We start from the raw sequence: 209,956 nt of genomic DNA, 5'->3' as shown, positions 1-209,956 counted from the left end.
GGAATTTGGTGCCCATGGGAAGAGGTGCTTTTTGCTTGCTTTTTTTAATGGCTCATAGTGTGTAAGATTTTTTTAACAAGATAAATTGAAGCCTAGCATTCGCACAAAAGAGTGACATCACAGGAAAACCATAAATTCATTGATTGATGATAGCAGCTAATTTGACTGTCTCTTACAGGTCACTTTCATATTGAAGCTAAATCATGGAAGTATTTACTGGCTACAAACTAAAAGATCAGCACAAAATGTTTAAAATCAAATTAAGAACTATATAATTAAAATAGACATGCAGAGCCAGGCGATTTGTTGTAACTGCATAATGTGGGTGTCGATGGACCCCATTGTGATTCATATTGATCATGTTTGTAACAAGTCTTAGTTGCTTGAGAAATTCTGGCTTAGATTTGATGAGCTAAAATCTGAGATTTGAACATTGCGACACATAAGGGAAGGAGAGAGTTACTGGATGCTGTGTTTCAGGAGGCAGTCACACCTCTTAAATTAACTATCTTGAATTCAGTCAGTTGTCAGGGACAAAAGGGTGTGACTATGAGTGAGGCAGGTGAAGGGACCCAGGAGTAATGTTGAAGGAGCTTCAGCCCTTGAGCTTGTCTAACAGTTTTGAGATATTTATTCCCTATGGATGGGAGTGTGAGATGCAGGGAGAAATGGTGGAGAAACTGAATAGGTACTTTGCATCAGTTTTCACAATGGAAGACACCAGCAGAATACCAGAACTTCAAGAGAGTCAGGGGGCAGAGGTTAATATACAGGCAATTTCTAAGGAGAGGGTGCAAGGAAACTGAAAGGTCTCAAGGTGGACTAATCACTCAGACCAAATGGACTACTTCCCAGAGTTCTGAAGGAGATAGCTAAGTAGATTGTAGAGGAATTGAATGTAATGTTTCAGAGAATCACTGAACTCAGAATTGGTTCCAGACGACTAGAAAATGGCTAATGTAACATCTCTGTTTAAGAAGGGAGGGAGGTAGAAAACAGGAAATTAAAGGCCTGTAGCCTGATCTTGATCATTGGTAAGATTTGGTAAGATTGATAAATGCAATGTTAGCATACATTTCAAGAAGGCTGGAATACAAGGGTAGCAATGTACTACAGAGACTGTATAAGTTTCTGGTCAGACAGCATTTGGAATATTGTAAGCAATATTGGGCCCCATATCTAAGGAAGAATATGCTGGCCTTGGGGGGTGTCCAGAGAAGCTTCACAAGAATGATCGCAAAGGTGAAGGGTTTTTCATACAAGGAGCAGTTGAGGATTCTGGGTCTCAATGGACTTTAAAAATATAAGGCAGGGGGGATTTCATTGAAGTGTACAGAATACTGAGGGGCCTGGATAGAGTGCATAGAGAAGATGTTTCCATTGGTAGTAAAGACTACCACGCAGCTTCAGGGTGAAGGGACAACCATTTAGAACTGAGCTGAGGAGGAATTTCTTCAGCCCGAACGTGGTGAATTTGTGGAGCTCATCACCACTGAGGGCTGAAAGCCAAGACAATGAGTGTATTTAAGACATAAATAGGTTATTGATTTTTAAGGGTTCAAGAGTTATGGGGAGAAAGCAGAAGAATGGAGTTGAGAAACATATCAACCATGATCAAATGGCAGAGCAGACTCAATGGACTGAATGGCACAATTCTGCTCCTATGTGTTCACCTTGACTGTTTTATGCTCATTCCCACAGTGGGATTTCAATTTAGAATTTGTGGTTCAATGTCAGAGTGGTGCCAACTGAGCCATGCACCAACACAAATTTAAAAATGATAAAATGCTTACCTTACATGAGATAAGACTTATGTTCATATAATAAATGACATACAAATTCAATGGTCAAGCTATGATTAATTAGCTTAGGTGTCTATATCTAATTTGGAATCTGGAAAGGCAATTGCTCACTTCTGTAACAGAATGTAATTAGTGCAAATCGGACAATTGATTAGAAAGCAATTGTAAATGCAACTCCAGGAATAAACTGCCCTGACTGGCTGGAAACTCAGGGTGCCCTGGCAAGGGGTAGGATTGCCCATTCCTTCCTGTCAAAACCAGGCCTTAATTATTTTTCAATTCTGACAATCTCCCAACGGAATTTGCCAAGAATTGTCTGAAGAATTTTAAATTCAAATTATTTGAAGTAACATTAATTCTAGTAAGATCCACCATTTATTGGGAATGCTAACTAATATTTTTAGACATGAAGTTATGAGTTTAACTGAAGAAATATATTTATGCTAAACCCAATTAGTTGTTCATCGGAATTAATGGAAGTTCTGAAATTTTAATTCAGTACTCACACAATTAAATAACTTGATATTCACAGCATAAATAGGTAATTTTAGACTTTGATTAAAATCTCATTACCAATCAATATTTCTCTAATCCTTAAATAGGTTATCCTGATAAATCCTGCTATTTCAGCTCTTTAGAATATATTTTCTTTAGAAAGTACAGTGTGCACAAATATTTAAGAATTCATAAAGCTGCAGTTGCCATACATTTTATTTGTGTTTTGTTTTTCAAAGTCTCTGCTCTTTCTCGTGACTCTAAAGTGACATTATGGTGATGGCTGTTTGTGAGATGCCATTGCAAATTCACTTAGGAGAAAAGCAAACACAAAAACAAAACAAAAAAACCTGCTGCAGTAAATTCCCTGTAGTTCTTTGTGTCACAAACAGATGCAGCCTCAGAGGATTAGGTCTTTGGAAGGCGACACCAATGTCTCAAACTAATTTTGTTTTGGGATGATGAGAAGGTTTTCCACTATTGCAGATGTGATTTTTCTGAGAAAACATTTATTCAGAAAGTGTTTTAGAATGGAGGGCTGGAGAAACTTCTTTACATAGATAGCTACAAATGTTGCGTTTGTCACTAAAACTACGTCAACATTCATGGTTAGCTTAGGTGGGTGGATGAAGGAATGTGGGAAATGGGACTAAAATTATTTGCTCATATGGAATAGAAACAATGACAGAGGACGAGTTACGCTGAATAACCTAATAACATGTAACATTATTTCTATGCATTTCATTCAATGACCTTCTATGTGGCAGTTACCTTTTTCACAAAATTCTGGTAAGCTACTATTCTTCTTCAATGTTGAATACTGCCTTTGGTAACAAAATAATGTTTAAAGTTAATATTTAAAATTACTAATTTTCTCCCTACCTCTCGGCAGAATTATTTGTTTGCCTTTTTAGTGTGTGCACAGCAACAGACACAAGCAATAGCCTTGTCAATGGCAGGATGGAGTTAAGGCAATCTCAAATTTAGTTCATGGAAATTCTTTGAGAATGTGAGCTATTATTTGGATTGCATCACAGCTGCAGCCTGGATGGTCTTAGTGGACCATGACTTTGACAATGCCTGAGAATTGTAATAGACAAAGTAGTGATCTTGCAATGAAAAATTCACTGGGTGAAAATGTTGACTCGTTAATGCCCATTTTGGGCACTATGAGTATCCTTAAAGCTCCATAATGGCATCTGTGTACATGTGCACACTATGGAATGAATTGTTGTGAATACTGGATTGTTTGGTGCATTAGCATAGACGCAGTGAACATTTGAAGTGAGCAAAGCTATAGATCTTGACAACTGGTTGGCAAACCGATTTAATGTCAGCAGTACCAATTTGGAGCTCAACTCCTCTCTGTTATCTGCACACAGCTGTTCAGTAAGAGGAAGGACTCTCCTACAAAGACTACTTAAAGTAATCATCAAACTGCTTACAGATGAATAAATAATATTGTAACTGTTTTATGCTTTCTGGAGTTGTTTGAAGTACCAAAAGTCTACACAAGAGGTTTGGTAGATCTTGAAGAAGTTTTACTGACTTCAAATCTTCTCCACAAAATGGTTTGTTAAACAACGTGAAATGTTTACACTTCAGTACACACATTTTCATTGATGTCTGCCACCTAATGGAGCCATTGCTACAACTTCAGAGTGCAGCAATGATCACATGACCAGTCGCTGTGAATGTGTCTATTGCTGTAGACATCCTCTTGATTTGATTTGATTTATTATTGTCACATGTACAGAAATAAAGTGAAAAATATTGTTTTGCTTGCTAACCAGATAAGTCATAACTTACACAAGTAGCAATAGAATGGAATGCCATAATATAATGTTACAGCTACAGAGAAGGTGCAGAGAAAGATCAACTCTAAAAATGAGAAGTCCATTCAAAAGTCTAACAGCGGTGGAGAAACTGTTTTAAAACCTGTCGGTACGTGTTTACAAACTTGTCTCTTTTCTGTCCGATGGAGGAGGGTGGAAGAGAGTATAACTAAGGTGAGAGGGGTCTATGTTAGCTACTTTCCTGAGGTAACGGGAAGTGTGGACAGAATCAGTGGATGGAAGGCTGGTTTTCGTGATGAGTTGGGCTTTGTTCACAACTCTCTGTTATTTCTTGTGGCATTGGGATAGGATGCTTTCTCTGGTGCATCTATAAAAATTGGTAAGAGTCATTGCGGACTTGAGTTTGCTAGAGGAAAGCAGAGTAAACATACAACTTGACATTGATTGCAGGCTTCTCCAAAATGTAGGGCATTACTGGAAAGAGCAGCCTACCTGATTAGAAAAACATCCTCAAATATCCACTTCCTTCACCATCAATGCTCAATAGAAGCAGTGCACACCTTATATAAGATGCGTGGCAAAAACTCATCAAAGTTCCTCAGATAGCATCTTTCAAACCTACACGCATGGCTACTGAGAAGGACAAGGACAGTGGATACATGGGAACACCACTACCTGCAAGGTCCCATCCAAGCCACACACCTTCCCAGTTTGGAAATATATTACTGTCCCTTAGGTGTGGTTGGATGAAAATCCTGTCATTCCCTCCCTAATGGCATTTTGGATCTACCTACAGCACATGGACTGCAGTGGCTCAAGAATGCAGCTCACCAACAACTTCTCAAGAGCAACTAGGCATGGGAAATAAATACTAGTCTAACTAGTAACACCCACATCCCATTCGTGAACACAAATAAACCATCTGTCAACACGAACCCATATCAGAATTGTAAGGGACTTCACTCCTTCACTGCACGGCAGAAAATCATACAGGGCAATGGTTGGAATCCTGGCAACAATCACAATGTCTTTATTTTGCAGTAGTCTTCTGAGCCATCTGCATTTGAGACATCATGAGAAAACAAAGGATGTCAACTGGGAAACACTTGCTTAAGTCAATGATGGCTATGATGAACAATTTCTGAAGTGTTGCCAAAAGTCTTCATATCTGCATTTCTAAGACCAATGCTATGTTTCAGCTTAAAGCAGGTACATGTTTAGAAAAACCAGATATAATTGTTGATGGCACCATCTCAAGGCTGTAGAAATATTCTCATATTGGTCATGTGCTTTCTAGGGATGTCACCATTGATGAACACAGCTGTGAAAGCATCTGTAAAGCAATTTTTGGCAATGGCTGACTCAATGCTTGTGCCTGGAAGCAACATGGTGTTAAACTGAAGACTAAAGTAAATATCCACAGGGATATTATTCTTACCACTCTCCTATACAGCACCACATCAAACTCAAGAACATTTACTACCTTTTGAGAATTCAATGGTAGGATAAAATTACAAACAGAATTATCCTTCATTGTATTGGGCTCAATAACTTGGAGACCACCTTTTTCCAGGTGAGGTTGTTTAGTTGGCGTGCACAGAAGTCCCTATGCATGAGTTCAGTCACATGGCTGCGGAATGTGTAGTAGTTGTAAGGAGGGAGTTGACTTTTTTTGCAAGTGAAATACAGGAATCCTTTGAAAAATCAGGCTTTTAAGAGATATTAAGAGCACAGGCAGGCATTTAGCTAAGTATGGAGATGCTTACTCTTCTGGTGTTACAAATTGATGAACAAAAGTCAAAAGCTATATAATTAAAGATGATCCAAACGAACCAGCGGTTTCAGTCGTTTGACCAGGCTTTATGTTGAGACACTCAGTTATTGGAGTACAAAGTTAAAAATCACACAGCACCAGGTTATAGTCCAACAGGTTTATTTGGAAGCGTTAGCTTTCGGAGCAATGCTCCTTTATCAGGTGGCTGTCACAACCACCTGATGAAGGAGCAGTGCTCTGAAAGGTAGTGCTTCCAAATAAACCTGTTGGACTATAAGCTGTTGTTGTGTTATTTTTAACTTTGTACACCCCAGTCCAACTCCAGCATCTCCAAATCAGTTAATGGAGTGGATTTCATGTCAACAGATCATCCTATGAATACTATATCTAGGTTGAGCAAGAGGCAAAACCAAATGGACATTATTTTCAAGTGGTAGGGAGCACTTGCTTGTCCGAAGATGGAGCTGAAAGATGTAAAATAATGTACTCTGCCTGACAAAAAGAGTTTTATTTTAGTTTGAAGTTGAACTCCCTACTTTGCAGCATTATCTCCTCTATCTTACCAGCCTTTTTCTTTCCCAGTCCCCCAGTAGCCTGTCTATCAACCTACAGTGGTTCTGTCACACCCAGACAAATTGGAGGTTGGCTTCTGGTTCAAGCCTCTTTCCTGTTCGTGGAGCCCTCAACTTCAGCTACATTCAAATCTTTCCCCATCCCACTTCTATTCCTGGTACTGGCACTTGTCTGTACTTCCAGATTCTTAGCCTAACTAGTTAACTTAAAATAAAAGCAGTGCAGTCTATGCATGCACTGGCAATGATGTGACTGTGTAATGAATATGATGATGTCTGCAGTGCTTGTGCTGACGCATTTTAAAGCCTGTCATGAACAGCTGAGGTCACTGGCCCGGTTTGTACATGTGCAGTGGGCTGGCATGCATTTTATCAATGATTTTAATGTTTGAACTAATTATTAGTTGTTGTCAAATCTGTTGTACTTTGGAGTAGATAACTGTGAGCAATTTGCAATATGTCAAGCCACAATATAATACCTTTTCTCCATAGATATGGTAATATATGTCATATAACGTTGTCTTTGGTTGTTTGGAATGTTCATACCTTATTAAGAGTGTCACATTCCAAGAAGTGATGAGTCTTAATAATTGCTAGAAAATTCTGGAAGCAGTCAATTTGCTCAATACGTGTTTGACAGCAACTACTTTAAATTTAGTAAGAACCGATTTTAGAACAAGAATTTAAGCATGTATCATTGCTTTAAGTATGGGCTCACTCTCTTTCTGCCTTCTGTCTATGACAGATATGTTGATGATGTAGGTTACATAATAATTAGTCTAAATAGATAGCCTACTGGCAGGAATAGAAACAGGGAAGTCAAGAAAGGGAAGAGTCAGAGATGGCCCATGTGAAACTGAGAGAAGGGTGCAAATTGGAAGCTGTCAAAATTTTCCAGTAGGATATAGAACCAAAACAGTCACCAATCTGGTAATATAGATAATAAAGAGATATAAATAATGTGTAATTGTTAATAGTAGATGTTAATGACAGAAAATAGGTCTGCTGTGCTGAAAGCAAACCTATGCAAATAAGATGCTGAGAAGGAGGGGTAATCAAAATTGAGGACAAAGTTTATAATATGAAGTTGTTGAAGCCAACGTTGAACCCTGAAGGCTAGGAGTGTCAAGTGGAAAACAAAGTGCTGTTCCTCCAGCATTTCCAGGTCTTTATGGCTTCATTAAAGCACCGCGGCAAGATTAGCACAGAAATGTTAGCAAGTGAACAAGATGTTGTTTGGAAATAACTAGTGACCATAAAGTCCAGCCATTTTTGCAAACCAAGCAAACGTGACGCGCAAAGCAGCTACCTCCATCCCCCAACTGTACTAGCTGCCTTTAGTAATACCTATCTCATTAACATTATCTATCTTCAGGTACACACCATTCCATTCTCCCCTTCTCACGTCAAACCCTCCCAGTTACTCCCGTCTTCCCGATGTCTTAAATTCCCCCTTAGATCAGTCTTAGCATGGCTATATCTCAAATGTTTTATGGCGCACCCCTTGTCAATATCATGATCTTTCCATCCCACGGGTTGCCAAGTTTGCGGGTAACATTTTCATATCGCGCATGCTCGTTCCGAGCAATGGTCAAGAACTCCAACTCCCAGAAGGCCGTGGTCACAGTACGCAGGCGCTGTGGTATGCGATGCCGGAAGTCTTTGGCCTGCGTTGGAGCGCGAGTTCCTGGATATGTTGAACAGACAGTTGATGAGACTCTTTAAATGTATTCAAGCTGGTCGTTTAAAAATCTACAGAAATGTCTCCACTTCGTGGTCTCCGGTGGGAGCGGCTTTCAATGACAAACCGAGGAGAAAGGTGGATCTGTTCGGGAAGAACGTGGTGAGTGACACTTTCAATGGAATGTGCACGAGGTTGCTGCACGTTAAACTGTTAAAGCTCAGCCCGGCCACTGCACCGAGTTTTAATAGATTCGTTTCTAATAAAGTTGAAGAGTTTTGACAGCACTCAATGAGGGTCAGTACAGACTCGAGTGACCGAATGGCCTCTATCTGCGTTGTAGGGATTCTATGATTATATGAAAATGCATCACCTTTTCAGGATTAAATTCTACTTGCATCTGACCAGCTGGTCTATACTGTTCTTGTAGTCTAAGGCTTTCCTCATTATTTACACATACAAATTTTGTGTCACTTGTGAACTTGCTGATCATGCATTCTACATTTACCTCTAGATCAGTGAAGGACCCAGCACTGACTTATGTGGTACATCACTGGATACATGTTTCCAGTCACACAAATATCCTTCAACCATCATCCTCTGCTTAAGCCAATTTTGAATCCGATTTTTACGACTTGCCCTGGATTGACACAGAAAATACAAGTGGGAATAGGCCTTTTGGACCTACTCCATCATTCAATATGATCATAGCCACTCTGTGTCCTGTTGCCACTTTTTCCCCATATCCTATGATCACTTTTAAACCTAAAAGCTATATCTAAATCTTTAGAAAACACTTAATGTTCTGGCCTCAGCTGTTTTCTGTGGCAGAGAATTCCAAAGACTCACCACATCTCAGTCCTAATTGGCCTACCCATATTGTTAGTCTGTGACTTTGGGTTCTAGCTGTCCCAGTTATTAAGAGCAACTTTCCTGCATTTACTCTGTTTGTCCTTTTAGAATTTTATACGTTTCTGAAATATCTCTCTGTTCTTCTAAACTCCAGTGAACGGAGTTCTAACGTAGTGGCATAGTGGCTTCATGGTTAGCGCTGCTGCCTCACTGCACCAGGGACCTGAGTTCAACTCCAGCCTCGGGCGACTGTCTGTATGGAGTTTGCACATTCTCTCTGTGTCTGCATGGGTTTCCTCTGGGTGCTCTGGTTTCCTCCCACAATCCAGGGATGTGTAGGTTAGATGAATTGGTGATACTAAATTGCCCATAGTGCTCTGGAATGTGCAGGTTAGGTGCATTAGTCAGGGGTGTGTAGAGTAATAGGGTAGGGGAAAGGTTCTGGAAGGGTTACTCTTTGGAAAGTTGGTGTGGACTTGTTGTCAAAAGGCCTGTTTTCACACAGTATGGATTCTATGAATCAGTCTATCTTAATACATAATGCTTACCATCCCAGAAATCAGTCTGGTAAACCTTATATACACTCCCTCCATCAATAGAACATCAAGTTGTTGGAGGGAATCCTGAGGGATTGGATGTATATGTATTTGGAAAAGCAAGGACTGATTCGGGATAGTCAACTTGGCTTTGCGCGTGGGGAAATCATGTCTCACAAACTTGATTGAGTTTTTTGAAAAAGTAACGAAGACGATTGTTGAGGGCAGAGCGGTAGATGTGATCTATATGGACTTCAGGAAGGCGTTCAACAGGGTTTCCCATGGGAGACTGATTAGCAAGGTTAGATCTCATGGAATAAAGGGAGAACTAGCCATTTGGATACAGAACTGGCTCAAAGGTAGAAGACAGAGGGTGGGTGGTAGAGGGTTGTTTTTCAGACTGGAGACCTGTGTCCAGTGGAGTGCCACAAGGTTCGGTGCTGGGCCCTCTACTTTTCGTCATTTACATAAATGATTTGGATGCGAGCTTAAGAGGAACAGTTAGTAAGTTTGCAGATGACACCAAAATTGGAGATGTAGTGGACAGTGAAGAGGGTTCCCTCAGATTACAACAGCATCTGGACCAGATAGGCCAGTGGGCTGAGAAGTGGCAGATGAAGTTTAATTCCGATAAATGCGAGGTGCTGCATTTTGGGAAAACAAATCTTAGCAGGACTTATACACTTAATAGTAAGGTCCTAGGGAGTGTTTCTGAACAAAGAGACCTTGGAGTGCAGGTTCATAGCTCCTTGAAAGTGGAGTCGCAGGTAGATAGGATCATGAAGAAGCCGTTTGGTATGCTTTCCTTTATTGGTCAGAGTATTGAGTACAGGAGTTGGGAGGTCATGTTGCGGCTGTACAAGACATTGGTTAGGCCACTTTTGGAATATTGCGTGCAATTCTGGTCTCCTTCCTATCGGAAAAATGTTGTGAAACTTGAAAGGGTTCAGAAAAGATTTACAAGGATGTTGCCAAGGTTGGAGGATCTGAGCTACTGGGAGCTGCTGAACAGGCTAGGGCTGTTTTCCCTGGAGCATCTGAGGCTGAGGGGTGACCTTATAGAGGTTTACAAAATTATGAGGGGCATGGATTGGATAAATAGACAAAGTCTTTTCCCTGGGGCTGGGGAGTTCAAAACTAGGGGGCATAGGTTTAGGGTGAGAGGGGAAAGATATAAAAGAGACCTCAGGGGCAACGATTTCAGATAGAGGGTGGTACGTGTATGGAATGAGCTGCTAGAGGATGTGGTGGAAGCTGGTACAATTGCAACATTTAAGAGGCATTTGGATGGGTATATGAATAGGAAGGGTTTGGAGGGATATGGGCCGGGTGCTGGCAGGTGGGACTAGATTGGGTTGGGATATCTGGTCAGCATGGACGGGTTGGACTGAAGGGTCTGTTTCCATGCTGTACATCTCTATGACTCTATGAGGCGATCAAAACTGCACACAATACCACAGGCATGGTCTCACCATGGCCCTGTGCAATTGCAGCTAGAAAACCCTGCTCCGACATTTGAATTCTTTCACTATGGAAGCTAAGATACCATTTGTCTTCCTCACTGCTTGCTGCACCTGCATATTTATTTTGTGATTGATTTAGAAGGGCCCCCAGATCTTGTTGCGCCTCCCCCTTCTCGAACTATTGCCATTCTGATAATCTGCCTTTGTGTTTTTGATCCTAAAACCTTCTTAACCAGTCTGACATGAGACCTTGTCAAAAGCCTTACTGAAGTCCATGTATACTACATCATTCCCCCTGCCCCTTACATATCCAGTCACCTTAAAAATATAAGTAATGTTATTTAACATGATCTCCCTTTACAAAGGTATGCTGACTATCTTTGATTAATCCTTACTTTTCCAAGTGGAGATTAATTCTGTCCCTCAGAATTTTTTCCAATAGGTTCCCTACCACAGACATTGGATTCCCTGGGCTGTAGTTTCCTGTTTATTCCTTCCATCGTTCTTGAACAATGGTACTACATTTGCTCTTCTTCAATCTTCTGGCACCTCTCATTGCCAGAGAGGATTTGAAAAGTAATGATATAGCCCCTGTAGTCTCATCCATTGTCTGTGCTTCCAATTAAACTTGTTGGACTATTACCTGGTGTCGTGTGATTTTTAACTTTGTCTCCCACAGCAGCCTTGGATACACCTCTTCTGGGTCTGGGGTTTTATCCATTTTTGGGCTGCTGAAACTTTTAATAACTCCTCCCTCTCAATGCTAATTTGTTCAAATGTACCATAATTGCTTTCCTTGATTTCTAGACATACATTTCTAGACATCTTCCGACTAGGCACGTTACAGCCTGCCGGTCTCAATTGAATTCTGAAGAAGGGCTTATGCCCGAAACGTCGATTCTCCTGTTCCTTTGATGCTGTCTGACCTGCTGCGCTTTTCCAGCAACACATTTTTAAGCTCAACATTGAATTCAACAACTTCAGATGATTATCCCACCTCGACCCCTCTGTTTTCATTCTGCTCCATAATTTTATTTCATTTATTTTATTTATCTTTTTTGATATTTTTTTCACTTCTGTACCTCTTATTTCTTGATTGTCTCTCTTTCTCTCGCTCCCTACTCTCTCATCACCCTTTTCCTCTCCTCTTCCTCCTTTGCTACCCTTCTCCCCTGTTTTCCATTTTGCCTTTGCTTCACCTGCCACCCCCTCCCTCCCAAATCCCCCACATATTTTGTCACAAAGCACTCACTTCAGCCTTGGTCATTCACAGCTCCTAATCTCCCTATAATCTCTTTCTGCACTGTCATTATCACCTCTTTATTGCTACCTTTGCTTCTGGAACCATGACTCACCTTCTCTCAGCCTAGTATAAATACCTCCCTATTTCTCCCTTTTTTATTCTTTGACAAAGGGTCAGTTAGACTCAACATCAGCTCTTTTCTCTCCTCACAGATGCTGCCAGACCTGCTGAGATTTTCCAGCATTTTCTCTTTTGGTTTCAGATTTCAGCATCCGCAATAATTTGCTTTTTTCCTCCACCACCACCCTCTGTCTTCTACCTTTGAGCCAGTTCTGTATCCAAATGGCTCGTTCTTCCTGTATTCCATGAGATCTAACCTTGCTAACCAGGCTCCTATGAGGAACCTTGTCAAATGGCCTTACTAAAGTCCATATAGATCACCTCCACCACTGTGCCCTCTTCATTACGTCTTCAAAAAACTCAATCAATCTTCAATGAATACAGATGCAAAATACTGTACTCATTTAGAATCTCAGTTATGCTTCTCAGCTCCACATAATATATTTTTTTAAATTCAGTCGTGAAATGTGGGTATCACTGGCTTGCCAGCATTTATCAACCATCCCCCTTGAGAAGGTGGTCGTGAGCTGTTTCCTTAAACTGCTGCACATGGACTGCAATGGTCAAGGGCAACTAGGGACAGGCAATAAATGCTGGCCAGCCAATCTCTACCATGTTCCATGAGTGAATTTAAAAAAAAACACATTACTACTTTGATTCTCAATGGTCCCTGCTCTTTTCCTGGTTATTCTCTTGCCCTAATGTACTTCATAAAATGTCTTTGGTGGGTAACAGTAAGGTAATTCCAATGTGTTTTTCATGCCCCCTCTTCACTTGCCTAATTCATTTTTTTCAAGCAACTCCCTGCATTATTATATTTCTGTAGTGCTGTTTTGATTAGATTATTTACAGCGTGGAAACAGGCCCTTCGGCCCAACAAGTCCACACCGACCCGCCAAAGTGCAACCCACTCAGACCCATTCCCTCCAGCTAACACTACGGGCAGTTTAGCATGGCCAATTCACCTAACCTGCACATCTTTGGACTGTGGGAGGAAACCGGAGCACCCGCAGGAAACCCACGCAGACAATGGGGGAATGTGCAAACTCCACACAGTCAGTCGCCTGAGGCGGGAATTGAACCTGGGTCTCTGGCGCTGTGAGGCAGCAGTGCTAACCACTGTGCCACCGTGCTGCCCATAAAGGGTTTTGACCATTTGGTATCTACCATTTTTTTTCTTATCTAATTCTGCACATCTGTTGACATTCAGGGGTCTCTGTACCCTTTAATGTTTACTGGACCATGTTGGCCCTGCACTGTCACTGTTACTCTTTTGAATGACTCCCACTGCTGTGATGTGGAGTTTCCTGCAAGCAGCTACTTCCAGTGCACTTGGACAGATCCTATCATATTTTATTAAAATCATTCTTCTCCCATTTCAGAACTTCTATTTCCAGTCCTTTTCCATAATTAACTTAATGACCACAATTCAGAAAGGTTTATTGACAAATGCTCTCCCACTGCCACATCTATGTCTTGCCTGTTTTTTTTTCCCCCAAACATTAGGTCCAGTACCACCTCCCCTCTTGTTGGACTTTCTACACTTTCTAGAAGGTTCTCCCAACCTCTCTAAACCATTCAGACCTAGTCCATTCCTGTTGATAACGGGGAAATTAAAATTTTCTACTATTTACACCCTATCATTTTGACACTTCTCTGAATTTTGCCTGCATATAAGATCATAAGATGTAGGAGCAGAATTAGGCCATTGGGCTTATCGATTCAGCTCTGTCATTTGATCATGGCTGATATGTTTCTCAACCCCATTCATCTGCCTTCTCCCTGTAACCCTTGATCCCTTTGCCTATCAAGAACCTATCTATTTCTGTCTTAAGTACACTCAGTGACTTTGTCTCCACAGCCCTCTGTGGCAATGATTTCCACAGATTAACCCCTCTCTGCCTGGAAATTCCTCCTCATCTCAATTCTGTAGGGCCATCTCTTCACTCTGGGTCCTAGTCTCTCCTACTAATGGAAACATCTTCATGTCCAACGTATCCAGGCCTTTCAGTATTCTGTTAGTTTCAATGACATCCGCCCTCAAGTTTCTGAACATTAAGTTTTAAAATCCTTAACTGCACCTCGAATCACAAGCCCTTCACCCCCGGATCATTCTTGTAAATCTCCTCTGGACCTCCTCCAATGCCAGCACATCCTTTCTTGGATATGGAGCCTAACACTATTCTGACTATTCCAAATGCGGTCTGACCAGTGTTTTATACAGCCTCAACAGTACATGTCTGTTTTTGTATTCTAACTCTCTTAAAATGAATGTTAGCATTGCATTTGACTTTCTAACTGCTAACTGAATGTTTATGTTAACCTTAAGCGAATCCTGAAGTAGGACTCCTAAATCCCTGTATGCTTCAGACTTCTGAAGCCTTTCCCCATACAGAAAATAGTCTGTCTCTTTTTCCCTACCAAAGTGCATAACCTCACGCTTTCCCAGATTGACCAAACACTGAATAGATAGATTAAAATGGTAATTGCTAGGATGTTGATAGTGGTGGGTTCAGTGATGGTAACAGAGGGGCTGTAGTTAGATTCTCTTGTTGGAGATGGTCATTGCCTGGCATTTGAGTAGTGTGAATATAGTTTGCTACTTTTCAGCCCCAAATCTGGACATTTTACACGGCCTGCTGCACTTGGACATGACCGCATAATCATATGAGCAGTCATGAATGGTGTGGAACATTGTGTGTAATCGTCAGCAACCACCCCAACTTCTGGTTTTATAACGGAGGGAATGTTGATTCCCTGACTTGATGGTAATGAGGTTGCAGATTGTATTGGAACAGAATTCTGCTTCTGGTGGCCCAAAGTAATCTATCGATGCCCAGTTTTCAGTTGCTAGTTGTATCTGAAATCTCTCTCATTTAGCACTGTGATCGTGGCTACAATACAATCTAAGGTTTCTCAATGTGAAGAGGACTTTGTCTCTATAACGTTTGCGCAGTCATGGACAAATGTACATGCGGTACCTATAAAATTGGTGAGGATGAGGTCCAGTGTGTTTTCCACTGTTGTTGCTTTCCTCACCACCAGCTACAGTTCCAATCTCATAGCATTGTTTTTCAGAACTCCACTGGTCCATTCAGTAATGCTGCTGCTGAACAATGGTTGGTAGTAGACATTAAAATCCCCCATTCAAAGTACATTTTGTGTCCTTGCCACCCTCAGTGCTTCCTCCAAGTGTTGTTCAACATGGAGGAGGAAGTTGAAGAGGATGGTATCGAAAACCAGCAGGTGGATTCCTTGCATGTATTTGACCTGGTACCCTGAGACTTCACGGTGTCTGAAGTCAATGTTGAGAGCTCCCATGGTAACTTCCTCATAATTGTGCTGTCACTTCTCCTGGGCCTGTCTGCCAGTGGGACTAGACCTGTCTAGGGCTGTTGATGGTGGTGTCTGGGACATAGTCATACAGAATCGTACCTTTATAGATAATGTTGGCCCGTTTCTCTATCCCCGTATCAGTCGAAGCAAACACTCATTCACACAGTATGGCTCTATCTCCTTCATGTTTATTCCGGGCCCTGGAGGGAGAGAGAACAATCGCCCATGCGCACAGAGACATGAGTTCTCAGTCTTCTCTCAAACAGCAGATTCTTAAGGAGCTATATAGTCACTTATAGCATCCAAATAAGGCAATGTCTATATTGATCAGGTGACTGTTACAATCAACGAGCATCAACAATGAGGATTAAACCATCTGGTAATATACAATGGATGTTCTTAACCTTGTTAACTGGCTTTATATAATGAATGCTTTTTACCTCGTTAACCCACTACCTTTGTTAACTGCAAGTTTTTATCTGGTCAAAGTCATGCTAGCTGAACGTTTGTTACATAAACTTAACTCTTTCCCTACCTGCTCATACTTTATACACTTTCACATTCCATCCTTTTATCATTTCAAGATAACCACCTAGGTGGCACTACCAGCTTTCATAAGACACTGACATCCAGTATTTAAGCAAGTTATTGGCATACAGCATACAATGATTATAATAAAAATAGAATTCGAAGAATCCTCCCATGTGGAAAATATTCACCAGTAAAGTTCTTAAATCCACAGTCCTTAGTGACCACTCCATCACCTGTAAGTTGAGTGGAAATGAGCCAGTTCTCCAAAATCTCCAGTAAAGTCTAACCTGAAAACAAACTTCAGTCTGTCCTTGCACACCACTCCACAGAGAAATCTGAATTCTTGGATCAGGGCAGTTATGCTTCACAAAACTGACGAATCTTCTATCCTTCCAGAGATGCTTCAGAGGGGGACACCAGCACATCTGAGTATTCAGTGTAGCTGCTGCAGCTGCAGGCTAGGTGAACGCAGCATTCTTTACTGCACCTGCTCCGGCTCTGCTGTTAAATGTAACAAAGCCAACTGCTATTATGATGTTTGCTTGATCAGTGAACCTTCATATCCCTTAAATGATTGAAAGAGAAGGTAAAGCTCATGAGGTTTAATATCCACAGGAAAGCTGCTGACAACAAGAGTACCGACCTCCTCTTCACTGTTGTTCGCTTCTTCCATTTTCATGCTCATGACTGGGGAGATAATTGGATCCATTGGATCAGGTTGTGGAGGGGTGCATGGTGGTCTGAAGATGTGCTTTACCTGTGAATGGAGAAACTCTAGAGACTATGTTAGCTGCTAAAGTATCTCTGCATTTTCTCTCTCATTCCTTCCTTGCCAAGGTGGATATCAGTATGAAGACAGTCACACAGTAAATGACACTAAATTGTGTCTGCCTATTTCAACATTCTCAGTCATGTTGAAGTCTGTTACTCTGTTCACTATTTATGACATTATCAAATTTTATACAATCCATAAACTTCCAAATTGTACTGCCTAAACAATTCAGTCAATTATATGCAAACATCAAAGGTCCTAAAATCAAACTGTCCGGGGACCCCATTCAGGTTACTCAAAAATTATTTTCCTTTAACAAATTAATACTTTGGCTAATGTGAAAGCTGTCAGGAAAAGTATTGCAAAATCTAGAACAGCAAGAAAACAGCAAAATATTTCCTGTGCTTTAGCAATCGAAGAGGCAGTTTCAGTTCAGATTTAAATCTCAAATATTCGTGGTAAACAAATGCAGAATACATTAAAATATATTCTCCAAATGAAACTTCCCAAATAAGACAGTCAGAATTACAGTGGCAACTTTGGTAAAGAACAACATTCTTTGAATCTGCAATATGAAGGGGGCCAATGAAGTCTTAACAATAATTAACAGAACTGTGAAACAGCTCAGCCTCAAGTTCTAATATTCTCTCAAATCTTAATAAAACTTCAAACTCAAAATACTCTGCTTTTTATGAACCTCTGCATTAAAAGCATAGCAGCAAAGATATTTTAATACAATACTCTCATTTGGCTAAAGCATGACCACTGACCCAACTATTCTTTTTTAAACATGCATTGTAGAATTTCAAACAAATCAGGGGCTCAAGGCACTCGATTTGTTTTAAGGTTACAAGTTTGATAATTTTAAAAAAGACATAGAGTTTACAATTTCATTGTAAAAACAAAATCTGACCTTTTAAATTGCCCACAAAACACAAAAGTTGTGATCCTAATTCAAACAAGGCAAAACAGTTACTTTCTGAACCAGTATTTTAGCAAACCAACATTTTTAATCATCAAACACTCACAGCATGGCACAATTTATATCGAAACTTCTTTTTCTGACTTCTTATTAGTACAAGCTTAGTTTCAGCGTTTTTCGTTTTTTTTTTGTTTGAAGATCCTCTGGTTAGAAATCTTCTAATTTTAATATGGAGGAAAAACGTGCACATTTGAGATCCCTCTCAGTTCACCCGGTGATGATCCATGAAATGGAAAATTAGGAGCCAAAAACACGGAGGAGGTGGCCCCAAAAGATCTGCACCAGAGTCAGACAAAAATAAATCCCATCCACAGACTCCAAAGCAACCACCATGGCACAGGAAAAAAAAAACAAGATTTCCAAGATTCCCAAAGCTCCACGAAACCCATAGTGCCTGGCGCGCGCACACAAAAAAAATTCCTGAAGCGTCCTCGCCTCGGTGGAAACCGGACCGAGGAATGCCACCATGCCACCATACCACCGGATTAGGCTGCGAAGAAAAGAAAGACCAGCCGTTTCCTCACGACGAAAGCACATCCACGAAAACAACCTCTCAGCAGAGCACATGGCGCTGCAGTCCAAGCCACACTCTTCCCCCAGAAGAAAGACTCGCAGAGCCTCAAATTTTGACACCAGAGGACCTTAAAATGAGAAAGGGGTTACTTCTGACAGAGACTCTAATCCCAGTTAAAACCCAGGGGACCCAAAGCCCTGTTTGTCAGTGCACTTTTGAAACTGTGTCTCTCAACTGTACTAATTACCATTTGAGACTTCCGTAGAGTATAAAGCGATTGAACGAGTGGATCATTTCCGATACACAGGAATATCGAGAGGATCCAAGTTTCAAAATCTTTCCTTGTGATCCCATATGTCTCGAGATACTGGTGTTCTGGACGTTTGCTACTATTCATTTGGAGTCCTACCTGGTTCGCCATATTGTCGTCCCGTTTCCCTATCCCCGTATCAGTTGAAGGAAACACTCAGAGATACAGTATGGCTTCACCTCCTTCACCTTTATTCTGGATCCTGGAGGGAGAGAGAACGATTGCCCATGTGCACAGAGGCATGAGTTCTTGGTCTTCTCTGGAACAGCAGATTCTTAGGGAATTATATAGTTACTTACAGCGAGTAGCATCCAATCAATATAGATTGGGTGACCGTAACATTCAGCGCGCATCAACATTAAAGATTAAGCCATCTGATATTATACAAAGAATGTTCTTAACCTTGTTAACTGGCTTTATATAATGAATGCTGTTCACCTCATTAACCCACTACTCTTGCCTCCAGCACCTTATTGTTTACTGCAAGTTCTTACTTGGTAAAAGTCATGCTAGCTGAGCCTTTGTTCCACAATCCAAAACTTAATCCTTTCCCTACCTGCTCATACCTTATACACTTACTCAACTATGTCAGGCTTTTGCTTGATTAGTCTGTGAGCTAGCTCTCCCAGTTTTGGCAGTAGCCCCCAGATGTTGGTATGGAGAGAGTTCTAGGATCAACAGAGCTTTTTTCTTGCAGTTGTCCTTTCCAGTTCTTAAATTGATACAAGATGCTGCGTTGGGTTTCACTTTTTTAATTTTCTAGTGATTGTCAGACTTGCTAGGCCATTTCAAAGGGCATTTGAAAGTCCATTATATTACTGTATATCTGGAGTCACATGTCGGCCAGACCAGGTAAGAATGGCAGTTTCTTTCCTTTAAAGGACAGTAGTGAATCAGGTGGATTTTTCTGACATGGGACAATGATTTTACAGTCATCCTTTGATGTTTAATTACAGATTTGTTTTATTGAATTCAAATTTGTCATGGTGACATTTGAAGCAGTTCTCGAGAACATTACCTGGGTCTTTAGATTAATAGTGTAGTGTTAAAATCACTAGGTCATCAACTATCCCTCAGCTCGTCTATTCTTTCTGCCAAAATGCATAACTTCACATTATATTCTATTTGCCACATTTTTGCCCACCCATTTAACCTGCCTGTATTCCTCTGTAGACTCCTTATGTTGTTCTTACTACTTATCTTCTCACCTTTTTTTTGACATCTGCAAAGTTGGCAACAGTACATTTGTTTCTGTCATCCAAGTCAATAACACATTGTAAATATTTGTAGTTCCAGCACTGATCCTTGTGGTACTCTATGCGTTGCCATCCTGAAAATGCCCCCTTTATCCAACTCGTTGCCTTCTATTAGTTAGCCAATCCTCTTTCCATCCTAATATATTACTCCCAATAACTTGGGTGCTTATTATGTAGCCTTATATGCAATAGCATATTGAAATTTTTGGAAACCCAACTGTATTAAATCTACTGGTTCCCATTTACCAACCCAACTTGTTAGATCCTCAAAGAACTGTAATAAATTTGTCGGGCATAATTTTCCCTTCATGATGGTGTGCAGACTTTGATTGATTATATTTTGTGTTTCTAAATGCCTTGCTATTACAACCTTTATAATATACTCTAACATTTTCCCAATCACACATGTTCTAAAGAAGCAATGGCTCTAGCACTGACATTTTGGTCAGTATTCACCATTCTCCAGTCTGAAAAATGACCATTTGCCAATATTTGTTATTCTCTACCCTTGAGTCATCTGTTTAACCTTCAAATACCGACTCTTCTCTTCTATGGATCTCAATTTTGTTAACCATTTTTTAAATGATATTTTGCTAAAACTTTCCTGAAAATTCACAGAAACAACATCTGTTATATTCCCTTCATTGGTCTTCTCTGTTACTTCATCAGAATTTCCAAAGGATTAGTCAAGCATTATCCATCTTTTTAGAGATTAATGCTGGTTCTTCGAACACAGATCTCTCCAAGTATCTTTTAACTTGTCTCTGATTATTGTTGCTAAAACCTTATACTGTATTGATGTTAAACTGGTTCACTTGAAGTTTCTGGAACTACTCTTGCATAATTTTTGAGTAAGATTGCCACATTTGTCACTTTTTAAAATCTCTGGCATCTCCCCTAAATCTTGAAAGACTGGAAGATTTTGGCATACTAAAGCATTAATGTTAGTGCTACCACAGGTCATTGTACTGCTCAATATTTGCCTTTTAGTTATCATTACAAAAATAAATTATCTGATCATTAACACATTGCGGTTTTTGGGACATGCTGTGTGCAAATTGACTGCTGCATTTCCTGTACTATAACTATGGCAACACTTCAAAAACACTTTTATTTGTTGTAAAGTCCCTTCAGATGTCTTGTGGTCATTAAAAAGAAATTCTATAAATGCTTTCTATGAACTGAAGTTTCTTACTTTATCCTTAAGGGTCTTTTTGGTGTACATGAGCTAAACTCCCCAGTAGGATTTCAGGTGGCTCAAGAAAATGCATTGAACGAAATGGAGCAATTAGTGGAACAAGCATGCAGAACACCACCTGGTCCTCAGGTTGTTCAAATCTTTGACAGACTTTCAGACTGTCTTTGTAGAGTTGCTGATTTGGTAAGTAGTGATAACATTTTATTATTGATATGTACATATATTTTAATATGTTTTTCAACATTGACAGCCACTAATTGTAGAGCTAAATTAGCTTTGCTTTCCTTTTCGAATGATATACAAGGCACAAAGGTCTTGTTGCACCACCTCCTTTCACAATCTAATGCCATTGCTAAAAAGTGGAAAGTGTTACGCTTATCCACATTATACTACTTCTGGCATACATTTTTCCACTTAGTCAACTTAGAAATCACACTGAAGAATCTCTGCGTCCTCCTCATATTTCATCCTCCCATATAGCTTTGTAATGTCTGCAAACTTAGATACTGCATTTAGTTCCTTCATCTAAATCATCTAATATAGATTGTGGCTATCTGAGGTCCAAGCACTGATCCCTGTGGTACCCAAGCACTGGTCACTGGCTGACATTCAGAAAATGACCAATTTGTTCTTACTCTTTGTTTCCTGTCTGCCATCCAGTTCTCTATCCATGTCAGTACACTACCCACAATGCACTGATCTCTTACGTAGAAACTTACAAGTTGTCCTGTTATAACGTGCATTTCATAACGTGAATTCACTGTAAAGTGATTGATGAATTGAGGACGCTGTTTCTACAGCACAAACTTTTAAAACATGTGTTGGCTGTAATGCAATGACAGTGCCAACACTTTAAGTGCTATTTCTAATGCCTGATTTTTCTATAACGTGGGGTTGCACAAGCACGCAGCCATCATGTTATAGAAGAACAGACTGTATTAAACGCCTTCTGAGTGTCCAAATAAACCACATCCAATGGTACCCTGATCAACTCTGCTAGTTAAATCTTCAAAAGTCCAATAGATTTCTCAAGCATGACTTAGCTTTTGTAAATCCATGCTGACTCTGTCCAATCCTGTCACTATCTTCAAAGTGCACTGCTATTAGCAGTGAATGTTAGGATTCTATCATTTTCCCCATTACTAATGTCAGGCTAACCAGCCTATAATTCCCTATTTTAATAGTGGGGTTATGTTAGCTACCCTCCAATTCATAGGAATTCCAGAGTCTTTAGAATCTTGAAAAATGAATCTTGCAGATGATGATGATGATTTCCTGGTTTGTACAGTATGGGGATTACTTGATGTATTTTCCTTTATATTCCATATTTCTTTAAATGCTTTGTATCAGTGACCACTTACTCCAATCAAATAAACTTGACATTACTGGCAGTTGTGAATTGTATTGCATTTAATTTTGAACCTCTGGAATCAAGTTCTTGCCAGGAATTTTGCTGTCTAAGCAATAAATAAAATCTTGTTTAATCTTCTTTCACTTTTACTGTTTGGAATTTTATATATTTTTACAAAATTTCATTGCCCAGTTAAAACTTTTGGTGTGTTTTCAGATGCTTTAACTTCTTGTGATAACTTAATTTTCTTCTGTATGTTATTTTCACACAAATTCAAAACTATGATTAGAATTTCATTGTGCCGCATATTGGTAGATTCCATTCCTTTGAAAGTGCTGACATTTCATTGAGTTTTGTGGCTTGTTATTTTTAGAAATTGTACTCTCTTACCATGGTCTGTATAAACGTGGTTTCTGTGGACGTTCACGAATTGGCAGCCCATTGTGATAATGTTGTATGGTAATATCATTCTTACTGCTGCACCTGTATGTAATAGCAATTTAAATTTGAAAATTGATCGAAGCTTCAAAATGTTAGGTCTGATTTTTTTTCAACATTGGACTGTGAAAAAAATGACATATTTCTAGGTAAATAACTGTTTATGATTAATAGAAAAATAACCTAATCTTGCCACTCATCGCTGTATCTTTCATACTAGGCAGATTTTGTTAAGGTAGCACATCCAGACCCTTCATTTCGGGAAGCAGCGGAGAACACCTGTATGACCATTGGCACAGCGGTGGAAAAGTATGTTTTCAGAATTTGCAGTGTATAATTGCTGAAAATCAAAGGAGAAGCAAAGCCATTAGTCCACTCTTCCTGAATTCAACCACAAAAGCTGACATATACTTGAGGTGTAGATTTGAATCTAATTTTGGCCCTTCAGTCAAATAGCAGTTCTTATGAGAGGGTGATATTGGGTTATTCAACAATTATGGAGTGCTCAGAAAAAAATGCAACTTGTCCTAACTTGTAGACTCAATGTGCATTTCCAGCGATGGACATTGGAATCTTCTGGGCTTTAACTGACTTGATCTGTGCTATGGAAAAGTCTGATTTGAATGTTTACTCTATACTAGACATACAGAAATCTTTACATTGACCTTGAGAGATTAATAATCAATTTCTAAACATCCTTTCACATTTTATTCTCAGATGTTTGGGCTCTGAGATAATGGTAGAGTTCAATCTTATTGGTCTTAAATACCAGGTAAAATTGACAAGTTAGGAATGTTTAACCCACCTGCATTGAAATGGGGTTTGCATGCCTTACAGAGCAAGATGCTTAAATGTTCTCAATTTTCACATGGAATTAATTGCCACAGAAATAAGCTTTTGCATTAATGGATGAGATTAAGCTCAAGCGGATCCGTTGGTCTTGAATCCTGTGTAGAAATTCGTAGAAATTTAAACATCCAAAAATCATTAGATCATAATTATTTGTGCAATCGTGCAACATACAGCTTAGCAACTACATTTTTCTAGGAGATAAGTGGTTAATTTCATTTGGATGTGAAATCCTTTGGGGCATTTGAAAAAACATAAATGGCACTGTATAAATGAAAGATTTTACTTCCATTCCAAGAACCAGAAGCATGGAGCACTAATAAAGATGCTGAAAATCATAGGCCCCCTGTGGTTTGATGAGGTTATTGGGGTTGAAGCAGGAGGGTGAGTGAGGCAAAGTATTGGTGGGATAGTTGCATCAATGGCTTTTGTAAATATGTTTATGTTTCCTTTGGAGTACTTTTGTGGCTCTTGAGCTTGCTTGTCTGTTCTCCTCTCACTGCTCCCCACCACCACTTGCACCTTGTCATGCCCTAATTGGGAAATCTTTGCTGTCTTGGCCATCTTTACTAATTGCTTTAGTTCCAATACTTGCATATGTCTGTTGCGCTTCATATTATTTTTGTGTTATTTAAATGTAGGGATCAATGCAATAGCAAAGGAACTAGACAGCAAAATGTTTATTGCTGTCATCTTTTGCAATGAATTGTACAATTCAGTTATAGTTGTAATCAACAATGCCAAGTTCAAATGATTTGGGAAAGTCTGACACATACAAGTGTTACAAGCATCAATGAAGGTATAAAGGCACAAGAGCCAGTCCATTGACAAATTTAATTATGGTATTGTGGAATTTTTCAAAGTTAAAAATCACACAACACCAGGTTATAGTCCAACAGGTTTATTTGGCAACACTAGCTTTTGGAGCCTTGCTCCTTTATCAGGTGGTTGTGGAGTATACGATCGTAAGACACAGAATTTATAGCAAAGGTTTACAGTGTGATGCAACTGAAACAATATATGGAAAAAGATCTGGATTGTTTGTTAAGTATCTCACCTTTTTGGAATGACCGTGTTGGTTTCGGTTATTTCAAATGTAAATCACAAAACCTTTTAAAAAGTTCATTCTCAAGTAAACCCCCCCCCCCCCCCCACCGCACGCATACTTGCAGAATTACATTTTTATTTTGCTCATAAACTGCATGAATCCATGTAAGATTCTGTAAATTTCTTTTTTTAGAAATAGAATCAGTCTGAACATTGGGGCACAGACAGACAGACTTTAACCTCACACCTTCAATGCATTATCTATGCGGACATAACACCTATTGTTAAAGTTCACTTGAGAATGTAACTTTAAAAACAGATCTGGATTTTCTTATGAAAGAACTGAAGCCAACATGGTCATTCTAAAAGATAACAGACTTAACAAACAAACCAGGTGTTTTTCAATATATTGTTTCAGTTGCATCACACTATAAACTTTTACTGTAAATTTTGTGTCTTATGATCTTACACTCCACAACCATGAAGGAGCAGCGCTCTGAAAGCTAGAGCTGCCAAATAAACCTGTTGGACTATAACCTGGTGTTGTGATTTTTAACTTTGTACACCCCAGTCCAACATTGGCACCTCCAAATCATGAAATTTTTCGTATTGCTTATTTTAACCATTAGAAATTAATAATAGTGTGACTGATGCATATGGTCAATAAGAAAGCAGCATATTTTGAGAGATGCTGGGGAGCAAAGTAACTATTATTTAATCATAACATGAAATATTCTCATGATTATGTAATTACTTCATCGTTTGCCATAGACTGCAGTCGGAAATCTACACCAGTGTATTTGAAACACTTTGAGGAGAAAGTGAGGGCTGCAGATGCTGGAGATCAGAGCTGAAAATGTGTTGCTGGAAAAGCGCAGCAGGTCAGGCAGCATCCAAGGAACAGGAGAATCGACGTTTCGGGCATAAGCCTTTCTTCAGGAATGCATTCCTGAAGAAGGGCTTATGCCCGAAACGTCGATTCTTCTGTTCCTAGAATGCTGCCTGACCTGCTGCGCTTTTCCAGCAACACATTTTCAGCTCGTATTTGAAACACTTATATGTCTCCTTTTCTTATGTTTGCAATGTACGCATTTTAAAAATGCTTAAAATGTACAAATGTAGTAAATATTAATTTTAGATTTGGGCACAAGATACTTATGTGTATTGGGACAGATTCTCTTGTACCAGCCCTACTCAGCTAGATAACTTGATAGTTGCTTGCTTTTTGCAAGTACTCTTGCAGCGGATAAAATGTCATCCTTGCCTTATTTATAAGTGTTCAGGCAGGAGGCTGGAAGAACACAGCAAGCCAGGGAGCATCAGGAGGTGCAGAAGTCAACATTTAGGGTATAATGCTTCAGCACTGGGGGTGGGTGTGGGGGAGCTGCAGTTAAAGGGGGAGACTGGGGCAGGGTGGTAAAGTGGGGATAGGTGAAGACAGGTAGAGGGTACAACCTGGTTGGTCAGTGGGAGGAATGAGTCTGGTTGGTGGCTGGGCAGGGAAGGGGCTGGGAAGGGAGTCAGGGGATGAGGAGGGAGGTTATTTGAAATTGGAGAACTCAATGTTGAGTCCTCCGGGCTATAGGTGACCAGGCGCAAGATAAGGTGTTCCTCTATTAGGCGCTGTGATATGTTTGCAATGGAGGAGGCCAAGGATGGTCATGTCAGAAAGGGAGTGGGAACGGGAATTGAAATGGCCAGTGACTGAGACGTCTGGTTGGCCCCTGCGGACCCGGCTGAGATGCTCGGTGAGCCATTCCCTAAGTTTACATTTGGTCTCCCTGATGTAGAGAAGACTACATCGGGAGCACCTGATGCTGTAAACCTCCTTCTAACCTGGAAGGACTGTTCCAGGATAGACGTGAAGACGGGTGGTGTACCACCAGGTTTTATATCTCTTCTGGTTGCAGGGGAAGGTACCTGGGGGTTTGGTGGCGGAGGTGGAGTGAACCAAGGACTGTTGGAGGGAACAGTCCTTGCGGAAGGCTGAGAGGGGTGGGAAGAGGAAGATGTTCTTGGTGGTGGGATCTATTTGGACTTGGCGGAATTGTTTGAGGATGATGCGTTGGATGCGTAGACTGGTGGGGTGGTAGGTGAAGACAAGGGGGACTCTGTCCTTATTGCCTTGGGTGAGAGGGGTTTTAGAGCCGTGGAACAGGGAATGGAGATGATATGGTGGAGGGCTGTATGGATGACAGAGGGAGGAAAAGCGCATTGTTCAAAATAGGTGGACACCTGGGATGCTTGCGAATGGAATGTTTCCTCATCTGAGCAGGTGTGGAGGAATTGGGAGAATGGGATGTAGTTATTTATAAGTGTTGACAGCCCTGTACTCTTAAATTGTTCCACGTGTTGATGGCACTAATGTGCATTTTCTGCTTTGTGTCATTTTGCAGTATAAATTTAGGAATTATTTAAATCCTATTCCAGCACCAACAATGAGTGTAAAAAATTAGGCAGACAGATTTGAATTCACTATATATGACTCCTCTGGAAGGAGTCAAAATGAAAAGGAAGCAATTTGTTAATGGAGGACAGCGCTTGGAGACTTCTGAGCTGCAGCAGCAGGCTGTATCTAAACCAACTGGCAAGCTTCATATTCTTGGAGCAACGGAAGTAGAGAAGATGTTACTTGTGAAATACGTGTTGATCCACTAATGTGACTATCACATTTTGATTGGAGGCTCTTCAGATTCCGACAGTATGATCAATTTCTCACTGAAGGTGTACAGTACCTACTGAATGGCCTGGACAGAGTAGATGCTGGGAAGATGTCTCCATTGGTAGGAGAGACCTAGGACCTGAGGGCATAGCCTTAGAGTGAGGGGAAGACCGTTTAGAATGGAGATAAGGAGAATTGTCTTCAGCCAGAAAGTGGTGAATGTATGGAATTCACTGCCACAGAAGGCTGTGGAGACAGGTCATTGAGTATATTTAAGATTGAGATAGATAGTTTCTTGAATATCAGGGGAATGCCAATGAAGGATTACGGGGGGATAGTGGGAGAATGGGGTTGAGAAACTTATCATGGAGGAGAAAGTGAGGACTGCAGATGCTGGAGATCAGAGTTGAGAGTGTAGCGCTGGAAAAGCACAGCAGGTCAGGCAGCATCCAAGGAGCAGGCGAATCGATGTTTCAGACATGGACCCTTCATCAGGAATGAACGGAAACATGCCCGAAACATTGATTCTCCTGCTCCTCAGATGCTGCTTGATGTGCTGTGCTTTTCCAGCACCACACTCTCGACTGAGAAACTTATCAGCCATGATTGAATGGCAGAGCAGAATGGCCTAATTTCTGCTCCTATGTTTTGTGGTCTAGTATCACATTGAGTCTGCCACTAAAGCTATTTGTTCATAGTGTATTGGCACTTTCAACAGAGAACAGAGACATTGACCCTAGAGGAAGAGAATCAAGTCACACACCGATTTAAACAATAGTGTCTGAATATCTGCACCAAAAGTACATTCAACTCATGCAGCAAACAGCCTAAAATATAACCAGTCACTGCTTACTAAAGCAGGCACTGTTCAAAGTTTGCCTATTGAGTGGTGCTAATATTGAATGTATTTTGTGACTTGTTTTCTGCATTTTTGATATAGTACATCATATAATTCAACATTCATAATGTGCTACTTTTCCTTTTTTAGATTGAACACTAATATTGAACTTTGTAATAGTTTGAAAACCTTACTGAATGATAAAGAAGCCATGGATTTGCTGGATCCAGATACAAGGTATTTTTAAATTCTGTTCCCCATTCCCTTTTACCCATAATCTGAGAAAATCACACATTTTATAACTAAATGAAGTTATCGAGCTGAAATTCAAAGTGTATTGAAAGGTTTGTGCTGGACTCTAGGTACTTCCTTGAGTTATTTTAGTAGGTACACATCCATTCAGAGTCATTCATACTTTACAAGACAGATAGGAAAATATAATATGAAAAAGACAGGGAAGTTTCAGACAGATACAGATAGACTTGGTAAGTGAGCAAACATCTGGCAGTTGGACTACTGGTTAAATATGAAGTTGTTCACTTTGACAGCAAGAATGATAAAGCATAGTATCATTAAAATGGAGAACGATTGCAGAATTATCATGTGCAGAGGGATTTAGGCGTTCTGGTACATGAATTACAAATGGTTAGTATGTAAGTGTGGCATGTGATCAGGAGGCTTGAGGGATACTATCCTTTGTCATGAGAGGAAAATGAAAAGATGTTATGCTTCAGTCATACAAGGAATTGGTGAGACTATACCTTGAATATTCCTCATTTAATGAAAGATGTAAATACATCTCTTTTTCCCTTCTCCCCTCTCCCTTGTCCCTCTTTTTCTCTCTCTCCCCTCTCACGCTTGCCCTCTTTCTTTCTTGCATTCCCCCCCCCCCCCCCCCCCACATCCTTGTCACTCTTTCTCACCTCCCCCAGTCCCTTACCCTTCTCTGTCTTTCTCCTGTCATCGCATGAAATTAATTACTAGTCTGGAGCCACGTTACTAATGCAGCATCTGGCCAAATTGTCCATTTGAAGTTAATTTTATAAAATTTATTCCATTAAGTTTCTACATAGTCTATTAGAAAAGAGCCCAGTTTTCTAGTAATTGTAGTAACTGGATATTCTGATCTGAGACACTAAAACTGATACTTTGTCATGACAGTTCTGATACATTAGTGAAAGTAATTTCTTGAACTCAAGTTGACATGATTAATTTTATCCAATTGAAAAATGATGCTGTAAAATTAACCTTTTTTTAAAAAGCATTGTTACTTAATTGAGCTACAACAAGACTATTTGATTTTTCATTTTACAGGAGAGTGGCAGAGTTGTTTATGTTTGACTTTGAGATCAGCGGAATTCATCTGAATGAGGAGAAGGTAACAATTAAAACAAAACAATATATGAGTAAGGAAAATAGTGAATTTGCACTCATAGCACTTTTCACAAATTCAGGATGTCTGAAAATCTTTTCTACTTGGTTAAGTACCCTTTGTTGTGTAGCCGCTGTAATGTAGGGAAATCTGGTAGCCAACTTTGGGACAGTAATGTTCCACACAGCGCTCTGATAGTAACAAGATAATCTACCCCTTTTATAGTGTTGGTTGAAGACATGGATGTTAGGAGACATTTTTTGTTGTAAAATGTCAAACATAATGCACTTTTCTTTGTCATAAAAGTGCGCAGCAAATACCTTGCACTAGAGCTAGAAGAGAGTTTAACAAGTGCATAAAGCATCTTAATTACATCCTGAATTCTATTAAATAACTTAAAAAGGTAACAGGGATTATAGCTCTGGGATTTTCTTTATTAATCCACCTTTATGCAGGAGACTCGATTAAACAATAATCTTGGAGAATTATTATATAATACTGCGGCACTGAAACTTATTCATTCCACTTTTGCTGCCCTAGTTCTTTCAGCGAGCAAACAGTTAATCCATTTCCCTGGCTCTTTCCCCATAACCCTGCATTTTTTTTTCTCCAAGTCCTGATCCAATTTCATTTTGCATGCTAGTATTGAACCTGCTACCATCACACCATCAGACAGTGCGCTCCAAATCCTAACCACTTGTGTGTGTACATTAAAAAAAAACCTTCTGGTTCTTTTGCCAATATCCAAAGTTTCTGCCTTCTGATTACTGACCTTTTGTCCGTTGAAATAATTTTCTCTTTATTTTATTCTAAATATAAAATCATGATTTTAAATGCTTCTATCAAATCTTCTCTTGACCACAAATGCTGGCAGACCTTTTCTATCAGCTTCTGTTTTTGTTTCATATTTCCAGCATCTGTAGTTCTTTGGTTTTCTTCTCTTGACATTTATTTACTCCAAGAAGAACAACACCATTTATGACTGTCCATTGTATAACCGTTAGCCCTCATCCCTGAAACCATTCTCATCGATCCTCCTGCACCCTCTCCGAAGTTTTTACATACTTCTTAAACTTTTTTTCAAATTTGGCCATCAATGTTACATTTAAAATCAGCTAGAGTTTTAGGATTTGTAGGTTTTGCAGTCCTCTGCCTTTATTCATAAAACTCCCCATTTGCTTTGTGTCTGCTTGGTTAATATGGTCTGTCAGAGACCCATAGAGTCATACAGCAAGTAAATAGACCCTTCAATCCATCCAGTCCATGCCGAACATAATCCTAAATTAAACTAGTCCCACCTGCCTGCTCCTGGCCCATATCCCTCCAAACTTTACCTATTCATGTACTTATCCAAATGTCTTTTAAATGTTTTATTCATACCCACATCCACTACTTCCTCAGGAAGTTCATTCCACACAGGAACCAACTCTGTATAAAAAAATTTGCCCCTCTTGTATTTTTTTAAATCTCTCTCTCACTTTAAAATGTGCACCCTGTTCTTGAAGCCCCCATCCTTGGGAAAATACAACTACTATTAACTCTAATCTATACCCCTCATTATTTTAATAAATTTTTATAAGGTCACCTCTCCATTCTTACATTCCAGTTTAAAAAAAAAGTCAAACCTTCCATACTCAGCAACATCCTGGTAAATATATTCTGAGCTCGCTCCAGCTTAATGATGTCCATCCTATAACATCTTCAAAGATTTGTGGACAAACACTCCCAGATGGGCGGCACGGTGGCACAGTGGTTAGCACTGCTGCCTCACAGCGCCAGAGACCCGGGTTCATTTCCCGCCTCAGGCGACTGACTGTGTGGAGTTTGCACGTTCTCCCTGTGTCTGCGTGGGTTTCCTCCGGGTGCTCCGGTTTCCTCCCACAGTCCAAAGATGTGCAGGTTAGGTGAACTGGCCATGCTAAATTGCCCGTAGTGTTAGGTAAGGGGTAAATGTAGGGGTATGGGTGGGTTGCGCTTCGGCGGGGCGGTGTGGACCTGTTGGGCCGAAGGGCCTGTTTCCACACTGTAAGTAATCTAATCTAATCTAATCTCTCTTCTTGCACCCTTTAGTATTGTGCCATTTTAGTTTGGTATTGCCTGTTTCAATTCTGTATCAAAATGTATCTCTTCATATTCTTCATTATATTCCATCTGCCATGTCTCTGACCATTCCTCCAGGCTGTTTGTTGTCTTAAAGTCTATTACTACTTTCTCACTATTTACTAAATTTGAACTTTTTTTGTCATCTGTGGATTTTAAAGTTGTGCTATGTACCTATACATTCAAATAACTAATATATCTCAAAAATGGTAGTTGTCCTACTACTCAATCTTGCAGAACACCATTGATTATCCTAGTCTGGGCTTAAATGTTATTTACTGCAACGTTTTGTGCCAATTAATTAATCCTAATGAATTTTGTGGCCATTCAGATTCTATGACATTTATGCCGTGACTTTCAGTTTTGTTAAAAAAAAAAGTTTAATAGTAGATAACTTGTTTTGCAGATCTGTATCTGCATCAATAATCATTCAGCCCTCACTTATCCCCTGATATCCAATTAAAAATACCTTGTTTTCTTCAGTCATGCAATGTTGGTGTTGTAGCCAAAATCAAAATGTATTGCCCATCCTTAGTTACCCTTGAGAATGTGGTGGTGAGTTGCCACTTCATGCAACACTGCAGTCTATGTGATGACCGTACACCCATGGTGCTGTTAGCTAGTTGTTAGGACTCACTGGGGAAGCATGTTCAAAATCAAACTCTTTATTCCTGTACTCTTCAAAAAGTAAAAGATTTTTAAAAATATGCAAAATTCTCCAACTTACCTAATTTTTACACCCAAGTCGTTAGAAAGTATTGACTGAGTTTCTGTAATGAAAAATAATTACTATTTATTACAAATAATTAGATTCTTGTTACAGGTATACTGTGATAAACCATTGGCATGTAACATGATTAATAAAACACTAATTCCCTTAAATTCCCCCTTACATGCACACAGCCAAACAAACAAGGTAAAATACATTATGATCAGAGGGGGGAAAAGGGGAAAGAGAGTTCAGCAGTCTTTGTTATCAAGTTTTGGTGTTGAGATCCTCTTTATGATTCTGCTGGTCATCTTGGTACTTTAGTTTCTCCAGAAGCTTCCATTGATTGGTAAGTGACTCAAGGTGGTCAGTTCACTGACTTGTTATAGAATAATGCAGTCCAGGAACAGGCCCTTAGCCCACCACGTTTGTGCCAATCATGAAGCCATTCTAAGCTAATTCCATCTGCCTGCACATGATCCATATCTCTCTAAGCCATATCCCTTCATGTGTCTGTCTAAATGCCTGTTAAGCTTTGCTAACATGGCAGTGTGTTCCAGACACCTACCACCCTTTTTTAATTTAAAAAAAGCTTGCTTTGCATATCTCCCTTAATTTTTCCCCCTCTCACCTTTTTAAACCTACGCACCATAATATGTGACATTTCCATCCTGGGAAACAAGACTCCGAATATCCACCCTATCAATGTCGTTCATAATTTTATATACTTTTATCAGGTTGCCCCTCAGCATCTGATGCTCTAGCAAAAACAATCTGTTTGTCCAACCTCTCCTTAAAGTTTGCCAGTTAAAAATCACACCTTAGAACAGCTCGGTGCAGTAAAGATAAACTAGATTTCACCAGTTTTACGGTCAGTTTTGACTGCAGAGAATAGAGAGACCACTCTTGAGCTGCGGAAGAACCTAATATCTCTTTCTCTTGGTGTTGGGAAAATCACCAGCCTTGGAATCAGAGTCTGGTTCAACAACAAGTTTATTGTACAAGGAAATACTGGAGCTCCTGAGGAGAGAAGGACACCAACAGCACAGTGGTCAGCTGCGATTCTTCTCTCAACCCGGAGCACATGTACATTTTGTGATATTATAGGTCAGTGATGAGGTTATTGTCTCTGTAACACAGTTTATTTGTTGTTAACATTGCAAAATCATTGATAGTTTCGATGCAGTCATTGTCAGTTCCAGTGCAGTCTTTGTTAATTTCAGCACAGTCATTGTCAGTTTCAATGTCTGCGCGGAAGTCCATTGCTGTAGTAATGGGCACTAATCGCTCTTCCTGAGAAGGACGATTACTGCAGCCCTGGTTATTACCACTTTGAATCGAGTCTGTATCAAACAGTTAGCATTTCTATCAAAGGACCCAGATACTTCGGCAGACAGTATACGTTACTAATATGTATTCTCTCCTCCACCCGCCTTAAGCTAATCAACTAGGTTGTGATTGCATTTTACTAGCATTCTGGTGGCAGTATCTGTGTTCTGCTGTCTCTCTCCTTATTCTGGTCCAGCTGCCATCTAGTGTCAAGTAGCCAACTTATGGTTCAACGGCCATCTTGTGTGTCTGTGTGCCAAGTGTCACTCTGCCCTGTGCCATCTCCCACTTCATTCTCTTACTTGTTCCCAATTCCAAGCAGCTCAATTACTGAAGAACAAATCATATGGTTGTTGACAGGAAAAAAAGGTCTCAGTAATCGGTAACTGGTCATGAAATAATAGACTATTAGATTTTTGTTGCCAACCAAAGCTTTATCAGTAACTCATTTGGCTCCAAAACATTGGCAACTCAAAATTCCATTAGTACTTGGCGTAACAGTTGTCTACATGGTGCTCGTTGTGGATATCTGGCTGCTTACTTTACAAATCTGTAACCCACTAGTTTTTAAAACAGGTCTTGCTCATTTTAGTCCACCGTTTTTAAAATTAAAAATAAAAAGGAACCTTCTTACATTAGGCGTTCTAGGATTTTTTTCTGCATGATGATGAAGGAACTACAATAGATTTCCAAGTCATGATGATATGTGACTTAGCTGAGCTTACAGGTGGTAGGTGTTTCTGTTTATCTCTGACCCTCTGGGAAGTAGAGATTGCAAATTTGACTTATGCTGCCAAAAACACTTTTGGGAAATTGCGAGAATGCACCGTGTAGATAATGCACACTACAGTGTTGGGTGCTGGTAGTGGAGAGTGTGAATGTTTGAAGATGTTGGAGGAAGGTTGCTTTGTCTTGTATGTTGTTGAGCTTTTTGAGTACTAGTAAAACTGGACTCGCCAAGCAAAGTGCAGATTATTGCATTACACTCCTGTAGTGTCCAGTTGATAGTCAACAAGCTTTAGAGAGTGAGGAACGAATCATTGTCAAAAATATGGCTGGTCCAGTTAAATTTCTGATAGTTGTTGGTCTTCAGGATATTGTTCCTGAATTATTCTGTGATGGTAAGGCCATTAAATGTCAAAAGGAAGTGTTAATCACTCTATTGAAAGACACTAATTTTATTTGTACAAAATTCTTATAGGGCTTGACAGGGTAAATGTGGGCAAGATTTTTCCCCTGGCTTAGAATCCAGAACCAGATGACACAATCTCTGAATAAGGGTAGGTCATTTCGGACTAGGATAAGAATATTTTCACTCTGAGGGTGAATCCTCAGAGCTGGTGAATTTTTTGAATTCTGTGCCTGGGAAGACTGTAGAGGCCCAGTCATTGTGTGTTTAATTTGAAGATTGATACATTTTTCATTATTTAAGTTATGAAGGGATATGTGAATTGTGTCACAAAGCACTATTGAGATAGAGGATCAACCATGATCTATTTGAATGCGGAGTGAACTTGAGAGCTAATTGTCTACTCCTGCTCCTATTTCCTATGTTCCTGTGCTGCTAATGCATGTTATTGAGATCTTGCAGCATGCTAGCCCAGATTAATTTGGTACATAATGAGTTGGCAAGGAAATGAATGAACAATATGTAGTTATCTGTGAAGAGTTCATTTCAGAAAGAATGTAATTAATGCAACAGCTGAAGATTCTTGTACCAACTCACTGTCCTGATTTCACTCTTGTAGCAGAGTTCTAGGTCTTAAAATGATGCAGTTGCAGCAACCAGAATCTTTGTCCTTTTATGCTAGTTATGAGTTGAGCTGGTGGAAAGTTGGTCCCTCTAATTCACTGACTCCCTGTGACTTTGACTTTACAGAGCTCTTCTGATGCCAAGGGAAGACACACTCTTCCCTCACCTGTGGAATCCAGTCTTTACTTTTTCCCTTATTTGCTCCAAAACTTCAATGAGATCTGGAAACCAGACTGCACAATAGGAAGCAGGTTGTTGGTGACCAAGTGCCAGCCGACAGCATTGTCAGTGACATTTCCATCACTTTTCTAATGATTTAAGAATAGTCTGATGCACTGTCAATTTCTGAATCAGACTTGTCCTGCTTGTTTGTGGACAAGATGTACTTGCATAATTTTAATCTTTGTTTGGTAGATGTTGGTGTTGAAGCTATACTTTAGTGGTTCAGTATGACAAGTGCTGTGTTTACTCTGAGAGTGCAAGTCTTCAGCTGAGTTGGGATGCTATTGTAGGTCAGAGACTGCTATATTTGATGTGCTGATCTGTTAATTGAACCAGTTAGTTGAGCACAATTTGCTGTTCAATCCATGCTGGCTCTTGTTGTATTTAGTCCAGATCAGTGTCTGTAATTATTGTTTCTAAAAAACCTTCCTATCACTGATGTTGAATTGTCTAGTGTGTAACTGCCAAATTTTTATCCTTTCTTCTCCTATTTTGAATTATGGATGTAACATTTACAATGCGTACAGTCCTGTGCCAATAGTCCTGAATCTGAAGAGATTTTGAAAATAGTGACAAGACCTTTCCCAATTTATGCTGGTGCCTCTCTCAGCAACTTAATAGTACATCATATTTGGTCCAAACAACATAACCATTTCAAGTACCATCAACCTTCCTACTATTTCTTTTTGATACAGTTTATCTTGTCCAATATTCTGATAATCGTCTTGCTGACTCTAGCTATTCATGTAGGACTTAAGTCATCCCTTCTGTCTACACCAGTAGATCTTCATGTTGACACTATTTTCTCCACTTCTTCTCTGATAGAAATTACTATTTAAATACCTGTGGAAGTTTAGCATACTTTACATTTAATGGTTAGCTGCAAAGTTATTCTCCTACTGTCTCTTTGCCCTATTATTTCCCTTTTTTTCTCTGTAATTTTTACATTCAACCTTTTGTTTGTTCTTATCAAGCTGACCTCTGTCATATACCTTTCTTTTCTGCTTTATCCTACACATAAACCTCCTCAGGTAGCTTAGCTATTGAAGTCTTCTCTTTCCCCTTTGTGTAAATTTATGAATACTGTTTAGGGTGTAGCTTTGCTCGCTGAGCTGTAGGTTTGATATCCAGCCCTTTCATTACCTGGCTAGGTAACATCATCAGTGGCGACCTCCAAGTGAAGCGAAGCTGTTGTCTCCTGCTTTCTATTTATATGTTTGTCCTGGATGGGGTTCCTGGGGTTTGTGGTGATGTCATTCCCTGTTTGTTTTCTGAGGGGTTGATAGATGGTATCTAGATCTGTGTGTTTATTTATGGCGTTGTGGTTGGGGTGCCAGGCCTCTAGGAATTCTCTGGCATGCCTGTGCTTAGCCTGTCCTAGGATAGATGTGTTGTCCCAGTCGAATTGGTGGATTTTTCATCCGTGTGTAGGGCTACGAGGGAGAGATGGTCGTGTCTTTTTGTGGCTAGCTGGTGTTCGTGTATCCTGGTGGCTAACTTTCTTCCTGTTTGTCCTACATAGTGTTTGTGGCAGTCCTTGCATGGAATTTTGTAGATGACCAATGTCATTTACAAAATTCCATGCAAGGACTGCCACAAACACTATGTAGGACAAACAGGAAGAAAGTTAGCCACCAGGATACACGAACACCAGCTAGCCACAAAAAAGACTCGACCATCTCTCTCTCGTAGCCCTACACACGGAGGAAAGAAACACACCATTTCGACTGGGATAACACATCTATATTGGGACAGGCTAAGCAAAGACATGCCAGAGAATTCCTAGAGGCCTGGCACCCCAACCACAACGCCATAAATAAACACACAGATCTAGATACCATCTATCAACCCCTCAGAAAACGAACAGGGAATGACATCACCACAAACCCCAGGAACCCCATCCAGGACAAACATATAAATAGAAAGCAGGAGACAACAGCTTCTCTTCACTTGGAGGTCGCCACTGATGATGTTACCTAGCCAGGTAATGAAAGGGCTGGATATCAAACCTACAGCTCAGCGAGCAAAGCTACACCCTAAACTCAACCTGAGCTACAAACCTTCACAAACCTTATGAATACTGTACCTGATGGGCTGAATGATCACTCTCACTGCTGTTATGAATGTCAAATAAAGAAAGAAAAGGGAGAAGGATCATACATTGCCTTTTGTAACTTTGGGAGAACATATGATCACTTGAAGTTATTGTGAAGAATGTCTGACATGCTCAAAAGACTCTTCTTTTTTTCTTCCTCTTTACACAATGCCTCCAATCTTTGCATCTCCATGAATTAGTCATGTGTGTTAGAACAAGGTTGTCATTCCATTTTCAACAGTTCCCCTCCACTGCTGAACTGCACCTGAGTTCTTTCCAATTCTCATATTTTATACCTTTTTCTCCAGGTTTAACTTAATAGAACTTATTGTCCTTTGAAGGTTCGCCTTAACACCAAGTACCCAATATAGTGTGAAGTTCTTTCTATGAATCAGGGAGGAAATGTATTTATTTGCTGGGAGCTTTCACAATTACCTGCTATTGTTTGTACATCACCTTTCCTTATAATCCTCTGCTATTCCCAATTCATACTTTCATAACTCTCTTGAAATATTCCATCTTCAGCATCAAAACCCTTTTATAGAAGCTTTGTTGTTCTTGTTTATTAGGTGTTTATTCCCAGAGTTGTTGATAAAGGTTTTCCATCTAATTCCTTATTGGGCTATTGAGCCAGAGTTATTTATTAGATTAATTTCTAGTCTATTTCCATATATCATTTGATTTTCACTATTCAGCAACATTTTTTCATTTAAAAGGTTATGCAAAAATCCTAAGTCTTTTTATTTGTTTCAAGTATCTATCCAGTTGCTATCCCCTAATTGCATATGCTGCATCTGATCTTGGTCATTTTTCGGGTGAGCAGCACACCTGCCACCACCTTAGAATAATCGTTTTGTTGAAGAAATCATTCTGCTAGGTTTGTTTCCAGAGTAACTAATCTTTAAGCAGTTTACAGTAAAACAAAACTTGTAGCAAAAACATGTTCCTCTATTTCAAGCTATTTCTGAAAGATTGATTGTTTTTGAAATGAAGTTAGAAATACACTAAGACATATGCTGGATTTTTAAAATTCATTAGTGGGATATGGACATCACTGGCCAGGCCAGTATTTGTTGCCTGCCCCGTGTTATTCTGGAAAAGGTAGTGATGAGCTGTTGCTTTGAACTGCTGTGAAGGGACATCCATGTAGCTGTTGGTGAGGGTATTCCAGTATTTTGGCCAAGTGACACTGAAAGAATGGCTATATATCTTTAAGTCAGGATGGAGCTTGCAGGTGATGATCTTGCACATCTTTTGCCCTTGGCATTTTAAATGCTAGAGATTATAGATATGGAAGTTATGTCTAATGGCCTTTCTGAGGTTCTAGATGAGTCTCACTGCTGCAACGGCGTTGATGGTGAAGGGAGAAAATGTTCAAGGTGTGAGTTGGGCCATGCAGGATAGTAAAAACAATGACTGCAGATGCTGGAAACCAGATTCTGGATTAGTGGTGCTGGAAGAGCACAGCAGTTCAGACAGCATCCAAGGAGCAGCGAAATCGACGTTTCGAGCAAAAGCCCTTCATCAGGAATAAAGGCAGAGAGCCTGAAGCGTGGAAAGATAAGCTAGAGGAGGGTGGGGGTGGGGAGAAAGTAGCATTGAGTACAATGGGTGAGTGGGGGAGGGGATGAAGGTGATAGGTCAGGGAGGAGAGGGTGGAGTGGATAGGTGGAAAAGGAGATAGACAGGTAGGACAAGTCCGGACAAGTCATGGGGACAATGCTGAGCTGGAAGATTGGAACTAGGGTGAGGTGGGGGAAGGGGAAATGAGGAAACTGTTGAAGTCCACATTGATGCCCTGGGGTTGAAGTGTTCCGAGGAAGAAGATGAGGCGTTCTTCCTCCAGGCGTCTGGTGGTGAGGGAACGGCGGTGAAGGAGGCCCAGGACCTCCATGTCCTCGGCAGAGTGGGAAGGGGAGTTGAAATGTTGGGCCACGGGGCAGTGTGGTTGATTGGTGCGGGTGTCCGGGAGATGTTTGTTAAAGCGCTCTGCTAGGAGGCGCCCAGTCTCCCCAGTGTAGAGGAGACGGCATCGGGAGCAATGGATACAATAAATGATATTAGTGGATGTGCAAGTAAAACTTTGGATGTGACAGGCTCCTTTGGGGCCTTGGATAGAGGTGAGGGAGGATATGTGGGCGCAGGTTTTACAGTTCCTGCGGTGGCAGGGGAAAGTGCCAGGATGGGAGGGTGGGTTGTAGGGGGGGCGTGGACCTGACCAGGTAGTCACGGAGGGAACAGTCTTTGTGGAAGGCGGAAAGGGGTGGGGAGGGAAATATATCCCTGGTGGTGGGGTCTGTTTGGAGGTGGCGGAAATGTTGGCAGATGATTTGGTTTATGCGAAGGTTGGTAGGGTGGAAGGTGAGCACCAGGGGCGTTCTGTCCTTGTTACGGTTGGAAGGGTGGGGACTGAGGGCGGAGGTGCGGGATGTGGATGAGATGCGTTGGAGGGCATCTTTAACCACGTGGGAAGGGAAATTGCGGTCTCTAAAGAAGGAGGCCATCTGGTGTGTTCTGTGGTGGAACTGCCCTCCTGGGAGCAGATACGCCCGAGGAATTGGGAATACGGGATGGCATTTTTACAGGAGGTAGAGTGGGAAGAGGTGTAATCCATGTAGTTGTGGGAGTCGGTGGGTTTGTAAAAAAATGTCAGTGTCAAGTCGGTCGTCATTAATGGAGATGGAAAGGTCCAGGAAGGAGAGGGAGGTGTCAGAGATGGTCCAGGTAAATTTAAGGTCAGGGTGGAATGTGTTGTTGAAGTTGACGAATTGCTCAACCTCCTTGTGGGAGCACAAGGTGGCGCCAATGCAGTCATCAATGTAGCGAAGGAAGAGATGGGGAGTGGTACCGGTGTAATTACAGAAGATCAACTGCTCTACGTAGTTAACAAAGAGACAAGCATAGCTGGGGCCCATCCGTGTGCAGATGGCTACCCCTTTGGTCTGGAGGAAGTGGGAGGATTCAAAGGAGAAATTGTTAAGGGTGAGGACCTGTTCGGCCAAACAAATGAGAGTGTCGGTGGAAGGGTACTGTTGGGCTCGTCTGGAGAGGAAAAAATGGAGGGCTTGGAGGCCCTGGTCATGGCGGATGGAGGTGTAGAGGGATTGGATATCCATGGTGAAGATGAGGCGTTGGGGGCCGGGGAAATGGAAGTCTTGGAGGAGGTGGAGGGCGTGGGTGGTGTCTCGAACGTATGTGGGGAGTTCCTGGACTAAGGGGGATAGGACAGTGTCGAGGTAGGTAGAGATGAGTTCAGTGGGGCAGGAGCATGCTGAGACAATGGGTCGGCCAGGGTGGTCAGGCTTGCAGGATAGTGGCGAGTTCTTGTGTTGGAACTATATTCATCCAAATGAGTACAGAGTATTCCATCACACTCATGCCTTGGACTGGCTTTGGAGATGAGTCTTTTGCATCAAATTTGCTAATTTCTGACACAATCTTGTAGCCACAGTATTTATATGGATGGTCCAATTTAATTTCTGATCCAAGGTAATAACACCCGGGATGTTGGAAGTGAAGCATTCGGTGATGGGAATGTCGAGAGGCAATTGTTTTATTCTTTTTTTTTGAGTAGTGTAGTGCAAATGTTAATTATCATTCTAAGCTGGTGAGGTCCTAGTCATTTCTTTTAAAACTGAAATATTGTAGACTGTGCATCTGTGATTTCATGCAAAGTGCACCTGTGAAATCAGTTATAGTATGTAACCTATGGCTTGAAGTTCCACTACTCTCTCCTTCCTCTATTCTTTGTTTCCCCTACATGCAGCTATGCACAATTCTGTCTTTTGTCTTTACAGCGTAAAAAGGTGGTGAACCTTAACGTTCAGATGCTGGACTTGAATAATAGTTTTTTGCTGGGCACTCATTTACCCAACAAGATTGACCGAAGTGCTATCCCAGAACACATTCAGCACTACTTCTCCATACAAAACGATTATGTTCATGTGAACAGTCTTCATGCGGATGTTCCCGATGACTTAGTAAGTTTAATTTATTTGGCATTGTTTGGAGTATATTCTCTTTTGTGTATGTGTGCACTGATTAGATCATCTTCATATTTAATACTTAATTCCACACATGCAGTGTGATCCAATTTTGAAGCGATCAGACAAACATGGTTTTGTTCAGGTTTTGTATTAATGGTGGAAGATACTTTAATTTTTATATATATATAATAATAATAATAATAATAATGAGTGCAAAGAAAGCCACACATTTGATTACAGTCATGGTTTAAATGTTTGTTTACTTTGGGACAAATTTGATATTTTTAAACCAGACAGGTAAGTTACCTATGGACTTTCCCCAGGTTATGAATTCTTAGATGCTGGAAGAGCTCCATGATGATCAGCAGAATTCCACGAGGGCCAGACTGTTGTGATGCCCACCTACTGCTCAAGAGAGCATAGTGCTAAGTTGTCAATTGAACTGAATTGCAGAAAGACTGAAGTTTCAAGTTAGAAGAGTGAACCGACATAGCCAGATGCAGCCAGATGGGCATCACATAATTAATGAGTAAATATAATTGGTTTTGGATCTGACTCATTTTCTTCTCTGTTAAATTAGATTTGATTCCACCAGCATAAAACGCTGTATGATTAAATTCAGCATGTTCAAGCTGTAAAATAAATGGTGTGATATAAACAACTTTTTTTAAGTTATGCCATGGAAATCTAACCCTCTAACACTGATTTCATTTGCAATTGGTTTTGCAAATTGACACTTGATCTAACTTCAGACATCTGCCTAAACAGTAAAAAAGCCATTTTTCTTTTGTTGCATATTCATCGCTCAGAGTGACTAAAGACCCCGTCATCAAAACTGTCTGCAAATATGGTGCATCCAATCATTTGTGTTAGACAATTTCTTTGTATTTTATGCCAATAGTCGTTATTTTGATTCTGCATTTAATTTCAGAAAAAGTTCATCCACTCTTTGCTCAGGGTTAGGTGTGTGTTCCCACTCTTAAAATCAAAAGTAATGGTTTAAACAGCCCCTGGTGGGTTACTGTAACTAAACGTCAGGAAATGAATGAAAACTTATAAAGATTAAATTAAAATATTTTACGAAAAATGATGATGAGCTCAAGCCCCCATGGGAAAATGTGTCTTTCTATGGTGATCTAAACTCAATGTCACATTAGAGAGTGAGGAAACTAAGATATTGTGAGACAGTAAACTTGGCCAGACAGGGTTTAGCAGGAGATTCCCAGCAGGAGATTGAAATTTTGGGTGAGTGAAAATGTCTGCAGCCAAGTTTGAGAGCATGTGTAAAAGTGTGCGGTCCAACCTTGGGAGAGGGGACAGCAGTGTTGGCGAGAAGGAGTCTGAACTGACACATCTGAGTGCAGAGAGAATAAAAGCCGAGAGGTCTTACCTTGGAAGCATGCTGTTGGAAAATTTCATTTTAAAGTAGAATAAGGAAACGTGAGCTAATAGGGAAGGCAGTTAAAATTAGTCACTTAATTTTTGTTTTTACAAACCTAAGATTCAGTAAGAGTAGACAATACTATCTGTCAGGCTTACTTTGTTATTCAATATAACCATGGCTGATCATCGGTTTAAACAAATCTTCCCACTCCCCATATCATTGATTACCTGAGATATCGAAAATCAATCCATCGTAAGTGTATTTGATGATGGAGCATCCAGCACCTGTAGGACAAAGAAGTCTGAAGATTTAGAATTCTGAGTGAAGAAATTTCTCTTAACCACAGGTTTGAATGATTATGTCCTTATCTGGAGACGCCCCATTATTCCAAGTTCTTCAGCGAAGGAAAACAAACTCTCCTTCTGTTCTGTCAAACTTCTTCTGAATTGTATACTTCAGCGAGTACTTCTCAATCTTCTAAAGTCCAGTGAATATATACCCAGTTTACTCAGTCTCTCATCATTGGACAACCCAAGAACCAATCAAGTGAACCTTTGTTACATTACTTCCACTGCAATTGTATCCATAAATATGGAATCCAAACTGCACACAATGCTCCAAGTACAGTCGCAACAAAACCCTGCGCAATAACAGCTTAACTTGTTTATTCTTATACCGCAATCCCAATTTCCTTTGCAATAAACGTAAGATGCCATTTGCCTTTCTAGCTGCCTGCAGTAACTGCATGCAAACTTTGTATTTCTTCCACCCAAACCTCTGAACATCCACATCTCAAAGCCTCACAGATTTAAAAAATATTCTGCTTATTTCTTCTCAATAGCAAAGTGAATAACCTTTCACTTCCTCAATTACCCCATGATGTGGAGGTGTTGGTGTTGGACTGGGGTGGACAAAGTTTAAAATTCACATAACACCAGATAAGAGGTTTATTTAGAATCACTAGCTTTCGAAGCACTGCTTCTTCATCAGGATTAGGTCAACCACTTGAAGAAGTAGCATTTCAAAAGCTAGTGATAAAGTCATGGAGTCATAGAGATGTACAGCATGAAAACGGACCCTTCGGTCCAACCTGTCCATGCCGACCAGATATCCCAACCCAATCTAGTCCCACCTGCCAGCACCCCGCCCATATCCCGCCAAACCCTTCCTATTCATGTACCCATCCAAATGCCTCTTAAATATTGCAATTGTACCAGCCTCCACCACATCCTTTGGCAGCTCATTCCATACACGTACCACCCTCTGCATGAAAAAGTTGCCCCTTAGGTCTCTTTTTATATCTTTCCCCTCTCACCCTAAACCTATACCCTCGAGTTCTGGACTTCCCGACCCCAGGGAAAAGACTGCCTATTTACCCTATCCATGTCCCTCATCATTTTGTAAACCTCTGTAAGGTCACCCCTCAACCTCCGACGCTCCAGGGAAAACAGCACCAGCCTGTTCAGCCTCTCTCTGTAGCTCAAATCCTCCAACCCTGGCAACATCCTTGTAAATCTTTTCTGAACACTTTCAAGTTTCACAACATCTTTCCGACAGGAAGGAGGCCAGAATTGCACGCAATATTCCAACATGGTCTAACCAATGTCCTGTACAGCCGCAACATGATCTCCCAACTCCTGTACTCAATACTCTGACCAGTAAAGGAAAGCATACCAAATGCCGCCTTCACTATCCTATCTACCTGCAACTCCACTTTCAAGGAGGTATGAACCTGCACTCCAAGGTCTCTTTGTTCAGCAACGCTCCCTAGGACCTTACCATTAAGTATATAAGTCCTGCTAAGGTTTGCTTTCCCAAAATGCAGCACCTCGCATTTATCTAAATTAAACTCCATCTGCCACTTCTCAGCCCACTGGCCCATCTGGTTCAGATGCTGTTGTAATCTGAGGGAACCCTCTTCACTGTCCATTACACCTCCAATTTTTGTGTCATCTGCAAACTTCCTAACTGTACCTCTTATGCTCGCATCCAAATCGTTTATGTAAATGACAAAATGTAGAGGGCCCAGCACCAATCCTTGTGGCACTCCACTGGTCACAGGCCTCCAGTCTGAAAAACCACACCCTCTGTCTTCTACCTTTGAACCAGTTCTGTATCCAAATGGCTAGTTCTCGCTGAATTCCATGAGATCTAGGTTAAAACAATGACTGCAGATACTGGAAACAGAGTCTAGATTAGAGTGGTGCAGGAAAAGCACAGCAGTTCAGGCAGCATCCGAGTGGTAGTAAAATCGACGTTCGGGCAAAGGCCCTTCAGGAATACAGGCAGAGAGCCTGAAGGGTGGAGAGATAAGTGAGAGGAGGGTGGGGGTGGGGAGAAAGTAGCATAGAGTACAAAAGGTGAGTGGGGGAGGGGATGAAGATGATAGGCCGGCGGGGGGGGGGGGGGGGGCAGGGCTGAGTGGATAGGTGGGAAAGAAGATAGGCAGGTAGGACAAGTCATGGGGACAGTGCTGAACTGGAAGTTTGGAACTGGGATGAGGTGGGGGAAGGGGAAATGAGGAAACTGATGAAGTCCACATTGATGCCCTGGGGTTGAAGTGTTCCAAGGCAGAAGATGAGGCGTTCTTCCTCCAGGCATCTGGTGGTGAGGGAGCGGCGGTGAAGGAGGCCCAGGATCTCCATGTCCTCGGCAGAGTGGGAGGGGGAGTTGAAATGTTGGGCCACAGGGTGGTGTGGTTGATTGGTGCGGGTGTCCCAGAGATGTTCCTAAAGCGCTCTGCTAGGATGTGTCCAGTCTCCCCAATATAGAGGAGACTGCATCGGGAGCAACGGATACAATAAATGATGTGCAAGTAAAACTTTGGATGTGGAAAGCTCCTTTAGGGCCTTGGATGGAGGTGAGGGAGGAGGTGTGAGTGCAGGTTTTGCAATTCATGCGGTGGCAGGGGAAGGTGCCAGGATGGGAGGATGGGTTGTCGGGGAGCCTGGACCTGACCAGGTAGTCACAGAGGGAACGGTCTTTGCGGAAGACGGAAAGGGGTGGGGAGGGAAATATATCCCTGTTGGTGGGGTCTGTTTGGAGGTGGCGGAAATGTTGGCGGATGATTTTTTAGATTTGATTTGATTAGATTTGATTAGATTTGATTACATTAGTGTGGAAACAGGTCCTTCGGCCCAACAAGTCCACACCGACCCGCCGAAGCGCAACCCACCCATACCCCTACATTTGCCCCTTACCTAACACTACGGGCAATTTAGCATGGCCAATTCACCTGACCTGCACATCTTTGGACAGTGGGAGGAAACCGGAGCACCCGGAGGAAACCCACGCAGACACGGGGAGAATGTGCAAACTCCACACAGTCAGCCGCCTGAGGCGGCAACTGAACCCGGGTCTCAGGCGCTGTGAGGCAGTAGTGCTAACCACTGTGCCACCGTGGTTTGTGAAGGTTGGTAGGGTGGAAGGTGAGCACCACGGGGTTCTGTCCTTGTTATGGTTGGAGGGGTGGGGTCTGAGGGCGGAGGTGCGGGATGTGGACGAGATGCGTTGGAGGGCATCTTTAATCACGTGGGAAGGGAAATTGCGGTCTCTAAAGAAGGAGGCTATCTGGTGTGTTCTGTGGTGGAACTGGTCCTCCTGGGAGCAGATACGCCGGAGGAATTGGGAATACGGGATGGCATTTTTGCAGGAGGTACGGTGGGAAGAGGTGTAATCCATGTAGTTATGGGAGTCGGTGGGTTTGTAAAATAAATGTCAATGTCAAGTCGGTCGTCATTAATGGAGATGGAGAGGTCCAGGGAGGAGAGGGAGGTGTCAGAGATGGTCCAGGTAAATTTAAGGTCAAGGTGGAATGTGTTAGTGAAGTTGATGAATTGCTCAGCCTCCTCGCGGGAGCATGAGGTGATGCCAATACAATCATCAATGTAGCGGAGGAAGAGGTGGGGAGTGGTGCCGGTTTAATTACGGACGATTGACTGTTCTACGTAGCCAACAAAGAGACTGGCATAGCTGGGGCCCATACGGGTGCCATTGAGATCTAACCTTGTTAATCAGTCTCCAATGGGGAACCTTGTCGAATGCCTTACTGAAGTCCATACAGATCATATCTACCGCTCTGCCCTCATCAATCTTCTTTGTTACTTCTTCAAAAAACTCAATCAAGTTTGTGAGACATGTTCTGCTTATTTCTTCTAATAGCAAAGTGAATAACCTTTCACTTCCTCAATTACCCCATGATGTGGAGGTGCCGGTGTTGGACTGGGGTGGACAAAATTTAAAATTCACACAACACCAGATTATAGTCCAACAGGTTTATTTAGAATCACGAGCTTTCGAAGCACTGCTTCTTCATCAATGACTCCAAATAAACCTGTTGGACTATAACCTGGTGTTGTGTGATTTTTAACTTGATTACTCCATATTTTATTTTAAAGTAGAATTAAGGTTGCTCATTTGCTTGGATTTGTTACCTTTTAGCTGTTTTGTGACCTCATAGTTTATAATCTCTTGTCTTAACATAAGCGAATTTGGGTACATTGCTTTCACTCTCTTTGTCTTGGTCATTACAATAAGCTGTAAGTAACTGACTCAGCACTGATCCTTTTGGCACTCTACTCATCACAGCCTATCAATTTGAATATTCTCTCATTATTCTTATTTTTATTTCATATCTGTTGAAAGATTCATTCATGCTAATATATTACCCCCGCCCCAGCTCCATGAGCCCTAATTTAAAGTCTTGTCTGGGAGTGAGGTAAACTAAAGACATTTGATTGAGTCTCTGAAACTTTATAAATTACTTTGTAGAACTGACTAGTAGTCAAACCTGTACCTGCAAGCTGTTCAACATTTTATCATTCTAGCTGACTAGGAGAAAGTGAGGATTGCAGATGCTGGAGATCAGAGCTGAAAAATGTGTTGCTGGAAAGGGCTTATGCCCGAAACGTCGATTCTCCTGCTTCTTGGATGCTGTCTGACCTGCTGCGCTTTTCCAGCAACACATTTTTCAGCTCATTCGAGCTGACGGCAATACTGGACACATCAGATTGTAGAGTGAGGTCTGATTTGTTAGACCATAATCTTCTTCATGAATAATTCACAGAGGCTGCTAATGTGGTTTTAAAAGCAAACATAAAAAACAAAACTTAAACGTTTATTTCACATGAAAGAAAGACATGAACTTTATCACACTATACAAGAACAATTTGAAATGGTTTTATGACAAATGTCAGAAACAAAGATTTGATCCATTTACTGGTACCCAAATCTCATTGAGGTTTCGCCCCTGTCTCCATGCTAGAGCTCCTTGTTTAGGTGGAATTACTGTAATTGGTCTCTTTTAGAAAATTTTTGCATTAACCCAATGCAATTTTCTTCAATTAATGTTTCATCCTGAGACCCTTAAACAAACTGTGAACTTGGATCCCTTAGTATTGGACATGATTCTTTTAAATCCATGACTTCAATATCCTTATTGGTTGTCTTGGAGTTTTCTCCTACCCAACTCAGATGTTTTCAGCTGACGTTAATTGGAGCATGCTAATGGCAACATCTCCCCAGCTAGGGACTCCCTCTAATTAGACTTGCATGCTGCCTGACCTTTTCTGGTTTGTTTTGACTTTTGGATTTCTCAAATCTATCACTAGGCAAGAGCAACTTCTTTCCTCATCTTTTTTTTCTGAAGCATTGAACTGTTAACCCAGTGTTTAAGGGCCTGTTTTTTAAATACATGTAAACAAAACACATTTTCACACCCTTTCACTCTAAGAACAAATTTAAAATTAAATTATGAGCTACTTTCAATGTATTTAAGTCTCATATCTTTTGTGACTGGACAAGTGATTGTTTTCGTTTCTGATTGTTCGCAGCCATTTTTTTTTTGTTATTTTAAAATTAATTATCAAAGTCTCCCTTCTCTCACTTCTGGGATTTACCCTATGTCAGATGAATAATTTTAAATTGCTGTGTGCTAATTTGATGGAAGATAAAACAAGATGAAGGTGAAGTGACTATGAGGGAAATTGAGAAACAAACTTGTAAGGAGATCTGAGCTATCTGTAAGCAAAATAGGGTGGTTATGGTAGGGGATTTTAACTTTCCAAACATAAACTGGGACTGCCATAGTGTTAAGGGTTTAGATGGAGAGGAATTTGTTAAGTGTGCACAAGACGATTTTCTGATTCAGTATGTGGATGTATCTACTAGAGATGATGCAAAACTTGACTTACTCTTGGGAAATAAGGCAGGGCAGGTGACTGAGGTGTCAGTGGGGGAGCACTTTGGGGCCATGGAAAAGGATAGACCAGATCTAAAAGTTGAAGTTCTAAGTTGGAGAAAGGCCAATTTTTACAGTATAAGGCAAGAACTTTCAAAAGCTGATTGGAGGCAGATGTTCGCAGGTAAAGGGACAGCTGGAAAATGGGAAGCCTTCAGAAATGAGATAACGAGAATCCAGAAAAAGTATATTCCTGTTAGGGTGAAAGGAAAGGCTGGTAGGTATAGGGAATGCTGGATGACTAAAGAAATTGAGGGTTTTGTTAAGAAAAAGAAGGAAGCATATGTAAGGTATCAACAGGATAGATTGAGTGAATCCTCAGAGTATAAAGGAAGTAGGAGTATACTTAAGAGGGAAATCAGGAGGGCAAAAAGGGGACATGAGATAGCTTTGGCAAATAGGGTTAAGGAGAATCCAAAGAGTTTTTACAAATACATTAAGGACAAAAGGGTAACTCGGGAGAGAATAGGGCCCCTCAAAGATCAGCAAGGCGACCTTTGTGTGGAGCCGCAGAAAATGGGGGAGATACTAAATGAGTATTTTGCATCAGTATTTACTGTGGAAAAGGATATGGAAGATATAGACTGTAGGGAAATAGATGGTGACATCTTGCAAAATGTTCATATTACAGAGGAGGAAGTGCTGGATGTCTTGAAATGCATAAAAGTGGATAAATCCCCAGGACCTGATCAGGTGTACCCTAGAACTCTGTGGGAAGCTAGAGAAGTGATTGCTGGGCCTCTTGCTGAAATATTTGTATCATCGATAGTCACAGGTGAGGTGCCAGAAGCCTGGAGATTGGCTAACATGATGCCACTGTTTAAGAAGGGTGGTAAGTACAAGCCAGAGAACTATAGTTCAGTGAGCCTGACGTCGGTGGTGGGCAAGTTGTTGGAGGGAATCCTGAGGGACAGGATGTACGTGAATTTGGAAAGGCAAGGACTGATTCGGGATAGTCAACATGGCTTTGTGCGTGGGAAATCATGTCTCTCAAACTTGATTGAGTTTTTTGTGGAAGTAACAAAGAGGATTTATGAGGGCAGAGCAGTGGATGTGATCTATATGGACTTCAGTAAGGCGTTCGACAAGGTACCCCATGGGAGACTGATTAGCAAGGTTAGATCTCATGGAATACAGGGAGAACTAGCCATTTGGATACAGAACTGTCTCAAGGGTAGAAGACAGACAGGGTGGTGGTGGAGGGTTGTTTTTCAGACTGGAGGCCTGTGACCAGTGGAGTGCCACAAGGATCGGTGCTGAGCCCTCTACTTTTTGTCATTTACATAAATGATTTGGATGCGAGCATAAGAGGTAGAGTTAGTAAGTTTGCAGATGACACCAAAATTGGAGGTGTAGTGGACAGTGAAGAGGGTTACCTCCGATTACAACAGGATCTGGACCAGATGGGCCAATGGGCTGAGAAGTGGCAGATGGAGTTTAATTCAGATAAATGCGAGGTGCTGCATTTTGGGAAAGCAAATCTTAGCAGGACTTAAATACTTAATGGTAAGGTCCTAGGGAGTGTTGCTGAACAAAGAGACCTTGGAGTGCAGGTTCATAACTCCTTGAAAGTGGAGTTGCAGGTAGATAGGATAGTGAAGGCGGCGTTTGGTATGCTTTCCTTTACTGGTCAGAGTATTGAGTACAGGAGTTGGGAGGTCATGTTGCGGCTGTACAGGACATTGGTTGGGCCACTGTTGGAATATTGCGTGCAATTCTGGTCTCCTTCCTATCGGAGAGATGTTGTGAAACTTGAAAGGGTTCAGAAAAGATTTACAAGGATGTTTCCAGGGTTGGAGGATTTGAGCTATAGGGAGAGGCTGAGGTGTGACCTTACAGAGGTTTACAAAATAATGAGGGGCATGGATAGAGTAAATAGGCAAAGTCTTTTCCCTGGGGTCGGGAAGTCCAGAACTAGAGGGCATAGGTTTAGGGTGAGAGGGGAAAGATATAAAAGAGACCTAAAGGGCAGCTATTTCACACAGAGGGTGGTACGTGTATGGAATGAGCTGCCAGAGGAAGTGGTGGAGGCTGGCACAATTGCAATATTTAAGAGGCATTTGGATGGGTATATGAATAGGAAGGGTTTGGAGGGATATGGGCCGGGTGCTGGCAGGTGGGACTAGATTGGGTTGGGATATCTGGCCGGCATGGACGGGTTGGACCGAAGGGTCTGTTTTCATGCTGTACATCTCTATGATTCTATGAAATTATATTTCACGACTGCACTTAAATATCAGCTGGAGGTTATGTGCCCTTTGGGCAGGTTTGTGATCCTGAATCTAGGACGATATTTTCCCCTGTTTTGAAATTTTCGAATTATGGATCATGTTATCGGAATAAGGGGTGAGCATTTTGAATTCATTTGAACAGAAATTTCAACACTTAGTTGTACAGGTCATTGGAATTCTCTACCCACACAGCTGTGGTACTTATTTATTGGTTATATTTTATAATCACGTTTCCATGTATGATACCTTACTAAAATATTAAAGAGTTAATTTGCTCTGCTGACCTGCAAGAAATTGAATGCCCTGGGAGTAAGGTGGTGTGTCTTTGTCTGAAAGGTGGAATGTGGGATGTTTACACAGCCCATTTCCTTACTATTCAGAGATGATTTACATTTTCATCCAGAAATCAGTCAGAACATTACAGTTAGAATTTGACTACTCCTCTATAGTTACAAAAAACAATTTGCTACAGATTTGCCCATTAAGGGATAATTTGCATTTCATTGTTTCTGGAGGTGGGTGGTCACTGCATTGTATCTTGAGTGGCATGTGACTATTAGGATATGGCTGAGAATTGCCTTGTGGGCAGTAATAACTGTGATATTGGGAGTTTTGTAGAAGGGAAAGCCTGTTTCCTTTATTCAGAGAGAGCTTTTGCCACGACCATGTAAGCTCTGCAAGGTGTGTGTTAAAGGTTCCTCCAGAAAGCTTGAACTGTACTGTGCTTAATAAATTTGGTTGCTGCGGCACGATGGTACAGTCGTTAGCACTGCTGCCTCACCACGCCAGAGACCCAGGTTCAATTCCTGCCTCGGGCAACTGTCTGTGTGGAGTTTGCACATTCTTCTCGTGTCTGCGTGGGTTTCCTCCGGGTGCTCCGGTTTCCTCCCACAGTCCAAAAATGTGCAGGTTAGGTGAATTGGCCATGCTAAATTGCCCATAGTGTTAAGTGAAGGGGTAAATGTAGGGGAATGGGTGTGGGTGGGTTGCTCTTAGGAGGGTCGGTGTGGACTTGTTGGGCCGAAGGGCCTGTTTCCACACTAAGTAATCTAATGTAATCTTGTTCACAGAAGTTGGTTTGTTGCAGTTGCACCAAATGTGTAAGAATCTCAAGAGTAAAAGAACTTAACATTATGGTCTTGATTGAAATTGTTAATCTATTCAAGTGCCACCTCCAGGGTTGTGACCAAAAAAAAGAGTGCACATTATGCAACCAGTATGCATAGATACTTAGAAACTGGTAAATTCATGGATGCATTTAAATTGGTGAATTAAAGTTGACCTGGAACTTTTCAAATCGAAGAGGTGATGAACTAATTATAGGTTTGAAAACTGTTATTAAATGTCTTTTTTAAGCATGATGTTTCATGAATCCAATGACCGTAGTTTCTTATTCCTGCTGTATGCCCGACAGCAATAATGGTATTTCTGTGAAACTGCTTGCAGTATGGTGTGTTTTAATCAATGTGATAATTTCCAAATAGATTTATCATTGCTTCCTCCCTTTACACTCTGTCCTCATTTATAAAGCAATTTTGACTTCTACACTTTTGCTCTCAGTTTTACAAGTCTTTTGCAGCAATGTAAATAGAAATTAGCTGAATATTATTAACAGGAAAAGGTATTATGACTAAATTGTAACCAAAATCAATGTTTCTTTTCAAATAATTACCACCATTTTAATGTTTATAACTATTATGAATAAAAGAAAATTTATATTCACATGCTGCACAGCATAGGTGTACGAAGTCGGGCTAAAGTGTTTCCATCCATCTTAAATGACTCTGAAGTTTACAACCATACTCTTTATGGTAATATCACTTTATAAAAATTGTACATTTAATTCAGTAGGACTAAGCCTGCCTTTAATAATTCTTGGTCTGGTGGAAAGTGGAAATGATGTTTTGCAAAGATTCATAATGGGATTATTGATAAGTTGTCAAAGCAGAATTAGGCCATTTGGCCCATTGAGTCTGCTCTAGTATTCAATCAGGTTTGTATGTTTATCAAGCCCATTGTCCTGCTTTCTCCCTGTAACTCTTGATCCCCTTACTAATAAAGACCCTATCTATTTACTATCTCCGTTTTAAATACATGCAATGATTTGGCCTCTGCAGCCTTCTGTGGCAATGAGTTCAATGGATTCACCATCCTCTGGCTGAAGAAATTCCTTCTCACCTCAGTTCGAAAAGGTCATCCCTTCATGCTGAGGCTATGTCCTCAGGCCCTAATCTCTCCTACTTGTGGAAACATCTTCTCCACATCCACTGTATCCAGGCCTCTCAATATTCTGTTAGTTTTAAACAGATCCCTTTCACCCTTCCAAACTACGTTGAGCCCAGAGTCCTCAACTGTACTTTACATGACAAATCCTTCATCCTAGGATCATGCTTGTAAATCTCCTCTGGAGGGCCAGCACATCTATCCTTAGATGCAGAGTCTACAACTGCTCTCAATATTCCAAATGCAGCCTTAGTAGGCCATCTCTGGTCTTGTAATCTAGCCCTCTTGAAACGAATGTTAATATTGTCCTTCTAGATAGCAGTGATTTTGGGTTTGGAAAGTGCTGTCTAAGGATCGTTGGGTTTCTGTGGTGCATCTTGTCAATAGTATACACTGCAGCTGCTGAGCACCAGTGGTGGAGGGAATGGATGTGGTGCCAATCAAGAGGGCTGTTTTGTTCTGGATGGTGTCATCCAGGCATTGGCGAGCATTCCATCACACTCCTGACTTGTGCCTTGTAGTTGGTGGACAGACTTGTGGCAGTCAAGGGGGCAAGTTACTTGCTACAGAATGTCTATCTAGCCTTTGACCTGCTCCTGTAGCCTCCAGTATTTATGTGACTAGTCCAGTTCATTTTATGGTCGCTGATGACCCTCAGGATGTTGAAAGTAGAGTGTTTAGTGATGGCAATGCCATTGAATGTCAAGGGATGATTCTCTTGGATTTTCTTTTGTTGATGATGGTCATTGTCCCACATTTTTTTTGTATGAATGTTACTTGCCACTTGTCAGCCCAAACCAAGATACTGTCCAGGTCTTTCTGCATTTTGCTGCAGGAGAACTGCTTGTATTTAAAATTATACAATGCACTACAGTGGTTCTTGTGGTAGGGTCATTCCATAAATGTAGCCCAGGGAAGTCCAAAATACATGATATTGATGTGCATTGCCACTGCCAAGGACAAGTGATAGAATAAGCCAGAGCCCACATCTCTATGGTCATCACTTCCTTCAATCCAGATCAGATGACGTGTGTGCAATAAAGTTGAAGACACACACAGCAGCAATGTGGCTCCACAAGCAACTTTTTTCTACTGTTACAGCATAACTGCATGAATAAATGGGGCTGAAAACAGAGGAAGAATCAGCTAAATGTGGAGCTGGATATGAGTTTGGCTATCTAATATGAAATCAATATTACCTCATTGGTGTTTCATCAAAAGTCGTGTCATTCTTTATTAATTTACTACTTGTTAATTCTAATGAGTTTTTTTGATGATGAGCGGGTAAGGTAGGACAGATAGGCAGGATGAAGACTTTGCAGATCATCTAAGGAACCTGCTGTTGAGAAGGTTTGAGAGCCATTTACATATATAAATATTTGAAGAGGTAATGCTGTATGCTTTGAGATGACCTGCAGAAATACAAAAGTGGTGGTAGCCTCAGTCTTATGGTGTTATTATGTGGCTTCCTGGTATTGATTTTTGGAAGGACTCTTAAAATTGACAACTGTCAGACTGTCACCAAAGGCTTAAGACTCAAGTATGCAAAGGAGTTACTGATTTTTAAAAAATCTTTCATTAATCTTTCATTCACAAACTCTACAACTCTGCTGCCATCTAGTTGACATTCACCAGTTGTGTTGACCTTCTTACCTGTAAAATTTAATCCTTTGGTGCTTTCATTCAGGAGGCCAGTGGATGTCGGAGAAAAAACAGGTAGTTAGTAGTAATCTTGAATTGTAAAAAGTTATTTTTGTTTCTCTTAATGAATACCTTTTTCCCCCTCAAATATCTGATGTGTTCCTATGTATGATCTCTAGGTGCGAGAAGCTGCTTACAAGATCTTCTTGTATCCCAACCCTGAAATGTTACTGTGTTTGGACCAACTATTGGCTTGTAGGAACCAATTGGCACTCTTAGTTGGTTATGAAAGCTTTGCACACAGGGCATTAAAAGGCACAATGGCCAAGGACCCAGGTAATGTACATCGTGGTTGTGGTGTTCTTGTTTCTAACTTCAAGCTCATTATTAGATAGAATTTTATTCCTCTTTCAGAAACCGTGATGTATTTCCTCTCAAGATTATCAGAAAAGCTATCTAAAAGGTAGGCTTTAGCCTCTTCAACATATAGATTTCACGTTTTCATTGTTTTTATGTATGAGGCATCATGTAAGTTTCTCAATTTGTCCTTCATTTCTCAAAACCATATTTCTTGTAGAAATTTGCTGTTAGAACCCTTGTTGATCTTTCATTATTTTATTAATTTTGGTTTGGTGCTGTGAACTGAGAACTGAGCTGAAGATGACCTTTGGACTGAGCAGCAGCTTGTATTTTCTTTTTAAAAAGACCAATCAAACTGTTGTCTGTTTGTGAGGTCAGGCCTAGAAGTTATTTGTACGTTACTTGTGATCAAAAGCTTCTGTAGACTCTTCGAAACCAGGTGGCAGGGGGAGAGCAGTATGTGTAACCAGAAAGCAGATGTTTAGCCTTTACAAGTTACCTGGACATTAGTTCCAGCAGGTCTAGGAGCGACATTATGCTCAGACAGATTGCAGATGTTGAATGGTAACTGGTTCCTCATGGGGAAACGGTCCGTCTGACAGGAAGAGGCCAGAATTTTGAACTGGGTTTTTGTGAAGGGGAGTTTGACTGCTGATGCTACAACCTGAAGATTTTAGTGCTGTCTGCCCAACCTGCCACTAGCAGTACTGGAAGTTCAGATAACAAGAGACTAACTTATAACTATCACTGACTTCCACTGAATGAACTGAAAAGATGGCTCTGACCAACATCTTCAGAAAATCAACCAAGAATCCATCATCTATGCTTGTGGAACAGCACATTATGAAAGTCACTTAAGCAATCTGGCAAGTTTTGTTATTTTGTATTATTTGCCTCATAACTCTGCTTTCTTGTTTGTTTGTCTGTCTGTCTGTCTTCTGTATGAATGGGGCTGAAAGCTAAGGTCATTGGGTTTAAATCATAGATATGAATTAGATTACTTCATTGTTTAATTTTGCCTGGCTAACTTTATTGCTAATAAATTTAAAAGTCATTTTGCTCATTTTGCTATTGACAGCAGTGGTTACTAAATGTTTAAACTTGACTTCCCGTAACTCTTGGAGCCTGCTAAGGATTATTCTAGGTACTCCTGTATTTTTTAAAGTACCTACTCTCTTTGACTTTCAATTGTACATTGATATTATCCAACTGTAAAATATAATAATTTCATGAGCTGCTTCCACTGCATCTGGTTTGTCATGCTCCTTTTTCGATGTCCAGTATTGGATGAGAAGAAATTTCTTCCAATTGAACATTAGGTAGATCAATGCTCAATCTCAAACTCCTCAATCTAGCCATTCTCTTCATTGCTCTCACTGTATTTTCTGACACTATCCCACAGCTATTCTCGTACTCTGTCGGCTGGCCTCCACTGTCTAAACCGGAATTTAGCTAACTGCTGTCAAAAAGAACATAATGTAAGAACCAGGAGCAGGAGTAGGCAATTTAGCCACACTAAACTACTTGGTACAATTGTGGCTTATCACATCTTGGCTTCAACTCCACTTTCCTGCCTCTTCTCCATAACCCTTCCAGCCATTACTAATTAAAAATCTGTCAAACTCCTTCAATTTACTCAATGTGTTAGCATCAACCACACAGTGGTGTAGTGAATTCCACAGTCTCAATCCTTTTGAGAGAAGTAATTTCTCCTCCTCCTCTTCGTTTTAAATCTGCTACCCCTTATCCTGAAACTATGACCTCCTTGTTTTAGGTTGCCCAAAGTGAGGAAGCATACCTTTTTACATCTACTTTGTCAATCCCATTAGCATGTTACATATCTCAATTTGATCTCTTCTCATTCATCTAATCTATAGAGAGTATAGGCCTAAATTGCTCACTCTATCTTCACAAGTCAAGCTCCTCATCTCTGGAATCAATTTAATGAACATCCTCTGAACTGCCTGCATTACAATTAGATCCCTCCTCAAATTAGGGCACCAAAATTGTACACCATACTCCAGGTGCAGTCTCACTAATGTCTTGTACAGTTGTTAAAATTCTATTTACCTTCCTTATTGCCTGTTGCACCAGCAAACTCGTTTTCTATATCATGCCACATACCAAGTTCAATTTGCTCTTTGTATTTATAACCTGCAGTGATTCCTGGTCTGGTAACCTCTTGAGTTGAAAATTCTCATCCTTGTTTTTAAATCCTTTCAAGTGGCCCCTCCTGATCTCTCTTGCATCTCTCAATTCCAAAACCCTGCAGGATGGTGAAGATATAAAAAGGCAACTAACAAAAACTTTTTTAAAAAATAAACTTAAAAAAAAAATTAGTTGGAATTTATTTATCTTGTACCTAAAATAATCTTTAGCAGAATTGTAGGAGATTAAGTGCTTCTGATGCAATCAGAAATGACTGAACAACCACACAATTGAATGACTGAACAACCACACCATTTACCTTATTGCTAGGTTTGACCCTAACCAACGAAGTTTTGTGCCTTGTGCCAATTTATTCTAATTTTTTTAGGGCTGCTGATGCTGCACTCAGTCAAACATGGCTTGAATTTCAAAGTCAGTCACTCTTGACTCTCCTCTGGATTAAGGTCAGGAGTGAAATGTCCCTGGTGGAACCTAAACTAAGCATCATTTGAGTAGATTATTGCTTGACAGTGCTGCTGATGACAACTTTCATCACTCTACTGATGATCGAGAGTAGACTGATGTGGCAGTAATTTGGTTGGCTTGGATTTGTCCTGCTTTTCATGTAAAGGACATAACTGGACAATTTTCCATATTATTGAGTAGATGCCAGTGTTGTAGTTTGTACTGAAACAGCTTTGCTAGGGGCATGGCAAATTCTGAAGCACAAGTCTTTAATATTATTGTTGGCATGTTGTCAGATTCTGTAATCTTTGCAATATCTAGTGCTTTCAGTTTTTTTTTGTCACGAGTGAATCAAGTTGGCTGAGGAAGCAGAAATGGATCATCCACTCTTAGTCACTGGAGCACTGAAGATTGTTACAAATACCTCTGCTCTTACACCTTAGTTTTAATAATATCTTTCCCTGGTTCCTGTGCCTTTACATGCTGAGGTCTCTGCCTTTCTCTCTCCAATAGGCAACAAAAATCCTACTTCATTGGTCAACTTTTTGGTTGCTTCGTGCCAATATTTGTTTGAAAATGCCCCTGTAAAGTGCAGAAGGATGTTTTAAGATGTTGAGTATACTATATGAGTGCAAATTGTTGTTCTATTAACCTTGATTTTTATGTCTCTCCATTGTTTTGTGAGTATCTTTACCAACATTTGAATCCACTGGGGATTCATAACTGCTGCATTTTGTCTTGCAGAACTGTACAAGATTTTAGTATGATGCAAGAAATAAAGAAAAGAATAAATCCAAGAAGTTCTGTAAGTCTTTTCTCCAACTTAAATAACTTTATTTACACTGTGGTCTTCCTTATTTACACCTTTGATTGGAAAAGTATACCATATAATATGTCTGTTAAGATTTTGTAGCCCCAGGTCATTCCTGATGAAGGGTTTCTGCCCGAAATGTCAATTCTCCTGCTCTTCGGATGCTGCCTGACCTGCTGTGCTTCTCAATCTGGATTAGATGCCTGGAATTTGATATTCAGATTGAGGAGAAAGTGAGGTCTGCAGATGCTGGAGATCAAAGTTGAAACTTTATTGCTGGAACAGCACAGCAGGTCAGGCAGCATCCAGGGAACAGGAGATTCGACGTTTCGGGCACAGGCCCTTCTTCAGGATGAAACTGATGGTAGAGATCTACGGAGTTTGAAAATTCTCCCTGTACCTGCATGGGTTTCCTCCGGGTGCTCTGGTTTCCTCCCACAGTACAAACATGTGTAAGTTAGGTGGATTGGCCATGCTAAATTGCCCTGTAGCGTCCAGGGTTGTGCAGGGTAGTGGATTAACTGTGATAAGTATAGGGTTACTGGGATGGGGTGGGTCTGGGTGGGAATGCTTCGGATGTTCGGTGCAGACTCAATGGTCGGAATGTCCTCTATCAGCATCTTAAAGATTCTATGATTCAAAAAAAAAGATTGTAGCCTTGATGCTTTGTGGTGCCTGCTTGAGAGGTCACTGTTGCTAACATGACTATTCTTTTGCATGCTATTTTGGATCTTCTGCAGCCCGCATTGATAGTATGAATCCAGGGCTTTGAGGTGCCTCCTTTATATTGTTCATGTTTCAGTCCTAAACTGCATAGTACAAATATCAGCAGTTTGGGGAGCCATGAGCTTTGCTTCAGTCCTGTTGTTGCAATCTTCCAATGCTTGCATCCCCAGGCAGCCGATGCTGCATCAGCAGACTCCAGGTGATTTTGGATGTCTTTGTCAGTGCCAGCCTTTGGAACAGGATAACTTCCATAGTATTAAAAGTGTCCATTTTCAGGCATATGGTATGAATCCTAATCAATGGAAGTGCAACGTGTGTATTTTGTGCTTGTTGTTGTAAGTCTTTGGTCTTTTGAGTGTTGAGTATTAGTCCCAACTTCTCAAATGCATCAGTACAGATGCCAAAGATTGTCTGAAGATCTGTTTCCAACACAGGACTTCAGCATCATAAATGTTTTGGTGGTCAGTGCCTGAAGGCGTTTTTGTTTGGAGTCATTAAAGATTAAATAGTTTACCCTCCAGCAGGGGGTTTGTTTCTAGTCTAATGGAATATTGTAACTATGAAGAGCAGCTAGGGCTTTGACGCAGCCTGGTTTGATTCTTGACTTAGCCTCAGGGCTTTGTGATGTATCCACTGCTAAAGATCACTGCTCATGTTTCATCATTAAACAGGTGAAGAATGGTGAGAAATTTTGGAAGGCATCCATTTTCAGTAGAAACCTGCAGAGCACTTCTCAATTTAAGCATGAAGGCTTTTAACAAGTTAAAAATTGCTGTTTATAAACATTTATTGCATCATTTTTCTTGTTGGTAAGCTTTCCCTTTGTGGACCCAACCCAAGTTGAGATGTGCGGAAAGTAACTCTTCAGCAAACGTAGTCAATCAATTTAGATGGCTCTTGCAATGATTCTCCTTAAATGTCACTTCCACAGTTGGATTTTCCTCTTTCTTAGAGATGGCACAGTCTTGGTATCTTTGAGACCATTTGGGACTTATTTTTCATTCCAGACCGTGGGATGAGGATATGGAGCTGTAATGTGATTTCTTTTTAGTACTTACAAAAATTTTACTATTATTTCCATTATCATCTGCTGCTTTTGTCGTTCTTCATTGGTGTGATGGCATTTAACTTCTCCATAGGTGAGATGGAGTTCTGAGCACCCCTTCTCTGGGTGTTGTGGAATAGGATTGCATACATCTCTGTCAACACCTTGGGACCTTAGGGAATGAGACTGAGGAAATAATGGTGAGCCAGGAACCTGCAGCTAGTGGAGTGCCACAGGGATCAGTGCTGGGGGAACAAATTATTTACAATATAGTATGTTATTAATGACTTAGATGACAGAAGTGAATACGCTCTTGCCAAGGTTGTGAATGACACAAAAATAGATGGAACAATGCAGTGATGCAAGGAATCAACAGAGAGATTTAGATGGTTTAAGTAAGTGAGAAAAAGCTTGACAGATGGAATATAATGTGGAGAACTGTGAGGTTTTGACTTGAAGAATAGAAAAAGCCGAATATTATTTAAATAAGGGAAGACTGCAGAAATCTGCTGTACAGAGATATGGGGAATGTTCTGTATGAATCCCAAAAAGTGAGCATCCAAGTTCAGCAGTTAATAAGGAAGGCAAATTGAATATTGGCCTTTATTTCAAAGAGTGGGGATTATGAAAATAGGGAAGGCTTGCAAAAGCTCTCCAAGGCATTGTTTAGACCACAGCTGCAATGCTCTGTACAGTCTGATACCCTTATCTAAACAAAAGGTGTACATGTATTGGAGATAATCCAAGGAACGTTCCACTGGGTTGATCCTAGGTGTGAAGAGATTTTCTTGAGAGATTGTGGAGTTCAGGATAATAAGAGGGCATCTTTATGAAGCATATATCACTTAATGGGTTTGACAATGTAAATCAGAGAGGTGTTTCCCCTTGTATGTATGTCTAGGTCCAGAGAGTATAATCTCAAAATGAGGGGGGTCATACATTTAAGAGATGAGAAGATTCGTTTTGAGGGTAGTGTTTTTGTGGAATTCTTGACTGCATAGGGCTGTAGTGATTCGATTGTTGAGTATATTCAAGGCTAATAGATTTTCTAGGATTATGGGGAAAAGGTGGAAAAGTGGAGTTGGAGCTCAGACGATCAGCCATGACCTGGTTGAATGATTTGAGTGGATGTGATGGGCTAAATGGCCTACTTCTGCTTCAATATCTTAGTCTTATAACAGTGAATTCTTGATTGAAAAGTTATTCAAAATGCTCCCCCTAATGGGCTTTGACTGTTTTCCCTTTCTTGATCAGATTTGCCCCATCTTTAAGCCTCAGAGGAACTGATTCTTAGTAACTAAGCCATAAATGACTGGCAGATGTCATGGATGTCATTCATGTCAGAGTAATGTTGAACTTGATTGCATTGTCTGCCCACCAAATGTCAGGGGTGGTTCTTTGGACCTCTGTCTCTGTTGGTATTCCAGTTTCTTTTATTTAGAGTTTGGGTCATTCTGTGAGGCGCAGGAAATCCTCTTGTAATTTTTAAAGCTATTAGAATGTGCGCTTGAAGTACTGGAACCTACAAGGCTTTTGGCCAAGAGCTGGAAAGGGAAATTAGGCTGGATTGCTATTTATTGACTGGTATGAATACCATGAAATGAATCCCTGCCTTCCATGCTATAAATTTATAATTCTGTGATTTTTCTCTCTCTGTCTATGTCTCCTAATGTCTGTAGTTATATCAATGAAACTCAACTACTAATCAAGAACAGTTAGACTTTATAGTTGTAGAGTCATACAGCATGGAAAGAGACCCTTCAGTCCAGCTTGTCATGCTGACCAAGTTTCCCAAACTAAACTAGTCCATTTACCTGCTTTTGGCCCAAATCCCTTTTAAACCTTTCCTTTCCATGAACTTGTCCAAATGTCTTAAATGTTGTTACTATACCTGTGTCTGCCACTTCTACATATGAACTATCCTCTGTGTGAAAATGTTGCCCCTCATGTCCATTTTAAATCTTTCTTCTCTCACCCTAAAAATATGCTCTCTAGTTGTGAACTCCACCACCCTAGGGAAAAGTCCTTTGCTGTTCACCTCATCATTTTATAAACCTCTATAACTCACCCCTCAACCTCCTAAGCTCCAGTGAAAAGAGTCCCAGCCTTTCCAGTCTCCCCTTATAAAATACTAGAAAGCCAATAAGTAAAGAGTTGATCCAAAATTGAGCAGATGCTGAAGCTGCTCCAGTTTCTTGGGTATCACAGCAAGCAACTACAATGGTCAAAGTTATCAAGTTAAGGAAGAAGGCTGTATTGATTTAATGGTTGAAGTTTGTGCCCATGTTGGATTAAAACAAAAAGTGAATACAAAATTGCTCTTCAAATTCAATAAACCTTTTAAAAACAAATGCCAATTTAAATCTGGCAAGACTTGGCCTGGAAATGTAGCTCATGTAACAATTTGACTGATGTAAGCTGATGCTTAAGGTTTCAGTATTGCACATATATGTTCTTATTCGATGCTGCATGTGTGTTCTCTGTTGTTCTGGATAAGAGTTGCTTGAGCATCTGGAACGTATGGTGGAAGTATATAAATGGCTAGTGATGATTGTTTTCTCTATTCATTTGTTTGTGGTGTGTTGGTGTTGCTGGCTAGGCCTGCATGTTTTTGCTTATGCCGAATTTCCCTGGAGAACTTAGTGGTGACCTGATCTAATGAGCTGCTGCTGTCTTCTGGGTATAGCGATAAACACAGTGCTGTTAGAAAAGGAGTTCCAGAATTTTGCCCAGTGCCAATGAAAAAAATAGCAATATGGTTTCAAGTCAAGATAGTGTGCAGGTGGTGGTGTTCTGTGCATCTTCTGCATTTCTCCAAGATAGCAAAGTTTATGGGCTTGGAGATGCTGTCAAAGGCAAGTTGGCGGCTGTGCAGGGCCATTGTTGTAAGACCCTCTCTTTTTGTCAGAGAGTAGTACTGCCACAATGCCTGATGTACGGCATGGTAAACTTTCTTAGCAAAGCACAATGCCAACAGAGAGTAAGAAAGCTGGTCTTATTACTGAAGAGAGAAAGACACTGCTGAAGCTTTTTGGTTTTGATTTACTGACAAAAATGGAAGAACGCCAAACTATAATCACAATTTATACCATAAGGAACAAGGCTGCTGATTGGTTAGCAAGTGGACATTGGCTGAGATGTTGCTAAGGAGAAATCAAAGGGGACTGAAAAAGTTTCTTGAGCTCTCTGGAAACTGAAAAGAAAAGACACCAGAGTTAAATATATTCCTTTGTTTACAGCAAGCTGTCCCTGCATATGAATGTTTGCTGCTTCTAGCAAGCGTTATGTTATGAGTTTGACTGTTCATCTTAATTTGGTTGCTAGTGTAGCTATGAGTATATTTTGATTGGATAGCACTTATTGAACAGTCATGAAATCATATTGTTGTTTTCTTCATGGTAAAACCAAGGCCAGCTGCAGTTGACTTTGCCAACCAATTGACATTTTTTCCTCTTGTGGTTTGAATTGTTGATTGTTTGGAATTTGACATTCTTGCCTTTGTCCTGATGTGTGCAAGATGGAAAACCTCAGCAGTATGTCTCTGTCTTCTGCCATTTTTAGCTTCCGTACTACCAAACCATTGTTTGGAATCTGTTGTGTTGTTTAAACGATTCAACCTTTACATCAGGAGACACTTACTTAAAATTGATATTTAAATACACTTTAATACCTTAGCAAAAATGAATATAGCTATGATCACTTTTTTTCTCAGCATGATGGGAAATTAAGCCAAAACACTTGGAATGATGTGATATGTTTCCGTTGTTCTGGGAAACTAGTTAAGAATCAAGGATATAAAGTGTAACAACCTTTATAAGTATGAATAGCACCATTAAGGTGATAAGAAAGCAGATAGGAGGGGGATGTAGAACTACAGTGATAATACCTCACAGGTTTAATCAAGAGACATCTGCATAGCTGGTATAGATTTGTTCATTGATTAAAGTATGTGTAGATTCCACATGCTATCTATATTAAAAAATTGTATGATAGGAAATCTGAATTACTAAGGGATATTTAAGATCATTGTATAGTAAGTGTTGAATTTAGTTAGTATTGAATTAAGTGTATTTCAAACAATTTAGCAGTCTATAAAACAAATGGAATGTAGAATCTGAGAAAGCTGAAAAAAAAAGATTTATCCAACACTGAGATGCACCCTACAACAGGAACAGAATCTCTTAGTTTCTTACACGTGACTACTCAAGTACTAAATTAAAAATTGATTATTTAAAGATCTTGAATGACAATAAAGAAACAAGTCCCACTCTTGTGTCTAAGGCTTGTGCCTGAGATGTTTTTAGTTTAATATAAAAACTGAATTTAAATCAAAATTGCAACATTATGTACCAAATAACTGTAGATGGAGCCCACCATCTCAAACGTTATACATTTCTAGATTGTGAATGTACATACATTTTGGATGGTTGTGCCAAAAACAATAACTTTCATAAACATTCTGATAAAAGACTGTCTAACTGAAAAGTTAGACTGGTTTCTCTTTCCAACTGCCTGATCTACTGAATATTTTCAGTATTTTTAGTTCAGAGTTCCAGCATTCAATTTGCTTATGCTGCTTTTATTTGCCTTAGCTGATGCTGTTAAATTATCCTGATCTAATGTGCTTGTGTTATTCATATTGGCTGTAATTGCAGATAGAGGAATCCCCTTTCAAGAAGGTGATGTCTGGCAAGCAAAGCCACTCTTGATAAAATAATTGTTTTCTATTTCTTTAAATGTCCTTGACAAGTCTGAAACTCGAAACATGAAAAGGAAAGGCACTGCTGGTGTACTGAGGTTGATATTGAGGAATATTGTACAGGATGGAAATTTTGCTACCTTTTCACCTTCTACCAAAATGAGATGTTGGAAAGAAGTATCCATGTCTAACTTAGCGATTATGTGGAAATCCTGACAGAGATTGTGGCTTCACGAGGGGGCAGTACAGTGGCTCAGTGGTTAGCACTGCTGCCTCACAGCGCCAGGGACCTGGGTTCGATTCCAGCGTCGGGCGACTGTTTGTGTGGAGTTTGCATATTCTGCCCATGTCTGTGTGAGTTTCCTCCCACAGTCCAAAGATGTGCAGGTCAGGTTAATTGGCCATGCTAAATTGCCTGTAGTGTTAGGTGCATTAGTCAGAGGGAAATGGGTCTGAGTGGGTTACTCTTCGGAGGGTCAGTGAGGACTGGTTGGCCAAAGGGCCTGTTTCCAGTCTAGGGAATCTAATCTTCAAACCCGTTTGTCTACAGCAATTAGTTTGGAAAGTGAATGGTGTTTTCTATTTCTTGCTAGGGAGCTGTGCTGAAGTGCTACTGCTAACTATGGTTCAAAATAAAATTAGGCGTCAATGACCCATAAACCTGAAAGCAAATTGATAAATTCATGAAAGGATAAAGTTCATTCATTGTTGCCGATGAGGTGGAAACCTTGATATTTGAGAAGAGAAATTGTTAAAGAATGACCATTTTTGGCCTTTTTTCCTGTCATAAAGCACAGTTGTCAAACAGTTACACATGTTTTAATCTTAATGGAATATAAAATAGCAATGTTTAATAGCACTTTTTTAATGTTGCAGGAACTGATGCCTTGGGATCACCCTTACTATAGTGGTGTGCTTCGTGCAGAAAGGTAAGATATGGCATTGTACAACTTTTTTTTGATGTATAATTTTGGTAAGTGTTATTGCTAATTTAATTACTTTGATTTTAGAACTAACTGCATGCTGAACTTTAAAGATATTTTAAAACCTTCGTGATCCTAGTTTTAATGACCCAATTCTCAATTAGAAAACTACTTTTATTCAGCAGTTGTTGGTTCAGGCATGTCAGTCGAAATTTGTGCAGATATGGGCATAGTTCGCTGTCAAGTATATGGTCAATTTAAGCATTTAATGTTGGTTGTTTGGAATTAATAAAGAAAAAATTCCTGCAATTGTTGAGAACTGAGGGAAAATTAGAAAAATCCAGGTAGCTATGGAGTATAATTTCCTGGTTGTTCATTATTTATATCTTTTGTTGCAATTTCAAATGGAAGTTTGCTTTCAAGTGAAATGTCATGCTGCAGTTTACCAGCATATGTATTCTGGGGAACCAGAGGTATCTGAAAGTCAAATGGATTGGATTGTTTTTAAGCTTGTGGGCCTGATTACCTATTTTGAAGGTACTTTCTCTAGCATCACTGAGTTTCCACTGGCAACATAGTTATTTCAGTGCCATCGTGGAGCAAATCTTAATTGCAGTTGGATTTCAGGTGAGAAACCATTCCCAAGTTAGCCAGTCAATCTAGTGTGGTGGCTGGTACAGATAATCGTGGTACTTCAATTTTGGAAGAGAAAACAATGCAATCATGGAATGCTACAGTACAAATTCTGCAAATCCGTCCAATTGCTGATGATCTAGTGGTCACTGACAATTCTATCAGGGGCTCTTGTTCAGCAAGCTCCTGCTCAGTGATCTTCAGTTTGGGTTCCACCAATGCCATTCACTTCCTGACCTCATTACAGCCTTGGTCCAAACATACGCAAAAAATCTTTCAATCCGGAGATGTGGTGAAAATGATTGCCTTTGACATCAAGCCAGCGGGGAAGGATGGAAAGGAAAACTCTCTGGTTGTCATACCCGGCACAAATGAAGAAGGTTATTAGAGGTCAGTCGTCTCAGCTCCAGGACATCTCTGAAGGAGTTCCTCAAGGTAGTATCCTAGGCCCAACCATCTTCAAATGTTGTATTAATGACCTTCCCTTCTTCATAAGGTCAGAAGTGGCAATATGCACGCCATTGGCTGCTACTCAAATATTGGAGCAATCTGTGTTGATTTGCAGCAATATCCGGATCACGTCCAAGCTTGGGCTGATAAGTAGCAAGTAACATTGCATTGCAGAATTGCCAAGCAATGACCATCTCCAAAAAGGAGAATCTAACCATTATCCTTGACATTTGGTGGCATTATCATCGCGGAAACCCAATTGTCGTCATCCTGGGGATGTTACAATAGATCAGAAACTGAACTTGAGTAACAATGTAAGTACTATGGCTGCAAGAGCATTCATTTAATTTTGAAAGCTGCTTTTGAATCTCTGTCCATCTGTCAGGCAGTACGTTCCAAATCTAAACATGTTTTAAAAAATACTTTTACTCCTGTAGCCTCTAGTTTGTTGCCAGTCATCATATATTTGTTGATTTTAGTTATTGACTCTTCAGCAATTGGAAATAGTTTTGTTCTGTTCACTTACTTAACTTTACATTTTTAAAAAACTTTCAACTTTCCTTGTGCCTTTTCTGGTATAAAGAAAATAACTGCAGGTTCTCCAAGCTTTTGGCATAACTGTAAAGTTGGTTTATCCTTGGAATCTATTTAGTCAGTCAGTTTCCATACACAGCAAAATTGTCAAATGTTTACATTTTTTTTGTACATTCAACCTTTGTAACATTCTCCATTTGACTGCGTGTGAGCTTGCCATAGCTTTGTCTATCTTATACTTTTGCTTAATATATTTCCTTAAACGAGTTTTGCCTCCTTTGAATCTGAGTTCTTTCTAAGGATTCTATCCCTTTATCAATCAAGTTTAAAAGCTCCCAAAAGCACTTTCAAATCTCTCTGTGAGGATGTTAGGTCTTAGTTCTGCCCAGGATGGTCAGCATCATGTTACAGGTCCCACCTGTCCAGAACTGGTTCCAGTGTCCCAAATTGATATCCCACCTCACAACATTTTCCAGCTATATATTCAATTGCTCAATTCTCCTGTTTCTATGCTAGCCAGCCTGTGGGACTGGGAACTATCCTGAAATTACTGCTTTGGAGATCTTGCTTTTTAATCTCCGAGCTCCTGGAAATCTACTTTCATTAATTTGTTCCCCTCCCTACCTAATCATTGATACCAGCATGAGCCACATAGTATTCATCCTGTCCCATTAGGGGACAACACAATGGCTCATTGGTTAGCACTGCAGCCTCAGTGCCAGGGACCTGGGTTCGATTCCACCCTCGGGTGACTATGCAAACTCCACGCAGACATTCTGCCATATCTGTGTGGGTTTCCTCCCACTGTCCAAAGATGTGCACATTAGGTGGATTGGCTATGCTAAGTTGCGAGGAGAAAGTGAGGACTGCAGATGCTGGAGATCAATGCAAAACTTGCGCCCACACCGCCCCCCCCCTTACTTCCCTCCAAGGCCCCAAGGGATACTTCCATATCCGCCACAAATTCACCAGCACCTCCGCACACATCATCTATTGCATCCGCTGCACCCGATGTGGCCTCCTCTATATTGGGGAGACAGGCCGCATACTTGCGGAACGTTTCAGAGAACACCTCTGGGACACCCTGACCAACCAACCCAACCACCCCGTGGCTCAACACTTCAACTCCCCCTCCCACTCCACCAAGGACATGCAGGTCCTTGGACTCCTCCATCGCCAGACCATAGCAACACGACGGTTGGAGGAAGAGTGCCTCATCTTCCGCCTAGGAACCCTCCAACCACAAGGGATGAACTCAGATTTCTCCAGTTTCCTCATTTCCCCTCCCCCCACCTTGTCTCAGTCAGATCCCTCGAACTCAGCACCGCCTTCCTAACCTGCAATCTTCTTCCTGACCTCTCCGCCCCCATCCCACTCCGGTCTATAACCCTCACCTTGACCTCCTTCCACCTATCGCATTTCCAACGCCCCTTCCCCAAGTCTCTCCTCCCTACCTTTTATCTTAGCCTGCTGGACACACTTTCCTCATTCCTGAAGAAGGGCTTATGCCCGAAACGTCGATTCTCCTGTTCCTTGGATGCTGCCTGACCTGCTGTGCTTTTCCAGCAACACATTTTCAGCTATGCTAAGTTGCCCCAAGGTGTCCAGGGATGTACAGACTAGGTGGTCTAGTCATGGGAAATGCAGGATTACAGGAATAGGGAGAGGTGGGTCTAATTGGGGTGCTCTTCGGTGGGTTAGTGTGCACTTGTTGGGCAGAAAGACGTGTTTCCGCACTGTACGGATTCCATGATTAGCAGTTGCTCTATTGCTAAATAGATTTTTCTCACGCACTATTTAGTTTTTTTTATTCTTCTGTTAGATTTTAAGATGCAACAATCTTCTGAGCTACCAGTAATAGTTCAGTGCTGCTTTAATTTGCTTTAACTTTCCCATTTAGCCATGGATTATGCAATGTTCTCAGTCTTTCTTTTTCTGTGAAAAAAATCCTTACTGAGAGTTCTTAATATCATCTTAATAGTCTCCTCGTAGGTCAGTCCATGTGCTTTAAGTAGACCAACATGCCTTTAGGGAGGGAATTCCAGCATTTTACCTAGTGTCACCAACGGTACGACAATATATTTCCAAGTCAAGATGATGTATGGTACACTCACACTTGTTGCATTAAGTCCCCTTTTAAACTTGATTATTTTAACGTCATTTCATTTTAATGTCATTAAGAGTGTTGGCTTAACTGTTTAACAATATCAACCTCAACTTGGGACTTGCTGCTTTCCTTGTGCCTTATCTCTAGCCGTGGACGTCACCCTCTCCTTTTTATCCTGTCCTTGGGATTCTTCTCCTGACTCTACTGCTGACTTTGTCACTTCTGAACTCTTAATTCCTGCACTCCATCTAGTGGCAAGAACTGGTCTGTTCAGGAACTCCAGCTGGTAGCTGTATTGATGAACTTCTGCCACTGGAAACTATACATACTGGTATACTAATATTTTTCAGCTGTGCATTATGCTTCTACTTGTTTTACAAAGTATTTTGCTTTTATCTGAGAACTTCCTAATTTACTGTAGTTTTTGGTAATGTACCCTTCCTGTATAAACACCTTGCAAAGTATTAATTTAGATCATGAATATGAATTTAGGTGCAGGAATAGACCCATCAGACTCTTTAGTCTGTTCCACCATTCAGTAAGATCATAGTTGATTTGATTACTCCTCAATCTTGCTTTTCACCCTCTTTCTTATCAAGAATCTATCTACCTCTGCCTTAAAATGTTCAAAGATATTGTTCCACCATCTTTTGAGAATGAGAGTTCTGAAGAATAACCTTCTGAGGATCAAAACGTACTCCTCATCTCTGTCCAAAATGGACGATTCATTATCTTTAAATAGTGATCCCAAGTTCTAGATGCTCCCACAAGAGGAAACATTCTTTCCATATCCACCTTGTCAAGACTGCTCAGCATTTCATGCATTTCAATAAAGTTGCCTTTGTAATCTTTTAAACTCCAGAGAAAAGAAGCCTGGGTGTCCAACATCCACACATACGACAACCTGTCCAATCCAGGTAATGGTCAATGATCCTTCTCTGAACTACTACGCCTAATAACACATTTACATCCTTCTATAAATAAGTTGGCCAGCACTTCTACACAGTGTTTCAGATGTGGTGTCACCAATGCTCTGAATAACTGAAGCAAAGCGTCCCTGCTTTTGTATTCAATTTCTCATTCTATAAACTTTCTTAATTGTTTCCTGTATCTGCATACTAGCCTTTTGTGATTGTTGTACTACGACACTCAAATCCTTCTGCATCTCAAAACTCTGCACATGCTCTCTCACCATTTAAATAATGATTTTTCTTTATTCTCCCTTAGAGAATAGACAATCTCAGTGGTATGATATACCATTTATAACAAATTTACAACTATTACAACACACTATGTAAGAGCAGACGTAGGCCACTCCACCAATTGAGTCTGACATTCAATGACATCATGGCTAATGTGATAATCCTCAACTCCACTTTCCCCAAAACACTTGCGATTCCCTTACTAATTAAAAATCTTAATCTTAAACGCATATCGAACCAGCCTTGACAGACTTCTGCAGTAAAGAATTTCACAGATTCATTACCTTCAGAAAAAATCCCATCCACTCTGTTTTAAGTGGGTGACCTCTTACTTCTAGCTTACCTGCTCTGGTTCTACACTCTCTCACTAGGTACCCCCTCAAGCTCCGTAAGAATATTATATGTTTCAATGAGATCTTCTAAACCCAATGAGTACAGGCCCAACCTACTCAACCTCTCCCCATTAGAAAATCAGAAACAAAACAGAAATTGCTGGAAAAACTCAGCAGGCCTGGCAGCATCTATGGAGAGAAATACGAATTAACATTTTGGTTCCAGTGACCTTTCTTCAGAACTGAAAGTATTCTGAAGAGTCACTGGACCTGAAACATTAACTCCAGTTAATCAATATAGTGAACTCCAATGCCAGTATACTATTCCTTAGCTGAGGAGCCAAAACTGTTCCCAATATTCACAATGGTCTGAGTAGTGTCATTATATAGCTTTAGCAAGACCTTGCTATTGTTATGTCCCATTCCCATTGAAATAAAGGACAACAGTCCATTTGACTTCCCTGTTACATATTTCTCTGTTTCTAAATAATATACAGCCCTGTTTTTTCTGCCCAAGTGTTTAACCTCACATTTTCCCACATGATCACCAGGTTTAGAACGAATGTAGAAATCTTGTGAATCTTCAAGCCTGCTTCACCATTCAGTACAGTTAAGGCCAATTTTTCACTTCAATTCCACATTGCTGCCTGCTCCATTTTTCCCCTGATACCTTCAGACAGAGATCTATCTCATCCTTAAATATATTTAACTATCGAGCATTCACAAATCTCTTACAAAATCCCTTTAGATTAGTTGTCAATTAATTCTTGTATTGTATCTTCCATGCTTAATTTCTTTGTCATTTCTATTGTGTGCTTAGTGTTTAGCCTCATTCTGTCTGTATTATTGAGCTGACGTCCATAGTCAGCCCTCTTTTTTTTTAAGTTTGGATTCTTAGACGTGAACACTATAAAATAGAAGTGTTCATATGTGAACACTGGATAAGGAAAATACTTGTCTAGTGAAACTCTAGCGAGAGAGGGTTTTTAAAAGAATATTGCATTTTTGAGGCAAAGTATGTTCAGGAAAACATGAGACAGAAGATGCCTTTGATCCTAGGCACTTGTCATATTTATGACAGATTCAAATTCATAACACTAACTCTGTTTAAATAGTGGGAATCTGTATTGCAGTGAGCTGTAAGTGTATGTGCAGAAGAAAGCCACAAAGGGGCAGTGCATCCTGCAATCAAATTCATTAGAGGAAAACACACTTAAAGTGGTCCAAAGACCAGATTTGTTTCTATTTACATATTCTTTGAGTATGAATCACCATGAAGTTTACATGAGTTTTCTGCATAGATGTTGCAATAAAAATTTGCAAAGCTGCCTATTGGCCAGAAACAAACCTGAAACATTCTAATTCCTGTAAAACTTTACAACCATATGACCACTATTTGTTTAGAAGACTTTTTCTATGTTATAATTCTGGATAAGAGCTGTAAATTACCTGCAAACATATTGTAATTTTAAATAAGATAGGGCTCCCTTTAAAAACAGAGCAACCTATTAGCCAGAGCTGACTAAGAATGCATTGTCTAGTAAATACCTGTGTGGAATGTACTCTGTCTTGAGAGACAACCTGGAATTTGCATATGGAAGGGTGTCATGGAATTTCAGAGAAGCACTTTTTTTCCAAAGGAAGCAATATAATACAAAAACTTGACCCATTGCTTGTGAGTTAAATCCCCAGACTCTGGACATAATATGAGCTGAAAAGAAAGCAACCGTTTCAGCTAAAGATCTGTGTTCTCCCAGGAATATACAACAGAAAGGGTTAGAAACCAACTGCGCCTCTAGGGTAGTGTGTTGTAAAGATTACAGCTGAAAACATCCACAAGATGTCTCTGCGCTTTTAGTTAAAAAGAAAAGGGATGGAAAGTCTCTCTTTCTGAAAGCTGAAAAGAAGTTGCCAGGAAAATAATAACTCCTTTTGATTAGAACATAGAACATTACAGCGCAGTACAGGCCCTTCGGCTCTCAATGTTGTGCCGCCCTGTCATACTAACCTGAAGCCCATCCCACCTACACTATTCCATGTATGTCCATTTGCCTGTCCAATGACGTCTTAAATGCACTTAACCTTGGTGAATCTACTACCGATGCAGGCAAAGCATTCCATACCCTTACTACGCTCTGAGTAAAGAAACTACCTCTGACATCTGTCTCAAACCTATCTCCCCTCACTTTAAAGTTGTGTCCCCTCGTGTTTGCCATCCCCATACTTGGAAAAAGGCTCTCCCTGTCCACCCTATCTAACCCTCTGATTATCTTGTATGTCTCTATTAAGTCACCTCTCAACCTTCTCTCTAACGAGAACAGCCTCAAGGCCCTCAGCCTTTCCTCGTAAGACATTTCTTCCATACCAGGCAACATCCTAGTAAATCTCCTCTGCACCCTTTCCAAAGCTTCCACATCCTCCTTATAATGCGGTGACCAGAACTGTACACAATACTCCAAGTGTGGCCGTACCAGAGCTTTGTACAGCTGCAGCATAACCTCCTGGTTCTGGAACTCAAACCCTCTATTAATAAAGGCCAAAACACTGTATGCCTTCTTAACAACCCTGTCAATCTGGGTGGCAACTTTCAGGGATCTGTGTACATGGACACTGCGATCTCTCTGCTCATCTGCACTCCCAAGAATCCTACCATTAGTCCAGTACTTTGCATTCCGATTACTCACCTCACATTTGTCCACGTTAAACTCCATTTACCAACTCTCAGCCCAGCTCTGCATCCTATCTATGTCTCTCTGCAACCTACTACATCCTTCGTCACTATCCACAACTCCACCGACCTTAGTATCGTCCACAAATTTACTAACCCACCCTTCTAAGTCCTCATCCAGGTCATTTATAAAAATGACGAACAGCAGTGGACCCAACACCGACCCTTGCGGTACGCCGCTAGTAACTGGACACCAAGATGAACATGTTCCACCAACTATAACCCTCTGTTTTCTTTCAGCAAGCCAATTACTGATCCAAACTGCTATAACCCCCACAATCCCTTTCCTCCGCATTTTGTACAGAAGACTACTGTGGGGAACCTTATCGAACGCCTTGCTGAAATCCATATACACCATATCAACCGGTTTACTCTCATCTACCTGTTTGGTCACTTTGTCAAAAAAGTCAATAAGATTCGTTAGACACGACTTACCCTTCACAAAATCGTGCTGACTGTCCCTGATCAGATTATTCTTTTCTAGATGGTTATAAATCCTATCACTTATAACCTTTTCCAACACTTTACCAACAACTGAAGTGAAACTCACTGGTCTGTAATTACCAGGGTTGTCTCTATAACCCTTTTTGAACAAGGGAACCACATTTGCTATCCTCCAGTCCTCAGGCACTATTCCTGTAGATAATGATGATTTGAAGATCAATGCCAAAGGCTCGGCAATCTCTTCCCTTGCTTCCCGGAGGATCCTAGGATAGAATCCATCCAGCCCAGGGGACTTGTCTATTTTCACACTCTGTTTTTACCTATTAGAAACACTGCAATGACTGCAGATGCTGGAAACCAGAGTCTAGATTAGAGTGGTACTGGAAAAGCACAGCAGTTCGGGCAGCATCCGAGGAGCAGTAAAATCGACGTTTCGGGCAAAAGCCCTTCATCAGGAATACAGGCCTGAAGGGTGGAGAGATAAATGAGAGGAGCTGGAGAAAATGAGGAGGCATGGGATTGAGGGTGATTTAGCAGTTTGGATTAGAAACTGGCTTTCTGTAGGAAGACAGCGAGTGGTGGTTAATGGAAAACCGGACTGGAGTCCGGTTACTAGTGATGTGCCACAAGGGTCTGTTTTGGGACCACTGCTCTTTGTCATTTTTATAAATGACTTGAACACAGGCATAGGTGGATAGGTTGGTAAGTTTGCAGATGACACTAAAGTCAGTGGAGTGGTGGACAGTGTGGAAGAATGTTACAGGTTGCAGGGAGACTTTGATAAACTGCAGAATTGGGCTGAAAGGTGGTAAATGGAGTTAATTGTAGTTAAATGTGAGGTGATTCACTTTGGGAAGAATAACAGGAAGCCAGAATACTGGGTCAATGGAAATGCTGTTGGTAGTGTGGATGTGCAGACAGATCTTGGAGTCCATGTACATAGGTCCCTAAAAGTAGCCACCAGATTGATAGTGCTGTTAAGAAGGCATACAGTGTGTTAGGTTTTATTATTGGCGGGATTGAGTTCCGGAGCCAAGATGTCATGTTGAATCTATACAAAATGCTAGTGTGGCCTCACTTAGAATATTATGTTGCCCCATTACAGGAAGGATGTGGGTGCAGAGGAGATTTACCAGGATGCTGCCTGGTCTGAAGGGAAGGTCTTTTGAGGAAAGGCTGAGGGGCTTGGGTCTGTTCTCATTGGAGAGAAGGCGGCCAAGAGGGGATTTGATCGAGACATACAAGATGATCAGATAGGTTGGACAGTTAGTCTTTTTCCGAGGATGATGATGTCACCTTGTACAAGGGGACATAGCTGCAAATTGAGGGGTGATAGATTTAAGACAAATACCAGGGGCAAGTTCTTTACTCAGAGAGCGGTAAGAGCATGGAATGCCTTGCCTACCAATGTAGTCAACTCAGCCAATTGGGGCATTTAAACAGTCCTTGGATAATGCATATGGATGATGGGATAAATGCGGGATGGGCTTAGATTAGTTCACAGGTCGTTGCAACATCGAGGGCTGAAGGGCCTGTTCTGTGCTGTATTGTTCTATGTTCAATATGTCTTCTTTCTATTATACAGGGTCTTAGTAAGACCACACTTGGAATATTGCATGCAATTTGGATCTCCCTACCTAAAAAAAATGATAGACTGATAAGGGCGGGTGGCAAGACTGTCCTGTGAGGGGCGATTAGTTCAACTGGAGCCTTGTCCACTAGACTTCAGAAGAATCAGAGTGTTGATCTAAGCCCTTGAAGGGGGGTGACTTGGTTCTGCAATCGGTCAATAAACGCACCTGTAAACAACTCTTTGTCAATCACACAAGCAATCGTTTATTCTTTGACACTGCCAGGTCAGTAGACTTTGATCAGCCCAGATGTATCAGCCCAGAGTACTCCTCGACCACCAAAAGAATCCAACAACTTAGAGTTTGCTTGGGGTTCATATATGTTGTTCATTGACAGGCATGGACCATGATCGTTTGGTAATAACCAATCAAATATGTCTTTGTCTCCACCTATCACAATTTCTTGTAAACAACATGTTCTTAGAATCGTCTTTGTCCTGCCTTGTGGTGAGGGTTAAACCATTACTTCTGCAATGAATCAGATCTACATCAGTCTGCAAGGCAGGCAACTCAGCACTGAAATGAAAAATGTCTTTTATTAAAGGGTAATGAACCTGTGGAATTCTCTACCATGGACGGCTATGGTTACCAAGTCACAATGTATTCAAGAAAGAAATTAGTAAATCTTTGGATTTTAAAGGCCATTGGGGAAAAAGTGGGAATATGTCATTGAGCTGGAGGATCAGCTGTGATCATATAGAACAGTGGAACAGGATTGAAGAACCTAATGGCCTAAACCTGCTCGTAGTTTTGATGTTCTCTTAACTAAGTCCTAAAAGGACTCTTGTGGTGCTGTGGTAGTGTCCCTTCCCCGAGCCAGGAGGCCTTGGTTGAAGTCCCACCTTCACCAGAGCTGTGTCAGAGCATCTCCAAAGATGATAATTTTTAAAAATTTAAAATCCGTCAATTTCAGGAAGAACAATTTCAGGTGTTAGCTTGACAGTTAATCTGGCCAGCTCAACAGAGGGCTTCATACTGCGGAGTATATTTGAATGGAAATCTCACGGGTTTATTCTCTCTTGCTGCCTCATAGTCAATGGTGCTTTCATCAGCAAGTGTAACCGCGTACTCATTAGAAATCCTGTACCCTTTGGAAATTTTCTGATCCGATTACCTGGAATTCAAAAGGCTTCAGCAAGCCACTTATAAAAACCTCTGAAGTAGTTCTTGAGTTTAAAAACTCTGCCTTTCTCAATAAGAACACCTGGTTGTTGATCAGTTAATGCACAAGCACTTATTCCAAACAACTGAACAGGATAGAGGGAAAGACCAAGATTGGAAACTGACACCCAAATGGGAGAGAGAGAAATGAAGGGTCCCCCTTAAGACAGAACGGGTGCAGCTGCGATGAAGCCAAGGTGTCTTTGATGTAGCAAAAGACAAGTGTTGGAGGCCACAGGAAAAACTGGGATTTATCAGGGCATATACACACTGTGCTTAGGATGGGAGTCACTTAAAGAACTTGGTAAGCCAGGCTACAACTCTGTAGCTGCGAGGCTTAGTATGGTTAAGGTAAAGCAAGTTCCTGACAGTTGCACCTGAAGTGGAGGGGCACCATTATCCTGGGTAGGAGGTTTGCTGGAGCTCTTGGGGAGGGTTTAAACTAGATTGGCAGGGGGATGCGAACCGGAGCTATGGATCAGGTGATGGACGAGGTAGTGAACAGCCAAATACAACTTGTAGAGAATCTATCAGGAAGTTGATGGGGCAAAGGTAGAGTCAGTGTGATGGGTTGAAGTGTGTCCATTTTAACGCAACCAGAATTAGGAATAAGGGTGAAAAATGTAGAGCATGGATCAATACTTGGAGTTATGATGTTGTGGCCATTATGGACACTTGGATATCACTGGGGCAGGAAAGTTTGTTGGATGTTCCAGGGTTTAGACCTTTCAAAAGGAATAGAGGGGTTGAGGTAAAAAAAAAAAGGATGGGAGGGAGTGGCATTACTAATCAGGAATAATATCACAACTGCAGAAAGGTACGTTCTCAAGGAGAGTTTGTCTACAGGGTCAGTATAGGTGAAAGCCAGAAATCAGAAAGGAGCAGTCACTTTGTTGGGAATTTTCTACCCCCCCCCCCCAATAGCAACAGAGATGTGGAGGAGCAGATTTGGAGGCAGGTTTTGGAGAGGTGCAGCAATAACAGGGTTGTTCACATGGAAGACTTCAACTTCCCTAATATTGATTGGAACCTCCTTAGTTCAAATAGTTTGGACAGACCAGTTTTTGTCAGGTGTGTCCAGGAAGGGTTCTGACTCAACATGTTGATAGGCTGACTAGCGGGGAGGCCATATTTTTATTCAGTGCTTGGCAATGAACCATGCCAGGTGTCAGATCTCTCTGTGGGAAAGCCTTTCGGTGATAGTGATCTCAACACCCTAACCTTTATTATACTCAGAAAGGGACAGGAGTAGACGGTATGGGAAAGTATTTAATTTGGGGGAGGGCACTTGCAATGCTATTAGGCAGGAAGTGGAGCACCTAATTGGGAACAGGTGTTCTCTGGGAAATGCACAACAGAACTGTGGAGGTTGTTGCTGATAGGGCTGGATAGGTTTGTCTCACTGAGGCAAAGAAGGGATGGTAAGTTGAAAGCCTTGGGTGACCAGGGATGTTGAACATCTAGTCAAGAGGAAGAAGGAAGCTTACTTAAGGTTGAGGAAACATGGATCAGAAGGGGCTTTAGAGGGTTACAAAGTAGCCAGAAGGAACTGAAGAATGGACTTAGGCGAGCTAGTAGAGGGCATGTAAAAGCTTCAGCGAGTAGAATTAAAGAAAATCCTAAGGCATTCTACACTTATGGGAGGAATAAGAGGATGGCAGAGTGAGGGTAGGGCCGATTGGGGATAGTGGAGGGAACTTGTGCATGGAGTCAGTCGGAGGAGGTGGGGGAGGTCCTTAATGAATACTTTGCTTCAGTATTCACTACTGAGAGAGACCTTGATGTTCATGAGGACAGCATGAAACAGACTGATGTGCACAAACAGGTTGATGTTAAGAAGGAGGTAAAAACAAGGACTGCAGATGCTGGAAACCAGATTCTAGATTAGAGTGGTGCTGGACTCCATGCACATGTTCCCTCCACTATCCCCAATTGGCTCTACCCTCACTCCGCCATCCTCTTATTCCTCCCATAAGTGTAGAATGTCTTAGGGTTTTCTTTAATTCGACTCGCTGAAGCTTTTACATGCCCTCTACTAGCTCTCCTAAGTCCATTCTTCAGTTCGTCTATTCCTGATGAAGGGCTTTTGCCTGAAACGTCAATTTTCCTGCTCCTCGGATGCTGCCTGAACTGCTGTGCTTTTCCAGAATGATGTTAAGAAGGAGGATAGATTAGATTCCCTACAGTGTGGAAACAGGCTCTTCAGCCCCACAAGTCCACACCGACCCTCCAAAGAGTAACCCACCCAGACCCATTCCCCTACATTTACCCCTCACTAATGCACCTAACTCTATGGATAATTTAGCATGGCCAATTCACCTGACCTGCACATCTTTGGACTGTGGGAAGAAACCAGAGCACCCGGAGGAAACCCACGCAGACACAGGGAGAACGTGCAAACTCCACACAGACAGTTGTCCAAGGTGGGAATTGAACCTGGGTCCCTGGTGCTGTGAGGCAGCAGTGCTAACCACTGAGCCACCGTGCTGCACAATGCTGAAAGTTTTGATAAAAAGAAGGATCGATTATGTCCCCTGGGCCAGATGGGATATAGGAGAAAGTGATGAAGGGCTTATGCCCTAAATGTTGATTCTCCTGCTCCTCAGATGCTGCCTGACCTACTGTGCTTTTCCAACACCACACACGCCACCCAGATGGATATGTCCAAGGTTACTACAGGAATCAAGGGAAGAGATTTCTGCGCCTTTGGTGATGATCTTTTCGTCCTCACTGTCCACTGGATGATTGGAGGGTGGCAAATGTTATTCTCTTGTTCAGGAAAAGGAATAGGGACAATTACAGACCAGTCAGTCTTATGTCTGTGGTGGGCAAATTATTGGAGTGGAATTTGAGAGACAGGATTTATGAATACTTGAAAAATCATAGCTTGATTAGAGATAGTCATCATGGTTTTATGAAGGGCAGGTTGTGCCTCACAAATCTTACTGAATTCTTTTGAGGATGTGACAAAATACATTGATGCTAGAGCAGTGGAAGTGGTGTACAAGGTGTTTGATATGGTTCCCCATAGGCTCATTCAGAAAGTAAGGAGGTATGGTATACAGGAAGGTTTGACTGTCTGGATACAGAATTGGCTGGCCCATAGAAGAGGGAGGTAGTGGATGGAAAGTAATCAATTGGAGCTTGGTGACCTGTGGTGTTCCGCAGGGATCGGTTCTGGAATCTCTGCTATTTGTGATTGTTATAAATGACTTGGGTGAGAAAGTGGAAGGGTGGGTTAGTACGTTTGCCGATGTCACAAAGGTTGGTGTTGTAGATAGTTTGGAGAGCTGTTGTAGGTTGCATTGGGACATTGACAGGATGCAGAGCTGGGTTGATAAGAGGCAGATGGAGTTCAACCCGGAAAAGTCTGAAGTGATTCATTTTGGAAGGCCAAATTTGAATGTAGAATACAGGGTTAAAGGCAGGATTCTTGGCACTGTGGAGGAACAGAGGGATTGTGGAGTTCATATCTATGTCAATAAATCCCTCCAAGTTGCCACCCAAGTTGATAGAGTTGTTATGAAGGCATATGGTGTGTTGGCTTTCATTAGCAAGGGCTTTTTGAGTTTAAGAGCTGCGAGATTATGCTGCAGCTCTATAAAGCTCTGGTTCGACCACACTTGGAATATTGTGTTCCGTTCTGGTCGCCTCATTATAGGAAGGATATGGAAGCTTTGGAGAGTGTGCAGAGGAGATTTACCCGGCTGATGCCTGGACTGGAGGGCATATCTTATGAAGTAAGATTGAGGGAGCTAGGGCTGTTCTCATTGCAGTGAAGAAGGATAAGAGTTGATTTGATAGAGGCATAGACAGAATGAATAGCAAGAGTGAATAGCCAGGGTGGGAATGGCTGTCAAGAGAGGGCATAATTTTAAGGAGATCGGAGGAAGGTTTCAGGAGATGTCAGAGGTAGGTTCTTTACAAGGAGAGTGGTGGGTGCGTAGATGCACTGCCAGCGGTGAGAGTAGAGTCAGATACATTAGGGACATGTAAGCGACTCTCAGATAAGTACATGGAAGATAGTATAATGAAAGGTGTGTAGGTTAGTTTGACCTTACAGTAGGATAAAAGGTCGGCACAACATAGAGGGCCGAAGGGCCTGTACTGTTCTATGCCTATGTTACTGGGATTTTGAATCTGAGGGAAGAAGATGACACCTTTCCTCATGATGAGGTGAGTAAGCCTGTAATGATACTGGGGCCAGCTACACACTACTGTGTTGTAAAGGCAATTGACGAAGGATACATGCCTATTCCCTTTTATTGGAAGCATCAGTAAAGAAATACCACCTTGTCAGGATCATGTGACTGTGGGAATCATCCACAATTTTACTGTGGGTAGGGTTGACCTGCTCCATGACGACAATGTGTTAGAAAGAACAAAGCTAATAGCATTCTTGTGGTCTCCAAGAAGCCTGCTGAGGTCGGAGAGACCGAACAGCTGCAGAAGAAAGTGCTTGTTTACTTCTCCAAAAAATGAAGCGAGCATGAGAAATGAGACTCCATAGTAGAGAGGAAGTCATTTGATTTATTACTGTTTCTCAAATACTCTAAGCTATTTGAGTGAAATGGATGCAGAAAGAGCATGACACTGCTGACCACAACCCTGCTAATGTTTGTAGGAGAATTTAAGACATAGAACACCAAATTATTTCATTAGAGTTTATTCCTCTAACACCTAAAAAATCATCCATATTCCTGAGAAATCAAGTGTAATTTCTGACTCCCTGTCCAGAATTGAGACATGGTTAGAACTAAAAAGAGAATATTGATCAAGATCAGGAATAAATGTGTATGTATGTGCTAGCTGTTTTATATTTAGTCCTTTTGTAGTGACATGAGAGTGAATCTCATTCCATTCATAGTGTGCGGAAAGTGTCATGACAACCGGATTATAGGGATATATTGAACTTTTAAGTAAAACAGGCTATTCTGCTTTTGGGAAAAAAAGGACAGACAGGCTAGAGATGACTAAAAATGCAGTTCAGTAGCTATGGAAAATTCCTGTGTGGATTATAGAAACATACAGTTCAGAAGAGGCTCGTCACCCATTGTCTCTGTAACGACAAAAATACACTACTACTTAGACTAGTACCACTTTCCTGCATAACCCAAAGCCTTGAATATTAAACAGGTAGTTCTTGTGCCACCCCGTGCTATATAAAAATTGCGCAATAAAAGTAACGCTTAAAAGTGTTGGCAATACGATTGCATTATAGCCGACACACATTTTGCGCTTTAGAAACAGCTTGCCCTGTTCGTCAATCGTGTTATAGCCAATTTGCATTGACAAAACATGCGTTAAAGCGGAACAATCTGTACATTAAAAGGTTGAGGTTCCTGCCTCAACTACCCTCCCAAGCAGTGCATTCCAGACCCCTGCCACCCTCATTGAAAGCATTTTTCCTCAAATCCCTTATAAGCCACCTGCCTTCCGCATTAGAACTATGTCCCCTTGTTATTGACCTTTCAAATAAGGGGCCAAGCTACTTTCTATTGTCTATTCACTCATAACATTATTACTATTATCAGGTTCCCTGCTCAACGTTTTCTGCTCCAAAGAAAACAACGTGAGCTCATCTAGTCTCTCTGCATAGCTGAAATATTCCATTCCGGGCAATAGCCTGATGAGTCTCCACTGCACCCTCTCCAGTGCAATCACATCCTTCCTATAGTGTAGTGACCAGAAGTGCACACAGTACTTCAGATGTGACCCAACATCTTTTATAACCTATGCCATGACTGATAAAGGCAAGCGTCCTGTATATCTTCTTAACTACCCTATTAACCTGCCTGCCACCTTCAGGGATCTGTGACCCAAGCACCCCAAGATTCCTTTGAGCTTGCCTTGTTTTGTTTCTCTTGTCAAAATACATCACCTCGAATTTAACCTTGATAAATATCATCTGCCACTGATGTGACCAATCTGTGTAACCAAATGCCTTCATCCTCACTGCCGACTATCCGCCTAATCTTTGTGTCATCCACAATCTTTCTTACTGTCTTCATCCCCCACATTCTCATCTACATTGTTTACATAAATCAAAAGCAATAAGTAACCCAGCACTGATCCCCGAGATATGCCACCTCACATTGGGTTTTCCTGGATCCCATGAACTTCTACCTCCTTCATCAGTTTCCCATGTCAAAGGCTTTGCTGTAATTCATATAAGCCAAATAAATTATCTCTGTTCCCGGTTTTCTCACAGAAGTTCCTCAGGATATTGTCTTAGGTTCAACCATCTCAGCTATAGTTAAAACTCACATAACACCAGGTTTTGGTCCTATTGGACAATAACCTGTGATGTTTAACTTTGTCCATCCCAATCCAACACCGGCTCCTCCACATCATCTCAGCTGAGTAATCAATGACTGAACCTGCATCATAAGGTCTGGTGGGGATGTTCACCAATGCTTGCACACTAGTCAGCATCATTCATGCATCCTTAGATGCTGAAGCAGTCCATTTCAAAAGCAGCAAGATCTAAACAATATCCAGGCTTGGACTGAAAAGTAACATTTGTGTCACACGAATGCTAGGCAATGACTATATCTAAAGAGAGAATTAGATTAGATTACTTACAGTGTGGAAACAGGCCCTTCGGCCCAACAAGTCCACACCGACCCGCCGAAGCGCAACCCACCCATTCCCCTACATTTACCCCTTTTACCTAACACTACGGTCAATTTAGCATGGCCAATTCACCTGACCTGCACATCTTTGAACTGTAGGAGGAAATCGGAGTACCCGGAGGAAACCCACGCAGACACGGGGAGAATGTGCAAATTCCACACAATCAGACGCCTGAGTCGGGAATTGAACCCAGGTCTCTGACGCTGTGAGGCAGCAGTGCTAACCACTGTGCCACCATGCCGCCCACACGGTGACCAGAGAATCTAACATTCAGTGGTGTTACTATCACTGAATTCCCTATTTATCAACATCTTTGGGGTTACCATTGACCAGAAACTCAAATGGATGACTCATATAAATACAGTAGCTATATGAGCAGGTCATAAGCTAGGAATACTGCAGTAACTCACCTCTTGACTCCCCAAAACCTATCCACCATCTTCAAGGCACAAGTCAGGAATGTGATGGAATACTCCACTTGTCTGGATGTGTGCAGCTTCAACAGCACTTAAGATTTAGAAATTTGGCAAGTTTCTTTCGTGCCAAGTATGAATGCAAACTCTGGAGAGTTTTCTACTTGATCCCCATTGAATAAAACTTTGCCCTTGATTTCTTGCTGCCACACTAGGTTGAATGCTGTCTTGATACCAAGGCAGTTGTTGTTGGCTAAACCATGGCATTTAAATGTTGTACTTTTCTGTGCATCAAAGCTACAATGGGCTCTACAGCTATATTGACCAGAGAATCCAAACAGAGTATCAGTGAGGACGTTAGTGGTGAATAACTGCAGCTTGATCACACAGTTGATACGGAGTTAAAAATCACATTACCAGATTATAGTCCAACAAGTTTATTTGGAAGCACGAGCTTTCAGAGCGCTGCTCCTTCATCAGCTGTTGGACACCCACCTGATGAAGGAGCAGTGCTCCAATAGCTAGTTCTTCCAAATAAACTTGTTGGACGATAATAGTTAGATTCTATAAGTTCAAATTACACATCTTAGATTCACTTCACTTGACAGACATACCTGATGCTAGTGGCTCCAGATAAGAAGTAAAAACACCACAACCTGTCCATAAAACAAGATAATTCCACAAAGCAAAGTATTACCCTATCAGCCTACTCCTAATCATCAGCAGTGATGAAAAGGCTGTATCAACTGTCATGATTTGGAGATGCCAGTGTTGGACTGGGGTGTACAAAGTTAAAAATCACACAACACCAGGTTATAGTCCAACAGGTTTAATTGGAAGTGCACTAGCTTTCGGAGCAACACTCCTTTATCAGGTGATAGTGGAGGGCACAATTGTAAGGCACAGAATTTATAGCAAAAATTTAGAGTGATGTAACTGAAATTATACATTGAAAAATACCTTGATTGCCTGTTGAGTCTTTCATCTGTTCAAATACCATGATAGTTTCTTGTGTAATACACTTTCTTGTGTAAATCACAAAACCTTTTTTTAAAAGTTGCATTCTCAGGTTAACTGAAACAATTGGTGTTAGCTAGACAATATGTTGAAGGTTAGCCCCCTGTGTTCTCCATCTATACCATGATGTTTAGATTGATTCTAATCCAAAAAGTGAGATAACAGAGTTTTACATGAATTCATGCAGTTTTTGAGCAAAGTACAATGTAACTCTGCAAGTACAAATTCACCCCACAAAATATATGTGTACATGTGGGTCTTTGTTTCTGACTGTGTGTGTCTGTCTGGGTTGGGGGTTGTGAGTGTGTGAGAGAGAGAGTGTGTGTGTGTAGTGAGTGTAGAGTGTCTTAAGTCTGAGAGTGATTGTGTGTGTGTGTGTGTGTCTGGGGTGTGGGGTTGTGAGTGTCTGTGAGAAAAAGTGTATATGTGTGTGCATGAGTGTAGAGTGGTCTAAGTCTCTGAGAGAATGCCTGTGTGAGTGTGGGAGTGTGTGTGTCTGTAAGGATGTGTGCGAGTGTCTATGTGCGTGTCTGTGTATATGTGTGTCCGTGTGTGTGTGTGTAGGAGTGTCTGTGTGTGTGGTGTTGTGATTTTTAACTTTGTACATCTCTGTCCAATACCGGCTTCTCCAAATATGACAGTTGATACAGCCTTTCATCACTGCTGATGATTAGGAGTAGGCTGATAGGGTAATACTTTGCTTTGTGGAATTATCTTGTTTTATGGACAGGTTGTGGTGTTTTTACTTCTTATCTGGAGCCACTAGCATCAGGTATGTCTGTCAAGTGAATTCCCTCAACTTAAACTTAAATCAGAGTGAATCTAAGATGTGTAATTTGAGCTTATAGAATCTAACTTGTTTCCCCTTCAAAGGAAGAAAGCCAGTGGAAGCGTTACCATCTTTCTGGTGGTCGAAAATACAAAGTTGTTTTCATCAAGTGTAATTTCCCTGGATATTGAAAGGTAGAATTCCTAAAGGGAATAGCAGATGGGTTTGCTGAGTATTTGACACAGAAGATGAGAGGAAACCATGTAAATTTTAAGTAACACACAAATGGACTTTTCTTGGAATGTATGTAATATTGGTAGTAATACAAATAATATTAAATCCAGAAGCTAAATAATATTAGGGGAGGTGGGGGGGAAGCTCTTATTTCTGTGAAAATCCAGGCTTCAGCCTCTACCTGATGCAAATAGAAGACTTAGAAATCAAAGATATCCATCAAACAATCAAAATAAAATTACCTTGATCTCTGCAAATCTGAGACTTTAGGTTGAGAATGAATCTAGCCAATACCAACTGTTTTCCCCTAACAAAACTAATATTTTAACTCCTATTGAGATGTTGATAATTAGTTTTTGAGTAGTTTAATTAAAACGTGGCAGAGACGATGTTGGGGATTTCAAAGCCACTTACCAGTACTCTGCCGTAGCCCTTAATTCCTTGCAAGATCAAGAATTTATCAATCTCTGCCTGGAAGACATTTAACGTCCTGGCCTCCACTGCTTTCCGTGGCAGTGAATTCGACAGGCCCACCACACTCTGGCTGAAGAAATGTCTCCTAATTTCTGTTCTAAATGAAACCCCTCTAATTCTAAGGCTGTGCCTGCGGGTCCTAGTCTCCCTGCCTAAAGGAAACAAATTCTCAGTGACCACCCCTTCAAAGCCATGCATTATCTTGTAAGTTTCTATTAGATCTCCCCTCAACCTTCTAAACTCTAATGAATACAATCCCAGGATCCTCAGCCGTTCATGGTATGTTAGGCCTACCATTCCAGGGATCAGCCGTGTGAATCTCCGTTGGACACGCTCCAACGAGTGCCAGTATGTCCTTCCTGAGATGTGCCGCCCAAATTTGGACACCGTATTCTAAACTGGGCCTATCTAGAGCTTTATAAAGTCTCAGAAGCACATTGCTACTTTTATATTCCAACCGTCTTGAGATAAATGACAACAAAAGTTGTCATTTGCTTCCTTAATCGAGGACTCAACCTGCAAATTAACCTTAGAGAATCCTGGACTAGCAATCCTAGATTCTTTTGTACTTCGGCTTTATGAATTTTATCACCATTGAGAAAATAGTCCATGTCTGTATTCTTTTTTCCAAAGTGCAAGACCTCACATTTGCTCATGTTGAATTTCATCAGCCATTTCCTGGACCACTCTCCTAAACTGCCTAAATCTTTCTGCAGCCTCCCCACCCCCTCAGTACTACCTGCCGGCCCACCTAACTTCATATCATTGGCAAACTTCGCCAGAATGCCCGCAGTCCCTTCATCCAGATCATTAATATATAGTGAACAGCTGCGGCCCCAACAGTGAACCCTACGGGATGCCACTTGTCACGGCAGCCATTCAGAGAAAGAAACGTTTTTTTCCCACCTCTCTGCCTTATGTCAGACAGCCTATCCTCAATCCATGCCAGTAGCTCACCTCGAATACCTCACCTTACTCAGCAGCTTCCCATGAGACACCTTATCAAAGGCCATTTCGAAGTCTAGATAGATAACACTGGGTTTCCCTGGTCTAGCCTACTTGTTAGGTGAAAGTGAGGGTGCATGATGCTTCAGATCAGAGTCAAGATTAGAGTGGTGCTGGAAAAGCACAGCAGGTCAGGCAACATCCAAGGAGCAGGAAAATTGACATTTTGGGCAAAAGCCCTTCATCAGGAAACCAGGGCTTTTGCCTGAAATGTCGCTTTTTCCTGATCCTCGGATGCTGCCTGACCTGCTGTGCTTTTCCAGCACCACTCTAATCTTAACCTACTTGTTACCTCTTAAAAGAATTCTAACAGGTTTGTCAGGCACGACCTCCCCTTACTAAATCCATGCTGACTTGTTGTAATCTGCACTTTCAAGAATTTAAAAATCTCAGCCTTAACGATGGAATCTAAAATTTTACCAGCAACTGAGGTTAAGCTAATCGGCCTATAATTTTCCATCTTTTGTCTTGACCCTTTCTTGAACAAGGGGGTTACAACACCAATTTTCCAATCATCTGGGACTTTCCCTGACTCCAGTGACTTTTGAAAGATTACAACCAATGCCTCTGATATTTCTTCAGCCACCTCCCTCAGAACTCAAGGATATAGCCCATCGGGATCAGGAGATTTATCAATTATTTTTAGACCTTTTAGTTTTCTAGCACTTTCTCTTTTGTAATGGCTACCATACTCAACTCTGCCCTCTGACTCTCCTTAATTGTTGGGAGGCCTGGCACTCCAACCACAACGCCATAAATAAACACACAGATCTAGATACCATCTATCAACCCCTCAGAAAATGAACAGGAAATGACATCACCACAAACCCCAGGAACCCCATCCAGGACAAACATATAAATAGAAAGCAGGAGACAACAGCTTCGCTTCACTTGGAGGTCATCACTGATGATGTTACCTAGCCAGGTAATGAAACGTCTGGATATCAAACCGACAGCTCAGCGAGCAAACCTACACCGTGTATATCACTATGTTACCCCCACCCCCAACCTCTGTCCTGCCTTTCCTTCCTCTGAGATACATAACCAGTGAGTCACTCCTTCAATGATGAAACCAGTTTCAGATGTTAGTGAGGATAGTTTTGCAATGTCAGTTGGTTAGTTATATTTTTATTATGTTGTAGTTAATCAGATAGGTCCCATTGCATTGTAATAAAACCAGGAGGCACAAAGTACATAACTGACCTTCAGCCTCAAGCAGACCCTTTAGGAGACATTGGTAATGATGCTGTAGACCCAAATACTAAGGAACGTCCACTGCATATTTTCTTCCAGTTTTGGTCAAATGTGACATTTGGTCTTGAAACAGATGTTGCCCCTGGTTAACATATTCAATGATTTTGATGAACATGTTAAGTGGGTACATTCAGTAGTCAGCCATCAGTTTGACAGATGGTTCATTTCTGATGGGTTTTGAAAGAGCATGCCTCAAAATGTCTCTCCCAACTGCTGCTCTTTACCTATCAATTAGGTGCAATGAGGGCTAATTTCTCTTTCAAGAAGCAAACATTTGATGTAATCTTTGTCCTTTATCATGCCTTAAACAATTTATGTGCAGTTGCAGACTTGTTTTGGAAGTATTCATGTAGTTCATATTTTATGATAGCTTCAAACCCTCAGGGGACAACATAATAATCTGTTATTGAAAAGTGGAGTAATGATAAAGCTGTTGCTCATTCATCACTTCACAAATTTAAATGTTTTGAAAACTTTTAACATCATAGAGAGAATTACAGATTAAAGATCAAATCCTTTTTTAAAAATTCAGTTCATCTGGTGGTCAATATTGAAGCAGTTACATGTATGGTTAAACATGTTTTAAATATTTTTCTGGAATTGCATATTAAGAAAAAAATTATGCAAAGGTTTAAGTAACATTTAATTTATAGAATTTGTATTTTACTCTGCTTTTTCATCAACTGAATTGATTATTATAAAGCCATTTGAAAGGCCATAATTTTAGTGACTAACCAATTACCTCTACATTAATTAAAATTACCTAGAAATTTTAATTAAATCAAAAAAGAATTTATGGTGACAAAAATTAACTTCCCTTTCGTCTGTCCCACTTTTCAAAAAGGAGATTCTGTTTAGTGTAGACAAAGCTGTCAGCATTAGACAAATTGTAGGTGTGAATGTTATACCTGATGTGAACAGACAGCAAAAAGTATGAACTTGGTCAAAAATAGCTAGCTCTGTTAAATGACATGAACATAACCCTCACATCTCGGAACATGGAAATAGGAGCAGATTATTCACCCCATTGAGACTGCTCTACCTTTAAGTACAATCATGACTCATTCAGTAACTTTTCCCCATTCATCCCCATATCCCTTTACGTTATTGGTATTTAAAAATAAATCTGTCAGTCTCTATTTTAGCTATATTTAATAACTGAGCTTCTGCAGCATTCTGCGGTAGAGAATTCCAAAGATTCACAATTCTTTAAGTTTAAAAAAAAAATTCCCTTCATCTCTGTCCCACTTATTTTGAAAATATGTCCTCCGATTCTCCCCAACCAGGAGGATTAACCTGCTTCATTTACTTTATCCATTGTTTTAGGTATTTGTATATTCCCAGTTAAGAAACATTCTCACAGCTATTCTTCCTGCCAAACAGGATATTTCCATATTATATTCCTTTTGGTGTGTTTTTGCGAATCAGTCAGTCCAAATTCTGTTGAAGTTGCTTTTCATCATCCTTGGAACACACATTTCTAGTTTTATAGGTAAAAACAAGGACTGCAGATGCTGGAAATCAGAGTCTAGATTGGAGTGGTGCTGGAAAAGCACAGCAGATCAGGCAGCATCCGGGGAGCAGGAAAATTGACGTTTCGGGCAAAAGCCCTTCATCAGGAATAGAGGCAGGGTGCCTGCAGAGTGGAGAGATAAATGAGAAAGGGGAGTGGGGGTGGGTAGAAAGTAGCATAGGGTACAATAGGTGAATGGGGGTGGGGATGGAGGTGATAGGTCAGAGAGGAGGGTGGGGGAAGGTAGCAAAGAGTACAATGGGTGAATGGGGGTGGGGATGAAGGTGATAGGTCAGAGAGAAGGGTGGAGTGGATAGGTAGAAAGGAAGATGGACAGGTCATAGGGACGGTGCTGAGCTGGAAGGTTGGAGCTGAGGTGAGGTGGGGGAAGAGGAAATGAGGAAAATGGTGAAATTCACATTGATGCCATGGGGTTGAAGTGTACCGAGGTGGAAGATGAGGCGTTCTTCCTCCAGGCGTCAGGTGCTGAGGGAGCGGTGGTGAAGGAGGCCCAGGACCTGCATGTCCTTGGCAGAGTGGGAGGGAGAGTTGAAATGTTGGGCCACAGGGCGGTGGGGTTAATTGGTGCGGGTGTCCCAGAGATGTTCCCTAAAGCGCTCTGCTAGGAGGTGTCCAGTCTCCCCAATGTAGAGGAGACTGCATTGGGAACAATGGATACAATAAATGATATTGGTGGATGTGCAGGTAAAACTTTGATGGATATGGAAGGTTTCCTTGGGGCCTTGGATGGAGGTGAGGGAGGAGGTGTGGGCGCAGGTTTTGCAATTCCTTTGTTGGCAGGGGAAGGTGCCTGGAAGGGAGGGTGGGTTGTTAGGGCGTGTGGACCTGACCAGGTAGTCACAGAGGGAACGGTCTTTGTGGAAAGTGGAAATGGGTGGGGAGGGAAATATATCCCTGGTGGTCTAGTTTTATGTCAAGCATGAACTTGGAAAATTACATTGTTATATTGTGAACAGCTGGGGCCCAAGTACTGAAACAAAATAGGAATTGCTGGCAGCATCTGTGGAGAGAAAGTAGAGTTAATAATTCGGGTCCAGTGACAGAGAAGACTGATGTACTGATCCTTGCAGTACCCCAGTCACAGTCTGACAGCACATGAATGATATATTTCTACAGTCTGTTTATTTAAGCCAATCCTTAATTCATGCCACTATTTTGCATCCTATTCTATGTGCTTAGATATTAATCATAACTTTCTCTGAGGAATTTTATTAAAAGGCTTTTGAAAATTCAAGTATACTACCTCCACCCCTTTTGTCAATATTGTTAGCAATATTTTCAAAAACCTCTATAATAGGTTCATCTGGAGTGGAACGGTGGCTCAGTGGTTAGCACTGCTAGCTCACAGTGCCAGGGACCCAAGTTCAGTTCCACCCTCAGCCAATTGTTTGCGTGGAATTTACACGTTGAATTAGAATTAGAATCCCTACAGTGTGGAAGCAGGCCCTTTGGCCCAACAAGTCCACACCGGTCCTTCGAAGATTAACCCACCCAAACCCATTTCCCTCTGACTAATACACCTAACACTCTAGGGAATCTAAACCCAATAGAATGTAGGAAATCTAAACACATTCCTGATGACTATGAGCAATTTAGCATGACCAATTCTCCTAACCTGCACATCTTTTGGATTGTGGGAGGAAACCGGAGCATCCGGAGGAAACCCATGCAGACACTGGGAGAATGTGCAAACTTCACACAGACAGTCGCCCAAGGCTGGAATCGAACCTGGGTCCCTGGCGCTGAGAGACAGCAGTGTTAACCACTAAGCCCAAATTTTATAATCTGCAGATTTTACAAATCTTAAATATTTATCCAATTTCCTTTTGGAATTTATCATTGACTCTGTTTGTACCACCTTTTCAAATAGTAAATTCCGAATATTAAACTCTCTATACTTTTTAAAAATAGTTTTTTCCTCATGTCATTGCTTTTTATTTGCTGATTATCATAAATTTGAGTTCTCTGATTAATGATTCTCTTGCCACTGGAAACAGTTCCTCCTTATTTACTATATAAAAGCCTCATAATTTTGAAATCTGTATCCACATTTTTAGGTTTCCTTATTCTAAGGAAAACAGGTTCTCTGGTTCTGTGTTGTTCAACCTTTTCGTATGGGTGACCACATTTCAATATTCCTTCCTGTCTCCTCCCTTCCAGGACATTGCCCCTTTCCCTCCACTTCCCTCTTCATGCTTTTCCCTGCCCTTTCTGATACATTCCTGCCTTGCCACATTCACCCCATTTTGGAAGAGCCATGGCCTTGTAGAAATTCATGTAACTTTCCTACGTTTGGATTTTGTCTGTTGATCAAGCCTACCTTAGTCTCTGTGTACCTGGTATTCCTCATCCTGCTATCATTCTGGTCAACTTCCCATGCACCATCTGTCAGGTCTTGAAATCTTTGCTGAAGTGTAGTGCTCAAAATAGGACACAACACACCAGACGAAGCTTAATAAATATCTTATAAACATTTAGAGTTGCCTCCTTATCTTTGTACTCTATACCTTTTTTTGTAAAGCCAAAGATCCCACATGCTTTTTCAATAGTCTCTGAACTTTCTCATGTTTTATTTCATTCAAGCATTGTTCCATTCTTTATCAATGCTCCTTTCCCCAGGAGATCTATAATGGAAAACTGGGAGCTGGCCTAGATTGTTTTTTAAATTGTATGAAGGCTTGAAAAATTAATGCTTTTTTATGTTAAAATGAAAGGACTTGCAGCCTGACCGAATAGAATTGCTTCTAATTATGAAAAGAATGGACGAAGGGCTGTTGTTTTTGAGGTTAAGGGTTTAAAACTGTGCGACATAGACATGAGATTAACTAAGAGTTTCATGACAGAGAGCAAGACTGTTTTTTAAGACAGTTTGAGGCTGCTGCAAATACTATATCTGGAAAGAATTTTACCCCTCTAAAATAGGCAAGGTTAGCTTGGTTGGGATAGTAAAAATCAGAATCTGAATTCTAACCTACCCACTTCCCACTTTAATGGAGGTGGGACAAAGGTTGTCACCATTCATTCCCTTTCTGTCACCTTTCAGGGGTATGCATTTTGGAAAGAATTAGAACAGTTAGGGGGTGACATGAGACTAAGACCATAGCTTATGGCTAATGTACACCAAACCAAACTGGTTTGACTGAATGGATTTTTTTCTGTAATTTATATAGAATAATTATAATATGTCAATTATACTTGGTCTCGCTACTAAAAAAAATCCAATATTAGGATTGGGGTTATCATTACCTTCCATTGGGAATCTTTTAAGTGCAATCCTACGTCTTGTTTTTGGTCTAATCTCAAGCAAGCAAATCTAATCCTGGATTTTTATCCATCAGATGGGAAAAATAGATTTTTGCTTAGTCCAACAAAATCATCACGCTCTCAATGTGTAGTTAGTTCAAGCCTGAAATTCTCTTCTCAGTGAGCAGACTTCAAGGCAAAAGTTGGAATTTCCTGTGGGTTGATAACATGTGAATTATGAGAGGGATTTCTCTGATTCACTCGCTGTTGCCCTTTAGTATCGCAATGACAAATATCTCTAGAGATTTTGTTTTTTTTTGTTTCAAGAATCCATGAAACTGTTGAAGTACAGTTCACATCCTGTCATGGCAGCTTCTGAAATTGAATTTAATAAATAAATCTGGAATTAAAAGTTGGTCTTGGTAACAGGAAATGTGAAAATATTGATTTTTGTGAAAACCCATCTTCTTTTAAAATGTCCATTAGGGAGGAAGTATGTCTGATCCAGCCTAAATATGATTCCAGTCCCACACCAGTGTGGTTGATAGTTGGTTTCATAAGCCATTTCAGATAGCAGGTAATAGTGAGTCAATGGCTGCTTCAGAGAAAAATCAATAAAGATTGAAACCAGACTGATCACCTGACATTGACCTGGGCAATAGAAACAACAATGTACCCTGCAAAGTCCTTCCTGCTAATATCTAGGCCTTGTGCTAAAATTGGTAGAGCACCAGCCTGCTGTAGTCATCCTTTATGAAATTCTGCTGTGTAGGCAACATCCGAAGCAGCAGCACTGCCACCATGAGTCCTGGATAGAACATGTTCCACCAGAGATGGTGGCACTGTGATATACAGTTGGGAGCACGTTGTCCTGGGAGTTCTTACTGTTGATTCAGAACTGCATGAAATAGCATGGCTTCAGGTCTAACATGGCAAGGAAATCTCTTGATGACTGTTTACCTTAGCTGGTGAATCTGTACTCTTCCATGTTGATTGGAAGAAACTCAGAGGATGGCAGGAATAGAATGCATTGTGGTTGGAGGAATTCAATGTCCATCACCAAGGCTTTATAGCACTACAATTGACCAATCTGTCAAAACCTAAAGGATAAGGCTTCTAGGCTGGGTCTGTGATAGGTGGTGAAGCAATCAACAAAGGGAATAATTTACTTGACCTTGACCTCCACCTAACTATTGCAGATGCATATAGCCATGATAATAAAGGAGGAATAATGACTGCACTGTCCTTGTGGATACATAGCCCTGCTTTCAAATTGTGGATGCTTTAAAATACTCCATCGTTACATTACAACTGTGCCAATTGGAATAGATTTTGAACATATCTAACAATTCAAAACCAGGCATCTATGAAGTGTTGTGAACCACCAGCATTAGCAGAATTGTATTCCATCAGAGTCACAATGTCATGGCCTGGTATACGTCACAGTGTACTATTGCTGTCATGTTAGGGTATCGACCCTGATTCAGTCAACCGCGCAGGAGGGTATGCCAGAAGCAAAACCAAGCATACCGAAAAATGAGGTCAGCCTAATGATGCTACACAACAGGACCACTTACATGCCAAACTACATAAGCAGCATGTGATAGAAAGAGCTGAGCAATTCAACAGTCAATGGGTCAGATCAAAGCTGTGTAGTCTGGTCACATCCAGCCATGAGGAGCAGTAGAGAATTAACTGGAGACAGATGCTCCAAAAATATCTCATACTTAATGGTGGGGATTGTAGCACATCAATGCAAAAGCTGAAGCTCTAGCGTTTCATCTGTCTTCAGCCAGAATTGTCTAATGGATTATCCATCTTGGCCTTCTGAGATCTAACATCTCAGATGCCAGTCCAGACTGATTTAATTCACTGAATGTAAGCTAAAAAATGAACTAAGCCACTGTATGCTACAAAGTCTGTGGGTTCTAATGATATTCTGGTAATAGTACTGAAGACTTGTACTCCTGAACTAGCACAATGTAACTGCACCAATGACCTCTATCCAACAATATGGAAAATTCCCCACCTATATTCTTTCACAGAAAAAAGATAAATTTGACTAGTTAATTACCTATCCACCTACTCTCAGTTATTAGGAAGCTGATGCAAAAGTTGTTGATGATGCTATAAAATGGCACTTAGACAGCAATAACTTACTCAATAATGCTTAGTTTGGGTTTCAGCAGTTTCACTAAGTTCCTGAACTCATTTCAGCTTTGGTATGAGCATAGTCAGAAAAGCTGAACTCGAGGTGACGTGAAAGTAACTGCTCCTGATACCAGGGTAACATTTGACCAAGTGTGGCATTTAATGAGTCCTAGGACAGTTTGAGTCAATGGGAAATTGAGGGTGGGGACATCTCCAATGATTGGAATCCTACCTATTGCAAAGGAAGGTCCTGTGATCTGTCTGTCATCTGTCATCTGAGTTGTGCATCATCACTGCAGGATTTCCTCAGGGTGAGGTCCAGCTGATTCATCATTGACCTTCCTTCCACTAAAACTTCCTTCCACTAAAGTGGGGATGTTTGCTGATGATTGCAAATATACTGAATCATTTGTAATTATTCAAATGCTGGAACAATGTATGTTCAAATCAGCAAGAGCTGGACAGCATTCAGCCTTGGTCTGATAAGTATCAGGTAACATTTTTGATGTACAAATGCCAAGCAATGACTATCTCAAATGGGAGAATTTAGTCACCTCCCTATGCCATTCATATCTTTATCGTTGCTAGATTTCCCATAATCTTGGGGATTATCATTCATCAAGAAACTGAACTGATCCAGCCATGTAAATACCGTGGTAGGTCAAAGAGTTCAAAAGCAGGTCAGAAGCTGGGAAAGATGAGATGAGTGACCCAGCTTTTGACTCCCCACAGCTTGCCAGTCAGAAGTCAGAAATCTAGTAGAATACCATCCACTTGCTTGGATGAATGCAGCTTCAACGTTGGAGAAGATGCCATTCAGAACATAACAACCTGTATGATTGACAGCAAGTCCACCACCTTAAACTTTTACTTCCACCACAGCTGATGTACGGTATGGCAATGCTCTACCATCTATCAAGAAACCTTTGACACTCCCCATTTGTCCTTCACTGTCACTGGCTCAAAAACCTACAACTCCCTTTCCAGCAGCACTGTGGGTGTGACTGCATCACATGGACTGGTGTTTCAAGAAGGCAGCTCAAAGGCAATTAGTGATAGACAATATCTATCGAAGTAGTTGGCAACTCCCACATCCCTTGAAATAAAACAGTTTAAAAATATTCTAGATATTTTTCTGGCACACCATTTCATTTTCATACATAAGTGTGACCAAAAATCACCACAAAAAGCAAGTTTTTTTTTGAAAACAGAAAATATAATCTCCATAGAAACTGATTAAATTTAAAGGCAAATTCAAACTTGTAATTATTGGCCAAAAGATTGACTCAACAAGATTTTGCTCATGACGATTGATTAACAAATCGCCAAGAAAATGACTGCATAATCTATTTGTAGGCAGCTTAATATACAACTACTGATATTCCACCTCTATACTTATGGTATGTTTCTTAATTGTTGTTTCATGAGTATTGACTTTGAGTGACTGTATCTAGGCATTTTTTCAGCGAGTTCTTTAAACCTCCTCCACCAGGAAAATCTGGTAGATTTTGATTCTTTCCTCAGTCATATGTACACATATCTGGCTTCTACAAAAACATTCAGCTGTGGTAACTAGCAAGCCAAACAGCCTTTTCGTTCTGCTGACCACACAGAATAGCTATTTCTGTGATATTGTAATTGATTTGTAGGGAAGCCTGTAAACTAATTTCAAAACTGGCTTATTCTTTCGCATGGCAAGATGAAATATGTTAACGTTGCATCTGGGTAGAAATGCCAGTTACCTATCCTTAATCTCAATTTCCTTTTAATTCTAGAAGTAAATGAACTGTTTTACAGCACAACTATTTACAAACCTTATTGAGACTTTGAGAGACTCTGAATCTATTCATTGCATACCAGAAACTGTTGCCATTGTTTCTAAGTAAATACCTTACTCCTTTTTTGTAAGTAAACCAAACTAAGCTTTCCTTTGATCTCCATCAATCACTCATGCTTACTGTGAAGCAGACTACAAAATAGATCACATGATCTTGATTGTCCTATACTTAGACCTATTATCCCCAATGATATTTTACAATTGAGAGGTTCAGAAGAAAACAAAGTGATTCCAAGTAAGATTGTTAAAATGGAAGTTTCTGATTCTGATTTTTAAGTTGACAGTTTTGAGAAGAAATATTTGGCAAAATTCTTATTTGTGACAAAATATAACTGTCCATTGTGCTGGGTATTTTTTGTTTGCCATAAAGGTAGTTTTCCCAAAATGCCGTAGTTGCATTCTCGTGCGGTGCCATGTAACAGAAAATCGTGCAATAGAAATGATGGGGCCTATCGGAAAAACAGGGTTGAGGCAAACCACCAAAAATTCAAGTAAAAATTGAAACCCAAATAGTAGCTTGACTGTGCTATCATTTGCGTTAGGCTAAGTGAATTTTGACCTGTTGTAAGGTACCATATTGTGCAATTCATCAGAATCTTCAACTGACTACTCTCGATTGGCAACTCTACCTCCTGGCTGTGCTACATTCTAGCCAGTCTTCTGATCCCAGAATGAAAACTGCCTTAATAAATCAAGGTCTGAATCTTCATTTCATTTGCTGTCAGTTTGAGACGTTTTTTGGAGGGTTTCACATCGTGATGCTTGGGGACATCTATCACCTTATTTTACAAAACCAGTCTGATTTATTACCTACCCCACCCTTTGGTGCCCCCTTCATACATTCTAGCTCCATCGTACCATATGCCATTTCCGAAGCAACTCACCATTTCCTGGGATATCCCAGAATTGACCAAACATCTGTGGTACAACACCATCTTTAAAAGATATTGTGCACCTAGACAAAAGATGTCAGTCCGCAGACCCTACATGGTTCTTGAATGTGGCAGGCAATGGAAATTGATGTCTCTCTTTCTGGGCAGGGACATTGAGATGCTGCTGATGGGGATAGGGTGATGCAAGGGTAGTTGTCATTTCTCCCAGGCCAACAGAGAATGCCATTTACTGGAACTACACCAACCTAGACCAGGGTTACCACCAGGGCAGTGCATTCTCAACCATCTGAAGGAATGCACTGAATGTAGGAAGAAGATCGATGACCTTCTTCATTCTGCCAGTGGAAGTGCCACCATCTTTTCATTGATACCTCACACTCACTCTATCTCTGCTACTGTAACCACCATTTCCTGCAACATCTTCCCCATGCACACTTAGCCTTGCTAACATCTGACCCTGAATCTCTTCTGCACCACCTACTCACCCCCTCAGGACATCTCCACATGTGCACCAAAGGTAGCAGTGTGCCACCCACCTTTCTCTCCCTCGCCCGTCTGTGCAGTTTCCTGACTCTGACCACCCTGAGCAGCTGACTGACCATGTTCAAGCCCCTGAACATTTTTTTTTGCTGTTGGTTACCATAGTGATTAGTCAGATTCATATGGGTCTGCAGATAATTTTTAACATCTGAACATATTTTTTAACAGAGGGGAAAAAACTCTTTAATACAAACAAAAAAGCCAAGTGCTCCTCAACACTCTCTTTACTATTAATCAATTCCAGTGAAATTTCACTTTTATCTCAACTCTGAGTTTTTAAATTAACAGACTGCTCCCAGATTCTTGTCTCTAAAGCCTGAGGACATTTTCATGATGCTTTTCCAAGTCCATTACCACAAGGTTCTTCATGAGAAAGCGCACGAGCCGACTGATCACATGAAGCGGATGTAGAGTCCAGGCCTCCGCACACCGTGACACCTAGTGCCGGGGATGAGAATTGTGTAACAGCGAACGGGAGTTTGCCTGATCAAAAAAAGTCGACAATTCACAAATTGCATTAATAAACGAGAATTATAGGAGAACTATCTGTACTTAGTCAGAAAACATGCTATTAAAATGGTTTTCTAACTGTTTCAATAAATTTTGCACAAGTATCTGACCCTGAATCCAAATAAGAATGTGAATTGTAGTTTTAATATATGAATATATATTCAAAGCCGGTATGTAAGGGACAGCATACGTAATTGTAACAGAGAGTAGGTTTAAGTATTTGATGTCAATTTAAAGAAAGATTAGAAATATATACAGTATGTGTCAGTGCTATATCAATATATGCCCTTGATGCATATAAATCAATTTGAACTTGGTAATTTTAAAATTTACTAATAACTTACAAGTGTGAGATTTTGTGGCAGTGAGGAGAACTGTAAAAGAATAAAAAAAAAGTAAATGATTAGAATATGCAAAAATGAAGAGGTTCTTTTGGTAATCCCTTGAAAGTGAGAGTGCTTTCAGATAAAGCCAAGGACAGATCATTAATGTTTATCTTCTAAGACAGAATATTGTAGAAGCATAACATTGGAGCAAAGAAGTAATGACGTATTTATGCAAAACCATGTGCAGTTTTAGATGCCTGATGATAGAATGAATGCCAGAGATTTAAATAATAGATATGAAGAGAATCTTGACTAGCTGGAACCATTTCCTAAGAAAGTCTAAGGAAGTATTTCATTCAAATTTTTAAAATCATGACAAGTTTTGAAAGGATGAATAGAGAGAGGCAATTTCACAGTATCTTTAAACAATACAGCAAAGGAAGAGGCCACTTGGTTATTCTGCAGTTAATATGTCTACATTTACCAGCTGTAAATGTTATGCTCGTATTGGGCTAGGTGCGTCTGTAAATGTCTCTCTTCCTCACTAGTTAAGTAGCTTCTGACACACTTTGTCTATGCCGATGAATGAAAAACAGCACTTCAGCAAGGTAGTAGAAAGCATGAGGTATATTGAAGCATACCGAGAATGCTGTCCTGAAAGTAGGAGAATAAAAGGCCATAAAAGGAAGAAAATAAACATAAGAATACTTGGAAAGAGATTAAAATTTGCAAATATTGGCTTAGTCTCACAGTCAAATAAATAGCTGCAGTATTGAAGAAAATGAAGGCAAAAGTAAAAGAGTTAGCCAAAGAAAACAATAGTCAATAATAAAACTAGAGTTTCCAGGTGAAAATTGGCTGTATCTTCAGTTTGTACTGAGCACAATTCTAGCAAAGCAGGTGGCCACCCTGAGACAATCAACATGATCTCTATAATACCACTTTGAAGCTACATGAACGCACTTTTATGGTCTTTAAAAATGCCTTTGGCAGAGTACTATATGGGATTTATTAGAGTAGGTTGAAGGCTTGTGTAATTATAATGGTAGAAGTTGGATTTAAATTGGTTAAGAGAGAGGGAACCAGTTGAAGGTGAATAACAGTAGATACCAGAATTGTCAGGGTATTCCTCTGGCGCTACTTCTGTTTGCTCTAAGTCACTGATTTGGATATAGGGATAAAAATGTGTGTACACTTGCACATAATTTTGAAATGTAAAGTGTAGTGAGTATTTATTGAAGACCACAAGAAGCTGCAAGGCAATGTTAACAAAATGGCGGAATGGACATTAAAGTGACAGGTGGAATTCGACACAATAGTGTAAGATTTTTTGGTTTAAAAAATTGTATTCTCAACCGGGGAATGTTTGATGTGGAAGAACAGTGAGATTTAGGCATTTTGGTTCACAAGATTAAAAGGCAACACCAGAATTAAATAAAACCAAAAAAAGCTAATTAAATGCTATGTTTAATGAGAGGCCTAGAATATAGTAGTCAAATTATAATATCGAATCTGTTGCAAGTTAAACAATGTTTGAGTTCCATCCTTTAAGAAGGATTTTGAGGAAATGCAGACTGTACAGTGAGATTTACAAGGATGCTACCTGACATGAGGACTTTGTGGTGGTATAAGGGCTGGGGGAGACTTTGGTGCGATACAATAATTGCTTTTCTCAAGCTCACAAAGAAGATGCCTCTTTTCCACAAGATCAAAAGAATTCCAGTTCTAGGGGGAGCAATACTTCCATTTCTGCGTAAAAGCTGCAAGAAGGCAGCATATTATCTTGCCCAAAACATTTGCTCAGAAAAACATTAAGTAGTTATTCATTATCACCAAGCTGCAGAAGCTTCTAATAACCCCTACTCAAAGAAGTCAAGCTATGCTCATTTATTACCTCTGTGGTTTGTTGTATGGGTTACAATGGTACATCCGAGACTCCATTCCTACAATGGTCAGCAATTTGAGCAAGATTTTTGGTGCTCTCTGTTTAAATATGTTAACCTGTGCTAGCATTAACTATTTGTGATCCTAAAATGTATCTGAAAATTCCTTGCAATAAACAGCTAAACTTCCTAAGCACTTACTGTGTCTGCTTGCTAAGATTTTTGTAATACATGTAGCAGTGCAACCTATCCCTCTGTATCTCAAAGTTTTTCAATTTCTGTCCATTTAAATAAGTTGCTGCTTTTCTAATCTTCCTGCCAAAGTGGGCACACTCACATTTTCCCACATTATACTCCATCGGCCTGAGGACTCTCTGGTGGATCTGGCCTGTTAATGGAATAAGGCGTACTAAGTGATACTCATGTTATAGTCTGAGACATGGTCTGTAAGGATTGATTCTGAGTGTATGATGATATGGACTGTTGCTTGATTTCTCTGTGGGGCTGTTCTCCCAATTTTGGCACAAGGCCCCAAATATTGGTTAGGAGGACTTTGTATCACTGACAGGGCTATGTTTGTTGCTGTTTTTTCTGGTGCCTAGAAGCTGAGTGGTCATTCTTGTTTCGTTTCTTTGTTTATACATTGTAGCATTTTAATACAACTATGTGAGTTGCTACGGCAATTAAAAATCAAGGGTCTGAAGTCACATTTAGGCTAAATTAAGTTGGAAGATTTCCTTCTCAGAAGAACTTTAGTGAACCAGATAGGTTTTTCATAATGCTCAACAGTGGCTGGATGGTCACCATTAGATCAGCATTTAATTACAGATTTTTATTGAATTCAAATTTCACATCTGCCATTGTAGCATTCAAATTCAAGTCTCAGAAAACATTAGTCTGGGTTCTGGATTACTACCCCAGTGACATACAAGAGTTGCAAGGAATATCCCACTGTATAAATCTGGGATAGAGGAAACCTACATTTTCGTTGTGGGTTAAAAGGAGCTCATACTGATTCTACCTAACCACACAATAATAAGTGAAAATCTTTTCTTGAATGGTCCCTTCTGATTGGTCTTCACCCAATGTTAAAGTGACAATGGCCTTCTTTGTTGAGGCCAGAGTCAAAATTGCTGTGCAGTTCTGATCACCACACTGTAGGAAGGAAGTGACTGCTGGTTGGGATGCAGAGGAGATTTACCACGATATTGCCTCGGATGGAATGCTTTCGCTATGAGGAGAGGCAGATAACCTTGTGCTGTTTGAAACATAAAGGTTGAGGGGGTCTTTATTGAGGTTGGCAAGAAGGGTGGACAGAAAGCAGCTGTTCCTCTTTTAATGGAAGTGTCAATAGCAAGGAAGTACACTTTTAAAGTGGAATGCAGGAGGCTTAGGGGATTTGAAGAAAAGCTTTTTTCACCCAGGGGATAGTGGGGATCTGGAGTATACTCCCTGGGGCATGTAATTGAGGCAGGTAACCCCACAACCTTTATAAATGACTTGGATGAGCACTTGAAATGCTGTAACATTCAAGGCTATAGGCCCAGTGCTGGGCGATGGGACTTGTGTAAATTGAGGTTAGTTTTGGCAGTACAGATGTTCTGTTAAGTGTTTAAAAAAACATTGTTATCTTTCTTTTTCAATTTCCATTGTGTACTTTTGCTGAAGCCATTTAATGGATTTAGTTCAGCAATTTTGTCCTGTTAGCAAAGAAAGAATGTCCAATTACTTCTTTCCTTTCATTCTATGTAAAGCAAATTATCATACGTTTCATATTTGGCATCAGGAATCGCACAATATATATTTGTATCTAATATAAGGTTTCTGTCACTGCTTACAACAAGTGAGACAATTTGTGTTTTTGAAAAATTAGATTCTAATGCTGTCATTGGTTGAATTTTCAGGTTTAATATAGAGCCAGGCCTGTACAGCCCATTTTTTTCTTTGGGAGCCTGCATGGATGGTTTGAATCTGCTTTTCACCCGGTTGTTTGGTGTCTCACTGTGTGTAGAAGAGCCAGAGAAAGGGGAAGTCTGGTCCGATGATATCCGAAAACTGGTGAGTTAATTTTGAAGTATCCAAATTGTGGTAAATTCTGAGTGTGAAAAACAAAAACGGAAAGTGCTGAAGAAAGTCAGCAAGTTTGACAGTACCTGGAGGAAGAAGTATAATTAAAATTTCAAGTCCAGTACGGCTCTTCAGAAGAGTTCAGAGAAGGATCCTACTGAACTTGAAACGTTAACTCTATTTCTCTCGCTACAGATGCTACCTAGCCTGCTGAGTTTCTTCACGTTCCGTTTTTATTTTATATTTCCAGCATCCACAGTATTTTGTTTTTATCCTAGTATAAGTAGTCACCCATCTTATGAAATTTGTGTGCTTGTTATTATCCCAAGCCCTATTGAAATTCAGATGCGATTTCAAAATTGAAGAACTTCCAATGAAATCTAGATATCCATTGCACTTAATCTTGAAGAACTTTTAAAAGTTAGCATCATTGGTTTTCATTCTTGTTTTGTGGTGTTGAGTTGTATAAAGGGTAACAGGAAGTACAGCGCTCAAAATTAAGGGGCAGCAGAAACTTGTTGGCCCTAACGTAGAATGAAGTGGATGAGTAAGTGATTCATATGATAGAGATTCTTCTTGGTATAGCCTTCTTTATGCTTGAGTGTTTTCGCAAAAAGTAATGAATTGCCTGAAATAAAATTAATAATTTATTTCTTTGCAGTGCTCCAATTTCCCAATGTATTTAGATTAGAAAATGCAAAGAACACCTCCTTTGAATAGCATATGATATTGATCTCTGGTGAAAATTGATTCTTTGTAATAAACTGCTCTAATGTGAATGATCAACTTGTGTCCTTCTTTGTTAGGCTGTGGTTGATGAAACTGATGGACTTGTGGGATACATTTACTGCGATTTCTTCTATAGATCTGACAAACCTAATCAGGTATATTCTCTTTTACAGGCCTCCTAAATCTTACCAAACCTTTTGATATGATAATTAAATAAAATGTTGGAAATGCTTAGTAAGTCAGGCAGCCTCAGTGGGTAGAAAAAGTGTAGTGATTTCACTCATGACCTGAAACTCTAATTCAATTCCTTTCCACAGATGCTGCCTTATTTGATGAATATTTTCAGCATTGGTTATTTTCATTTCCCACATCCTGTCTTGCACCTTTCCAACCTCACTCATCCATTCACTCAGTTTAAGGGCAATTAGTGATTGGTAACAAATATTGGCTTTATCAGCGATGCCCACGTCCCATTAACAAAATAAAAAAACAGCTCTCAGTTACAACCAAGTACCATTTTCATAATTTGCATTATATACTTCAAGTGTATGGTTGCTGGGAAACCATAGCATGTTCGAATGCATTGATGTGGACCACTTCTTTAAACAGCATTCCAAGGAGACAGGAAAATAAGTAGTAATTAATCACAGTGGCTCCCCTTTTTGATGCTGATTCATCAATTTTGCTGGTTTATTTGTCCATCTTCCTCTCTTGTACCCCAAGAAAGATTTGTTTTGAAGGACTTTTTTTTCAAGTATTGGGTTTTGCATTTTGGAAAACAGCACATTCTGTAGGAGAAGCTAAACTTTACTTTCATGACTCTAGGCCTTTATTCTAGCTTGCCCTTGCAAATGTTGACGGTCAAGCAGGTAGAGCTGAAAATAAAAACTGAATTAAAAGTATTCATGTCTTTCACTAGACAGCTACGTATCCTCATAAAGAAATGAACAAATCAGAACTGCATTTTTTTTGTACTTTCTTCATAATGCTTTACTTCATGAGAAATCTAACTGATTTAAATTTGCTGTTATTTAAATGTGATTATTTTATAAATTACAAATATTACCACTGAATGCTAGTGTTCGAGCAGTAAAAGATTTCTGCTTTCAGGGAACAAATTTAAAAATGTGTTCTAAAAATGGATACATGTGAACCGTACTGGTGAAATTTATTTTGTAAAAAATTATACTCTAACTTATGTTATGTCATAATCATCAACCCTCACCAATGAAATGTGTCTGTGTGGGTTTCCTCTGGGTGCTCCATTTCCTCCCACAATCCAAAGATGTGTAGAATAGGTGAATTGGTGCTCAGGGATGTGTATGTTAGGTACATTAGTCACGGGTTAAATGTAGGGGAATGGGTCTAGGTGGGTTACTCCTTGGAGGGCCGATGTGGAATTGTTGGATCGAAAGGCCTGTTTCCACCCTGTAGGGATTCTGTATGTCTTAGATATGGTTTCATTAGTGACAGTTTATTGATATGAGATACTGTGAAGCACTGAAAATAATATTGAGCAAAATTGTTCTTCTTCCTCCTCAGGACTGTCACTTTACAATCCGGGGTGGCCGATCATTGGAGAATGGGGAGTACCAGCTTCCTGTTGTAGTTTTGATGCTCAGTCTGCCTCATCCAACAGCATCCTCCCCAACGCTTCTAACTCCTGGAATGATGGAGAATCTCTTCCATGAAATGGGTCATGCCATGCATTCCATGCTAGGCCGAACTAGATACCAACATGTAACAGGTAGGTGACTACTGACCAGAATGGAAAATGTTCCATTTCAGTGGATGATTACTTTGTTATGTTTAGCTGTTCTGGAGTAATGTGTGCAGTTTTAATTGCCTTATTAGAGAAATGTTTTAAATGCATTAGAGACAATTCAGATAAGGTTCACTCTAATGATGTAGAGTCATTAATTTATGAGGAAAAGTTGGACAGATTGGGCCTGGATTTGCTGGAGTTTAGAAGAGTAAGAATTGACTTTATTGAGCAATATAAAAGTCTTGAGGGACCTGAAAGGATGCTTTCCCTGTAGAAAAGCCTAGAACTAGGGTCATATGTTCCAATCAAGACTGAGATGAGGGAAAATTCTTTCCCAGAGGGCCATGGTTCTTTGGAACCCTTTCCCAGAGATTGGAGAAGGAGGTGTCACTGATTATATTTAGAAGATAATTAGATAGATTCTTAATTAACAAAGGATCCAATGGTTATTGGCATAGATGGATATGTGGTGTTGAGGCCATAATCAGATTAGCCATTATCTTATTGATTGATAGAGCAGGCTTAAGGAGCCAAATGAATAATATTTTTTCCTAATTTTAATGCTCAAACCAAATTTCCTGTGGAAAACTGTGTTTTTGTCTCTTTCAGGTACAAGGTGTCCTACAGATTTTGCAGAAGTACCTTCAATTTTGATGGAATACTTTGCCAATGATTATCGTGTGGTGAGGCAGTTTGCAAGGCATTACCAGACAGGACAGGTATAAAAATTAGTGAATTTGCTTACTACTCTAACACCCCATTAATAGTCCATGAAAAATAATGAAAAAACAGCCTCATGAAATTGATTACCTGCCTGTGATCTCATTCAAACATTCAAGTAATCATTGTCACAATCAATAGCAGCCTTGCTATGAGCAGTATTTTATTTATACCTTGTACTATGGAATTTGAGAGATGGCTTGTTTTCTTTTCCATCTGTGGTATCGACTTGGTGAAATCATGATGCACATATTTAGGTTTAATTTTTTAGTATGTTGGAGTTCTGAAAACTGCAATTGTACTCTACTTGTGGCCTAAAAGGGATATTTTAGAAAATTATCACCACTTGTACTCTGAACCCTGTAATCCGAAATATTGTCACATTTTAGGTGACTTTATTTATTTGTATCCACACTTTCATGATTTTTAAATACTAGATATATGCACTCAGATATTTGTATTGTGTTTTTCTCTCAAATGTATTGTTTCACTTGTCACCACATTACATTTCATTTGCCACCAGTAATACGTATGTGCCTCTGAAATCTTTTGTAGCCATGTTCACTGTTGGCCAAACTTTGTACTTTTGTCTTTTCAAAAAGTTTCAAGCTTATGGTCACTATACCAAAGTTCAAATCAGCTTGTACACCAAAGGCAGGTACCCTGACCCTCTGCCAAAAATTGCGCTAGTTCAGGGACAGTAATGTAATGCAAGAGGTTTTGGTGTCCTGTTACAGTGTGTTTTTTTTCCATTATTCATACATGGGATATGGGTATTGCTGGTTAGGACATCTCTAATTGATCCAATGAAGCTAGTAGCAAGCTGTCTTCCTGAAGTACTGCAGTCCTTGGAATGTATGGATATGTACTGTATGGTTGGGAAAGGAGTTCCAGAAATTTGAGAGAACCACAATATATTTCCAAGTCAATGTGGAGAGTAACTTGAAGGAGAACCTACAAATGGTGGTTTTCCCATGCTTCTGTTACTCTCTTCTTTCTAGGTGATAGAGGTCATGGGTTTAGAAAATGCTGAAGAGCCTTGGTGGATGGTACACACTGCTACCACTGTGTGTTGATGGTGAAGGTAGTGAATGTTCAAGCTGATAACTAGGGTGCTTATCAAGCTGGCTGCTTTCTCCTGGATGTGTTGCTTGAGTGTTTTTTGGAACTGCATCTTCCAGACAGTTGGAGACAGTATTTCATCACATTCCTAGCTTTTGCATTGCAGATGCAACAGAAGTGAATTGCTCGCCACAGAATTTCTAACCTCTGACCTGCGTTTTTAACAACTATATTTATATGGCCAGTCCCATTCAGTTTAATAATCAACCACAAGATGTTGATAGTGGAGTATTTGATGACGGTAATGCCATTGAAAGTCAAGGGGCGATTGTAAGATTGGCTGTTGTTGGAGATGGTCATTGTGGGGTACTTGTGTGGTCTGAGTATTGCTTGCCATTTATCAGTCAAGATCAGGTCTTGCTGTATTTAGAAATTGACTGCTTCAGTGTCTGAAGAGTAGTGAATGTTGTTGAACATTGTGTAATCATCAGTGAACAGCCCCATTTCTGATGTAATGATGGAGGGAAGGGTGAAGCAGGTGAGGATAGCTGGGTCAAGGACACGACTGTGAGGAGCTTCTGTAGTGATATCCTGGGAATGAGATTATTAACCTCCAACAACCACAACAATCTTCTTTCCTATTAGCTGTGACTCCAAATAGTGGAAAGTGTTCCTACTGATTCTCATTAAGTCTAGTTTTGCTAGGAAGTCTTGATTGTATACTTATTTAAATGTGGCCTTTATGTCAAGGGTATTCTATTTCACAGCACCTCTGAAGTTCAGTCTTTTGTCCATGTTTAGACTAAGGCTTAATGAGTTCAGGTGTCAGATGGCCCTGGCAGAACCCAAAGTGAGCATTGGTGAATGGGCTATTCTCCTGCAAGTGCTGCTTGAAAATATGTAAAAGCGGAAAGAACTGTTGATGCTGCAAATCAGAAACAAAAACAGAAGTTGGTGGAAAAGCTTAGCAGGTCTGGCAGTATCTGTGGAGAGAAACTCATGTTGAGTGACCCTTTCTCAGAATTTGACCCGAAACGTTAACTCTGATTTCCCTCAGTGACTTCGCTGATCAAGAACATATTAAAGAGGCAGTACTTGGCCAATTGGATCCATCTTTCTTTTTGTGGTTGGGATGTACCTAGACCATTTTCCTTTTACTTAGTATAGTATGGATTTCCCCAAGAATTGGTATTCTTGCGAATTGTCCCAATGCATGCAAAACAAAAAGCTTGGGCAAAATGTGTCTTCTCTTAGCAACATGACTACATGTTTTGCATTTCTCACTTCATTTCACAATTTGATTCTTAATTATTTCTTAGATGTTATTGTTCTGTCCAGCGAAGACACATGGAAATTGACTATTCTATTCATTTGCTATTCTCCTATTTCCCATTTTCTCCCAGATGGGGTAATGGTTGTCATCACAGTATTGTTCATGAGAGTTGACTGAGTGCAATATTGGAAAGTGACTGTCCTTCAAAAGTACTTTATTGGCTGTAAAGTGCTTAGAGATGTTCATGAAAGGTGTTGATTAAATTCTAATCTTTTATTAGATAATGAAGCTAATTTTCTGACGTGCAATAGATTAGTAAGAATAAACAAAAAGAAAAAACATTTTAGAGCAAAGAAATGCAAATAGTTTGCAATTCCAAGTTCTCCAACAAACCCCTATTTTATTTTCTGCAAGTATAAACCTTAAATAGTTCATCAGTACATGATGCTCATGTCCATGATTTGTGATGACTTTTCCTTTGATTTTTGTGCTTTCTGAAGCTTTTTTGCTTTTTGCCTCAGGTCTGATTAATCATTTAATTACTACATTGCTTCTTCTTGAACATGATTCTTGAATTTTTATTGCTGATACTTGTCTTTTTAATAATGCTTTTTGAGTACCCCCTTCATCTTATGAATGTCAGTGTTTAATTACAAGATTTGAAGTATATTTTCCCATGCCGATCATGTTGTCATTTGCCTTGGGCTTAACCTTCTTTCCAATTTTATCTCCTAGAGAGGAAAAGGTTATCCATCTCCACCAATCTACTAACTGCCAGTAAATTACTACACTGCCATTTGGACAAATCATTTGTGTGAATTGCAGTAACCACTTTGCAGCTGTTGTATATATGTAAAATATGTAATCTGGCTAAGAAGAGTTATTAACAATAATGAGCAACTACATTCCCTAAATTCTAAACATTTTGAAGCAAAGTTTTTGAATTTTCATTTGCTGGTCAGTGAACAGAAATCTCTTGATTAGGTATTCACTTGATTTACATTCATACAATTGTGGGGAAAATCACCAACCTCTGAGTCAGAGTCAGAGTTCAACGAGCTCCGGGGAGAGAAAGACACCAACAGCACAGTGGTCAGCTGTGATTCTTCTCTCAACCCGGAGCATATGACAAGATATTTTACACATTTTGTAATATAGTAGGTCAGTGATGAGGTTATTGTCCTTGTAACATAGATTGTGTATTGTAAACATTGCAGAATCTTTGATAGTATCTGTGCGGTTATTGTCAGTTCAAGCGCAGTCGTTATCAGTTTCAGTGTCTGCGTAGAAGTCCATTGCTGTAGTAATGGGCGCTAATCGCTCTTCCTGAGAAGGATGATTACTGCAGCCCTGGCTATTTTCACTCTGTATTGAGTCCATATCAAACTGTTTCCATTTCTATCAAAAGTGTTGGCTGGACCCAAACACTTCACCGGGCAGTATATGTGTATTCTCTCCCCCACCTGCCTTAAACTAATCAACTAGGTTGTGAATACACTGTATTGGCATCCTGGTGGCCCTAGGCAGTATCTATGTTTGCTTTGCTGTTCTATCCCTTTTGTAGTCCAGCGGCCATCTTGTGTGTCAAGTGGCCAACTTATGGCTCAGTGGCCATCTTGTGTATCTGTGTGCATAGTGTCACCCTGACCCTTGCCATCTCCCACTGCACTCCCCCTTTGTGGTAAAGGAGGTGACTTTGGAGATCTCCCGCAGACCGCCCAATTCACATGTAGAGGTAGGTCATCTCTAGGAGCTCCTCCTCCCAAGAGGTATCATGAAGTGCCAGTTTTGTTGGGGGCTCATCTGTGGCGACACTCACTGTGTGCAGTTCCCGTCAGTAGCACCTTACAGCAGAGCTTTAAGCACCCGAGGCCCACACAGAATGCCAGTTTGAGTGCAATGAGGAGAATGACCCCGTGTGCCAAATAGGGTCCCCAATTTAACCAGCTGCCTGTAATTGTGTCTCCTGTCGAAAATTATCTAGCTGGTCTGGTATATTCTTAGCGGCATCTGTAATGTTACAAGAGTCATCAATAACATGGGTGATACAATTGTCACCAATAATTGTACAAACTCCCCCTTGCTCTTGCTAATTGATTATCCACCTTGTAACTGTCTGTATGCAGAATCTGAGTTCAGCCAACTCTGTATTAATTCGAGAGAGTTTTGAGGTATAATTGCCAAAGATAGTCAGGCCACATACAAGGTAATTTCGGTTTTTAGTGCTGACGATCCCTGCTGTGCCCCCCAAAGATAGAGATCGAGATCCCAAGATTCCTAGCCCAATGATGACCCCAAAATGGTGGGGATCTTGCAGTCAGCACAGAACTCCTGGCTGATGGAGCAGGTCACTATCCTTCTCCGAACATGTCCCCTGCTGGGGCATGATGCAGTAAGGGGTGTAATTGTCCCTACTGCGAACAGGTTTGGGAGGTCTGGGATGTCTGTCGCATAAGTCCACTTAAATAGAAAAAACAATCCCTTCATCGCTCGATAACGTACATTGTCGTGTCCTTCCGTCTATCTGTTCACCCATGATGCCCTTGATGTCTCTGGTGTTCCCCCCGAGCTGGTAAGTATTGAACAGGTATGTCTATATGGCAGAGCTGACATGGGTGCCATTACACTGACCACATATGAACTGTCTACCCGTGGTCATATTCAAGCATGCCTGCTCACTGCAGGTGCAGGTAAACTGTCTCCTAGTAACTGCATAGTGCTGATAAGTGCATTGTGTCTGGACATGAGTCATTTTTGGGAACCAGGGCATAAATGCATCCCCATCCTGGCTCTGTGAAACAGAGTGGGTAATTACCGGGTTTTCAATGGGTCTTCCCTTCCCTAGGCGGGGGGGTCTGGCCCCATGGGCCGGTGGTCTTGCCCAGCTGCACACATCTAGCCTGGAGAGCTGCTTGTATTTCCATATCTGCCCCTTACACGGCATTCCCGAGGTGTCCGCTGTATACAGGTTGCGAGGGATCCACACTGGGGTAACCACAAATAGGGATTCTACTGATCGCTTCAGTGGGTAGCAGACAGTTTGGATTCCCATGTAAACTTAGGTCGGTTTTGGAGAAGAGGTGATCTTCAAATCCTGACATGCTCCCGACAGTCATGACCCTTAAACACAGTAAAATACATACAGGTATATACATTTTGCAGTTGCTTCCATGTGCCTTTCCCTTTAATATCTATGCAGGTACAGGTGTCCCCACTTATTACCACATCATATGGCCCATTCCATTTTGGGGCAAAGCTTGGTTTGTCGGGCAGTGCTCGCACCAGAATGCAGCTTCCTGCTGCTGGGACCTCGGGGAAGATTTTGAGTTCCCCTGCCTTGTACTTTGTGTCCTGTTTGTCAGTTACAGATTTCCACATCCCTTTCAATTGGGTGCTTAATTCAATAACATATCGCTGAATTTTGTCTTTTAGTGGACCCACATCAGTGCCACCTTTGATTATTGTCTCTGGCAATTGCATTGCTCGCCCGGTAGTTAATTCATATGGTATTAGCCCTGTTGCCTGATTGGTGGTGGCTCTTAATTTCATTAGTCTGGCTGGCAGCACCTCAGCCCATGTTCTGCCTGAGGTTTGCATAGCCTTAGCTAAAGTTTTTTTGAGCGTTCTATTCATTCTCTCTACCATCCCTGAGCACTGGGGGTGATAGGGAATGTAAAATTTTTGTCTAATGCTGAGTAATTGGCAGACAGTCTTCATGACCTTGCCTGTAAAATGCGTCCCTTGGTCGGAGTCAATCTGGAGAAGTACCCCTCCACCTCTGGATTACCTCCTCCGCTAATATTCTGGTTACAGTGGTCGCGGTGCAGCTTTTGGTTGAGAATGCCTCTACCCACCGGGTGAATTGGTCTATAATGACCAGGCAGTATGTTTTCCCATGGGAAGGTGGAAGTGGCCCTGTAAAATCTATCTGAAGATGTTCCTAGAGTCCCCAGGGTCGGGGCTGGTGTCCCATCCTAACTTTTATGGGTTTCCCTAGGTCAAACCTTGAATTAGCAGTACTTGGCCACGTCTCTTCCCATTCCCTTCCACCACCACTCTCCCTAGGCTTGCTGTCATGGCCTCCTTACTTGTATGGGTGGTGCAGTTCAAGCAATGTGTTCTGTATACACGCTGGTGCTACCACTTTGTCTGCTCGCCTCCAGACACCATCCTCCCTTTTGAATGCTCCCTGCAGTTCCCATTTTTCTCTCTCTCTCTTCCTGCAGGGTGCCCTCCTGTCGCTGCTGAATTTGGATAGCATCTTTTACTAATTCAATAGTGGCTAGTGCAGCCTCTTCAATGACTTCTTGTTCTAGGGCTTTCTGAGCTGCTCAGTCTGCCGCCTGGTTTCCTTTGAATTTTAGCGAACCTGGGCTTTCCTTTGCTGGCTCCTTTTGATGGTCTTTTATTTTTATTACTGCAGCCTCTTTTGGCTGTTCACTGGCATGCAATAGTGCCTGATTCTTAATTGGTGTTTGAAAGGTTCCCCCTGCAGTGGTGAGCATTCTTCTGCCCCATGCCACCATGTAGTCATGGACTACACCGAAGGCATATTGACTGTCTGCTTTGGTGAGTGCTACCAGTTCTGCTGCCTGTGCAGACTGACTTCCATCAACCCTTCCGGACATAACTGTTTCTAACTTACCGTTTGCCGCAGTCCATCCTGTTTTGGGTGACCCTGCTACATATTTCTGTGACCCATCCATGAAGAGGATCTCCTCAGCTATGTCTGGGTGGGTATCTTTTCACTCTTTCCCCTGTCTTCATCCCCATCTATATTCCCACAGTTGTGCAGTTCCCCTGTGTCTAGAATTCCCTCAGCTGGGTTTTTTCCTGTATCCCTAACTATTACCACAGACCGACCTTGGCGTAAAAGAACTGCCTCCCACTTTGCCCGTCTCATATTGGAGACGGCCCTCAGTTTCCCTGTGTCTAGCAAATCTACTAGGGTGTGTTTAGTGTGGAGGATGACATTCCCTGTCATTACTATGGGCCTTCTCCTGCTCCCGTGGTCTTGGGTGACCACTGCAGAGTAAAATCCTCCTTCATTATTACAGTGGGTGTGAAAACCCTTGCTGGGATCTGGCAGCCCTAGCCCAGGGGCCGATATGAGTCGAGCCCCAAGACCTTTCTGACTCCCCAGACAGTGGCAGGTTGTGGCATCTGTTGGATTGCCTTCTTGCGGTTGTTGGGCATTTCTTTGAGTCCCTGGGATATAAGGTGTCCCAAGCATAAGTCTTATGTTTTGCCAATTTGTGCCTTTGTGGGGCTAACTTTTAACCCTGTGGTTGCCAGTTCTTGTAATGCTAGATATAAAGCTTCCTGGTCAAGACTAGACTGGTGCTGGAAAAACACGGCAGGCCAGGCAGCATCCGAGGAGCATCAGGAATGAGCTGATGAAGGGCTTTTGCCCAAAACGTCGATTTTCCTGCTCCTCTGATGCTGCCTGACCTGCTGTGCTATTCCAGCACCACTCTAATCTTTACTCTAATCTCCAGCATCTGCAGTACCCATTTCTGTCTAGTTGATAAAGCTTCCTGGTTTCCTGACTCGGACTCTGAGGCAATTAGAATATCATCTACACATTGGAGGGCAGTGCTACCCTCTGGTAAATCTATTCTCTTCAGAATGTCATTCATCATCCTAGAAAAATAGTGGGGCTGTTGTGGAACCCTTCTAGTAGGCGAGTCCAGGTGTACTGCCTGTCCCTTAGTGTAAAAGCAAATTTGTTCTGGGACTCAGGATGTAACAGGAGAGACCACAACCCATTGGGTATGTCTAAAACAGTAAAAATCTTGTGTCAGGGGACCAAGCCGTTTAAAATGGTGGAGGGGTCTGCTACAATGGGGTGCAATTTGGAGGTGACAATATTTAGTCCTGTATAATCAGTGGTGAGCCTGTAGCTCCCGTCAGGCTTTATTACTGGCTATGTTGGGGAATTTGTACTTGTGGTTGCTTTCTGTCTCATTAGTCCTTTCACTATCTCCATAACTGCTTTTTCTGCTTCGGGTTTTATTGCCGGTGGGGCTTATGTTCCGGTCTGGGAACTCTTATGGGATCTATGTTAACTAGACCTGTATCTAACTTTGTTTCTACCCATGCTCTGGGGTTGGAGGTGCAGATGGCTCCGATCGCTCCTTTTTGAGGTTCCAGTCCCTACTGGTGACTGTAGCCACTTTAATAGTTTCAAGGTGACTTGTAAGTTTCTTAATCCTGGTCTTTCGACCGTCCTATCTGGGCCAAATCAATTTCCCTTTTGCATAGTTGATTCGAAAATTATATTCTCTTATGAGGTCATTCATTGCCCATTATGATGCCCTCATTATTTTGGCATATGTAGAATTTCATGGGGATATATATATTGTTTATTTCTATGAGGTTAGTTTTACTTAGGTAAGCTGGTGTTTTATCCTCTCCTATCCTGGTGAAGTGATAATTTTATTTGTGTGGGGTAAGGGTAAGTTTGCGATGGATACAGCTGCTCCTGTATCTACTAGCATCTCACATTTCCTCCCTCCTATTATTGTGGGCATGTAAATTCTCCCCTCTCCCTCACACTCACGAATGAGGGCAGCTGGTTGTCAGCTGTGTTCAGCGGTTCAGCTGTGTTCCGGATGGTGTTTGGGGATGTCCCATGCTTTTCCCAGCGCACTGCTTCTATGTATCTTATTCTATTGCAGTAGCTGCAGTATTTTGCATTGTTCCCTGCCCATTTCCCCACTCGTGGGGCCCTTCATTCTCTAGCAAAGTGTTGCTGTCCGCCACAGTTGTGGCAGGATAGTTTTTTTTCTATTCTCTTCTCCATTCCAGTAAAGCTGCTTTGTCAGGTCTTGCCTTTATTGCAGGAGCTTCTGTCTCCTGCACCCTGCTAGCCCACTCAACTAGATCATCATAATCCTGGGACATTATTAGTCCCACTTTCAGGTTGGCTTGGTAGGTGTTGGAGAGCCTGTCTCTAAAAGCTTGGATGAATGCCTGGTCCCCCTGATCTGGGTTTGCTTGTCCTGAGCATTCCTGATTGACCCTAAATAATTGTTTCCCATACTCAGAGACTCCTTCCCATTGAAGTTGCTTCGTATTCGTGATCATGATCTTGTTCCAGTTCATGGGAGCATTTCCTAGCACCCTCTGGATTTCCTCTTTAAAATTGGCAGAGTGGGCCTGCTGGGCATCTATCTCAGCTGTAAAGGTGATGGCAAGTATCCATCATCCTCCCCTAAAGTCTGGGGCTGCTGTGACATTGGGTCCGCTACCTGTGTCCACTTGTCCGCTGGGCAAGCTGTCCAAATCAGCTGTGTATGTCTCTCGGATGTGGTTGGTTCCCTACCCATACACTATCCAGCTCTTCCCAGAACCTGGTGTTTGTGCTTCAGGGCTATAATTTGCCCAGGGAGGCCATAATTTGCTGCCTCTCCCCTGGGTTGAAGGGTTTATGATTTGCTTTGGGCTGTAAGTCTGTTCCTCCTCTAGTAATTGTTATACTCTTGCATGGTTCGTCCAACAGAGGGAGCAGTTGATCCCTGCTGGACAGCCTCATAAGGAAGAAGCGAACTTCTGTCTAAATTTTTGTGCTCCTTCCTTCGCTCCTGTCTAACTCTTGTATTCTGTCCTCCAGCTCTTCAACTTGTTCCTGGTCCTTTGTAGAGGCACTCATTGTTCAATTCGGCCTGTTAACTCGTATACTAACATTTCCCCTATCTTTTTAGTTTTATTCCGTTTCTGTTTATCTATCCACTCTCTGTCGTGCTATTGTCTGGGATAGATCCCAACCACTTTTCTTCATTTACTATGTCAACCCTTGTCTGTCTAACTTATATTTCTTTATAAGGAAACCTTAAAATGTTGATCTGCCTTTTAGCAGATTGTGTACCCCTGGATACCACCAACAGTAAAGTATTGCTAACCAGTGGGGACATCTCTACCCCCAGCCAATAATACTGTCCCAGCACCAGCCGTATGGCTGTAGCAGCCTCCTAGCAAGGTGTGCTCTCTACCGGTGGGACTTCTCTACCCTCCCGGCCACCACTACTAGTAGTTACCTACCGGTCGGCTGGGAATGCTGGATCAACAGGGTGTGCTCTCTACTGGGAGTCCTCTACCATCCTGGCCTCTACTGACCTAACATCTCTCGATAGGCCCAGAAACCTACCTCTAGTCTGGTGTGCTCTTTACTGGTGGGACCCTTTACTCTCCTGGCCACCACCATTATTCAAGTTCTGTCGTTCTACTACAGACGTTTACTCACAGTGTCCATGTTCATCACCTTGGCACTCCACTGAGGTTTGGCTCTTGGTCAGAATGATCAATTTCTCTTCCTCACCACATTGAAAATTACAAGTACAGACAGCACCCAACTTTTAACTTAAACTCTAATTGGACTCTGCTTTGCTCTCTCCTACAGAGTCCAGTTACTTGACTTTGCTACTCACAGCTCCTAGTGCCCAGGGTGCCTCAATTCCCACTTCAAATCCCAACCTTCATATGGTGGGGTGGGGGGGGGGGGGGGGTGGGGGGTGGTAGGGGCTACCCCTCTTAACAAAGGGTTTGGGGTAGGGCTTTTGAGACAGGCACTATCTTGTCCTCTGGCTGTTTCAGCACAAACAGGTTCTTACAGCAGTTGCTACAGTAAAACACTTATTCTCCACAGACATGCACCTTTTTTTTAACTCGGTACTGTAGTAAGTTACACATTACAATCAATATACCTTTTAAACTGTGTCTTTGGCCCAGTCTGCCTCTTCCCGTTTGCAGGTACAAATTGGTTCTTACCCCGATACCCCGATGGTGACCTTCGACCAGGGCACCAGTAATAAGAACCCTGCTCGCAGCACCAATTGTTGTGGGGAAAATCACCAGTCTCGGCGTCAGAGTCAGGGTTCAATGACAGAGTTTATTGTACAAGGAAATACCGGAGCTCCAGGGAGATAGAGACACCAACAGCACAGTGGTCAGCTGCGATTCTTCTCTCAACCTGGAGCACACGTCAAGACACTTTTATATATTTTGTAATATTATAGTGTTGAAGTTATTGTCTTTATAACATAGTTTGTTTATTGTAAACATTGCAGAATCGTTGATAGTTTCGGTGCAGTCATTGTCAGTTCCAGTGCGGTCGTTGTCAGTTTCAGTGCAGACATTGTCAGTTTCAATGTCTGCGCGGAAGTCCATTGCTGTAGTAATGGGCACTAATCATTCTTCCTGAGAAGGATAATTACTGCAGCTCTGGCTATTATCACTTTGTATTGAGTCAGTATCAAACTGTTAGCATTTCTATCAAAGGTGTTGGCTGGACCCAGACACTTTGGCAGGCAGTATGCGCTACTCATGTGTATTCTCTCCCCCACCTGCCTTAAATTAATCAACTAGGTTATGAGTGCATTGTGCTGGCATCCTGGTGGCCCTAGGCAGTATCTTTGTTTGGTGTGCTGTCTCTCTCCATTTTGTGGTCCGGTGGCCATTCTTGTGTGTCAAGTGATCAATGTATGGCTCATCAGCCATCTTGTGTGTCCATGTGCCGAGTATCACCCTGCCCCCTTGCCCTCTCCCACTTCACAGTGAACTATTTTCTTGAAATTGTATTCAATTAGGTTTTTTTCTATTTTAGAATATGTCTGTACTTCCTGAAGCCAAAAACATTAGTGATTTTTTCTTATGTGCCAGCTGTGACAAAGCATAAAGGTGTAGATATATTTATTTACCATGTGTATTACTTCAGTTGTGCTATCAGATTGTCCAAGGGCAGGAGGGGAGCTTTCTTCTGAACCAACAAATCAGCTAATATCGGTGTTGCAGCTGTTTTAAATAGTACATTTGCTTTTCTAATGGAGACTAAATGTTAGACTAGTTTTATTAAAGTGAAATGATGATGGGATTTTTGTATGATGGGTCATGTTTGCTGCATCATTTCTTCATGTAGCAAATGCATTGAAGCAGTCAGTTATTATAATAACTCAATTCTGGGATCTCAAAACTGGACTTCCTTATCTCACTCAGTTTTCACTTCAATTCATAAATCCCAGACTTGGTGTCTATTTAAAGTAAAAATAGCAAGAACTGGAGAAACGTAGCAGATCTGGCAGCATCTGTGAAAACAAAATCAGAGTTTTCAGTCTTATTTTCTATATTATACTGTCTGCTTTCATAGGCTTCTAAATTTTAAAATATTTTGAATGTGTACCTAAGTGAGACCAATTTATTGAACTAGAGGTTAACACCCAAAGGAATTAAAAGCTACTTTAAAGAAACTAAAAATATTTATAGCAATAACACAATGTTTCATGCTTCAAAGACTGAATGTAACCTTTTGTGAGGAAGGATTTATGAACAACGTGGACTGCATTTTTGACAACAATAACCATCTTCCATTATGTAGTGCCCTTAATATAAAACTTCCTTTACAGAAGAGTCAGCAAACAAATTTTGACACTGAAATGCACACTAAAACATTAGGCTGGGTTACAAAAAGCTTTATCAGAGATGAATTTTAACCAACATCATAAAGAAGCAGAAAGACGGAGATATTTAAGGAAGTAATTGCAGAGCTTAACATGTTAGGAACTGAAGACGTGGTCTGTTTTTCTTGAACAAATTTAAACAAATCCCAGAAGCCCATTGATAGCTGCCTCATGTACTGGGTTTAAGGTAATTTGTTCTCTACTTAGTTTGTAGAGAGGATGCTCCATGATATTGTGCTGCATTTTGTTTCTCCCTACACACATAAACAGCTTTTACTGAGGCCCCATTGGTGGATGGAGGTCAATTGCACAGAGGCCTCTGCAATCTTGAATCTTTTCAGCAATGTAGTTTTTGAGTTTAGTTTTTGCTCTGGTAGTTCAAACCCTAGCATTTGACAGATGGGGATTGTCAGTGATTTCACCTCCCATGTTAACATTTTTGAACCATCTGCTGGTAGATCTTGCACAAGAAGTGCTGAAAATATGTTGCTGGAAAAGCACAGCAGGTCAGGCAGCATCCAAGGAGCAGGAGAATCGACGTTTCGGGCATGAGCCCTTCTTCAGGAATGAGGAAAGTGTGTCCAGCAGGCTAAGATAAAAGGTAGGGAGGAGGGACTTGGGGGAGGGGCGTTGGAAATGCGATTGGTGGAAGGAGGTTAAGGTGAGGGTGATAGGCCGGAGTGGGGGTGGAGGGCGGAGAGGTCAGGAAGAAGATTGCAGGTTAGGAAGGCGGTGCTGAGTTCGAGGGTTGGGACTGAGACAAGATGGGGGGAGGGGAAATGAGGAAACTGGAGAAATCTGAGTTCATCCCTTGTGGTTGGAAGGTTCCTAGGCGGAAGATGAGGCGCTCTCTCTCCAGCCGTCGTGTTGCTATGGTCTGGCGATGGAGGAGTCCAAGGACCTACATGTCCTTGGTGGAGTGGGAGGGGGAGTTGAAGTGTTGAGCCATGGGGTGGTTGGGTTGGTTGGTCTGGGTGTCCCAGAGGTGTTCTCTGAAACGTTCCGCAAGTAGGCGGCCTGTCTCCCCAATGTAGAGGAGGCCACATTGGGTGCAGCGGATGCAGTAAATGATGTGTGTGGAGGTGCAGGTGAATTTGTGGCGGATGTGGAAGGATCCCTTGGGGCCTTGGAGGGAAGTAAGGGAGGAGGTGTGGGCGCAAGTTTTGCATTTCTTGCGGTTGCAGGGGAAGGTGCCGGGAGTGGAGGTTGGGTTGGTGGGGGGTGTGGACCTGATGAGGGAGTCACAGAGGGAGTGGTCTTTTCGGAACGCTGATAGGGGAGGGGAGGGAAATATATCCCTGGTGGTGGGGTCCATTTGGAGATGGCGGAAATGACGACGGATGATACGATGTATATGGAGGTTGGTGGGGTGGTAGGTGAGGACCAGTGGGGTTCTGTCCTTGTGGCGATTGGAGGGGCAGGGCTCAAGGGTGGAGGAGCAGGAAGTGGACGAGATGCGGTGGAGAGCATCGTCGATCACATCTGGGGGGAAATTGCGGTCTTTGAAGAAGGAGGCCATCTGGGTTGTACGGTATTGGAACTGGTCCTCCTGGGAGCAGATGTGGCAGAGACGAAGGAATTGGGAATATGGGATGCCGTTTTTACAGGGGGCAGGGTGGGAGGAGGTGTAGTCCCTCCTCCCTACCTTTTATCTTAGCCTGCTGGACACACTTGCCTCATTCCTGAAGAAGGGCTCATGCCCGAAGCGTCGATTCTCCTGCTGCTTGGATGCTGCCTGACCTGCTGCACTTTTCCAGCAACACATTTTCAGTTCTGATCTCCAGCATCTGCAGTCCTCACTTTCTCCTTGCCCAAGAAGTGACTTCACGTTGGCATGTTGTAATCTTGGCTACTTGAGGCCAGGTGTGCAGATATCTTGGAAAGTGTAGGGTGGAAGGAGTTTCATAGATAGGGAAAGGTTGAAGCCATAGAAGGATTTGAAAGAAACAATGACAAAGTTAAATTCAAGATAATGCTGGATCAGGAGCCAATGTATATCTGCAATCATGGTGTGATAAGTAAATGAGACTTGAGATTTAGAACAGAATAGCAAAGATTTGGATGTACTCAAGCTTATATAATATGTAAGTTGAGAGGCTGGTCAGCAGAGCTTGGAATAGTAAGTCTAGACATAAATGGATGAATATGGGTTTTATCAGACAATAAGTTGAGGCAAACACAGATAAGGTCAAAATTATCACGATGGCAATTATACTTAGTCAGAAGCTAATCTCAGTCATCCATTAGGACAATGAGTTAGCAAGCAGAACCTTGGACCGTAACTGGCCGATTTCATTAGTGCTGTAGGTTAATCTGAGACTAGCTTGTACTTCTTTAATTCAGTGGCTTCATTAGGTGCTTCTAATTTAACCATTAGAGTAAGTGATGGCCTAAAGGTATTATAACTAGACTATCAATCCAGATGCCTGGGTAATATTGTAGGGACCCGGGTTAAAATCCCTTACTGAGAAATGGTGGAATTTGAATTCAACAAGGAAGAAAAATGGAATCAAGAGCCTAATGAGAACCATAAAACCACTGCCAATTATTGGAAAAACTCATCTGGTTTACTCATGTCCTTTAGGGAAGGAAACCTTACCTGGTCTGGTGCACGTCATTCCAGATCCACAATGTGATTGACTCTTAACTGTTCTCGGGGCTAGTAGGGACAGCATAAATGTTGATTTCGCCAGAAATACTGATTTCGCCAGAAATGCTCATATCATTGCAGCAATGCTCCACATCCAGTAAACAAATGAATAAAAAAAGCTGCAAAGTACAGTTCTCCTACAGCTCAAAAATTCCATTATTTTATTGTTTATAGTGTGATTAACAAATAGTACGGAATTGCCAAATTACGTAACTTTATTTGTCTAGGTCTTGGATTGGCAGTGGTGCTATTCCAGTTGCATATTTTGGAGTCAAGTGTGATGCAAGTTATGTGATTTATATATATTTTCAAAATAAATTCTTAAACATTTAGGTTCTTGAGTTCTGGGTTGTATGAGAGACGTGGATATTTTTGTGTCTAAAGTTAATTTATTGTATTTCTGTAGCTAAGGTAATTTGTTTCAAAACAGTTTTTGGGAGGTACCTGTGCATCACTAAAGCATTAGTATTTACGTTAGATTGTTTTACGACCAATCAACATAAATTATGGGACCTCAAAGTTTGTTAGGAATCTCAGAATTTGTCTTTGTTTATGCTTGGAGGAAACATCCATAGCAGAGAGAGATTTTATTTTTTCTTCAACCAGACTGTAGTTTTAATGGTCCTGTGAAATCATGGATGAAAATAGTTTTGGTGCTGCTTTGAAGGGAAAGGTATAGTGAAACAAGATTAGCTTGAAGTAAAGAGTTAATGTTAGTCCCATACCAAAAGTTTTGGGATAAAATCCTAAAGAGGTCATTTGTAGCTAAGTACGCTTAAGCTTAGGTGCTTGAATAGCTCCAAGAAAAAATGTTATCTGTCTTCGGAGTCTATAAATTAAAGTCCCAAGTGTCTTAAACCTGTTGAGGTGTTAGCGACAGGGACTCTACTGTGAGTGCTGTGCGAGTGGTGTTTAGGGTACTATAGATGATGTGATTTTGATTTGCTATACAAGGTATATTTTTAGGTTCTGTATAGGGAATTGCCTTAATTTATTTAATTTATAAACGAGTGTTATGGGATTAATGTGATTATACTTGTATTCCGTATTTAAAGATCTCTGAATTTATGTTATATAGCTTGTCTAGTTTATTCTATCTTAATTCTTTTGTTAATAAACTTTTGTTTTATTGTTATAACAATACCTGCAGCATTACATGCTTATTTTTCAGTGAGTGACCATTATTAAAACCAAAACAGAAAAGAATTATGATCTGTCAAGCGTGATTTCAGTCTGTGATCTGACATATCCAGTAAGAACATCAGTTGGAACCATAACTCAAGCAAAAATGGTTATACGCTGCAATGCTGTTAAGAGATATGCATATGAAATAATAATATCAATATTATGATATAATTATAATATTATAATATAATATTAATATTTTATGAAAGCAGAAAAGTTGATTCACCGAGAAAACTAAATGTGTAACCATTGTACATTTCTTGAATGCTTTTGCAGCCATTGCCTCAGAATATGGTTTCTCGGCTTTGTGAATCTAAGAAGCTTTGTGCTGCTGCAGACCTGCAACTTCAGGTAGGTAAATTTAGTTTCATTATCTTGGATTAATGGGGTTTTTTTCCTAATCCTACTTTGAGTTTTAAGTTTGAAAACCAGTATTTGATAGACGATATAGCATCCACCACTGGTTCGAGTGGACATAATTAAATATTTGGACTGACTTTAAGACTTCTGCTCAAATGAGATGAACTTTGGGCTTATAAATTGTGGGCCTTCATATAAGGAACAGCAGAGCTATATGTCTATTATTTAGCACTTGTCAATCTTGGTATATTCCAAATTTTTTTCTGTTAACTTTATTTGTACTTTGAGAATTTGGAAATATTTATTTGTCTCATTATGCCTGGTATCATGATACTAAGAAACTCAGACACTGGGCAGATTATTATATAAATGTGATATTATCCAAAAGAGAAATGAAATATTTTTTATTTCTCTTCAACTTAGGATAACATGATGAAATGAACTGAGGGCTGTGTTGGTGCTCTAATTGTTTATTATGCCAGTGAATAATGGCATCCAGTCTCTCAGGAAAGAACTTCAGTGTCAGTGACACATCCCTTCATAGGAAGGGAGGGGAAATTGAAGGTGGTGTTCCTGGACCAGCATTTCGCACATTATGATAAAGGGCACTTTAGGGGATACTTGATGGCCAGTCACCTGCCTACTCCTAGCTATAATAACATATACTAGAAGGAGACTTAAGGTATACAACAGCAGGGGTAGATCTTTAATGCTCTCAGCCCCTCTTGTCTTTCAATGAGATTGTGATTGATCTCAAACCTAATCCTATGCTTCTAACTTTGCCCTTTGTGCCTTAATACCTTTGGGTAACTAAAATCTATTAATCTCATATTTTATACTTACAGTTAATGTAGCATTGAATACTGTTTTGAGAGAAGTGAGAAATGGAAACTGGAGTACGCCATATGGCACATCGGAATGCTCAACTAGTCAATGAAATCATGGATGATCTAATCTTAGACTCTATGCACTGACTTGCCTGTTCATCATAACCCTCGACATTCTTCTAGTTAATAAATCTGTCCATGTCAGCCTTAAAATTATTCAATGACCAAGCCTTCACAGCTCTCTGAGGGTAGAAAATCCAAAGATCAGCTATCCTCCATGAGGACAAATTCCTCCTCCTCTGCTTTCAAAAGGGGTAAGTCCTTATTTTACATTTGTGTCCTCTAGTTTAACATTTTCCCAGAGGAGGAAATATTCTTTCAGCATCTACCATGTCAAGCCCTCTCAGAATCTTGTTTCAAGATAATCACCTCTCATTCTTCTAAGCTCCAGCAAGGATCATCCTAACCTGCTGAATCCTTTCCTCATTGTCACATTCTCATAAGCACAACCTGCATAAAGCAGGAATCAGCTGAGTGAATCTTTTCTGAAATGCTTCCAATGCAAGCAATATAATTCTTTAAATGAGGTGAATAAAATTTCATGCAAAACCCTTAGGTGTACTCTAACTAATACTCTGCACAGTTGTAGCAAAAATTCCCTTTTAAGTAAAGACCATTTTGCCTTCCTGGTTATTTGCTGGACCTATGTGTTAACTTGTTGAGATTTATGAATAAGAACACCCAAGTTCCTCTTTACACAGCTTCTGTAGTCCCTCTCTATTTAAATAATATTTTATTCTCAAAATAATATTTATTTTCTATTACTCCAAATTAAGTGGATAACCTCTCTGTTTTCCCACATTATATGCCATCTGCCAAATTTTTGCCCATTTTTTTTATATTCAGTTAGGGGATGAGGGCATTGCTGGTTGGGCCAGCATTTGTTGCCCATCCATAGCTACCTTTGAGAAGGTGGTGGTAAGTTGCCTTTGTGAACTGCTGCAGTTCCATTTTCTGTAGGTAGATGCACAATGCCATTAATGAGGGAGTTCCAGGGTTTTGACTCAGCGACAGTGGAGGAATGGTGATATATTTTCATGTTACGATTGTGAGTGGTTTGGAAGAGAATTTGCAGATGCTGATGTTCCCATGTATCTGTTGCCCTTATTTGAGACGGCAGCGAATTGGGAAGGTGCCATTAAGGTAAATTTCTGCTGTGCATTCTTTAGATGATACACATTTCTGCTAATGATCATTAATAGTGAAGGGAATGAATTTTTGTGGATGTGGTGCCATTCAAGTGGGCTGCTTTGATCAAGATTTTTAAGTGACGTTGGAACTGCACTGTTTCAAGCAAGCAGTATTCTTCCATTACACTCCTGATAATATGCCTTGTAGATGTTGTCAAGCTTTGGGAAGTCAGGCAATGAGTTACCCATTGCAGGATTCCTCTGACCTGTTATTGTGTTCACAGTCCTTATATGATCAGGCAAGGTCAGTTTCTGGTCAGTGGTAACTCTGGGATGTTGATAGTGGGAATTCAATTATGATTAAATTAGATTAGATTCTCTACAGTGTGGAAACAGGCCTTTCAGCCCAACAAGTCCACACCGCCCATCCGAAGAGAAACCCACCCAAACCCATTCCCTTATCCTATATTTACCCCTGACTAACGCATCTAACACTGTGGGCAATTTAGCATGGCTAATTCACCTTACCTGCACATCTTTGGATTGTGGGAGGAAACCCAAGCACCCGGACGAAACCCACGCAGACACAGGGAGAATGTGCAAACTCCACACAGACAGGTGGGTATCGAACCCAGGACACTGGTGCTATGCGGCAGCAGTGCTAGCCACTAAGCCACCATGCCGCCCATTATGTGGTGGGGCAATAATTTAATTCTCTCTTGCTGGAGATAGTCATTGTCTGTCAGTTGTTTAGTATAAATGTAACTTGCAACTTGTCAGTCCAAACCAGGATATTGTCCAGTCTTGTTGTGAATGGCAGTGGCACTGAATAACATCAATAAACATTCCTACTTCTGACTTTGTGATGGAGGAAAGGTCATTGATGAATCAGCTGAAGATGGTTGTGCCTGAGACACTACCCTAAAGAGCTCCTGCAGTGATGTCTTTGATTCCCTTGAATACAATTTTGCTTGGACTTCTTAATGCTACACTCTGTCAAATGTAACCATCGTGCTCATTTCACCTCTGGAATTCAGCTTTATTGTCTATGTTTGAGCGAGGGCTAGTTCAAACTCTCAGCTATAGGGAACAGTACCTATCTTCCTTTTTTTTTTGTCCCTCACCATGATATTGTTCCTATTGCTGCCCCTCATTTAAAATGTTCACTGTACACATTCTCCCTGCTGCTCCACTCATCTACACAGCTTGCAACCATAATAAGCTGAGGATAATCAAAAGCTATCCCTTGGATGTCCATTTCTACCTCACCTGCAGTCAAACACTCTCGTCCCTGGTGACAGACCAAATTTGAATTACCTAATCTGAGATGTGTGAGCACCTTCTGCTACCTTTCCCCCCTCACTAATGTGGCTAAATGTCTGCAGCTCAGACTCCAACTTAACTTTACTCAGATTCAACGTTTCTCAAACTGCAAAGATTTGCAACAAATGTGTGCAATCTAGATCCCTTGGTGCCCAACAACTCCCATTTGCTGCAACAAAAACATGCCACTTGATTTGACATGTGTTTCTTTAAAATTTACTTTATTAATTAATCATACAAGTAACCCTGCTGTGGACTTGAAGAGTTCTGACTGTTACAGTTTTTTTCTTTATTCATTCGATGGGATGTGGGCATCGCTGGCTAGGCAGCATTTATTGCCCATCCCTAATTTGCCCAGAAGACAGTTAGGAGTCAACTACATTGCTGAGGAATTGCATGCCGGCCAGACCAGGTAAGGATTCATGGTCATCATTAGATCCCCTAATTCCAGAATTTCTTCTGTTGAATTCATAATCTACCATTTGCCGTGGCGGGATTTGAACCCGGATCCCCAGAACATTATCTGGATCTCTGGATTAACAGTCCAGTGATAAATCCACTAGGCCCTCGCTTCCCTAGAATAATTGGAAATAACATTTTTTGACACAGTCTCAGTCAATCACGAGTTGAAATGTATTTAAAAAGAGAGAAAATGTTTGCATTGGCTGAGAGCACAGATTTAAGGTGAACAGCAAACGACTCTAAGGAGACTTTAACAAAATCGTGGTTAACGTTTGGAATGCATTGCTTAAAGGGCTGACAGAAACTAACTCAATTCCACTAATTCCTTTCATGAATACATTGAGTGAGAATGTGATATGTGAATCTGGAGAAAGAGAGGAGATTTGGCATTAATTGGATTCCTCTGATTTACTGGACTCCTTTAGGAAAAGAAATCTGTGAGCTTTACTCGGTCTGACCTACATGTAACACTAGACTTCAGCAATGTGGTTGTTTCTTAACTGCCCTCAATTCACGGGCAATCAATTTTTATGTATCAGCAAGCCATTCAGCCCATTGTGTCAGTACTGACACTCCCAAGGAGCATAATAACTTAGTGTTACTCTCCTACCTTTTCTTGTAACCCTGTACATATTTTCTATTCAGATAATCATCAAATTTCCTTTTGAATTCTTCGATTGAACATTCTTCACTATACTTCCATGCAATGCTTTCCAGATTCTTAACAAATCACTGTGTGAAAAATGTTTTTTTTCTCTTTATATTTGCTTCTTTTGCAATCACTTTAAGGCTGTGCCCTCTTCTTGATCCTTTTATGAATGGCAACATCCTAGCTAATATATCCCCCACCCTCTTCATGACTTTGAAAATGTCTATCAGATTCTTTTTAATCCATTTCTCTTCAAGAAAAAAAAAGTTCCAACTTCTGCAATCTACTCTCACGACTGAAGGTTTTCTTCTCTGGAACCAATCTTTTAACCCTCTTCTGCATTCTCTCCATGCTGTTCACATCTTTCAGTCAGTGTGGCACTCAGAACTGTACCCAGTAGTCCAGCTGAGGTCTGAATTGTGACTGTATAACTTTAATACAACCTCCATCCTTAGTAGTCTAAACCGCAATTAATAAAGCCCAGGATAAGTGTATGTTTCATTGTCTGGACTCTGTACATGTCTTCTAAACTCTACTGATAAATGCGCATGTGCACCCAAGTCTTTTTGCTCCTGCACAAAGTTAAGAGTAGCACCCTTTGTTTTATACTGTTCCTCTCTATGTTCATCCTATAAAAATATATTACCTGTCATTTCTATGCATTAAATGTCTTCTGCCATGTACCTGCCTCTCTGCCAATTGTCATTCAGGCTTGGCCAAGCAATGTCCCCATCCCACAAGGATGTAGAAGTTATGCTACAATTTTACAAAACTCTGGTTAGACCCTACTTGAATACGGAGAGCAGATCTGGGCACCACCCTTAAGAAGGATATGTTGACTTTGGAGGGAGTACAATATAAGATTACAAGAATGTAGAGAGAGAGATTACATAGAGAGCTATTATAAATTAAAGGGTGCTATTCGTAAGTTTGTGCAGAAGCAAAGAACGATAACTCGACTTAATGAGGAAAGATTATACAAATTAGGCCTGTTTTCTGTAGCATTTAGAAGGCTAAGTAGTAATCTGATGGAGGTCTTCAAGATATGAACAGCTAAAGACAACGTAGGTGAAAATAAGCTATTTCCATTAGTTCGGATTCTAGAATTAGGAGGCATAGTCTGAGAATTAGGCCAGATGGGTCAGGAGAGGTGTTAGGTAGCACTTCTACACACAAAGGGCGGTAGATGTTTGAACACTCTTCCACAAATAGCAGTGGATGCTGGATCAGTTGTTAGTTCAAAATCAAAGGCCCATCTAGAGCTAGGCCACAGAGCAGCCATGATCTCATTGAATAGTGGAACAGGCTTAGGGGCTGAATGGCCTGCACCCATTCCTATGAAAGAATCTTAAACATTGAATGAACATAAACCTAATTGGCAAAGGATCTCCTTTTGTGCTCTATTATTTATGATTTTCATTGCTGTATATCACTATATTATCGGAATACTAATATCAGAAGACCAGATGTTCTTACCACATGAAATTCAATAACATGTCTTGTATTAACCAACTAAACAGTGTATTTTAATTAGACCATGGTAAACTGCATTAACAGTAATATATTTTCTTTTAAATTAGATCTTCTATTCAGTCCTGGATCAAATCTACCATGGAAAGTACCCTTTACCAAAATCAACCACTGAGATATTAAAGGAAACCCAAGAAAACTTTTACGGACTGCCGTACGTAGAAAACACGGTAAGTTTTGTTAATCTTGAGTGATTTTTCATTCAGAAATAACACTTCACATTTATGTTAAGCATATGTTGTAATTTTATATGGATTGCACTTAAAAATCAATTGATCTTTTTATCTCAATCCATGTTTACTGTAATCACTTAATCTGAACTTTGCAGCAAAAGTATTTTTCTGTTAAATTATGAACATTACATTTTAATCCAGGCTCAGTTGTCTCCATGTCAGGGAGCTTCAATGTACTTGTTAAGGTAAATTTATTTTGCAATTAAATAACAATATATTTCATGATCTTGGGCATGATTAGTTGCAATGTGAAGTCAGTTCTACTGAAATGAACAACTGGAAGTAAGAAATTGTTTTTGACTAGAAAAGGTTCAGTTTGCAACTTAAAGGTATATTGGGGGACTCTTTATCACCAAAAGTAAATATAAGGATACAGGGTAGACCACGTAAGACTAAGTTGAGAAAATCTTTAATCCAGAGAATGATGAGGTTGTAGAATTCTCTGCCACAAAGTGGTTGAGGTTAAAACATGGAATCTTTTCAAGGAGTTAGATATAGCTCTCAAGGCTAAGGAATCAAGGGGTATGGGGAGAAAGTGGGAACATGGTACTGAGTTGGATGATTGCCCATTATCATATTGGAACAGGCTTGAAGGGCTGGGAACCTGTATGGGACCCCTCAATCTTAAGCCCACAAGTACATTAAGCCTGTTAGCAATGTAATTTATGCCAGATCATATTGCTTTCTCTTGTTTTCCTATGACTAGTTCAGTGCTGCTGACTGGACATAGACTTCGGCAATGTATCTGGATTTCCCCAGCTGCATGGTATGATAAACTGTACGTAGTGTTAAGAACACTATATCAGAACACAACACAGTTCACCAATTGAAAACAGTTCCATTCAATAAACTTACAAGTCATCCATAATCATCGTTACTTCTTCTTATGCGTCTCTGCCAGATACCCTGGAAGCTGCCATGATGCTTACATCTTTGATAATGCTCAGGTTCCTACTTTGTTTTGAGGGCCGAATGCCTTAAAAGGATAGTTACAGGGAGACCAGGGTTCCCATCTGCAGCCATTGCTGATGATTCTGTTATACCAACACCCTGACTGAGGCTACATGTGGATACACTGCGACTCATTCTTCCACCAGGGTCAAGTGAAAGTTATGATAGGTCTCCTGAAGATGAAATTCCAGTGTTTGGAGTGGTCTGGGGAGACCTAGTAGGTACTCCAGGCAGAGTGAGTCATAATTATTGCATGCTGTGCAGAACACAACTGGAGCAGGCAAAGAGGAATGTGATGAATGCCACAGAGCTGGGAAAGCAGCAGCAGTCTTCTGAGGAGGAAGATGAGGACGAAGTGCTGGAGAAATGTCACATTTGGCCTGATAGAGAAGTCCAGTGTCGGGGTGCAACAAGCCAAATAGGTCTTAATTGATGCCTAGTTCCAATCCATGAGAGCTGTGTGAGAAATCATCATCATTATTCTGTCTATAAATCTTTTGTTGGCTGAAAGGTAAGAAGGACCTATTTATTCCTGGTTGAAAAATGTGTTGCTGGAAAAGTGCAGCAGGTCAGGCAGCATCAAAGGAGCAGGAGAATTGACGTTTCAGGCATAAGCCCTTCTTCCTGAAGAAGGGCTTATGCCCGAAACGTCGATTCTCCTGCTCCTTTGATGCTGCCTGACCTGCTGCGCTTTTCCAGCAACACATTTTTCAGCTCTGATCTCCAGCATCTGCAGTCCTCACTTTCTTCTATTTATTCCTGGAGCAATTTCAGTTTTTTTTATTTGTTCTTAAGTTCAGTTTCCCTCTTGTTCAATATAAGTTAAAATTACCTACTCCTTGTAGGCTTGAGAACATGTGATGCTCCCACATTGATATTGTGCTCTGCTGGATATAGGGAAAGGACACACTTCTTCTGACAGGGTTCTAACATATCATGATTCTAAAGACAAGTAGCTGGTATAATTTAATTGACCATGCTGAACATCTCTCTGACACTATGACAGTCAGTTAGACAGGTGATGATATAAAAAGCAATATCTTTACAACTGTGAAATTCTGTTTCCAATGAAATGTCACCTGTGCCACTTAGAAGTCCTCAGCTTTTCTTTTTTATTTCCCTCCCACTGTATGTACTGCAAAGGGCTATTCCTGGCTGGCAGCATTTGACCTGATGCTCTGCTGGGTTGAGAGTATGGTGCTGGGTGCACAAATTACAGACAATTCAGCTGCTGTTGAGCACATGACAATGTGAGCTTGGCCCGAGGGGCAAGTGAGATGCATACATCATGATTGGCAGTAGAGAATTTTGTGAAATAACTCATTGGAGCTCACAGACCTTCCATGAAGCTCCCTGAAATGTGAACTTAGCTCATTTCTGGTTAAGTCCAGTCTGATGTTCTCATTCACCCTCTGCAAACCTGATTCGGCAATGGCTATTAATAAGACTACAATATGATGTAATGAGCTCCCAGTGGTTGAAACTTTTATGATGTGTATGTCCAAAGCCTCCAAAGTATACTACACTTAACATTTTTCACATCTCCCATCCTGTAACCCAAACTATTACTTTTTTTTAAAAAAAGTTTATCTAATTTGTATTTGAATTAATCAGTACAACGTGCAATCACCTTTCTCTCAGGAATTGTAGATTGACCATTTGCTCACAGAAATACTGTTTACACTGATTCATTTTGGATTGACCACTGTTCAAGCACTTGCTATGTCTTCTGATTATACTGGGCTTGATGAAATGAAATGACTTGTCATAGTCTATCTTATCTAGTTTTCTTTATAGCCTTGTGAACAACAATTATATAATTTCTCACCATTCTCTTTTCTAGTGATAACATGCCCAAGATACATAATCAGCCCTAATAACCCTACACCTCTATCTTATCCAAAATCATTCTAATAGTGCTCCTCTATCCTTTCAATAACTACAATATCCTTTTTGTTCTGCAATCAAAAGAACTGAACACCATATGTATTATATGATTACACATTTTGTGTACTTTACCATTTCTTCTTTATACTGAGACAAATGTTAGTTCCCTATGAACAGTGTGCGGACCTGCAGTTAGGTCACATTTTATAATTATAGTTATTTAGGTTTGAAGCAAAGGATTTGGAAACATATAAATATTATAAGTATATATTCAGATTCTGAAGGGTTGAGCAAAGACTTACAGTTTTGTTTTCTTTTTAGGCATGGCAACTGCGTTTTAGCCACCTTGTTGGATATGGTGCTAAGTATTACTCCTATCTAATGTCAAGAGCAGTAGCCTCCATGGTTTGGAAGCAGTGTTTCATGAAGGACCCACTTAACAGGTCAGAAAATTTAGGAGAACTTAACATTAAGTTGTGACCAATCATGAAGAAATGGGGCTTTATATTTTGGAAAGGGCGACCTCAGAATTTGGAAGCCAGGAACGCAGACTGAAGGCAATTGTGCAAAGAAAATTGAAATTTTTTGACACAGCAAATCATGATGATCTGCAATGTGCTGCATGCTAGTGGATTCAGTAATCACTTTCAAAATTTGTACACTTTACACAAAAATTTGAAAAAGTGACGACCATGGGCAGAGATCTACGTCTGTGCTTGAAAAGATGGGGTAGACAGTGGTCAAATGGCTGCCTCCTATAGATTGAACTGTATCCATTAAAGGATGAAGATCAGAAGAAGCTACAATTGAAGTTTTAAAATGGTAACTTAGAATATTTGATTTGTGAGCAGCATTTCCTTTAAGGGTATGGAATGAGAAAATAAGCCACTGCTTGATCAAGCAACAAAAATTATATAATGGCAGTCAATTGCATAATTCATTTAAATTCTTGATAGTATATAGTTAAAATGTGTGTGTCTTTTGCCAAATTTACTCTGACAAATAGTTATCACATGTAAAATAAACTTGAAGCCTGACTACCATTTTTTTTACATGTCGGAATCAAGGAAAATGCGTGTATATCAAGTTGTAGAGTCATTGAGATGAACACCATGGAAACAGACCCTTCAATGCAATTCGTCCATGCTGACCAGATATTCTAAATTAACCTAGTCGTATTTGCCAGCACTTAGTCCATATCCCTCTAAACCCTTCCTATTCGTATACTCATCCAGATGCTTTTTAAATGTTGTAATTTTACTAGCCTCCACAACTTCATCTGGCAGCTTATTCCATGATCACACCACCCTTTGCGTGAAAATGTTAGCCCTTAGGTCCCTTTTAAATTTTTTTCCCCTCTCGCCCTAAACCTATGCCCTTCAGTTTTGGACTGCCCCAACCCAGAGCAAAAATCTTGTCTATTTACCCTACCCATGCCCATCATGTTTTTATAAACCTCTATAAGATCACCCCATAGCCTCCGCGCTCCAGGAAAGCAGGCGCAGCCTATTCAGCCTCTCCCTGTAACTGAAACCTTCCAACCCTGGCAACATCCTTGTAAATCTTTTCTGAATCCTTTCAAGTTTCACAACATCCTTCCTATTGGAAGGAGACCAGAATTGCATAAAATATTCCAAAGGTGGCCTAACTAACGTCCTGTACAGTAGCAACATGACCTCCCATACTTCTTCACAGTCCTGTCCACCTGCGACTCCACTTTCAAGGAGCTATGCACCTGCATTTCAAAGTCTTTTTGTTCAGCAGTACTCCCCAGATTGTTACCATTGAGTGTATTAGTCCCGCTCTGATTTGCCTTTCAATGTGATGGAGAGTATACAAGCTGTTGTATCTAACACGTATATAGATCTTTGACTTATTTCTTTTCCAATGTACGCTAATAGTGCCAGTTCTTTAGTCAATTGAATTAAATTGATTGGTAATTCAGAAAATTCATGTTTAAGCCAATCCATGTATAATTGGATTTTACAACTAGCATGTACTTGGCAAATTTGTTACACAATTTCCCAAAACTCACCAAAATTTCCTTATCGTCATGTGAACGGTAATCCATTGCAATAAATTAATTGGATAGCTGATTCAAAGAGCTGCATGAGCTCAATGGCCTCATTCTGTGTGGTATGATCTATGACTTTAGTATTATAGGCCATTATGTGCAAACATGAAAGTAAGAAAACTCTTTGCCAGAAGGCTCCTGAATAGGCTATAGGTCTCTGGATTTTTTTTTTGTCTCTCCTAAGAAGTTGGGGCTTGGTGGGTGAAGATGAAAATAGCCTAGGCATAAGAGTAACCATTTATGATGCGATGGTATTTTATTCTGATTGCACCAGAGAAGTCTACAAGAAGCAAAATTAGTCAGTTAGTCCATTGACCAGTTATTGTTATTTGTAATGCCTTTGAAATATCTTTCTGATCACAAATTTTGAATTATTTAATAAGTTTGAAAAACTTTGTTAGCAGTTGTTAGGATCTTGATAAACAAACAAACCAACTGTTGTCAGGCCATAATCAAATTATGTTTTAACACCCAAATTATTCAGTAGCAAATTTGTTATTGCATGCTATCTACCATAAATTATATTTAAACAGTTTCATTGCTTGTGGTGTGCAATGCTGGTAATACAATGGTGTCTCAAAAATTCTAAGTGAAGTATCCATTTACATAGACATATAACCCTGATATGATGAGATTAAAAAAAGTTATGTTAATTCAGTTCAAGAATAATTACAAAACTAAATGTAATGACATAATGTACATTATGGAGTTGATAATTTGGGACTGGTTCTCATCTTCATGAATTGGTTCTGCATGTAACAACTGAGATGATCAGGATACTTTCAGGATATTGCAATGTCACATTTGAAGAGTGCTAGGTTAGTAGGGTTTTCAGTGTCAGAAATGCTGCACTGGTATCAAATGAAACCATTGAAGAGTGGAAGGAGGACAAATGCAAACAGATTACTGTTGGGAACAAAAATAGAAATTGCTCCAAAAGCTCAGTAGGTCTGGCAGCATCTATGAAGCTAAATCAAAGTTAACGTTATGGGTCCAGTGACCATTCCTCAGAACTGTTGGGAGCTGTGTGTCCAGTTACAAAGTCCCTAAACACTGCACTTGTTATCCTAAAGCTCTCCACCTTTCTTTCCTTTTCTATACTAATATGTCTATATGGCTTGGTGTCAAATTTTCCCTGATAGCTCTTTTGTGAAGAACTTTATGATGTTTTATTACATTTAGGGTGTGATATGAATACAAGCTAATATTGTTTAAAGTACTATAGTTAGCTAAACACTTTTAATGACAGGCGAGAAATACTGAGGAAAAAGCTTAAAATTTCCCTGTTTCCTTCCATTGCAGTGGCCATTTAATAGATGTTAAGCATGATTAGTCCTATAGGATGCCTGTAAGCAAAACCTAATTTTTCAGGCCCAAGCCCTGTACATTATCAATTTCTGTAATGTGGAAGTTAGTTTCTCTTTCCAGAGAAAGGAGTAAATGAACTTTTTGGGATTTATATGAGAAAAACTATAGATGCAGTGACATCACGGTAAATTTAGAAGAGGTGCTACTTATCCTTTTCAGCAAAAGGAAATGAGGTGAAAACAGTTTTCTTTTTAATAACTTTCTTGTAGCGTGATAAATGTATAATTTTAAAGATGATGCAACAACATTTATAAAATGATCCAACTGACTTCTGAAAATGGTGGTTAGGAGCTTTGCTGCAGAGCAAGTTAATCATTGTTTCTCTTTCCTTAGGATTATGGGAGACCGCTATCGCAAAGAGATGTTGGCACACGGTGGTGGAAAAGTACCTATGTTCATGGTTGAAGGTAAAACAAGATCACTTTTAAAAATCACTAGTTCAGAGCAGCTGGGGCTGGAGCTTTGATAAAGGTATCCAAAATCATGAGTGGTCTGGGCAGAGTACAGTAAATAGGCAGAAGCTGTTCCCATTATTTGTATTGTTGGAAGAATTAAGAACCAGAGGACACTAATTTGAGGTGAATGTCAAATGAAGCAGTAGTGATTTGGATAAAATCTTTTCTGTGCAGTAACGGGTTAGGAAATGGAATGATGGTAGTGCAGATTCTGTCAAGACTTTCAAAAGAATTGGATAATCATCTGAAGTGAGAAGGTTCGCAAAACAATGTGAAAAAGGCAGAGCAGGCACAAGATGAATTGTTGCAGAAAGCAAACATGAACCAAATTGCCTCCTACGCTGTAACCATTCTCTGATTTTATTGTGCTCAGGTATTGTGAATAAAAGTTACAGTAATTGGCCATGCTAAATTGCCCGTAGTGTTAGGTGAAGGGGGGAATGGGTGGGTTGTACTTCGGCGGGTCGGTGTGGACTTGTTGGGCAGAAGGGCCTGTTTCCACACTGTAAGTAATCTAATAGTTTTGCGTGTTGTGTTGAACACAGGCTCCAAGTCCAATGACTACAATTTTGGAACTAGAAATATAAGTTATTTATTGCCTCCACACAAAAGTGCACTATGTTAACCTCGCCTCCAAGTCACAAAGGCACCCTGTCTGGCCCAGTGCACTATCTTCCTCAACACAATCCAGACTTTCTTTCACACAGATGTTTCCTCCTTCATGTCGGTCTCACTCCTCAATAGGATATCTGTCTGATGTTGGCAAACATTGCAAAATTTCTCTGTTTTCAATCCTCTCAATTGAAACATAAATTGGGTATTGGGGTTGAAACTATTAACGATGGAGTTGACTCAATGGTCAGTATCCTGAGCAGGAGCGTTCACAGTCAATGATTTGGAGTCAAAATAAGGCAATCCCAGCATGTCTACAGCACTGACACCAGTGCAAATGTGTCCAAACTGTTTGTGTCAGAGCTGGGTACACTGTAGTGAAGAGACTGCTGTGACAATAAATTGATGGTGAGGTTTGAGGTCAAGTTCTAGAAGTCAGTTTCACTTAAGGTCTAGGACCCCCTCATAATTGACATTGAGGGCAAAATGAGAATCCATGATTTCAAAGCCAAAATAAAATCCCAAATTGCAGCTGTAAACCTGCTTCTGGTGCCTGGTTTCCATCTTCCATTCTGTGTGATAAATTCACAAGAATTGGCATGTCTGTATAGTCATTTATCATCATTGGTCTCAAAACGTGGAGATATTCGGAGGAAGGAAAGAGGATCATCATCTGAGTGATGAAGCAAAAGCTTAATTTCTTTTGATTTGATGTACTTTAGTTAAATGTACCTAAATACAGTGAAAAGCTTTGTTTTGTGAGCACCACAGGCAGATCATAGCAAACAGGGCATAGGATGTTTAGACAGAGTGAACATACAAGGTTATGGCTGCCCAGGAGGTGCACAAAGCAAAATCAACATTATTTGAAATTAGAGAGGTCCATTCAGCAGTCTAATAATGGTGGGGAAGAAACTGTTCTTTAGCCTGTTGTCTGTGTGTTCAAGCTTCTGTATCTTCTGCCTGATAGAAGAGGTTGGAAGAGAGCATTACCAGGATGGGAAGGGGTCTTTGATCATGTTGGCAACCTTTCCATGGCAGTGAGAAGTGTAAATGGAGCCTCTGGATGGAAAGCTGGCTTCCTTAATGGTCTGGGCTGTGCACACAATGTCTTGTAGTTTCTTGTGGTCCTTGGCAGAGCAATTGCTGTACCAGGTTATTGTACACCCAAATAGAATGCTTTCTATTTCCAAAGTTTAATCACTGCAATGGACACCACAGAAATGTTCAAGCAAAAGAATAATGAATTATAAATTACAAAACAAAAACCACTACATGTAAAAGCAGTGTTCATCACCATTAATTAAAGCTAGAAGATTAAATCCACAATGGCAATTACAATTCCAGGTACACCTGTACAAAACTGGTCAACACTGGTGTTTGCAGTTGCTACCAGCAAAACTATTAGAAAATAGGGTTAGAAAATCAATATGTTTGGCAAAATCTCAGCAAATGTATTTTTTGATTGGGCCAAAATATTCTTTAAAGGTTTGTTAATTTACACTGGCAAGGTAAGACTTGGAGGAACTTTGAATTTGACATCAAAAATATGGTTATTGCTTTTTGAAAGATGATATTTCGAGTTTTTGCTTCCTGCTTTAACTTTCCCTGCTTTGGTGTCAAATCAAGTTAATGCTTAAGAGTAGGGCCACCTGGTCTGTTTATGGTATGTGTTTTTTTTAACATTGTCTGACTTGTTTGCCATTATTTCAGTAACTGTATAGTGGGATGTGATTCTCTCATTTATGACCGCAGACTTCCTCAGGCATACTTTTTCAAACTTGAATAACATGAATAAGTTAAGGAACTGCATTCAAAGTTGAAGTAACTAGTCCTGCAGAAATAGTATTTTACAAAATACCTTTTTTTGTAGTCGACTGATCCTTGGGATCAGACTTTATAAACTAAGCCACTTTCTTCCATCTAAAATGGACAGAAAAGATCCAACAATAGTTCTGAAGGAAGAGCAGGGAGTTCACCTTATCCCAAGTATTTGATTAGTTTAGTGTGGTCTCAAGGACTCCCTATTCGTGCCTTGTAATCTTGATTTCAGCCCTGTTATTGTTGATAAACTTGAGTGAATGTAAGGCCTTAACAAGAAGGGCAAGTTGGAGAACTACTGTAGAGTACTTCTTTTGTACAATCTTTAACCAGTTACAGAATATTTTTATTTTCAAATTTATGTTGAAGCAGAAAGGGAGAAAAGTAAGTAGCTACTTCATGGGTTTGAAACCCACCTCGCTAAATTCAAAGTAGTATCACATTTTATTTTCAAACACAATTGTTTTCTGTCCAGTCCCCTATAAGTAGTTAAAAATCACACAACGCCAGATAATAGTCCAACAGCTTTACTTGGAAGTACAGAGGAACCTCGATTATCCGAAGGACACGGGCTTGGAGAATTTTGTTCGGTTAATCGGATTCCAGATAATCGAATGCTGGATGACAGTCTAGCGTAGCATCAGGACATTGTCATCTTGCCGGATAATCCGATATTCGGATAATCGAGTTTCCTCTGTACAAGCTTTCGGAGCACCTCCTATGTCAGGTAGCCAAAAACTTGTACTTCCAAATAAACCTGTTGGTTCCAGTGTTATGTGATTTTTAATTTTGTCCACCCCAGTCCAGCACTGGCACCTCCACATCACTCCTTAGTAGGTTATTGCTGACGTTCTATGCAAGTTTTATTTTAACTAAGTGTATCGTACTTCATTAAGTTTTTAAAACTCAAATAGGATGAATTACACTTTTAAAGTCTTGATCTGTATTTGCTCTGGCAGGAAAACATAACCTGAACTATAAAGGAAACAGTTGTGGTTACAACCATGGGGATTCTTCAAAACGTTTTATGAACAGCAATCATTTTAGCCAGCAGCAACTTCAATTATGAATAGTAGATTAGTAAGAAATAGTTACTGTAGCATGAACAGATGTGTTTCAAGCTTTGTATTTATGTTAAATTCTATCTGGATAAGCCGATTGAAAGTTGAGCTTCCTGTCATGGGTCACTATTTCCATTACGTTCCATTATGGTCTGTTGATCAAAGAATAATCTTCTAGTTAAGATGAAATAATTAGCTGAGCTCCTTTGGCATTGTTTATAAATCCAGGGTGCAGTTGGGACATTTAGTATGGCATCATTTCAATCTGTGAAGAGGAATGCTATGAAGAGGAAACATAGGTGAAAGTGTACAATGGAAACAAGGGAATGAATCAGGGCTAATAGCACAGCAAGAGGCTGGGGAATTGAGCACAATTGGTGTCAGTTCAGAGAAAGTTGCACAGTGGTAGTGGGAAGGAGCTGGAATAAAGCAAGAAAGATTTGCATTTATATAATCCTTTTCATGACCTCAGGATATTCAAGAGTACTTCACAGCCAGTGAAATACTTTTGAAGTGCAGTCATTATTGTAATGTATGAAAGACAGCAGCCACTTCGCACACAGCAAAGACCATATGATTTATATGTGTGATGTCAGTTGAGGGATAAGTATTGGTCAGAATAGTGGTGATAATTCCTCCGTTGTTTTTTGAAATAGTGCTTTGGGATTTTTTTTACATTTGCCTTAAATGATAGATGGAGCCTGTGGTTAATTGTTAGATCTGAAAGATGGCACTTGAAAAGAACAGCATTTCTTCAATCTTGCGCTGCAGTGTCAGGTGAAATTTTGTGTTCGGCTGTCTGGAGTCGACTTGAATCCACAACCTTTTGACATACGTGGTCCAGTTTTCTGAACCTAAAAGGTATAGGCGGAAATTGAACTGAATTAGGAGGAATGATGGCAACCAGAAATCTGTAACCTTCCCAATCTTGCCTAAATTAAGTTCTGGGTATGAAAGCCCAAGTTCCATCTTCCTGCTGTGCAACCAAGTGAGGCCATTATGTTTTGAACTGCCAACTTACTACTCAAGGGTCCTAATTCCAGTGGAAAGCCAATTGGCAGCCAATCATTTGCCTGATTGCCACATGATCTGGTAGATTTTCTCACCTTAGTAGCTTACAGATTTACCTCACTTTCTGATCTGGTTTAAATATGGGATATCTCAAAAACAGTTTCAACTCATCCATTCCTCTGTCACTGACTCCAGATGCTATGGTGATATAAGAGCTCTTGAACAATGGTTTTACAAAGACAAACCCACCTTGACTCATATGATCACAGAAGCCAGTCAAAGTCACCCAAACCAATAAGATTTAATAAAATTCAAGAATTTGTTATTAACCAGTGGACAAGATATTAAAAAAAACTTGTATCACATTTAACACCCAAGTGAATGTACCATATATGTTATAACTGTAGTGAAAATGGACTGTCATCATTTAACTTTAACATCTCAGGAATGAAGAAGGGCCTGTGCCCGAAACGTCGAATCTCCTGTTCCCTGGATGCTGCCTGACCTGCTGTGCTGTTCCAGCAATAAAGTTTCAACTTTGATCTCCAGCATCTGCAGACCTCACTTTCTCCTAGAGGAATGGATGAACCTATGTTAAAAGATCACCCTGAGCTGAGCTCCTAAATGCAGTCAACTGCTAATCAGCCATCAATGTCAGATCCAATTGGCCCTCCATGCTTACCCCAGGTGAACGAGGACCTAGTGGCAGATCCAGGTGCTTTGTCCATCCTTTGCACTGGCAGTGCCTACATGTGATCATTGACAGTGTGTGAGCTCTCAGGTCAGAATGTATGTCCAGAATCCCTGACTGAACTGCTGGGTATTACTATCCCTGAGAGTCACCAGTCTCTCAATGGATGAAGCCATAGATTCAGAAGAGGAAGTTAACTGCACTCATGCTCATGGTCCTAATGGACTCCCCTGCAGTCCTTGCCAGGATATTCGTAGCCTCTGGGATCTTCCCCAGATCTTCACTGACCTTTAGAAGCTTGCCACCTGCCTGGGGCTCAGCTTGTAACATCTGCATCCATGACTGTCAGAGGCTTGGATTAACATGATCTTCAGCAGCTAAGCCAGCGATTGTGCAGTGTTCGAATCAGTAGGTGCAACTGTCTTGGCCAACATATGCACAGCCATCAGGTGGGAATATCTGAGCTGATGCTAAATGCAGAGCAAGGACAGGATAGTGTGCTCTCTAATATCATCATCTCTTTCTCAGAAGTTAACTCTTAGCCCTTGGCAATGATGTCTGCAAGTGACCTGCTGAAGGAATAAGTTGGATGAGTGCAACTCAGCAAAGAAGAAAAGTGCTGAGTGGAAGCAGATGCATCTTGGACACAGACGATACAGCATGCATGGCTCTGATGTGGTGATCTCCACCTATTGCACCAAACACACACCTGCTGTTCCCCATCTCAATCACGTTCCTTGGTCTCTATTTCTGGGTGGGGATCCAAATGAAACTCAACACCACCAACTTTTGTTTTCCAACCAATTGGCCAGATCCAGAAGTTCCTCTTCCATTTTTATCAGCACTGCCAAGTTCGACACTATACCACTTTTTCTTGATCTGTCATAGGCCCCCTTTTCCTGTGAGATGAATGGGAGATTGAAGAATTACAAGTGTAAGTGGATTATTTCCCTGTAGGTACTCATAGTCTCTAGTCTTGTTGTATTGCAAACCTACAACCAACAAGTAGCCCTGAAAGCCTTTCAGGATGTCAAGACTCCTTCAGTTGGCATTGTGGGCCTGTAGGAACCATGCATCATCCATATCCTTAAAAGACATGTCACATGTATAAACAATACAGACACCCGCCCCCGCCCCCCCAGCCCCTGCGTAGTTGCGTATGCAAGTTGATGAAAGACTTCCTCACTTGCCATTGCAGAATGTAGGTCTATCATTCTCTTCATGCAATGCAGCTAAGGCCTATCAAGAATCCATGACTACTGACCACCTTTGTTTGCAGGAGAACCTCCTGTTGTTCATTGACAGCCTGAAGGAGGGTCTGCCAAGAATCATTGTTAAAATATGGGGCCATTCGTGACCACTCCATTGCCTTCTGTTTTAGATTCCCGAAGTGTGGAAACAGGCCCTTCGGCCCAACAAATCCACACCGACCCTCAGAACAGCAACCCACCCAGACCCATTCCCCTACATTTACCCCTGACCAATGCACCTAACACTATGGGCAATTTAGTGTGGCCAATTCACCTAACCTGCACATCTTTAGACTGTGGGAGGAAACCGGAGCACCTGGAGGAAACCCACGCTGACATAGGGAGAATGTGCAAACTCCACATAGGCAGTTGCCCGAGACAGGAATTGAACCCGGGCTCCTGGCGCTGTGAGGCAGCAGTGCTAACCACTAAGCCACTGTGCCGCCCCTAATGGCTGAAAGTTGCAGGTAGTTTTGTGCAAGCCCATGAGGTGTATGAGCTCTGTCTTTGATCTAAAAATGCCTCAAGACGACTCTGGCTGAAGCTGCCCTTTAATGCCAACCCCTGCACTTCACTGTTTTAACCGGTCCTCCCTGGATCAAAGTCCCTGCCCGTGTCCCTTTAAACTCCCTTCAGGATGCTGTTCCTGACTGTGAGCCTTACCAATTATCACCTTCCAGCCCAGAATCTTCGAGTTGGGTGGAAGGAAGTCATTTTTTTTTCGAAGAATACAGCGCAGTACAGGCCCTCGATGTTGCACCAATCCAAGCCCATCTAAACTACACTAGCCCACTATCCTCCATATGCCTATCCAATGCCCGCTTAAATGCCCATAAAGAGGGAGAATCCACCACCGCTACTGGCAGGGCATTCCATGAACTCACGACTCGCTGAGTAAAGAACCTACCCCGAACATCTGTCCTTTACCTACCACCCATTAATTTAAAGCTATGCCCCCTCGTAATAGCTGACTCCATACGTGGAAAAAGGTTCTCACGGTCAATCCTGTCTAAACCCCTAATCATCTTGTACACCTCTATCAAGTCACCCCTAAACCTTCTTTTCTCCAATGAAAACAACCCCAAGTGCCTCAGCCTTTCCTCATATGATCTTCCTACCATACTAGGCAACATCCTGGTAAACCTCCTCTGCACCCGTTCCAGTGCCTCCACATCCTTCCTATAGTATGGCGACCAAAACTGCACACAATACTCCAGATGCGGCCACACCGGAGTCTTATACAACTGCAACATGATCTCAGGACTCCGGAACTCAATTCCTCTACCAATAAAAGCCAGTACGCCATATGCCTTCTTCACCGCACTATTTACCTGGGTGGCAACTTTCAAAGACATGGACACCAAGATCCCTCTGCTCATCCAGACTACCAAGTATCCGACCATTAGCCCAGTACCCCATCTTTTTGTTACTCTTACCAAAGTGAATCACCTCACACTTAGCTACATTGAACTCCATTTGCCACCTTTCTGCCCAGTTCTGCAGCTTATCTATATCCCGCTGTAACCTGCCACATCCTTCCTCACTGTCAACAACTCCTCCGACTTTCGTATCTTCCGCAAACTTGCTCACCCAACCTTCTAGCCCCTCCTCCAGGTCATTTATAAAAATGACAAACAGCAATGGTCCCAAAACAGATCCTTGCGGAACACCGCTAGTAACGGCACTCCAAGATGAACCTTTACCATCAACTACTACCCTCTGTCTTCTTCCAGCCAGCCAATTCCTAATCCAAACCTCCAACTCACCGTCAATGCCATGCCTCCGTATTTTTTGAAGTAGCCTACCATGGGGAATCTTATCAAACGCCTTACTAAAATCCATATACACCACATCTACCGCTTTCCCCTCGTCCACCTCCTTAGTCATCTTCTCAAAGAATTCAATAAGGTTTGTGATGCACGACCTGCCCTTCACAAAACCATGCTGACTATCCTTGATCACATTATTCCTCTCCAGATGTTCATAAATCCTATCCCTTACAATTCTCTCTAAGACTTTGCCCACAACAGAAGTGAGACTCACTGGCCTATAGTTACTATTTGGCCCTTTGTATCTACACCGGCTCTGTGAACAAGTTCTAAGACATAATGCCATTCTCTTGCCTTTTCCCTACAACCTGGAATATTGTTTCTGTTTAGATAATCATCTAAGGCTATCTTGATTAACTTAGTTGAGCATGTTTCCACCACATTTCCAGGCAGTGCATTCCAGACCTAAACTACTTGCTATGTAAAAAAAAAGTTTCTTCCTGACATTGTTTGCTTCTTTTGCAAATTATCTTATATCTGTGTTCTCCTGTTCTCCGTCATTTAGAGGGAACAGTTTCTCCCATCTACTTTGTTCAACCAACACATGCTTTTAGAAAAAGTCTATTAAATCTCTCCTCTCAATTTCTTCAATCAGTCTTCATGCCTGAAGTTTCTCATAAACCTATCCTGCATGCTCTCCAGTGTGTTCCCATCCTTCTGAACTGTGGCATCTAGAACTATTCACAATAATCCAGCTGAAGTCTAAACAGTATCTACAGCTTCAACATAGCCTCCTTGATGCATAATACTCCGTACCTAAAGCCTTTGATACTGAATGCTTTATCAACTGCTCACTATAATTGTCCTTTCGCTCTTAGTGCCTTATGCAGGCATACACCCAGGTCTCTCTGTTCCTACACACCCTTTAAAATAGCACCTTTTGTTTTACTGTATCTCCATGTTCTTTTCAATACTTCAGACTTCTTTGCACTGAATTTCATCTGCCATTTATCTGCCCATTTCACCAACTTGTCAGTATCTTTCCATGTAGTTTATAGTGTTTCCTTAGAAATCTGTGTACACACATCAACAACACTATCTGTTAATTCTATCCTGAATAGTAGTTTCATGTCAGTCCTCCATCACTGAAGTTAAACTGTGACTTTTCTGTAATTGATGGACTTGACTTTACAACCACTTTTTTTGAACAAGGACATTACATTTGTAATTCCCAGTTGTCTGGCACCACCACTGAGGCTAAGGTAGATTGAAAGATTATTGTAGTACCTCTTCAAATTCCACTGTCACTTGCTTCGTTATCCTTATATGCATCTCCCAGCTTCAATCTCCAGGAGTTCTGTATTCATGCATAGTTCATGGTTTTTAAATTTTAACATTTGTATTTTACCTATTTGTATTTTGATACATGGCATTTATGCACTTAATCAGCTGGGATAAGTTCGTCAGTTTAATTATAACCGATTCAAGCAATTTCATAGCAATAGAAGCAGGAGTAGGCCATTTGGCCCATCGAACCTGCTCCACCATTCATTAAGATCATGGCTGATCTATCCATCATCTGAGTTCCTCCTACCTGCATTATCCCCATAATCCTTAATTCCGCTACATGCAAAAACCCATCCAACTGTGTCTGGAATATATTTAATGAAGCTGCCTCTACTGCTTCCCTGGGCAGAGAATCCCATTGATTCACTACTTTCTGGGAAAATCAGTTCTTCCTCATTTCTGTCCTAAACCCATTCTCTCTAACCTTGAGGCCATGTCCCCAAGTCCTAGCCTTATCCACCAGCGGAAACAACTTACCTGCCTCTATATTATCCATTCCTTTCATAATTTTATATGTTTCTATAAAATCCCCTCTCATTCTTCTAAATTCTAGCAAGTACAGACCCAGCTGGCTCAATCTCTCCTCACAGGGTAGATCCCTCATTTCCGGAATCAACCTGGTGAACCACCTCTGCACGACCTCCAAAGCCAGTATATCCTTCCTCGAGTAAGGAGACCAGAACTGCCACAATGCTCCAAGTGCGGCCTCACCAACACCTTGTACAATTGCAGTAGAATCTCCCTGCTCTTGAATCCAATCCCTGGAGCAATGAAAGCCAATATTCAATTTGCCTTCCTGATTACCTATTGCACCTGCAAGTCAACTTTTAGCGAATCATGTACAAGCAGTCCTATATGTCTCTGCATGACAGCATGCTGCAAACTTTCGCCATTTAAATAATATTCTGACCTATTTTCACTTGCAAAGTGGATATCCTCACACTTATGAATATTGTACTGCATCTGCCAGATACCTGCCCAATCACTTAACTTATCTAAATCTCTCTGCAGACCCTTCATATCCTCTGCACAGTTTGCCTTTCCACTCAATGTAGTGTCATCAGCAAACTTGGGTACATTACTCTTGGTCTCCTCATCCAACTTCACATATATCATGACCAGTTGCGGGCCCAACACCGACCCCTGTAGCACCCTGCTCACCACTGATCTACAACTAGAGAAAGACCATTTATCCCAACTCTCTGCTTTCTACTTATTAACCAGTCCTCTATCCATGCTAGTACATTCCCCACAACTCCATGCATTCTTATCTTATGGATGAGTCTTTTATGCGGCACCTTATCAAATGCCTTCTGGAAATCCAATTATATAACATCCATCTGTTCCCCTTCATCCACCGTGCTTGTTACATCCTCAAAGAACTCCAGTAAGTTTGTCAAACAGGACCTTCCCTTCCTGAATCCATGCTGCGTCAGCCTGATGGAACTCTTTCCACCCAGAGGTCTCACTATTTCTTCTTTAATGATAGCCTCCAGCATTTTCCTGAGTACAGATGTTAAGCTAACTGGCCTACACCCTTTTTTAAAACAACTAAACTTACTACCAATTAGAATGGAATATCAGTCCAAATTAGTATGTTATCATTTATAATAGACTTTAAAATATTTGCTAAATATCACTGGAAAAATTGCAAAAGTTGTTACTCACAAGCAAAAAGAAAAATTGCTAGAAAAGCTCAGCAGGTCTGGCAATATCTGTGAAAGAAATCAGAGTTAATGTTTTAGGTCAGGTTACCCTATCTCAGAACAGATGGTAGCTAGGAAAATATCAGTTTTTATGCAAAAATAGGGTAGGAGGAGAGGTGAGGAGTAAGCAATAGGTGGGGATAGAACCCAAAGAGAGAGAAAAATAGTTGGACAGACAAAGGAGTGAATAATTATCTGGCTAGGAGGCTGAATAACTGATAATGGAGACTGTTAGTGGCTAACAATGGGTTGTGTGTAAAGGCAGACTATGTGATAAGACCCCTGGTGTGTGGGGGTGGGGGCTAGGATACAGGAGAGTTCAAGCCCTAAAGTTATTGAACTTGATATTGAGTCCAGAAAGCTGCAGGGTCCCCAAATGAAAAATTAGATCTTGTTCTTCCGGCTTCTGCTGAGATTCACTGGAGCACTGCAGCAAGCCTGAGACAGACATATTGGCCAGGGAACAGGCTGATGTGTTGAAGTGGCAGGCTTGCTGCAGTGAGTCAGTCAGGGGGCTGACTTAGGGCAATGACTTGAAAGAAATTTTGGGATTTGCATATTAATCAGTCAAAGCCTGCATCTCTATTCTAACTAATTAAAGATTTAAGAGCTATCTTAGGTGTGTTCAATTTGTTCGCATGAGTTGTATAACCCTTTGATCTTTTCCTTATAAATTCTGTGTCTAAGGTCTTCCTCTCTCACTAACACCTGATGAAGGAACAGTGCTCCAAAAGCTAGTGTTTTCAAATAAACCTGTTGGACTATAACCTGGTGTAGTATGATTTTTGACCTGTCCAACCAGTTGGCAACGCTGGCACCTCCACATCAAGTCTCCATTAACAGCTATTCACTCTCCTAGCCAGATCATTATCCACTCCTCTGTCCAACTGTTCTTCTCTCTCTTTGGGCTCCTAGCTATCCATTCTGAGAAAGAGTCACTGGACCAGAAGCGTTAACTCTGATTTCTCTTCAGATGCTGCCAGACCAACTCAGTTTTCCAGCAATTGCTGTTTTTGTTCAAAATCTTTGTATTGGGTTCCCAAATAAATGACTGGGTTAAGACAAATGATTTCAAAAAAATTGTATTCTTCAGTAAAAAGCCCTATTTAACTTGCTTCATATGATCATATGATCAACACAGTAATGTTCAATTTATTAATTGTATTGAAAGATATAAGCCCTACAACTTTCTAGTTGTTTCTGTCAAAAATATACACTTTAAAAATTATACCTGTAAAATTCCTTTGTAAATGTTTACTACACGGTAATGATCCTTTAGATCAGGTGACAAAATCATTTATGGCCTGAATCAATGTGAATAAGAGACCAAATTAATCCTTAAGTCCTTATTTAGCCCTTCTTTCCATCCTGAAGCAATTTATAAAAGTACTTCATCTGTACACCCACATCCTAGGACAGGCGAAACAAAGACACACACGAGAATTCTTACAGGCAAGGCATTCTAACCAGAACTCCGTCAATAAACACATCGATTTAGATCCTATCTAGCTTCCCTTGAAATAAAGAATCGGAAATGACATCACCCACCTTAAGAAACTGAGACCTATAAAGAGAGAGGCAGGACATACCACCAGCGTTTCACAGGACACTCTCACTGATGATGTTACCTAGTATGGTGACAAAACATCTGAAAACAAACCTTGCACTCAGCGAGCTAACTTACATACTTATCACCAATCTCAGCTACAAATCTTCTCAAAATCGTACTTCATCTGCATTCAAAGACTGAAAACATCTGTACTAATTTAGCATGTTAGCACATCTCCAGAAATCTCTTATAAGACTTCACATATAAATTTAGAAATACAATATTAATTTCACATAAGATCGATACTACGATTCTCTTTGACACCTTTTTTTAAAAGGCTCCAAATGATCACATTTTAGGCATATTGTTATAACTAACACACTAAAGCAACATTGGCCAAACACCATTTAGTAGATAACTATTGCACTAAAATACAGAAAAGCAATCCCTTCTTAACTTGCCAACAGGATTGAAAATCCTACACAGCATGCACCTGTAAACATTATCCAAAGTCAGTTCCAATTTCTATCAAGCTAACTTTTCCCTGTCTAGCTCTGTAATAACATCCAGTTTCAAAAGCAGTTTCCTTCAGTCTTCTGAGAATCCCCAAACTCACTTGCAACAGCAAGGCCCAAGTTGGCAACACTTTCTCCTAGCCATGGCAAGACAAATCTGTGACTGTCCTTAAGTTTTCACAAATTTAGTCTCTTTGAATAGAGAACAAGCTCTCTACCAGAAAGTTTCTCATTGCTATTTTCCCCCCTCAACCTTGCATGAGACTTTCACTCTTTGGTTTTGTTCGATGTCTACAAGAATACTAAGATAAAGGCTATTAGGCTAGATGGGATTGAGGTGCATAAGGAGGAGGTGTTAGCAATTCTGGGAAGTGTAAAAATAGATAAGTCTCTGGGCCAGATGGGATTTTTTCTAAGATTCTCTGGGGAAGCCAGTGAAGATATTGCCGAGCCTTTGGCTTTGATCTTTTATGTCGTCATTATCTACAGGAATAGTGCCAGAAGACTGGAGGATTCCAAATGTTGTTGCCTTGTTCAAGAAGGGGAGTAGAGACAACACAGGAAATTATAGACCTGTGAGCCTTCCTTCGGTTGTGAGTAAAGTGTTGGAAAGGGTTATAGGAGATATGATTTGTATTATCTAGAGAAGAATAAGTTGATTCGGGGTAGTCAACATGGTTTTGCAAAGAGTAGGTCATGCCTCACAAACTTTATTAAGTTCTTTGAGAAGGTGACCAAACAGGTTGAAGAGGATAAAGTGGTTGATGTGGTGTATATGGATTTCGGTAAGGCGTTTGATAAAGTTCCCCACAGTAGGCTATTGCACAAAGTACGGAGGCATGGGATTGAGGGTGATTTAGCGGTTTGGAAATTGGCTAGCTGAGAGAAGATAGAGGGTGGTGGTTGATGGAAAATATTTATCCTGGAGTTTAGTTACTTCTAGGGTATTGCAAGGATCTGTTTTGGGTCCACTGCTGTTTGTCATTTAAATGAATGACTTGAATGAGGGCAAAGAAGGATGGGTTAGTAAATTTGCAGATGACAGTAAGGTCAGTAGAGTTGTGGATAGTGACAAATGTTGTAGGTTATAGAGAGATATAGATAAACTGCAGAGCTGGGCTGAGAGGTGGCAAATGGAGTTTAATGCAGAAAGGTGTGAGGTGATTCACTTTGGAAGGAGTAACAGGAATGTTGAGTATTGAGCTAATGGTAGTATTCTTGGTAGTGTAGATGAGCAGAGAGTACTCAGTGTCCAGGTACATAGATCCTTGAAAGTTGCCACCCAGGTTGAAAGGGTTGTTAAGAAGACATATGGTGTGTTAGCTTTTATTGGTAGAGGGATTGCGTTTTGGAAACATTAGATCATGCTGCAGCTATACAAAACTCTGATGCGGCCGCACCTGGAGAATTGCATATAGTTCTGGTCACCGCATTATAAGAAGCATGTGAAAGCTTTGGGAAGGGTTCAGAGGGAATTTACTGGGATGTTGCCTAGTACGGAGAGAAGGTCTTACGAGGAAAGGCTGAGGAACTTGAGGCTGTTTTCATTAGAGAGAAGAAGGTTTAGAGGCGACTTAATAGAGACATATAAGATAATCAGAGGGTTAGATAGGCTGGACAGTGAGAGCCTCTTTCCTCGGATGGCGATGGCTAGTACAAGGGGACGTAGCTTTAAATTGAGGGGTGATAGATATTGTCAGATGTCAGAGATAGTTTCTTTACACAGAGAGTAGTAGGGGCATGGAACGCACTGCTGCAACAGTAGTAGACTCGCCAACTTTAAGGGCATTTAAAAGGTAATTGGATAGACATATGGACGAGAATGGAATAATGTAGGTTAGATGAGTTTCAGCTTGGGTCCACAGGTCGGCGCAACATCGAGGGCCAAAGGTTCTGTACTGTGCTCTAATGTTCTATGTTCTATGTTCTCTGAAAAAGTGATTCTACTAGCTGCCTTTTTCTTTAGCTACGATGGAGTCTAATTTGGGCTATTGTCAGTCAAACGTTATTAGGAGTTCACATGGCCCAAGACTCTGTTTTATCTTAAATGAAAAGAGAACATTTAAAAAAGCCATTTTAAAGAATCTCACGTTCATAAAATTGCACAAACAGGAATTAGATTATTGAAAATTTTAGTATGATGTTAAGAAGAGGAATGTTAGCTATGGTCAGCGTATCTAGATAAACTCCTTGTCTTTAGTGAAATCTCTGAAGTCCATTCCAAACACTCGAATATTCAGACCTTGATTTAATACACTGTACAAAAAAAAGCAGAACCTTTGATAGTGGAGAATTCCCTCAGCATTGCCCCAAATTGCCGCATTAGCTGACAAATTACATCTCATCATTGTGAACCAGCATTTGGGATGACCCTGCAGAGTTCACTATACATTGATTTCAAGGGAGTTGTCAAGGAAGTTTGAATTTCCGATTGTCATTCCCCTGCTCCTTGGGACCAAACCATAGAACCATCAACACGTTATAGCACAACAAGAGATCATTCAGCCCAGCCAGAGATTAAAAAAAACCTAGTCTTCCATCCCAATTTTCCAGCATATACAGGTAGTCCATTACTCTTCAGGTTTTAGCATTCAGAACTGAAGAAGAGTCACTGGATCTGAAATATTAACTCTGCTTTCTCTCCACAGATGCTGCCAGACCTGCTGAGCTTTTCAAGCAATTTATGTTTTTGTTTCTGATTTCCAGCATCCAAAATTCTTTCAGTTTTTTTCACAAAGGACAATATAGCACAGGATCAGGTCTTTTGGCCCTCCAAGCCTGGACTGACATATTTTGTCCTTCCATACTAAAACTGTCTTCATTTGCAGGATCCATATCCCCCTACTCTCTTCCTATTCATGTGTTCGTCCAGGTGCTTTTTGAATGCTGCTATTGTGTCTGCTTCCATCACCACCTCTAGCAGTGCGTACCAGGCATTCATCACCTTTTAGGTGAAAAACTTGCCTTGCACATCTCTTTTAACTATCCCCCCCTAACCCTCACCACCACCACACCTTGAAACTGTGTATCTTAGTAATTGACACCGCGACCCTGCAAAAAAGCCTCATACATTCCACTCTCTCTGTGCTATTCACAATCTTTATAAACTTCTATCAGGTCACCCCTCAACCTCCTGCGTTCTAGGGACAAGCCCAGTCTATCCAATCTTTCTACATTGCTAAAATCCCCTATACCAGGCAACATGCTGGTAAACCTTTTCTGTACCCTCTCCTAAGCATCTACTTCCTTCTGGTAGTGTGGTGACCAGAACTCTAAGCAATATTTCAAGTGTGACCTAACTAAAGTTATATAAAGCTGCAGCATAGCTAGTTTATCCTTATACACAATGCCCCTTCCAATGAAGGCAAACATGACCTAGGTCTTTTATCACTACCTTATCTACCTGTGCTGCCACCTTCAGTGACCTGTGCACCTGCACACACACATAACCCTTTGCATATCAATTCTCCTAAGTGTTCTGCCATTCACTGTATAATTTCAACCTGTATTTGAACTTCCAAAATGCATCACTTCACATTTGTTTGGAACTTTGAGGAATTCTATGTCTGTCCGCCAAATCAGGTTGCAAATTCCAAACACGCTGGGTGAAACCCTTTTCTTTGTATTCCCTGAAATCTTTTCTACCTATCATAGAGTCATAGAGTCACAGCACGGAAACAGACCCTTCGGTCACACTCGTCCATGCTGACCAGATATCCCAACCTAATCTAGACCCACTTGCAAGCATCTGGCCCATATCCCTCCAAATCCCTTCTACTCATATACCCATCCAGATGTCTTTTTAATGTTGCAATTCTTAAGTCTTTATCCATGGTAATTGATCTCCCTGCTAACAAAACAGATCTTTTCTGTCCTCTCTATCCAATCCATTCATTATTTTATATACCTCAATGAAGTCATTCCTCAGTTTCTTCTGTTCTAAGGAGTTTATCCAGCCATTCCTCATAGTTGCAGTTTTCAAGCTCGGCAACATTCTTATAAATCTCCTCTGTACTCTTGCCAGACCAATTATGTCCTTCCTGTAATTCAGTGACCAGAACTACATATCGTATTCCAACTGTGGCCTAACGAGCATTTTATACAGTTCTAACATTACATCCCTGCTTTTGTATTCTAAATCTTGTCCAATAAAGGAAATCATTTACCTCCCCTGTCTCTTTCAAGGGCTGATGGACGTGCACTCTAAGGATCCCCACTTTCTGTATCCATCTCAGTATCCTCCCATTTATTGTATATTTCCTTGCTTTGTTTGCCCTTTCCAAATGCATTACCTTGCATTTCTCCAGAATGAATTTCTTTTACCACTTTTCCATTTCCTCAAAAAAAAACCATTGATAGCATTCTGGCATTGTCAGCTGACCTCTTCAGTATTAACTACACCATTAATTTTTGTGCCATCTGGAAATTTCCCAATCATACAACCCACATTTAACTCCAAATCATTAATAAAAGACATTAAGCAAGGAACTGAGCACTGTGCAACACCATTGGAAACCAATTTTCATTCACAAAAACTTGCATCATCCCTTTGTTTCTGGTTGCTCAGCCATTATTGGATCCAACTAACTACATTCTCTGTTTCCTACAGGCTTTTAGTTTTCTGACCAGTCTGCTGTTTAGAACCTTGTCAAATGCCTTTTGAAAATTCAAGTAGACAATACTCATTGCACTACCTTCATCAGTCTTCTTTGTTATTTCAAATAACTTAGTCGTGCATGATTTCCCTTAATGTAACAATTGCATCTTTTTAAACTTTTTTATGTTTGAAGACTGAATTTGAAAAAGGACCATTTTACAACAAAGGACTAAGAAATGATTTGCTACACTTTTAAGAGCAAGGTTTTGAAACTCATTGCGAGTCCTGTTTACTCTGTTGCTTTGCAAGCAGTGTAAATAGACAGCACTCCAACAGGGTGTGTATACATAGTGAGAAATTTGGTTGCCAACAAGTAGCTGATTGGTTTATGGAATTATGTCTAGTTGTGGATACCATAGGTCATCAGCCTGTCAGCAGCTGTCTGATTGGTTTCTGGGTAGCTGATCAGCTCATGGGTATGAACGATACAGTGAGAAATCCTTGGATCTCCAAAAGGGGAGGTAATGTTCATATCTCTCATTAGTTAAAAAATATGTATAATTAAAGAAAGCCAGTGGTTTTCTCCCATCAGTGATTGCTTTTAACCACTAAGTCAAAGGCTATAATTTGTGAGCCCGTCATTCTGCCTTCCTGGGAAGAATTGAAAGAATCTGAAGGACAAGTTCGGAGAACTAAAGAACTTGGGGAAACAAAAGAATCCTGAAGACTGGTCCCATTAGAATAGTTTCCTCAGTTTCTTCTCTTCCCAAAATCAGTGTCTTTGTGTATTTTGATAACATTTTTAACCTTTGTTTCCAGGAATAGTGGGGCATGATTTCTAATGTGCTATTCCATTCAGGCATGACATTACCAAACCCATGTTCACTATCCTTCCTGATTAATCTATGCCTTTCTAAGCAACAGTTTGTCCTGGCACTCAGAATTAATTCTAATCATTTATCCACTATCAAAGTCAGACTGACCAGCCTGTAATTGTTTGCTCTATCCCTTTATGGGAACAGGAGATTCGACGTTTCGGGCACAGGCCCTTCTTCAGGAAAGAAGAAGGGCCTGTGCCCGAAACGTCGAATCTCCTGTTCCCTGGATGCTGCCTGACCTGCTGTGCTGTTCCAGCAATAAAGTTTCAACTTTGATCTCCAGCATCTGCAGACCTCACTTTCTCCTTTGCTCTATCCCTCTCACCTTTTTAAACCAGGTAATCATGTTTGTGGGCTACCAGTCCTCTGGTATCTTGCCTTTATCTAGAGAAGATTGGAAAACAATCCTTGGAATATCTGTTCATTCCCCCTTTAATAGCCTTGGATACCATCTATCTTTTCCTGCTGATTTATCTACTTTCAATGATGGCAGTTTCTTCAGTATCTCCTCTCACTTTACGCTTACTGAATCAAATAGTCTGAAATGCTTACCTGGATAGTTAGAAAATTTGAGATGGAAAAAATTATAATCTGTCTCCTGAGTAACATTCCTGAGTACTCTCATCAATCATTTTCATTGATGTATTCCATACCCTTTGATCTACCAATTTCTTTCCGCCTTCTCCAACCCACTTCCAGCATCACCTGGTCATCCTCCATTATATCATTTATCATCCATTCACGTACACTAACACATTGAAAAGTATTGGGATCATTTAATATTTAATTTAATATGCCACCTAGTGCTGTAAACGTGGAGCATGGCTTCTGCAGTGACTCTCTTTGCTGCTTTTGCCGCGGATTGCTGCAATCTTCTGCATCATGTTTCACATTCAGGGCCTTTTCAATCCTAGGTAAAGGGCAGTATTTTTGTCTGATCAGTGTCAGATTCTGCCTCCGGTACTGACCAGAAGATTTGGACCATGTTAATAATTTGTAAATCTCAAATGCATGTCTGATCAAGATCTTCTTACAGGATTTTAGCTGCCTCCTCTGAGTCTGCAATTTCTCCCAGCTTGCAAGAGCATTCTAACTGCAAACTGGTTTGTTTGTGTGTAGCAAATATAAGAGGGATTTAAGCTTTGATCCCCAGTTCACTACATACAACCCAGGTGGCCTAGTTCTCCTTATGACTGTCTTCTTTCTTCCTTTTACGCAGTTGCTGATCCATATCCTAGTTTATGATTGACCACGAGCTTTGCTTTCCCGGGTGCAATAGGTTTTATAATACTTGCGTATGAATGTTACTCTTGTGACATTTTTGGTTGATCCAATCTTCTCTTTGGAATTGCAGCGTTTGGCTAGGCAGGCACAGAAAGATAATTTCTTCTTTAACGACACTTCAGAAATTTTTAATAAGGAACACAAAAGTAGTGGTAAAGATTTGAATTGAAGGTTGCAGAAGCAGTTTTATTTTTACACCCACAGTCACAGACTCATTTTAAAAGAAATCTTTTTTTGATTTACATTGTCTGAACTATGACTTAATGCAAAGATAGTTGTCTGCTACTTTCTGTGCCAAGTGCAATTACTTGTATTGAATATGTGCTTTGCATCCAGTTTGATGTTGGAAGAGCCAACATAGTTACTGTGCATCTATTACTTGTAATATCTGGTGTTTTTTCATATAAATGGTAAACTGGAAGCTATAGTGAGTTTAAACGTAAATGGTTCACTATTTAATAGGGTTGAGTGCTGCGCTTCAAAGAGGAGAAAGTTAGCTGCACAGTAGCTCCGGGCAAGGGTGAGTCTATCTTGCTATGAGAATCTAGACTCTGATCTAATAAAGATGTAATTCAAAATGAGCCACAGAAATCCCAATTTATGTAATTGCTATGTTGGATCAGTTACTCCAAAAGCTGCTTTAGAATTCACTGGGAAAAAAAAAGAAACATTTGAACAATTACGGTGTCTGGTTGAAATAACATATTATGGAAACTGTTTCACTTCTGGAGCAGCATAATTGCTAACAAACTCCTATAACTTGAAAGGCTTTCCTGCTGTGTTTGAGGTACTCGATTAGTTGTGGTTAGAGAAGAGGAAGCACAATATTATGATGCTGGCAAGTTCTACAAATGCAAACTAATCACTTCAAAAGTTGACCACTGACAAACCACATCATTATAAAGCTTTATTTTCATGAAATGGCATTAGGTTTTCTGTATTGGGCAATGAAAGATTCCATTCAGATGCATCCAAAATAGGGATGAAATTAATTTTGAGTGCATGATGGTAACTATTCAAAGTATTGACATTACAGATTAAACAATTGTTTAACCTCTGAAATGAATGAACCTCCATAATTATGCTGAACCTTGTTGATATGACTGGTAACTGTACAACAACAATTTGCATTTATGCAGCATCAATAATGTTGTAAAACATCCTGCCATGCTTGTATAAGATAACCTGTATAATCATCAAAGTTTCAATATCGATTGGTCTTGAAGGTAGACTTCAGGCAATTCTGAGGAAGGGTCACTTGACACAAAACGTTAACTCTGATTTCTCTCCACATATGCTGCCAAAACTGCTGAGCTTTTCCAGCAGTTTCTATTTTTGTCTCTGATTTACAGCATCTGCAGTTCTTTTGGTTTTTATTGAAGACATCAGGCAGTCAGCTGTGGATTTTTCAATCTGGTTTGCTTGATTCACAGGTCTAAATATAATAGACTGACTTGGAAATATGGATAAAACATTTTATGTCTGCCTGCTTCATTCCACCTGTAATTTGCTATGGGAGGTGGTTATTTGAACTGAACTATTCATTTGGGGTTTCTCAGTTTCTCAACAATTCTCTTAGTTCTCAACAATTTGTTATATCAAGCAATTTTTAAGTGGTAGTGGTTTAAAATATGTCTTCAGGTTTGCTGGGAGTTCTACAGTTTTTTATTTATTAATGAGACATGGGTGTCACTGACTGGGCCAGTATTTATTGTTCATCTCTAAATGCCATTGAAAAGGTGGCAGTGAGCTGCCTTCTTGAACTGTTGTAGTCTATTTGCTGTCAGTAGACCCACAATGCCATAGCGAGGAATTCCAGGATTTTGTCCCAACGACACTGAAGAAAAATGAGATAATTCCAAGTCAGAATGGTGAGTAGCTTGCAAAATAACTTGTAGGCGATATGTTCTCATAAATCTGCTCCTGTCCTCCTAAATAGGAGTGGTTTTGGGTTTGGAAGATGCTCTCTATGGAGCCTTGGTGAATTTCTGCAGTAGATGGCTTCTTGTAGATAGTTTCTTGTAGATAGTACACACTGCTGCTACTGATCATCTATGGTGGAGGGAGTGAACGTTTGTGAATGTGCCTGTCAACAGGCTGTTTTGTTCTGGATGGTGTCAAGCTGCTTGAGTATTGTTGGAACTGGACTCGTCCAGGTAATTGATGAGTATTCTATTGCACTCCTCACTTGTGCCTTGTAAATGGTGGATAAACTGCAATGAGGTCAGAAACGGAGTGACATTGGCAGAACTCAAACTGAGCATCAGTGAGCAGGTAATTGTTCAGCAAGAACTGGATGATCGGACTGTCAATGGCATCCTCCACCAGTTAATTGGTGATCCAGAGGGTAGTAAATGTTCAAGTTAAGTTTATTTCCTTAATATGATCTTACTGATTATTTTTCATTATTTTGAAGACCAATACCAAGTTTCTTTGAAAATAAGTTTAGTTACTTGAGCCAAGGTTAGTACTGATTTTTTTAATCACCTGATCATATTTCTTCAAGTGAGGTCCGTTTAGTTCAGTGGGCTGAATGGCTGGCTTATAATACAGAACAACTCCAAGATGTGGGTTAACCAGCTGAGGTAATCACGAAAGACCTTGGCCCTCACCTGACCCTCGGGTTAAACCACCACCAGTTCTCTCTCTGTCTGTCTATCTCTCTCTCTCTCTCACTCACTCACACTCACACACTCTCTCTCTCTCTCTCTCTCTCACTCACTCACACTCACACACTCTCTCTCTCTCTCTCTCTCACTCACTCACACTCACACACTCTCTCTCTCTCTTTCTCTCTCTCTCTCTCTCTCACACTCACTCTCTCACACTCACACTCTCTCACACACACAGACACACACACACACTCTATGTCTGTCTCTCTTTCTCGCCCCACAATCTCTTTCTCTCTCTTGCCCCACAATCTCTCTCTCTTTCTTCCCCAGTCTTTCTCTAATGAGAGGCTAGCCCTATGGTCTGGTAAGACTAGGGCAATATTACAGTTTGGTGGAGGGTGGGTACTGCAGATGCTGGAGATTAGAGTTAAGATTAGAGTGGTGCTGGAAAGGCACAGCAGGTCAGACAAAATAAGAGGAGCAGGAAAATCGATGTTTCGGGCAAAAGCCCTTCATCCTGATGAAACGTCGATATTACGGTTTGGCTAGTTTACAATGCAAAATGACTCCAACAATGTGGGTTCAGTTCCCACACCAGCTGCAATTACTCTGAAGAACTGTCCTTCTAAACCTGTTGATTCCTGAAGAAGGGCTTATGCCCGAAACCTCGATTCTCCTGTTCCCTGGATGCTGCCTGACCTGCTGCACTTTTCCAGCAACACATTTCCAGCTTCTAAACCTGTTGCCTCACCTAAGGTACGGTGACCTGAGGATAAACCACTACCAGTCATCTCTCTCTAATGAGAAAGCAGTCCTATAATATGTAGACTGTAGTGAGTTTACCTTTATTTTACTAAGATATTTCTAATGAAAAGTCAGGACTGAAGCTACCTATTGTAGTCTGGAATTATTTTCACCATTAATCTGTTCAATTACAATATTGTAATCTCTGCCTAGGATTTTTGCGGAAGTAAGAATTTATTTTAACAAAACTTAAAATGTTGATTTTCCTTGATCATTGTAAAAGAGGTTGGAGAGTATTTAACCAGAAGTACTTTCCATTGTTTCTGTCGACCTGTGGTTTTGATGGCAAACAAGGATCCCACTGGATTCTGACGGAGGCCTCAGTTAGTGTTTGATATATATGGGATCCTGGCTGCATTTTAACTGACACTTGAGTACAGTGTCGATTAAAGTTGTTGGGAAACCAACAAAGTCATTGAAGATTGAAGTAAATTTAAAGATAATTCTTAAAGGAACCAGGACTGTGCTGCTTAGACCTCTGAATCTGCCTCCAGCCATGAGACATTGGCAACATGCAGATATATGACCAGGTTTGCCCAAACTTCATCTCCTGCCTCTGCCCAGCTATCATTTCCAGCTAACATTGGTGAAGGAGCTATCCAGTGGTGTTGGAATCTATCATTAACTGGTAGGATATTAGGGTGAGAGTGCCATCTGTTCCCACCAGCTTTGCAGGATTTGAATCTGCCCATTACATTTTTCTCCAACCTAATACTTTTCAATTAGGGCTTAGCAATGTACCCACACTTCATAACCTTTTCTAAAAATTGATAAGGTTTTTCTTGTCCCATATCTCGAGCAGAAATTGTGTTGTATATGGCTTTTAGAAAAGTAAAAGCACATATATGTTACTTATTAAGTCATGTCCACACCATTTGTACATATTGTGGATAGCTGCCTATATCAGGCTGCCTCCGACTACTCATTTGTCACTTTCACTGAAGTCATTTAGAGAAATGTCACTATAATATATATATGTATTAGAGTCCCAGCTATATTGGGTAATAACCTATTCACACCATTATAATATATTGTATTTAAATACCTCCATGGGTACATATCATTTTCCCTTCTCTTGGAGTTTGAAAGTGATCATTTTGGTAGGAGATTGAAATTATCATCTAGTGAAAGTGACTGTTGCCACACAATACTTGGAATGATTAAAGTGAAGAACCCCTTAGGGATTGAACCTGAACATAGCATTTTGTATTCATTTTGCTGAGTATCTTACCTCCTGTAGAAGCAAAACCAAACAGATGTGCAGTAGTGCCTGGCAGCATTTGCACTTGGTTCATTATAATCAGTCTCTTGTTTGTAAGCAAGATCTTTTTGTCTCTAAAATGCTACATAGGTGCAATGTCCAACACTTTTAATGGGAACAATGCATGAATGCCAATGTGCCTGCTGTAAGCATTGAATAATGTCTGTATGAATAATAGGCAATGCAGAAATGAGATGTAAAGGCGTGCAGAACAAATGTATTAGACAGACATAATATGATAAGTTAGTGGATTTCATGCACTGGTAAAATGGCGGATATTATGGGCAGTCAGGTAGGATCTTCCAAGGCTTCACCTTCAGGGTGCCATATTTAAAAGACGTCTGGAGAGTGTCACTATGCTTTGAGCTCTTGTCAGGCTGCTCAGGTTGGGTGTAAGCCTGCCCTATAGCCACATGGTGAATTGCATGCTCCATGACTCATGACTGGTTTTCCCTTCCTGATGCTATCATGTGCAAGGTATTTGTGGTTTTCAGCTAATTGCCACATGCATGGAAAGCACTGTTTGACTGTTGGTGACCTTCCCGACAACTATAAACCTCAATGTACAGCATGTAAAAGTGTTTACCTCATTTCTTTAACCTTATTATTCAGCACAGAGAGATAGATATTTTTAATCAATTAAGGGGATGAAAGGATTATTGGGAAAAGGCAGGAAAGTGGTGTTGAGGATTATCGGATCAACCATGACCTAATTGAATGGCAGAGTAGACTTGATGGGCCGAATGGCCTGCTTCTGCTCCTATGTATGAATGGCCTACATCTTAAGATCTTATGGTAATCCCACAACCAACTGATCAGATCAAAACTCAGCAGTTCTGATGAAGAATCGTAGTAGGCTCAAATATTAACCATGTTCCTCTCTGCACAGAGGCTGCCAGACCTGCTGAGTTTCTCCAGATTTAGTGTACTTGTTAGAAAGTCTTGAGTTTGCATGCAGTCCCATTTTTTTTGGGAAGTAATACAAGTGCTTATGACTACAATTGTTTCGACTATTTAGATTGAAATATAGATTTTTTTACTTGAAATTCATTCTCTTGCTAATTAATGTTGGGATTAGTTGATTTCAGTTGGTTTATCACTATATAAATCTTTAAAACGTGAAATCTTATCCTGTGGTTTTCTCTCCATTGACATTATGGGCATTCTTTTTTGAAAAGGAATCAGTCTATACCAGAACAGTATCAAAAGGTTTTCGGGGAAACAATGATGAACTTGACTGCTGATAATAAGTATTTGATATGTTTTCTAATTGTTTCCTCTTATGTCTCATATAAAGTAGAAAATGAATAGTTCAAAATTGTGCTGTTTGTCCTTTCTTAGCATATGATAAACCTGTCATTGATATTTCCTGTTTAATAACTCACTCAATGCAAACTAAGAAATAAGGCGCTGATAGTGTAACCTAACCATATTGACCTTTTGGCAGTGCAAGCAATGTAAATGCATAGTTGGACAGGCTTGTTTACACAACCTTCCTAGTACTCTTTTTAGAAGTGTTGTAGACAAAACGTGGGTTTAGAGAAGTGTTTGTTTTACAATAGGTCTCTGGATAATACTTCCCATTCCCACTCACCCACTTTAAAGTGAACAAAATGTACACTGAATTTTTTTTTTTCACTTAATTCTATGGGAACATGGATTTTATAAAAAGTTTGACAATTAGTAGAATTTAATTTTCTCAGATCATAAAAAGGTACTATTTTGCTAATTTCAAGTTTAAAAAATCACACTTTTCTTCAATGAAACTAGGTCTTGATAATGTCAAAAGAACTATGCACCAGAAGGGACAATAGTTTAATGCTTACAGAAAATTATCAGAGATGAAATTGCACTTGAGAAACAGAACAGAGTACAACTGAAGTTGATCCGCAAAGGAAATAATTTATTAGAGATTTTAATAGCTAGGCATTGTGAACAATGTTGGGTACAATGTAATTTTAATCTTTTATTTGCAGATATGCTTCAGAAGAAACCTACAATGGATGACTTTGTTGATGCCTTAGTGGCAGATCTGGATTTAAACTTTGAAACATACTTGGTAGACTCTGAGTAATTGATACATAAGTCTGCAAAATGTTTGAATTGCATCAACATTCAGGACATAATACTGTATGTGTGTATATATTGTGATTTATCGACATAATTTCAATGTCATTAATATTTTGTAGTGATTGGAACCTATTTAACTTGTAATTTTCATTAAAGTACAATGTTACTTTTTAAACATTTTCTCATTTTTATTGAAGTAAAAGGACAAAGAGTGTTTTTAATGTTTCTATGTTTTACTTGTTGAATCAGGAGAAACTTGCATTCTATGCAGAGATGTGTTATTACCTTTTACAGACTAGGTTTGTCTATTCACATCAGTAAAGTTGGGATCGCTTCGTTCCTATTATATTTTTTACTTACTGTAATGTTTTTAAATATGGGACGGCTCTTTGCACATCATACATTATCCATAAAAATGCCAAGGATTTCTGTTATCATAAGCCACTGAGGTGAATACAATTGTGTCTCAAAGTCAGTTTTCCATTTATATCAAAAGAGAAGCAAACTGATCTTCTGATTCATTGTTTATCTATCTCTGAATCTAAACTAGCCCCTACTAATCTTCTCCTCCACCTTACAGCTTAGGCATTCCACATTGTTAACTTCTCCCTAATAGTGAAATTGTTTAAAACACTCTAGAAACATTTTTCTCTGTAAATCAATTACAGTTTTGAAGAGTTATCTCATAGAGTCATAGAGACGTACAGCACGGAAACAGACCCTCCAATCCAACACTTCCATGCTGGCCAGATACCCAACCCAATCTAGTCCCACTTGTCAGCACCCGGCCCATATCTATCCAAACCCTTCCTATTCATATACCCATCCAGATGCCTTTTAAATGTTGCAATCGAACCAGCCTCCACCACTTCCTCTGGCAGCTCATTCGATATATGTATCACCCTCTGCATGAAAAACTTACCCTGGTAGGTCTCTTTTATATCTTTCCCCTCTCACCCTAGATCTATGCACTCTAGTTCTCAGCGTGTTAAATGCCTTCTTAACCATCCTGTCTATGTGGGAAGTTAGAAACTGGTACAGCACATAGGCTGGTCATACTGTTTTCTCCTGAGCAAAAACATTAATTTCAATCCTATGATTCTCTGGATAGTTCAAGATTGTGTATTGAGTTACTTAGCCCTTCCCTTCCTGCACTTCTCTGTTGCATTCCATCTCTCCCTTCAGTTAGATGCTCCTGACTACCACGTCCTTGAATAATGTTGATGTTTTGAAAACAATTTGAATTACAGAAGAAAAAGTACTGGAGATCTTAGAAAATATACAGGTAGATAAGTCTCAGGGACCTGATCTAGTGTAGCCCAGAACTTTGTGGGGCCTCTTGCAGAAATATTTGTTCCATTTATAAATATGGGTGAGGTGCCGAATGACTGGAGAGCGGCTAACATGTGCCTTTATTTAAGAAAGAATGTAAGGATAAGCCTGGGAACTATAGATCCATGAGTCTGACTTCAGTGGTGGGTAAGTTGTTCGAAGTGATTCTGAAAGATAGAATTTGGATAGTCAGCATGGTTTTATGTGAGGGAAATAGTGTCTCACAAACTTGATTAATTTTTTCAAGGAAGTAATCAAGAAGGTTGATGAGGGCAGACATTGTCTACTTGGACTTTAATAAAGAGTTTGGCAAGGTTCTGCATGGTAGACTAGATGTTAAAGTTAGATCACATGGGATTCAGGGTGAGCTTGCTGTTTGAATGCAAAATTGGCTTAATGGCAGGAGACAGAGAGTGAGGGTGGAGGGTTGTTTTTCAGACTGACCGCTTGTCCAGGGTTTCCAGAGGGATCAGTATTGAGGTCACTTTTGTTTGTCCTTTATATAAATGATTTGGATGAGAATATAGAAGGCATGGTTGGTAAGTTTGCGGACGACACCAAAATTGGTGGTATAGTAGGCAGTGAGGAAGGTTTTCTAAGATTGCAGAGAGATCCTGATCAATCGCGTCAATGGACTGTGGAGTGCCAGATGGAATTTACTTTGGATAAATGTGAGGTATTGCATTTTGGCATAACTACCCAATGTCCTACTTTTAATTGTATAAGTCTTGCCTTTGTTTATTTTGTAGATTATGCCACATCATGTTGTGAATGGTAAGTAACAAATATGCAGCTAACTGGAGCAGGAAGTGATACAAATATCCTATCTTCAATGAGGGATCTCTGAAATTAGCACAAAAGACTGAAGTATTTGCAACCATCTTCAGCCAGAAGTGCCAAAGTGACATCCTGGGGATTACCATTGGTAAGAAACAACTCCAACAACTGTGTGAGTACTGTAATCAAAGAAGCAGACTGAAGGCTGGAAGTCAGTCAGCGATCTGCCTTTGCAAAGCATGTACTTAATTCTATGTGCTGACTAGCGTCCCTCATTCAATGCAGTCATTTCAGAGCATTTATCAAATGTGCTGTTTTTGACATCTTGCTGTACAAAAATGACTGGCATGTTTTCCTGCAATAATGGTCACTACTCTTAGAAAATAACTTGGTGGCTGTAAAAACGACAGACATTTTAAGCATGTAAAGGCACCACATAAATCCAAGTTAATTCTTTTCCCAGTTTATATTGGCAGACATGATATTTATATAATGTCAGGGACACAGACATTTTTCGATGTAGAAACACAGTATGTCTGGCAGTATCTGTGGGAAGAGAAAAGACAATTAATGTTTTGAATCTGGTATGATTCTCATTGCTGTGACTGACTCCTACAATGGTGAAGCCGAAATATGTGGTGGATTCATGTAACTTATTAAATAGTGGCCATATTTCAATTTCTGAAACTAAAATTGGAAACAATGGGCAAGAAAGGTGACATCTGACATTTTAAAATATGAACATAATGCAATTAACATTAAAAAAAAACTTGCAAAGACTCCAAAACAAACAAGACTAAATATTTTAAACTGCAAATTGTTTCTTTCCAAAATACTTTATCATCAAAGGATGTGGCCATACTAGCATTTATTGTCCATCCCTTGAGTGTTGTCGGAACTGCGTTCATCCAGGTAAGTGGGGTGTGTAGCACCACACTCCTGACTTGTGCATTATAGATGCTGGACAGGTTTTGATATATGTCAGAAAAGTAGCAACGATTTGCAGTAGTTATTGTGTTAATTAATGGTAGCTTTCATTCAGTACTGGGAGATGACTTTAAAGTGCAAGGAATATAAAGGTAAGCAGTCCGCTGTGGAATAGTTTCAGTAGTTATACTCTCGGACATGGGGCAGGATAGATGGGATCGATATGAAATGTGTCACAGTAATTGTGGGCGACTTTAATGTATTTGTAGATTGGAGAATCAACTTAGCAAAGGCTGGTTAAAAACATTAGTTCATAGATTATCTTGGAGATAATTTCTTGGAGGAGGACATTCTGGAGCTAGCGAGCAGGCTGTTCTGGATCTGATAATGTACAATAAGACAAGATTAATCAGTAACCTTCTGGTAATGCAACCTGTGAGTGACAGTCATCAGATCATGGTAGAATTGCATGTTCAGTTTGAAAGGTAGAAAATGTGGATCTGTGCTTATTGTTTTGAAACTAAATAAAGGTAACTATGTATGCAAAGTTGAGTAAGGAGACCTGGGAAACTAGGTTAAAAGATAGATCAGTAGAGTTGCAGAGTCAGACTTTATGGAGCTATTTGATTGGAGTGGCACAGTGACTCTGGTTAGCAGTACTACCTCGCAGCGCCAGGGACCCAGGTTCAATTCTAGCCTTGGCTGACTGCCTGTGTGGGATTTGCACATTCTCCCTGTGTCTGCGTCGGTTTCCTCCCAGTGCTTCGATTTCCTCCACAGTCCAAAGATGTGCAGATTAGATAAATTGGCCATGCTAAATTTCCCATTGTGTTCAGGGATGTGCAGGTTTGGTGTGTTAGTCAGGGGAAATGTAGAGTAATAGAATATGGAAATGGGTCTGGGTGGGATACCCTTCAGAGGGTCCAGGTGGATTTGTTGGGCCAAATGGCCTGTTTCCACACTGTAGAGAATCTATGATGACTCTCAACAAAGATATAATCCAGTGAGAAAGAAAGGCACTTCGAGGAAAGGCTCATCATCGATGGCTAAATAAGGAATTTACAGATTGTTGTTTCTGTCAATTTAATACTATTTGCAAATTGACAATTGGCAAAGGTCAGTGTTAGGTAAGAGGACAGATTTTTAAAACCCAGCAAAGAACGAAAAATATTAAAAGGCAGGAAACATAGTATGAGAGAAAGTTGCCGAGTTTGATAAAAACAGATAGTAAGATTTTCTGCAAGTATTTGAATAGGACAGTTGTAACTCAAACCTGATGTTGATGCTCTAGAGCGAATATGTGGGAAATTAATCATGGAAAACAGAGATGAAGGAATTGGGAAAATGGGATGGAGTTGTTGTAGGATACTGGGTGGGAGGAAGTGTAGTCCAGGTCGTTATGGGAATCTGTGGGTTTGTAATAGACATCCATCTGGAGACTCCAGAGATGGAAATGGAGTGGTCAAGAAAGGGGAGGGAGGTGTCCGAGGTGGACCAAATGAATTTGAAGGCGGGTGGAAGTTGTGGGCGAAGTCGATGAACTGCTCCAGTTCAGCCTGGGTGCAGGATGCTGCACCGATGCAGTCGTCAATGTAAAGGCGGAAGAGTTGAGGCACAGTGCCTGTGTAGGTACTGAAGAGGGACTGTTCCATGTAACCAACAAGGAGGCAGGCTTAGTGGGGGCCCATATGGGTGCCCAAGGCCACCCCCTGGATTTGGAAGAAATGGGAGGAGTTAAAGGAAAAGTTGTTGAGGGTAAGGACCAGTTTGGCGAGGCAGAGGAGGGTATTGGTGGAGGGGGACTGTTGGAGAGGAAGAAGCAGAAGGACTGGAGGCCATCCTTGTGAGATATGGACATGTATAAAGACTGCACTGCATAATGAAGATAAAGCACTGGTGGCCATGGAGCTGTAAGTTGCTGAAGAGATGGAGGGTGTGGATGTAGGTGGGAAGTGCCTGAACAAAGAGGGAGAGGATAGAGGCGAGGTAGCTCGAGATGAGTTCGGTGGGGCAGGAGCATGCCAAGACGATGGGTCAGCCAGGTTAGCTGGGCTTGTGGATCTTGAGGAGCAGGTAGAACCAGGCGGTGCAAGGCTGGGGGACGGAGTATACGCATCAGTCACTGAGATCATGAACTGGAATGGAATGCTCTCAATGTTACGCGATGGCCGGAAAGAAATGTTTGTTTATCCTATGTACAGGCTGTAAGAGTTTTGCACAATATTCCGGCAAGAAGGTTTCATGATTGCCCAGTTTAGGTCTCAAATGCCAACCATCAGTTTTCTAGGGCTGGGGTTTAATCTGCAGAGAGCCTCAGGCCCTGGTCAACAGCAGCCATCTTGGTTCAGCTGGAGGGGGAATGCGCAGGCGCAGTCAGCCTGATGATGTCACAGTGAGTGGGTATGGCCGTGCATAGCCCTTCCCCAGTTTCCTGAGTTCCCTCTTCCTCTTCCCCTCCCCTACTCTTCACCCATCTGTGCCCAGTCTGACCTAATGTTTCCTTCTGGGGCTCTGCTGTTTTGTTTGATTACTTCCAGTGGGAGGTGGAGTTACTGCGATCAAAGTGCAATATGAAGGGGAGATGAAGCTGGATGTGAAAAAAACCCAGCAATTCCACCAGAATCCAACTCCTGTAACCCCCTGTAAATTTACAGGGCTCTCAGCAGCTGAATGTCCGACTGAATCCTTCCTGCACATGGAGCAGGGGGAATGGTCTGTGCCCAGTGTGATTGCACCATTGGATGACCAGCTCAAGTGGGCAACTGTATCCCTGTCATTATCCTGATATTTCTACGGGATCTCCATAGTGTAGGGATCTTTTGTCTCTTCTGGCTGGATGATCAGATATATTCTTATCAAATGGACAGAGCATCCATTTGGATTTTCTCAACCGTGTGTGGTGCAATTTTGCTTCAGTCAAAGTTAAAAGTTCTTTCCACAGCCACTGCAACATAATCACTCAAAAAAATGTAAATTGTCAGTTCAATTAAACAGTTGCAAACAATGGATGCCAAAGCTTTGTTCAATCCTTGGCTAATAAGTTGTTGGGTAAGTGGATGGGTATATGAATAGGGAGGGTTTAGAGGGAAATGGGCCAAGTGCTGACAAATGGGACTAGATTGGTTTGGGATATCAGGTCGGCATGGAGAAGTTGGACTGAAGGGTCTATTTCTGTGCTGTACATCTCTATGACTGTAAATGATAGCGGCTTTGAACAGGCTTTTCAACTATCTTTACAATAGGAGACACAGTAATTGACCAAGTAGAATTTGTTCTACATTTTTGTACAAACAGGCCTGTGCTGTTTTCAATTTACTGGATAGAAGCCAGTGTTGTCGCTGTACTGGAACAGATTGGCTCAAAGCGAAACACATTCTGGAGCAGAAGTCATCAGTACTACTGCCAGAATATTATACAGTCGTTGCAGTATTCTATACTTTCAGTCATTTTTTGATATAATGTGGAGTGAATTGCATTGGCTGAAGTCTGGCATCCATGATTTAGCCTCCCCTGGGGATTTCTATGATAGATTATCTAGGAGAAAGTGAGGACTGCAGATGCTGGAGATCAGAGCTGAAAATGTGTTGCTGGAAAAGCGCAGCAGGTCAGGCAGCATCCAAGGAGCCGGAGAATCGGCGTTTCGGGCATGAGCCCTTCTTCAGGAATGAGGAATTTGTGCCAAGCAGGCTAAGATAAAAGGTAGGGAGGAGAGACTTGGGGGAGGGGCATTGGAAATGCGATAGGTGGAAGGAGGTTAAGGTGAGGGTGATAGGCCGGAGTGGGGGTGGGGGCGGAGAGGTCAGGAAGAAAATTGCAGGTTAGGAAGGTGGTGCTGAGTTCGAGGGTTGGGACTGAGACAAGGTGGGGGGAGGGGAAATGAGGAAACTGGAGAAATCTGAGTTCATCCCTTGTGGTTGGAGGGTTCCTAGGCGGAAGATGAGGCGCTCTTCCTCCAGCCGTTGTGTTGCTATGATCTGGCGATGGAGGAGTCCAAGGACCTGCATGTCCTTGGTGGAGTGGGAGGGGGAGTTGAAGTGTTGAGCCACGGGATGGTTGGGTTGGTTGGTCCGGGAGTCCCAGAGGTGTTCTCTGAACAGTTTCACAAGTAGGCGGCCTGTCTCCCCAATATAGAGGAGGCCATATCGGGTGCAGCGGATGCAGTAAATGATGTGTGTGGAGGTGCAGGTGAATTTGTGGCGTATGTGGAAGGATCCCTTGGGGCCTTAAAGGGAAGTAAGGGGGGAGGTGTGGGCACAAGTTTTGCATTTCTTGCGGTTGCAGGGGAAGGTGCTGGGAGTGGAGGTTGGGTTGTTGGGGGGTGTGGACCTGACGAGGGAGTCGCGGAGGGTGTGGTCTTTTCGGAACGCTGATAGGGGAGGGGAGGGAAATATATCCCTGGTGGTGGGGTCCATTTGGAGATGGCGGAAATGACGACGGATGATACGATGTATATGGAGGTTGGTGGGGTGGTCGGTGAGGGCCAGTGGGGTTCTGTCCTGGTAGCAATTGAAGGGGCGGGTCTCAAGGGCGGAGGAGCGGGGAATGGAGGAGATGCGGTGGATAGCTTGTCAACCACCTCTGGGGGGAAATTGCGGTCTTTGAAGAAGGAGGCCATCTGGGTTGTTCGGTATTCCAATACCGGAACTTTAGGTTTTGAGCTATGGGGAGAAACTGAATAAGCTGGGGCTTTTTTCCCTGGACCGTCAGAGGCTGAGGGGTGACCTTATAAAGGTGTATAGAATTATGAGGGGCATGAATAGGGTGATTAGCCAAGGTCTTTTCCTATGTTGGGGGAATCTAAAACTAAAGGATTAAGGTGAGGGGGAAAAATTTGAAAGGAACCCAAGGATCAACATTTCATGCAGAGGGTGGATGTGTATGGAACAACCAGAGGATTGTGGAAGCTGGCACATTTACAATTACAATATTTAAAAGGCATCTATGAATAGAAAGGGTTAAGAGAGATATGGGCCAAATGTTCGCAAATGAGACCAATTCAGATTGGGATATGTGGTTGCTATGGATGAATTGGACACAAGTGTCTGTCTCCATACTGTATGACACTTGTTGCAAATGCTTTAGCCTTTTCCTTCACACTGAAGTGCTTTACTCCCCTATCATTGTGAATAGGGGAGATTTATGGAGGCTCTTCCAATGTATTGATAATTGTACACCAACCTTCAAACCAAGATGTGGCAGGACTTAAGATCTGATCCGTTGGTGCTGGAATCACTTAGCCCCATCTAACACTTATTGTCTATTCTGTTTGGCACGCAAATAATCCTGTGCTCTAGCTTCACAGATGGACAGCTAATCTTTAGGTTTGCTTAGTGCTCGTCCGAGTTTACCATTTTTGAATGACAGTTGATCCCCTGGCTGGTTGGAAATGGTAGAATGGGGGAATTTCCCAAGCAGTGAAGTTTAAGATAGTGCTTAATTGCAGTTCTGCTGCTGTGATGGTCCATAGTGACTTCAGGATGCCCAAAGTTGAGTTGCTAGTTTGAGTTTGAAATGTAGCCCATTGAGCATGGTAATTGTGCCAGACATGATGAGAATTGAACTGAATTTAATTGTATTAGTTTTATCATCATATGTACTCAAATGAGTACAGTGAAAAGTTTATAATTCACCACTTACAGTGCCATCTAGGGTAACAAGGTACCTAGGTCCAGTTTTTTTGGTTACAGATTAGTTACAGAGTAATAATGTCACCAACACATGGCACCATCTTAGGTACAGAGTACTTAGGTGCAATCCTTAGTTACAGAATAGAGATTTGAAAAGTTACATTACAGTATAACTGTAGGCCAGAAAAAGAAGAGGCAATGTTAAAAAGGCAAACGTCACAACCTGTCTCCAAGTGCTGTCTGCAGCAGATCGGCTCTGGGGATCTCCATGGGGTTTGAGCACTGGCTGCTGTTCCCACTTCACTCTGGGGCAATGTCCCCACCCTCTACACCGGGCTGCTGTCCCTGGGGAACTGTCCCCACCCTCTACACCGGGCTGCTGTCCCTGGGGGACTGTCCCCACCCTCTACACCGGGCTGCTGTCCCTGGGGGACTGTCCCCACCCTCTACACCGGGCTGCTGTCCCCACTGTGTCACTGGCCTCCTTGCTTCGGGTCAGGTAATACTTCATCAGAACATTTCTGAGGCAGGGTCGCTGGATCTGAAATTTTAACTCTGCTTTTTGTCCTCAGATGCTGTGTTTTTTCCACAATTTCTGATTTTTGTTTCTGATTTCCAGCATTTGCAGTTCTTTGTTTATTTAAAATTGAAACTGCTCACAATGGGCATTTGAATGTTATAACAATATTATTTTTATTTTGATAAAAAGAAACTCTGTTTCTTTTAGGTGTTTGTAATCAACCTTTTGGGATGTGTCATGATCCACCTTTGGAATAGATGGGACCTGAGCCTGGGCTTCCAGGCTCATTTTACTGTGTTCCGAAGAAGAGTCAGACTTGACCCGAACCATTAACTCTTGTTTCTCTCTCTACAGATGTGGCCAGACCTGCTGAGTTTCTCCAGCATTCTCCTTGTTTTTCAATGTGATAAACTGATGGTTACAATATTTTATTGGGTTACCAGTTTCTTTTCCCTCCCTCTGTTCCAAAACCAGAAGCCGTTACAAAGCTGGCCAGTGTGAAATTGAGGTGCGTGCATCTGTCCCTAGCCCTGTGCGTGGTGATTTTCGTGCAAATTGTTTCCTCCTTACGATTACACAATAACCTACCAATCACCAATAAACAGTTTCTGAGTTCTCAATCGACATCTGTATTAAACACATCAACTGCATATACAGAATGCAATTTTTATGAGTGAAAGTTTTTACAGAGTAAAGAAACATAATCTTTCCTGAAAAAATGCAGTGCTTGTAAAAATGCTGCTGACAATAATACCTATATTTAATAAACTAGTAATTCTGCATTTTCTCTCTTTAATGTAAGCTCTCAATAGTTCAGCTTGTAAGAGTACTGTTGTGAAATGTATCTGCACAAACAAGGAATACTTCAATTACAATCACCAGTTTGTAATGAATTAACTGACCCAACTGGGGCAGTGGCAGCAATTCCACTCCCTGCAGTGGCAGAATGGGAATCAGTGAGGGAATGGGAGGGAATATGATTAAAAGCATTCATTGATTAAAATTATGCTCTAGTTTCAGGATGTTAAACTTGAGATAAATAAAAAATTCTGTGTTTCACATTACATTGAAACCAGTTCTATACTCTGCAATGTGAGGACGTAACTGATTGTATTAAAGATGATATTAAATGAGTTCCATTTTTGTAAATTTCAATCTGTGCTTTTCTGTCTACTGCTTTATGTATCTCATGATTGTCCCCGCCCCTAACAAGGACCAGTCTCTCAAAGATATGTTTATTTCTGAATCCTACTCACAGAATCCCACTTGTCTACATCTTTCAATACAGCAATATCAGTATTATTCAAGACAACTTCATCCAGCAATATGTCAATTGTGCAAAACAAAAGCACCAGATACTGATGACCCTAGTGAATCCCTTCACTTTGTGGAACCACCCCCTCCCCTATTCTCTGGATCCCCCTGTAGAGTGACTTTATGGTGATGTCACAAAGCATGGGAGCCCTCTTCTTCTCTTGCTTCTCCCTGAATGATTGTACCACAATTACCCAGCAAACTGCAGTGCATTGCAGAACTCACCTTTTATCCTTTTGTGGGAATTGCTGGAATAGATGGTTTCTCAACTATTGTGTGGAGCCTTCTGGAAGCTGCGGAGGATATCTGCACTGGAACAGGGCCAGGGCATCATGGAGGCTGCTTACTGGACTTGCTGCAATCATGGCAATAAAATTGGGTGATAAATTTACAGTTTTATCCACCTTATTATCCTCGGCATGCAGGGAATCTTGACCTCCAAGTTCAAATAACAGATGTATTTTACAAGCCTTGTATCTGGAAAGTACTGGTAGAATACTTCTGTCATCTGTGATTATGTTGCATGTTTAGAAACATTTTAAAAAATGCACAAATTTTATGAAATCCAAATAGTGCCACGGCTATGGCTCATGTGGGCTACTCTGGTTCTTCTAAAGCTTTGTGTTAATTGCCTATGCAATTTTTTAGTCAGTGTAGATAATTACAGGCACAATCCATATAGATAACTTCTAATTTAGTAATACCCTCTCATTAAACTAAACACAGTAATGTGAGTAATTATTATACAAGTCTTCAAGTAAGTTAACCTACCATTATTCCCAGCAATGGCAACATCCAAGTCATATTACAGAGAAGATTAGATGTTTTGAATCAAAAGCTGAAGTACATTTGCTCCATGTGTGACTAAACATTTCAAAAAGATTTTTATTAGCACAATGGTTTATTAAAATCTTTTGAGCATTACTTATTAATTTAGCCACATTGTACCTTTGATCCAATCTCTGCTGCGAGCAATTAGCAGGTTAACTTTTGTTTATTTTTAATGGAATATCACTGACCAGGCAAACGCATATACCCCACTCTGAACTGTCCTTGAGATAGTGACCTTGATGAACTGCCTTAAGCTGCAAAATCTATGTGGTGTGGCCAGGCATTGGACTGATGGGTGCATCAGAGCCCAATAGCCATGCCCTGGGACTCTAAGAGGTCCGCAATGTCCAGATGAGAAGTAGAGGGTATGGTAGGACTCTCTGGGTCAGGATCACCCATGTTCTGTCCCTGGATACAGATGCACCCACAGTGTTGTCAAGAGGAAATTGTAGGATTTTGATTCAGTGACAGTGAAGACAATATATTTCCACATCAGGATGTATGTAACATGGTGTCATACCTGCAAGTGGTGATGTTTGCATGCAACTTTTGCCCTTCCAGGTACTAAGTTTGTAGGTTTGTGAAGTGCTACTTAAAGTAGTTTTGGCAATTTTATGCAAATGATCTTGTAGATGTCACACTTGTGATATGGGATGTCAATTAAGTGGATTACTTTATCCTGATTGATGTTGGCCGTCCTGTGTGTTTTTTGGTGGTAAGTAGGGAATATTCCATCATACTCCTGACTTGCGCCTTTTAGGTGATGGGGAGAGTTTGAGGAATCAGGAGATGAGTTACTCGTTGCAGAATATTCAGCCTCTGATCTGCTGTTGCTATAACATTGAGGTGGGTGGTCTGGTTAAAACTCTGATACTCATAATGTTAATGATAATTGATTTGAATGTCAAAAGGAGATGGTTGAACTGTCTTGATGCCGATAATCACTGCCTTCCATATATCTGGACCCGCTCTTATTGCAATTATAAGTCCACTTTGTCAAGTAGTTATCAGTTTTGAAGCTACACTGGAACAGATCGATTAGTGAAGTGGCTAGGTCTTCAGAATTACAACTTTTCCTGTCAATAGTGCCCAAAAGTATAACTTGATAACACATGGAGTGAATTGAGTTGGATGGAGACTAGTAACTGGTGCTGAAACCACAGGGCAAGGCTGAAAGGGATCATCCATGTGGCATTTCTGGCTGAAGTTAGTTGCAAATGCTTCATCCCTGCCCTTTGCACTGCTGTGCTGGCTGCCTCATAATCTGAAAATGGAAATATTTATGGAACTTGCTCCTCCTGTTGGGTAATTATACGCCACCATTAACAACCGATGGGCTTTGACCTGATCAGTTGACTGTGATAGGATCACTGCTGTTAGCAAGCGGTTTTGCTGTTCAGCAGACATTATAGTCCTATCTTTATCATGGAATCCCTACAGTGTGGAAGCAGGCTATTCAGCTGAGTCCACACTGAACCTCCAAAGAGCATCCCACCCGGACCCTGTAACCCTGCTTTTCCCATGGACAATCCACCTGACCTACACATCTTTGGACTGTGGGAGGAAACAGGAGCACCAGAGTCACGGAGAGAATATGCAAACTCCACACAGGCAGTTACCTGAGGCTGAAGTTGAACCTGGGTCCCTGATGCTGTGAGGAAGCGATGCTGTGAGGAAGCAATGCTAACCACTGAGCCACCGTGCCATTGAAAAGTTGCGCTAAATTAGTACTTACTTCAGAATGTTTCACTAATGCTATCCTATTCTCAATGAATCATGGTTGTCTAAAATTAAAAACTGCTGGAGAATCTCAGCAGAACTGGGGCAAAGACCTTCATGACTTTTGAGCACGACATGAGATTGAGCTCTTCTAATGTCGCTTTTGCCTCCGTGCCCATTTCTTTGAACAAGAGTTTCTCTCCACATCCCAAAGACCCTTTACCCATCTCCAACACTCTCCCTCTACCTGTACCCCTCCCCTTGGCTTTTTACCTGCACTCGACCTGTTCATCAAGAACTATTGACGTGACATTGCTCTCCTCAATTTCTTTGCCTCCACCATTCTTACCTATTCCAACCTATCTCCCCATGAACTGACTGCACTCCATGCTCTCAGGCCAACCCTGACTTTGTAATTAAGCCTGCTGACAAGGGTGATGCTGTTGTTGTCTGGCGCTCTGACTTCTACATTGCAGAGGATGAGGGCCAGCTCTCAGATATCTCCTCCGCTCTCTCCTGGACCATGGGCCCACCATTGAACATCAGGTTACTGTGTCCACAATGATCACTAACTTCATTTCATCTGATGATCTCCCCTCCAATGTCTCCCAAACCTGCACAGCTCACTTCTACCTTCTCAAAATCCACAAACGGGATTGCCTGGGGAGACTCGTGAGTTCTGCCTGCTCCTGCCCCACATAACGCATAGCTTCCTACTTGACTTGGTTTTCTCTCCCCTTGTCCAGTCCCTGCCCACTTCCATCCATGATTCCTCTGATGCTTCACATCAGTTTCAGAATTTCCAGTTCACTGGCAGCCACCTCCTTTTCACCACGGGCATGTAATCCCTTTACACGTCCATTCCTTATCAGGAGGATCTCCTGAGAAAAAGGCCCAAACTCTCTCCATCTGCTACCACCACGTTCATCTGACTGAGTTCGTCCTCGCTGTGAACAACTTCTCCTTTAACTCCTCCCATTTTCTTCAGGTCAAAGGGGTGGCCTTGGGTACCCACAAGGGCCCCAGTTACGCCTGTCTCTTTGTGGAACATTCCTTCTTCCAGTCCTACTCCAGCCCCCACCGACAACTCTTTCTCTGATATATCAATGATATCATTGGTGCTGCTTTCCTCTCTCATCCAGAGTTGGAAACGTTTATCAATTTCACTTCCAATTTCCACACCGCTTCACCTTCACCTGATCTATCTCTGACTCCTTCCTTCCCTTTCTAGACATCTCTATTTCCATTTCTGGGGATAGGCTGGCCACCAATATCCACATAAGCTCACCGACACTCACAGCTACCTGGACTGCACATCCTCACACCCTGCTTCCTGTAAAGACTCTATTCCATTCTCACAGTTCCTCTGTCTCGGTCACATCTGTTCTGCTGATGCCAACTTCATTAAGGGGGCCTCCAAAATGTCCACCTGCTTCCTCAACCGAGGATTCCCCAACTCTGTCTTTGTCAGGGCCCTTAGCTGGGTTTGACCTATCTCCTGCACTTTGGCCCTCACCCCCTCCCCTCCCACAACAGCGATAGGGTCCCCCTTATTCTTATCTATCATCGCACCACATCCACATCTAGAAGATCATCAGACACACATTCCCCTCCCCTCCCCTCACTTGTCTGCCTTGTGTAAGGACCGTTCTCTCCAGTACACCCTGGTCCACTCCTCCTTCACGCCCAACACCCTCCCACAGCCCCACAGCAACTGCCAAAGGCATTACACTTGCCTGCTTACTTCCTTCAACCTCAGTATCCAAGAGCCCAGTCATACCTTCTAGGTGAAGTAGCACTTTACCTGCACTTCATGCAAACTAGTTTACTGCATTCGCTGCTCACAATGTGGTCTCCTCTACATTGGGGAAGTGAAGTGTAGACTGGGTGACCACTTCACAGAACACCTATAGTCTGACCACAATAAAGATCCTAAGCTTCCAGGTGTCTGGCACTTCAACACACCAGGCAGAAGTAGGTACTGCAGATGCTAGAGATTAGAAGAGAGATTAGAGTAGTGCTGGAAAAGCATAGCAGGTCAGGCAGAATCCGAGGAGCAGGAAAAATGTCGATTTTTCCTGCTCCTCGGATGCTGCCTGACCTGCTGTGCTTTTCCAGCATTACTCTAATTTTGACTTCAACACACCACCCTGTTCCCTGGCCAACATCTATATCTCAGGCTTGCTGCAGTTCTCCCGTGCACCTCTGCAAACTGGAAGAGCAGCACCTGATTTTCCACCTGAGAACTCTACAGTGGAACAAATGGACTTAATATTGGGTTCAACAATCTTCAGGTTTGAGGCACCTTCCCCCATGCCCATTACCCAACCCCACACACACCAGGCCTTGATATTCACATGCTGTGCTCCCCACCCGGCCCAACTAACTACCATCACTTCCGAAGAATGTCACTGGAGCAGAAACGTTAACTCTGATTTCTCTCCACAGATGCTGCCAGACCTGCTGAGATTTTCCAGCAATTTGTTTCATTTTCTAATCTATATCATCCGCAGTTCTTTTGGTTTTTAATTTACGAGGTGATGGAATACTTTACTTGCATGGGTGGGTGCAGCTCAAACACCACTTAAGAAGCTAAACATCAATCCAGGAAAAAGCTGATCATTTGATTTGCACCATTTTCACTATGTACAACACTGGCTCCCTTCATCACTGATGCACAATGGCAGCAGAGTATGCTACCTATAAGATGCACTGCTATAACCCACTAAGGCTTCTTCACTGTACTTTCTAAGTCCACTACCTATAACACCTGGAATGGCAAGGGCAGAAGATGCAAGGATGCATTACAGCTGACAATTCACCCACCTGTCTGATCTGGAGCCATGTTGTTATTCAGTGTTGATGGTCCTCCAAGTGCAGTTGATGTTAGTCTCCGTGTGCTTCCCTAGGAACAGAACAGAGAGCACAGAGTCTTGCATCATAGAGCTACTTGGGATGAAGCTCGACAAAAACCACTGCACCTTTCTCCAGACTTCCTTTGCAAAGGGTCACTGTAGTGGGAGATGTGTGATAGTTTCTATCCTCACACAGCTGCTTCGAGGGCAGCATGCGTGGTGCAGAGTCCGTTGTACGTTAAGGATCACCAGTTGTGCCCCTCTTACCACCAGCCAAGCGATGTCATGGCCCTTGTTGGGAAGTTCTGGTGATGAGGCATTCTCCAAATAACAGTCTGCTCAGGGAACCACCTGACAGGATCCACCCTATCCTTTTCCCGTAGGGTCTCAAGGACGCCACATGGTGACCACTTCCCCTGAACCTCGTTGGTCTTCTAAAGTAAGTAGTTGGTCCTCACCGAATGTTGCAGACTGGCACATTCCAAGGTCCAGGACTATGTGTTGAGGGACACATTAAAGCCAGGGGCAGCTGCTGCCAAGGCACAGTGGAGAAAGACCACTGAGTAAGGTCTTTCTGACCAAGTTAAATAGGGGTCCGTTAAGATATCAAACCCTCCTAGTGTGTAAATGTAGTCTTGTAGAAATAAGAAATGTCTTGGGTTTGTTTGTTCAACATACGTAAAGACTGGGTACAGAGCTGAACTACTGTACTGACTATGTATGCAAAGATATTTTGTGAATAAGGTATGTTTTTGAAACAAAAAAAAAATCCTTTACTTGCTGGGTCAAAGTCCTGGATTGCTCTTCTTAATGGAATTATGGGTGTAACTGCACCCAAAGGGCTGCAGCATTTCAATAAGGCAGCTTGTCACCACCTTCCAAAGGGCAATCAATCCTAAACTAGCCCACATCTCGTAAACGAATGCATAAAAATAACCTATGGGATAGAGTTATGAATAAGTACTAACAAGTCAGATTTTTCATTCGTGCAATATCACTAGCATACAGCAATAAAGGGGAAAACTGGGTGCAAAGGCAGTCCGCAAGAAAGTAGCTAAACCATGCTTTTTTTTATTTCAATAACAGAGACCTGAAACAGAACAAAGGAATGTATATAAGAATCAAGTTATTGAATATCAACTGCAAGTGGGTAATCATGTTTTTCAGCCTGCATGTCTAATCCTCATCAAAAGCAACAAGAATGAAAATACATTCCATACACCCAGACTTCAAACTCCCAACAGGAGTCCTGCCAATAGCTGGGTAATATTACAATGCCCACTCAAGCAGTGAAACCTTAAAAATAAAACATAAGCCCTCAGTTATTGAAAGTCGACTGACCCCGAACATCAAACAGATGAAAACTGCTTCTAGCGTGGCCTGTGATATGAAGAATTGTTACTTTGTTGTGGGCTCTTTGAGAGAGTATAGATTGAAATTCCTATGATGTGCCTCCAAGAAACAAAACCTTGCAGTGAATTAATCCCCAACGTTGAGTATAATGACTGAAGTGTAGATTACTACCTGCAGCACATTCCGTTTCATGGGCCACTTCAGTAAGAGAGAAAACAAAGAGCCTTTATATTGTGTGACCACGTACATGTGACTTTTCATGGCTAGAGAATCAGAATTGTGTACAGTGTATAATACAGAGACAAAACTGTATAATGCACGCTTTGTTTTAAGGAAATGCAATCTGACCCATATTAGTTGGGGCAAGGGTGTTAGTATGATCTCTCCAGCATCAAACCTGTATTGTGTATCACCTTGAGCAATTTATTTACCACCAGGTAAAACTTTCTCTTGTCCATTGTCTCTCCTCATTTTAACATTGTAAAATAGGCAAAATATAAGTTCCAAACAATTAAGGTTTCTTGAAGTGAGACGCATTAAAATATTCTGTATATGTTTCTGTCTTTTTACATTCTTTCTCTTTATGATCACACATGATCTACTCTGCTTTCTATATCGTAAATCTCTAGCAAACTTAAAATCACATCACCCCCTTGCTGTAAGGTTCATAAGTCCATAGCCAGGCTTTATCCCCTGGCTATAGACCTTTATCTCTTTATCTCTTACTTCAAAATGATTTAAAGTGATACAAAAACAGAAAGTGCTGGAGAAACACAGCAGGTCTGGCAGGATCTATAGATAGAAAAGCAGAGTTAATGTTTTGAGTTCAGTGACCTTTCATCAGAACTGAAAATAACTGGGAAAGGATGATATTTACGCTGATGGCAGAGTTGGGGTCGGGGATAGGGAGCGTTGTGGGTTAATATTGGTGGGGAGTGAATAGAGTACATGGAGACAGTGCCCAGAGAGACAGAGACACAGAGAGAGAGAAAGTAAAGAGATAGCAAACAAAGAGATTGCTGATGATCGAGAGAGAAAGAGATAAATACGAGTTGGAGTGCTAATGAGAATGGAAGCTAGTGCTTCCAAATAAACCTGTTGGACTATAACCTGACGTTCTGTGATTTTTAACTTTGCTAATGAGAAGTGTGAGTGGTTGGAAATGGGTTGGTTATGCAGGGAGCAACGCACACCAAATACAAAACAGGAGCTGTGGTGTTGATGGAGGGTAACAAACATGGAGGGGGGTTCACGCTTTGAAATTGGAAAACTCAGTGTTGAGTACTGAAGGCTCAGGTACTGAGGCAGCATTGTTCCTCCAACTTGCACTGAGCCCTTGCTGCAGCACTACAGCAGGCCTGAGATGGAAATGTTGGCAAGGAAGCATGGTGGTGTATTGACGAGGCAGACCACTGGAAGTTTGGGGGTCATTTTTACAGACAGAGAGTAGGTGTTCAGCAAAGCAGTCCCCGGTAAGTGATTCATCTCCCCAATGTATAGGAAACCACATTGAGAGCAGTGAATATGGTACACCAAGCAGATGTGTTGGGGCATTGGATTGTGAAGAGAGAAAGTAATTGGACAGGTTTTGCACCTTATGTAAATGCATGGGAAGGTGCCTTGGGAGAGAGAGAGGGGCTGGGAGGGGAGGAGGAGTGGACCAAAGTGTCCCAGAGGGAAGGAGTATATGTGTCTGGTGGTGGCATCCCACTGGAAGTAGTGAAAATGGTAACTTATGATTCTTTGACCACAGCGGCTGGTTGGGTGGGAAGTGATGTTCAGAAGAGGGAAGGGGTGAGGACAAAAGTGTGGGAAATTGATCAGGTATGGCTAAGGGCTCTCTAAACCACAGTGATAGGCAATCCCTAGTGAACATTTTTGTGGCTCCCCTCCAAAAGGTGGCATCCTCAGAACAGATGTGACTGAGAATATGATGGAGAAAGTGGGAGAATGGGATGGAGTGCTTTCAGGAGGCAGGGTGAGGATTCATAGTCAAGGTAATCGGGAGTCAGTGGGTTTGTAGTGGATATCATTGACCAACCGTCCCCTGGAATGGAAACAGAGATCTCGAATAAGAGAGGGGAGGAGTTAGAGATGGACCTGTTGAAGGTCAGAGTGGGGTGGAAATGGAAGTGAACTTGATAAACTTTTCCAATTCTGGACAAGAGAGGAAAGCAGTACCTATTATGCCATTGATGTATTGGATAAAGAGTTGTGGGAGGGACCTGGGTTGGATTGGAACAAGGAATGTTCCATGTGCCCCACAAGTGGATTAATGTAAATGGGCCCCTTGCGGGTACCCATGGCCAACCCTTTAATAGTATCTGTACAGTGTGGAAAAAAGCCATTCTGCCCATCAAATCCACACCAGCCATGTGAAGACCCTCCCACCAGACACACTCCTACCCTACCCTTGTAATCCTGCATTTCCCATGGCTAATCCACCTAGTCTACACATCCCTGGACATTGCAGGGCAATTTAGCATTGTCAATCCACCTGACCTGCACATATTTGGACTGTTGGAGGAAACTGAAGCACCCAGAGGAAACCCACACAGACACGGAGCGAATGTGCAAACTCCACAAGCAACTGTACCATCAAGATCGGAGATGGTTATAGAGAGAGTGGTGAACTCGGCCCAGACAATTACAAAGGCCAACCTCCCATCTATAGAATCCATCTACCAGGCTCAGTATTCTTAAAAATCCATCCCACTCTGGCAATGTTTTTCTAAAACCTCTACCATCAGGGAGAAGGTACAGAAGCCTGAACACATGCACCAGCCGGTTTCATAACAGTTTCTACCCTGCTGTTGTCAGAATACCAAATGGACTCACAAACTCTTAACATTCACCTGTGTCTGTGTTTCTGTTTTTGCCGCTGTTTACCTATTATTTACTTATCTATGCAACTTAACAATGTGATCTGCCTGTACTGCTCGCAAGACAAAGGTTTTCACTGTGCCTTGGTACACGTGACAATCAATTCAATTCAATTCAACAATTGCCCAAGGGTGGAATCGAGCTCAGGTCCCTGGTGCACTGAGGCAGCAGTGCTAACCACTGAGCTTCTATGCCTGTTCCTTTGACCTGAAGAAGATGAGAGGAGTTAAAGGAGAAGTTGTTCAAAGTGAGGATGAGCTCGACCAGGCAGAGGAGGCTGGTGGTGGATGGAGACAGTTCAGGCCTCCACTCAAGGAAGAAGCAGAGAGCTCTGAGACCATTCTGATGGGTCTGAAACAAAGGGTCTGCCCAGACCATCTTGTTTGTGAGTTTTGGAAAGATGATAGAAGCGGGTGGTGGGAGAGGGGGTTGCGGGACGATGCGGTGTGAATCTGTGAGTGAGGATCCCCAGATGAGATATGGTTAGTGAAGGTTACAGAAACAATAGCCTGGTGTTTGATGATGGGGTCATGGTCCAGGAGGAGATATGATATGGAGGTGCTGGCATTAGCCTGGACAAAGTTAAAAATCACACAACACCAGGTTATAGTCCAACAGGTTTATTTGGAAATACAAGCTTTGGGAGCACTGCTCCTTCATCAGGTAGCTAGTGGGGCAGGATCATAGGACACAGAATTTATAAGTAACAGATCAAAGTGTCATACAACTGATGCAATGTATTAGACAAACCTAGATTGCTGTTAATTCTTTAATCACTTAGAATGAGGATGCAGGATTTGATTAATATGTAAATATCAGAATTTCTTTCAAGTCACAGCTTGAGATAACTTAAGGTTTTATCAATGGATAAAAAAGGTGATATTTCAGCTCAGACAATGCGTTAAAGATATGAGGTTAGAGTTTGTCTGGATCCCAATCTGGAGTCAGACTAGTTTTATGTCCAGAGAAAGAGAGAGTGAGAGTGTGTGTGTAGGAGAGAGGGTGAGAGAGAGAGAGTGAGATAGGGAGATATAGAGAGGGAGAGAGTATGTGTATATGCATTGTGTATGAGAGAGTGTGCGCGTATGAGTATGTGTATGCCTGTGTGTGTGAGAGAGAGAGAGGGAGAGATTGTGCGTCAATGAGTGTGTGTGTGCATGTGAGAGTGTCCACAGTGTAGAGCTCAGTATACCAGACATCAATAGCACCACTTAGATTTGATTACAATGTCAAGGTTGGGTCTAAAAGCAAGGAATGCAGTCATTTCAGGGGGAGATAAGTTCAAATGGGTGACAGGAGCAGAGAAATGAGGGTGACTGATGGCTTATTGACAGTTCTCATTGAACAACCTGAGTGTGAGTGAAAGGCCAGATGGACAGGTCCAAGTGGAGGAAGAGTATTGGAGGTGAGTGAAGGAGTTTGTGGGACACAGAATGGACTCTTCTCCAAAGAAATGGACATGGAGTCGAAGGCAAAGGGAGGACAGTTTGACATCGTGCTGTGTAGGTGGGGGAATAAAGCGTCTTCCAATCTTCAGGACTCAGCATTGCGATTAACAGTTTCAGAACATGAGCACCCTCTTCTGTATTCGTAACCACCCCTCACACACTAGGTCCTGTCTTGTATGGATTGCTCCCTACACAGCCAACCCATTTTCAACAATTCACACTTGTCACTAGCGTAGCTATCTCTTTCTTTGCCTATCCTTTTATTTGCTTTCTCTCTCTCTGGACACTGCTTCCATACACTCTATTATTCCCCACACCCTTTAGATTTCTAACATCCTTTGTTTTTGTTTCTGATTCAAAGTGATAACTGTTATTGGCAATACTGGGTTTGTTTTGGTCAGTATAAGTGAGGCTGGATACATGCTGGGAAATTGGGAAGATGCAGTATTGTTTATTTTGGAAGGCAGCACAAAAGAATGGAGTGTTATTTAAATGGAGAAAAACTACAGAAAGCTGCAACATATGGGTGTTGATGTATATTTTGTTCCACAAATCCAGACGGCACAAGTTTCTGTACAACGGTAGATACTTTATTATCGGACAGCTGGCTAGAGATTCAAAATGTCCCCAAAGTAGCCGTGCGTCTACTTGTGGTGACACTTCTTCACAAATCTCTGCCCTACACACAGTGATAGTATATTTTATCGGAATTAAACAAAAGGTTTATCAGTCACATGGACGATTGTCATCACATTGTTTAAAGTAGGTAATTATGAATTATGAATGGGCCCCAGCTATGCCTGCCTCTTCGTAGGTTATGTGGAACAGTCTATCTTCCGCAACTACACTGGCCCCACCCCCCACCTTTTCCTCCGCTATATCGATGACTGTATCGGCGCCGCCTCGTGCTCCCACGAGGAGGTTGAACAGTTCATCCACTTCACCAACACCTTCCACCCCGACCTCAAATTCACCTGGACAGTCTCAGATTCCTCCCTCCCCTTCCTCGACCTTTCTATTTCTATCTCAGGCGACCGAATCAACACGGACATCTACTACAAACCGACCGATTCCCACAGCTACCTGGACTACACCTCCTCCCACCCTGCCCCCTGTAAAAACGCCATCCCATTCTCCCAATTCCTTCGTCTCCGCCGCATCTGCTCCCAGGAGGACCAGTTCCAAAAACGTACAACCCAGATGGCCTCCTTCTTCAAGGACCGCAATTTCCCCCCCGACGTGGTCGACGATGCCCTCCACCGCATCTCTTCCACTTCCCGCTCCTCCGCCCTTGAGCCCCGCCCCTCCAACCGCCACCAGGACAGAACCCCACTGGTCCTCACCTACCACCCCATCAATCTCCATGTACAGCGCATCATCCGCCGTCATTTCCGCCACCTCCAAACGGACCCCACCACCAAGGATATATTTCCCTCCCCTCCCCTATCAGCATTCCGTAAAGACCACTCCCTCCGTGACTCCCTCGTCAGATCCACACCCCCCACCAACCCAACCTCCACTCCCGGCACCTTCCCCTGCAACCGCAGGAGGTGCAAGACTTGCGCCCACACCTCCCCCCTCACCTCCCTCCAAGGCCCCAAAGGAAACTTCCATATCCGCCACAGATTCACCTGCACCTCCACACACATCATCTATTGCATCCTCTGCACCCGATGTGGCCTCCTCTATATTGGGGAGACAGGCCGCCTACTTGCGGAGCGTTTCAGAGAACACCTCTGGGACACCCGGACCAACCAACCCAACCACCCTGTGGCTCAACACTTTAACTCCCCCTCCCATTCCACCAAGGATATGCAGGTCTTTGGACTCCTCCATCGCCAGACCACAGCAACACGACGGTTGGAGGAAGAGCGCCTCATCTTCCGCCTAGGAACCCTCCAACCACAAGGGATGAACTCGGATTTCACCAGTTTCCTCATTTCCCCTCCCCCCACCTTGTCTCAGTCAAATCCATCGAATTCAGCACCTCCTTCCTAACCTGCAATCTTCTTCCTGACCTCTCCGCCCCCACCCCAGTCTGACCTATCACCCTCACCTTGACCTCTTTCCACCTATCACATTTCCGACGCCCCTCCTCCAAGTCCCTCCTCCCTACCTTTTATCTTAGCCTGCTGGACAAACTTTCCTCATTCCTGAAGAAGGGCTTATGCCCGAAACGTCAATTCTCCTGCTCCCTGGATGCTGCCTGACTTGCTGCGCTTTTCCAGCAACACATTTTCAGCTCTGATCTCCAGCATCTGCAGACCTCACTTTCTCCTCAATTATGAATTTACAAAGAATGTTGATATCCTATGATAACATGTGAATGGATTACAGAAACTAATTATCGTATTCTTCATGGTTATGTATTGATGGGAAGAGATTAAAGAGGAAGTGTTTTGCCTGCTGCAAATGGGGGATTCACATACCTATGCTAATATGGAGGGAAATAAGACAATGGTAGCAGGAGGCTGTTTAACAGGGTTGTGGCCAAGGTGATCAGTCTTGTCTGGAAAGAGCAAATATCTCTGGGGCTACAGGGGAAATCCACATGTGTGGCTCCACTAGGCTCTATTTCTAAGATACAGTCCGCCTCCCCCCTACTGAGATGTTCTGTCTGTATTGTAAGAGAACAGACTTTCAGTAAGTCCAATGGCAGTGAAATGTTTAACCCTTGAGTCCTCAATGTGTCCTGAAAGAGAAGCAAAGCATAGAACTGACCCCTCTGTGGCATTTTAACCTCCTCAAAGGTACTAGGGGGTACTTGTACGCGAAACACAGAAAGCTGGCACACAGTTACAGCAGGTAACCAGGATGGCTAATGGAATGTTGTCCCTTATTCCAGGAGATTTGGAGTATAAGACTTATGGAAGTCTTACTACAGCTATACAAGTTGTTGGTGAGACCTGGAATACTGTGAGCAGTTTTGATCCCTTATTACAGGAAGAACTATTGTTTTACTGGAAGATAATTCAGAGAGGATTCACAAGGATGATCCACAGTATGGAGGAATTTCCGCCACCTACTGTCAGAACCTACCAACAGAGATATATATAACCCTCCCCAACCCATCTGCATTCCGTAGAGACCATTCTCTCTGCGACTCCCTCGTTAGGTCCACACCCCCCACCAGCCACCCTCCACACCCGACACCTTCCGTTGCCACCACAAGAGGTGTAAAACCTGCACCCACAACTCCCCCCTCACCTCCATCCAAGGCCTCAAAGGATCCTTCCACATCCAGCAGAGATTGTCCTGCGCATCCACCCACCACGTCTACTGTGTCTGTTGCTCTCGATGTGGTCTCCTCTACATTGGGGACGCCAACTCACGGAATGTTTCAGGGAACATCCCTGGGACACACGCATCAAACAACCCCACCGCCCTGTGGCCGACCACTTCAACTCTCACTCCCACTCCATCAAGGACATGCAAGTCATGGGCCTGCTCCAGCGCCAAGTCCTAACCACCCTGCGCTTGGGGGTTGAACGCCTCATCTTCCGCTTTAGGATCCTTCAATCACACGGGATCAATGTCGACATCACCAGTTTCCTCATCTCCCCTGCCCCCACCTCATCTCAGATCCAACCCTCCAACCCAGACCCGCCCTCTTGAACTGTCTTACCTGTCCATCTTCCTTCCCAGCTATCCACTCTACCTTCCACTCCGACCTATCACCATCACCCTCCACCTGTATTTACCTATCACCTTCCATGCTACCTTTCCCCCACCCTTCTATTTATCTCTCAACCAACCACACACCCGCATCCCTGACATTCCTGATAAAAGGCTTGTGCCTGAAAAGTCGACTCTCCTGCTCCTCGGATGCTGCCTGACTGGCTTTGCTTTTCCAACGCCACACATTTCGACTTGAATATGGAGGGATTGTCTGACGAGCAAAGGTTAAACAGTGTGGGACTCTTACTCACTGCAGGTGGTCTCATTGAACTACATAGAAACCTTAAGGTACTTAACAGGATAAATGCTGAAAGGATGTTTTGTCCTCGGGGGAGAGTCTCGTAGTAGACGGTATAGCCTTGGAATAAAAAGGCACCAACTTAAGACTGAGATGAGGAGAGATGTCTTTTCTCAGAAGTTTAAGAGTCTTTAGAACTCCTTACCATAGAGGACTGTGGGAGCAGAGTCCTTGTGTATAATTAAGGCTGAGAAAGACACATTCTTGATCAAGGATTAGGGGAAAAAGACAGGAAAGTGGACAGAAGGAATGCTGTGTCAGCCATGATCCTATTGAATGGCAGTACAGGCTTGTTTGGCTTGCGCCTGTTCCTATTTCTTATGATTTTATGGTCTTTTGCAAAGACTTGAGTATTAAAGTGCAGCAGCATTGCCATTACCCCCTGGGAGGAGTGTGATTCTCATGTATTCACTCTGTGGTCACACCAGTCAACATGACACATACATGTGTGGTCCTCCTGCTAGCTCAGGTTTCCTGTGAGGGGCTGTCTGTGGAATGATTGTAAACCAACTCTGGCTGATTAGCTTTCTACCTCTGCCAAAGCAATCCTTCTTTATTATTAATTTTCACAGCAGAAGCATGATAATTTAACCAGGGATTACCTCACAATATATTGAAAGATCTAATTACAAAGGATGCCACTATAACCATCTGTGCCTGCATCAACCAGATCAGATTCTCAGGAAGTTAGGCCCATGAAGCTCAGCACCTATACCAGTTCGTAAACATTCTAACGCCAGTGTATAGCCAAATGATGACTATGGACCCTGGTTTATTTTGTTTCAGCCTAACTGCACCCAGGTCTCTGGGGGATGCTTATTTTTCAGTTCACACACACAGGAAACTGTCCGTTTTCACACTTATAGGATGACTGCCAAAGTTTTTGCATTTGTTAAAATCTCCATCTCTTTTACACTTTTTGAGCTAATTGAGCATTTTGTTAATGAAGGTCCAAATCACAATCTCTCATCCAATCACCTTTAAAGTGTTTTTACTCTAAGGAATGAAATAGTTCATAAGAATAGTTCATCACAGCAAAATTAAAGAAGCATTCAGTCTTGATATTTAGGTTAGTCCTTGTTAATTAGCAAGAAAGCATAGTGTAGAGATTTCCAGGATTCTTGCAGTCCCCCAGAAAGTGTGAGCATTCTCACTGTCAAATGTCCCCATGCGCTTCCCTCTGTTTTCACCGGCCCTTCATCTTGTTTTCACAATCATCTCATACTTGATCTAGTTGCACATATTTTCTGCTCTTCCAACACCTGTCTACTTTGCTTTCTTTAACTGTTTTCTCTCTTGTTTTGGTTGTTATTCCTTCAAGAATTTCCATTTTCTTTAGTACAACCTCAGCAAACATTTGAGGCAAGTTTTGAGCTAATGAGTTATTCGAAAGTCTGCTGTATTTCTCCTTCCAGACAGTGAAGGTCACTCTTTGGGAGGCTCTTTATGTCTTGTGGCTGTGCAATGTATTAATAGGCATTGCAGCTCCAGTTCACCAGTAAAAGAGGGATGTATGTCTAAGCTGGTAGACAGAATGCTGATCAAGGAGAAAGTGAGGACTGCAGATGCTGGAGATCAGAGCTGAAAATGTGTTGCTGGAAAAGCGCAGCAGGTCAGGCAGCATCCTGAAGAAGGGCTTATGCCCGAAACATCGATTCTCCTGTTCCTTGGATGCTGCCTGACCTGCTGCGCTTTTCCAGCAACACAGTTTCAGCCCAGAATGCTGATCAATCCAATTACTTTATCCCAGATGGTGTAATCTACTTGGCTCCTGTTACATTTTCTCATGTCCAACTTTACCTATATGGAGATTTTGTATTATCTAATGTGTAGCTGTTTCAAAGTTGTCCAAGATGGCAGTGGGTAGGATGCTCCAGCCGGAGCTTGTTCACTCCACCTGTTTTTCTCTTCCTCTCTTATTTTTTCTTTAGTTTCTTTTTTCTCTCCCAGCCTTTGGCGATGACTCCTGGCCTTGGATGACTGGCGACCTCCAGGTTGGCATAGTGGCCTCCCATAGCGGCCTCCCAATATGGCATGATTATCTACCAGCCTGGCGTGGCGACCTCCCGGTGTGATGTGGTGACCTACCAGGCCAGTGTGGTGACTTCCCAATGTGGCATGGTGACCTACCGGCCTGGTGTGGCGACCTCCCAGACTGTTGTAGTGGCCTCCCAGGGTGGCCTCCTGACTCAGTGTGGTGGTCTGAAGCAATCTCCCAGGCTCATGATCCTCAAGGTGAAGCCCTGTGCAGTCTGGAGCCAGGGCCCGGTGCAGTCTGGAGCCAGGGCCCGCTGCAGTCTGGAGCCAGGGCCCTGTGCAGCCTGGAGCCAGAGCCCTCTGCAGTCTGGAACCAGGACCCTGTGCAGTCTAGTGCCAGGGCCCTGTGCAGTCTGGAACCAGGGCCCGAGGCGGTCTGGAGACAGGACCTGATGCAGCCTGGAGTTAGGGTACAATGCTGTCTGGAGCTAGGGCCCAATACGGTCTGGGGTCAGGGCCCGATGCGGTCTGGAGCCAGGGCCCAGTGCAGTCTGGGCCTTGATGTGGAGAGGAGGCTAGGTGTCACAATAGTCTGGGTGGGAAGATCATTTTCTGAACTTTTATTTCTGCAATGCTGGATGTTCTATTTCTCCATTTTCTAAGATCTTGTGACTAAAGAAGTACTAAAGTACCTTTGAACCTAAGGCAGTGCTGTAAGTGGCGACGTATAAACTATTCACTATACTCATTGAGTATATGTGTCAATAAAGGCGACTTCAATTCGATTCTATTAAATTCAATTCAAATTGTAGTAGAGTGAACAGAATACTCTTTACATGTACCAATGCCTTTCCCTGTCTTTGAATATCTACTCCAGCAGACTGTGATTCAGACTCTGAAAATGTGTTGCTGGAAAGGCGCAGCAGGTTAGGCAGCATCCAAGGAACAGGAGAATCGATGTTTCGGGCATAAGCCCTTCTTCAGGAATGAAGAAAGTGTGTCCAGCAGACTAAGATAAAAGGTAGGGAGGAGGGACTTGGGGGAGGGGCGTTAGAAATGCGATAGGTGGAAGGAGGTCAAGGTGAGGGTGATAGGCCGGAGTGGGGTGGCGGGCGGAGAGGTCAGGAAGAAGATTGCAGGTTAGGAAGGCGGTGCTGAGTTCAAGGGATTTGACTGAGACAAGGTGGGGGGAGGGGAAATGAGGAAACTGGAGAAATCTGAGTTCATCCCTTGTGGTTGGAGGGTTCCTAGGCGGAAGATGAGGCACTCTTCCTCCAACCGTCGTGTTGCCATGATCTGGCGATGGAGGAGTCCAAGGACCTGCATGTCCTTGGTGGAGTGGGAGGGGGAGTTGAAGTGTTGAGCCACGGGGTGGTTGGGTTGGTTGGTCCGGGTGTCCCAGAGGTGTTCTCTGAAACGTTCCGCAAGTAGGCGGCCTGTCTCCCCAATATAGAGGAGGCCACATCGGGTGCAGCGGATGCAATAAATGATGTGTGTGGAGGTACAGGTGAATTTGTGGCGGATATGGAAGTATCCCTTGGGCCCTTGGAGGGAAGTAAGGGGGGAGGTGTGGGCGCAAGTTTTGCATTTCTTGTGGTTGCAGGGGATGGTGCCGGGAGTGGAGGTTGGGTTGATGGGGGGTGTGGATCTGATGAGAGAGTCACGGAGGGAGTGGTCTTTTCGGAACGCTGATAGGGGAGGAGAGGGAAATATATCCCTGGTGGTGGGGTCCGTTTGGAGGTGGCAGAAATGACAACGGATGATACAATGTATATGGAGGTTGGTGGGGTTGTAGGTGAGGACCAGTGGGGTTCTGTCCTGGTGGCGATTGGATGGGCAGGGCTCAAAGGCGGAGGAGCGAGAAGTGGAGGAGATGCGGTGGAGGGCATCGTCAACCACGTCTGGGGGGAAATTGTGGTCTTTGAAGAAGGAGGCTATCTGGGTTGTACGGTATTGGAACTGGTCCTCCTGGGAGCAGATGCGGCGGAGACGAAGGAATTGGGAATATGGGATGGCGTTTTTACAGGGGGCATGGTGGGAGGAGGTGTAGTCTAGGTAGCTGTGGGAGTCGGTCGGTTTATAGTAAATGTCCGTGTTGATTCGGTTGCCCGAGATAGAAATGGAAAGGTCTAGGAAGGGGAAGGTGGAGTCTGAGACGGTCCAGGTGAATTTGAGGTCGGGGTGGAAGGTGTTGGTAAAGTGGATGAACTGTTCAACCTCCTCGTGGGAGCACGAGGCAGCGCCGATACAGTCATCGATGTAGCGGAGGAAAAGGTGGGAGTGGTGCCAGTGTGGCTGCGGAAGATGGGACTGTTCCACATATCCTATGAAGAGGCAGGCATAGCTGGGGCCCATGCGGTTGCCCATGGCTACTCCTTTGGTTTGGAGGAAGTGGGAGGATTGGAAAGAGAAGTTGTTCAGGGTGAGGACCAGTTCAGTCAGTCAAAGGAGGGTGTCAGTGGAAGGGTACTGGTTGGTACGGCGGGAAAGGAAGAAGCGGAGGGCTTTGAGTCCTTCGTGATGGGGGATGGAGATGTACAGGGACTGGATGTCTATGGTGAATATAAGGCGTTGGGGACCGGGGAAGCGAAAATCATGGAGGAGGTGGAGGGCGTGGGTGGTGTCCCAAACGTAGGTGGGGAGCTCTTGGACTAAGGGGGGCAGGACCGTGTCGAGGTATGCAGAGATGAGTTCGGTGGGGCAGGAGCAGGCTGAGACAATGGGTCGGCCGGGGCAGTCAGGTTTGTGGATTTTGGGCAGGAGGTAGAAACGGGTGGTGCGGGGTTGTGGGACTATGAGGTTGGAGGCGGTGGATGGGAGATCCCCTGAGGTGAAGAGGTTATGGATGGGAGATGATGGTTGGGAGGTGGGGTCATGGTCAAGGGGGCAGTAGGAGGACGTGTCCACGAACTGGCGTTTAGCCTCAGTGATGTAAAGGTCGGTGCGCCAAAGTACTACCGCGCCTCCCTTGTCTGTCGGTTTGATAGTGAGGTCGGGGTTGGAACGGAGGGAGCGGAGGACTGCACGTTCCGAGGGTGAGAGGTTGGAGTGGGTGAAAGGGGTGGAGAAGTTGAGGCAGTTAATGTCGCGGCGGCAGTTGTCTATGAAGAGATTGAGGGCGGGTAAGAGGCCAGCACGGGGTGTCCAAGTGGATGGGGTGAGGCGGGAGAAGGGGTCGTCAGAGGGTGGGCGAGAATCCTTGTTGAAGAAGTAGTGCGGAGGCGAAGGCGGCGGAAGAATTTCCCTCCAGATCCTCCGCTCCACGCTTGCAGCCATGCGCCGCTATCTACATTCCCTGCAATTAGACCTACCTCAGCTCAGGACAACACTGAACAATTCTTCCCGCCTCCAACAGGCAGATATGCCTACCCTCAGCTACTGATAGAATATTGGCATTCAGGTGGGAAGGCCAAACTTGGCCGATGACTTCCTGGATTTAATAGGAGGGGGACAGAACAGTGACAAGATCTGTAATCTGGCCTTCCTGCCCCATTGTATGGTATGATATGGTATTTGCATCCACTTCCCATCCAGCTCCTGGGTGACTGGGGCGTTACATTCTGCCTGAGGTAATTTCAGGTCATTGATGTTAGACTATAACTCGCACATAGTGTAGGTGTACCTATACAGTCTCCAACGAACTGAACCTCTCTGCTGATTGACTAAAACAAGTTTTTCGAATCCTGGCAACAGATCTGCAGCTCAGCCCATACGATCATCCTGACATCCTGACTTAAATGCACAAAGAGGGACTCCTGGTGTCATTGCGACACAAGAAGGATAATAGCCAATTAATAACCTTGTCTTCTACTCAGAGTGCTCTATTATAGCCACCAGTCAAACTTGAGGCTTGGTTTGCAAGAATGATCTCGGGGAAGAAGAGCTTGTCTTGTGATTTGGAGATGCCGGTGTTGGACTGGGGTGTACAAAGTTAAAAATCACATAACACCAGGTTATAGTCCAACAGGTTTAATTGGAATCACACTAGCTTTCGAAGCGTCGCTCCTTCATCAGGTGATAGTGGAGGACTCAATCCTAAAACACAGAATTTATAGCAAAAATTTACAGTGTGATGTAACTGAAATTATACATTGAAAAATACCTTGATTGTCTGTTGAGTCTTTCATCTGTTTGAATACCATGATAGTTTCACTTCTTTCATGTGTAAATCACAAAACCTTTTTTAAAAGTTGCATTCTCAGGTTAGCTGTAACAATGGGTGATAGCTAGACAATATGTTGAAGGTGTTAGCCCCCTGTGTTCTCTGTCTATGCCATGATGTTTAGATTGATTCTAATCTAAAAAGTGAGCTAACGGAGTTTTACATGGATTCATGCAGTTTTTGAGCTCAGAGTTTACATGAATTCATGCAGTTTTTGAGCAAAGTACAATGTAACTCTGCAAGTACAAATTCACCCCATAAAATATATGTGTGCATGTGGGCGTTTGTCTATCTATCTGTCTGGGTTGGGGGTGTGAGTGTGAGAGAGAGTGTATGTGTATGTGTGTAGTGAGTGTAGAGTGTCTTAAGTCTGTGAGGGGGTGCATGTGTGAGTGTGGGAGTGTGTGTGCATGTCTGGGGTGGGGGGTTGTGAGTGTCTGTGAAAGAGAGTGTATGTGTGTGGGCATGATTGTAGAGCGGTCGAAGTCTCTGAGAGGATGCCTGTGTGAGTGTGGGAGTGTGTGTGTCTGTAAGGGTGTGTGTGGATGTCTGTTTGCATGTCTGTCTATATGTGTGTCCGTGTGTATGTGTGTATAGGAGTGCCTGTGTGTGTGTGTAGGGGTGTCTGTGTGTGTGTACAGTGCAATGGTGGTCACCTGTAGTGTGATATGAACCCAAGGTCCCGGTTGAGGCCCTCCCTATGGGTACCGAACTTAGCTATCAGCCTCTGCACGGCCACTTTTTGCTACTGCCTGTCCCGAAGTCCACCTTGGGGGATGGTCACCCGAAGGTCCGAGGTCGAATGTCCTGGACCATTGAAGTGTTCCCCAACTGGGAGGGAACATTCTTGTCTGTTGATTGTTGTACTGCGCCCATTCATCCGTTGTCGTAGCCTTTGCTCGGTTTCCCCAATGAACCATGCCTCAGGGCATCCTTGCCTGCAACAATGCTGGCTGAGTCACAAGAGTACCTGTCATGTACAAGGTGGGAGGTGTCCCCACGTGTAATGGTGGTATCTATGTCCACACTCTGACACGTCTTGCAGCGCCTACCAGGACAGGGTTGTATGGAGTTGTCCTGAGAGCCGGGCAGCTTGCTACGAACAATGATCTGTTTGAGGTTTGGTGGTTGTTTAAAGGCAAGTAGTGGAGGTGTGGGGAAGGTCTTGGCGAGGTGCTCATCCTTATTGATAATGTGTTGCAGGTCACGAAGGACATGGCGTAGTTTTTCAGTTTCTGGGAAGTACTGAACAACGAAGGGTACCTTGTCGGTTGCAGCACGTGTCTGTCTCCTGAGGAGATCATTACTATTCCTTGCTATGGCACGTCGGAACTGGCGGTTGATGAGTTGGGCATCGTACCCCATTCTTGTGAGGGCATCCCTGAGTACTTCCAGGTGCCCGTCACGTTCCTCCTCATCTGAGCAGATCCAGTGTACACATAGGGCTTGTCCATACGGGATGGTTGTTTTAATATGTTTTGGGTGGAGGCTGGAGAAGTGTAGCATTGTGAGGTTATCTGTGGGTTTGTGGTAGAATGTGGTGGTGAGGTGTCTAGAACTTTGGATCCAGTCCTTCAGAGTTTCCTACGCGCCCTCATCCCACGTACTTTTCGTGTAGGCAACTTCTACTGCCTTCCAAAGGTACACAAAGCCAACACACCAGGACGTCCCACCATATCAGGCAGGGGACCCTATGTGAGAATCTCTCCAGCTATGTTGAAGGCATCTTGAAACCTATTGTACAGGGGATCCCCAGCTTCTGTCGTGACACTATGGATTTCTTACAGAAACTCAGCACCCATGGACCAGTCGAACTGGGAACATTCCTCGTCACAATGGATGTTCCCGCACTCTACACCAGCATCCCCCACAATGATGGCATCGTGGAAACAGCCTCAGTACTCAACACCAACAACTGCCAATCTCCAAACACCATCCTACAACTCATCCGCTTTATCCTCGATCACAACGTCTTCACCTTTGACAACCAGTTCTTCATCCAGACACACGGAACAGCCATGGGGACCAAATTTGCACCCCAATATGCCAACATTTTTATGCACAGGTTTGAACAAGACATCTTCTCTATGCAGGATCTCCAACCAACATTATACACCAGGTACATTGACGACACTTTCTTCCTCTGGACCCATGGCGAGGAGTCACTAATAAAACTACACAGTGACTTCAACAAGTTTCATCCCACCATCAAACTCACCATGAACTACTCTCAACTATCTGTCTCATTCTTGGACACATGCATCTCCATCAAGGATGGGCACCTCAGCACCACACTCTACCGCAAACCCACAGACAACCTCACAATGCTACACTTCTCCAGCTTCCACACAAAACATATTAAAACAGCCATCCCCTATGGTCAAGCCCTACGCGTACACCAGATCTGCTCAGATGAGGAGGAACGTGACGGGCACCTGGAAGTACTCAGGGATGTCCTCACAAGAACGGGGTACGATGCCCAACTCATTGACTGCCAGTTCCGACGTGCCACAGCAAGGAACCGTAATGACCTCCTCAGGAGACAGGCACTTGCTGCAACTGACAAGGTACCCTTCGTTGTTCAGTACTTCTCAGCAGCTGAAGAACTACGCCATGTTCTTCGTAACCTGCAACACATTATCAATGAGGATGAGCACCTCGCCAAGACCTTCCCCACACCTCCACTACTTGCCTTTAAACAACCGCTAAACCTCAAACAGATCATTGTTTGTAGCAAGCTGTCCAGCTCTCAGAACAACTCCATATAACCCTGTCACGGTAGGCGCTGCAGGATGTGTCAGAGTGTAGACATAGGTGCCACCATTACACGTGGGGACGCCTCCCACCTTGTATGTGGCAGGTATTCAAGTGACTCAGCCAGCATTGTCTATCTTATACGTTGCAGGCATTAGTTGAGGACTCTGTGGGTCTGTACTCAATGGAGTTTAGAAGGATGAGGGAGGATCTGATTGAAACATACAGAATACTGAAAGACCTCGATAGAGTGAATATGGAGACAATGTTTCCATTAGTAGGAGAGACTAGGGTGCCACCTCAGAGTGAAGGCATGACCCTTTTGACCCTGAGATGAGAAGGAATCTCTTCAGCCAGATGGTAATCTGAGGATCTCATTGTTGCAGAAGACTGTGAAGGCCAAAACATTGAGTGTATGTAAGTCAGAGATAGATAGATCCTTGATTAGTAAGGGGATCAAGGGTTTCAGGGAGAAGGCAGGAGAATGGGGTTGAGAAATATATCAGCCATAATTGAATGGTGAAGCAGATTTGATGGCCTAATTCTGCTCCGATATTGTCATATGATACAGAACCCTGGATCTGCATCAAGATAGCGTTATACCACTTGTGTCTTACACTGAAATGAGAACAGTTCATGAATCCATGTCTTATTATTACATTGGATGAAAAGGACATTCATCAATAATGAATAATGGTAATAAACTTTGACAATGAATATTAACAGCATTACCAATGAAGTGTATTAACAAAAAAAACTCTCTGGTTCACTAAGGTTCCTGAAGAAAGGAAGTTTACTTTCCTTTCCCCATCTGGCCTATCTGTGCCATACCAGCGTGGTTGTCTTAACTGTCCTCTGGTTGTCCACTAATCCATTTGACCAATTGTATCAGTTCAATAAAAAGTTCAAACACCACCCTTATGGAGTAACTAAGGATGAGTCATAAATGCAGCCTTGCTAGAATGCCCACATTCAAAAAATAAATAACTTTCAAAGCATTGTATCAGTGCAGTATATGCTGGCCTTCTAAACTCAGATCAGAAGTACTTTCTTTGACCAGTGCCAAGTGAGTTCGCATTCTCATGCAGTACAGAGCCCTTAAGACTGATATTAACATTGGAAGCATGTTCTACCCATCGTCAGGGACATGTTCCATCTTGATCAGCTCAAACATTCATTTCCTTTACTCAAAGAGGAAATACAATTAATGGAGATCATAGTATGTATTTGTTTTAGTCATTTCTGTTGATACTGTCGTTACAAAATGCCCAGAATTTGCTGGAGCATCTCATGACATGCCTAGTTAGTAGGATTTGTACCTGTTAAAATATATTCTTCTCAGAAAGTTGCTTCAGTGCAAGTTGAGAATGGATCAATGAATGATGCAGGGTATCTGGATGGCCAAAAGAGTACCACCTTCCCCAGTGAGGAAGGAGTGAGAAGAATTCAAATAGGTAAGTGTAGTGTTAAATCAAGTACAGGAAGAGAAATAATGAGAGGAAATGAAAGAGGGAGGAAAAAGAGATAACTGTAAAAATGTAAAACTTTGCATTTTCAGACATTTCTGAAGATGGACTTGTTGTGCAGTGGATAGTGTTCCTGCCTCTGAGCCAGAAGCTTTGGGTTCTAGTCCAGCCCAGGATCTGATAGCCAAGATATGTTTATAATGCAGCCAACCAGGTTGCCCTGAATGTGATATGGCCTTTCTGTTGTGGCAAAACAGCAGAGAATCCTGCAAATTACAAATCCCATTCCTGAACATGGCACTTCCCATTTTTGTGGGGTTGTGAATAAGGTCAGGTCAGGATTCATAGGGCACCATAATCTCATGGTTGGTGAACAGGCTGTGGAAAGTCAGAAGATGAGAAACCCCTCTGTCACATTCATAGCCTTGAACTTGCTGTCACTGGTATGGCTGTTCCAGTTCAGTTTCAGATTCGGTTTAGTGATAGTTTATGTAGAATACAATTCCAGTTAGCCACTAACAAATTTACGTAGGGCAGGTTAAGGCTTTACATGAATAACTGATTTGGTTTGGAATTCTCAGTTTGCCCATTTAATATATCAACAAAAGAAAAGAAATTAATATTTTCACAGGAATAGTTGTTCCTTAGACATAATTTAACATGATTTAAATAAAAATCACTCTTGAAATTTTGTACATAAAAGTATGTTTCAAATAAATGATTTTATTACAAATTAATTTACTTTCAAGGGAAGGACATATCAGTGTAATACCTCTTATACTCCAGGTTCAGTCTTATTAGATACATCACAGTCTGTGGTTTGGGAAAGAGCACTGGTTAAATTGCAGGGCGATACCTATTCTGAAGCTAAGGATCTGTACATGTAAGGGATAATCTAGAAAGGCACACTAAAAAGATTGACAATATGCATCTATAGATTTTGTGTTAAATTACTTTCAGAAGGTATTTGATAAAATTTTACACAAGAGAATATTCAGTAGGAAAGTAAACTGTTAAGAGGATGTAAGAAGGCTACAAATGGATACAGATAGATTAACTGAATGGGCAGAGTGCATGGACAGTATTAAATGAATGGGCAGTATTATGAAGGCTTCATATTTAATTTTTTAAGGACCTGAGTATTGAAGGGTTGTGAAGCAATTAATTTAATGTTCTGTGAAGGTGGCCAGATCTGTTTTGTTTTTAAGAAAGGACAAATAAAGGACTTCTGGAATATTAAAAAAAACTTTTGGAAAATCACCTGATTTCATCTATTGGCTTCGACTGTCTTTTCAGAGATCAACTGCTTGGTTTCAATGGCTCTATTTGAACAGTATTTTGCAGGTGATGGACATTGGTTTGGTTTTCGTTTGAGAGTTGTTGTCCAGCCTGAACAAAATAAGCTTCCAAACTTCTCTGTCCTGTTTCTGCAAAATCTTCTCTAATACAAACTGTCGATTAGCATAGAAAGTCACATATCTGAATTTGCTGCTGACACAAAGTTTGCAAACATTGTAGATGATAACATAACATTACAAAAAAACATTGACAGACTAACTGAATGGGCAAAACTGTGTAAGATGGAGTCCAGTATAAGCAAGAGTGAGGTTATTTATTCTGGATCGAGAAATGATGGACCAAAGTACTTTCTAGATGGTATGAAGTTAAGTACAATGGATGTGCAAAGAGACATGGGGTTTCAGGTGCACAAGTCATTAAAATGCCACAGGCCATTGCAGAAAATCTTTGCAAAGTCTCATGTAATGCTGCTCTTTATATTTAGAGAATTGGAATACAAAATACTACAGATGTTATGCTGCTGTTAGACAAAACCCTGGTTAGACCCCACTTGGAGTACTGTGAGCAGATCTGATTTTGATTTGACTTATCGCCATGTGTACTTTGTTACAAAATGCATTGAAAAGTAATGTTTACTGTCGCCACTCCCTGCTGCCATCTTAAAGCACACAGAAATAAATCAGAACATAGAATATAAAGGCAGACGATAAAGAAATACAGAAAACATGTTCAGCTTTACAGTCCTTCGTGTTAAGTGTTCTGCCATGGGCCTGGTAGGCAGGACGAGTCCTTTCTCCGTGTCACCACTGGAATGAAAGTCATCACTCTTCAGCACCATCTCACCTCCACTGACATTATCACTAGTATGAGTCCTCACTGGACCTTGCCACACCAGACATCACAGATACCAGCTACCGCATTTGGCCAAACACAGGTCTACAGCTGCCATGACTCTACTTTGGGCTTAAAAATGTGTTGCTGGAAAAGCGCAGCAGGTCAGGCAACATCAAAGGAGAAGGAGAATCAGGAAGAAGGATTTATGCCCGAAACGTCGATTCTCCTTCTCTTTTGATGCTGCCTGACCTGCTGCGCTTTTCCAGCAACACATTTTTAAGCTCTGATCTCCAGCATCTGCAGTCCTCACTTTCTCCTAGATGAGTCTGCTTTGGGCCCACCTCACCGATACAACCACAGCCGATGCCACAGGCTCTCGTACTGGGCTCAGACTCATCTCTGCCGCTGCCTCCATGAATCTGTGCTGGAGACAGATGCTGCCGGGAACCCAACTCCACTCCGCTGCAGCAGCCACGGGTCAGTGCCAGGACCACCTCGGTGATGCACCCTGTCTCAGAGGCTGGCCGCTACGGGTCCACACTGGGCCCACTTACTGACTACCATGAGTCCTCACTGGGCCCACTGACTGACCACAAGAGTCCGCACTGGGCCAATTTACTGACCACTATGAGTCCACACTGGGCCCACTTACTGAGCGCCACGAGTCTACGATAGGCCTACTTATAGAGTCATAGATATGTACAGCACAGAAACAGACCTTTCAGTCCAACCTGTCCATGCTGACCAGATATCCCAACCCAATCCAGAACCACCTGTCAGCACCTGGCCCATATCCCTCCAAACCCTTCCTATTCATATACCCATTGAAATGCCTCTTAAATGTTGCAATTGTACCAGCCTCCATCACTTGCTCTGGCAGCTCATTCCATACATGTACCACCCTCTGTGTGAAAAAGGTGCCCCTTCGGTTTCTTTTATATCTTTCCCCTCTCACCCAAAAGCTATGCCTTCTAGTTCTGGGTACCCCCACCCCAGGGAAAAGACCTTGTCTATTTACCCTATCCATGCCCCTCATGATTTTATAAACCTCTAAAAGGTCACCCTCAGCCTCTGACGCTCCAGGGAAAACAGCCCCAGCCTGTTCAACCTCTCCCTATAGCTCAAATCCACCAACCCTGGCAACATCCTTGTTGATCTTTTCTGAACCCTTTTCAAGTTTCACAACATCTTTCCGATAGGAAGCAGACCAGAACTGCATTCAATATTCCAAAAGTGGCCTAACCAATGTCCTGTACAGTCACAACATGACCTCCCAACTCCTGTACTCAATACTCTGACCAATAAAGGAAAGCATACCAAACGCCTTCTTCACTATCCTATCTACTTGCGACTCTATTTTCAAGGAGCGATGAACCTAAACTCCAAGGGCTCTTTGATCAGCAACACTCCCTAGGACTCCCTAGGACTTTACCATTAAGCGTATGAGTCCTGCTAAGATTTGCTTTCCCAAAATTCACCACCTGCCATTTATCTAAATTAAACTTCATCTGCCACTCCTCAGCCCACTGGCTCATCTGATCAAGATCCTGTTGTAATCCAAGGTAACCTTCTTCGCTGTCCACTGCACTTCCAATTTTGGTGTCATCTGCAAACTAACTAACTATATCTCTTAAGCTCACATCCAAATCATTTATATAAATGATGAAAAGTAGTGGACCCAGCACTGATCCTTGTGGCATTTCACTGGTCACAGGCCTCCAATCTGAAAAACAACACTCCACCACCACCATCTGTCTTCTACCTTTGAGCTAGTTATGTATCCAAATGGCTAGTTTTCCCTGTATTCCATGAGTTCTAACGTTGCTAACCAGTCTCCCAAGGGGAGCCTTGTCGAACATCTTACTGAAGTCCATATAGACCACGTTCACCGCTCTGCCATCATCAATCCTCTTTATTACTTCTTCAAAATCTCAATCAAGTTTGTGAGACATGATTTCCCACGCACAAAACCATGTTGACTATCCCTAATCAATCCTTGTCTCACCACCACAAGTCCCCAGTGGGCCCACTTACTGATAACCACAAGTCTGCACTGGGCCCACTTACTGACCGCGATGAGTGTGCACTGGGCCCACGTACTGACCACCATGTGTCTGCATTGGGCCCACTTACTGACCCCCTTGAGTCTGCACTGGGCCCACTTACTGACTGCCATGATTCTGCAGCGGGCCCACTTCCTGATTACCATGAGTCCGGCTCAGCCCACTTACTGACCACCATGAGTCCTCACCGGGTCCACTTACTGACCACCATGAGTCTGCACTGGGCCCACTTACCGACTGCCATGATTCTGCAGCGGGCCCACTTGCTGATTACCATGAGTCCGGGCTCAGCCCACTTACTGACCACCATGAGTCTTCACCGGGCCCACTTATAACCACCATGAGTCTGCACTGGGCCCACTTACTGACCACCTTGAGTCTGCATTGGGCCCACTTACTGACCACCACGAGTCTGCACTGGGCCCACTTACTGACCGCCACGATCTGCACTCGGCCCACTTACTGATCAGCATGAGTCCGTTCTCAGCCCACTTACTGACCACCATGAGTCCTCACCAGGCCCACTTACTGACCATCACGAGTCTGCACTGGGCCCACTTACTGACCACCATGAGTCCGCACCAGACCCACTTACTGACCACCATGAGTCTGCACTGGGCCCACTTACTGACCACCATGAGACCGCACTGGATCTAATTGCGACCACCGATGTTGTCGCCGTGATCTTCTAAGCTAAATAAAATGGAAAAGAAAAAATGAGAAAATGGAAGAAAAGGCAATAAAAGCACACTGAGTAGAAGGAGTGGACAGAGGGGATCGAGAGGACGGAAGGAACAGAGGGTACAAACTGGACTGAGGGGATGGAGGGGACGGAGAGGATAGAGATGACAGAGGGGATGGAGGGAATGAGCTTTGGGCTCAGAGACCCTACTCCAACGCCATCTTACTGGGCACTACACTTTAGGAAGGAGGAACTCCAATATAGATTTAAAAGATGATACCTGTGCTCAGGGGTTAATTTATGAAGAGAGATTAGTCAAATTCGGCCTGCCTGCTTGAATAATGCCTGTGAAGAACTTGACTCCTTCCCCAGTATTTTACAAATGGCCAATGCAATTCGATAATTTTCACTGGCCTGTTAAAGAACTGGTGCTGGAAATTACTGCACGTGAAATGAAATTATAGTCTCTATATTTAGGAGTCTTACTGCATTCAGAGAAATGAGTTTTAGTCAATCTGTCCTAGAGTCGAATGAAGAGTTGGATGATGAAAGTTATAACTCATCACACCACCCAGTCACTAATTCTTTGTTAAAGAATCTGTAAACAGATGAAGGCAGACATTACTCATGGATTACTCTTTGCAGGTGTTACCAACTTCAAAGAATAAGACATACAACAAAGGAAGACATCATTTTGAAGTCAAGTACATAGCTATCACAATAATATATTCAGAAGAATATGTTCAAAGATAATACAGATGGAGTTTTTAAAAATAACTTATCCTTTCCAGCTAGCTTTTATAAGTTTCATCTGCACTCACTTAAACTTTGAAAAATAATGTCTTAATAAGAAATAATTCGTTACATTCTATCACATTACAAAGTTCAATTGAAATTGGAAAATGGCACTTTCATCTGAACACAGACAGTGAGCACAGGATTAATCTGGAAGTGACTTCCTAGATGGAGTAGATTGGTTAGACAAAATCCAGCAGGCCCGAATCTGTGATCATAACTCAATTGAAATAATTGATTTAGACATTTGGACTAGAGATCATCAAGCTGCACGCCCAACGAATCAGATTTCAACTGTATTTAAAAGGCCAATGCACAATTAGAAATTGGGGGTGTTCACAATATTCAGGATAGTTGCTGTATGTTGAACAAAGGGACCACCCAGACACAACGGCAAACCATTTGAGTTACTATTGTATGATGTCAGGAGTGGGAGGGCCACATCATTCCTCAGTATAGGACTGAAGATATTAGAGGCCAACAACAAACATACAAACAAAGGAGCAGGAGTAGGTCGTCCAATTCAATGAGCTTGCTCTGCCTTCAATAAGGTATTGACTGATCTGATTGTAACCACAATTCCTCATTGATCCCTAACACAGATAACCTTTCACCCCCTTGCTTACCAGGAATTTATCTACCTCCAAAAACATTCCAGGACTCTGATTCCACCAGCTTTTCAGGAAGAGAATTCCAAAGACTCACGACCAGGGCAGGACTTATTCCTGATGAAGGACTTATGCCCGAAACATTGATTCTCCTGCTCCTCGGACGCTGCTGACCTTCTGTGCTTTTCCAGCACCACAGTCTCAACCCAGGACTTGTACAGTTAATGGTAGGGCCCTGAGGAGAGACCTAGTGCTGCAGGTGTGTAGTTCCTTGAAAGTGAAGTCGTAGATATACAGGATGGTGAAGAAGGTGTTGAGCATGCTTGCCTTCATTGGTCAGAACATTGAGTATGGGATGGCATATTGCAACCCTTACAGAACCCTTTTAGAATATTGCATACAATACTGGCTACCCTTCTATAGGAAGGATGTTGTTAAACTTAAGAGGGTGCAGAAACGATTTACAAGGATGTTGCTGGGACTGGAGGGTTTGAGTTATGGGGAGAGGTTGAATAGGCTGAGACTTCTTTCCTTGGAGTGTCAGAGGCTGAGGGGTGATCTTATAGGTTTATAAAATCATAAAATCACGGTGAATGGCAAAGTCTTTTTTCTGGGAGGGAGGAATCCAAAACTACCGCGCATAGATTTAAGATACGAGGGAAAAGATTTAAAAAGGACTTGAGGGGTAACTTTTTCGTGCAGAGGGTGATGTATGTATGGAATAAGCTGCCGGAGGAAATGGTGGCGGCTGGTACAATTACAATGTTTAAAAAGCATCTGGATGGGTATATGGATAGGAAGAGTTTAAAGAGACGTGGGCCAAGCACTGGCAAAAGGGACAAGGTCAGATTGGGATGTGTGGTCAGTGTGGACAGGTTGGACTGAAGGGTCTGCTTCCACGCTGCATGACTCTGTGACTATAATCTCTGAGAGAATCATTTCGCTTCTTCTCTTTTTTTAAATCACCAGCTCCTGGTTTTTAAGCAGTGACCCCTAATTCTAGATTCTCCCATAAGAGGACATATCCTCTCCACATCTGCAACCTGTTCAGTTGAAGGGCAGCAGCCTTCCATTAGCCACTGGTGAATCACCTTTTCTGAGCCCAAGGAAAGGCAAAAGATACAAGGAGGGCATGTACTTAAGGAATGTGCAAGGGTGATTAGTTTAATTTTAATGACTAGATTGTACAGGAAGCAATATATTAGCAGAAGCTCCTCTGAGTACCGCAGGGGTCCTTCAGCATTGACCAAGAAGTGAACTGTTCCCTAAGACGTTGATAGAACATAGAACATAGAACAATACAGCACAGAACAGGCCCTTCGGCCCACGATGTTGTGCCGAACATTTGTCCTAGCTTAAGCACCCATCCATGTACCTATCCAATTGCCACTTAAAGTTCGCCAATGATTCTGACTCTGCCACTCCCACAGGCAGCGCATTCCATGCCCCCACCACTCTCTGGGTAAAGAACCTACCCCTGACATCTCCCCTATACCTTCCACCCTTCACCTTAAATTTATGTCCCCTTGTAACACTCTGTTGTACCCGGGGAAAAAGTTTCTGATTGTCTACTCTATCTATTCCCCTGATCATCTTATACACCTCTATCAAGTCACCCCTCATCCTTCTCCGTTCCAATGAGAAAAGGCCTAGCACTCTCAACCTATCCTCGTACGACCTATTCTCCATTCCAGGCAACATCCTTGTAAATCTTCTCTGCACCCTCTCCAAATCTTCCACATCTTTCCTAAAGTGAGGCGACCAGAACTGCACACAGTACTCCAATGTCGCCTAACCAAAGTCCTGTACAGCTGTAACATCATTTCACGACTCTTGAATTCAATCCCTCTGCTAATGAACGCTAATACACCATAGGCCTTCTTACAAGCTCTATCCACCTGAGTGGCAACTTTCAAAGATCTATGAACATAGACCCCAAGATCCCTTTGCTCCTCCATCTTACTAAGAACCCTACCGTTAACCCTGTATTCCGCATTCTTACTTGTCCTTCCAAAATGGACAACCTCACACTTGGCAGGGTTGAACTCCATCTGCCACTCCTCAGCCCAACTCTGCATCATATCTAAGTCCCTTTGCAGCCGACAACAGCCCTCCTCACTATCCACAACTCCACCAATCTTCGTATCATCTGCAAATTTACTGACCCACCCTTCGACTCCCTCTTCCAAGTCATTAAGCAAAATTACAAATAGCAGAGGACCCAGAACTGATCCCTAAGGAACTCCACTTGTAACTGGGCTCCAGGCTGAATATTTACCATCTACCACCACTCTCTGACTTCGATCGGTTAGCTAATTTTCTATCCAACTGGCCAAATTTCCCTCTATCCCATGTCTCCTGACTTTCCGCATAAGCCTACCATGGGGAACCTTATCAAATGCCTTACTAAAATCCATGTATACTACATCCACTGCTCTACCCTCATCCACATGCTTGGTCACCTCCTCAAAGAATTCAATAAGACTTGTAAGGCAAGACCTACCCTTCACAAATCCGTGCTGGCTGTCCCTAATCAAGCAGTGTCTTTCCAGATACTCATAAATCCTATAATGTTTCCCATAATGTGTCCCATAATGTTTCTGGTGACTGCATGGCCTTCATATGATGCTGACGCACATGTGGTGCAAGGGTTCTAGACCAGAGTCACATGCAACATCATACGTGGATCATTTTTGTCTCCCTGTAGCCCAGCTTTGACCAGTCAGTTTAATACAGCTGGGAGAGAGGACTGTCAATAAATTAAGGAATTGTGACTATTGCTGGGATAGTGGACACTTGGTTGCACGGTGCTCTGCGTGTGGCTGTACATTAACTGTAAATTGAGGAAGAGACATTCTTCCTCAGTTTAAGAAAATAGGTTCA

The 209,956-nt window shown here is 41.6% G+C and overlaps 1 protein-coding gene across 1 annotated transcript; it reads left to right on the top strand.

Moving 5' to 3' along the window:
- Window positions 1-8,117: 8,117 nt before the first annotated feature.
- On the top strand, window positions 8,118-165,087 carry LOC122550751 (mitochondrial intermediate peptidase-like). Its single transcript, XM_043691957.2, has 19 exons — window positions 8,118-8,282; window positions 21,243-21,416; window positions 23,243-23,331; window positions 28,569-28,655; window positions 29,733-29,796; window positions 41,796-41,978; window positions 55,881-56,037; window positions 56,116-56,164; window positions 59,419-59,479; window positions 66,832-66,884; window positions 104,724-104,877; window positions 105,693-105,770; window positions 107,158-107,362; window positions 107,990-108,099; window positions 125,001-125,075; window positions 131,116-131,235; window positions 134,458-134,579; window positions 137,912-137,985; window positions 164,778-165,087. Exons 1-19 carry the CDS (start codon window positions 8,133-8,135, stop codon window positions 164,873-164,875), a joined length of 2,103 nt encoding a protein of 700 aa, XP_043547892.2. The 5' UTR covers window positions 8,118-8,132; the 3' UTR covers window positions 164,876-165,087.
- Window positions 165,088-209,956: the final 44,869 nt, after the last annotated feature.

This window comes from Chiloscyllium plagiosum, unplaced genomic scaffold, assembly GCF_037043375.1.
Source record: "Chiloscyllium plagiosum isolate Xiang-an unplaced genomic scaffold, Cpla_swu_hap1 HiC_scaffold_6, whole genome shotgun sequence".
NCBI classification, from domain to species: Eukaryota; Metazoa; Chordata; class Chondrichthyes; order Orectolobiformes; family Hemiscylliidae; genus Chiloscyllium; species Chiloscyllium plagiosum.
This window is presented reverse-complemented; position numbering and strand designations above follow the sequence as displayed.

Coding starts and splice junctions, on each gene's coding strand:
- LOC122550751 (XM_043691957.2), top strand. CDS start 8,133: ATGTTGAACAGACAGTTGATGAGACTCTTTAAATGTATTCAAGCTGGT. Junction 8,283..21,242: donor ATCTGTTCGGGAAGAACGTG/GTGAGTGACACT, acceptor TTTATCCTTAAG/GGTCTTTTTGGTGTACATGA. Junction 108,100..125,000: donor GGCATTACCAGACAGGACAG/GTATAAAAATTA, acceptor ATGCTTTTGCAG/CCATTGCCTCAGAATATGGT.